Here is a 288358-nt window from a genome sequence, read left to right on the forward strand (position 1 = left end):
CCTTCCTTGGTTTCCTATATGACAAATTAGGAAGTACTAGTTGCTCAAAGAGCCCTGCCCTCTCATGCTCACCAAGGACAATTGTGGCCTTGTCTGGATTGTTACACAGAGGGCAATCATCCCTGAAATCGTTTCAGCAGATCCTGGGTCTATAGAAAGGAGACAAGACTCAGGGATTGAGGATGGGATATTTTGGTGGATTGGAGGCTTCCAGCTAGCTGTGCCTGAGTGACAACTTGAGAATTTTGGAACCCTGTGGCCTTAAAACTTACAAAGGTGTCAGTTTTCTCATAAAGTAACCTAAGTGTTCTTTCTTTATTTTGGGGAAGTCCAGAAGAACATGCTACAGACATGTTTAATCCACATGTATTAGATGTGCCAGCTGTAATTTTTAACAATGGTTCAAGACTCTGCAAAGCCGGCCTGTCTGGAGAGATTTGTCGCCACCATGTCAACAACTCCATCTTGGGACATCCTAAATGCAACGTGCCTTCAGCAAGACCCAACCAGAAGAGGTACTTCAGGGGGCAAGAACCCTTGTACAAGTAGGAGGACTTATATCTGCACTACCTCAATGAGTGTGGGCTGGTACCAGGATGCGATGACATGGAGAAACTCTGGAAACATCTCTTTGAGTGAGAGCTCAGAAAAAATCCCAGTCAACAGCCTATACTCATGACTGAGCCCTCTTAGACCCCTAGAGAAATTTGAGAAAAGCTTGCAGAAATGATGTTTGAGAACTGCAATGTCCCTGCTTTCTACTTGTCTAACCATGCAGTGGCAGCACTCTGCCTATGCCTGTGTTACAGGCCTGATGGTGGATAGTGGAGATGGGGTCACTTGCACTGTCCACATCTATGAGAGTTACTCGCTGCCTCGTGCAGTCACCATGCTCTTTGTGGCAGGGAGGGACATCATAGAGCACCTCACCTGGCTCCTCTTTGCTAGTGGGTATACTTTTCCTTGCATACTCTGCAAGGCTTTGGTAAATAACATCAAAGGGAAGCTGTGCAACATCACCTTAGAGCCACATAAAAAGCTATGCAAGAGGTCGGAGACATCCTGAGAGAATACAAACTGCCAGATGGGAACATCATCCACATTGGGGACCAACTGTACCCAGTGCCCGAAGTTCTTTTTGCCCCGACCAGCTGGGAATCCACAGCCCGGGACTCTCAAAAATGGCCTCCAGCCGCATCATGAACTGTGACACTGACATCCAGAGAATGCTTTTGCAGAGATTGTACTGTCTGGGGGCACCACTCTCTTTTCTGGGCCAGAGGAAAGGCTTATGAAAGAACCGCTAGCTTCCAAAGGTACTCACATCTAAATTACGGCTTCTCCTGCTCAATGCTTCTTTTTCTGGATTGGTGTATCCATCATGACCTCTCTGAGCACTTTCAAACAAATGTGGGTTACCTCTGCAGATTTTAGTGATTATGGGACATCTGTGGTTCGGAGAAGATGCTTTTAAAGATCCTTGAGTTCAGGGAACAACTTGATGGGTGAGATCACAGAAGCACCAGTGGGAGGTGCCACTGTCCTTCAGGCTTTTTCAGGATGTTGAATAAAAGTGTTTTCACATTTTGTGTTTCCGTATATTTTTCTTTGCACATTGTTGTAAATATTGTACAAGTATCTACTTGAGTCCCTGCTAAATTCTTTTGGCTATATACCTGTAAGTGTATTTTATGGGTCATTTACTAATTCTTTTTTTAACTTTTTGAGGACTGCCAGAGTGCTTTTCCAGTACCCTCACTGCTTTACACTCCCATCATCAATGTAAGAGTCTGTTTTATCCTCCTTGCTGACAACACTGCTAGTTTTTTGCTTTTTGAATAATAGCCATTGGAAAGTGGTATCTCATTGTGATTTTTATTTGCATTACCATAATGGTTAGTGATGTCTAGCATTTTTATGTGCTTATTTACTATTTCTATATCTTCTTTGGAGAAATATTTAGTCAGTCCTTAGCCTATTTTTTAATTGGCTTGTGTGTAGTGTGGCCATCTAGTTTAGGAGTTCTTTATATAGTCCAGATATTACACTGCTATAATATATACGAGTTTTGTTCTCCTATTTATTGGTTTGGCTTTCTACTCTCTTGATATTATCATTTGATGCACAAAAATTTATTTTGATAAAGTCCAATTTATTTTTTTTCATATTCATTTGGTATCATACTTAAGAAACCATTACCAATTTCAAGGTCATGAAGATTTACTCCTAAGTTTTCTTCTGAGAATCTCATGGTGTCAGTTCTTACACTTAGGGTTTTTATTCATTTTGAGTTAATTGTTTTTTTATGCAGCATGAGATAATTTTCCAGCTTCATTCTTTTGTATATGACTATCCTGTTTTTCCAACACTGTTGAAGATACTGTTTTTTCCCATTGTATGGTCTTGACACCCTTGTTGAAAATCAATTGAACTTATATGTATAGGTTTATTTCTGAACTCTCAATTCTATTCCATCAATATATAAGCTTATCTTTATGCTACGACCACACTGATTTTATTACAGTTGCTTTAGAGTAAATTTTGTAATTAGGAAGTGTCAGTTCTCCAATTTTGTTCTGCATTTTCAAAATTAATTTGGTTATTTGGGGTTCCTTGAAATCCTTAAAATCCAATAGATTTGGATTTTAGCACAGGTTTCTCCATTTTTGTAACAAACACCATTAAAATTTTAATAAGGAATGTATTGAACTTGTATATCACGTTTTTAGTATTGTCATCTTAACAATGCCAACTATTCCAATATATGCATAAAGGATATATTTTGACATATATGGGTATCTTTGACATTTTTCAGCAATGTTTTCCAGTTTTCAGTGTACAAGTTTTGTTCCTTTTAAGTTCATTCCTAATTATGATTTTATTCTGTTGTAAGTTGAATTAATTCATTTTCTTTTCAGGCTGGTCTTTAGTAATGTATAGAAATACAACTGATATTTGCTTGTTGATTTCATAGCCTACAACCTGACTAAATTTGTTTACTAGCTCTAATGTTTCTGTGTATATGTTTATTCCTTAGAATTTTCTACATGTAAGTACATATCGTCTGTAAACAGAGATAATTTTGCTTCTCCCTTTCCAGCTTAGATGCATTTTTAAATCTTGTTCTTGCCAAGTTGATCTGGGTACAACTTTCAGTACTATACTTGAATAGGAACTGTGAAAGCAGCCATCCTTTTATTCTTCCTGATCTTAGGGTCAAATCTTGTAGTCTCTCTCTATTGAGTATGATGTTAACTGTACGTTTTTCATATGTGGTCTTTGTCATGTTGAGGATATTTCTTTATATGTCTAGTTAATAGATTGTTTACATTATAAAAAGGTTGTGGACTTTGCCAAAAGCTTTCTGTGCATCATTTGAGATTATGTTGTTTATGTTTTTTTAATGTGTCAACTTTTTCTTCATTCTGTTGGTGTGGTGTATTACTTTGATTGATCTACATATGCTAAACTGCTTTTGAATTCCTGGGATGAATCCCATTTTGTTGTAATGAATAGTCCTTTTAATGTGCTGCTGATTTAGGTTTGTTAATATTTTGTTGAGAGTTTTTACATATATATTCATAAACAATATTAATCTGTAATTTTCTTTTTTGTAGTGTCTTTGTTTAGCTTTGGTGTTATGAAAAATTTGGCCACATAGAATGAATTATTTTATATTTTGAAAGCTTTTGAGAAGAATTGGTATAATTCCTCTTTAAATGTTTGGTAAAATTCATGAGTGAAGCTACCTAGTCCTGTTCTTTTCTTTATTGGGAGGTTTTTGAATAGTGATACATTCTCTTTAGTGGTTTTCAGTACAGTAAGATGGTTATCCAATTTGTTCCTGTACAGTTATTTATAGCATTCTCTTATGATCCTTTTCATTTCTGTAGATAGTGGCATCCCTCTTTCATTTTGTTGTTAACAATTGGAGTCTTCCTAAAATCTTATCAATTTTGTAGATATTTTCAATGAACACAGTTTTAGTTTCTTTGATTTATTCTATTGTCTACTTCATATTTTTATTTGTCTCTGCTCTAATATTTATTATTCCCTTCCTGCTGATATATTTAGGTTTATTTTAACCTGTTTTTAGTTCCTTAAGGTTTACGCTTAAGTTATTGATTAGTAATCTTGCTTCTTTGTAATTTAGATGTGTATAGTTATATATTTCCCTCTGAAAAGTGCTATGTCTGCATCCCATAAGTTTTGTTGTGTTTTTATTTTCATTCTTCTCAATATATTTTAAAAATCTCTTAATTTCTTCTTTGACTCTTCATTGTTCAATATTGTTGCTTAATTTCCAAATATCTATGGGTTTTCAAGTTTTCCTTTGGTTATTTATTTCCATTTTTATTTTTCTGATTAGAAAATATCACTTATAATATTTCAGTCTTTTTATATGTATTAAGACTTGTTTTGTGGCCCAGCATATATGCTATCCTGGAGAATTTTCCAGATGTACTAAAGAAGAATTTATAACTTGCTGTTGTTGTGTGTAGTGTTCTGTATATATCCATTAGTTCTCATTCATTTATGTGTTGTTCCAGTCTTACCGCTCATTCATTTTGTTTGGTTTTTCTGTCCATTATTGAAAGTGCAGTATTGAAGTCTCTACTTAATATTGTAGAACTGTTTCTAGCTTCAGTTCTGCTCATTTTTTTTTCTTTTAAACTATTTTTTATTTGTAACCAAATGATTTCATACAATGCTTCTAAACAGTGACATTAAAAAATTTCATTACATATAAATAAGACTATAAATTTGATCAAAATTACTAGAATAAATTGTCTACTTCTACAGTGTTCTCATATCAAACAGAGTTGATGAACAGTATATAAATTCTCAAAGTCCAGTATTTAAAAACTCAAGTATTTGACTAACTTTAATAAAGTTTGTTAATGAAAATAAATGTATCTCCAGCCCATATATTAAGAGAATTATTATTCTCAATAACTTTTCTAGAAAAATAAGTTTGGTATTTTATTCTCCTATTTTTACAATTCTGAGTATGAAATTTTAACCTTTAAAATATAGTCAGGCATTTCTATCTTTCTCTCAACATGACACCAATAGAAACACAAGTTGCTAGAGAGGAACTAATGTGATAATCCAGTGATTTTAGTCACAGTGAATTACAGGAGGAGGTACCCATGTCGCTGCAATTTTAATATGCAATTTATTTTTCCTTCCCTAATGTGGATAACTAACGGAGCAAGAGTAGGGTAGTGAGTCTGATGACCATTTTCTTGGTACATTCATTTTTTTCTGGACAAAAGAACACCATATTGGAAAAGGAAAGAATATCAATTCAAAAATCTGATATGCAGAACTAGGGGTTGCATTCACCAAAATTGGGTTTTACTTGCTTACATTTTTTTCATGTGAAGAAGAGGATGCTTAATGATAATCAGAGGTAGCCATGTCGAAAGGCCCTAGAACTTTTCTTTCAGATCTGATGCTTGTTCTCAACTACATTTTCAAAGCTGGCAACAATTAGTGCATTGTTATTTTTCTCCATACTGACAGCACACCTCTCATAGGTCCACCTAGAAAGTTAGCACCTTAGACAATCACAGATTGCTATATAAGATAAAGCTGTTCTGATGGGCCTTCAGGATACCTGGATCAACTTTTTGACACTTATTGACAGGCATACATATGTAGATCTGTACTTCTGAGAGATTTCAGGACAAAAAAATTATTTATATTTTTCTTGAAATATTAGAGTCAGTTTCTCAGCAAACCTCTCAATTGTCTGTTTTCGTGATCATGGTATCTCCCCTGCCAGGTAAGTATCAACTGTCTGTTTTCAACTTACCGTGTTTTCAAACAAGCCATGTGAAAAAAATACAACAGTATTGGTAGGAAAGATGAGGAATGAAAACATGGTAAGTCCATGTTAGAACTACAGATTCTGTGGCCCTAACTATCTCCAAGCTATAAACCAAAGGCACAGCCTCAGTGAACCCAGACACAATGGCTAGAAGACCAATTCTATCAATTTTTCCCCATATACTTTTGAGCTATATTGGTTGTGAGTATATATTTATAATAATTGTTATATATTCTTAATGAATTGAGCCTTTTATCAATGTGATATGTTCTTAATCTCTTGGTAAGTATTTGTACACTGTTGAAATAAATCTTTTCTGACTTAAAATCTCTTTTGTCTGATATTAGCATAGTCACTCTCTTTAGGTTACTACTTATGTAAAACGTCTTTTTCACCTCTTTAGTTTTAATTTTTTGTGTCTTTGTAGGTAAAGAGAGTGTCTTTTAGGCAGTGTATATGTGTAATGTTTTTATCTATTCTGTCCATATTATTTTTAATTGAAGAGTTTAATTCATATTTATTTAAAACAATTACTGATTAGGAAAACACTTATGTCATTTAGCTACTTGTTGTCTGCATGTCTTATTTATACCTTATTTTTCAATTTTTCCATTATCTTTTTTATATTTGTTTTATTTTTTATAGTGTACAATTTTCATTCCCTTCTTTTTTCCATTTCTTTATATTTTCAGTTATTTTCTTAGTGGTTTCCTTGGCAACTGCAATTAACATCTTAATCTTATACAATAAACTTAACGAGCTTGAATAATAATGCTGTTTCAATAGTACACAAACACTTTATTTCTATACATGTTTGTCCTCCATTGTTATTGTCACAGATGACATTTTTATACATTGTGTATACATTAACATTGATTAATAATGATTGTTTTACGCACTTAACTTTTAATTGTATAGGAAGAAAGAGGAGTTAAAAGTCAAATGTGCAATAATTCTGGCTTTTATGTATACCTATGTAGTTACTGTGAAAGAAAAATATCTTGGGGCTCCAAAACCACTAAGCTAAAGGAAAAGTCATGCTGGGAACTGCTTAGGGCAAACCTGCCTCACATTCTATTCAAAGTCACCCCTCTGCTCTTGAGATAAATGCATATCGGATTGCCTGCTTTGGAGAAATTAATCAGAAATTCAAAAGAATACAGCCATTTGTTTCTCATCAACCTATGACCTGGAAGCCTTCTCCCCACTTCAAGCTGTCCCGCCTTTCCAAACCAAACCAATGTTCATCTTACATATGTTGGTTGATGTTTCATGTCTCCCTAAAATCTACAAAACCAAAATGTGCTCTGACTGCCTCGGACACATGTTGTCAGGACCTCCTGAGGCTACATCACAGGCACACATCCTCAGCCTTGGCAAAATAGGCAAAATAAACTTTTTAAATTAACTGAGGCCTGTCTCAGATTTACAGGGTTTACATTTTTGTAACCATGGAGGGATTCTGAGTGGAGGCACCCCTGTCCTTTGACACATCTCCTGTCAGTGCTTGGTACCAGCGTGAGCTATCTTTATGGCTCACATCAATAGGACAATTTGTTGAGGACTGGAAGCGCCCCCTCCAGTGAATCCCTGATCTCCCAAAATTTGTTTAAGATCTCAAGTTTATTTTGCTGTACAACTCCTTTTTTTGGAATTTTACTTGTTTCCAATGCAAAGAAGGCAAGTTTTTCCTGCTTCCGTGATGATGGAAGGCAGGTAACTCCTGTATGGAGTTTGAGCTCACTTCCAACAGCAAAGATGAGATTTTTCCCTCCTTCTAGGATTGTGGAGAGCAGTCTTCAGCCTGAGACACACCCCTAGGTAAGTAACTTGTTTGTGGTTTGTCTTGGCTAAAGTTAAAATTAACAACCAGCTGTTCTTAATTTCTCCTTACCATTAGACCACTCAGCAATAAAAGTCAAGGGATCATTTGTTTTGCTTAACTGCTTAACTGTTTTTTTTGTTGTTGTTTGTTTCTGTTTTTGTTGTTGTTTCAGCCTTTTCCCCTTTCGGTTTGACCAACTCTATCCGACTTGATCAAATCTGAAGGAAAGTCCCAAATTTTGGGGAATGAGGCCTCTGAAGTGGCTAAATTCTCACCAAAAAGAAAAAAGAAAAAAAGGTAGTATGGTGGGGGAAGAAAAACAGCCAGCAAAAGGAAAAAAAACTTAAAGATTGTTTATTTTGACTACTTAAGGAGCTTTATATACATAACAAGGCCAACGTTTTGCTAGCCAGGCCAAACTGAAAGAGCAATGGCTGTCACCCCACACTGAAGTTAGTTCTATAGCTCACGTTCTTCCTTCTTCTTTCTTTTTTTTCTTTTTTTACCATGACAGCCTAGGTTTGATTCCTAAATCAAGCCCTTTCTTGTTTGATATTTGGTACTTCTGAAATAGCAGCCATTTGTCCTAGCTGAAATATGGAAATGAAATTTAAAAACCTTTTTTTAAAGAAGTATAATAGTTAAAAGTCAGTTTAATTAAAAACTAACATCCAAGATGTGTGTGTGTATGTGTGCATGTGTGTGTGTTTGTATTTAAAAGGCCTTCATGTTTTTGTTTTTTATTTATCTCCTAAAACCTTGTCTTTTTTTTGAGCAAAGTTTTTTTTCTTCTCAGTTGACTGAATTTTGTTTTCTTCATTTACTTCTGCTGTCTGTCCTTTCTTTTGCACCCTCTGCTGCATGAGGGACCTAAAATAGTTTATAATAGCCTGAGCTTCCTTAAAGAAAATGGAGAAGGCACCAAGACTCCCTTTGGCGAGAAACATCTGTTTTTCCTTATGGAACCCCAATAATGTAAACAGAGAAGTTTATCTCAGTTCTTAAACTGCTTGATTTTGTATTGCGTTACCTGATATTTTAACTAAAATAGTTACTGCAACAGAGCATACTTGGGTTTTTAAGGAAGAGTGTAGTTTAGACACGTAGAAATGTCTTTGTTAAAAAAGTTAAGTGCACTATAAAATCATCATGTTGTCTAGCCTCATAATAATTCTCCCTTTTTGGAGACCCAGGATTCAGTGTGGGCTCTGCTCAGAGCTCAGTGATCCAGCTAAAAGATAGGTAGTCTCTGTTTTAATTTAATTTAATGTAACTTAATTTAGGAGAGCTAAGTAATTAAACATGAGGCCAAAGTATGTAAGAAAGTGGCAGTCTTTTATTGCAAATATGCACACTCGGGTGAAGTTCTCTGGTCCTTGGGTGTGGGGGGCCAGGGAAGTTGCGCCGGCACTCTCGGGTGATGTTCTCCGGTCCGCAAATGCGGGGGCCGAAGAAGTCACCCCGGCTCCGGCCAGCGGCGGACTTTTATGCCTGGGAGCTGGAAGGGGAGGAGTTCGGGGCGTGTGTGTAGGAGTGGCTACTTGAATTTCGGTGTCCTCGGCTTGACATCATTCTGCACATGCTCAGTTGATTTGGTTCTTTTCCCCGGTGTGGGAAAATCTGTGAAGAAGAACCCAGAAACAACAGGGACTGCTCCATCTTGTTCACCTTCCTCCATCTTGTCCCTTTTCCTTCACCCAAACAGTCCAACCTCTTATTGATTATAAGAATTTAGGGCACCGTGGTCTGTCTGGCTGCTTCCTGCTGTTAAGGGGCGTAGTTAGGGTCTGAGGTTGGCAGTTGGGTGTAGGGATGCAGGAGCATTTGGTTGAAGGTGACTCGGGTGATCTCTTGGACCTTGGCTCAGAGAAATTTTATTAGAATGGGAGCAAGACATAACATAAAGCAGAGGATTAGTATGGGAATTAGGAATGGAAGCATCTGCTGTACTACAGGCAGTAGCCATACCGGTGGTCCGGGGGTTAAGGGGGCGTTAAATTGTTGAAGCTAGGGAAACCCCGATAATTAAGGGAAGAAAAACAGCCTGCTTTTGGATGTTATTGCTGGAGCTGAGCTGGGAAGCTAGTTCAGACAATTCTCCTTCGCTATATAGGGTTAAGCTAGGCACTAAAGATACTGGAACGCAAAGGGACTGGGTGATGGAGGTATGGTTAAGAGTTTTAGATAGAGTTTGGTTACACCAAAAGTAGCCTCCAACAGGGGCCGTCTGGGTCCTGCTGGGAGCTTATGTGTAATTACACCATGAAGAGTTTGGCGTAGAGTAGCAAAAAGGAATCTCTGTCTCACTCTGTCTCTCTTCATCTCTGTCTCTGTTCATCTCTGTATCTCTTCATCTATCTCTCTCTGTCTCTCTTCATCTCTGTCTCTCGTCATCTCTGTCTCTCTCTATCTCTGTCTCTCTCCATCTCTGTCTCACTCTGTCTCTCTTCATCTCTGTCTCTCCCCATCTCTGTCTTTGTCTCTCTCCACCTCTCTCTCTCTCTCTCCATCTCTCTTTCCCCATCTCTGTCTTTCTCCATCTTTATCTCTTCATCTCTGTCTCTGTCTGTCTCTGTCTTTGTCTCTCTCCACCTCTGTCTCTCTCTCTGTCTCTCTCCATCTCTGTCTCTCCCCATCTCTTTCTCCATCTCTATCTCTTCATCTCCGTCTCTGTCCGTCTCTGCCTCTCTCTGTCTCTGTCTGTATCTCTTTGTCTCCATCTCCATCTCCGTCTCCGTCTCTCCACCTCCCGCTCACCAAGGCTGCTCCCCTCACCAACTCCCCTACCTCCTGGCTTCTCCCTATGTCTGACTCAACAGGGACTGAGTGCAGCAGAGGCCCTTGGGGAGGTCTGGGCTTTCTACTGCCTTCTGGTTACAGCCTCTCCTTCCCTGTATCTGTCCTTCATCCTGGCCTAATGAGTCCACATTTTATTTAGGGAGAGGGCAGAGTGACAACCCTGGGGGGGGGGGGGGGGACAATCTGCAGTGCCCTGCATGACTGAGTGTATCTGGTTGTCTGTAGATCAGGTTTAGAATCTCCATACAAAGTTAGGATTAGTAGGAGTAACTAGGGGAATTAGAGTGAACCATAATAATGATGACAAAGTGTAGAGGGTAAGTTCAACATTGCCAAAATCACAAAGGGCACCCTGCCAAGCTAGGTCTTCTATGAGAGTAAAAAGTTGGGAAACCTACTGGTTGGGGGATGGGTCGGGAAGGAGGGTGTCTATGGGGTTTATGAGGGAAAAGTCAGTTAAGTTAAGATGAAGAATGGTGAGGAAGCGGGAAAATTTGAGGAGGGTGTTGATCCTTGAGTAGAACCTGGTCACCTGGAGAAAGGGAAGGGGAATAGATGTTTTGAGTTAGGTTAAGATGTCTCGTCCCAAGAGGGGGGTGGGACAAGAGGGCATGATGAGGAAAGAGTGGGCAAAATATGCATAGTCCAGGCAACAGTTTAACATTGGGGTCTGGCGAGGGTTAGACGGTTTACCGTTTACCCTAACTACTGAGATAGTGGATGGCTGGCTAGGCCCTCCATAGGTTGACAAAACAGAATAGGTAGCCTCCGTATTGATGAGAAAAGAAATTGGCTTACCTGCTATCTGTAGAGTTACCTTAGGCTCGGTGAGGGTGACTGGGGTCTCTGAGTGTGGGCACCGTCAGTCGTCGTCCAGGTGTAGGAGCTGGAAGGAGCCTTTCGGCCTTTGAGGAGAGGCACCACGTTGAGGCACAATGCCTGCCCTGCTGGCGGGGCAATCAGACTTCCAATGTCCTTCCTGTTGGCAGGTTGGGCATGGCGTGGTAGGCAGGCGAGGATTTGGACACTGTGTTGCCTAATGCCCAGTTGTGCCACACTTAAGGCATGGATGAGACGGAGTGGCCGGCTTGGCCTGGGGACACTGGTTTGCCCAGTGTCCTGGGTCTCCGCATTTATAGCAGGAGCCCTTGGGAGACTTGCCCTGTGTCTTCCCTGCCGGCAGAGTGGGCAACGCTGGTTGGAGGGCAGCCACTAGAGCTTGCGCCTGAAGCACAGCCCTTCTTTTCTCCTTATCTAGCTCTGCGGCCTCAGCTGCTTCTTCTCTGGAGTTAAAAACTTTGAAGGCCAATTTTCCTGTATGGGAGTCTGAGGCCCATCTTCAACCTTTTTTAGCTTTTTCGAATATCTGAGGCTGACTGGGAGATAAAATAGGAGGCTAGGACAGCTGCTCCAGCTGGGGAGGTGGGGTCTAGCCGAGTAAATTGGGCTAGTGCCTCTGTAAGGCGATTTAGGAAGGAAGCCGGGTTCTCATCTGGGTGCTGGATGATTTCCTTTAGTTTATCAAAATTGACCACTTTGTTAGAGGCTGCCTGCATACCGGCCAAGAGACATTGAACCATAATGTCTCTCCTATGGCGGCCGGGCTGCTGTGGTTGGTAGTCCCAATCTGGCTCTATGGACGGGACAGCCATCTCTCCTAACGGGACAGTGGTGTCAGTTAAATGCCATTGATCTGCATGTTGCCTGGCGGCTGCGAGAATGCACTCTCTTTCCTCTGGGTTAAGAGTGGAAGTAAGAATGACATGTAAGTCATGCCAGGTAAGGTTATATGCTCTGCTATGTATTGAAACTCTTTGGAATATTAGGTGGGGTTGGCTGAGAAGTCACCAAGTCGTTCTTCAATTTTGGAAAGGTCAGCCAGGGAAAAGGGGACGTGGACTCCAACCACGCCTTCGGCTCCGGCAACTTCTCAGTGGGGGAGGCCAACAAACTAGCAGGGGAGGTTGGAACAGACTGACCAGTAGGGTAGGTTAAGACAGGCTGACTGGTAGAGGGGGTTGGGGCAGGCTGACTGGTAGAGGGCTGACTAATGGGGGCCGCTACCGTGGTCTTGGAGCGAGTGTGGGCAGAAATGGGAGAGGTATGAGGAGTGGCTGAGGGAGGAGTGTCGGGCGGGGCGGTGGGAGCTCCATAGGGAGGGGTGAGAGGAGTGGCTGAAGGAGGAGCGTCGGGAGGGGTGGTAGGAAGTCCATAGGGAGGGGGGTTGGAAAGTCAGGAGGGAGGTCGCCTGCCGTCAGCCCCATCTGAAATGGAGGTGGAGTCCTCCTTAGTTGCTGAGGTGGGGGCCAAGGGCCGGGTTTAGGGGTTTAGGCTAACAAGACCTGGGCCATTTAACACCAGGCGCACAGGTCTGGACGAGAGCGCAAGTCCTAAAAGCCTTGGACATAGATAATTTCTGACCACTTTCCGAGCCTCTGGCAGAAATTAGAGAGATCTAATTAAAATGTTATAGTCAAGTGTGCCGTCTGGTGGCCATTGAGATTGGTTGTCTAATTTATACTGCAGCCATGCCACAGTGGAGAGGTTTTGATTGTGAGGTTCCCATTGTTTAACCACCAGAAATGGAAACCGACCTCACGCAGTGGCAAAGCGTCCTTTGCCGCTGCTAGAGACTGGGGGCTCCTGGAGCCACTAACGGAGAATTGAGGAACTTCAAGACGGACGTCTCCGGGTTGAAGACCTCACTGCACCACAGGGTGGCTACGTCCTTGGGCGTACGTACGACTCCAGGCCAAGGACACAGAAACGGACGGAGATGGTTAACAAAGGGAAGTACTCACCGAAGAAGAAATTCTCAGAGTGGCACCAGTGGAAAGCTGGAACATTTGTTCAGTGTTCGTGGCTGGTTGGGTTGGGAGCCAGTTCGCTGCGGAGGAGGTTCGTTAGACCCCTAGGGAATGTTGAGGAAGGGTCTCCTCCTGGGTCGGGTTTTGGCACCAACTGTTTTAATTTAATTTAATGTAACTTAATTTAGGAGAGCTAAGTAATTAAACATGAGGCCAAAGTACATAAGAAAGTGGCAGTCTTTTATTGCAAATATGCACACACTCTCGGGTGAAGTTCTCTGGTCCTCGGGTGTGGGGGGCCAGGGAAGTTGCGCCGGCACTCTCGGGTGATGTTCTCCGGTCCACAAATGCGGGGGCCGAAGAAGTCACCCCGACTCCGGCCGGTGGCGGACTTTTATGCCTGGGAGCTGGAAGGGGAGGAGTTCGGGGCGTGTGTGTAGGAGCGGCTTCTTGAATTTCGGTGTCCTCGGCTTGACGTCATTCTGAACATGCTCAGTTGATTTGGTTCTTTTCCCGGGCATGGGAAAATCTGTGAAGAAGAACCCAGAAACAACAGGGACTGCTCCATCTTGTTCACCTTCCTCCATCTTGTCCCTTTTCCTTCACCCAAACAGTCTCCATCTAAATAAAATTAGTCTCTTTATAAAATCCTATCATAGATTTCTATAAATTTTATGTTTGACTTGGTACCAATCTTTAATATCCCCCTGGTGCCACCAGACTTATTCTTTCTATACATTGAGATGTAGATTTTGCTATATGATTTTTTATCTAAGAGTTGTTTCCTTCAATATACAGATTTAGGGCCATTTACTTGATAACTGACAGAGTAATAAAACAGGTCATCAAGAGTTTGCTAGTCTAAGGAAAAACAAGGAGGTTTTAGGAATCTATAATATGTACTTCTATCTGTATGCCTAATACAGCTATGTATTTATGTTTTGTGTACACAATGTTTCATTACTGAAAATATATAAAAGAGATCTAACTAATTGGCTTAAGAAAATAAAAGTGCTTGAATCAAATACTTTATCAGGAAAAAAGACTAGTCAAATGCTTTTTCAAGTTTATGTTACTTAAGTAAAATCTTTTATAAATAAGCTAGCTTTAAAATTACTTGTAAAGTAATATTAAAAATGTCTTAAGAATTGCTAGCATACATTTTTGTTTGCATTTATTAATCAGGAAATTTCATACTTATCCCTGCCAGATAATAAAAGGTGTCAAAATTTGGCACAGGGGTTATAAAACTATAAACCCAGCCCCAAACAAAATATCTTTGTTTGTGTAATTTTTATAAATAAGGTATTGATATTGGTTTAATAATAATAGCTACATCTTGAATTTAGTAAGATTACCATAACTTCTAACATTGTAGCTTTAGGTGATTCAGTCCACAGGTGGTAAGGTTTGTTATCCTCTCTGTTTCAAAGCTAAACTATAAATTTCTCCCAAAGTTAGTTCAGCCTACACCCAGGACTGAACAAGGACAGCTTGGAGGTTAAAAGCAAGATGGAGTAAGTTTTGTCAAATGTTTTTCACTCTCTCAGTTATAATTTTGTACTAGAGGTTCAATAACTTCAAATGATGACTATTGCAGTTTTCACAAATAATCTAGGCAAACAATTAAAATGAAATAATGATAAATACTTGTAGACAAATGTCATAAGAAATTAAATACTATGTATTTTATTATTTGAGTATTTCCCAATAAAATATATTTGTAGAAAAACATTCTTTCTAAAAAAAGTGTGTCCTTTTCAAATATAATTCAAAGGTTTTTAAAGATCATGTAATAAACAAGGTAAGAGGAACGTGGAAATAAGAGAGATGTAAAGAAAATTATAAAAATAAAGAGGTTTTGTTTTGGTAAGAAATAATATGAAATTATTTAAGGAGAAATAATTTCATATGAGAAAGAATCTCGTATGGTAAATTTAGCCCTGGAGTAAAATGACTAGTTGTTTAAGAAAGTGGGATGTTCAGGACATGCCAGAAAGTCCAAGAATTTCATGAACAGTCTGTGTAAGTCACAACAAAAGGATTTATAAACAATTACACAAAAAGTCTTATATGATCAAGTTGTCATATTATTACTAAGTTTTGCTTTGCTTAAGAACAAAACTGAGATTAATATTTTTAAATTAAGGTTATTACATTAATGTATCTCTCTGTATGCACTTTTAAAGTACTTATGACTTTGAGTTCCAGGGCTTTGACTTCTGGGTCTAAAAGGGACACCAAGTCCTACTAAATTTTAAACACTGACAGCAATTAAAGCCCAATCTTCAGGCCTGGTAGAAGATGCCATTCAAAATAAACTGCATTCCTGAGACACAGGCCCCAAAATTAAAGCTACTCAACTCCTCAAGGCCCAGGGCCAAAAATTAAAGCTACTCAACCCCTCAAGACCTGCTTCATGGAAGCAGTGGTATGTGAAATTGTAAGGACCAATTTTGAGACATAAAATAAGTTCAGTTTCTCTATAAATTAATTATAAATAATGTCAAAAGCACACTGATTCAAGACCAGCATATGGGCCTGGTATGTTTTGGCTGTGTCCCCACCCAAATCTCATCTTGAATTGTGGCTCCCATAATTCCCTCATGTTGTGGGAGGGACCCAGTAGAAGATAATTGAACCATGAAGGAGGTTCCCCCATAGTGTTCTTGTGAATAAGTTTCACAAGATCTGATGGTTTTATAAAGAGAAACCCCTTTTGCTTGGCTTTCATTCTTCTCTTGTCTGCTGCCATGTGAGGTGTGAGCTTTACCTTCCAGCTTGATTGTGAGGCCTCCGCAGCCCTGCAGACTTGTGAGTCCATTAAACCTCTTTCTTTTGTAGATTGCCCAGTCTCAGGTATGTCTTTATCAGTAGCATAAAAACAGACTAATACAGGGCCCCTGTGTTAGATTAACAAGGCTTTCCTGAAGCATTAAGTGACTCCATAATAAAGGTTATAAAGTGTACAAAAGGATTATAAAAGTTATATCTTATGGTCAACATTAAAATTGTATAGATTGTTTATAAAATTTTAAAAAACAAATTTGGTTGGCTTTCTGTTGTGTTTATTAGGGCTTATTATTTTGAGAATTAACTCTTCTCTCAAAGAATGAAGGTTTTTTGCCTTTTATTGAAATCCTTGAGTTACGACTTTTTTCAAATGAATGACTTATTTTACAATGACCTGTGGTATCAGGTGTTTTAAACCTTTGTGTATTACTTCGTTTTCATGCTGCTGATAAAGACATAGTAATTTATGAAGAAAAAGAGGTTTAATGAACTCACAGTTCCATATGGCTGGGGAAGCTTCACCATCGTTGCAGAAGGTGAAAGTCATGTCTTACATGGCAGTAGGCAAGAGAGAATGAGAACCAAGTGAAAGGGAAAACCTCTTATAAAATCATAATGTCTCATGAGACTGATTTACTACCATCAGAACAGTATAGGGAAAACTGCCCCCATGATTCAATTATCGCCCACTGGGTCCCTTCCATAACACCTGGGAATTATGGAAGCTACAGCTCAAGATGAGATTTGGGTGAGGACACAGCCAAACCATATGACTTTGCTATTTGACAAACTTTCCAAATTCAAATTGTAAATTATGTCTTTTTCTGACCTAATTATTCCTTTAAGATATTAAGTTCCCTAAAGTCCAAAAATGACATAATTTGGCTTATTTGGTATAAAAATTATACAGGAAGAATTGTCAAATATGAAATGATGTTTAGTTTTCTTTGGGCTGTATTTGTATAAATATGTTATTGGTATGTGTTCCAAAATCATAAGAAACTCCTGTAATTCTGATGTGACTTAGTGTACATTATCAGTAATAATTATTATTGTTATGTTAAATTATTGTATGCCACAGAGATAACACATTTCCTTGTCAATTGTGTCTTTCACTATGGCTGTCCTAAAACCTTTTATCATCCACAGACAATTGTCTTGCTTTGGTCCTCCTTAGAAGGTGGTTTTGTAATCAACTACGAAACTCTAACAGGTGCTCTTATAGACAAGATTCTGGTAGCTTTAGAGATTGTGACATCAGAATAGAACTTTCTGGATAGAAATAGAATAAAAACTTTCAGGACTCATGGATAGATGAAATGTTCATGAATATCCAGCAGAACAGGAACTAACTACATGGACTGAAATAATAGAAAACTGAAATAATCTTTTTGACTTTTTGCTTAAAAACTTGCTGATGCTTTGTTTTTTGTTTTTTTGTTTTTTTTTTTCCCAGAGTCAAGGAAACTTGTCTTTTGAGCTATTAACAGCTTTTGATTTCTCCAGTATTTGCAAACTATTTGTGAGTATTCTGAACTTATGGCAATACAGTTATTTTTATAAGTGCAATAAGAATCTGTTTTCACTTATAACAGGAAACAATCGGAGAAACTGGTTGCTTTACAAAGGCTTTGACTGGAATGGTGTCCTTTCCTTTAAGGAATCAAACTTAACTTATGGAGCCAACAAGAGCCCCTTGAGAAAACTGGCCTCATACTTGCCTACACAGTCCCTGAAAGAGTTCCTGACCTGTGATAAGTAAAGAATATCACTTTCTGACAGACCTAGGAGCCCCAACTTTTATCTTAGGACCTCAAGAGGAGAAGATCACCCAAATCATAGGTATTTGTACTTTAAAAAAAGTCTTATCTGAGATTCCTTCTATGAAAGAGTTCACCAAAGTCAATGTAAAAGGCTATGTAAAAAATAATTATTCTGGCTGCAGTGTGTACAAATAATTAGGCCAAGTATACTAAAGCAAACCAGTCCCACCACGATTTGTATTTAGCAAAAATGGAAAACTGGAGAGAGAAAAATTTTGTTTTAAAAACTATAGTACACTTGTTTTTAGATTCTAGTATTGCCTAATGCTTTTAAAATTTTTATTATTTTCTACAGTTTGGACTGAATTCTAATTTTTCTTGGCTACAAGACTTTAAAATATTGTTTTCTTTTTTTTTCCTTCTTCAGCCACCCATTTTTCCTAATTTAGGGCCACTGAAAACTAAGCTGTACTTTCATAAATCCCTGCAAACTGACACTAGACAGCTTAAATTTCAGAAGACAATAATTGCAACCTATTTACGTACATAAGCCACTTTCATACCTGGTTACTGATATATGGACTTCAGAGTAATCTGGCCTATATCAAATCTCCAGGATTGTTCTTTTGTTTTGTGTTAATTTTCTCCCTTCTTCCACCTATTTTCTTTTCACAGGACATGAACCTTTACAGCCTTCTAAATATAAGCTTTCCTAATAACTCAGGACCTACCTGTCTAGGAATAAACTATCCTAGCTGCAAGAGATTAGACAAAATCTGAGACCAGAGCCTCATTTTTTAAAATGCTTTCTCTAAAATATTTTTAAAAAGAAAAGGAAGGAGGCTGGGCGCAGTGACTGACACCTGTAATCCCAGCACTTTGGGAGGCTGAGGCAGGCGGATCATGAAGTCAGGAGATCAAGATCATCCTGGCTAACACGGTGAAACCCTGTCTCTACTAAAAATACAAAAAATTATGCAGGCATGGAGGCACATGAGTGTAGTCCCAGCTACTCTGGAGGCTGAGGCAGGAGAATCACTTGAACCTGGGAGGCGGAGATTGCAGTGAGCCGAGATCACGCCACTGCACTCCAACCTCAGTGACAGAATGAGACTCCATCTCGGAAAAAAAAAGAAAAAGAAAAAGAAAAAAGAGAAAGGAGGAAATGTGAAAGGAAAATGTCTTGGGGCCCCCAAATCACTAAGCTAAGAACAAAGTCAACTGATCTGCTTAGGGCAATCCTGCTTCCCATTCTATTCAAAGTCATCATCCTGCTCTTGTGATAAATATATATGTGATTGCCTCCTTTGGAAATGCTAATCAGAAACTCAAAAGAATGCAGTCATTTTTCTCTTATCTACCTATGACCTGAAAGCCCTCTCCCACTTCGAGTTTTTCCACTGTTCCAAACTGAACCATTGCTTATCTCACATATTTTGATTGATGTCTCACGTCTCCCTAAAATGTATAAAACCAAACTGTGCTCTGACCACGTTGGGCACATGTCATTAGGACCTCCTGAGGCTGTGTCATGGGTGTGTGTCCACAACCTTAGCAAAAGAAACTTTCTAAATTCACTTTCTAAATCTGACCTGTCTCAGATTTTGGGAGTTCACACTGCCTTTACCAATGTTATTTTTTAAAATATACCTTTGAATTACTGTCAAGATTTTTAGGGAAGATTTACTAATAGTCAACTCTCTCAGCCTTTTTAAAACCTGGGAATACCTTAATTTTTCTGTCATTCTTGAAGGATAGTTTCGCCACATATAGAATATTTGCTTAATTTTTTTTTTCTTTCAGCACTTTAAATATATTGTCTTACTGATATTTTTCTTTCTTGGTTTCTGATGAGAAATCATTTCTTAATCTTATCGAGGATCCTAAGTATAGACTTATCTTTCTCTTTCAGTGATTTGACTATACTGTGTGGATTTGAGTTTATCATACCTAGAGTTTGCTGAGATACTTAGATATTTAGATTTATGTCTTCCATTACATTTAGAACATTTTCAACCATTGTTTCTTCAAATATTTTCTCATCTTCTTTTCCTCTCTCTTCTCCTTCTGAGACTCCAAAAATGCATAATTAGTATGTATATAGAGTCCCACAGGGCCCTTGGGTTATGTTATTTTTCTTTATTCTTTTTTATTTCTATGTTTCTTACTAGATAATTCCAATTGCCTTATCTTTAAGTTTGCTGATTCTTATTTTGAGTATGCTCAAATCTATCATTGAATGTCTCTAGTGAATTTACTTAAGCTATTGTACTTTTCAGCTAAATAACACCTATTTGGTTCCTTTTCATAACTTCTAGTAATTTATTGACATTTGTTACTATTCATGTGTCTTTTTACTAATTTTTTGATTCTATGTCCATGGTTTAACTCTTTGATCATATATAAAACAGATGATTTGATATCTTTATCTAGTAATTCCAGTGTCTTGGTTTATAAAATATAATTTTATCTAGTATTTTTCCTGTTAGTGAGCCACGTATTTCTGTTTTTGTGTAGGCTTTGTAATCTTTTATTAATAACTAAGTACTTTGAGTATTCTGATGAGGTAATTTGGGAAATCAAATTCTCCTCTTCCCCAAGGATTAGTTTTGAGGCTTCAGTAATTCATTTTTATGGTAACCTTTTCAAACTATTTTAGAAAATGCTCTATGGCATGTTGTATGTGGTCAGACACACACACACACACACATACACACATACTGGGATAATTTAACCTACATGGTTAAATTCTGCTATGGTGTGAATGCATATCATATACAAAATCCATGTTAAAACTGAATCCATATTGTGGTGATATTATGAAGTGGGTCCTGTTGGGAAGTATTTAAGTCATGAAAAGTCTTCCCACATTAATGGATTAGTACCTTATAAAAGGATAGGAAGGATATAGCTTAGGCCCCTTTTGTTTCTTCCACACTTCTACCATTTGAGAAAACAGTGTTTGTCTCTTTTGTTCTTTTCACCCCCTCCATCATTCAAGATAGAACAATAATTCCCTCACCAGACACAAAATGCTATATATAAATACAGAGAGAGAGAGAACAAAGTTGAATATTAGACATAAATTCAACTATATCAATACAAGTATTAAATGTGAATGTATTTTTTGTTTCTTTGTTTTTTACTCTTAGGTTAAGGGATACATGTTCAAATTTGTTAACTTGGTAAATTGTATGTCATAGGGGTGTGGTGTACAGAATATTTCATCACTAAAGTGATAAGCATAGTCCCCGACAGGTAGTTTTAATATCCTCACCATACTCCCACCCACCACCCTCAAGTAAGCCCTGGTGTCTGTTGTTCCCTTTTTTGTGTCCATGTGTACTCAACATTTAGTTCCCACTTATAAGCGACAACATGCGATATTTGGTTTTGTTTTCACGCACTATTTCACTTAAGATAAAGGCCTCCAACTCCATTCATATTGCTGCAAAGGACATCTCATTCTTTTTTATGGCTGTGTAGTATTTTGTGGTGTTTATGTAATAAATTTCTCTATCCAGTTTACTGTTGATGGTCATTTAGGTTGATTCCATGTCTTTGCTTTTGTGAATAGTGCTGCTATCAACATAGGTGTGCATATGTCTTTATGGCAGAACAATTTACATTTTGGGAGCTGTATACCCAATAATGGGATTGCTGGGATGAATGGAAGTTCTGTTTTAAGCTCTTAGAGAAATTGTCAAGCTGCTTTCTACAATGACTGAACAAATTCACATTCCCACCAGCAGCGTATGCGTTTCATTTTCTCCACAACCTTACTAGCATCTAGTATTTTTTAATAACATTTTGACTTTTGTGAAATGGTATCTCATTGTGGATTTGATTTGCATTTCAAAAGTTATGAGTGACATTGAGCATTTTCTCACCTGGTTGTTAGCCACGTGTATGTCTTCCTTATAAAAGTGTCTGTTCACGTCATTTGCCCACTTTTTAATGGGGTTGTATGTCTTTTCCTTGTATGTTTGTTTAAGTTCCTTATAGATTCTGGATATTCGGCCTTTGTCTGATGTTATTTTTCCCTATTTTTCAGGTTGCCTGTTTACTCTGTTGATAGTTTCTTTTGCTGTGCAGAAACTCTTTGGTTTAATTGTATCCCATTTGTCAATTTTTGCTTTTGTTGCAATTGCATTTGGCATTTTTATCATGAAATTTTTGGTAGTTCCTATGTCAAAAATGGTATTTCCTAGGTTATCTTCCATGTTTTTTATAATTTTTGGTTTTATATTTAAGTCTTTAATTCACCTTGAGTTGGCTTTGTTCTCTGGCTCCTCAAGGTTAGGAACCTGCTGCACTGGAGGGACAGAAGTGTTCCTGGTATGTTGGTCACAACACTCCAATGGGTGATATTAACCAAAATGCTTTATCAGGGCAGTGGTTGTTGGATCTGTGGGTCATTCAGGTGAGTCAGCAGCCACAGCAGTGCAGTGGGGTGCATACTCATTAGGTAGGACTAGAGTGGGGCTGCAGCATTCCTGTGTGTGATTACATTGGTAGTAGTGGTGGCAGTGGGGGCAGGGTCCTGGTAAGGGTGTGGTCATCAGCCTCCATGGATGCCTTCATACTGGCAATGGCAGTGACATGTGTGTGGGTGTGGGGGAGGGGGAGAGGTTTGTCTGCCTCTTTACACATCTTTTTGCTGGTGATGGCTGTGCAGCCAGGTGCCCATGTATCAGCATCATGGGGGTTGATTGGGTGTGTTCACACAGACAGCAGTGTCATGAAATGTAAATATATTAAACTGATCAATGTAAAGAAAGATTGTCACAATGAAAAAAACAAAATGCAATTATATACTTTCTAGAGAAGACACAGGTTATATTTTAAGAAAGAAAGAAATGGGTTGAAAGAAAAGAAATAAAAATATATGTCATGCAAACAGCAACAATAAGAATGATGGTGAGTCTATAAAAATAAAAGTAAACAATAGACTGTAAAAAAAAAAAAGTGTTGCTAAAAATAAAAATGCACCCAAATCAGTATAATTTATATATGCCAAGATAGAACAATTAGAAAAAGAAATAAAATAATCCCATTTACAATAGCAACAAATAAAATTAAATAACTGAGAAATAAAAAAATGTACAGTAAGAAATATAAAACACTAATGAAAGAAATTGGAGAGGACACAAAAGATGCTCCATGTTCATGGATTAGAAGAATCAATATTGTCAAAATGTTCATACTACCAAAAGCCATCTACAAATTCAATGTAATCTCTATCAAAATACCAATGACATTCTTTAAATAATAGAAAAAAACAGTGCTAATATTATATGAAACCACCAAAGACCCAGAATAGCTTAAGCTATCATGAGCCAAAAAAAAAAAAAAAATTAAAAAAAGCTGAAACTGGAGGAATCACATTACCTGACTTCAAATTATATACAGAGCTGTAGTAACCAAAACTGTATGATTATAGCATAAAAACAGCCACATAGATCAATGAAACAGAATACAGAACCCAGAAACAAATCTATACGCCTACAGTAAACTCATTTTTTACAAAGGTGCCAACAACATACATTGGTGACAAGACAGTGCCTTCAATAAATGCTGCTGAAAAAACTGGTTATCCATATGCAGAAAAATAAAACTAGACCCCTATCTCTCACCATATACAAAACTCAAATCAAAATGCATTCAAGACTTAAAGCTGACACCTCACACTGTGAAACTATTGCAATAAAACATTTGTGAAATTCTCCAGGACATTTTTCTGGGCAAAAATTTTCTGAGTAATGCCCTGTAAGCATAGACAGCTAAAGCATAAATGGACAAATAGAATTACATCAATTAAAAAGCTTCTTCACAGCAAAGGAACCTACCAAAAAATGAAGATGCAACCCATAGAATGAAAGAAAATATTTGAAAAATACCCATCTGACAATAACCATGATATATAAGGATTTCAAACAACTCTATAGAAAAAAAAAAAAAAAAACTAATAATCTGTTTTTAAATGGGCAAATTATTTGAATAGGCATTTCTCAAAAGAAGATATACAAATGGCAAACAGGCATATGCAAAGGTGTTTACTGATCATCAGGCAAAGGAAAATCAAAACTTCAATGAGGTATCATCTCACCCAAGTTAAAATGGCTTTTATCCAAAAGACAGGCCACAACTAATGCTGGAGAGGATGTGGAGAAAAGGCAATCCTCAGACCTTGTTAGTGGGGATGTAAATTAGTACAATGACTATGTAGAACACTCGGAAGCTTTTCAAATAACTAAAAATAGAGCTACCATATGATTTGGCACTCCCACTCTTGGATATGTACTCAAAAGAAAGGAAATCAATATATCAATGACAGATCTTCTCTCCAATGTTTGTTGCAGGACTCTTCACAACAGACAAGATTTAGAAGCAACCTATGTGTTCATCAGCAGATGAATGGCTAAAGAAAATGTGGTATTTATTATACACAATGGAGTACTATTTAACCATAAAAATAAATGGGATCTTTTTATTTACAACAACATGGATGAAACTGGAGATCATTATGTTAAGTGAAATAAGCCAGGAACAGACAGACAAGCATTACATATTCTCACTTATTGTGAGATTTATAAATCAAGACAATTACACTTATGGAGATAGAGAGTAGAAGGGTTGTTATCATAGGCTGGTAAATGTAGTGGGTGCGTGGGGTGGGAGGTGGGGATTGTTAGTGGCTATGAAAACATAACTTGAAAGAATGAATAAGACCTAGCATTTGATAGCACAACAGAGTAACTATAGTCAATAATAATTTAATTGTGAACTTTAAAATAAATAAAAGAGTATGATTGAATTTTTTTTTGTAATGGAAAAGATAAATGCTTGAGTGGATGGATGCCGTTTCCCTTGATGTGCTTATTAAGCATTGGATTCCTATACCAGACTATCACACATATAACATAAATATATATACCTACTGTATACCCACAAAAATAAAAATAAAAAATAAATAAAAATAAAGAATAGCATTGTATAATGATGAAAGGGTCAATCCATCAAGAAATTATAACAATTAAAATGTATATGAACATGTCATCAGAGGCTTGTCAGCACAGACTGACATAATTGAGAAAAAACATGGACAATTCCATGGTAATAACCAGGCACTTCGATGCCCCCACTTACTCTAATGAATAAAACAACTCAGCAGAAGAGTAACAAAAAATAAAATATTTTGAAACACTGTATGAAAACTAGACAACGTATCTATGGAGCACTCCACTAGCCAACAACAGAGTACACATTATTTTTCAGGGTACAAGAAACTTTCTCTATTATAGGCCATGAAACAAACTCAACAAAATTAAAAGGATTATTATCTCAAAATGTATACCCTATAAACACATTGAAATTCAATTGTAATTTGATAACAGAAAGAAACTTGGGTAGTTCATAATCTTTGGGGACTATTGAAGTCACTTTTAAATTACAAATGCATCAAAGAAGAAATCACAAGAGAATACCTTGAGACACACTAAAATAAAAATACAATATACCAACATATAAAATGCAGATAAAGCAATGCTTATAGTATAATTTGTAACTGAACACCTCTATTTATAAAAAAGAAAAACTTCAAATCAACAACCTAATACCTACTATAAGACACTGGGAAAACAAGAGCAAACCAACACCAAAATTAGTAGAATGAAAAATAAAAATTAGAGCAGAAATAAATAAAATAGAAATAAAAAACAATAGAGAAAGCCAGTACTAACAAAAGTTGGCTTTTAAAAATGATCAGCACAACTTTAGCTGAACTGACTTAAAGTAAAAATGTGTAAATTACTGAAATTGGAAAGGAAAGAGAGAGTATGAATACCAATTTACAAATATGAAAATAATTATTAGGGAATACTATGAAGAAGAAAGACACAAACTATTGAATTTAATTTCAGAAAAAAAAAGCTGGATGTGTGGAGAAAGAATCTGCGTGCAGTGTTACTGTAAGGGAAGTGAGTATGGGATTTTGCATTGGAATTCATTATGCTGGTCTTGCTATAGTCTAACAGAGAACTGGGCAGAATTTCTCAGTCCTTAACTTTAGGCTGGTGCCCACAAAGGAAGCATTTAATACCCAGCCTGGTCCAGAGGAAAATTTACCACCCCTGTGGGAGGAAACCAAAACCTGACTCACTTCACCAATAGGTGAATAAAGTGGTCTGGTTTCAGCGAGGCCATAGTGACCCTGGTCCTTGGATGAGCCCCAGTGCTGTGCTGGTCTGGGAGGCTGTATGCTCAGGGCACACCCCATTGTGACAAAAACTGTTGCCGCCCACATCACCCCTCCCTCAATTACAGACATTGTAGTGTGGAGAGAGACTTCTTTTACTTGGGAAAAGGAGAGAGAACAGTACAGGGACATTGCCTTGCAATATAGTACCAGCCCTGCTGCAGTAAAACATAGCACTGAGCACCAGTGTCCCAGATTTCAGGCAGTCACTTCAGAATGGCATTTCTAGATCCCAATCTAAGATGAGGAAGGAATCCCCTGCCACAGTGAGATGGACTCATGTCATGGTCCACCTTACCACAGGCTGATGAATGTGGCCTCAGGCCTTGAGGAAATATCAGCAGTAGTCAGTCAGTAACAGCCATGGGCCTTAGGTGAGGTCTGGTACTTCATTGATATGGAAGGGTGTGGGATTCAAGTGCAACCCAGTACAGTGCCAGCTCTAGTGGCCATGGGTGTGCCTGTGTCTCTGTTAGCTTCCTCAAGTTCATAAGGGCTGGGTATCTGTGAGTCTACAAGGGTCACGGCATTTCTGTCTTACTGCATCCTCTAGTGCTAAAGTGGCTACAGTGTTCACAGGTGCAGGAAATTCAATAGTAAATCCTCTTTGAATTATTGGAAGACTCTCTGAACAAAAAGGTACTAAAAAGGCCATATTGTAATAACTGGAATAAAGACCCAACTTGTTAATACACAGATATTGATGAACATCTACAAGCATCAAGAACATTCAGGGAAATATGACCTCATCAGAAAATCTAAATAAAGCACACAGTAGCTGACATTAGAGTGACAAAGACGTATGACCTCTTAGACACATAATTTAAAATAGCTGTCTTGCAGAAGCTCAGTGAACTTCAAGAAAACCCAGAGAAACAATTCAGAAATGTATTAGAAAAGAATAACAGAGATTGAAATAATTTTTTAAAAATCACACAGAAATTCTAGAGCTGAAAAATACAATTGAGAAATTGAAGTATGCATCGGACATTTTAACCACAAAATTAATCAAACAGAAGAAAGTATTAATAAGCTCTAAAACAGGCAATTTGAAAATACACAGTCAGAAAGTTAAAAAATGAAAAAAGTGAGAAAATGAAAAATGTTCATAAGATCTAGAAAATAGAGTAAAACACGAAATCTACAAGACATTGGTCTTAAAGAGGGCATAGAGAAAAATATAGGGGTAGAAAGTTTATTTAAAATAAACAGTAATTGAGAAATTTCCAGTAAAAATATCCAGATACAAGAATGTCAAAAAACACAAAGCAAATTTAACTCAATTAAAATGACTTCAAGGCATATAATAATCGAGCTTTCAAACGTCAAAGAAAAAGAAAGAATACCAAAAGGAGCAAGAGAGAAGAAGCCAATAACATATAAAGAAGGTGTGCTACATTTGGCAGCAGATTTTTCTGTGAAAACCTTACAGACAAGGAGGGAGTAGGTTGATATATTCACAGTGCTGAAAGGGGAAAAAAACTCTCAACCAAAAATATTGTACTCAGCACAGTTATCCTTCAAACATGAAGGAGAATTAGACTTTCCCAGACAAACAAAAGCTGAGGAAATTTATAACCACCAGACCCATTTTATAAGAAATGCTAAAGAAAGCTTTCAGTCTGAAATAAAAGGATGTTAATCTGCAACAAGAAGAAGTCATCTGAAGGTGTAAAACTCACTGGTTAAAGCAAATGCACAGACAATTCTGAACAGGCTAATACTGTATTTTTGGTGTGTAATCCATTCATATCTTTAGTGTGAAGACTAAAAAATCTGTCAAAAATAATAATAATTATGCAATTCTGTTAAGAAATAGGTTACATAAAAATAAAATTTGAAACAACAAAATGTCATAAAGGGAGAGATGGATTTAATTTGTAGAATATTTTAGTTTTTTCTTTGCTTGTTAGTTTCTTTTCTTTGTGATCAAAGTTAAGTTGTCATTAGTTTAAGATAACTTGTTGTAACTGTAGAATATTTTTTGTAAGCCTCATAGTAACCACAAAGCAAAAACCTATAGTGTTTATACTAAAAATAAAAAGAAGGAATTAATTAAACCACTGGAGAAAATTACTTTAAGTAAAATTAAGTAAACAAAAATGGCAGAAAGGAAGAAGCAATGAAAGCAGTTACAAAAACTATAAAACAATAAATGGCAATAGTTTTTAATTATAAATAATAATATTAAATATAGATGGACTAAATTATCAAATTAAAAGACATAGAATGGCTGAAAGAAGTTTAGAAAAACAGGACCCAACTATTTGATTGCTACAAAAAAAACCTCATTTCACTTATAAAGAAATACAAAGGGCCGGGCGCGGTGGCTCAAGCCTGTAATCCCAGCACTTTGGGAGGCCGAGACGGGTGGATCACGAGGTCAGGAGATCGAGACCATCCTGGCTAACATGGTGAAACCCCGTCTCTACTAAAAAATACAAAAACCTAGCCGGGCGAGGTGGCAGCGTCTGTAGTCCCAGCTACTTGGGAGGCTGAGGCAGGAGAATGGCATGAACCCGGGAGTCGGAGCTTGCAGTGAGCTGAGATCCGGCCACTGCACTCCAGTCTGGGCGACAGAGCGAGACTCCGTCTCAAAAAAAAAAGAAAGAAATGCAAAGGTTGATTCCATGTGTTTGCTATTGTGAATTGTGCTGCAATTAGCATATGAGTACATGCCTTTTTGGTACAATGATTTATTTTCCCGTGGGGATATACCCAGTAATGGCATTGCTGGGTTGAATGGTAATTCTGTTTTAAGTTTTTGAGAAATCTCCAAACTGCTGTCCACAGTGTCTGAACTTGTTTACATTTCTGCCAACCGTGTATAAGTGTTCTATTTTCTCCACAGTCTTACCAGCATCTGTTATTGTTTTTAGTTTTACGAAATCATGTGCTTTACAGCAACATAAATGCAGCTGGAGCCCATTATCTTACAGAAAATCAAATACTACATGTTCTCACTTGTAAGTGGGAGCTAAACATCAGATACATATGGACACAAAGATGAGGGCAATAGACACTTGGGATTACCAGAGGGGGCAGAAAGGGAAAGGAGCAAAGGCTGAAAAACTAACTGTTGAGTACAATGCTCACTACCTCAGTGATGGGATCATTCGTATCCAAAACTTCAGCATCATGCAATATAACGAGGTAACAAATCTGCACATGTATGCCTTGAATTTAAAATAAAAGTTGAAATTATTAAAAAGACACACATAGCTTGAAAATAAAAGGATGTGGAAAAAATATTACATGCAAATGGAAATTTAAAAAGAGCAGTAGTAGTTATACTTTTATCAGATAAAATATATTTTAGTAAAAACTGTGTATAAAGAGATGGAAAAGTTATATAAAGAAGATAATTCAGGAAAGGAAAATAACAATTTTATTATTCCCTTTTATTCAACATAGTACTGGAAGTTCTAGCCAGAGGAATTAGGCAAGATAAATAAATAAAGGACATTCCAATTTGAATGGAAGGTATATAATTGTCCTTTTTCACAGATGACACAATGTTATATTTAGGAAAACCTAAAAACTCCACACACAAAAAAATATTGGGACTGATAAATGAATTCAGTAAAGTTGTAGGATACAAAGTCAACATACAAATATCAGTAGGATTTATATATGCCAACAGCAAACAATCTGAAAAATAAATGAAGACAGTAATATTTTTTACAATAGCTGCTATATATACATATTTTATATGTAAGATCTTTCACTGGTTTAGTTAAAGAAATACAGTGGCTGAGCTAATTTACATTTCTGCCAACAATGTATAAGTATTATCTTATACACTGAACAAATTGAAGGGGACACAAAAAAGTGGGAAAATATTCTGTGATCACAGACGAAAGAACTAATGACGTTAAAATGCCCATACTATGCAAAGTGATTTACATATTAAATTCCCTCCCTATCAATATACCAATCATATGCTACACAGAAATATAATAAATACTAAATGTTTTATGAAACCATCAAAGACCCTGAATAGACAAAGCAATCCCCAGCAAAGAAAACAAAAACAAAAAACAAACAACAACAACAACAAAAAACTGGAGGCATCATACTACCTGAATTCAAAATATACTACAAAGTTACAGGAACCAAAACATCACATTACTGACATAAAAACAGACACATAGACAAATAGAACAGAATTAAAAAAAAAAAAAAAAAAAACAGAAATTCACACACTTAAGCAAATGCATAATTGACAAAACCACCAAGAACTAACAATGGGGAAAGAACAATCTCTTCAGTAAATGGTGCTGAGTAGAATGGCTATTATCAAAAGCACAGAAAATAATAGATTCTGTTTTTCAAACAGCAAGTATGAAAAACAGCATAGAGGAATGGATCAAGAAAATATGGTATATACACACAATGAAATATTATTCAACCATAACGAATAAATCCTGTAATTTTTCAGTAGCATAGAATTGGAGGTAGTGAGGAGTTTGGTGTTTACTAGAGACAGAGAAGGGTATGGGGCAAAAGGAAGATGAGCAGCAGTTGGTTAATGGGTTTAAAATATATTTAAACAGAATTAATAAGTTCTAGTGTTTTATAGGAGGATGAGGTGAGAATAGTTAATAAAAATGTATAATACATTTCAAAATAGTTGAAAGAGAAGGATTTTGAATATTTGGAATATTCCTTACACAAAGAAATTATAAATATTTGAGGTGATAGGCATTTCAATTGTCTTGATCATTACATGTTGATATGGTTTGGATGGGTCCCCATCCAAATCTCAACTTGAATTGTATCTCACAGAATTTCCACATGTTGTGGGAGGGACCCAGGGGGAGGTAACTGAATCATGGGGGCTGGTCTTTCCCATACTATTCTCGTGATAGTGAATAAGTCTCACGAGATCTGATGGGTTCATCAGGGGTTTCTGCTTTTGTTTGTTTCTCATTTTCTCTGTCTGTCGCCATGTAAGAAGTGCCTTTTGCCTCACGCCATGATTCTGAGGCCTCCCCAGCCATATGCAAATGTAAGTTGAATTTCTTCCCACTCTCAGGTATGTCTTTATCAGCAGCATGAAAACAGACTAATACAGAAAATTGGTACCAGTAGAGTGGGGTGTTGCTGAAAAGATACTAGAAAACGTGGAAGGGACTTTGAAACTGGGTAACAGGCAGAGGTTGGAACAGTCTGGAGGGCTCACAAGAAGAGAGGAAAATGTGGGAAAGTTTGGAAGTTCCTAGAGACTTGTTGAATGGCTTTGACCAAAATACTGATAGTGATATGAACAATAAGGTCCAGGATGAGGTGGTCTCACATGGAGATAAGGAACTTGTTGGGAACTGGAGCAAAGGTGACTCTTGTTATGTTTTAGCAAAGAGACTGCTGGCATTTTGTCTCTGCCCTAGAGATTTGTGAAACTTTGAACTTGAGAGAGATGATTTAGGGTATCTGGCAGAATAAATTTCTAAGCAGCAAAGCATTCAAGAGGTAACTTGGGAGCTGTTAAAGCATTCAGTTTTATAAGGGAAGCAGAGCATAAAAGTTCAGAAAATTTGCAGCCTAACAATGCAATATAAAAGAAAATTTCATTTCCTGAGGAGAAATCCAAACCAGCTGTAGAAACTTGCATAAGTAATGAGGAGCTGAATTTTAATCCCCAAGACAATGGGAAAAATGTCTCCAAGGCATGTCAGAAGTCTTCATGTCAGCCCCTCCCATCACAGGCCGGGAGGCCTAGATGGAAAAAGTGGTTTTGTTGGCCTGGTCCAGGGTCCTTCTGCTGTATGCAGCCTGGTGACTTGGTGCCTTGTGTCTCAGCTGCTCCAGCTGTGACTGAAAGGGATCAACATACAGCTCGGGCTGTGACTTAACAGGGTGAAAGCCCCAAGCCTTGGCAGCTTGTGCGTGGTGCTGAGCCTGCCAGTGCACAGAAGTAAAAAATTGATGTTTGGGAACCCCCACCTAGATTTCAGAAGATGTATGGAAATGCCTGGATGCCCAGGCAAAAGTCTGTTGCAGGGGCAGGGCCCTCATGGAGAACCTCTGCTAGGGCAGTGCAAAAGGGAAATATGTGGTGGGAGCTCCCACACACACAGTCCCTACTGGGGCACTGCCTAGTGGAGAAGAGGATCACCGTCCTCCAGATTCCAGAATGTTAGATCCGCTGACAGTTTGCACTTGTACCTGGAAAAGCCACAGGTACTCGATGTCAGCCTGTGAAAGCAGCGGAGAGGAAGGCTGTACCCTGCAAAGCCACAGGGGTGGAGCTGTTCAAGACCATGGGAACGCACCTCTTATATCAGAATGACCTATAAAGAAACTACCATCAGAGTGAACAGGCATCCTACAGAATGGGAAAAAATTTTTGCAATCTACTTATCTGACAAAGGGCTAATATCTAGAACCTACAAAGAACTCAAACAAATTTACAAGAAAAAAACAAACAACTTGATCAAAAAGTGGGCAAAGGATATGAACAGACATTTCTCAAAAGAAGATATTCATACAGCCAACAGACACATGAAAAAATGCTCATCATCACTGGCCATCAGAGAAATGCAAATCAAAACCACAGTGAGATACCATCTCACACCAGTTAGAATGTCAATCATTAAAAAGTCAGGAAACAACAGGTGCTGGAGAGCATGTGGAGAAATAGGAACACTTTTACACTGTTGGTGGGATTGTAAACTAGTTCAACCATTGTGGAAAACAGTATGGCAATTCCTCAAGGATCTAGAACTAGACATACCATATGACCCAGCCATCCCATTACTGGGTATATACCCAAAGGATTATAAATCATGCTGCTATAAAGACACATGCACACGTATGTTTATTGCAGCACTATTCACAATAGCAAAGACTTGGAATCAACCCAGATGTCTATCAGAGACAGACTGGATTAAGAAAATGTGGCACATATGCACCAAGGAATACTATGCAGCCATAAAAAAGGATGAGTTTGTGTCCTTTGTAGGGACATGGATGCAGCTGGAAACCATCATTCTCAGCAAACTATCGCAAGAACAGAAAACCAAACACTGCATGTTCTCACTCATAGGTGTGAATTGAACAATGAGATCACTTGGACACGGGAAGGGGAACATCACACACCAGGGCCTATTGTAGGGAGGAGGTAGGGGGGAGGGATGGCATTGGGAGTTATACCTGATGTAAATGACGAGTTGATGAGTGCTGACAAGTTGATGGGTGCAGCACAGCAACATGGCACAAGTATACATATGTAACAAACCTGCACGTTATGCACATGTACCCTAGAACTTAAAGTATAATTTAAAAAAATAAATTAAAAAAAAGAAAACTACAATGTATTATTGGTAAAAAAGTAAGTTCAAGTTAATTAAGGAATATCTGATGGTCTTAAGTTGGAGGTATAAATAATGTGATATTGTAAATTCTTCTCTAATTAACCTGTAAATAGATTCAACAGACTTGAAATTTTAATTCTATAAAGTGTTTCCTGTGTGTGTATGCACAAATGTGTATGTGTGTGTGGTAATTTACCAACTGATTCCAAATTTTTATGAACATTTAAAGAGCCAAGAATAGCCAGAATAATCAAAGAAAGGGAGTCTGCATAATTGCTATCAATAGGATAGTTGCTATCAAACCCAAAATCTAAGTGGGTTTTATATATACATTTATTTTTCACTCTATAATATGGAAGGAAATGCAGGAGTTGTGGCACCTTCCATCTTGTGGCTTTGTCATGCCCTGCAGTCCCAGAATTCCCCTATTGGTGCCTCTTTCTCTGACTGGGAGTTGTGGAAAGATAGAACTAAAATCACACAGGATTTTTTAAATGGGCTATTCCTTTGTGTTACATACATATTTCAGCTTACCTTGTATTAGCCAGAAACATGTCTCGTGACCTCATCTAAAATTATAAATGAGGCTGTGAAAGTTATTTAGTTTTAACTCCCTGGAAAAGAAGAGAAACACAAATACTAGAGATCACCAGTATTGAAGCTGCTAGTAATTGATGCTACAATAAATATTAGAAATATTTTTTTTTCTGGGGAAAATGCTGTATTAATTATATCTTCATGTCTCTTCAGGTTTCATATCTCAAGACTATTTCCTAAGAATTTAAAAGCCTGACACTTCAAAATGGAATAGACTTGATTTGCTGATTTATCAGTTATTACATAAAACTTCTAAGAACATTCTTACAGCCTGAAGACTAATTATGAAATTCAATTTCAGTGTGAGCTTGTTTTTTTGTCTATCTACTGTTCAGGGGATCAAGAGAAAGAAATCTTAGGCAAAAGTGGTCAAAGCACTAATAATGCAAACTTTGTGAAAAATGAAGCAAAAGTCCCAAGAAGAGAAATATTAATGCAAGTGAGCCAAAATTTATTCTAGCTCTTCAGCAATTAAAATATTTTGCATATGAAAAAAAAAAAAAAGACCATGGGAACCCACCTCTTACGTCAGAATGACCTACATGAGAGACCTGGAGTCAAAGGAGATCATTTCAGAGCTTTAAAATTTGACTATCTCACTAGATTTCAGACTTGCATGGGCCCTGTAATCCCTTTGTTTTGGCCAATTTCTCCCATTTGGAATAGTTGGATTTACCCAATCCATGTACCTCCGTTGTATGTAGGAAGTAACTAGCTTACCGTTGATTTTACAGGCTCATAGGTGTAGTGTCTTGCCTTGTCTTAGATGAGTCTTTGGACTGTGGACTTTTGGGATTAATGCTGAAATGAGTTAAGACTTTGGGGGAATGTTGGGAAGGTATGATTGGTTTTGAAATGTGAGGACATGAGATTTGGAGGGGCCAGGCATAGAATGATATGGTTTGGCTGTTTCCCCACCCAAATCTCAACTTGAATTGCATCTCCCAGAATTCCCACGTGTTGTGGGATGGGCCCAGGGGGAGGTAATTGAACCATGGGATCCAGTCTTTCCTGTACTATTCTCATGATAGTGAATAAGTCTCACAAGTTCTGATAGGTTTTTCAGGGGTTTCCGCTTTTGCTTCTTTCTCATTTTCTCTTCCCGCTGCCGTTTTTGCTGTGCAGAAGTGTAAGAAGTGCCTTTTGCTGTGCAGGAGCTCTTTAGTTTAATTAGATCCCATTTGTCAATTTCCACTTTTGTTGGGATTGCTTTTGGTGTTTGAGTCGTTAAGTCTTTGTCCATGCATATGTTCTGAATGGTATTGCTGAGGTTGTCTTCCAGGGTATTTATGGTTTTAGGTTTTACATTTAACTCTTTAATCCATCTTGAGTTAATTTTTGTATAAGGTATAAGGAAGGGGTCCAGTTTCTGTTTTCTGCATATGACTAGCCAGTTTTCCTAGCATCATTTATTAAATAGGGGATTTTTTCCCCATTGCTTGTTTTTGTTAGGTTTGTCAGTGAAAGAAAGTATTTTCAGAGTGTACAGGCAACCTACAGAATGGGAGAACATTTTTGCAATCTATCCATCTGACAAAAGTCTAATATCCAGAATCTACAAGGAATTTAAACAAATTTACAAGAAAAAAACAAAAAATAAACCATTAAAAAGTGGGCAAAGGATACGAACAGACACTTCTCAGAAAAAGACATTTATGTGGCCAAGAAACATATGAAAAAAAGCTCATCATCACTGGTTATGAGAGAAATGCAAATCAAAACCACAATGAGATACCATCTCCGGCCAGTTAGAATGGCAATTATTAAAAAGTCAGGAAACAACAGATGCTGGTGAGGCTGTGGAGAAATAGGAACGCTTTTACACTGTTGGTGGGAGTACAAATTAGTTCAACCATTGTGGAAGACAGTGTGGTGATTCCTCAAGGACCTAGAACCAGAAATACCATTTGACCCAGCAATCCCATTATAATCTGAAAGGATTATAAATCATTCTACTATAAAGACGCATGTACACGTATGTTTATTGCAGCACTATTCACAATAGCAAAGACTTGGAACCAATCCAAATGCCCATCAATGATAGACTGGATAAGGAAACTGTGGCACATATATACCATGGAATACTATGCAGTCATAAAAAAGAATGAGTTCATGTCCTTGAAGGACATGGATGTAACTTTAAGTCATCATTCTCAGAAAACCAACACAGGAACAGAAAACCAAACACTGCATGTTCTCACTCATAAGTGGGAGTTGAACAATGAGAACAAATGGACACAGGGAGAGGAACATCACACACTGGTGCCTGTCAGGGTGTTGGGGGCAAGGGGAGGGAGAGCATTAGGACAAATACCAAATGCATGTGTGGCTTAAAGCCTAGATGATGGGTTGATAGGTACAGCAAACCACCATGGCACATGTATACCTATATAACAAACTTGCACATTCTACACATATATCCCTAACTTAAAGTAAAATTTTAAAAAAGTGCCTTTTGCCTCCTACCATGATTCTGAGGCCTCCCCAGCCATGTGGAACTTTAAGTCCAATTGAACCTCTTTTTCTTCCCAGTCTCAGGTATGTCTTTATTAGCAGCATGAAAATGGACTAATACAACATCTATCAAAAAACACATGTGCTTCATAAATATATCCAACTTCTTTTATCAATAAAAAATAATAAAGCCAAAAAGACCTATGTTTAGTAGAGATTGAATCAAAATTTTCCAACAATGTAAACCCTTCACCAAGGGGATTCATTGAGTTCTACAAGACATTTAAGGCATTAATACCAATTCTTTACAAACTCTATCAAACTATAGCAGAGAAGAAAATACTTCCCAACGAATTCTGAGACCAGTGTTTGATAAATATCAAAATCAGATGAATATATTACAAGAAAAGAATATTACTGGCCAGTATCACTTATGAATATAAATGAAAACAATCTCGGAAAAATACTAGCAACCTGATTTCACCAATGTTTAAAAGAATTACCCAATATGATCAAATGGAACTTTAGTTAAAAATTCAAGATTGTTTCAACCTCCAAAAATTAATTAATGTAATATACCATATCAATAGAATAAAATAAAAATTATATGATTATGTAATTTCTGTAATAGTTGCAGAAAAATAATTTGAAAAACCCAACACTTCATGTTAAAAATACTCAATAGACACTATATATTGTCATCTGCACTAGAGTTTTTAGGCTTTTGGCAATCAAGGACAGAATACATAACTGAGAATGCTGCTAAACAAATTCAGACCCCAGCTTATCTTTGCCTGTGCTTCCTCACTTAGTCTAAGAAAGCCCAGGCTGAGGTCTCAGGAGGAGATCTCCATCCTTTTTCCAGAGAATAACAGGATGGCCATGTCCTGGGAATTATTGACCTTCAAAGACATGTTTGTGGACTTTGTCCTGGAGCAAAGGCAGTAAATAGACTCTCCTCATAAGAATCTTTATAGGAATGTCATGCTTGGCAACTACAGCCACCTGGTGTCCAAGGGGTATCTGGTTGCCAAACCAGATGCTATCTTCAGATTGGGACTGGGCAAAAAGTCCCGGATGATAGATGGAGGAAATGCAATGAAGATCTGTCCCAAAATCTAGCAAGTTGATGAGCAGATAGATTACTAAAAAGAAAGCCCAGATAAAACTCTGTGGTAAGCTGCACTCATAGGAAAGAAACACTGAAGGATTAAAATGGTCAAGAATGCGGAAGATGTAGAAAAATCATTTATCTGAGAACAGACTGTTTTTGATAAGACAAAGACTCTTTAAATATTATTCATGGGGAAGATGTTCAAAACACAATTTAAACATTCATAGTCAAAATAGAGGCTATGTAAGAAAGAAAGATGAGAGATGTAAGGTGTATTGGAATTTACTTCTAATTTTGATGCCTGTGCTAGTTTTGCTGTTGCATCTCATCCTGCAAAAGTTATGGCCAGAGTGCATGATAAGTGCCTAGTTATGATAAAAAAAAAAAGACATTACATTTATAGATAGAAGACATGAATGGAAACATATTCCAATTAACAGCAATCAGATTCGGTATTATCCACAGTTTCAGGCATCCACTGGGGATTTTGGAACATATCCCCATGGATAAGTGGGGACTACTGTACACTGTTACATTATGCATCAAAAATTTGCTGAGAGTAAACATGTAAACCTAATAGATATCAAAACACTGCAGATATCATTTAGCCTTTATTAGGTATAATAAAAATCAAAGTTATAATATTCAAAGAATGCCGTAAATGTTACAAATCATTTTTTAAAATACAAAGTAAACATAAAAAACACTCAATAGACTATGAATAGAAAGATCCTTGCTTGATTTGATAAAGTAGATGCATAAAAAACCAACAGCTAACATTATAAGTAATGAGGAAAGATTGATTTTTTTTTTTTTTTACTAAGCTCACAAAAAAGGTGTTTACTCCCACTATATCTATTCAACATTACACTGAGTTTCTATCCAAGGTAAGTAGATAGGAAACATTTATGAAAACATACAGATATAAAAATAAGACATAAAACTATATTTTCACATGGCATAATATGGTGTATTAGTCTATTTTCATACTACTATGAAGACATATCTGAGACTGGATAATTTATACAGGAAAAAAAAGGTTTAATGGCCTAACAGTTTCGCATGGCTGGGGAGAACTCACAATCATGGCGGGAAGTGAAGAAGAAAGGAGCAAAGCCAAGTCTTACATGGCAGCAGGCAAGAGAGCCTGTGCAGGTGAACTGCCCTTTATAAAACCATCAGATCTCGTGAGACTTATTCACTATCATGAAAACAACACAGAAAAATCTGCCCCATGATTCAATTATCTCCCACAGGGTCCCTCCCACAATATGTGGGGATTATGGGAGCTACAATTCAAGATGAGATTTGGGTGGGGATGCAGCCAAACCATATCATCTGATATGTAAAAAGTCCTAAGTTGTCTATTGAAATACTATTAGAAGTGATAAAAGAAGTCATAAATGTTGCAACACATAAATATGCAGAATCAAACGTATATCTATATGGAAGCAGTAAGAAAACTGAAAATGACCTTTAAAAACTAATTAAATTCATAGTACCATTAATAAAAATACTTAAGAATACATTTAACAGAATTGCAAAACTTGTACTCTGAAATGACAAGTGTTAAGAAATTAATGAAAACCTACCTAAGTGAATATATATCTCATGCTAGTGAATTATAATAGTAATTTTTCTTATGATAGCAAATGGATATAATATTTACTGCAATTTTCAGAGATAGACAAGCTGATTCTAAATTTATATAGAAATTGTTGGGACATAGCCAATACAATGTTGAAAAAGATGTACAAAATAGAAGGGCCCACACTTTTCAATTTTTAAAATTACTGATTTTAGAAATTGCTACAAAGCAGCAAAAGTGTGGTACTGACATAAGAACATACATCTAAATTAACAAAATACAACTGAAAGTTTAGAAATACACCCTTACATTATGGTCAATTGAGTTTTGACAAAGATGCCAAGACCATTCAATGTGGGGAAGAATAGAGTTTTCGACAGATAATTCTGGGACAACTTGATATCCACTCGCAAATACAGGAACCTAGCTACCTCACACTGTGATATGGTTTGGCTGTGTATTCACTGAATCTCATCTTGAACTGTAGCTACCATAATTCCCACGTGTTGTGGGAGGAATGGTGGGAGATGATTGAATCATAGGGGTGGTTTCCCCCATACTGTTCTTGTGGTAGTAAATAAATCTCGTGAGATCTGATGATTTTGTAGTGGGAAATCCCTTTCTCTTGGCTCTCATTCTCCCTTGTCTGCTGCCATGAGAGACGTGCCTTTTGCCTTCTGCCATGATTGTGAGGTCTCCCCAGTCACATAGAACTGTGAGTCCGTGAAACTTACATTTTTTTGTAAATTACCCATTCTCAAGTAAGTCTTCATCAGTTGTATGAAAATGAACTAATACAGTTAATTGGTACCAGTAGAAAAAGGTGCTACTGTAAAGTTACCTGAAAATGTGGAAGCAACTTTGGAATTGTGTAACACGAAGAGTTTGGAACAGTTTGGAAGACTCAGAAGAAGACAGGAAAATGTGGGAAAGGTTGGAACTTCCTAGAGACTTGTTAAATGGTTTTGATCAAAGTGCTGATAATAATATGGACAATGAAATCCAGGCTGAGGTGATCTCAGATGGAGATGAGGAACTTGTTAGGAACTGGAGTAAAGGTGACTCTTGCTATGTTTTAGCAAAGACACTGATAGCATTTTGCCCCTGCCCTAGAGACTTGTGGAACTTTGAACTTGAGGCAGATGATTTAGGGTATCTGGTGAAAGAAATTTCAAAGCAGCAAAACATTGATGATGTGACTTGGGTGCTGTTAAAAGCATTCAGTTTTAAAAGGAAAACATAATGAATGTTTGGAAAATCTGCATCTTCACAATGCAATAGAAAATAAAATCCCATTTTCTGAGAATAAATTCAAGCCAGCTGCAGAAATTTGCAAAAGTAATGAAAAGTAATGGCTCTCATTCTCACTTGTCTGCTGCCATGTGAGACACGCCTTTTGCCTTCTGCCATGATTGTGAGGCCTCCCCAGCCATGTGGAACTGTGAGTTTATGAAATGTATATTTTTAAAATAAATTACCCAGTCTCGGGTATGTTTTTATCAGCGGTGTGAAAATGGACTAATACACCTCATATACAAAAATTAACTCAAAATAAACAAAAGACCCAAATGTAGAGTATAAAACTATAAAACTTTTAGAAGAAGGAATAGGTGCAGATACTTCTGAACCTGGATTAGGCAATTGTGTTATATATATGACTTCAAAAACACAAGGAACGAAATAATAATACATAAATTATACATTATTAATTTCTTTTAAAAATTTGTACTTCAGAAAACACCATTAAGAAAGTAAAAAGAGAGCCCATCAAATGGGGAAAAATATTGAATGAAATCACATATAGGTGGCTTATGGAGGACGGAGCAGAAGTGATAGTTTTAAGATGGCTGACTAGAGACATTAGACACTTGCCCTCTCTACAAGGAAGGATTCAAATTGAAAATAGATCATCAGACTTTGACTAGAACATCTGGGAGAGAACACTAGATTTCAACAGAGATGTCACAGGAAACACCCGAGGCACAGAAGGAGAAGGAAGTGAGCATCCATTTTGGCTGAGATTGGCTGGGAGCCCCAAGGGGCTCCATATTGCAGGGTAAATGAAGGACTCTCAGTTATCCAAATCCCCATCACAAACTGCTGCAATTTGAAGCACAGGAGAGCTGCTGAACCCACACAAACTCTGAGACTAGGTTCAGTGATGATCTGGAGGCTCTGTGAGGCCATTACACTAGACAGGTAACTAACACTGGGTCACACAATCCCCTGAGAATTACGTGGCTGTAGAACAGCACCATTGTGAGAACATAACTGTCACCAAACTTCATGAGACCCTGAGATCCACAGCCCTTATATTTCCTAATTTTAGGAGGCCCCACTGACATTCCGCAGCATTCACCTGGAGAACTAAAGTGGCACGACACAATCTGGACCCAAATGTGCTGCAAAGTCCTCAGTACTTTAGCCCATATAGAGTACCACTTCTTCAAAAAATGGACAGTGCAGCACACCAAGAAGGTAGGCCCCTGGGACAGAGGAAACAAGAGGATGATTTCCAGACCCTGAGATCTTTCTGGCTGGGGCTGTGAGAAGAGACCCTGCCTCCAGCAGTGCACCTGGCATCTCTATCCACAACAAAACTTAACCACAGCCACCACTAATAATAACCACACTCCGGCCGGGCGCGGTAGCTCAAGCCTGTAATCCCAGCACTTTGGGAGGCCGAGACGGGCGGATCACGAGGTCAGGAGATCGAGACCCTCCTGGCCAACACGGTGAAACCCCGTCTCTACTAAAAAAATACAAAAAACTAGCCAGGCGAGGTGGCAGGCTCCTGTCGTCCCAGCTACTCGGGAGGCTGAGGCAGGAGAATGGCGTGAACCCGGGATGCGGAACTTGCACTAAGCTGAGATCCGGCCACCGCACTCCAGCCTGGGCAACAGAGCGAGACTCCGTCTCAAAAAAAACAAAAAAACAAAAAAAACACTCCAAGCCATTGAGGAAATCAAAGATACCATTGATGCCATTTACAACTGAAGAAATTTTATAGAGACTACACACTACCACATGCATCTGGAATCAAATCCAAAAAGCTGTACCTAACCAATACCATTGATACAGCTTCAGGAAAATATCCTCCCCTATGACAGTAAATTTAAAAAAATTAGAGAAAGTGACTATTACACCAGGTATGAAGATATGAATGTAAGAACACAGGAAACATGAAAATACAAGGACATGTGGCACCTCCAAAGGAACACAATAATTCTCCAGCAACACACCGAAATCAAGTAGAAATTCAGAAAATAACAGAAAACGCCTTAAAATTTAAAACTAAAGAATCTTAGCAAGATAGAATTCCAAAAAGCAGTACAAATGAATCACAAAAAAATTAAAATATTAATGACAAATTTACAAAAGAGATATGTGTCACACAAAAAACAAATTCTGGAACAGAAGAATTAATTGAACAAGAGAGAAAATACATTTTAATGCTTCAAGAATACACTGGGTCAAGAAGGAAAATGAATCTAAGTACTTGAAGACCTGTCTTTGGAAATAACCCAGTCAAAGTAAAGACAAGACAGAATGATGATCTGTCTAATATTGTCAGGGACATAGGAACTGGCTGAGATGTCATGATGAAGATGCCAAAAGCAATTATAACAAAAACAGAAATTGGCAAATGGGACCAAATTAAACTAAAGAGCTTCTGCACAGTAAAATAAACTATCAACAGAGTAAACAGACAATGTACAGAGTGGGAAAATATCTGCAAACTATGCATCTGACAAAGGTCTAATATCCATAATCTATAAGTAACTTAAACAAATCCACAACCAAAACACAAACAACCAGATAAAAAGTGGGCAAAGAACGTAAACAGACACTTTTCAAAAGAAGACATACATACACTTTGAAAAGACATACATACACTTTCAAAAGAAGCCAACAAGCATGTGAAAAAATTCTCAACATCATTAGTCTTTGGAGAAATGCAAATCAAAACTACAATGAGATACCATCTCACACAGTAAGAATGAGTATTACTAAAAAAGTCAAAAAATAACAGATGCCGGCAATGCCATGGAGAAAAGGGAATGCTTATACACTGCTAGCGGAAATGCAAATTAGTTCAGCCATTGTGGAAAGAAGTTTGGTAATTTCTCAAAGAACTCAAAGCAGAATTACCATTCGACCCAACAATCCCATTATTGGGTATTTACCTAAAGGGATATAAATCATTTTACTATAAAGACACATGCACGTGTATGTTCATTGCAGCAGTATTCACAAAAGCAAAGGCATGGAAACATCCTAAATGCCCATCAGTGGTAAACTGGCTAAAGAAAATGTGGTACATGTACACCATGGAATACTATTAAGCCATAAAAAAGGAGCAAGATTACATTTTTTTTTTTTTTTTTTTTTTTTTGACAGCAACATGGATGGAGCTGGAGGCCATTATTTTAAGCAAACTAATGCAGGAACAGAAAACCAAATACTGCATATTCTCATTTATAGGCGAGAACAAAACATTTAGCACATATGGTCACAAATAAGGGAACAACAGACACCAGGGCTTACTTGGTGGTAGAAAGAGTGAGGAAAGTGAGGATCAAAAAAAAAAAAAAAAACCAAAAAGCTACTTATCAAGTACTATGCTTATCACCTCGGAGACAAAATAATCTGTACACCAAACCTCTGTGACATACAATTTACCTACACTGCCAACCTGCACCTGTACCCCTGAAATAAAATAAAAGTTAAAAAATTAATTATAAAATATACTAAAATGATTTTATCTATTAACTTTGTATACTGTGACCTGGAAAATTTTTTTTTTAATTTTTATGAGATATAATTCACACATAATAAATTCATAATCCTAAGTTACAGAATACACTGACTTTTTATATATATGAAATTTTACAACAATCATTACTAATAGCAGAACATTTTGTTAACTCCAAAATAATTTCCATATCAATTAAAAATCACTCTCATTTCCCTCTACCCTAGCCCCTGTGAACTGCTAATATACTTTCTGTGTCTATAAATTGGCCTATTCAGGATATTTCATATAAAAGGAATTATAACCTATGTGTCTTGACACTTTAAATAGGTATCATGTTTTCAAGTTTCATCCATGTTGTAGCATGTATCAGTACTTCATTCCTTTTTTTTTTTTTGAGATAGAGTTTCACTCTGTCGCCCGGGCTGGAGTGCAGTGGCGTGATCTCTGCTCCCTGCAAGCTCCACCTCCCGAGTTCACGTCATTCTCCTGCCTCAGCCTCCCGAGTAGCTGGGACTACAGGCGTCCACCACCATGCCTGGCTAATTTTTTGTATTTTTAGTAGAGACGGGATTTCACCATGGTCTGGATCTCCTGACCTCGTGATCCACCCACGTCGGCCTCCCAAAGTACTAGGATTACAGACGTGAGCCACTGTGCCTGGCCCAGTACTTCATTCTTATATATGGCTATGAACTGTTGCTCACTTTATGGAGATGCCAAATTTTGTTCATCCATTTATCAGTTGATAGATATTTCGGTTATTTACACCTTTTGGTTGTAAATAATGCTGTTATAAACATTCATGTTCAGGTTTTTGTCTGAACATATTTCATTTTCCTTGGTTACATGTCTAGGAATAGAATTTCTCAGTCATATGGCAAATCTAGATTAATTGTTTCTTAAAGTTATTAATTAGATTTCCTTCTCACTGGCAATGTCTAAGAGTTCAGATTTCTCTAGATTCTTGCCAGTATTTCTTACTGTGTATCTTTTTTGATTACAGCCATCTTAGTGGGTGCTATGTGATATCTCATTGTGGCCAAAGTTTATATAGGTTGTTTTTTGGCAGGGTTGGTATTTTAGGCTTCTATGTAAACAGTCGTGACTCTTGTAAGTAACATTACATATTCTACATTTCCAAACTTTATGCCCTTCATTTATTTTTCTTGCCTTTTAGAACTAACTGACTGACAGTGCAAGACCCAATATTTATGATGAGAACAGATATCCTTATAGTCTCAAGATAAAACTTACTTGGCAATGACTTTTTGTATTTATTGCTAGACTTTTCTCTTTAAAATTTGTTAAAAACGTGTTCTTTTCTATCATACGGGATATTGAATTAACATTTTTTCTTATATGTTTTAGTTTTGTTATTAAAATAACTCTGGTCTTATAAGATGTGTTGATAATTGTCTTCACTATTCTTTTCTGGAAATTTTTGGTTTGGGTAAAATAAGTACTTTCATTCTTTAATTATTTGGTTGAATTTACCAATAGCTACCTATGCCAAGCATTTAATTTGATGAAATATATTTTAATTATGAATGTGGTTTTGAATAGTTTTAGAAAAGGAGTACTGTGACTTTATTGATTCTTGTGTGAGCTTTGATATTCTTTCTGTTTCAAAAAGTGTCTCTACTCCATCTGTTTTATTAAAAGTATTTTTCATGCTTTATCTTTTTGGAACATTTTGAGAAGAAATGATATTATTTTTAAGTATTTCGTAGGATTTAGAATTGAAACCATCCGGCCCTGAGCTTTTATTTGATATATTTTTAATTATTCATTCAATCTCCTCACTCATTATGAGTCTGTTTAGATTTTCTATTTTCATGATTTGGTGTCAGTAGGTTTTATGTTTTCAGAAATGTATTCATTTATTTTATGTTATCCAATTTTTTGACATATAACTTTTACAATAGTCTCTTATGTCCATTGGTATTTCTGTGGTATCAGTTGTAATATTCCCTATTTCATTGCTGATTTTCTTTTCCTATTCTTCTTTTTTATTCTAGCTAAATATTTGCCAATTTTGTGATTCTTTTGAAAAAATAAACTCTTAATTTTGAGGATATTTTCCATTATTTTTCTAGTCTCTCATTTATTTCTGCCCTGACATATATTATTTCTTTCATTTTACCAACTTTGTGCTTAGTATTTTTTTTTTATTTTAATTCCTTGAGATGTAATGTTAATTTGCTTATTTGAGAGCTTTCTTCTTTTTTAAGACATTTATGGCTATGAACTTCCCTCTTCTAACTGATTTTGCTAAGTTCCATAAGTTTTGATATGTTGTGTTTACATTTTTTTGTCTCAAGATATTTTAAAACTTTGTTTTTCATTTGTTATTTGATCCAATGGTTGTTCAGGAGTGTGTGTTTTAATTTCCATATACTTGGAAGTTTTCTAATCCAATTGTTATTGGATCCAATCCAATTGTTTTCCAATCCAATTGTTATTGTGGTTAGAAAAGATATTGATAAAATTTCAATCTTCTTAATTCTTAAGGCTTGTTTTGTAGCCTAATGCACCTACCCTGAATAATGTTCTCTGTGTGTTTGATAAGATTCTGTATTCTGTTGCTATTAGTTGGAGTGTTCTCTTAGGTCCATTTGATCTAACATAAAGTAACAAGTCCAATATTTTGTTTTTATTTCTCTATCTGGCTGTTCTATTTATTGATAAAAGTGTGTTATTTAAGTGCGCTACTATTATTGTATTGCTGTCTCTCTATTTCTACCAACATTCTCTGTACATATAGATATATATGTGTGTGTGTGTGTGTATGTGTGTGTGTGTGTGTGTATATATATAAAGTTTATTTCTTTTTTTGGTTTTTGACTTGAAGTCCATTATGTCCAATACAAATATAGGTATTCCAGCTCTCTTTTGGTTTCCAGATGCATAAAATATCTCCCTTCATTATCAGTCTATGTATGTCTTTAAAAATGATGTGAGTCTTTTGTAGGGAGCATATACTTGAGTATTTTTTAAACCATTTAGCTATTCTTAAAGGTGTCCAATAAATCCTGTAGGCTTTATTTATTTCTTTTCATTCTATTTTCTTTTATTTCCTGTGATAGAACATTTTCAAATGACCTTTGGGTTCACAGAATCTTTATTCTGCTTGATCAATTTTGCTAATACTCTCTATCATATTATATTTTTATTTAATTAATTGTATTCTTCAGCTCTAGAATTTCTGCTCTGTTATGGTTTCTCTCTGTTAAACTTTATTTTTGTTCACATATTGTTTTTGTATTTGACTGAATTTTTTATCTGTATTTTCTTGTAGCTTACTGAGCTTCTTAAAACAATTGTTTTGAATTCCTTGTTAGAAAATCCACAGATCTCCATTTTTTTGAGATCAATTACTGGAAAATTACTGTGTTCCTTTGGTAGTGTCATGTGTCCTTAGTTTTTTATAATTTTGTTGCCTTGCATGGATGTCTGTGCAATTTATTGAGAAATCACCTCTTCCAAACTTCTCACACTGCTTTAATTGGGGAATGACCTTCACGTACTTGTAGGTGTGAGTGATGGCTGGGTGAGTGGAGGGTGGGGGAGTACAGCAGTTCCAGCTCTGGGGAGGGTGCATCAGTGTTGTCTCCATGTAGGTTTGTCATCTGAGGTCAGTGTCAATGAAGATTTGTCAATGAAGATTTGGGGTCTTCAGCACATAAGATGGTAGTTGTCTGTGGTGGCAGTAAGGACCGGTGGAATCTTCTGTGGCAAAAGCTACTGACATACTCTTGATCTCTTTTTCTCCTACAAGGAAGCTGGAGCCTAGGGTATCCCTCTAAAAGCCAGGTACACCACATGGGTGGACTTGTGATAGTAATGTCACTAGGGTCTATGCATGAAGCTCACAGAGCAGCCATAGACCTGGGATCAGGAACACTGGCATGCATGGAGAGACCACAACTACTGGAATTAATGCAGCAGTGGCACCAGTGCACAGGGTACAGGCAACCCCACTGCTGCTTTGGTAATAATGTACAAAGTATGGGTGCTTGTGGTACCGCTGGGGATCTGGAACCCAGAGCATGGGTTTTCACAGACTATATTGACTCTGGTTCCTGAGCATGGGAGCTCTTGCTCCAGGGTGGCCCTAGTGTCCTAGGCATAAGTAATCATGGGAAGATTGTGGTTCTGGGGTCTGGGGTGCACATGGGGTTTGGGAGATGGTTGCTCCAATTCCAGGGCAGCACAATAGCATTGCCTTCTTGGGAGGGATGGACACGGCAGCACTCTCTCTTAAAGGGGTTCCACAACTTTAATGGCTATTGGACTGCCAGTGTCCTCTACAGATCAGACCACTGGATACTACGGTGGCCCCTACCAGGTGGCTGGTATTAATAGTCCTTACCCTTTTACTTTGTTTATTATTATTATTATTATTATTTAAGGTAACTTTGAGTTATTTAATCTTGCTTAAATGTATTTTGGTTAGTAGACACACTGTTATAGGTCAAAAGGTCAAAATGTATCCCTTTTCAAATTAATTTATTGATGCCCTATATTCCCATACCTCAGAATAAGACTATATTTGGTGATAGGGCTTTAAAGGGGATGATTTAGGTAAAAAAGATCATGTGGATGGACCCTAATCCAATATGACTGGTATCCTTATAAGAATAAGATATTAGAATATCAACAACACACAAACTGAGGGAAAACCATATGAGATCATGGCAAAAAAGAGGGCATTTGTAAGCTATGGGCAGGTGCCTCAGTAAAAATCCAACTTGGTGACACCATAGTCTCAGCTTTATAATCTCCAGAATTGTGGGAAAATTAATTTCTGCTGTTTAAGCTATCTAGTGTGTACTATTTTGTTAAGGTAGCCTTACAATCTAATTTATACACTTTGATTTTAAGATTTTACATTTATTGTGGCTTTTTATGACCCCAAATATTGTCTATCACGGTGACTTTTTCTGTATAAGCTAGAAAATGACATGTATTTGGATGTATTAAAAATAAATTTTATAAATTCTAACTAATGCAATTACCTAAATTATTTTCCTTCTGTTATTCTGTTAATTATTTGAGAAGAGTATCGAAATCTCCAACTATTATTTCAAATTTGTGTGTTTATCCTTTATTAGTTTTTGCTTCATGCATTTTGAAACTCTGTGATTAAATTATGAACCCATTTAGAATATTATGTCCTTATGAAATAGCACTTTTTATCTCTATTTTTTCTAATATTAACATAGCCACTCCAGCTTCCTTTTGATTAGTGTTTGTATAACATACTATTTTCATTTACTTTTAACATACTAGTGTTCTTATATTTAAAGTTTGTTTTACGTAAACCACATGCATTTGAATTTTGCTTTCATATACGTTATGATAATCTATTTTAGTTAGAAAGTTTGGCTCTGTTCTTTACAATATGTTAGCTGCTAGCTACATGTACCTATTGAGTACTTGAAATATGACTAGTCTCAATTTAGATGTGTCGTAAGTATAAAATAAACATGGGATTTTGGAGACTTAGTCTGGAAACAAATGATATGCAATATCTTATTAATATACTCTTTTACTGATTATATGTTGAAATTATAGTATTTTAAATATACTAGGTTAAATAAAATATATTTCTAAAGTTAATTTAATCTTCTATGTTTACATGAATAATATGAATACCAGAAAATTTAAAATGCTGTATATGATTCACATTATAGTTCTTTGAGACAATGCCTGTTTTACCATTGGGATTTAATGCACTTATTGATATTTTGTGGTTTAAATCAGTTATGTTACTATTTATTTTCTCTTTCATATGTTATTTGTTCATGTATGTTTACCTCATTTCTTGCTTTACTTGGAAATAATGGAAAGTTAATTTTATTTTTTCCCACCAAATGTATTACTAACTATATTTGTTTTGCTTTTTATTGATTGCTATAGAAATTTCAATATACATATTTAGTTTATTATAGCCAACCTTTAATTAACATTATATTGCTTAATTGCCTTACAATTGAAAATTTCTATTTCACCTTCTCGTCCTTTGGGTTACCAGGTTATATATTTTAATTTTATAATCTGTATAATTTTACTTTAGTCAACTATCTTGTAAAGAGATCTTTAAAATGAAAATGTTTTATACTTACCTCCCACAAATCTTTATATTTATATGGTTTTGTATATAGTTTCTAGTACTGTTTATATTTTTATGAATGCCCAGATTTCCACATGTATAATGTTACATTTTTCTGAACATTTTATTAACATTTATCTGTGTGTGTGAAGGTCTGGTAATTACTAACACTTTATCTTTTATCTTAAAAATATTTATCTTTAATTTCTGAATGCTGTTTTTGTTGGGTATATATTTCTAGGTTGACAGTAATTTACTTTAAAAATGTCATACGTTCTCTCATGGATTTAATTATTTTTAACATGAAGCCTACTATTGTTATCTTTTTTTTTTTTGTATATATGGTAATCTTTATGTATTGTGTTCTTTCTCTGTCTATATTTACAATTTTCTCCTCAGTGTTTTCAGCAATTTGATTATGATTTGCCTCAGGTGATTTCTTCATGTGTTTTTGATGTAATTTTAAGAGCTCTAGTTTCAATCAACATTTGAATATATTTTAGATTTGACCAACTCTACCCAACTAGGTCTAATCTGAATGAGAATTTGTGTTCAACTTACCTTACGTAAAGTGTGGATTTACTGAGCATGAGAATAATACATACTTGACTATTTTCCTACCTGCATCTTTTATCTTGCAACATATGGATTTAGTAATGTAACCATACTCTCCCTCTTTTCCTTCTGGCACACTTTTCCTTTAAATATTGGAGCCCTCAAAATAACCTTTGAAGAAAGGCACAGACCACAGACTGTTCCTGTGATTTATGTTTTCCTTTCTTCTGGTTATGTACTTAGTTCTACCAAAATAAACTTCAAAACTGATTGAGACCTGTCTTAGATCCTTTTCGGTTTACAAAATGGCCACTAATGGAGGGTACTCTAAGTGGAGGTGGCTTTTGACAAATCTCCTATGGGTTCATGGCAACAGCCTGGACTATCTTTATTGCTCAACCTCAAATTGTCTTTATTGCTCAAAGACAAGTTTCCAAATTCTGGGAGCTTCCCCCTCCACAGAATCCACGATCTCACTAAACTCGGTTGAGAGCTAAGGTTTATTTTGCTGTACGGCTCCTCGTTTTGGAGTTTTACTCACTTCCAACAAGGAAAGCTAGTTTTCCCACCTCCATCATGATGGAGGACAGGCAACTCCTTTCTGGAATTTCAGCTCACTTACAACAGGGAAGGCAAGTTTTACTTTTCTCCTGCTTCTGAGATGGTAGAGAGCAGTCTTCAGCCAGGGCACCATTCGTAGGTAATTAGCTAAACTGGCATTCTGTCTTGAAAATTCTCCTTAAAGACTACAAGTTAAGATTTCACAACCAGCCACGAATTAATTTCTGCTTACCTTCAGAGTGTTTTGTTGTTGTTTTCATCTTTCTTGCATTGGATTTGACCAACTCCACCCAACAAGGTCAAATCCAAATGAGAATTCCAAATTATGCGGAACCAGGGTTTTGAATTGGCTAAAATTCCCTGCAGCTGCAAAAATAACACATAACAAACAGTGATCAAAAACATTTTTTTGACTTCTTGAGGGATTTCATTTACGTAAGAAGGTTGCCTTTTACTAACCAAGCTGCCTCTAGTTTGTCTGGTTTTCTTCTGAGAAGAACAGTAATGGCCATTTCATGCTATATTTCAGTAGCTAAGATTCTGCTCTTTTCACTGTGGCAGCCTGGATTTGGCTGTTAAATAAAGTTCTTTCTGGTTTGATATTTATGTTAATTTAGTATATCAGCTGTTAGTTCTAGCTAAAATAGAGTAGTGAGAGATTTGAAAGAATTTTTTAGGAGCTTTATAGTTAAAGTAAACTTAATTAAAAGCTGGTATCCACACTACACACACACACACACACACACACAGGCTTTATCTTTATGTTTCTTCTCTTTTTATCCTGCTTTTGGGAATTTTTTTTTCCAGTGGACTGAAGCCTTTTTCAAGAAAACACCATGTGCTTTGTTTCTTTTTTAACTTCTTTTCTTGAAAAACTATTCTTTCATTTACTTTTCTTCCACTTTATTCCTCCTTCCCCTTTGCCATCTTCTGTACCAAGTGAAAAGACCTAGAGAATGCTTCTAATCACTCAGACTCCTTAAGTAACTCAGAAAAAAGATGCCACTCACCCCTCTTTTAGGATCTTCTGCTTTCTTTGTGAAGTCACTAGAGCCAAAGGCAAATTCCTCTCAGTTCTAACTCTGTGCTCTTTTGCATTGTGTTACCTGATCTTTTTAGCTTCTGAGGGTATCAAAAATCACTTTACATTATGACAAAATTTTTTATCTTCGTATTTGTAATAGCTTGGTAATTGATAAATTTTTGGAAATGGTTAAATGGCAGTTGTTTACAGTAAATAGTTATTGCTACAGGGGCTACTCTTTGTATGTTTAAGATAAGAAAGAGTGGAGTTCAGACATGTAAAGAAATATTTTTATAGCAAAGTACACTGTAAAGGCATGACATGGCATAGTCCCATGATATCTCTCTCTTTTTGGAGACCCAGCAGTCAGTGTGGACTCCTCTGAGAGCTCAGTGGTCCAGTTAAAACATAAAGACTAAATTTAGAACTACCTATTTAAATAAAATTGGTCCCATTAGAAAATCTTTTGGTAGATTTTTATAATTTTATGTTTGACTTGGCATACATTTTTAATCTTCTTCTAACACAACCAGACTTTCTCTCTATATATTTTGATATGTAAATTTTTGCTATCTGAGTTTCACCTTAGAGCTGTTTCATTAGTATGCAGATTTAGGGTTATCTAGCTGACAATTGCCTTGGATAGTGTAATAAGTTATCAAAAAATTGGAAGTCTAAAATAAGGAAAAAAACAGTCTTATAAATGTATAAGATCTGCTCCTGTCTACGTGTCTGTGTATGTATTTATGTGTTCTGTATATAATGTTTCACTGCTCAATATAGATATATATATGTATGTTCTAATTAGTTGGCTTAACTAGTAAAAAAAATTTTATCAAAAAGTAGAAACTTTAATCCTAAATACTTTTTCAAGTTCATGTGACTTAAGTAAATTTTTAGTTAATAAGCTGAATTAAGAATTTTTGGTAAAATAAAATTAGAAATGTCTTCAGAATGGTCAGCATACATCATTGTTTAGATATATTGGTCAAACAGTTTTTTATTTTATCTCTACTAAATATGATAAGTTGTAAAAATTTGGCATGAGGGTTATAAAGCTATAAATGCCTCCCAAAACAGAATTATATTTGTGTATTTTTTTGATAAATAAGATATTTTAATATTGTTGGTTTAATAAAAACAGCTAAATCCTGAGCTATTAGTAAAAGACCCATTTATGCAACCTTAAGTTTCTTACTTAGGTAAACACCAGAAATTCACAAGCTCTAATATGATTAACAGAGGAACAACTCCAAACAATGGCTATTGCAATTTTCATTTAAAAAACTAGGTCAATTATTACTAAATAATAAATCAATTAAGTAAATGTAAATGAATAAATGAATAAATGCTTGAAAATAAGCTTTTCAAATAATTTAGAATCTAAGGCTATATTAAATTAAATAATAGACATTTATTAAATATCTGGGTCATTTCTAATTAAAAAATATATATATTAGAGAAAAAAATTTCTAAAACGTATGTTCTTATTAAAGAAAAGTAATTTTATATGAGAACAAATCTTGTACAGTAAATTTCTGTCCTAAAATGAAATAAGTAGCTATTTAAGAAAGATTATATTTAAGATAAAACACAAAGTCCAAGTTTATTGTCAATTACTTGTTTAAGTACTAATAATGTTTGAATAAAGAGGAATTAAAAACATCTTTGTGATTAAGTTGGCTATAATTAAAAGAATATCATTTATAATAATTTTTCTAGAGACTGAGTTTTGATATTAAAAATACAGTAATACACTAAAAATTGGTTAAACAAAATTTTTACAAGGTATTAATTTACTCAAAAAATTATAAAATATTTTAATTTTAATCCAAACATTCAACTTTTATTGGTTCTTACTCTTTTCAGGTTTTTTCTCCTTTTTGAGAAGACCTGAGATAATAACTTTCTCCTTCAACTTTTTCATCAGCTCCCATAATTTTTTCCTTAGGTTCTAACTGCTGTTGTAGCCTGATGTTAAAAATGTTTTATTCTAAAAGTATAAAGAAAACGTTTTCTTCCAATATAACATTCTGTACTCATCTTTTCTTAATATGTCTAAATTGTTCTATGAAACCAAAAATATTCACTTATTACCCAAGATGCACTCCTCCAATGTCTAATTAATTCAAGTACCATTTTCATTAGTTTTGACTTGCAGCTAATCTAAAAGGACTCCCCATAGGGAAAAGTCATCACATTGCCATAGGTGTTTTTTTTTTTTTCCTTTTGGTAAATAGCCTAATTATCAGAATAATTTTTTATGTCATCATTATTAAGTTTTTGATTCACTTAGCAAAACTGAGATTAAATTTTTTTAAAAAATAAGATTATTACATCCATGTACCATTGTGTATTTCTTTCAACGTCCTTGTGCTGTCAAGTTACAGGGCTTTGACACCTGGGTCTAAAAAAGACATCAACTCTTGCTAAATCTTAAATATTGACAGCAGTTAAAGCCTCATCTTCAAACCCCAGAGAAAATGACAATCAAAATAAACTGCATTCATGAGACACATGAACATACAACTATTCAACATGTTTAGGCCCGTGTACTATTACAAAAGAGTTGGGTGCATGAGATTGTAAGGGCCAAGTTTGAGAGATAAAATTATTTCAGAGTTTTTCTATAAATTAAACACTAACATAAAATGCACACTAATGCAAACCAGTGTCTGGACCCCTGTGCCAGGTTAACAAGGTTTTCTTCGAACATTAAACCACCATTTCATAAACAATTGTAAAAGATTATAAAAAGGTTTATGAAAATTATATCTTATGGTCAAGATGATTAAAATTTAATTGATTTATTTGCAAGATTTGAGAGACAGATTTAATTAGCCTCACACTGTCTTTATTATGACATTGTTTGGGAAGGTAAGTCTCCTCTTTCGAAGAGTAAAGGTTTTTGCTCTTGTTTGGAAATCATAGAGTTATCACCTTAGCTAAATGAATGATTTATTTTACAATGACCTGTGACTCTATTTTTTGACATGAAGTGTTTTAAACCTTTGACATTTGATAAACTTTACAAAATCAAATTCTAAATTCAATGTTTCTTCATTATTTTATTTTGTAGTATAATAATATTCTATTGTTTTGTATAATAAGATAATACAGAAATCATTGTCAAATATAAAACAATGTTCAACCCTTTTTGAATTGTATTTATATGTGTGTTATTAATTTTTGTTGCAAGCTTGTATGAGATTCCTGTGATTCTGATATTTCTTAATGTATACTATGAAGTATTATAGTAATTATGATTATTATGTTAAATTGTTGTATGCCTCAGAAATAACCAAATTTTCTCACGAATTTTGTCTTTAACTATGGCTGTTCTAAGACTTTTGTCATCCACAATTGTTTTACTTTGATACTTTTATAGGGAAGTTAATAATAAGCTATAGTACTCCGAGGAGCACTCATAAATATAGGTTCCTGATAAATTTAGAGTTTGTGTCATTGGAATAGAGAAAAACCTTCCAGGACTCTCATGGATAACTAATGTATTCATCAGGATTGCTAATCCAATACTGAGCACAATAGTAGTAAACTGCATGAATTGAATAAATAGAAGAGTGAAAAAAAAAAATTTATGACTTTTTGTTTAAAACATTTGCTGATACTTTTTGTTTTGTTTTTCAGAGCCAAGATAATTTTTTCTTCTTTTAAGCTACTTACAGCTTTTAACAATTGAGTAAAATATGCTCTTATGACCAAAATGTAAAACATAATTTGTCAGCTTCAAAATTTGGGAGTTTTTTGTGAGAATTCTTAATTTATGACAATATAGTTACTTACGTAAGTTAAATAAAACTCTGATTTCTCGTATAACAGGACATGTTGGGAGACACAAGTTATTTTACCAAAGCTTGGAGTGGAATGGCATATTTTCAGATGGCCTTGAGAAAATGAGGCTGACTTACAGAGACAATAAAAGCCCCTTGGAAAAACGCCTCATTCCTTGTCCTTTACAGGGTCCTGACCTGTGGAAAGTAAAGAATGTTACTTTCTGACAGGCCCAGAAACTTGAAATGTTCTTGGACCTCAAAAAGAGAGAAATTCACCCAATTCATAAAGGTATTTGCAGGCACAGATAAATCCTTGACTGATCTTAAGGCTTTAAAAAAGGTTTAATCTTAGATCCCTTATTAAAAAGATTCCAGCAAACTCATTTTTTTTTTTAAAAAAAGAGCTTACATGGCATATTATTATTATTGCTGCATTTCATGCAAATAACCATGACAAATATGAGACTAAACCTTATTTTAAAAATAAATTGATCCTTCTACGAGTTTGCCTTTTACAAATTGGGGAATTTAATAGAGAAAAGTATGTTTCTAAAAAACTACAGTATACCAGTTATTAGACCCTAGTTTTATCCAATATTTTTCAATGTTTATTATTTTTCTGCAATTTGAACTGAATTCTAAAATTTTTCCAGCTACAAGTCTCCAGAGTAATGTTTTCTACTTTTTCGTTTTTCTTTCCATTTTTCTTGCTGATTTAAACTCACTAAACATCAAAGTTGTGCTTGTCTTGAAGCCCTGTAAATAGAAGCTAGACAAGTTAAAACTCAGAAGAAAATAAGAGCAACTTATTTATATACATAAACCACATATGGCTGGTGTCAGTTTTCCAGGCTTGTTTTCCCTTTCTGGTTACTTCTCCTTCATTGCTGTTTTCTGTCTTTCTTTCCATCCTAATTTGTCTTCATGAGATGTGAGACTCCATAACCTGCTAAAAATAAGCTTTCCTTAAAACATGGAATCTATCCGTCTAGGAATAAAGCATCCTAGCCTAGAAACTCACTTTATTCTCAGTGCTTTCTCCAAAAGATTTAATAAAGAGAGGAGGGAAAAATGTGAAAGGAAAATACAGTCTTAGGACCCCCATATACTATGCCCAAAGGAAAAATTGAGTTGAAAGCTGAGTCATGCAAGAAACTGCCTTTCCTTTTGTTCCTAAGCAAATAGCTACAGATAAAAGGCCAGGTAGCTTCACAGGTAGCTACTCTATATTCACCTTATCTTATGTAAGGTGCAGGTTTACTGAGCTTGAGACTAATACATACTTGACTATTCCATTCTCTGCTCCTTTTCTCTTGCACCATGTGGATTGAGTAATGTGACTGTACCCTCCCTTTTCTTCCTCAATTCTCCTTTTTCCTTTTAAATACTGAAGACCTCAAAATCATCTGTGAAGAAAGGCACAGAACACAGACTGTTTCTGTGATTACTGTGTTCCTTTTTCTTGGGCATTTCCTAAATTCTGGGGAAATAAACTTCATAATGTATAGGGATCTGTCTCAGATACTTTTTGCTTTACACATTCTACAGTAGCTGAACTAATTTAAATTCCTACAAACTGCCTAAGCATTCTTTTCTCCACAGCCTTGTCACCATCTACTGTTTTTTGACTTTTTAATAATAGCCATTCTGATTGGTGTGAGAGGATATCTCATTGTGATTTTCATTTGTATTTCTCTGATGATCATGATGTTGAATTTTTTCTTCATACATGTGTTGGTTGCTTGTATGTCTTCATTTAAGAAGTGCCTGTTTATGTTATTGCTTACTTTGAAATGGGATTATTTGTTTTCTTCTTCTTAATTTTTTTATATTCCTTATAAATCCTGGATATTAGACCTTTGTCAGATGCATGATTTGTGAACATTTTCTCCCATTCTGTATGTCGTCTGTCTACTCTATTGATAGTTTATTTTACCTTGCAGAAGATCTTTAGTTAGGTCCCACGTTCAGTTTTCTGTTTTGTTACATTTGCTTTTGAGGACTTAGTCATAAATTATTTCCCAAGCCCAACGTCCAGAATAATGTTTTTTAGATTTTGTTCTAGGATTTTGTAGTTTGAGGTCTTATATTAACATCTTTAATCCAACTTCAGTTAATTTTTGTATATGATGAAAGGGAGGGTAGTTTTTTTCTATATGGCTAGCCAGTTTTTCCAGCATCATTTATTGAATAGAGAGCCTTTTCTCCACTGTTTATTTTTGCCAACTTTTTCATAGGTCAGTTACTTGTAGGTGAGTGGCTTTATTTCTGTATTGCCTATTCTGTTTCTTTGGTCTATGTGTTTTTATATCAGTACAATGGTATTTTGGTTACTGTAGCCTGTGAAAGGAAAATAAATCTCATGACCCCCAAATCACTAAGCCAAAGGGAAAAGCTGAGCTGGGAACGGAGTCAGGCAAACCTGTCTCTCATTTTATTTCTAAATAAGATAGCTACAAGTATAAAAATGTACATACCTCCCTCACAATTTGCCCATAAGGAAATTTCTTCATGAACCTCAATATCTTTGCCCTAAAACAGTTCTGTTGTTTTATACCCTGGCAATGTAAATTGATAGCTTATCATCATTGGTGCTGAACAAAGGACAGAACTCAAAGTCACCTGAGAAAAATGTGTATGTGTTGCTTTCTTTCCCTTATTGTTTATGTAAAAATGCAGATTCACTGAGCCAAGCTAAGGCATAAGTAACTATTCCTTTACCCCCCTCTCACATGTAAATTATGTATTCAGCTAAAAGCTGATCAAAGACCGAAAACATTACAACCTTTTACCTCTTGTCTACTTATAACCTGAAAGCCCCTGCTTTGAGCTGTCTCACCTTTCTGGACCTAACCAATGTAGATCTTACACATATTGATTGATCCCTTATGTCTCCCTAAAGTGTATAAGAACAAGCTATACCCCGGCCAACTTGGACACAGGTCATCAGGACCTTCCAAGGCTGTGTCACAGACACATCTATAACTTTGGTAAAACAAGCTCTCTAAATTGATTGAGACCTGTCTCAGATATTTTTAGTTCACCATCCATATAGTATAGTCTGAAATACTGTAATGGATGCCTCTGGATTTAATCTTTCTGCTTAAAATTGCTTTGGCTAGTTGGACTTTTTTTTTTGGTTCCACATTCATTTTAGAATAGTTTTTTTCTAACTCTGTAAAAAATGACGTTGGTAGTTTGATTGGAATAGTATTAAACCTGTAGATTGCTTTAGGGAGTATGGCCATATTAAGAGTATTGATTCTTCAAATCCATGTGCATGAAATATTTTTTCACTTGTTTGTGTCACTTATGATTTCTTTCAACAGTGTTTTATAGTAATCCTTGTAGAGATCTTTTACCTTCTCGGCTTGATGTATTCGTAGTTATTTTATTTGTGTGTGTCTGTTGTAAAGGGGATTGCATTCTTGATTTGGCTCTCAGCTTGAACTTTATTGGTGTATAGAAATGCCACTGACTTTTGTGTATAGAAATGTTATATTAATTTTGCATCCTGAACCCAAACTAAACTCGTGTGTCAATTCCAAGAGCCTTTGGGTGGAGTCTTTAAGGTTTTCTAGGTATATAATCATATCACCAGTAAAAAGAGATAGATTGACTTCTTCTTTTGTTATACAGATGCCATTTATTTCTTTCTCTTGACTCTGGCTAGGACTCTAACTGTAGGTAAGATTTCCAGTACGATGTTGAATAGTGGTGATGGGTATGAGCAATCTTGTCTTGTTCCATGTCTTAAAATGAATGTTTTCAATTTTTTCCCATTCAGTATTATGTTGGCTGTCGGTTTGTCGTAGATGAATCTTATTATTTTGAAGTATGATCCTTTGATACCTAGTTGTTGAGGGGTATTATCAAGAAGGGACAATGTTACCAATTTTGGCAACTAGCTCATTCTATTAGTCACCTCATTTGACATACCCCCTACATTTTGAATTGCATTTTTAGTACTGTTTTTATGTTTTGGCACTATAAGATAATTTTTTATATTTTCTTCCCCAGTCCTAAAATCAGACATTTTTCAAATGTGCTCTGAGTCCTTTATTTATTATTTTTTTATTCAAATAATTATCTGATTTTAATTTTAAAATAAAAAATTTTATACATTGTAATTATTTTTAATGAGTTCAGAGAAACATAAATTATCATTCAAAGCTTCATAAATCAAAATTAAAACATGTATTTATTTTTTTCCGAATCACACATTGCCACCTTTTACCATCAATTTATTCTTTTCTTTTTTCTAATTAAATTTTTTATTTTTTTATTTCAATAGGTTTTGGGGGAACAGGTGGCATTTGGTTACATGAATAAGTTCTTTAGTAGTGATTTCTGAGGTTTTGGTGCACTCATTAACTGAGCAGTGTGACTGTACACAATGTGTGGTCTTTTATCCCTCACCACCCCCAGCCTTTCCCCCACGTCCATAAGTCCAATGTATCATTCTTATACTATTGCGTCCTCATAGTTTAGCTCCCACATATGAGTTCTTTCTTTTAACTGGAGGATGATATTAGAAACCAAGATCTAAGATCTACGTTTCCACTTTGCTACTGAGATGTCATTACTTCTAGGCCCTCTCAGCTGATAGATCAAGAAAATATATGTTTATATGCTAAGTGTGCACATGTATGTTTTTCTATATAACATCATTTGTATCTACATCAAGCTAAATAGTAGTTTATACTGATGTCTTAAACTCCAATTAATACCACATAGATCATACTAGCCTCTTGCCTTTACTTATTGGTAACCTCTCACTTCAACAGTGAGAAACCTGGTGCCTGCTATCTAGTATCCATTCATTTAATTGTTCAACATTGGCATATATATAAAGTGGTATCAGAATTGTTTACCTGTACTTCTGAAGGAAACAACCTTATTGACTAGATTACAGAGCTTATGTACAGTGTCTTTTGCATTTAGTCTTACAAACTCATTTCCAAAGTTGTCTAGGTCAGCAATATTTACCTCCACCCTCTAAGATGACAGTGTTTTATACATTTATAACACAGTGAGGTTGTTTAGTAACATTCTGTAACCAATTTGGAAATTCCCCCAATCTCCTAGGATACTGTTTTTCTCCAAAAATTTACATCCGTTTGAAAGTCATTAATTGTGCTATAAAGTCTTATATGTTTTCACAAATACATAATGTCATGTATTCACCACTACAGTAGCACACTGTAGGATGTTTCTCCACCCTAAAAATTTATGTGTGCTTCACTGAGTCAACCCTCCCATTTTCCCCTGATGCCCTGGAAATCACTGATCTTTTTACATTTTCTATGGTTTCCTGTTCCAGAATGTCCTATAAATAAAACTATACAGTACGCAACCCATACACATTGACTTCTTTAACCAAAATAGGCACTTGATTCATCCACGTGTTTCAATGTAACAATATTGATTTTCATCATGGAATAATATTATACATACATAGATATACCACTGTTGTTTATTTCTTCATTCATTGAATGGCATTTTGGTTTCTTCCAAAAAGCTACAAGCTGAATAAAGTAGCGGTAAACATTCCTGCTCAGCTTGCAGCTTTTTTGTGGACATAACATTTCAAATCACTTAGTAAAATACAGGTATACTTTGAAAATCTTGTGGGTTCAGTTCAAGACCATCACAATAGAGGGAGTCACATCAATACTTTGATTTCTTAGTGTATATAAAAGTTATGATTACACTACAGTCTATTAAGTGTGTAATAGCATTGTAAGCATAACTTAATTTAAAATATTTTATTAGTAAAATCGTAGTAAAATTAGTAAAATTGCTAATAATCATCGGAACCTTCAGGAAGTCATAATCTTTTTCCTGGTGGAGGGCTTGGCCTCAATACTGATCAGGGTAGTGGTGGCTTTGGAATGGCTGAAGCAATTTATTAAAATAAGACAACAGTCAAGTTTTCTGCATCAATTGACTCTTTCTTTTATTAAAGATTTCTCTGTAGCGTGTAATGTGGTTTGAAAGCATTTTACCCACAGCAGAACTTCTTTTAAAACTGTAGTCAATTCTCTCAAATCCTGCCATTGCTTTGTCAATTAAATTTATGTAGTATTCTAAATTATTTGTTATCATTTCAACAATTTTAACCAGGAGAAACCACTTTCTTTTTTTTTTTTTTTTTTTTTTTTAAATAATGGGGTATTTAACAATCCCTGGCTTTTTTTTTAATTAAATATTATTTTTTTTGTTAATCTTTTTTTTTTTTTTTTTTTAGTTTTTAGTTAATTTTATTTTACTTTAAGTTCTGGGATACAAGTGAAGAACGTGCAGGCTTGTTACATAGGTATAGGTGTGTCAGGTGGTTTGCTGCACTTATCAACCCATCATCTAGGTTTTAAGCCCCACATGCATTAGCTATTTGTCACAGTGCTCTCCCTCCCCTTGCCCCCCATTCCCTGACAGGTCCCAGTGTATGATGTTCCCATCCCTGTGTCCATGTGTTCTAATTGTTCATCTCCCACTTATGAGTGAGAACATGTGGTGTTTGGTTTTCTGTTCCTGTGTTAGTTTGCTGAGGATGATGGCTTCCAGCTTCATCCATGTCCCTGCAAAGAACATGGTCTCATTCTTTTTTTATGGCTGCATAGTATTCCATGGTGTATATGTAACACATTTTCTTTATCTAGCCTATCATTGATGGGCATTTGGGTTGGTTCCATGTATTTGCTATTGTAAATAGTGCTGCAATAAACTTATGTGTAAGTAACTGCAGATGTGGTAAAAATAACAAGACAAGGCCGGGCGCGGTGGCTCACGCCTGTTATCCCAGCACTTTGGGAGGCCGAGGCAGGCAGATCACCTGAGGTTGGGAGTTCAAGGCCAGCCAGACCAACATGAAGAAACCCCGTCTCTACTAAATTACAAAATTAGCCAGCGTGGTGGCGCATACCTGTAATCCCAGCTACTCGGGAGGCTGAGGCAGGAGAATCACTTGAACCTGGGAGGCGGAGGTTGCAGTGAGCGGAGATTGCCCCCATTGCACCTGCCTGTGCAAATGCAGAGCGAAACCTGTCTCAGGAAAAAGGAAGGAAGGAAGGAGGAGGAAGGAAGGGAGGGAGTGGAGGAGGGAGGGAGGGAGGGAGGAAGGAAGGAAGGGAAGGAAGGAAGGAAGGGAAAGAGGGAAGGAAGGAAGGAAGGAAGGAAGGAAGGAAATAAAAGACACCTGGAAATTTTTAAAGGAAATTTCAAATACATGACTGACTTGATACAATCTCATGTTAAACCTTTAACAGCTTTAACTGTTTTTAAAAGCTTTTTACTTTAAAAGCTTTAAAGGGTTGTTTCTTCAGAAAGAACTTTCTTTGCTTATTCATAAGAAACAACTCTTTACCCATTATAGTTTTAACATGAGAGTGCAGCAAGTCAGTCATGTATTCCCTCTTCACTTCTAATTTCAGGTGTCATGCTATTTTTACCACATCTGCAGTTACTCTCTTCTCTGAAGTGTTTAACTCCTAATAAAAGTCATCCATGAGGGTTGCAATCAATTTCTTCCAAACTCCTGTTAATGTTGATACTTTAACCTCCTCCAATGAATAATAAATGTTCTCAGTGGCACCTAGAATGTTGAATCCACTCCTGAAGATTTTCAATTTCCTTTGCCCAGATCCATTAGAAGAATCAATATCTATGAGAATTATATCCTTATGGAATATATATCTTAAACTATAAGACTTGTAAGTCAAAGTGACTCTTTGATCCATTGGCTGCAGAATGGATGTTGTGTTAGTGGATATGAAAATAACATTAGTTCCCTTGTACATCTCCATCAGAACTCTTGGGTGACTAGGTGCCTTGTCAAGGAGCAGCGATATTTTGAAAGAAATCTTATTTTCTTGGCAGTAGGTCTGAACAGTGAGCTTAAAATAGTAAATTGTGCTGTAAACAGAGTGCTGTCATCCAGGCTTTGTTGTTTCATTTATAGAGCACGGGCAGAATAGATTTAAAATAATTCTTAAGGCCCCTAGTACTTTTGGAATGATAAATGAGCATTGGATTTAACTGAAAGTCATCAGCTACGTTAGCTTCTAACAAGAGAGTTAACCTGCTCTTTGTAGCTTTGAGGCGAGGCATTGACCTCTTCTCTAGCTATGAAAGTGCTAGATGGCATCTTCTTCCAATATCAGGGTGTTTTATCTACATTGAAAATCCATTTTTTTAGTGTAGCCACCTTCAACAGTTATTTTAGCTAAATCTTATGAATAATTTGCTGTAGCTTCTATATCAGCCCTTGCTGCTTCACCTTGCCCTTTTAATGTTATGGAGATAGCTTCTTTCCTTAAATTTTGTGAACCCACCTTTGCTAACTTCAAACTTGTTTTCTGCAGCTGTCTCACCTCTTTCAGCCTTCACAAAATTGTAGAGAGTTAGAACCTCATTCTGAATTAGGTTTTGGTTTAAGGAGTGTTGTGGCCAGTGGGTCTCCTATCCAGACAACTAAAATTTTCTCCATATCAGCAAATAAGACAATTTTATTTTCTTACAATTTGTATACTCACTGGAGCAGCAATTTTAATTTCCTTCAAGGACTTTTCTTTGCATTCCCAACTTGGTTAACTGTTTGGTACAAGGGACTTAGTTTTCAGCCTGTCTTAGCTTTTGCTATGTCTTCCTCAGTAAGCTTAATGATTTCTAGCTTTTGATTTAAAGTGAGAGAAGTGTGATTCTTTCTTTAACTTGAACACACAGATGCTATTATAGGCTTATTAATTAGCATAATTTCAATATTAACCCATCTTAGGGAATATGGAGGCCTGAGGAGAGGGAAAGGAATGGAGCAGTGACCAGTTGGTAGAGCGGTAAGCACATACATATTTATAAATTATGTTCACCATCTTATGTGGGTGGTATTCAAAGTCTGGCACTGGAAGCCTTATATTGGGTCCTCCTCCTCTCCTAGTGTTCTAGGGAAAAGCCATCTTTGTGTAGTCCCTGGTTCTTCTGATGGAAAGCACAAATTTAAAATACCACCATAATAAAAATTAAATTCGAATATTTTTACTCACAAATCCTGGGCAGTGAAGGCATAATGAGTCAGAAGGGCAGTCTTCTGTTACCAAGTCAAGAGGCAGAAATGAAGAGTCATGGTAACTGGCAGTATATATTTAAGGAAATAGACTATGTGTCAGTTTAAGTTCATGGACAAATAACTGGACAGTCCATTTAAAGTAAGCAGTCAGAGGCACAGTGGCAAGCCTAATCTGTCAGGTGAAAGAGATGCATTTACAGTGTTTTCTCTGGCCACCATCATGTGAGTGTGGTATGGAATTGGATACTGTGTCAAAGGTGACTGAGCCCTGTTTCTCATATGAGAAAGTTAAACTTGTAATGAGAGTGGAAGCTGAGGCAAACAAAATAATGAGTTCACTACAGCCTGATATAATGAGTAAGTATTCCTTCTGCTTCTGTATTCTAGAAGATACTGTGGAGAATTGTAATTTCTTCCTCATATGTTTGGTAGAATTCTGCAGTAAACCCATCTAGGCCTGTTTCTTTCTTTTTAAAAAGATTTTACATTTTTTATTAAATTTATTTAAAAGATAATGCCTGTTCATATTGTCTATTTTTCTCTTGTTTAAATTTTGCCAAATCATGTCTTTCAAGAATTTGATCCATTGAATCCAGGGTATGAAATGTGTTGGCCTAGAGTTGTTCAATATATGTTATGATTAACCTTTTAATGTCCATTAAACCTGTAGTAATGATCCCTCTTCTATGACCGATACTCGTAATTTGTGCCCTCTCTTTTTTTCTTAGTGTTAAATTGAGTTTAGACTAAAGCTGCCTCCTTACATATTTTAAGTTCAGCCTAAAGGTTTTTCTGTACCTTGTGAACTACAAGTGGAAGTGTAAACAGAGTGTAGCCCACAACTGTGCCAATTACTGAATTTTGGCCAAATGTAGCCAACTGTTCAGACAGCATTCAAATAGGGCAAATGCTGAGCTGTAACCAATCCAGTTGTTTCTGTATCTCACTTCAGTTTTCTGTACATTATTTTCCTTTTTCTGTCCATAAATTGTCTCCCACCACGTGGCTGTGCTGGAGTCTCTGAGCCTACTCTGGGTCAAAAGGCTACCCAATTCACAAATCGTTCATTACTCAAACTCCTTCAAATGTAACTTGGCTAAAGTTTTTCTTTTATCATTAGCCTTGCAAGAGGCTTATCAATTTTATTAAGGCTAGATGGCTTATGATTACTAAATTAATCCCATTACTTATTATAGATCTGTCTCTATTTTATATTTATTCTTGAGACATTTTTGGCAATTTGGGTATTTGTAGGAATTTTTCTGCTAAATCTAGATTATCTAATTGTTGGTCATACAATTGGTCATAATATTCCCTTACTATTCTTTTTATTCCTGTTAGGCCATAATTAATGTCCTTAGTTCATTTCTGATTTTAATGATTTGAGTGTTATATACATTTTCTTATAGTCCCTCTTGCTGTTTTGTCAAGTTTGTTGAGCTTCTTATTCAACTTTGTCTTTGTTCATTTTCTCTAATATTTTTCTTTGTCTGTTTCATTTACCTCACTCCAATCTTTATCTTTATTTCTCTCCATCTAACTTTAGATGTACTTTTATCCTCTTTATCTACTTTTTAAAAGTGTACTGTCAGTTTACTGATTTCAGATATTTCTTATTAATATGTCATTTACAGCTATAAATATATCTGTGCACTTCTTTCACTGAATTTCATATGTTTTCATATGTTGTATTTTTATTTTCAGTTGTCTAAAGAACTTTCTTAATTTCCTTGTGATATTTTTATTTGACCCATTGGCTGTTTACTAGTGTGTTGTTAATTTGCACTTATTTGTGAATTTTTAAGTTTTCAATCTGTTATTTTTTGTTTCATTTTATTGTGTTTGAGAAAGATACTTTTTACAATTTGAAACTTTAAAAATGTACTTCGATGTCTTAACATGTGGTTTATCCCGAATAATTTCCCATGCAAACTTCAGAAGAATGTGTACTCTACTATTCTGGGATATAGTATCCTATAATGAGTTAAGTCTATGTGGTTTATAGCGTTATGTATATCTTCCACTGCCTCTATTGGTCTTCTATTTGATAAGTTTATTTATTATTGAAAATATCATGTTAAAGTCTCCATCTATTATTGTAGAACTTTCTATTTTTCTCTTGACTTAAGGCAATTTTTTCTTCATGTACTTGGGGGCTCTATTTTTAAGTGTAGATATGTTTATAATTTTTATATCTTTTTAATAAACTTACAGTTTTTTCAATCTATAATATCCTTATTTGTCTCTTGTAAAATTATTTACTTAAATTTCTTTTTGCATTCTTTCACTTTAACTTATTTGTATCTTTGGACACAAAAGAAGTTTTTGTTTATCTGGGAATGTCTTAATTTCTCCCTTTTTTTTTTTTTTTAGAATAATCTTGCCAAATATAGAACTTGTTGTCAATATTTTTTAATTTTTTTTAGATTTTTTTTATTCTAAATTTCTAGAATTATAGTATTTTCCCATTACATTCTGACTTTCATGGTATCTTCTGAGAAATTGATTGTTAGTGTCATTGAGGATCCCTTAGGCATAACGAGGTGCTTTTCTCTGGCTGTTTGCATAGTCAGTAACTTGATTATGATGTATATTGTTGTGGATTTCCATATATTTATCTTATTTGGAGTTTATTGAACTTATTAGATGTTTAGATTTATGTATTTTATAAAATAAGAGAAGTTTTTCGCCACTGTTTTTTGAAGTAGCCTTTGTGACCTACCTTGTATCTCCTATCTTCTGTTAATGTTTTTTATGCTTTTCTCCCCTCCTCAGATACTTTCAATTAACTCTTCTTTAAGTTGGTTAATTCTTCTTTTTTGTTCTCTCAAATGTACTTTTGAAATCTTTTAGTAAATTTTTATTTTCACCTATTGTACTTTTCAGTTTCAGAATTCCTGTCAGTTCCTTTCTATAACTTTTGTCTTTATTGATATTCTCTATTTATTGAGACATTGTTCTGCTATTTTATTTGCATTCTCATCTGTGACTTTCTTAGATCTCAATATATTTAAGACAGTTAATTTAAAGGTTTTTTTTTTCCTAAGTCCAATGTGTGTGATTTGTTATGAACAATTTCTATTAATTTATTTTTCGAGTGGGCCATACATTCTCTCATTTTTTCCTCATTCTCTCATGTTTCACAAATTTTTGTTAAAAACTGAAAATTTTAAATAATATAATGTAATACCCAGGGATAGCAGATATTTCATCCTCCTCAAGATTTTGTTGTTGTTGTTGCTTGCTGGGTCCGTACTAACTTTTTTGTTTAGTGACTTTTCTAAACTGTTTTTGAAAACTGTATTTTTTTTGGTCATATATGGTCTCTGAAGTTCCTCTGGCTTGTGGTTACTTAGTGGTCAGGTAAAGATTTCTTTAAACATTTGAAGTAAATTTTATTTAAAATAGTAAATTTAATCACTCTCCCAATCTTTGCCTTTTGAATGTCTATTGAAGCACTCCTTCAATACATAGACAGGCCTTTTATAATTATGCCTTAGCTTTCACTTCCCATTTATGATGATTAGCCTCAAAATCAGCTGTAAGTGAAAGTTTTGTTTCTTCTCAGCACTTTTCTGACCATGCCTGTGGCTATGGTATGTTATGGCTTTCTAAATATCCTGTTATATTCAGGAGTTTTTCAAAGCCCTTTGTCCCCCAGAATAACACTCTCTCCAGCTTTTCCACCCAAGGCGTGTTCATTGCTTGCCTTAACTCTAATACCTTGCACCAGGCAGCAGTGGCTTGTTCATTTGCCTTTCCCTGTTTTTTGTTTGTTTGATTTTTCTGAATACACTCTGCTTAGCTGCTTTTCTGCCATCAGAGAGTTCCGAATTAGCCAAAACAATAGCAAGAACCTTGTAGAAGTTCTTCAAGGAAACCCTAGAGGGATCATATCAGACAAGCACCATTACTTGTGAATGAGGTCTACTCTGTTCTCTCTAGAGTCAGGTACCTTTATTGAGAATACTAATTGCCATCTTCAAGATTATTTCCACACTAGGGATAGGGTTATGCAAAGCTGGCCTAAGATTCCACAAAGCTTTACTGTTTTCTTCACATCACTCCTTACTTAATTCAGTGTCTGCTTGGTTGCTGTAATTTTTTTTACTATTTTTCAGTATTCCAACAAAGTTGATTCTGACAATTTTTGCTCAATTTTTTAGTGTTTCTGTGGAGAAAAAGTTTCTTGGAATTTCCTACTTTACAAATTTTTCTTACATTGCTGTTTGATATTTTTATTTATGATTATTTCCTTTTGATTATTTCTTAGAGATTTCCCCTCTCTCCTTTCATCATTTGTACATTCTTGCATGTTTTTGCCATTCCATTACAGCCCTAACATATTAACCATTGTTATTTTAAATTCCTTTTCTGGTAATTATCAAGTCTTTGTTACATCTAAGTTGATCATGATGCCTGATTTGTCTCTTCAGACTGCATTTTTTTGCCTTTTGGTATGTCTTGTAATGTTTTTGTTGAAAGCTATACATGTTTGTCACATAGAGTCCGACTCTGTAAAATATCTAAAGTATTCATTCTGAGCCAAATATGAGTGACCAATGGCCCATCACACAGCCCTCAGCAGATCCTGAGAACATGTGCCCACGGTGGTCAGGGCACAGTTTGGTTTTATTCATTTTAGGGAGACATGAGACATCAATCAGTATGTGTAAGATGTACATTCTTTCTGTCTGGCAGGGTGGGACAACTCTGGAAGTAGGGGCTTCCGGGTCACAGGTAGATGATAAGAAACAACAGGTTGCATTATTTTGGGTCTTTGATCAGCCTTTCACTGAATACATAATTTACATGTGAAATGGAGTAGAGGAATAGTCACTTATGCCTTAGTCTGACTCCAGCGAAAATGCATTTTTACATAAACAATAGGGCAGCGGAAACAATCAGATATGCATTTGTCTCAGGTGAGCAGAAGGATGACTTTGAGTTCTGGCAGTCCTTTCTTTGGCACCTGTGAAGATAATCTATCAATTTACATCGCCAGGGTGAAATTCAACAGAACTGTTTGAGGATAAAGATCTTGAGGTCCACAAGGAATTTCCTTGTGGGTAAATTGTGAAGGAGATGTGTAGCCTTTTTTTTTTCTCTTTGTAACTATCTTATTTAGGAATAAAATGGGAGACAGGTTTGCCTGACACCCTTTGGCTTAGTGATTTGGGGGTCCGGAGATTTATTTTCCTTTCACACGTTGTATTAATTATAGGGATTAAAGTAAGTAAGTTCATAGTGTAAACATTTATATTACATGGCTAGGAGTTGGGCTATGTTTAATGCTTGTTCTATCTGTAGGAGGCAAAAGCTTTAAAATCCTCTTGTGTCTCTGTTTTTGCCTCTTCTCTTGACTTTCAGCTTTCCTGAGTACTCCTTAGAGATTATTGCATTTTGCAATTCATTTTTCCCTTATCCTTTTTTATTATACTGGAGCCTGTTGATGTGGTGGTGAGCTGTGGAGGATGTAAAGTTCTCTGTTATCTTATGTTAAATCTCAGTATTTTAATAAACTTTTCTCTGAACTGTGACCCTCACAGTTGTTTCTTCAGGGGTATGGCCCTTCCTTCTTTGGTGAAACAGAAGCCTAGGAGAAAAGGAATGGGGATAAGGCTCTGGTAAAGTCTTCTTCTTTCTAGAGTTGATCTTTCTTATAAAAGTCTTTTGACATGTTTTACAAGGATTATTCTTTCCATCCTCCTGTCAGATACAAGAGGAAAATCTTTCTCAAATCCTCACTGTGAGAATCTGTTGATATTCCTTGAGGTAGAAACCCACGAAGGTTTATTTATTTATTTATTTTAATTTTCACACTAGTTTACAATCAGCCCCAACAATTTTTCAAAATTAGCATTTGAATGTTCCAACTAATTTATGCCTCTAGTGGCTTTTGCTGCAGGTAAGCAGGTCACAGCTGTAACTCTGGATTTTCCTGTTTCTCTAAATTTTCTAGTGGTGGTCTGCCCTGCAGCCTCAGTTCTTTGACAAGGCAAATAAAACTCACTTATTTTTAGTTTGTTCCACTTTTTCTTGCTGTAGGGATAGGAGTGATGATTAGCAAACTTTTTACATAATAGAGGTAGAATCACAAGTTGCATGTGTTTTTGCTTTTGATTTTGTTTTCTTATGTTCCATTTTTCCTATCTGCTCTTTTGAAGCTATAATTTCATATTTGTTAGACCACTTGATAATTTCTAGAAATCAATGTGGTTATGTTAATTATTTAATTTCAAAGATATAAGTTCAGAGATACATATTGGCAGTGGCTGACAACAAATGCCTCATATATTTTGTCTACTTTTGTAGTTGTTAACTGTGTTTGGGGTGGTCAAATCTAGAACCTATTATTCTCCCATGAGCAGAACATATTTCTGGTTGTTGTTGCAATGGTGTTCCCTTTCTAGCTTTTCTCACAGTATATGTTTAACCTATCTCTCTTTTCTCTATTGTACATAGAACCCAAGTGTAGGAGTGCCTGAGATCTTATTTTGTATCTGTACTCTTTTTTTTTTTTTTAATTTATTTATTATTATTATACTTTAAGTTGTAGGGTACATGTGCATAACGTGCAGGTTTGTTACATATGTATACTTGTGCCATGTTGGTCTGCTGCACCCATCAACTCGTCATTTACATCAGGTATAACTCCCAATGCAATCCCTCCCCCCTCCCCCCTCCCCATGATAGGCCCCGGTGTGTGATGTTCCCCTTCCTGAATCCAAGTGATCTCATTGTTCAGTTCCCACCTATGAGTGAGAACATGCGGTGTTTGGTTTTCTGTTCTTGTGATAGTTTGCTAAGAATGATGGTTTCCAGCTGCATCCATGTCCCTACAAAGGACACAAACTCATCCTTTTTTATGGCTGCATAGTATTCCATGGTGTATATGTGCCACATTTTCTTAATCCAGTCTGTCACTGATGGACATTTGGGTTGATTCCAAGTCTTTGCTATTGTGAATAGTGCTGCAATAAACATACGTGTGCATGTGTCTTTATAGCAGCATAATTTATAATCCTTTGGGTATATCCCCAGTAATGGGATGGCTGGGTCATATGGTACATCTAGTTCTAGATCCTTGAGGAATCGCCATACTGTTTTCCATAATGGTTGAACTAGTTTACAATCCCACCAACAGTGTAAAAGTGTTCCTATTTCTCCACATCCTCTCCAGCACCTGTTGTTTCCTGACTTTTTAATGATTGCCATTCTAACTGGTGTGAGATGGTATCTCATTGTGGTTTTGATTTGCATTTCTCTGATGGCCAGTGATGATGAGCATTTTTTCATGTGTCTGTTGGCTGTATGAATGTCTTCTTTTGAGAAATGTCTGTTCATATCCTTTGCCCACTTTTTGATGGGGTTGTTTGTTTTTTTCTTGTAAATTTGTTTGAGTTCTTTGTAGGTTCTGGATATTAGCCCTTTGTCAGATGAGTAGATTGCAAAAATTTTCTCCCATTCTGTAGGTTGCCTGTTCACTCTGATGGTAGTTTCTTTTGCTGTGCAGAAGCTCTTTAGTTTAATGAGATCCCATTTGTCAATTTTGGCTTTTGCTGCCGTTGCTTTTGGTGTTTTAGACATGAAGTCTTTGCCCATGCCTATGTCCTGAATGGTACTACCTAGGTTTTCCTCTAGGATTTTTATGGTATTAGGTCTAACATTTAAGTCTCTAATCCATCTTGAATTAATTTTCGTATAAGGAGTAAGGAAAGGATCCAGTTTCAGCTTTCTACTTATGGCTAGCCAATTTTCCCAGCACCATTTATTAAATAGGGAATCCTTTCCCCATTTCTTGTTTCTCTCAGGTTTGTCAAAGATCAGATGGCTGTAGATGTGTGGTATTATTTCTGAGGACTCTGTTCTGTTCCATTGGTCTATATCTCTGTTTTGGTACCAGTACCATGCTGTTTTGGTTACTGTAGCCTTGTAGTATAGTTTGAAGTCAGGTAGCGTGATGCCTCCAGCTTTGTTCTTTTGACTTAGGATTGTCTTGGAGATGCGGGCTCTTTTTTGGTTCCATATGAACTTTAAAGCAGTTTTTTCCAATTCTGTGAAGAAACTCATTTGTAGCTTGATGGGGATGGCATTGAATCTATAAATTACCTTGGGCAGTATGGCCATTTTCACGATATTGATTCTTCCTATCCATGAGCATGGTATGTTCTTCCATTTGTTTGTGTCCTCTTTTATTTCACTGAACAGTGGTTTGTAGTTCTCCTTGAAGAGGTCCTTTACATCCCTTGTAAGTTGGATTCCTAGGTATTTGATTCTCTTTGAAGCAATTGTGAATGGAAGTTCATTCATGATTTGGCTCTGTGTTTGTCTGTTATTGGTGTATAAGAATGCTTGTGATTTTTGCACATTAATTTTGTATCCTGAGACTTTGCTGAAGTTGCTTATCAGCTTAAGGAGATTTTCGGCTGAGACAATGGGGTTTTCTAAATATACAATCATGTCATCTGCAAACAGGGACAATTTGACTTCTTCTTTTCCTAACTGAATACCCCTGATTTCTTTCTCTTGCCTAATTGCCCTAGCCAGAACTTCCAACACTATGTTGAATAGGAGTGGTGAGAGAGGGCATCCCTGTCTTGTGCCAGTTTTCAAAGGGAATTTTTCCAGTTTTTGCCCATTCAGTATGATATTGGCTGTGGGTTTGTCATAAATAGCTCTTATTATTTTGAGGTACGTTCCATCAATACCGAATTTATTGAGAGTTTTTAGCATGAAGGGCTGTTGAATTTTGTCAAAAGCCTTTTCTGCATCTATTGAGATAATCATGTGGTTCTTGTCTTTGGTTCTGTTTATATGCTGGATTATGTTTATTGATTTGCGAATGTTGAACCAGCCTTGCATCCCAGGGATGAAGCCCACTTGATCATGGTGGATAAGCTTTTTGATGTGTTGCTGAATCCGGTTTGCCAGTATTTTATTGAGGATTTTTGCATCGATGTTCCTCAGGGATATTGGTCTAAAATTCTCTTTTTTTGTTGTGTCTCTGCCAGGCTTTGGTATCAGGATGATGTTGGCCTCATAAAATGAGTTAGGGAGGATTCCCTCTTTTTCTATTGATTGGAATAGTTTCAGAAGGAATGGTACCAACTCCTCCTTATACCTCTGGTAGAATTCAGCTGTGAATCCATCTGGTCCTGGACTTTTTTTTGGTTGGTAGGCTATTAATTATTGCCTCAATTTCAGAGCCTGCTATTGGTCTATTCAGGGATTCAACTTCTTCCTGGTTTAGTCTTGGAAGAGTGTAAGTGTCCAGGAAATTATCCATTTCTTCTAGATTTTCTAGTTTATTTGCGTAGAGGTGTTTATAGTATTCTCTGATGGTAGTTTGTATTTCTGTGGGGTCGGTGGTGATATCCCCTTTATCATTTTTAATTGCGTCGATTTGATTCTTCTCTCTTTTCTTCTTTATTAGTCTTGCTAGTGGTCTGTCAATTTTGTTGATCTTTTCAAAAAACCAACTCCTGGATTCATTGATTTTTTGGAGGGTTTTTTGTGTCTCTATCTCCTTCAGTTCTGCTCTGATCTTAGTTATTTCTTGCCTTCTGCTAGCTTTGGAATGTGTTTGCTCTTGCTTCTCTAGTTCTTTTAATTGTGATGTTAGAGTGTCAATTTTTGATCTTTCCTGCTTTCTCTTGTGGGCATTTAGTGCTATAAATTTCCCTCTACACACTGCTTTAAATGTGTCCCAGAGATTCTGGTATGTTGTATCTTTGTTCTCATTGGTTTCAAAGAACATCTTTATTTCTGCCTTCATTTCGTTATGTACCCAGTAGTCATTCAGGAGCAGGTTGTTCAGTTTCCATGTAGTTGAGCGGTTTTGATTGAGTTTCTTAGTCCTGAGTTCTAGTTTGATTGCACTGTGGTCTGAGAGACAGTTTGTTATAATTTCTGTTCTTGTACATTTGCTGAGGAGTGCTTTACTTCCAATTATATGGTCAATTTTGGAGTAAGTACGATGTGGTGCTGAGAAGAATGTATATTCTGTTGATTTGGGGTGGAGAGTTCTATAGATGTCTATTAGGTCTGCTTGCTGCAGAGATGAGTTCAATTCCTGGATATCCTTGTTAACTTTCTGTCTTGTTGATCTGTCTAATGTTGACAGTGGAGTGTTGAAGTCTCCCATTATTATTGTATGGGAGTCTAAGTCTCTTTGTAAGTCTCTAAGGACTTGCTTTATGAATCTGGGTGCTCCTGTATTGGGTGCATATATATTTAGGATAGTTAGCTCTTCCTGTTGAATTGATCCCTTGACCATTATGTAATGGCCTTCTTTGTCTCTTTTGATCTTTGATGGTTTAAAGTCTGTTTTATCAGAGACTAGGATTGCAACCCCTGCTTTTTTTTGTTCTCCATTTGCTTGGTAAATCTTCCTCCATCCCTTTATTTTGAGCCTATGTATGTCTCTGCGTGTGAGATGGGTCTCCTGAATACAGCAGACTGATGGGTCTTGACTCTTTATCCAGTTTGCCAGTCTGTGTCTTTTCATTGGAGCATTTAGTCCATTTACATTTAAGGTTAATATTGTTATGTGTGAACTTGATCCTGCCATTATGATATTAACTGGTTATTTTGCTCGTTAGTTGATGCAGTTTCTTCCTAGCCTCGATGGTCTTTACATTTTGGCATGTTTTTGCAATGGCTGGTACCGGTTGTTCCTTTCCATGTTGAGTGCTTCCTTCAGGGTCTCTTGTAAGGCAGGCCTAGTGGTGACAAAATCTCTAAGCATTTGCTTATCTGTAAAGGATTTTATTTCTCCTTCACTTATGAAACTTAGTTTGGCTGGATATGAAATTCTAGGTTTAAAATTCTTTTCTTTAAGAATGTTGAATATTGGCCCCCACTCTCTTCTGGCTTGGAGAGTTTCTGCCGAGAGATCTGCTGTGAGTCTGATGGGCTTCCCTTTGTGGGTAACCCGACCTTTCTCTCTGGCTGCCCTTAAGATTTTTTCCTTCATTTCAACTTTGGTGAATCTGGCAATTATGTGTCTTGGAGTTGCTCTTCTCGAGGAGTATCTTTGTGGCATTCTCTGTATTTCCTGGATTTGAATGTTGGCCTGCCCTACTAGGTTGGGGAAGTTCTCCTGGATGATATCCTGAAGAGTGTTTTCCAACTTGGTTCCATCTTCTCCCTCACTTTCAGGCACCCCAATCAGACGTAGATTTGGTCTTTTTACATAATCCCATACTTCTTGCAGGCTTTGTTCATTTCTTTTTCTTCTTTTTTCTTTTGGTTTCTCTTCTCGCTTCATTTCATTCATTTGATCCTCAATCGCTGATACTCTTTCTTCCAGTTGATCGAGTCGGTTACTGAAGCTTGTGCATTTGTCACGTATTTCTCGTGTCATGGTTTTCATCTCTTTCATTTCGTTTATGACCTTCTCTGCATTAATTACTCTAGCCGTCAATTCTTCCACTTTTTTTTCAAGATTTTTAGTTTCTTTGCGCTGGGTACGTAATTCCTCCTTTAGCTCTGAGAAATTTGATGGACTGAAGCCTTCTTCTCTCATCTCGTCAAAGTCATTCTCCGTCCAGCTTTGATCCGTTGCTGGCGATGAGCTGCGCTCCTTTGCCGGGGGAGATGTGCTCTTATTTTTTGAATTTCCAGCTTTTCTGCCCTGCTTTTTCCCCATCTTTGTGGTTTTATCTGCCTCTGGTCTTTGATGATGGTGATGTACTGATGGGGTTTTGGTGTAGGTGTCCTTCCTGTTTGATAGTTTTCCTTCTAACAGTCAGGACCCTCAGCTGTAGGTCTGCTGGAGATTGCTTGAGGTCCACTCCAGACCCTGTTTGCCTGGGTATCAGCAGCAGAGGCTGCAGAAGATAGAATATTTCTGAACAGCGAGTGTACCTGTCTGATTCTTGCTTTGGAAGCTTCCTCTCAGGGGTGTACTCCACCCTGTGAGGTGTGGGGTGTCAGACTGCCCCTAGTGTGGGATGTCTCCCAGTTAGGCTACTCAGGGGTCAGGGACCCACTTGAGCAGGCAGTCTGTCCGTTCTCAGATCTCAGCCTCCGTGTTGGGAGATCCACTGCTCTCTTCAAAGCTGTCAGACAGAGTCGTTTGCGTCTGCAGAGTTTTCTGCTGCTTTGTTGTTGTTGTTGTTGTTGTTGTGTAGCTGTGCCCTGTCCCCAGAGGTGGAGTCTACAGAGACAGGCAGGTTTCCTTGAGCTGCTGTGAGCTCCACCCAGTTGGAGCTTCCCAGCAGCTTTGTTTACCTACTTAAGCCTCAGCAATGGCGGGCGCCCCTCCCCCAGCCTCGCTGCTGCCTTGCCGGTAGATCACAGACTGCTGTGCTAGCAATGAGGGAGGCTCCGTGGGCGTGGGACCCTCCCGGCCAGGTGTGGGATATGATCTCCTGGTGTGCCTGTTTGCTTAAAGCGCAATATTGGGGTGGGAGTTACCCGATTTTCCAGGTGTTGTGTGTCTCAGTTCCCCTGGCTAGGAAAAGGGATTCCCTTACCCCTTGCGCTTCCCAGGTGAGGCGATGCCTCGCCCTGCTTCAGCTCTCGCTGGTCGGGCTGCAGCAGCTGACCAGCACCGATCGTCCGGCACTCCCCAGTGAGATGAACCCAGTACCTCAGTTGAAAATGCAGAAATCACTGGTCTTCTGTGTCGCTGGCGCTCGGAGTTGGAGACTGGAGCTGTTCCTATTCGGCCATCTTGCTCCGCCCCCCTGTATCTGTACTCTTTACTTAGGTGACCTTATCCATTAATCTAGATTTGAATTGAAATCTATATGTTACAGATTGTGGAATTTTCCCTCAAGTCATGATATTCTCTGAGTTCCAAAGTTGAAATATACTTATATATAATTATATAGCTTGGCTATCTCTCTATTTGCTCAAACATTTATCAACAAGTACTAGGAATTTTGGCTAGTATTATATATATCCTTATCTCCACTAACCCCTCCTCCATATCTCTGGACTGGACTGTACTAGATTTCTATCACATTTCTCTGCTATCTTTATGCAACTTCATAATGCATTTACTCATAAAATAAAAATCAATCTTTAAAAACATACATTGGGTAATATATTTCCACCTTTCTAAGCTCTTTCAAAGACTTCTTCTTTTTTTTTTTTTTTTCCTTTTCAACATTAATTTTAGGTTTGGGGCTAGTTGTGCAGGTTTGTTACACTGGTAAATTGTGTGACACAGGGGTTTGGTGTGCAGATTATTTCATCAGAAAGGCAATGAGCATAGAACCCAATATCTATGTATTAGTCCATTCTCCCACTGCTATGAAAAAATACCAGAGACTTGGTAGTTTTTAAAGGAAAGAGGTTTAATTGACTCCCAGTTCCGTATGCCTGAGGAGACCTTGGGAAAATTATAATCATGGTAGAAGGCAAAGGAGAAGCAGGCACCTTCTTCACAGGGTGGCAGGACAGAGTGTGTGCAAACAGGGGAAATGCCAGACACTTACAAAACCATTAGATCTCGTGAGAATTCACTCATTATCATGAGAACAGCATGGAAGAAACCACCCCCATCATCCAACTACCTCTACCTGTTCCCACCCTTGACATGTGGAGATGATGAGGATTACGATTTGAGGTGATATTTGGGTATTGACATAGAGCCAAAGCATATCATTCTGCCCTGAGTCCCTCCCAAATCTAATGTCTGTATTTTCACATTTCAAAACCAATCATGCCTTCCCAACAGTCCCCTAAAGTCTTAATTCATTTCAGCATTAACTCAAAAGTCCATAGACCAAAGTCTTATCTGAGACAAGGCAACCCCTTCTGCCTATGAGCCTGTAAAATCAAAAGCAAGTTAGTTACTTCCTAGATACGATGGGAGTATAGGCATTGGGTAAATGCCCCCATTCCAACAGGAAGAAATTGGCCAGAAGCAAGGAGTTACAGGTTCCATGAAAGTCCAAAATCCAACAGAGCAGTCATTAAGTCTTAAACCTCTACAATTATCTCCTTTGACTCCATGTCTCACATCTGGGGCCTGCTAATGCAAAGGGTGGCCTCTCACAGCCTTGGGAAGCTCCTCCCCTCTGGCTTTGCAGGGTACAGCCCACTGCCCTGCCTGCTTCCATGGCTGGCATTGAGGGCCTGTGGCTTTTCCAGGCACACAGGGCAAGCTGTTGGTGTATCTACCATACTGGGGTCTGGAGAACAATGGCCCTCTTCTCACAGCTCCACTAGGAAGTGTCCCAGTGGGGACTCTGTGTTGGTACTCCAACCCCACATTTCCCTTCTACACTGCTCTATCAGAGGTTCTTCATGAGGGCTCCACTCCTGCATCAAAATTTCACCTGGACATCCAGGCATTTCCATACATCCTCTGAAATCTAGGCAGAGGCTCAATTCTTGACTTCTTTGCACCTGCATGTTCAACACCACATGGGAACCTCCAACGTTTGGGACTTTTATCCTCTGCAGAAATGGCCTGAGCTGTGCCATGGCCCCTTTTAGCCATGGTGGGAGCTGGAGTGAGTAGGTTGCAGGGCACCAAGACCTGAGGCTGCACACAGCAGCAGAGCCCTGGACTCGTTCCATGAAACCATTTTTTCCTCCTAGGCCTCTGGCTCTGTGATGGGAGGGGCTGCCACAAAGTTCTCTGGCATGCACTAGAGACGTTCCCAGAAAATGAGTTTTTCTTTTCTATCACATCATTAAGCTGCAAATTTGCCAAACTTTTATGTTCTGTCACCTGTCAAATACTTTGCTGCTTAAAAATTTCTTCCACTAGATACTCTAAATTATCTCTCTCAAGTTCAAAGTTCCACAGATCTCTAGCACAGGAGCAAAATGCCACCAGTCTCTTGGCCAAAACATAGCAAGGGTCACCTTTGCTCCAGTTCCCGAGTAGATCCTCATCTCCATCTGAGACCACCTCAGCCTGGACTTCATCATCCATATCACTATCATCATTTTGCTTAAAATCATTCAACAAGTCTCTAGGAAGTTCCAAACTTTCCTACATCTTCCTGTCTTCTTCTGAGCTCTCCAAACTGTTCCAAACTCTGCCTGTTACCCAGTTCCAAAGTCACTTCCACATTTTTTGGTATCTTTACAGCAGCACTCCACTACCCGGTACCAATTTACTGTATTAGTTCATTCTCACACTCCTTTGAAGAAATACCTGAGACTGGGTAATTTATACAGGAAAGAGGTTTAATTGACTCACAGTTCTGCATGGCTGGGGAGGCCTCAAAATCTTCAGAGCATAGCAGAAGGCAAACGAGAAGCCATTACTGTCTTCATAGGGTGGCAGGATGGAATGAGTGCAAGCAAGGGAAATGCCAAATGCTTGTAAAACTATCAGATCTCAGGAGAACTCACTCTCATGAGAACGGCATGGGGGAATCCACCCCGATGATCCAATTACCTCCACTAGGTTCCACCTTTGACATGTGGGGACTATGGGGATTTCAATTTGAGGTGATATTTGGGTGGAGATACAGACCCAAACCATATCAAGGTAGTTTTTTGATTCTCACCCTGCTCCTACCCTCCACCTTCAAGTATGACCCTGTGTCTATTGTCTCCTTTGTATCCATGTGTACATAATGTTTAGCTCCCACTTGTAAGTGACAACATGTGGTATTTAGTTTTGTTTCTGCATTAATTTACTTGGGATAGTGGCCTCCGGCTCCATCCATGTTGCTGCAAAGTATTTAAGATTTTGTTCTTTTTTATGGCTGCATAGTATTTCATGGTGTACAAGTACCACATTTTCTTTATCTAGTTCACCTTCAATGAGACTTTAGGTTGATTCCATGTCTACTCTTCAAAAGTTTCTTATCACATTTAGGATAAAATATGTATTGTATATTATGTGCCCCAAGATGATGTAAGAGTTGTCCTATTTTATCTTTCCAATCACACCCAACTCCACTACCACCCTTCTTTTACTTTATTTACTTAATTTCCTAGAGCTGCCAAATCAAAAATTGAGTGGAAATGGGAAGGCCACTTACAGTATTTCCTACCATTATTCTGAGAAAGACTTTCCTATAAATCTGTCTCCCATTATATTATAAGCTGGTCATTTTACCACAACATATAGACACAACTGTCACATAGTTGGAACATAGTACATGTTTTTGAATGAATAAATGCAAAAAAGATAAAGACAATATTCTAATTTCAATAGATAATAAAGGGCAGATAAATTTCAATCTGTATGTGCTATATAACTATGCTATTACTTCTCTTATTTTACAATGACCAGAAAGTAGAAATCAATAAAACATGACAAAGTAGCATAATAAAAGACAAAATTATTGGAAAGGAAAAACAAATATTAGAATTTCACACATATTATCATCTTAAAATCAAGGAGATTAAACAAAATGTTAAAATAATAACATTTTAGTATTGTGTGCTTATTAGGTAAATATACAAAAAATAAGTTACTTTTAAGGAACAAATATAACCTAATTGTGTGCAATATATTTTAAGATATGTAGAATATAGCAGCAAAAAAAAAAAAAAAAAACAGATAAAATCCCTGTCATCTTGTATATTACATTATAGAGGAATAAAAGAAAAATACAAATGTAAGTAATGAAAAGATCAATCTTCCTGAATTTTCTGAGACTGAGGAGATTTCCCGGACATAGGACTTTCAATGCTAAAATTCAGAAAGTCTCAGGCAAATTAAGATGAGTTGGTTACCTTTTGTGGTAACAAACGCCATAGAGAAAAAGTAACAGGGATAAGTTATGGGGCTTGATCTATTATAAAGAGTGATACAAAATAAAGTATCATCATCTGATAAAGTGTATATAAATCAATATTTGAAAAAAGTAGAATGTGAGATACATATATGTATATAGATATATATAGTTTGTGTGTGTGTGTGTGTAACTACATATGTGTGTGTATTTGTATATCAACAAGCACAAACTGGAAAATACAATGGAGAAAATATCCTTTTAACATTACAACACAAAAAGGTAAGCACCAGGCATGAAGTATACAATTTAAAGTATATAGAGTTTCAGCTGTTTTGAGTATATTCACGCAACTGTGCAACTGTCACCACTAATTTCAGACTATTTCATCAACCTCAAAATAAATCTCTTAGTGGTTAGTGGTCACTCCTTATTCCCCTGATCCTCATGTCTATATATTGCCTAATTTTGACATGTAATTTTAACCAAGTCATATAACATGGGACCTTAGGTTTCTCACTACTTCCAGTAAGCATATTTTCAAGGCATATACATATTACAGCATGGTAAGTATTTCATTCATTTTTTTGGCTGAATATCCCATTGCTTGGATGTAGCACATTTTACTTATCCATTCCTCAGCTGTTATACGTTCGTTTGCTTTTACTCTTTGGCTATAATGAATAATGTTGCTGTGAACACTGATGCACAAGTTTTATGTGGGCATATGTCTTCATTTATCTTGGGTACATACTTAGGAACTGATGTGCTGAATTATATTATAACTCCATGTTTAATATTGTGAGGAACTTCCAGACTGTTTTACAAAATGGGTATACTCTTTTATATTCCAAGTAGCAATGAATTACGGTTCTGATTTCTCCAACTCCTGGCCAGCAGTTGCTATTTTCTATCTTCTTTTATTATAATCATCCTAGTGTGTATAAAATAGTAGTACATCACTACTATTTTTAATTTGCATTTCCCTGATGATTAGTGATGCTGACTGTCTTTTCATGTGATTTTTGAACATTTATGTATTTTCTTTCTACAAATGTCCACTTAAATCATTTGTCATATTTAAATTACCATTGCTGAATCTAAGGTAACAAAAATGTATACTTAGAGTTGCTTCTAAATGTGTTATTGTTTTAGTTTTTCATTTAGATCTTTGATACATTTTGAGTTAATTTTTATATTTAGTTGAAGGTAGCGTTTTGAACTTCATTATTGTGCATGTGGTTATACAGTTATCCAACATCAGTTGTTAAAATACAATCTTTTCCTGAGTTTACACTCTTGTCTTAAATGACCAAAAATTTATGAGTTTATTTTTAGATATTCAGTGTTATTACGTTGATATATATATATATATTTATTTTTATGCCAGTACCACACTGTCCTGAATATTGTAGCTTTGTAAATCTTTACATCAGGAAGTTTAAGGCCTCAAAATGTGTTATTTTGCAAGATTGTTTTGACTATTCTCAGTCCCTTGCATTCCAGTATGAATCAGCTTTTCAACTGCTGCAACAAGAAAGCTAAGATTTTGGTAAGAGTTACGCTGTATCTCTAAACAGATTTGGAAAGTATTGCCATCTGGCAATAATAACCCTATTTGAGGAAGATAGGATACATTTAAATTTATTTGGTTTTATTTAATTTCTTTCAAAAATGTTTTGTGATTTTCATTGTACAAGTCTTACAAATACCTCGTTAAATTTATTCTTAGGTATTTTGTTCTTCTGTTTTTAGCTATTACTTTAGGTTCTGAGGGTACACGTTCAGGTTTGTTACATGGGTAAATCGCGTGTCACTGAGGTTTGGTGTGTGAACGATCACTTTGTCAGTTAGTGAGTATAGTATCTGATAGTTTTTCAACCCTCACCTTCCTACCCTCTCTGTTCAAATAGTCCCACTGTTTGTTGTTCGCATCTTTGTGTCTGTGTGTACTCTGTGTTTAGCTCACACTTATAAATGAGAATATGCGGTATTTGGTTTTCTGTTCCTGCGTTAATTTGCTTAGTATAACAGCCTCCTGTTGGATTCATATTGCTGCAAAGGATATTATTTCATTCTTCTTTATTGGTGTGTAGTATTCTATGGTTTATATGTATCACATTTTCTTTATTCAGTCCACTGTTTTGGTGCTATTGTAATTGGGATATTTTAAATTACAGTTTTATATTGTTCATTGCTATTATAGAGAAATAACAATAGATTATTGTAAATTGATTTTTTTGTCTTGCAAACTTACTATGTGTGTATGTACATGTGTATGTGTTGGGGCGTTATTCTTCGAGACTTTCTATATTCAAGGTCATGTTTTTAGATACTTCTCTCTTCTTAATCTGAGTGTCTTGTAATTCATTTCCTTACTTACCTGTTTTGGTAGAATCTCCAGTATAATGTTGAATAGAAATCACAAGAAAATCTGTCTTCATAATTTATTAATATTACAAAAAAACGCTGCAGTCTTTCACTATTATGTATTATATTAGCTGTGGATATTTCATAGTTGCCTTTTATGGTAGTAAAGATATTTATTTCTGTAACTAGTTTGTTGAGTGTTTCTATCAGGAGAGGGTGTTGGATTTCATCAACAGATTTTTTTGTTTGCCTATTAAGACTATCATGCTACTTTGTTCTTCATTCTATTAATATTGTATATACATTGATTGATGTTATCATGTTAAACCAAACTTTCATAACTTGGATAAATCCCAATTTTACGGGAATCTTAATGAAATTTTTCAATTGAGAAGTTTCACGTCTATATTCGTAAGAGATGTTAGTTTCAGTTTTATTTTCTTATAAAGTCTTTGTTTTTTCAACCAGGGAAACACGGGCTTAATTGAGTGAATTGGGACCTGACGCTTACAGTGAATGATTTGTGAAGGATTGGTATTGTGTAAGTGTTTGACAGAATTCAACAATGAAGACATTTGGTCCTGGGCTTTTCTTTGTGAAAGCTCTATTTTTCTTATTTTAAATAATTCAATTTATTTACTTGTATAAGTCTATTCAGATTTTCTGTTGCTTCTTGAGTAAATTTTGATAGTGTATATTTGTATACTAGTTTATCTACTTGTTCTAGATGATTTAATTTGTTGGCATCAAATTGTTCATGGTATTTTCTTATAATTCTCATTATTTGTACAAAATCAGTAACAATATACACTCTTTATTATTCTTTATTTTAGAAATTTTAGTTTTTGGTTTTTTTTTTTCCAAGATGGCAGATTGGAGGCATTGTTTTCATGCTTCTCCCACTTGGAAAGACAAAATCGTGTGCAGAGATTCATGCGGGGATTTTTTCAACACTGGAACTTAACAGGAAAACTAAAAGAAACCATGGATCCTTTGAAAGAAATAGCAGTCTGCAGTGTACACCATGAACCAGGTAGAAAACTGGCTTCAGAGTGTGAGAAGAGGATAACATGCCTTCAAGATATATACCCTCACTATAGAACCTGACAATCCAGATCACAGGGGAAAGCCTCAACCATACCGAGTGCTGGAGCTGATTTACTGATCAGTGGGGGAGTATATGAGAAGGACTGGCATCGAGACGTGCTTTTGGTGTGCATTCCCCGTCTCCAGAAGGGACGGAGGTAAGTCATTCCTGATACTACTTCACAGGGGATCTTGATAAAGGCTGTCTGCTAATTCAGACAGCAGTCATAGGTTAAGAAAAGTTTCCAGATGTGATTCAGGATATAGTCTAGAACCAAGGGGAGATTGGCAAGTGGGCTGTAGCCATGGACACAGGAGCTAGGTGCTCTTGCTTCATGGGCAGACAAGGACGGGCATGGTCTGTAAGCTGTGGTTTCTGTCTCCCTGAGGAAGGTTTATGACCTGGGGAAGTTTTCAATTCTGAGCACAGACTGCCTGAAACCTAGCTAGCTGTTGCTAGTGAAACACTGTGCTGTTAAGACCTGCCTTACCAAGTGTGTGGGAGCTGGGCGGGGCTTACTGCCACCTGCTACTACCTGCTTCCCTGTGGATTCTTCCATGCAGCAGAGGCAGCTGTGTTCCTTCCTGCAACATTATTAATCCAGTGGCCAGAGAACTGCCCTCCAATCCCTATTATTTAGGCTGCTGTTTGCACCAGCATATGAAGGGCCAGAGCACAGGACTTGCCTGATTCAGTCCTTACTTAGCTTTGCCCCTCCACCAACCCTGGTAGCTTAACAAAAATGACAGAAACTTTGAAACCCAATGGTCTCATCCATTGTCTGAGACACCAGAGTACCTCCTGAGGGTAACATAAGGCAAACACAAATCGCACTGCTACCACCATAACTGGTGATCTTTTGCAAGTGCAAACTCCCGACTGAAAGCCAACTGACACAGTCCATTACAGCATCTGTAGGCAGAATAACACTGCACCCAGGAAGAAGAAAAGTTGTGTGTTTGTTCTCAGCTACCATGTACCACCCACAGTTTGCCTGCACCACCATGGCTAACCAGGAAGTCCTGAGTCTGTCCACATGACCAGTACATTATTACTATACCTGGCATATGAAAAAGCCAACACATTAAGGCTATATATAACCAAAGAATTTTACAGTCCGTGTCACTCAGTTGCCATCCCCTTCAGAGCTGGTGTTCATACTCACTGCTGGGAGACTTGAGAACAGGTCACATCACCACATCCTTTGCACACATTCCCCAGCATCAGCCTGGAGTGTGGCAGCTGTACTGGGTGGCTAGACCCAGAAGAATAGCAACATTCACAGTAATCTGACCCTCAGTGTGTTCCACTCCTGGGGGAAGGGAGAGTGTACCACATCAAGGGAGAACCTCTTGGGACAGAAGAATCCAGACAGCAGGTCTTGATTCCCAGGACTTTCCACTTGTGGGAAGTTTCTTTCAACAGAGACAAAGGTGCAGTACTGGGCTCAGTGCAGAAAGTCTGTGTTTCCAACACAGAAGTGAGACAGCCCTGGTACTAGTAAAGGATCTTGGAGAAGGGGACTTCTTCTCCCCATCACCCACCATTAAGAGTACAACTGGGGCTTCTCCCATGGGAGATCAGCACGGGTGCACCTGTAGACAGCCTTTCTGGAATACTTCAGGGTAACTGAATCCCCACAAAAGGAGTGCCCTCCAGGTTCAGGCTTGAATGAGGGGTAGAATCACAATTTCTCTATGCATAGAATATCAGCATTCCTACAGATGAAGTACCTCTTTGAGCTGAATAATGGGAACACAGGGTCAGGAATGTGACTGGGAGGCAGATGGTTTTTCTCCTGGCCTGGCAGGTGAGCTGAGGTGGTTCCCTACCTTTCTTTCTGAAAAGACTTCAGCACATTGCACTGAATGCTCCCTCAACTGCCTTGGTCAAGGCTGAGAATTCTGCACACTATTGCGTTCTGCATTTATTGAACTGCTTTAGCCATAGCTGATTTTTACTCATGAATACCTCCCCTACTCACCTAAAGCCAGATCTGTTCAACCCCATAAATAAAATACTGGAGAAAAATAAATAAATAAATAAAAAGTACACAACACTGGGAATAACACAAGCTTCAAGACACATCTGCCATTCCAGGCCCATAGGAGAATGTGAACCTGCTCACACACTGAGCACATTGCTACTACAATCAGCATTGAGTAAGCCGTCATACAAAGACTCGCTGTAGGCAAGGAACTCACACAGAGTCTTCATCCCTAAAAGCATCCAGAGTTAAATTAGGTTATACGAAACTATAATCATCAAAGTTACATCCTCAAGGTAAAAAAAAAAAAAATTAAAGTTGAGTTACAAATACATTCACAAATAATTAGAAGAAATAGTCTACCCAAATGAGAAGGAACCAGAAAAGTGATACTGGCAATATGAAAAAAACAGGGGTTTCATAATACGCCAAAAAATCACATTAGCTCTTTAGCAATGGATCCAAACCAAGAAAAAGTCTTTGAAGTAGGACATTTAAAAAAATCAAAAGATTGATTATTAAATTACTTAAGAAGATACAAAAGAAAGTGAAAACCAACATAAAGACATTTTTAGACTGGGCATGGTGGCTCATGCCTATAATCCAAGCAGTTTGGGAGGCCTAGGTGGGTGAATAAGCTGAGGTCAGGAGTTCAAGACCAGCCTGGACAACATGGCGAAACCCCATCTCTACTAAAAATATGAAAATTAACTAGGCATGGTGTCATGTACCTGTAATCCCAGCTACTTGGGAGGTTGAGGCAGGAGAATTGCTTGAACCCAGGAGGAGGAGGCTGCAGTGAGCTGAGATCACACTACTGTACTTCAGCCTGGGCGACAGAGCAAGACTCCGTCAAAAAAAAAAAAAAAAAAAAAAGCAAGCAAGAAAGAAAGAAAGAGAAAATATTAAATGTTAGTATATAAATGACAAATTTTCCAAAGAGATAGATATTTTAAAGAAAAATAAATCAGAACTTCTGAAAATAAAAGACACATTTAGGGAATTACAAAATGCAGATGAAAGTTTTAATAATGTAAGAATAGAAAGAATTTCAGAGCTTAAAGATAAGGCTTTCAAACTAATCTGATCAGACAAAAATTTTAAAAAGTGAATTAAAAGAAATGAACAAATCTCCAGGAAATATGAGAATATATAAAGTGGAGAAACGTAAGAATCATTGAGGGAAAATGTCAACAGAGACACAATGAACATAAACTACACTCTAGAACAAATGGACCTAACAGACCATTACAGAATGATCTACCCAAGATCTGTAGAATGTACATTCTTTTCATCAGCACATGGAACATTCTACAAGATAGAGCACAAATGACAAAACAAGTTTCAATATATTTTTAAAAATCAAAATCATATGAGTATCTTCTCAGACCATAGTAGAATAAAACTACAAATCAACTCCATAAAGGAACCCTCAAAACTATACAAATACATGAAAATTAAAGTCTGCTCCTGAATGATTTTTGAGTTAGGATTGAAATCAAGATGGAATTTTTAAAGCTTAAGTTAATGACATTGCTAACACAAGTTATTGAAACCTTTCAGATACAGCAAAAGTAGCACTTAGAGGAAAGTTTATAGCACTAAATGTCTAAATCAAAAAGTCAGAAAGATCTCAAATTTACAAACTAACATCACACATCAAGGAACTAGAGAAACAAGAGTAAACCAAACACAGTAGTAGCAGGACAAAATAGATAACAAGATCAGAGCAGTACTAAATAAAATTGAAACCAAAAAGTAATACAACAGAACAACAGAACAAAAAGTTGGTTTTTTGGAAAGATAAAATTGATAGACTATTGCTGTATTAACCAAAAAATGAAAATGGAGAAGATTCAAATAAGCTCAATTAAAAATGAAAATGGAGACATTACCACCAACACCACAGAAATACAAAAGTTCATTCAGGACTACTGTGAACACCTCTTTGCACACAAACTAGAAGAGTTACAGGAAATGGATAAATTCCTGGAAACATACAACCCTCCCAGCATGAATCAGGAAGAAATCGAAATCCTGAACAGGCAGTGAGATTGAATCAGTAATTTAAAAGAAATTGCCAACAGCAACAAAAAAGTTCAAGTCCAGTTGGATTCACAGCCAAATTCTACCAGACCTTCAAAAAAGAATTAGTACTAATCGTGCTGAAAGTATTTCAAAAGACTGAAAATGAGGGATTCCTCCCTAACCCATGTTATGAATCCAGTATCATACTGATACCAAATCCAAGAAATGACCTAACAACAAAAAACTGCAGACCAATATTCCTGATAAATATAGATGAAAAAGTCCCCCCAAAATACTAGCAAAGCAACTCCAACAGCACATCAAAAATATAATTCACTATGATCAATAGCAGATATACACCATGGAATACTACTCCACTATGAAAGGAGAATGAAATAATGTCTTTTGGAACAACTTGGATGGAACTGGAGGCCATTATTCTAAGTGAAGTAACTCGGGAGTGAAAATCCAAATACTGTATGTTTTTAGTTATAAGTGTGAGCTAAGTTATTAGGATGCAAAACCACACAGAGTGGTATAATATAATGGACATTGGAGATTCATAATGGTGAAGTGTGGAGGAGGTTGATGGATAAAAAACTATAAATGTACACTACTCAGGTGACAGGTACACTAAAATCTCAGACTTCACTACTATACAATTTATCTATGTAAACAAAAACCACTCGTACCACCAAAAGCTATTGAAATTACAAAAATTAAAAGACAAGAAAAAATAATTTTGAGTCCTCTTTTATTTTTTCTTGGTAAGTCTAAGTAAATGTTTGTTATTTTTTGTTTGTTGTTGTTTGTTTTTGAGACAGTCTCACTCTGTCGCTTAGGCTGGAGTGCATCATGGCTTACTGCAGCCTTCACCTCCTGGGCTCAAGCAATACTCCTACCTTAGTTTCCCAAGTATCTAGGACCACAGGCACATGCCACCATGCCTGGATTTATTTTTTGTTGTTGTAGAGATAGGATCTTCCTATGTTGCCCAGGCTGGTCTCAAACTTCTGTGCTTAAACCATCCTCCTGCCTTGGCCTCCCAAAGTGCTGGGATTACAGGCAAAACTCTCCATGCCTGACCATTGTTGATCTTTCCAATAATCAACCTTCATTCTATTGATTATCTCTATTGACTTTCTACTCTGTTTTACAATTTCTACTTGAACTTCTATGATTTCCTTCTTTCTTTTGGTTCAGTTTGTTCTTTTCTTAGTTTGTATTTTTCTTCTAGTAATAAACTAGCTGTGTATCTAATCTCTGCTGTAAAAAAAATAGCAGAGATTAAGTTAATAATTTGGGACTGTTCTTTATTAAAGTAGTCATGTACAGTCATACATTTTTCTCTCATCTCTGTTTTAACTGTGTGCAATTACATTTGGCATGTTGTGTCTTCATTATCATTTATTTAGAAGTAATTTAAGGGATGGATCACCTGAGGTCAGGAGTTTGAGACCAGCCTGGTCAACATGATGAAACCGTGTCTCAACTAAAAATACAAAAAATTAGCTGGGCGTGGTGGTGCGTGCCTGGAATCCTAACTACTCAGGAGTCTGAGGCAGGAGAATTGCTTGAACATGGGAGTCTGAGGTTGCAGTGAGCCAAGATGGAACCACTGAACTCCATCCAGCCTGGGCAACAAGAGCAAAACTGCACCTCAAAAAAAAAAAAAAATTTAAAAAGTTTTTTGTTTCTTCTTTGATCCATTGATTATTTAGGAGTGTGTTGTATAATTTCTACATATTTGTAAATTTTCCAAATTTTCTTGTGCTATTTCAAATTCATTCCATTGTTTGAAGAACATATTTTGTATGAATTTAATCATTTTAATATTATTAGCATTTTTGTAGCTTAATATATATTCTCTTCTGGTCAATATTCTATGCATGGTTGTCAGCTGGAATGTTCTATAGATCTCTATTATGTCTATTGGTTTTATATCTTTCAAGGCTTTTTTTCAACTTGTTGATCATCTGTCCAGTTGCTCTATTATTAAATATATGTATGTATGCACAGACACGTTATATTTTTCTGACATATTGACCCTTTTATTATTTTAAAATATCCTTTTGTTCTTTGGTAAACTTTTATTTTTTAAAGTCTATGTAGTCGGATATTGTTATAGCCAGTGGATTTCTCTTTTGGTTAAAGTTTTCTGGTGTATATATTTTTACTTATTTATTTTCAACTTGTTTGTGTCTTTGAATTTAAAGTATATTTTTAGACAGTCAGTGTGTAGTTAGGATATTTTTTATCCATTTTGCTAGTCTTTGTTTTCACTGGAGTGTTTGATCTTCTTGTTTAAATATGATTCCTTTTATGGTAGGATTTAGTCTAGCCAATTTGCTATTTGTTTTCTATATGTCTTACGTCTTTTCTGTTTCACTACTCTCCCATTACTGCACCATTTTTTGTTAAATACATATTTTCTACTGTAACATGTAAATTTCCTTACCCTCCATTACTGTATTTTTGAGTTAGTTTTCTATTGGTTGCACTGAGAATTAAAATTGACATATTTTATAGCAATTTAATTTAGATTAATACAAACTTAATTACAGTAGTATCCAAAACTTTGTTTATATATCCTTACATTTCTTTCTTCTTTGTGCTAATGTTGTCAAACCTACAGAGGTATAGCTCTATAAATTGTATGGTTATCAATACATATTTATAAGTATTACTTCATGCATTTGTATTTTGAATTAAATAACAGAAATAATGTATTAAATACAAAATGCATTTATGTTCAATTTTATACATACACCTGTGTAGTTAACACAACTGGTGCTTTCTAACTTAAAGTAGGTTTGAGTTGCTGTCTAGTGTCATTTTATTTTGACTTAGATAGCTTCTATTAGTATGACTTATTAGGGCAGGTCTTCAATCATCAAATTCTCTCAGTCTTCGTTAGTCTTAGAATGTCTTGATTTAAACTTCAGTTTTTGGAGGATAGATTGGTTTCATATAGAATTCTTTTTCAATCTGTTTCAAAATTTTTAATTATAGTGAAGTATACATAACATAAAATTGACTATCTTAATTTTTTTCAGTGTACAGTTTAGTATTGTTAAGAAAATTCACATTGTTATGATTATCGTGTTTTTTGTTTTGGCACTTTAATTATCAATGGCCTTCTGTTCTTCATGGCTCCTAATGGAAACTCATCTGTTTATTTTGGATCTCATACCTTGTTCATGATAAGTCACTATTCTCTTACTGCTTCCAAGTTTCTTCCTTTGTCTTTGGTTTTCAATGATATGGTTATGATGTCTTATTCTAGTAAGTTTAATGTTTGGACTTCCTGAGACATAATTTAAATTGACTTCTATTATTTTTCTGTGTATGGGCCATAATTTCTTGTATATTTGCATGCCTCATAACTTTTTTTGGATCCTTGTCATATTTAATATTACATGTGGCAAACCTGGAAATCAGATTCTCTTTCTCTCTTATATTTGTTGTCACTCTGTTGTTTGGTTATTGTTGGTATAGTAAGTTTAGTAGTTTTCCCTAAAAAAAAATTGTAAAGCCTGTCATGTGTGGCCATATAATCATTGAATATTTTTCTTGGGTGTGTGGAATGGATAAGGCTCCAAGTACCTGCTGAGGAACTTTGTACGTGGGCTGGACACAGTTTCAAACTTCATCCTGACAAGTTACAAGTCTCTCTTAGTCTCCATTTTCTTCTTGTACAGAGCCTCAAGATTAGCTCAAAAGTGGGAGGTGAGTACCTTATCAAATATCTCCTGAGCATATTTACAGCCCAGGGCATATGCAGAGCACCACACACAGTGTGTTGCCTTTTAGTTCCTCAGGAATATGCTGGGGATTTTGAAAGCCTGCTCTAGATATCTGATTTTCCAATATTTCTTTTAGGTTTTTCATTAGCCTACTGCTTGTCACAGCTGATTTTTATTTTTTTTAATTTTTAATTTTCATGGGTACAGAGTAGGTTTATACATTTATAGGGAAAATGAGACGTTTTGATACAGACATGCAATGTGTAATAATCACATCATGGAGAATTGGGTATCCATCGTCTCAGGCATTTATCCTTTGTGTTATAAGCAATCCAATTATACTCCTTTCATTATTTATAAATGTACAGGTAAGTTATTAATGACTGAAATCACCCTGTTGTGCTATCAAATGGTAGGTACTATTCTTTCTTTATATTTTTCATACCCATTAAGCATCCCCACCTGCCCCCACTCCCACCCTCTCTACAGCCTCTGGTAAGCATTTTTCTATTCTCTATGTCCATTAGTTCAATTGCTTTTGATGTTTAGGTCCCATAGATAAGTGAGAATATGTGATGTTTGTCTTTCTGTGCCTGGCTTATTTCACTTGACATAATGATTTCCAGATTCATCCATGTTATTGCAAATGACAGGAATTTATTCTTTGTTACGGCTGAATAGTACTTCATTGTGTGTATGTACCACATTTTCTCATTCATCTGTTAATAGACAGCTAGGTTACTTCCAAATATTGAGTATTGTAAACAGTGATGCAACAGACCTGGGAGTGCGGATAATCTCTTTTATACAACATTTTTCTTTTTTAGGAGAGTATACCCAGCAGTGGAATTGCTGAAGCAAATGGTAGCTATATTTTTAGGCATTGTAGAAACCTCCAGAATGTTCTACATGGTGTTTTTACTAATTTACATATCCACCAACAGTGTATGAGGGTTTTCTTTCTTTCCTCCACATCCTTGCTAGCATTTGTTATCACCTGTATTTTGGATATAAGCCATTTTAGCTACAGTGAGATATGTCACTGTAGCTTTGATTTGCATTTCTCTGATGATCAATAATGTTGAGCATCTTTTTATATGCCTGTTTGCCATTTGTATGTCTTCTTCTGAGAAATGTCTACTCAAATATTTGGCCCATTTTTAAATCAGATTATTAGATATTTTTCCTAGAGAGCTGTTTGAGCTCCTACTATCTTCTGGTTATTAACATTTTGTCACACGAGCAGTTTTCAAATATTTTCTCCCATTCGGTGGGTTGTCTCCTCACTTTCTGGACTGCTTCCTTTGCTGTGCAGAAGCTTTTTAACTTGATATGATACTAGTTGCCCATTTTATCTTTTGCTTAGCTGTGCTTGTGGTATATTGCTTAAGAAATTTTTGCCCTGAACAATGTCCTGGAGATTTTCCCCAATGTCTGCTTGTAGTAGTTTCACAGTTTGAAGTCTAAGACTTGACTATTTAAACATTTTTATTTTATTTTTGTATGTGGTGAGATATAGGGGTCTAATTTTGTTCTTCTGCATATGGACATCCAGTTTTCCCAGTACCATCTATTGAAGAGACTATTTTTTCCTCAGTGTATGTTCTTGGTACCTTTGTCAAAAATGAGTTCACTGTAGGTATGTGAATAACATTCTGGGTTATCTATTCTGTTCCATCGGTCTGGGTGTCCGTTTTTATGCCAGTACAATGCTGTTTTGGTTACTAAAACTCTGTAGCATAATTTAAAGTTAGGTAATGTGATTCTTCCGGTTTTGTTCTTTTTGCTTGGGAGTTTTTACTATTCTGGGTCTTTAGTGGTTCCGTATACTTTTTGGGATTATTTTTCTATTTCTAAAAAGAATGTCATTGGAATTTTGATAGCAATTGCATTGAGTTTGTAGGTTTCTTTGGGTAGTATGGTCATTTAAAAATATTGATTAACCCCATACAAGAACATGGAATAACTTTCCATATTTTCATGTCATCTTAAATTTATTGGATCAATGTTTTATAGTTTTTGTTGCAGAGATGTTTCATTTCCTTGGTTAAGTTAATTCCTAGGTATTTTATTATTTGACTTCTTCCATTCAAATTTGAATGCCTTTTATTTTGTTCTCTTGTCTGATTACTCTAGCTAGGGCTTCTGGTATTGTGTTGAATAACATTGGTGAAAGTGGGCATCTTTGTCATGTTACAGATCTTAGAGAAAAGGCTTTCAGTTTTCCCCCATTCAGTATGCGAGTCTGCCATATATGGCTTCTACTATGTTGAGATATGTTTCTTCTATCCCTAGTTTTTTGAGGGTTTTGACCATAAAAGGATGTTGAATTTTATCAAATGCTTTATGGGCATCAATTAAAATGATGATATGGTTCATATCCTACATCTTGTTGATATGATGTATCATACTGATTGATTTGCATATGTTGAACCATCCTTGCATATGTTGAACCATCCTTGTACCTCAGGCATAAATCCCACTTGTTCACAATGAACGATCTTTCTAATGTATTGTTGAATTCAGTATGCTAGTATTTGCTTGAGGATTTTTGCATCAGCATGGATTAGAAATATTGGTATGCAGTTGCTTTTTTTGGTGTGTGTTTGTCTGATTTTGGTTTCATGGTAATACTGGCCTCATATAATGAGTTTGGAAATGCTCCCTCGTCCTTTATTTGTATAATTGTTTGAGTAGGATAGGTATTAGTTCTTCTTTAAATGTTTGGGAGAATTCAGCAGTGAAGCCATTGGATTTCAGGCATTTATTTACAGGCAGACTTCTTATTATGACTTTGATCTCTTGTTATTGGTCTGTTTAGGTTTTAGATTTTCTTTTTCTTTTTTTTTTTTTCATCTTTTATTTTAAGTTCTGGGGTACACATGCAGGATGTGCAGGTTTGTTACATAAGTAAATGTGTGCCATAGTGGTTTGCTGCACCTATCAACCCATCGCCTAGGTATGAAGCCCAGAATGCATTAGCTATTCTTCCTGATGCTCTTCTTCTCCCCACCACCCCTAACAGGCCACAGTGTGTGTTGTTCCCCACCATGTATCCATGTGTTCTCATCAGTTAGCTCCCACTTATAAATGAGAACATGTGGTGTTTACTTTTCTGTTCCTGCATTAGTTTGCTAAGGATAACAGCTTCCAGCTCCATTCATGTCCCTACAAAAGACATGATCTCATTCTCTTTAATGGCTGCATAGGATTCCATGGTGTATATGTACCACATTTTCTTTATTCAGTCTGTCATTAATGGACATTTGAGTTGATTCCATGTCATTGCTACTGTGAATAGTACTGTAATGAGCATATGCTTGCATATATCTTTATAATAGAATGACTTGCAGTCCTTTGGGTATACACCCTGCAATGGGATGTCTGGGTTAAATGGTATTTCTGCTTCTAAATATGTAAGGAATTGCCACACTATCTTCAACAATGGTTGAACTAATTTATACTCCCACCAGCAGTGGAAAAGTGTTCCTTTTTCTCTGCAACCTCACCAGCATTTGTTGTTTCTTGACCTTTTTAATGATTGCCATTCTCACTGGTGTGAGACGGTATCTCACTGTAGTTTTGATTTGCATTTCTGTAATAATCAGTGATGTTGAGGGTTTTTTATATGTTTGTTGGCTGCATGAATTTCTTCCCTTGAGAAGTGTCTGTTCATGTTCTTTGCCCACTTTTTAATGGGGTTATATGTTTTTTATTGTAAATTTGTTTAAGTTCCTTGTAGACTCTGGATATTAGACTTTGTCAGTTGGTTAGATTGCAAAAATTTTCTTCCATTTTGTAGGCTGTCTGTTCACTCTGATGATAGTTTATTTTGCTGTGCAGAAGCTCTTTAGTTTAATTAGATCCCATTCGTCAAATTTTGCTTTTGTTGCAATTGCTTTTGGAGTTTTCATCATGAAATTTTTGCCCATTCCTATGTCCTGAAGGGTATTGCCTAGATTTTCTTCTAGGGTTTTTATAGTTGTAGGTTTTACATTTAAATCTTTAATCCATCTTGAGTAAATTTTTATATAAGGTGTAAGGAAGGGGTCCAGTTGCAATTTTCTGCATATGACTAGCCAGTTCTCCCAGCACCACTTATTAATAATAAATGGGGAATCCTTTCACCATTGCTTGTTTTCATCAGATTCATTAAAGATCAAATGATTGTAGATATGCAGTCTTACTTCCAGGTTCTCTATTCTGTTTTATTGATCTCTGTGTCTGATTTTGTACCAATACCATTCTGTTTTGGTTACTGTAGCCTTGTATTATAGTTGGAATTCAGGTAGCAAGATGCCTCCAGCATTGTTTGTTTGCTTAGAATTGTCTTGGCTATCCCCACTCTTTTTTGGTTCCACATACATTTTTAAATAGTTGTTTTTTTTTTTTTCTAATTCTGTGAAGAATGTCAATTGAAGTTTAATAGGAATATCATTGAATCTATAAATTACTTTGGACAGTATGGCCATTTTCATGACATTTATTCTTCCTAGCCATGAGCATGGAATGTTTCTTCATTTGTTTGTGTCCTCTCTGATTTCCTTGAGTGGTCGTTTGAAGTTGTCCTTGAAGTGGTCCTCACTTCGTTAGCTGTATTCCTAGGCATTTTATTTTCTTTGTAGCAATTGTGAATGGGAGTTTATTCATAACTTGTCTCTCTGTTTGCCTGTTCTTGATGTACAGGAATGCTAGCATTTTTTTTGCATATTGATTTTGTATCCTGAGACTTTGCTGAAGATGCTTATCTGATTAAGAAGCTTTTGGACTGAGATGATGGGGTTTTCTGAATATAGGATAATGCCATATGCAAACAAAAATAACAAAATAACTTCCAATACTATGTTGAGTAGGAGTAGAGAGAGAGGACATTCTTGTCTTCTGCCAGTTTTCAAGGGGAATGCTTCTAGTTTTTGTCCATTCAATATAATATTAGCTGTGGGTTTGCCGTATATAGCTCTTCATTATTTTGTGGTATGTTCCTTCAATACCTAGTTCATTGAGAATTTTTAACATGAGGGGATATTGAATTTTATCAAAACCTTTTCTGCATCTATTGAGATCATTTTTTTTTGGTCTAATTCTGTTTATGTGATGAATTACATTTATTGATTTGCATATGTTGAACCAACCTTTCCTCCAGGAGATGAAGCCAACTTGATCATAGTAGATAAACTTTCTGATGTGCTGCTGGATTCAGTTTACCAGTATTTGAGGACTTTTGCATCAATGTTCATCAGGGATATTGGCCTGAGGTTTACATTTTGTTGTGTCTCTGCCAGGTTTTGGTATCAGGATGATGCTAGTCTCATAAAATGAGTTAAGGAGGAGGTCCTCCTTTTCAATTTTTTTTTTTTTTTGGAATAGTTTCAGAAGAAACGGTACCAGCTCTTCTTTGTACCTCTGGTAGAATTCAGCCGTAAGTCTGTCTGGTCCTGGGATTTTTTTGGTTGGTAGGCTATTTATTACTGCCTCAAATTCAGAATTCTTTCTTGGTCAATTCAGAGTTTCATTTTTCCTGGTTCAGGCTTTGGAGGGTGTATGTGTCTAAGAACTTATCCATTTCTTCTAGATTTTCTGGTTTATGTGCATAGAAGTGTTTATAGTGTTATTTGGTGGTTATTTTTGTTTCTGTGGTATCAGTGATGATATCCCTCTTATCATTTCTGATTGTGTCGATCTATTTGATTCTTCTCTCTTTTCTTCTTTATTAGTCTATCTAGTGATCTCTCTATTTTATTTATTTTTTCAAAAAACAATTCCTGGATTTGTTAATTTTCTGAAGGGTTTTTCATATCGCTATCTCCTTTGGTTCCACTCTGATCTTGGTTATTTCATGTCTTCTGCTAGCTTTGGGGTTTGTTTGTTCTTGGATCTCTAGTTCCTTTAGTTGTGATGTTAGGTTTTTAATTTGAGGTCTTTCTAGCTTTTTGATGTGGGCATTTAGTGCAATAAATTTCCTTCTTAACACTCCTTTAGTTGCATCTTAGAGATTCTGGTACATTGTCTCTTTGCTCTCATTCTCTCATTTTCGAAGAACTTCTTAATTTCTGCCTTAATTTCAGTATGTACTAAGGAGTCATTCAGGAGGAAGTTGTTTAATTTTCTTATAGTTTTGTGATTTTGAGTGAGTTTCTTATTGTTGAGTTTTAATTTGATTGTGCTGTGGTCTGGGAGAGTGTTTGTTATGATTTCAGTTCTTCTGATTATGTGACCAATTTAAGAGTAAGTCCCTTATGGTGATGAGAAGAATGTATATTCTGTTGTTTTGGGATGGAGACTTAAGGAGATATCTGTGAAGTTTGCTTGATCCAGAGCTGAGTTCAAGTCCTGAATATTTTTGTTAAATTTCTGTCTCAATTATCTAATATTGTCAGTGGGGTGTTAAAGTCTCCTGCTATTATTGTGTGCAAGTCTAAGTATCTTTGTAGGTCTCTAAGCAAGCACTTGCTTTATGAATCTGGGTTCTCCTGTATTGGGTGCATATATAATAAGGATAGTTAGCTCTTCTTGTTAAATTGAACCTTTTACCATTATATATTAACTTGTCTTTTTTTTTCATCTTTGTTGGTTTAAAGTCTGTTTTGTCAGAAACTACGATTGTGATCTCTGCTTTTTTGTTTTCCATTTGCTTGGTAAATTTTCCTCCATCTCTTTATTTTAAGCCTATGTGTGTCTTTGCACATAAGATGAGTCTCTTGAAGATAGCATGCTGATGGGTTTTGACTCTTTATCCAGCTGGCCATTCTGTGTCTTCTAATTAAGGCATTTAGTCCATTTGGATTTAAGGTTAGTTTTGTTATGTGTGAATTTGATTCTGTCATCATAATGCTAGCTGGTTATTCTGCAGACTTGTTTATGTTATCGTTTCATAGTGTCACTGATATGCGCACTTCGGTGTGTTTTTGTAGTGGCTGGTAACAGTTTTTCCTTTCCATATTCAATGCTTCCTTTAGAAGCTCCTGCAAGGCAGGCCTGGTGGTGACAAATTCCCTCAGCATTTGCTTGTCTGAAAAGGATCTTATTTCTCCTTCACCTATGAAGCTTAGTTTGGCCAGATATGAAATTCTGGGTTCGAAATTCTTTTCTTCAACAATATTGAATATTGACCCCCAATCTCTTCTGGCATATAGGGTTTCCACTGAACTGTCCACTGTTAGTCTGATGGGCATCCCTTTGTAGGTGACATGGTCTTTCTCTGTGGCTGCCCTTAAATTTTTTCTTTCATTTTGACCTTAGAGAATATGATGATTGTCTTGGGGTTGATCTTTTCATGGAGTATCTTACTGGCATTCTGTAGATTTCCTGAGTTTGAATGTTGGCCTGTCTTGCTAGGTTGGGGATGTTTTGCTGGATGATACCCTAAAGTATGTTTTTCAACTTGATTCCATTCTTTCCATCTGTTTTAGGTACCCTAATCAGTCATAGGTTCAGTCTTTTACATAATCCCATGTTTCTCAGAGGTTTTCCTTACTCCTTTTTGTTCTTTTTTCTTTATTCTTGTCTGCCTGTCTTATTTCTGAAAGCTAGTCTTCAAGCTCTGAGATTCTTTCCATGCTCTTGCTTCTGTGGGGTGGGGGAAGGGTGCACCAGTGGTGCAAGACTGTTTTTTCTACCTCGTTAGTGTCTCTTTCAGCAATAGGAAGTTACAATCAGGTACTATGAGTGCTCCTCTGGTTTTTGATTCTTATGAAGGTTTTTGGTTTATTTTCTGTGTGTAGATAGTTGTTAAATTGGTGTTTTTGCAGTGGGGGATGATCAGTGGAGCTTTCTATTCCATCCTGTCTATCACAGCTGTTATCCATCATCTCAGGAACCGGGGATTTTCAACAATGGCCTGTGATTTTTTTTCAATAATGCATTATGGAAAAATCAGTTCACTCTGGGAAAGCTATGACTTAGATAGATTAAAGACAATATTGTGCAGTGAGTCTCCCAGGAAACCATAGACAATCGTAATAATGATATTTCTTTCTTTCTTTTTTTTTTTTGGAAATAAGTCTTTTAACCCAAATCTGCCCTCTCCAAGTGCTACCAGTCTCCTAACTTTTACTGTGATTGTCATCTGTTGGTACAAGTGTGGATCTAGAGGTGAGGAGAGGGAGTAGGAACAGAGCAAGTTAAAGATAACACAGAGCATGCTGTTTATATTGAGATTCAGCAATTTTATTAAATAATGTCTCATTCAATTTATACAAATTATTCAATTGGAGAATTCCCATGAAACAATAATTTGATGGGAATATTTGAAAGTCTAATATTAGTCAGAAATTATGCCCTTTCTCTACTTGGGGAGATGTTGGCTTGATTAAATCAAATCAAATAAATAATCATTCTGACATCAATTTTTTGGAAACATTCCTAGAAACTAACTTCATTTAAAGTTAAAAACTTGCAAGAGCATTTTAAACATCCTGCTTAATGGCATAATATCTGAGTATCATAGCTGTAAGATTATTTTATATTTAGACAAGAAACTGAGATAAATTACTATCATAAGTCAATAATGTACACTGAAAGACTTACGAAATTACCTGGAGACACTGTAGACACTACAGAGTTCCTTGAGTTCATAATGCATATATTAAAAGGTTACTAGCTTTCAATTTCTTGTGAGAACAAAGTAAAAAACCTTTATTTGAAATGGAGGTTAATATCAATTTGAAAGAATATGGATAATATTTAATAAATAATGTGTTTAATTAGCTATAGGACATTGAAAATGCCATATATAATGTATTTATATTTCCATTTATGACTGAGCTTGAGGAAAGGAAATTCTCCAAAAGCCTGTAAAAATAAAACTTTGATCCAGAGTGGTAGAGAGTTAGATGTGATGTTTTTGCAATGAATCTTGCTATGTATTGGTGGCCAATCTTTGATAATATACACAGAAACAAGAGGAAAATATAAGATACAAATATGGTGAAAGATGGACATTTGAATCCAACACATAAAAATCAGACCTCCAAAGAAAGAGACATATACAGTCAGTAAGATATAAAGCTTTCCTGAGAATTCTTAAACATATCTCACACTTTCTTAATGTGGTTTGAGAACAGTATTTGATGTACCTATATGATTTGTAAAACACTGAGTAAAAATTTTTAAATTAAAATGGTTCAGTTTTGCAATATCAAGAGCAAAAGGAAATTTTCTCTAATAGAATTCACTTTAAACACATAATTAAATTAATTTCTACAGATGATGGGTGGCTTATCTGTTTGGTCTGCTTTAACAAAATACATTAGACTGGGTAATTCATAAATAATAGACATTTATTTCTCATTTTTCTGGAGTCTGGAAATTTCAAGAAGCCAGCAGATTCAGTGATGAAGGCTTGTTCTCTGCATCATAGATGGCACCTTGTTGCTGTGTCCTCACATGGCACAAGGGGAAAGGGGCAAAGAGGACTAAGAGACTCCCTCAAGGCCTTTTATAGGGGTATTAATCCCATTCATGAGGGATTCACCCTCATGACCTAATCACTTCCAAAACTCCACCTCTTCATACTACAGACTTGCATTGAGGATCCAATTTTAACATGAATTTTGGAGAGACATAGACTTTCAAACCATAACAAGCAAGAACATTATTTCATAATGAAAATATTAGTGAAACATTAATAACCTAGTCTTGGTTAGGTGTAGTGACTCATGCCTATAATCCCAGCACTTTGGAAGGCTGAGGTGGGAGGATCGCTTGAGCCTAGGAGTTTGAGAACAGCTTGGGTAGCATTGGGAAATCCTGTCTCTACAAAAGCAAAAAAATAAAAATAAAAATAAAAGATTAGCCAGGCATGATGGCATGTGCCTCGGTTGCAGCTCTTTGGGAACCTGAAATGAGAGGATTGCTTGAGTCTAGGAGGTCAAGGCTGTAGTGAGCCATGAGTGTGCCGCTGGACTCCAGCTTGGGCAACAGAGCAAGACCTTGTCTCAAAAGAAATCTAATGTGTATAAGCTGTAGTCAGCTAGACACAGAACACAAGACAAATCCCAGTATTAGACCTGAAAACACTGAAGTTTTGTTTGTTTGTTTGTTTTTGTTTGTTTGTTTTCGAGACATAGTTTCACCCTTGTTGCCCAGGCTGGAGTACAGTGGTGCCATCTCAGCTCACTGCAACCTCTGCCTTCTGGGTTCAAGCGAATTCTCCTGTCTCAGCCCCCTGAGTAGCTGAGATTACAAGCATGTACCAGCACACGCAGCTATTTTTAGTAGAGACAGGCTTTCACCATGTTGGCTAGGCTGGTCTCGAACTGCTGACGTCAAGTGATCTGCCTGCCTAGGCCTCCCAAAGTGCTGGGATTACAGGTGTGAGCCACCGCACCCGACCAAAATTTTTTAAATTATACTTTACAGTATACAAAATAAAATTATATTGTAATTAAGAAAATTAAGTTACCATTTAAATGTATTACAAAGGAACGTCTGACCATTAAACATAATTAAACATATTTAGAAAAAGATAAGACCAACTTCTAGAAATTAGAAATGAGATTATTGATATTATAAATAAAGTAATATTCTATATCCAGTAGATGTGTCAAATGTAAACTGACACCGCTATACAGAACATTAGTGAACCTAAAGACAAAAATTATCCAGGAAGCAGCAAAAAATGAGGCTGCAACATCTAGAAATTAAGTTAAAATAAGGACTGAAATAGAGGTTAAAATGTGGCTTACATGAATACTATAGAGGCAAGAGATAATGGGAAAGAATAACACTGAGGGAAATGAAGAGCTTTCTAGAACTGACGAATGGGACAAATCCACAAATGCAAATAGCTAATGAACACAAAGCTGGAAAACCTATTTGAAAAGTATAGTTTCACAAATTATTGTAGACCACTCAGCTACAAAAAAAAAAAAATAATAGAGAAAAACATATTACCGAATAAAGAAATGAGGAACATATTTACAGATAGTGGTGTGATGGAGCCAGTTCATGTCACTTTGCAGATCTGATTTGTACGAATGGATTTATAAAATGACAGAGTAAAAGTTCTTTAAGAAAAACTGCAAATTTTTTTGAAAAAGAAAAACAACTGTTTAATGTCAACGGAAATGGTCCTAAAGACATGCTGCAAATGAAACATTTATTCATGAAAATCTACTGAAATTTGGAAATAGCAATGAGAGTTTATGGTATCTGAACTGAGACCTAATCCCTTCCTCCCCTTTCCAACTCAGTGAGAGAGAAACTTCAGACTACTTCAGCCAAGAATACAGAACCCTCTTTTTTCAGAGCTTTCAGATAGGTTACTATCTTCCTAGAAGGGGAGTAGAATTTCTTATACTGCCCCCAGCTACCTCTTTCTATGACTGTTAGTGAATGTGGCTGACTAGGAAATGTGGGCTTTCTTCTTTTCTGCTCAGCCCACACAGTGGCACAGAGGTTCAAACATAGCACAGTACCGCTGAAAATACTTGGGTGATGATAACCCATGTCCTGGCTCATATGGTAGCAGTGGTACACCAGACACAGCAAGCTAAGAATGCTTGAAGCCACTCTCCCCACATGTTGAATGCTCAGCTCCTACAGCAGAAGGGTCATTCAAAGAAAGCCATGCCATTTTTTAAAACCCAACTTCAGAGCCTGTGCTACTAGCTATACCAGAAGGGAGAAGCAGTCTGGAAAATGGGTAGCTCCTAATTCCTTGAAAAAGGAACTTACTTCATTTAAAACACAATGCGAAAAAGTTCAAGCCACAGGGCACTTTCATAAAAATAAAAAATAAAACAAAACAAAGAAAAAACCACTTGATATTTTGGTGGAGTAATTGGGAAAACATTGGTAAATTTATGAAGATATAGGATAAACCTTAGGTTGGGTAGTTTACTGGAGAAAGCTGAAAAGAAACAGCTATGACCAGATTCCCTGGGATCACAGCACATCACAAAAACTGACTTCAGGAACTATCACTTTAAAGACAATATTCAAAATCAGTAGAGCGATCAGTTTACAACTAGTGGGGCTGTACAGAAAGAAAAAGAGACTAAGCCCATTATCTCTCACCATATACAAAAATTAACTCAAGATGGATTACAGACCTAAACCTGTAAAAATTCCAGAGGAAACAGAAAACACCCTTCTGAACATCACCTTTGGCAAACAGTTTATGACAAATACCCCCAAAGCAAATTCAACAAAAACAACAGTAGATAAATGAGATTTAATCAAACTAAACATACACAAGAAAAGAAATAATCAACAAGACAAACAGACAACTGATAGAATGGGAGAAAATATTTGTAAACTATGCATCCAACAAAGGGTTAATATCCAGAATCTGTAAGAAACTTAAACAAATAAAAAAAATAATAACCCCATTAAAATGTGGGCAAAGAACATGAATAGATGCTTCTCAAAAGAAGACATATAAGCTTCCAACAAACATGTGAAAAATGCTGAACATCACCAATCATCAGAGAAATGCAAATTAAAAGCCCACAGAGATACCATCTTACACCAGTAAGAATACCTACTGTTAAAAAAAGTCAAAAAACAACATATATTGTCATGGATGTGGAGAAAAGGGAATGTTCATACACCACTAGTGGGAATGTAAGCTACTTCGACCACTATGAAAAACAGTATGTAGATATCTCAAAGAACTAAACATAGAACTACCATTTGATCCAACAATCCTGCAACTGGGTAGCTAAGCAAAGGAAAAGATTTCATTATATAAAAAAGACATCTGCACTTGTATGTTTGTCATTGCACTATTTACCATAGCAAAGTCATGGAACCAACCTAAGAGTCTACCAACAGTTGGTTGGATAAAGAAAATGTGGTATATATACACAATGGAGTAATATGCAGCCATACAGTAGAATTAAGTCCTGTCTCTTGCAGTAACATGGATGGAGCTGAAGGCCATTATCCTAAGTAAACTAACATAGAAGCAGAATATCAAATACATATGTTCTCACTTATAAGTAGAAGCTAAACAAATGATACACATGGACATAAAGATGGGCAAAATATATTCTGGGGACTCCAAAGGGATGACAGTGGGAGAAGAGTGAAATATAAAATCCAACCTATTGAATACAATGTACAATATTTAGTTAATGGGTACTCTAGAATCCCAACTCCCACCATTATACATGTAATACCTATGTAACAAATAAGTACATGTACCCCTCTGAATCGAAGATAAAATTAGGCAGGTGGATCACCTGAGGTCGGGAGTTCAAGACGAGCCTGACCAACAAGGGAAACCCCATCTCTACTAAAAATACACAGTTAGCCGGGCGTAGGGGCACATGCCTGTAATCCCAGCTACTCAGGAGGCTGAGGCAGGAGAATCACTTGAACCCAGTGGGCGGAGGTTGCGGTTAGCCAAGATAGCACCATTGCACTCCAGCCTGGGTAGCAAGAGTGAAACTCCATCTCAAAAAACAAAACAAAACAAAACAAACAACGACAAAACAAAACGAAACAAAAAAACAAAAAACTCCAGTTATAAAAGAAAAATAAAATACTTGGAAATAAAAATTTGACAAAACTAGTATGAAAGTTTTACACTGAAAATGACAATATTCCATGAAAAAACTAAAATAATATGCAAGTGAATGGCAAAATAAAATCACATGTTCATAGATTGGAAGAGTTGGTGTTATTAAGAAGGTAATATTCCCTAAACTGATCTAATGATTCAAGGCAATCTCTATCAAAATTCCATATGACATTTGCGTAGGAATTGGAAAGTTGATCCTAAAATGCATATTGAATCACAAGGGACCCAAAATGGCCAAACCAATCTTGAAAAGGCAGAACAAAGAAGTACTCAAACTTCTTAACTACAAAATTTATTACAGAGTAACAGAAATCAATGCAGTGTGCTACCAGCATGATGATAGACATATAGATCAATGGAATAGAGCAGTAAGTCCAGAAATAAATCCAGCTGTCTCTCTATTGTCAACTGTTGTTTGAAAAAGATACTAGTCATTCTATAGGGCAAACATTATCCTTTTCAACAAATGATGCTGGAACAGCTAGATAGAACCACATTCAAAAGAATGAAGTTGGAAACTTAATGCACACCATAAATAAAAATAAACTCAAAATTAACAAAAACTAAATGTAATAGTTAAAAGTTTAAAATTCTTACAAGAAAACAAAAAGATCAATTTAAGAATCTTAAATTTTATAATGAATGCTTACATATGACACAAAATATGAACAACAAATAACAGAAACTGGACTACTTTAAAATTTAAAAGTTTTGTAATTTCAACAACACTAACAAAAAAGTAAAAGGACAATACAAGAATAGAAGAACATGTATGTACATAATGTATCTGATAAACACTAGAGTCTTGAATGTGTAAAGAACAGTTACAATGGAATAATCAAAAAACAACCTAATAAAAAAGGAGCAAAGGGTCTGCATAGACATTTCTCCCAAGAAAGTATTAGAATGGCCAATAAGCACCTAATAAAGATTCTCAACATTGATACTTAAAGCTGAAAACCACAATAAGATAACATTTCACACACACTAGAATGCCTAGAATCATAAAGTCAGATAATGGAATTTAGAAGCATGTGGTGAAGTAAGAGCATTCCTACAGTGACTGTGGGAATGTTAAATGTCACAGCCACTTTGGAACAAAAAACTTACAGAAATTAAAATCAAATGATTTAACATAGAGTTGCCATATAACTCAGCAATTCTATTCTTAAACATATATCTAAAAAATGAAAACATAATTCCAAGGAAAAGCATGTAGAATAGTGTTTCTTGCAGCTCTGTAGGTATGATTTGCTTTCCTTGGCTTTATATCTGACCAAGTAGGGAGTACTATTGGCTCAGAGGCCCCACCCCACCCCACCCCTCTGATGCTCACCAAGGACAATTGTTGCCTTGACTGGATTGTGACATAGAGGGCAATCACCCCTCATGTTGCCTCAGCAGGCCCTGAGCCTACAGAATGGAGACAAGATTCAGAGGTTGAAGATGGGGTGTCCTGGTGGACTGAAGGCAGTATACTAACTCTACATGGGTGACAACCTGATAACTTCAGAACCCTGAAGTTTAAAAAATTCTAAAGGTGCCTGCCATCTCAGAGAGTGACATAAGTGTTCTTTCTTTATTTGGGGGAAGTCCAGGAGAGCATATTACAGCATGTTTAATCCACACGTATTAGATGTTCCTGCTGTAATTTTTGACAATGGTTCAGGACTCTGCAAAGCAGGCGTGTCTGGAGAGATTGGACCCCGCCATGTCATCAACTCCGTCTTGGGACATCGTAAATTCAACATGCCTTCGGCAAGACTTAATCAGTACTTCGTGGGGCAAGAAGCCCTATACAAGTATGAGGCCCTACATTTGCACTACCCCATTGAGCGTGGACTGGTAACAGGATGGGATGACATGGAGAAACTCTGGAAACATCTCTTTGAGTGGGAGCTTGGAGTAAAACCCAGCCAACAGCCTGTACTCATGACCGAGCCCTCTTTGAACCCTAGGGAAATTCGAGAAAAGCTAGCAGAAATGATGTTTGAGAACTTCAGTGTGCCTGGTTTTTACCTGTCTAATCATGCAGTGGCAGCACTCTATGCCTCTGCCTGTGTCACAGGCCTGGTGGTGGACAGTGGAGACGGGGTCACTTGCGCTGTCCCCATCTTTGAGGGTTACTCCCTGCCTCACGCAGTCACGAAACTCTATATGGCAGGGAGGGACATCACAGAGCACCTCACCCAGCTCCTCTTTGCTAACGGGTTTAACTTCCCTTGCATACTCAACAAGGCCGTGGCAAATAACATCAAAGAGAAGCTGTGCTACGTCGCCTTGGAGCCAGAGAAAGAGCTACGCAAGAGTCGGGGAGAGGTCCTGGGAGCATACAGACTGCCAGATGGACATGTCATCCACTTTGGGGATGAGCTGTACCAAGTGCCCGAGGTTCTTTTTGCACCTGACCAGCTGGGCATCCACAGCCCAGGACTCTCAAAAATGGTCTCCAGCAGCATCATGAAGTGTGACACTGACATCCAGAATAAACTTTATGCAGAGATTGTACTCTCCGGGGGCACCACTCTCTTCCCTGGACTGGAGGAAAGGCTCATGAAGGAAGTGGAACAGCTGGCTTCCAAAGGTACTCCCATCAAGATCACAGCTTCTCCTGATAGATGCTTCTCTGCATGGATTGGTGCATCCATCATGACCTCTATGAGCAGTTTCAAGCAGATGTGGGTCACCTCTGCAGATTTCAAGGAGTATGGGACATCTGTGGTTCAAAGAAGGTGCTTTTAAAGATCCTTGAGCAGAGGAGACATCTTTAAGCGCCAGATTACAGGAGTACCAGTGGGAGATGGCATTTTCTTCTGGGCTTCAGCATGATGTTCAATAAAAGTTTTACCATTTCAAGTTTCAGTTTATTCTTAGTAGCACCATGATATATTGAGTCAGGTCATGAATCTTTAGGTTACTCTATTACTCTCTTATTTCCCATGGGCCTGTTAAGTTTTTTTCTCCTAAGAAAATCTTAGGTTATATGTTGAGGTTATGCTCATAGAGAGGATTTGTAGCAAATGGTGCCTGGGACTCATACCTAGGAACTTGATTTGGTAGAATCTCAAGAATCTTTAAATTATTATCTTAGGTGGTTCTAACAGACCCAGTTTCCAGGAGAATAAATCACGAAGAAAAGTGTGGGAAAAGGAAGGAAATGAAGCAGAACCAGAAATCCTTCACTAGTCTTACGGTTCAAGTCCTTTTACCTGGTTTATCATTTAGTTAGGGCAATAGGGTTCTTGCTCTGCTGTTATGAGATCAAAAAGGCTAATTAGAATGGAAAAAAATTTGGCATAGAAATCACCATTTTCTAAGGCTTTCTAAGCTCAAGGTCCTTGTTCCCAGTTGGAGCATTAAGAATCAGTATTTCTAAATTTTTGGTTTTTTAATCATTTTTAATTTCAAGGCTCTATATAACATCATTTTTTATGGATAAAACACTAGAAACAATAGTTATCAATAAAATAATCTTTGAATAAATTATGCATACAGAAATATTTCTTCTCATTAAGTTAATACATATATTAATAAATGTGATTTTATATGATTATAAGCATTTGGAGAAAAGTACAGAAGTAAAGACACCACATAGTTTATGCAACTTGAAGAAGAATGGAATGAGAGGTAATGCAGTTGGAAGGAAAGGGTGTAACAAATAAAAAAAAAGAAATTGTTATATTATAAATTTCAGCCTGAATGAAATAAAACCATTCATCTAAAAAAATATATTTTTCACATATGTACTCATCATTGCTAGCCTAAATACAACCATGAAAATTGACAAGCCCTATAGACACTATAAGTCAATTCTTTTCATTTTTGTATTTATTTGAGAGAGTTGGCTTAACAGCAAACTTCTGTTTACAGGTAACTAATCAAAACCACAAAGAAATAAGACAGTGGAATAACACCTTCAAAGTGAGCTAGAAAAACTCTACTGTCAATATAGTATTATATACGCAGGAAAACCATTACAAGAAATATGGTAATAAAATAAGAGACATTTTTGAATAATAACTAAAAGTACTTACTGTCAGCAGACTATTAGCACAGAAAATTTTATAAGATTTACTTAAGGCATATAGAAATAACCCCAGAATAAGACATGTTAGAAAAAATAATAAAATTTTAAAATGCTGAAAATGGGGGTAAATTAAAAAATATTGATGGTATTTATTTATTTATCTGAGACAGAGTTTCGCTCTTGTTGCCCAGGCTGGGGTGCAATGGCGCGATCGTGGCTCACTGCAACCTCTACCTTCTGGCTTCAAGTGATTCTCCTGCCTCAGCCTCCCGAGTCACTGGGATTACAGGCACTCACCACCACACCCAGCTAATTTTTGTTATTTTTAGTAGAGACGGGGTTTTGCCAGGTTGGCCAGGCTGGTATCGAACTCCTGATCTCAGGTGATCCACCCACCTTGGCCTCCCAAAGTGCTGTGCTGGGATTACAGGCATGAGTCACCATGTCTGGCTGGCATAAATTTATAGCAGTGAAATAGACAATAAATCTTCCACTCTACAAACATAGCCATGAATCATGAATACTGGTTTGAATTTAAATATTTAAATACATTTGCATTATTCAGAAAGAAAAGTATTAATTAAACTTAGAATCTTTATGTTGAAACTGAAGAAATTCTGACTATAAAAACTTAAATATTAACAAAAATACTTAAATTACCCTTACATTACTTAATAATTTAAATAACTTAAATATAACTAAGTAACTTAAATTACCTTTACATTAATTTAAATTCTGATTGTAAAAACCTTAAACATTAAGTTAATTTTCAAATAATGTAAAGATCAAACAACACTTTTAAATAGAATTAGACAAAAAAGAAATTGTAATGGATTTACATATAAAAAGTGAATAATAACAAAATACTAGATATCAAGATAATGGAATGCAGGTAAAATTGAAATTAGTAAGAAATGTATAGACTTAAATGGTTTATTAGTAAATAAAGAAATGCTGCATATAAATATGCTAAGTAGCCAACTGTGGAATTTAATAAAGCAAACAGAATTAACCCAGATAAATTACTAGGAAGTAAAAAGCAGAACATGATAAATTAATGAGCTATCACAGAAAGATAAGGAGGCTAAACAAAGAATAATTTGTTGTTTATAAAGATAAATGGACATACTAATGAAATCATTGAAGACAAGAAATGAAAAGTATAATAATTATGAAAGAATAAATGCAATTGTCATTACTCAGAAGTTATAGAACATTCTTCAAAACACCTAAAGTCGGAAGCACCAAGATGGCTGACTGGAAGCAGCTAGAGTGTGTTGTTCTCACAAAGAGATGACAAAGTGATGAGTAAACACACTAGCTCTTTAAGTTGAGCACCCAGGAGGCCACATTAGAATTAATTAAGGAAACAATGGCAACCCACAGAGAACAGAGAGAAGAGAGGCATCACTGCCTCCCCCTGGGATTGGCATGGAGCCAGGGGAGGTTTCCTACCATGAGGACAAGGTGAGTAAGCAAGAGTCCTTGGGGATCTACACTTCTGCCGTGGACCTTAGCAATCTGGGACAGGAGAGATCCCTCCTGACCCCCTATACCTCCAAACTAACTAGCAAGATCTGCCTCAAGCACACATGAAGCTTCATGATCCTTGGATCCCTGAAAACCCCAGCCTTAGCTTCTATAGCCCTGCCATCAAGGGAGGCCAGCCCCTCTCACATGTCCTAAGGATAGAGTCTGCATCCACAGTGCTGAGGAGCAGACAAACTCCAGACTGGCCTGGGCTCCCAGTGCAGCCTCTCCACCTCTGCCTGAGTGCTCCAGTTGGTGGAAGCCCTGCAGTTATCTGGGATGGAGCTCCCAGATGTAATTAGCATACCTTCTGTGATTGGCGCTGTCAAGGTCTCACCCTACCCTTTTTGCCCTCAGGCTGAGGAGGGAGCAAAGAACTACAGAACTGTTGTGTGCCTCCAACATGCCATAGCTCTTATACAGAAATTTGGCCTTACTGTTTTCCTCATGAGTTCCTGCTCCTGCCGCTCCTCACCAAACATGACCTTCTGACTTGAACCCACAGTACAGCTGCCCCACCCTCAGCCAATCGTTTTGATCAGCAGTGGCTCTTTACTTCACTGGGGTGGAGTGCCCAGGGGCCACTGAAGGCCCTTCTCTCTGTTTTCTGTGGGTTGCCATTGTTTCCTTAATTAATTCTAATGTGGCCTCTTACAGAGAGGAGGCTAGACTGTCTTCTGCAGGAGACTCTACTTCACCTGCCCTTCACAAGGCAGGGCCCCCTGGCTTAGGGCTACATCACAGCCACCCGACTCCTGGATGATCACTTTGATCAGCCATGGCTCTTTGTTTCTCTGGAGTGGAGCTCCCAGAGACAACTGATAGTTTCTCTGCCATTGCCACCACCATGATTCCTGCCTCTTCTGCCCACCAAGTTGTGTATGGAACAAAAAGCCTGAGCTCACTCCAGGGCTGCAGTGCACAGCTCAGGAGTGCTGAACTGAGGTCTGTGGCCACCACTTGAGTGGAAGAGGAGTCCACATTCTCTGAGAGCTAAGAAGGGTGAGCTGCGCAAGTTCATGGGCTGCTGTCAAAAGAGGATATGACGACCTCCACAGGACCAGTCCAGAAGGGGTGTGACCTATCTCTCTGACGTGGCCTCTGCCCAAGGGAACCCCACAGACTGGAACACCTAACAACAACAAAAAGGAAGCAATGCAGTGCTAGTGATTAGAGGGGGCTCCTCGAAGACCCAGGAATGGACCTGGTGAAGGGGTCACCTTTCTTCTCACTGCACCACAGAGAACTAGAAATTAAAGAAAATACAAAAAAGCCATATGCTAAGAGCCCATTTACCAGCCATTACTCTTAACCACTATCTACTGTATCACAACCCAAATTACAAAGCAAAAAAAAAAAAAAAAAAGAAAAAATTGCTAATATAGCCCCCTGTGAAACCAAGAGCAATAATTTAGCCACAAATCAAGACACTCCACAGAGGCTTGGCCCTCTGAAAACATCCATAAATGAAGCCAACTGTCTATACTCAACTTACACCACAGTTAAATGAACATCAACCCTCCCAGTTGAGGAAAAACTAACACAACAACTCAGGTAATTCAAAAATCCAAGATGTCTCCTTACTTTTGAACAAGTTCACTAGCTTCCCTGCAATGGTTCTTAACCAGACAAAAATGGCAACATGTAATTTAGAATCTGGATTGCAAGGATGTTCATAGAGATTCGGGAGAAAGGTGAAATCCAGTGCAAGGAATCTAGTAAAATTATACAAGAATTGAAAAATGAAATAGCCATTTTAACAAAGAAGCAAACTGGAGCTTGCAGTGAGCTGAGATCCGGCCACGACAATCCAAGCTGGGGGAAAAAGGGGACCCCCCGCCCAAAAAAAAAAAAAAAAAAAAAAGCAAACTGAACTTCTAGAGCTGAAAAATTTACTGTAAGCATATTTTATGCTTTGTGCTAGCTATTGTAAATTGGGATAACTTGTTTAATTCTTTTTCAGTTTGTTCAATGTTGATATATAAAATGTATACTGACTTCTGTGTGTTGATTTTGTATTCTGCAACCTTGCTGAACTTGTCAATTAGTTGTAAGTGTTTCTTGGAGGTAGTTTTTTCCAAATATAAGATCATATCATTTACAAACATGGATAATTTGACTTCTTCCTTTCCAATTTGGATGCATTTCTTTCTCCTGTCTGATTGTTCTAGCTGGAACATCCAGTACTATATTGAACAATAGTAGCGAAAGTGGGCATCCTTGTAGTGTTTCAGATCTGAAAGAAAAGGTTTCAGTTTTTCCACATTCAGTATGATACAAGCTGTGAGTCTGTTGTATATGGCTTTTATTATGTTAAGGTATGTTCTTTCTATACCTGTTTTTTTTTTTTAAGGTTTTTATCATGTTGGGATGTTGAACTTTATCAAGTGCTTTTTCAGCATCAGTTGAAATGATCATATGAATTCTGTCCTTCATTCTGTTGATATGAGGTATCACACTGATTGATTTGTATATGTTGAATCATCCTTGCATCCCTGGGATAATTCTTACTTGTTCACAATGAATTATATTTTTAATGTGTTCTTGAATTCAGTTTGCTGGTGTTTTGTTGAGGATTTTTGCATCAGTACTCATGAGTGATATTGGCATGTTTTTTTATTTTGATATGTCTTAGTATGGTTCGGTATGAGGATAATACTGTCCTGGTAGAATGAGTTTAAGAGTAATTTCTCTTCCTCTATTTTTTATAATAGTTTGAGTAGGATTGGTATTAGTTCTTTAAAGGTTTAATAGAATTGAGCAATGAGGCCATTGGGTTCTTGACTTTTATTTGCTAAGAGACATTTTATTACATTTTTTGTCTCATCATTTATTATTGGGCTGTTCAGGATATGAATTTTTTCGTGATTCAATCTTTGTAGGTTGCATGAGTCTAGGAATTTGTCCTTTTCTCCTATACTTTCCAATTTATTGGCATATAGTTGCTCAAGGTAGCCACTAATGATCCTTTAAATTTTATAGTATCTGTCATGTCTTTTTCATCTCTGATATTATTTATTTGGGTCTTCTCCCTTTTTTACCTAGTAAGTTTGGCTAATGGTTTGTTAATTTTGTTTTTCTTTTCAAAAAAACATTTTTTTGCTTTTCACTTTTTAGTGATCTTTTATATTGTTTCCTTGGTTTCAACTGCATTTATTTCTGAGAGCAGAAACCATAAAATGCATTCAAACCATAAAATGCATTCTTTCTCACTCCTCTCTCCCCTTTCCACAGGAAGAAGTGCCTAATCCCATGACCACCATCACCAGAGGCCTATGGGGAGTACAGCCAGGCTATTACTAATGTTGACTTTAGGCCCAAGGCCCTTCAGTGATCTTGTGATGAATGCTGCTAGTCCTAGGACTCACCCTTCAGAGAAGTGTGCTCCCCTCTGGCCCAGTGAAGGTCCACGAAAGCTGTTCTAGAGCCAAAACCTGGGATCAGGACTCCCAAGAGTCTACTTGATTCCCTAACATCCTGTGTCCAAGCTTGTATTTAAGGTGCAAGACAATATACCCTTATTTTTCTTCTGGTTTTCTCAAGCAGAAGGAGTCTGTTACTGTTGCCACCACAGCTTGGAATGTGCTAGGTTGCACCTGAAGCCAGAACATCTCAGTATCTCACCCAAGACCTATGGCATATTAAATGGGGATTGCTGCTGATTACTCAGGGCCCATGGGATATTTAGTCAGCATGTGATGGGTCTTGCCAGGACTGGGTCCTTCCTTTCATGGTAGCACATTCCTTTCTGGCCCACGGTGTGTATAGATATGTAATTTTTGAGGTGGGGCCTGGAATGGGTGCCTTGCCACTCTGACCAGTGTCCTATCCTACTGTGGTTGAGTTGGTAACCAAGATGCAAGACAAAGTCATTTTTGCTCTTCCCTCTCTTCTCCTCAAGCAGAAGGAAAGAGTCTCTTTTGGAGCGGTGAGCTGCTCTGCCTGGGGATGGCGTAACGATGCTGCTAGCACTGCCTTAGCTGCCCTAGCTGCTGTCTCAGTATGTCACATGTTCCCCAAGTCCACTGGTTCTCAGCCCAGCTCAGCACTGGGATTTACCTAGGAGTTCTAGTTTTTGTGGCCTAGATTGCCTTTCAAGTTTATGTAAGACCTCAGTGCACTTTAGTCGGCAGTGTTGAGGCCTGCTGGAACTCAATTCTTGCCACTGGAATGTGTGATTCCCCCTTATCTCAGGCTTATCTATGTGCCCCTTCCATTGGTGGGCATCAACTGAATTCATCCAATTTTGCTTTCTGCTGTGACAGGGCAGCATTGAGTAAATGCAAATCCTCAGCCAGGCGTGGTGGCTCACGCCTGTAATCCCAGCACTTTGGGAGGCTGAGGCGAGCGAATCACGAGGTCAGGAGATCAAGACCATCCTGGCTAACATGGTGAAACCCCGTCTCTACTAAAAAATACAAAAAATTAGCTGAGTGTGGCTGCAGGCGCCTGTAGTCCCAGCTACTCAGGAGGCTGAGACGGGAGACTGGCATGAACCCGGGAGGCAGAGCTTGCAGTGAGCAGAGATCATGCCACTGCACTCCAGACTGGGCAACAGAGTGAGACTCCATCTCAAAAAAAAAAAAAAAAAAAAAGCATAGCCTCACAATCGTTGCATTTTCCCTTTCCCAAATGCACAGCTTCTCTCTCTGTGCCATGCAGCTGTTGCTGGGGTATGAAGTTGTGTTGGCAACTCCAGATCGTCTTTCCTAACCTGTTCAGTGCCTGTTTCTGTGGTATAAAGTTAAAACCAGGTACTGTGAATTCTCACCTGATTTTTGCTTCTTATAAAATTGCTTTCTTTGTGTGTAGGTAGTTGTGACTACTGGTATTCCTGCAGGAGGTATGATTGGTGGAACCTTCTATTGGGCCATATTGCTCCATTCTCTAGATCCATCACTTAATAAAAATGACCATACATTATCAAGTTGCATTTATCTGGCGAATGAAAGGCTGATTTAATGTTAGAAACTCTAGTTATGCAATTCAAAACATTAACAAATTGAAGGATTAATATAATCATCTTGATAGATGATAAAATGTGTATTTGGTAAAATTAAACATTCTTCATAAATTGAAATGGATGCAGCCTTTTAACAAACAAGAATAGACAGTGTATTGTTCAGATTTGATTTGTAGATAATAGAATTTAACTAGTTCAAAGAAGAAAAGATGTACTTCAACAATAGATGAGTACCAAATTATTATGGATTTATTCATTATTTCACTTTTAGGTGAATTCTAATTCAGGTCTGACAGTTCTCCAGGACAGTACCTCTTCATGTAGTACCTCAGAGACAGAAACTGCTTCCATCCCATTGCATTAACATCTGCAGTTTACGGACACCAGTATCACAAAAAAAGGAAAAGCAAGTGGAGATCATTTAAAGGTCAAGAGATCATTCTAATGGCCAGATCATGGAGAGTTTTACATTGATTATGCCCATACTTCATGGCCTGAATCTAGTTACATATCCTTAACCTAACTGCAAAGACTGATTGAAAATATAGTTTTCTGTGCGCACAGTAAACAGAAAAGATTTGTAAGTGATAGATACATAGCATTGCCTCTGCCACAAAAGGGGAAACTTCTATTCCTTTAATATCTGGAGTGAGAAAAGATTGGCCCGCCATGAGAAGTACATTTCAACATTATAGGGATGGTCTTAGTGAGTGCAATAAAGTAAGACAAATATAAATAAATGGCTTAAGGATTAAATAATTAAATCTTTTTATCATTAATATTAAAAAACTCCAAAAAACTTAAGTAAATTTATAATTAGACATATTGCTAGACATAGATCAAAATTTGTAACCTAAAGAATATTTTTATTCATGAGCAACAAGGAGAAACTACACCTTTTAGAATTTTTTCCATATTCTTTTTAACAAACAATGCAGGTAAATTGCATGTGAATGGATGTCTCTCACTCTGAATAAACATTTATTTGAAGTTTAGCAATACCTTCAGATTTATTCTTGCAAATTGGTTCTTTGTGCTAAATTAAATCACATAAAATTAAATGGAAGGATTATATTTAAATATAGCGTGTGTGACATAATTTCTCCTTATTTCTATCAAGATACTTGTGAATCACCTACCTGTATATTTGAAAATAGCTATTATGATTGATGGTTCAGTTATGATAGAAATAACTATGCGTAGGTGGTGAAATTTGGAGTGTTTTACATTTGTCGTCTTATCATCCTCTATCCCTGAAATGTTTTATTTTAATCTTTAAATTAGCAGATAAACTTATGTATATGTATCACGTAAACATGATGTTTTGAAATGTGTATACACACACACACACACACACACACACACACACTGTGGAATGGCTAACTCAAACTAATTAACATATGCATTACCTCACATAGTTGTCATTTTTGTGGTGAAAACACTTAAAATCTACTTTCTTGGAAATATTGCTGAAATTTTTAATGAGCATATATTTATATTATAAAAGCTATAACTGAAATACCATTAAAACTTAAAATGACAGTTCATTAGAAAAAGCAGATAAATTTCTTTGAAAAGAAATTCACCAATGAAAAAATGAAAATGTCAATAGATATGAAAATTATTTAACTTTATTAATTAAAGAGATATAAATTAAAGTAATAATGTAATATACTTCTCCTATAAGATTTATAAAGATGAAAAAACTTTGATATTTTAATGGCAAGTTGGAAGAAAATGAATACATTGATTATTATAAATTATTTTATGAGAAACTATGCATCAAATTGTTACAAATTTGCACAGACACAGTTTCAACTCTATAAATGTCCCTAAGAAAATAATGTTACAGAATCACAAATGTGCATAAAGATTTTCTTTCCTATGTTTTATTATATAAAATAATTAGAAATGAAAGAATAAATATCCATGAATATAAAATTAGCTAATACATTAGAGCCATCAAGATTACTCTTGAATGCTAAAAATGCACTGATGTAGAAAATATCTTAACTGTATTATTAGAAAAGAGACCAGGCAGTGCATTATCTGTACTTGAAAGTAAAACAAAACAAAAGATCTGTTCACATAGATGAATACCGGAACAAATATGCATGCCGATGTTCAGAGTGGCTAGCACTGTCTTATGAAATGAATAGCGATTTTTGCCATTTTATAGTTCCCTTAATTATCTGATTTTTAAAATTTAGAAACAGCATATATTAGCTTTAGTATCAGACATATATTATTTCTATTTTGAAATAATAGAACAGTTCATCTTTAATTCTCACATTTACCTAATGGTAGTATGCCTCATTAATTAATAAATTTTGCCAGTTGAAAAAGGTATTTCTCACTTCTACAAACAGAAATGGCAATAACAAAGTATAAAGTGTCACAAACCTGTCATTTTTGTGGCTGCTTTTACAGGTCTTAATGGCCAAATTGTATATAGTAATTGCCCTTTAGAGTCAGATAGCAATTGTAGGTTTCTTTTCCTGAAATTCATGATGGTTGTTTTGTGCTCAAGTTCATTCAAATTTATAGCCACCAATATGTAAGGTGTATAACCATATCAAATGTAATAATTTAATAAACTATAACTTAACATGACTTTTTTTTAAAAAATGAAAATATTGCATTTCATAATTTCTTATTAAAAATATGAAGAATCTGTATCTTGGATTGTTTTATACTGTTATACTTTATCATTTTTGAAGCCTGGTATGTGATTTAAAAAGAAATGTTGTATTTTTCTCTCAGTTACCAACCTAATTTTAGATAGAAAACAACTATATTATACTTACCATGTGCTATTGCTGTTATACATATTTTACAAACAAACTATTCAAACTCATAAATTACAATCATTCTAGGTAGGTACTATTATCCCCATTTTGCTGAGGCAGCGAGCCTAAGTTACTTGTCCAGTGTTACACAGTTAGTAAGTGGTGGAGACAGAATTCAAAAACTTACTTTAAAAGTTCCACTCTTAACCACTTTGCTCCTCTGCTTACTATTTATCCTGTGAGAATTGAGGAGGAAGGAGGATGAGGGTACTTCACTCCTTCCTTTTTACTTATTTGAATACTAAATGCAAAGCTGAGCTACTCATACTCATTTCATTCTACAGTATAATAATTGGCTATACCATGTAACACATTACTCCCAAACTTAGAAGCTTAAAATAGTAAGTATGGATCATCTTATATAGCTTGAGGTTCATAAATCTGTGCCTTAGCTGGATGGTTCTGGCTCATTGTCACTCATGGAGTTCTATTCAAGTTTTGAATGGGAGGGATTGCAGTTGCTGAAGGCTTGACTTGGTGTGGAGAGTCCATTTCCAACCTCACTCATGTGGCCGTTAGTAGAAGGCATCAGTTTTTTTGTGTAGTTTGGTGTTTATCATAATATATATATAATATATATAATGAAGATTTGTGGTACCTCTTTTTGTCATATTTTATTTTCCTACATTCAAGTGTTTCCGTTAAAATTCTCTATTCTTTTTATTAGTCTCTATTACTCTGCCAGTTTCATATAGTTTTTAATTCTGTGGCGTTATGATACCTTACTAGAAAGTTAAGACACCATTATTTGGTCTTCTTTTCCAAAGATGTCTAGATATTTATGGACCTTAATTTTTACATTTCATTTTATCTTGAAATTGTCAGGCTTCTAAATCTTCTGGCTAGAAATTCAATTGAGATCAAATAAAATGTATAGATAAATGCAATTTATTTATTATGGAGAAAAATATTATTGACATGCTAAGTTATTCCATTCATGAAAAATTACATTTTTATGTATTCAAAATTTTTAAAATTTGTAATAGCATGTTAATATTAGTACACTAAAATACTGTGTATTCATAGTTATGGTTTCCTCTAGAAACATTATAGATGCATAACTTGTTTTATTGCACTTCACTTTATTGAACTTCACAGATATTGCAATTTTTTTTTTTTTTTTTACAATTGATGATTTGTGGCAACCCTGCATTGAGCAAGTCTATTGGTGTCAAATTTACAACAGTACATGCTCATTTTGCATCTCTATGTCACATAATATTTCAAATTTTCCATTATTATTATATCTGTTATGGAGATCTGGGATCAATGATCTTTGATATTTCTGTTCCAATTGTTTTGAGGTGCCACAAACCATGCCCATAAAAGAGAGCAAACTTAATTTATCAGTGTTGTATGTTTTATGACTACTCCAAGGACCAATCATTCCCCTGCCTCTCTTCCGCTTCTTGGGCCTTCCTGTCCCCTGAGACCCAACAACATTGAAATTAAGCCAATTAATAAAACTTAAAATGCCTCTAAGTGTTCAAGTGAAAGGAAGAGTTACATGTTTCTCACTTTAAATCAAGAGCTAGAAATAAGATTAAGTTTAGTGAGGAAGGTATATCAAAAGTGCAGTAGGATGAAATCTAGGCCTCTTGTGGCAGTTAGAAAAATTGTGACTGCAAAGAAAAAGTTTTTAAAAAATTAAAAGTACTACTCCAGTGAACACACAAATGATAAACAAGTGAAAAAGCCTCAAAAAAAAAAAACAAACAAAAAAAAAAAAAAAAAAAAAAAAAAAAAAAGAAAAAGCCTCATTGCCAATATGCGGAAAGTTCTAGTGGTCTGGATAGAAGATCTAATGAGCTACAACATTCTTTTAAGCCAAAGCCTAATCAAGAGAAAGACTCTAACTCTTTTCAGTTCTATAAAGGCCGAGAGAAGTGAGTAAGCCACAGTAGAAAAGTTTGAAGCTAGGGTACTTTGGTTCATAGGGTTTAACGAAATAAACCATCTCCATTACATAAAAGTGCTAGATGAGGCAGCAAGTGCTGATGTATAAACTACATCAAGTTATCCAAAAGAACTAGCTAAGGTAATTATTGAAGGCAGCTACAATAAAAAATAGATTTTCAATGCAAACAAAAGAACGTAATATTGGAAGATTCCATCTAGCACTTTCACAGTTAGACAGATGTCAGTGCCTGGCCTCAAAACTTCAAAGATAGGCTGACTTTCTTATTAGGGGCTGATGCAGTTGGTGACTTTCAGTTAAAGTCAATGCTCATTTATCATTCTGAAAATCCTAGGACTCTTAAAAAATTGTTCTAAATCTACTCTTTCTGTGCTGTGTAAATGAAACAACAAAGCCTAATTGACAGCACATCTGTTAACAGCATGGCGTACTTAATATTTTAAGGCCACTATTGAGACCTACTGTGCAAAAAGGGTTCTTTTAAAGTATTGACAATGAACTTAGTCACACAGAGCTCTAATAGAGATGTACAAGGAGATTAATGTTGCTTTCGTGCCTGCTAACACAACATCTGTTCTTCAGCCCATAGATCAAGGAGTAGATTTGACTTTCAAGTTTTATTATTGGAGAAATATATTTGATAAGGCTATAGCTGCCATAGACAGTAATTCTTCTGATGAATCTGGGCAAAATAAGTAGCAAACAAATATTCTGGAAAGGATTCACCACTCCAGATGCCATTAAAAATATTCATACTTCATGAGAAAAGGTCAAAATATAAACCTTAGCAGGAGTTTGAAATAAATTGATTCCAATTCTTATGGATGACTTTAAAGGTTGAAGACGTTAGTGGGGGAAGTAACTGCAGATGTGGTAGAAATAGCAATTGAACTAGAAGTGAAACCTGAAGATGTGACTAAATTGCTAGATCTCATAATTAAACTTTAATGGATAGGAATTTACTTCTTATGAATGAACAAAGAAAATGGTTTCTTGAAATGGAATCTTCCTGGTGATGATCCTGTGAACATTGTTGAAATGACAACAGATTCAGAATATTACATATACTTAGTAGTGTCAGGGTTTGAGAGGATTCACTACAATTTTGAAAGAAGTTCTATTATGGGTAAAATGCTGTAAAACTGCAACACATGCTACAGAGAAATATTTTTGAGAAAGAGTCAAATGATGTGACAAAATTTATTTTAGTCTTATTTTAAGAAATTTCCACCAGCACTCCAACCTTCATTAGCTACCACCCTAATCAGCCAACAGCCATCGATATCAAGGCAACACCCTCCACCAGAAAATGATACTAATTTTCAGATGATTGTTAACATTTTTTAGCAATAATTTAAAGTATATTTTAGTGAAGGTGTGAACATTTTTTAAGAAATAATACTGTTGCCCACTTAATATACTATAGTATAGTGTAATCACAAATTTTATATGCACTGGGAAATCAGTACAATCATATGACTCACTTAAGTTTAACATTTGCTTTATTTCAGAGATCTGGAACAAAACCTACAATATCTCCAAGGTACACACATATATATATTTATTTTTTCCGTGCTTCTCTGATACTTTGGTTCAGTAATATATAAGATATATTAATTCATTTTTATGATGAAAGTCATGCTTAATTGTGGTAATTATGAGTAGATCAAGATACACATTTTAATTCAATGTTGCATTCAGTTATGTATTATTTAATGTATGTTTTTCACATCTGTGTTCGTCGGCATCAGGGGCCTTTGGATTTTTTCTTTGGTCTTTGTTATTTTTTAACTTTTAAGTGTCTGTCTTCTGGTTTTGCTTATTTCTCATCTGCTTTTTAAAAATGTCATTGTATATTTGTATTATCAGTTAAATGAGGTTTATGGAATGAGTTGGGAGTCTTTATACTGATTTCTATCTTTTGGAACAGCTTGTAAGCCTTCATTTAAATTGTATGGACTTGGATTTCTGTTATTTTTGCATTTATTCTGAATACATTTTTTGATAGACAAGTTATTCATTGTCATATAATTTTGTAATAGTAATAGGACAATTCACATTTTATATTTATGAAGGTTTCTGTTTTTATACAAGTATTTTAATCTTATTTTCAAAATGACTATTTTTGTGTATTATATATAGTTTAACTTTTGTGATTTCTCTAAATTTTTAAAATTTTCTTTACATTCATTGGTATCTTATTTTTTTATTCTTGATCAGTTTTATCAGAGGTTTTACTTCTAAATGATTAAAAGAACCAGATTTATGAATCTTCTCTGTTGTTTAATGTTTCTATATTGTTCTTTATGTTTTATTTCATTTTCAATTGGTATAATAATTGTACATATATATGTGGTGCAGTGTGATGTTTTGATACATCTATACATTGTATAATAATCAAATCAGAGTAATTAATATACCCATCACCTCAACATTTATTATTTCTCTATGGTAAAAACATTTAATTTCCTCTCTTCTATTTTTTTCAAAATATGAAATTACATGGTATTTGCCCTTATGTGCCTGCTTTATTTCACTTAATATAATGCCCTATACACTATCCATGTTGTCATAAATGACAGGAGTTTATTATTTTTTATGGACCAATAGTTTTCCATTGTCTATATATGCCACTTTTTGTTTATCCATTAATCCATTAATGGAAATTTAGGTTAATTCCATATGTTGACATTTGTGGATAGTGCTGCAATAATCATGGAAGTAAGCTATCTCTTTGCTAGGCTGACTTCATTACCTTTGGATATATACACAGTAGTAGGATTTCTGGGTCCTATGGTAGCTTTATTTTGGATTTCTTGAGGAATATCCATACTGTTGTTTATAAAGACTGTACTAATTTTCATTGACACCAACAGTGTATGATAGATCTCCTTGCTCCACATCATTGCCTGTGGTTTTATTTTGTTAATTTTGGTAATAGCCATTTGATATGGTTTGGCTGTGTCCCCACCCAAATCTCATCCTGAATTCCTACCTGTTGTGGGAGGAACCTGGTGGGAGATAATTGAATTGGGGGGAGTGGGGTGGCAGGGCTTTCCCATGACATTCTCCCAATAGTGAATAAGTCTCATGAGTTCTGATGATTTTAAAAACGAATTTCCCTGCACAAGCTCTCTTTTTGCCTGCTGCCATCCACGTAAGATGTGACTGGCTCCTCCTTGTCTCCTGCCATGATTGTGAGGCCTCCCCAGCCACGTACAACTGTAAGTCCATTAAACCCTTTTCTTTTGTAAATTGCCCAGTCTCAGGTACGTCTTCATCAGCAGCATGAAAATGGACTAATATGGTAAATTGGTACTAGTAGAATGGGGCACTACTAAAAAGATACCCAAAAATGTGGAAGCAACTTTGGAACTGGGTAACAGGCAGAGGTTGGAACAGTTTGGAGGGCTCAAAGAAGACAGAAAAATATGGGAAAGTTTGGAACTTCCTAGTGACTTTTCAAATGGCTTTCTCACAAATGCCGTTAGCAATATGGACAATAAAGTCCGGGCTGAGGTGTTCTCAGATGGAGATGAGGAACTTGTTGGGAACTGGAATAAAGTTGGCTCTTGTTATCTTTTAGTAAAGAGACTGGCTGCATTTTGCCCCTGCCCTAGAGATTTGCAGAACTTTGAACTTGAGAGAGATTATTTAGGGTGTTTGGCAGAAAAAATGTATAAGCAGCAAAGCATTCAAGAGGAGATTTCGGTGCTGTCAAAGGCATTCAGATTCATAAGGGAAGCATAAAAGATTGGAAAATTCATAGCTTGACAATGTGATAGAAAAGAAAATCCCATTTTCAGAGGAGAAATTCAAGCCAGCTGCAGAAGTTTGCGTAAGTAACAAGGAGCTGAATGTTAATCATCAAGAAAATGGGGAAAATATCTCCAGGGCATGTAAGTGGTCTTCATAGCAGCCCCTCCCATCATAGGTCCAGAGGTTTAGGAGGAAAAAATGGTTTCCTGAGCTGGGCGCAGGGTCCCTCTGTGTGTGCAGGCTAGGGATGTTGTTCCCTGCATCCCAGCTGCTCCAGCCATGACTAAAAGGGGCCAAGGTACAGCTCAGGCTGTTGCTTCAGAGGGTGGAAGTCCCAAGCCTTGGCAGCTTCCATGAGATGTTGAGTCTGTGGGTGCACGAAAGTCAAAAATTAAGGTTTGGGAACCTCTGCCTAGATTTCAGAGGATGTATGGAAATGCCTGGATGCCAGAGCAGTTTGCTGCAGGGTCAGGGCCCTCATGGAAAACCTCTGCTAGGATAGTGCAGAACAGAAATGTGGGGTTGGAGCCCCCACACAGAATTCCCACTGGGGTGCTGCCTAGTAGAGCTGTGAGAAGAGGGCCAGCACACTCCAGACCCCAGAATGATAGCTTCACCGACAGCTTGCACCATACACCTGTATAAGCTGCAGACACTCAATGCTAGCCCATGAAAGCAGCCAAGAGTGAGGCTGTACTCTACAAAGCCACAGGGGCACAGCTGCCCAAGACCATGGGAACTAATCTTTTACATCAGCATGACCTTGATATGAGACGTGGAGTCAAAGGAGATCATTTTGGAGCTTTAAGATTTGACTGCCCTACTGGATTTTAGTTTTGCGTGGGGCCTGTAGCCCCTTTGTTCCGGCCAATTTCTCTAATTTGGAATGGCTGTATTTACCCAATGCCTGTACTCTCACTGTATCTAGGAAGTAACTAACCTGCTTTTGATTTGCCAGGCTCATAGGTGGAAGGACTTGCCTTGTCTTAGATGAGACTTTGGATTGTGGACTTAGAGTTAATACTGAAATGAGTTAAGACTTTGGGAGACTATTGGAAAGGCATGATTGGTTTGAAATGTGAGGACATGAGATTTGGGAGGGGCTGGGGCAGAATGATATGGTTTGGCTGTGTCCCCACCCAAATCTCATCTTGAATTCCCACGTGTTGTGGGAGGGACCTGGTGGGAGGTAATTGAATCATGGGGATGGGTCTTTCTTGTGCTGTTCTCAGGATATTTAATGAGTCTCATAAGGTCTGATGGTTTTAAAAATGAAAATTTTCCTGCACAAGATCTCTTCTTGCCTGCTGCCATACACATAAGATGTGACTGACTCCTCCTTGCCTTCCTCCATGATTGTAAGGCCTCCCCAGCCATGTGGAACTGTAAGTTCAATAAACCCTTTCTTTTTTTATTTTTTATTTTTTGTAAGTTTCCCAGTCTTGGATATGTCTTTATCAGCAGTGTGAAAATGTACTAATAGACTATTCTAACTGAGGTGAGATGATACAGCATTTTGGTTTTGATTTGTATTTCCCTGATTATTAATGATATTTAGCTTTATATGTTATAGAACTGTTTGCCATTTATATGTATTTTTTGAGACATGATTATTTAGGTCTTTTGCCCATTTTTAAAATCGAAATATTTGCTTATTTGCTCTTGATTCGCCTGATTACTTTATATATTTTTTATATTAACCCCTTGTCAGATACATAGTTTGCAAGTATTTTCCCCATTCTATAGGTTTTTTATTTGTTCTGCTTGTTGTTTCCTTTGCTGTGAAGAATCTTTTTAATTTGATGAAATCTCATTTGTTTATTTTTCCTTTTGTTGACTGTGCTTTTCAGGTCTTATTTTTAAAATCCCTGCCCAGACCAATGTCAGGAAGCACTTTCTTTATATTTAGTTCTGATAATTGTACACTCTTAGGTGTTACATGTAAGTCTTTAACCCATTTTCTGTTGCTTTGTGCATACAGTAATAGATTCTAGATTTTTTCTTTTGCATGTGAATATCCAGTTTTCCCAGCACCATTTATTGAATAAACTGTCCCTTCCCTAGTGTGTATTCTTGGTACCTTTGTTGAAAATCAGCTGATTGTAGAAGTGTGAATTTGTTTTGTGGGTTTGCTATTCTCTTCCATTGATCAATGCCTTTTTTTATGCCCACACCATGCTGTTTTGGTTATTATAGACATGTAGTATATTTTGAAGTCACATAGTATGATACCTCTAGCTTTGTTCCTTTTGCTCAGTATTGCTTTAGCTATTTATGGTATTTTGTTGTTCTATAAAAAATTTAAGATTTTTTCCATTTCTCTGGAGAATGTCATTGGTATTTTGACAGAGATTACATGGAATCTGTAGATTGCTTTGGGTAGTACAGATGTTAATTCTTCTAATCCATAAATGTGAAATACCTCCATTTATTTGTGTCTTCTTCAATTTCTTTCACCAATGTTTTATAGTTTTAATTTAGAGACATTTTTCTCCTTGGTTAAATTTATTCCTTGATATTTTATTTCTTTTGTAACTGTTATAAATGGGATTGCCTTTCTGACTTTATTTCAGATAGTTTGCTATGAGTGTATAGAAATGTTACTGATTTCAGATATTAATTTTAAATTCTGCAACTTTACTAAATTTATTAATTCTAATAGTTTTTGAAGGAATCATTAGAATTTTTGTACATAACAACATGTCATATGCAAATAAGGATAATTTAATTTCCTCTCTTTAAACTTGGATACCCCTTATTCCTTTCCTCTTGCCTTATTGCTCTGGCTAAGACTTCCAGAACTATGTTCAATAACAGTGGTGAAAGTAGGAACCCTTGTCTTATTATAGATACTAAAGAAAAAGCTTTCAGTTTTACCCTGTTCAGTATGACATTAGTTGTTGGTTTGTCACATATTGCTTTTATTGTTTTGAGGTATGTTTATTCTATAATTACTTTGTTGAGTGTTTGTATTATGATGTGTATGATCAACAATTATTTCATCCCTGAGATGAATTCACATAATTATGATGAATGATATTTTTAATGCACTGTTGGATTCAGTTTGCTATTATTTTGTTGAATACTTTGTTTTTCTGTTTATCAATAATATTTGCCAGTAGTTTTCTTTTTTTGTTGTGTCTTTGTCTGGTTTTGATATCAGGGTAATGCTGGCCTCAAATAATAAGTTAGAAATAATTTCCTCCTATTCACTATTATTATTATTATTATTATTATTTTGGCATAGCTTGAGAAGAAATGGTGTTAAGCTTTAAAATGTGTTGTAGAATTCAGCAGTGAACCTATCAGGACCTGGGCTTTTCTTTGATGAGAGACTTCTTATTATTGATTCAATGTTGTTACTTGTGACTGGTCTGTTTGGGTTTCTATTTCATTATGATTCACTCTTTGTGGGTTTTATGTGTTCAGTAACCTATTCATTTATTATAGGTTTTAAAATTTATTGGCATGTCTATCAGTGATCATAATATTCTCTTCTAATCTTTTTGTATCTAGTATCAGTTGTAATATTTTCTTTCTCATCTTTGATTTTATTTGAGTCATTTTTTTCTCTGTTAGTAAAGTAAAAGTTTGTCAATGTGGGTTATGTTGGTTTTCTTTTAAAAAAATCTTCATTTCATTGATCTTTTTTGATGATGCTATTGTTTTTTATTTTGATTTTATTTATTTCTGCTCTGATCTTTATTTTATCATTCCATCTACTAATTTTTGGTTTTCTATGTTCTTTTTCTCAAGTTTATTGAGGTGCAGTGTTGTATTTCTCATTTGAGATCTTTCTACTTTATAGATGTGGGCATTTATTGCTGTAAATTGCCCTCCTAGAATTGCTTTTGCACAATACCCTCTTTGCCGAGAGGACCCCAGAAAAACCTTAAAATTGAGTTCCTGGCTATGTTGGGACAGGAATTTAGATATATATTATACCCACTTCCTTTTGCAGTTTAGACACAATGACTGCTCAGCATTGTTAAAATAAAGATCATAAGACTGACAGAATAGAACAGATCTTTCATGGCAGTAGGATACCAAATTATAAACAGGACCTAAGGCCATACCAGGCAAGTGTGTAGTCAGGTAACCCCTTGAGGCCACTCTGACTCATTTTACTGTTTTGCTTTTACAACTTGACTCTGGAATAATATCATAGGATGACTAATAGATTTCCTTATCTTTACTCAAACATTTCTTTCTGCTGCCTTCAAGTTTTTAGACAAAGCTTTGTTCCTTTAATCAATTGCAAATTAAGAAATCTGTGAACCTACCTATGTATAACCTCCATGTATGGATTTATGACTTTGCCTGTAACTTCTGCTTCCCTAAAATATATAAAACAGAATTGCAGTCTGACCACTTCAAGACCACTACTCTAGGCATTTTGGGTTTATTTTCTCTCTGGACCATGGTCACTCATATTGGCTCAGAATAAACTTCTTTGAAATACTTTACAGAGTTTGGTTTTCTTTTCATTTTTGTCTCTCTAAATACTTAATTTATCTCAGCAATGCTTTGTGTTTTTCAGTCTACAAACCATACAAATATTTTTAATATATTACTTAGTATTCCATAGACTTTTATAGTAATATAAATAATATTTTTAAATTTTAAATTTCAATTTCTTATTTTTCACCAATAGTATATAAAAGTAAATCGATTTTGTATATTGATCCTCTATCCTATGATCTTGGAAATCTCAGTTGTTAGTTCTAGTGTTTTTGTTTTGTAAATTTTAGTTTTCAGGAATTTCTGCATATACAATTGTGTCATCTGAAAATAAAGGCAATATAATTCTTTCTTCTTATAATCTTATGCATTTTTCTTCTTGCCTTTTGCACTGGCCAGAATCTCCAAAACAATGCTGAATAGAAATGGTGACAGGAGACGTCTTTGTCTTGCTTCTTATCTTAGGTATAACTTGTTCAATGTTTTGACATTAAATCTCATCCTAGTTGTAGTTTTTCACAGATGCCCTTTGTCAGTTCCAATAGATTTTATTATATTTCGAGACTGCTGAGAGTTTTTATTGAGTAAATATTATTATTTGTAATGTTTTTCTGCATCATTTAAATAATATCATAATTTTAGTTTTTAGTTTATAAGCTGCTTTGCTTTGGTTGAATCTTTTTTTTTTTTTATACTTTAAGTTCTAGGGTACATGTGAACAATGTGCAGGTTTGTTACATATGTATACTTGTTCCATGTTGGTGTGCTGCACCCATCAACTCGTCAGCACCCATCAACTCGTCATTTACATCAGGTATAACTCCCAATGCCATCCCCCCCCCCCCCCCCCTCCCCCCTCCCTATAATAGGCCCCGGTGTTGTGATGTTCCCCTTCCAGAGTCCAGGTGATCTCATTGTTTAATTCCCAACTATGAGTGAGAACATGTGGTGTTTGGTTTTCTGTTTTTGCAATAGTTTGCTGAGAATGATGGTTTCCAGCTGCATCCACGTCCCTTCAAAGGACATGAACTCATCCTTTTTTATGGCTGCATAGTATTCCATGGTATATATGTGCCACATTTTCTTAATCCAGTCTGTCACTGATGGACATTTGGGTTGTTTCCAAGTCTTTGCTATTGTGAATAGTGCCACAATAAACATACGTGTGCATGTGTCTTTATAGCAGCATGATTTATAATCCTTTGGGTATATACCCAGTAATGGGATGGCTGGGTCATATGGTATTTCTAGTTCTAGATCCTTGAGGAATCGCCATACTGTTTTCCACAATGGTTGAACCAGTTTACAATCCCACCAAAAGTGTAAAAGTGTTCCTATTTCTCTACATCCTCTCCAGCACCTGTTGTTTCCTGACTTTTTAATGATTGCCATTCTAACTGGTGTGAGATGGTATCTCATTGTGGTTTTGATTTGCATTTCTCTGATGGCCAGTGATGATGAGCATTTTTTCATGTGTCTGTTGGCTGTATGCATGTCTTCTTTTAAGAAATGTCTATTCATATCCTTTGCCCAGTTTTTGATGGGGTTGTTTGTTTTTTTCTTGTAAATTTGTTTGAGTTCTTTGTAGGTTCTGGATATTAGCCCTTTGTCTGATGAGTAGATTGCAAAAATTTTCTCCCATTCTGTAGGTTGCCTGTTCACTCTGATGGTAATTTCTTTTGCTGTGCAGAAGCTCTTTAGTTTAATTAGATCCCATTTGTCAATTATGGCTTTTGTTGCCATTGCTTTTAGTGTTTTAGACATGAAGTCCTTGCCCATGCCTATGTCCTGAATGGTATTACCTAGGTTTTCTTCTAGGGTTTTGATGGTTTTAGGTCTAACATTTAAGTCTCTAATCCATCTTGAATTAATTTTCGTATAAAGAGTAAGGAAAGGATCCAGTTTCAGCTTTGTATTTATGGCTAGCCAGTTTTCCCAGCACCATTTATTAAACAGGGAATCCTTTCCCATTTCTTGTTTTTCTCAGGTTTGTCAAAGATGGTTGAATCTTTAAACCTAAAACCAACTTGCATTCTAGGAATAAATCCAACTTGGTTATAATGTCTTATCCTTCATATATAGCTGAATTCAAATTCCAAGTGTACTCTTAAGAAATTGCATCCATGTTCATGACTCGTTGCAGTTTTTTTTCCTGTCTTTTTTCCCTTTTGATATAATGGTAATAGTTCTACGGAATGAGTTGGGAATTGTCACCTCTCCTATATTCTGGTTGACTTTACATAAAATGTGTATTATTTATCTTTCAAATGTTTAGCACACATATTTTACAAGTCAAGTCATCTAGGCCTCCTTTTTTCCTTTCTGAGAAGTTTTTTTTTTTTTTTTTACTGTAAATTCATATGTTTAAATATATGTATGGCTATTTATTTTATCTATTTCTTCTTAGTGGGCATTGGCATTTCTGATCTTTTGAGGAATTTTTATTTTATCTATGTTGGTACATTTATTAATGTGAAATAACAACCTTTTAAAAAATCTTTAATATGCATGCTGATACTTTTTCTTTCTTGATATGGGTAATATATACCTTTCCCTTTTTTTCCTCAGACTGTTTTTCCAAGACTACTCTGGATAGTTTGCTGATTTTCTTGATCTTCTCAAATCATATGCTGTTGTTTTCATTGATTTTGCCTAGTGCGTTATGTTTCCCATGTCATTGATTTCTGCTATTATTGGTATTATTTATTTCCATTTGTTAACTTTAGAATTCAGTTGTTTTTTTTGCTAGTTGTCTTAAGGTGGAAGCCTACATCATTTGAGACATTTTATTTCAATATTTGTGTTTGACGTTGTAAATTTTTCTCTACGGACTTTTGGGCAGCATCCTACACATTTTTAGATGTTGGGATTTTATTTTTATTCAGTTGAGAATATCCCTAGCTTCCCTTGTGATTTCCTTTTCCACCCAAAGATTATTAGGGGTGTGTTTAATTTCCAAACACATGGATTTCTTCATAACACACTGTTGTTAATTTCTAATTTATTTTCGTATGGACAGAGACTTTATGTCACATAATTTCAATTCCTGCAAATTTATTGAGGCATGTTTTATGACTCCAAAGATAGCTTATGTTGGATAATGTTGCATTTGTCTGTGAAAAAATTTGTATTCTGCCTTTTTTGGGATAAGACCTTTATATGAAATCACATATAGGTTAACTTATTTGGTAACAGTTTTTAAGTCAACTATATATTTAATGATTTTATGTCTAATATTACTATCAATTAGGTTAGAGAGGGATGCTGCAATCTCTATTCCTCTATATTTGTCCATTTTTTCAGTTCTATTAATGTTTGCTTTATAAATATTGAAACTTTGTTATTAGTGCATAGATGTAACATTTTTACACATTCTCAATTAACCCATTTATCATTATGAAATGACTTTCTCTATCTCTTGTTAAATAGCCAGCTCTGACATCTATGTCACCTGATTTGAATATACTTACTCCAATTTCTTTTAATAGTGCTACCATATCATGGTATTTTTATGTTTTACCTGTCTGTGTCTTCCTATTTAAAATATATTTATTATAATTAGCAAAAAATTGAATACCAATTGTATAGCCCATCTGACAGTCTCTACATTTTAGTTGTATATATTTTAATGTAATTGTCAACATCACTAGTTAAAATTGACCATATATTTGTGGCACTATTCTTTAAGATTAAATTATTATGTCATTTTTATCTATTACTAACTTTGCATATAACAGCTTTTTTTTGTAAATGATTTTTCTGGAGTTTAAAAATACACTTTTGACTTATTTCAGTCTAGTTTGAAATGCTATTACATCACTTCATGGGTACTGTAAAAGCATTAACATATATATTTCTATTTCTCCCTCCCACCTATGCAGTATTTTTGCTTTGTGGTACTTTGAAGTATACAATACAATAAACTCCAAAATACAATATTTTTGCTTTAAACAGTGTATACCTTCTCAAGAGATTAAAAAGTTAAGAACAAACTTTTTATATTCCTTTACATATTTCCAATTTCCAATGCCCTTCATTTATTTTTGTTCATCCAAATTTCCATTTGGTATTATTTTTCCTCTGCCTGAAAATTCTTGTACAATCGGTGTCCTGCCAATAAATTCTCTCAACCTTGATATGCCTGAAAAATAATTAAGTCTCTATTTTTGACATATATTTTCAAGGTATAAAATTCTGTGTTGATAATTTTATTTCAGTACTTTAGACACATCACCGTGTTGTCCACTGGATTACATCTTATTCTTACAGGAAGTCAGCTGCCATTATTGTATTTACTATTCTATACATAATGCAGCTTTTCTACTCTGATTGCTTTTGAGATTTTATTTTTATTACTATTCCTCAGCAATTTGATTATTATTTGCTTTGATATGCTTTTCTTTATGTTCTTCATGCTTGCAATTTGTTGAGTTCTTGGCTCTGTAGGTTTTTGTTTTTATCAAATCTGGAAATGTTTTTCTTCTTTCCACAAACATTTTTATCTTTAATGTTTTTTTTTTTTTTTTTTCTGAAACTCCTATTACAAACGTAATGCTCTGTGAAATTGGCTCATATCTCACAGATGCAGTATGTCTTTATTTCTAGTCTTTTTTTTTTTCTGTTTCATTCTGGATAGCTTTCTTCAAGTTCACAAATATTTAATTCTACAAGATCTGATCTCTGTAAATCCCATCCAGGTAACTGCGTTCCTTTTCAGATGCTGCCTTTTTGTTAATCCCTACAAATTAATTGTCTGTTTTATACAAATTTAGCGCTGACTTTTTTTAAGAGATAAAATCTAGCTATGTTGCTCAAGCTGGCCTCAATCTCTAGGGTTCAAGCAATTCTTCCACCTCAGTTTCCAAGCTTACAGTACTGAATGTTATTGCACCCTTGTTAATACAGTTGCCCTTCTCAGGCCAGGATGCAATTAAGTGTTTTGTAATCATTTTTATGCTTTTGTGGCTTCTTTTTATGATTTTATAGGGAAGTCTCAGGAAAGCACTTACTTTAGGTTTCCTTTGACCACATTGGTGATGTAATACCCTTCTGAGGACTAAACCCAGGAAACCACTCCACTTTAATGGAACACAATCAATCTGTCCCACATAAAGTTCTGCCAATTTTTTGCCTGGGCATTTTCAGTAGTTCTTTCTCTGACCTAGGGTAATTTACCCACATGATTAGTACTTAGCTGAAGACCTGAAAGGAACCTTCTACAGATCTCCTAAGCTTCATCTGTGGATAGCTTTCTACTCTTCAGTACTCCAAACCAAAATTTTAGCTACTTTGACCTCCCCAGACTCACAAATGTCTTTTCACTTCAGTGAGAGTGCTGAACCCGTCTGTGTTTTCCCTATTTGCACTGTGGCTTTGAAACTTTCTTCAAGTAATAAGCTGTAGCATTTACCTTGTTTCTTTTCCTTCATCCAGGAATCGCTATCTTGAGTTGCCTATTCTTCAAGATTTGAAAATAATTGTGTCTTATAGTTTACCCTGTGTTTTAGCTGTTTAAGGCAAGACAGAAAGATCCGTTTCCTGTTATTCTCAAAAATTAAGATTTGATATCCCATTTTATTACCTCAATTGCTTTTTTTACTTTCAACTCTTTATTTTTACTGGTGGTTCTATGGTTTAAAATATACACCCTTAACCCTGACTTAAAATTTGTCATTAATTAATATTATTCAGTTTTACATTTGATATGGGTTGGCTGTATCCACACCTAAACCTCATCTTGAATTGTAGGGAACTGGTAGTAGGTAATTGAATCAGAGGGGTGAGTTTTTCCTGTGCTGTTCTCACAGTGAACAAGTCTCATGAGATGTGATAATTGTACACAGGGGAGTTCCCCTGCACATGCTCTCTTCCCTGCTGCCATGTCAGGCGTGAGTTTGCTCTTCCTTCACCTTCTGCTATGATTGTGAGGCCTCCCTTGCCATGTAGAACTGTGAGTCAATTAAACCTCTTTCCTTTACAAATTATCCAGTCTCAGGTATGTCTTTATTAGCAATGTGAGAACAAAATAACACAGCAAATCGGTAAAAGGTAGTAGGGGGCTTGCTGTAAAGATACAGAAAATGCGAAAGTGACTTTGGAACTGGGTAACAGACAGAGGTTGGAACAGTTAGGCGGGCTCAGAAGAAGATAGAAAATGTGGAAAAGTTTGGAACTTCCTAGACAGTTGTTGAATGGCTTTGACCAAAATGCTGATAGTGTTGTGAACAATGAAGTCCAGGGTGAGGTGGTCTCAGAGAGAAATGAGAAACTTGTTGGGAACTGGAGCAAAGGTGACTGTTGTTATACTTTAGCAAAGAGACTGGTGGCGTTTTGCTCCTGCCCTAGAGATTTGTGGAACTTTGAACTTGAGAGAGATGATATCAGGCATTTGGCAGAAGAAACTTTTAAGGAGCAAATCATTCAAGAGGTGATTTGAGTGCTTTTAAAAGCACTCAGTTTTATGTATTCACAAAGATACAGTTTGGAATTGGAACTTATATTTAAAAGGGAAGCAGAGCATAACAGTTTGGAAAAGTTGCAGCCTGACAACGTGATAGAAAAGGAAAACCCATTTCTCAAGGAGAAATTCAAGCTGACTGCAGAAATTTGCATAAATAACGAGGAGCAAAATGTTAATCTCCAAGACAATGACAAAAATGTCTCCAGTGCATGTCAGAGACCTGTGTGCCAGTTCCTTCTATCAGAGGACTGGAGGCCTAGGAGGAAAAATGGTTTAATGGGCCAGGCCCAGCGTCCCCCTGCTCTATGCAGCCTCGGAACTTGGTACCCTGCATCCCAGCTGCTCCAGCCATGGCTAAAAGGCCAAGGTACAGCTCAGGCCATTGCTTCAGAGGGTACAAGCCCCAAACCTTGGCAGTTTTCACGTGGTGTTGAGCCTGTGGGTGGACAGAAGTCAAGAACTGAGGTTTAGGAACCTCCACCTAGATTTCAAAGGATGTATGTAAATACCTGTATGTCCAGGCAGAAGTTTGCTGCAGGTGCAAGACCCTCATAGAGAAGTTCTGCTAGGGCAATGTGTATGGGATATGTGCGGTTGGAGCCCTCATACAGAGTCTCCACGGGGGCCCTGCTTAGTGAACCTATAAGAAGAGGGCTACCATACTCCAGAACACAGAATAGTGAATCCACCAACAGTTTGCACTATGCATCTGGAAAAGCCGCAAACATTCAACACCAGCTGGTGAAAGCAACCAGGAAGGGAGCTGTACCTGAAAAGCCACAGGGGCAGAGCTATCCCAAATCATGGGAACCCATATTTTGCATCAGCATGACCTGAATGTGACACATGGAGTCAAATTAGTTCCTTTTGAGCTAGCTTTAATATTTGACTTCCCCACTGGATTTAGGACTTGAATGGGGACTATAGCCCCTTTGTTTTAGCCAATTTCTACCATTTGGAATGCCTGTATTTACCCAAGGTCTGTACCTCCATTCTAGGAAGTAACTAACTTGCTTCTAATTTTACAGCCTTACAGGTAGAAGGGACTTGCCTTGTTTCAGATGAGACTTTAGAGTATGGACTTTATGCTATAGACTTTATGAGTTTATGCAAATGAGTTAAGACTCTGGGGAACTGTTGGGAAGGCATGATTGGCTTTGAAATGTGAAGACATGAGATTTGGGAGGGGCCAGGGCAGAATAATATGGTTGGACTATGTCCCCACCCAAATCTTACCTTGAATCATAGCTCCCATAATCCCCACATGTCATGGGAGGAACCTGGCGGGGGGCTATTGGATCATGGAGATGGGTCTTTCCCATGCTGTTCTTGTGATAGTGAATAAGTCTCACAAGATCTGATGGATTTATAAAGGGGAGTTCCCCTGCACATGCTGTCTTGCCTGCTGCCATGTAAGATGTGACTTTCCTCTTTCTTCACCCTCTGCCATGATTGTGAGGCTGCCTCAGCCATGTGGAACTGTAAGCCAACTAAATTTCTTTTCTTTATAAATTACTCAGTCTCAGGTATGTCTTTATCAGCAGCATGGAACAGACTAATATAGCATTCAATGTAAGAACCTTAGATAACTATAGTATTTCTTCCTCTTATAAAAAATGCACCATAGTTATATTTATATCCAAATATGCAAGTTATAATCTTCAGAATATTCTTTTTTTTACATTCACAACACTTTAAATGTCATTTAGATATTATTTTATATTTACTCACATAAATAGTGCTTCTAGTTCTCTTTATTAATTGTTCTAGATACAATTTAATATGTGGATCATTTTCTTACAAACTGAAGACTGCCTTTCATAATTATCTTTTAGTTGTGGCAATTTAGGGATTAATTCTCTCAGGTTTTATTTGTATGTTTTTTATTTTTTTAATTTTCAAGAGTACTTTTCCTGGATATTGAATTCTTAGTTGATACTCCCTCAACTCTGCCCTACTTGAACATTTATAAAATTTTTGTTATACTTTCTTCTTCTTGTTATTGTGTCTCACAAGAATTTAACAATATTTTTTATTATTAATTCCCTGCATCCAGTGTCATTTGTCTTTCATTAAGATTTTCTTTCATCTTTAGTTTTCTGCAGTTTGACAATGCTATACCTAGGTATTGTCTTCACCAAATTTATTATTCTTTGAATTGCTGAGCTTTATACATTCGCATGTTGTGTCCCTCCAATTGTAGGAAAAACATAGCTATCATGTCTTCAAACATTTGATCTTTTTTATTGCTGCTCCCCTTTCCTGCTGATAATCTATTTATGCCTATATGGTATTAAAATATTTGATATTACTCATACTGGTATCACCTGTACATTTCATTTCTCTTCTTTATTCCCCTGTGATTTAGTTTCAATGTTGTCTATACTATCCAGTTATTAAGTTAAATAACTGCTTCTTCTATGGTATTCTGTATGCTGTTAAGTCTATATAATAAATGTTTTATTCCAAATAGTTTATGTTTATTTCTGTAATTCCCAATTTGTCCTTTTAAAAAGGTTAAATTTCTCTCTGCAAATCTCCCAGTTTTCTTGTTATCTTGTTAATTATATCCTGTAGTTGTAATACATTTACAATAGTATTTGAATCTGTTTTAATTTTCTTCAGCAATCTCTTAGATTTGATCATATCTTCTTTCCTGACATGTTTTAATGCTTATTATTGTGAAGTGGATGTTGAACAAAGAAGTTGTATATATAATTTGGTGTTCTAAATGATGTTATAATTATACACCATTAAACAGGATGACTTTAATAACATTTCAAGACATAGGAAGGATTGTGCTTTTTAAATTTTTTTATTCTTTAATTATCCCTTAACTTCCATTTGTTCCCCTTTGCCCTGAGTCCTTTATAATCTCTCTCTATAGTTACAGCCATTCAGAGGTGTTATGCAGTTAGCAGATTTTCCTAGTGGACCAAATTCCAGGGTGACATCTCAGGTTTCTTTTTCCTAGATCCTGATGAGAAAAAACAAACATTTTTGTCTTGTTAGTTTTTACATATCTTCAAATAAATGGGTATGTTAATATATAAAGGTATGTGTGTGTAGATATATGTGAATATATAAATACAAATGTACACTTTATCCAAATCTTCTATTTCTGCTGTGTAAGTATTGTTTAAATTGCTCAACCTACAAAATAAAAGGTAAAGCCAGGATACATTAAATACATAATTTTAATGCCCAGAAACTGATGAGCACTCACAAGCATTAAGATCATCCAGGAAAACATGAACTCACCAAATGAAATTAAAAAAGAACCAGTCAACAATTCAGAAGAGGCAGAGATATGTTACCTTTCAGACAGAAAATTCAAAATAGTTGTATTGAGCAAGCTCAATAAAATTCAAGATAACACAGAGAAAACATTCATAGTCCTATTTGAAAAAGTTAAGAAATCTAAAAACATACAATGGATACATAAGAAATAACAGGCAAATAATTAAAACATACCACCAGAGAAAATTACCTCCAGTAAAAGCAAGACAGAAAAGAAAGAAAGAAGAGAAGACCACAAAACAACTTGAAAACAACAAAATGGCAGGAATAAGTCCTTACTTATCAGTTATAACATTGCATGTAAGTGGATTAAACTCTCCAATCAAAAGTCCTAGACTGGCTGAATGGATTTAAAAAACCCAAAATTCATTCATCTGTTGCATACAAAAAACATACTTCACCTAAAAGACAAACACTGATGATAAAGGGATAGAAAAAGATATTTTATTTGAATGAAAACTGAAGAGTGGCAAGAGTAGCTATATTTATATCAGGCAAAGCCAATTTTAAGACAAAAACTATAAGAAGCATCACAGGTGCTCACTATATATAATGGGCTCAATTCAGCAAGAGGATATAACAATTTTAAATATATATTCAGCCAAAACTGGAGCACCCAGATATATAAAGCAAATATTATTAGAGCTAAAATAGACCTGATAGCTGAAGACTTCAACACCCCACTTTCAGCATAGGAGAGATCATTCAGAAAGAAAAATCAACAAAGAAACATCAGATTTAAACTTTAGGATAGAATAAACAGACCTAATATACAGAATGTTTCATCCAATGGCTGCAGAATACAAATATGTTTCTTCACCACGTGGATCATTCTCGATGCTAGGTTATTTGCTAGGCCAAAAAAAAGTCTTAATAAAATAAAAAAGTGAAATAATATTTTTAAAAAGACACTTAGAATAACGCAGCAAAATAGAGAACCCAGAAAAAAATCCATATATCTACAGTGAACTATTTTTCAATAATATTCCAAGAACATACAGTGGGGAAAAGATAGTCTCTTCAATAACTGGTGCTGGGAAAACTGGATATCCATATGCAGAAGAATGAAATTAGACTACTGTCTCTCATTATATAGAAAAATAAAATGAAAATGGATTAAAGACTTATTTATAAGACCTCAAATAATAAAACCAGTAAAAGGAAACATTGGAGGAACTCTGGGATATTGGACTGGCCAATGATTTCTTAAATAATACGTCACATGCACAGGCAACCAAAGAAAAAATGGACAAATGGGATGACATCAAGCTAAAAAGCTTCTGCACAGCAAAGGATATAATTGACTAAGTGAAGAGACAATGCACAGAATGGGAGAAAATATTTTCAAACTATCCACCACGTAAAGGATTAATAACCAGAATATGTAAGAAGCTCAAACAACTCTACAGGAAAAAATAATAATTCAGTTAAAATGGACAAAATATCTGAATATACATTTATCAAAAGGAAACATATAAATGGAAAACAGATATATGAAAAGGTACCCAACATCACTGATAATTAAGTAAATCAAAATCAAAACTACAATGAGATATTATGTCATCCCAATTAAAATGGCTTTTATCCAAAAGACAGTCAGTAACAAATGCTAGAGAGGATTTTAAGAAAAGGGAACTCTTATACACTCTTGATAGAAATGTAAATCAACACAACCACTATGGACGACAGTTTAGAGCTTCCTCAAAAAACTATAAATAGAGCTGTCATACCATCCAACAGCTCTACTGTTAGTTATATCCCCAAAATAAAGGAAATCAGTATATTGAAGAGATATCCTCACTCCCATGTTTATTGCAGCACTATTCACAATAGCCAAGATTTCAAAGCAAACTCAGTGTTCATCAACAGATGAATGAAGAGAGAAAATTCAGTATATATTCACAATAAAGTACTATTTAGTCATAGAATGAATGAGATTCTGTCATTCACAGCAACATGTGTGGAACTAGAGATTATTATGTTAAGTGAAATAAGCCAGACACAGAAAGACAAACATCACATGTTCCCAGTTACTTATGGGAGCTAAAATTAAAACGAACTCATGGAGATACAAAGTAGAATGATAAGTCACCAGAGTCTGGTAATGATGTTGGGGGTGGGGTGGTTGTATAGATGATTAATCAATACAAAAATATATTTGTTTCCCAAACCTAACAGCATAATTAAATTTACAGGATACATATAACTTGGTTTCTTATAAGAATTCATTATCTGGCTATACAGTTACATAATTTTTTAAATAAGTAGAAATCTCTTCTGAATTAGCATAGTTAGGTCAGTGGTAAAAAAAAAAATTAAAAAAAAATTAAAGCCAGAATTCTTTTTTCGTTTCTTCCCTGGAAGCAGAATCTAATGCATTTTCTTTATTCTCGAGATTCCGTACTCTGTGGCAGTCAAACTGCATATTTTCCTAAATGAGGAGTCATTTCATTCCTTAAAACATCTGTTTATGAATATATTTGTGAAATTAATGACTCTTTACAAAGTTTAATGCATAAGTATGGGGTTTAAAATAAAGAACTTTGAAGTAAATATATTTGATTATTCTGGTAATTTTTGGGAAAGGACTATAAATGTGAGAGGATTATATAGTTTCTATAAATTTATTTTCTTATAATCAAATCAATTTGTAAAACATATAAACCACATGATTCTTCTGAAATGTTATTGGTGTTAAATGCAGGTTTGAGGGAGAATAGATTTCCTTATGATGAAAATTACTGATGTCTTTGAAAAGAATGACTATGACTTTTAATATTATTTTTAATTAACAGCATTTAATTTTTATTTTTAAAAACTATGGCTATTTTATTTTTAATATTACTTATTGTATATATTTAAGATATGAAACATGAAGTTTTGATATGTATATACATAGTGAAATACTATAGTAAAGGAAATTAATATATCCATCATCTCACATAGTTACCTTTCTTGTGGCAAGAGCACCTAATATCTGCTCTCTTAGAAAATTTCCAATATGCAATACATAATTATTCACTGAAGTTATTATGCTGACTTCCATCAGCAATGAATCAGAGTTTCCATTGCCAGCATTTAAGCATTGTCAGTGTTTTGGATTTCAGCTATCCTAACAGGTATATAGTGGCAAGTCATCATTGGTTTAATTTGCTATTTCCTAATGATATAAGATGTTGAGCATCTTCTCATCTTCTATCTGTATATCTTCTTTAGCGATGTCTCTTTAGATCTTTAGCCCATTCTTAAAATGGGGTTCTTATTAAGAGTTTTAAGAGTTTGTATATTTTGGATATTAATATTTTATCAGATGCATGTTTTGCCATGACTTTCTCTCAGACTGTGGCTGGTCTTTACATTCTCTTGCCATTGGCCCAGTGTCTTTTGTAGAGCATACATTTTTAATTTTAATGAAGTCCAAATTATCAATTTTTTATTTTATAGATCATGCTTTGGGTATTATATCTAAAAAATTATCACCAAACCTGGGGTCACCTAAATTTTCTACTGTTTAATATTTAAGAAGTTTTAGAGCTTTGAATTTAACAGTTAAATAATCAATTTTGATATATTTATGAAAGTGTAGTTCAGTGTGTAGATACTGTTTTGATTTTAGATTTGAAGGTCTAGCTATTCTGTTCTGGCATCATTTGTTTAAAAGACTAGCCAATTTCCTTTTAAATTCTGTTGCTCCTTTGTTAAAGATTAGTTGACAATTTTGTGTAGGTCTATTTTCTGGGCTCTATTTTTTCCCACTTTTATTTGTCTATTATTCTGCCAATACCACACTGTCTTGATTAATGTAGCTTTATAGTAACTCTTTCTTTAAAATTTTATTTATTTGTATGAATGTAAGGGGTACAGGTATAATTTTGTTACATGGATATAGTTCATGGTGCTGAAGTCAGGGCTTTTAGTGGATCTATCATTGGAATAACACTCATTGTACTGTTCAAGTAATCGCTCATTGACCACTCGCTTGCCACCCTTCAAAACTTCCAAGTCTCCATTGTCTTTCACACTCTACATAAATGTGTACACATTATTTAGCTCCTGCTTATAAATGAGAAAATTATGATATTTGATTTTCTGTGTCTGAGTTGTTTTGCTTAAGGTAACGGCCTCCAGTTCTGTGTGGCTACAAAAGATATGATTCAACATGAAGTATGGAAGAAAATATTAGCCAAGTATGCATTTAACAGCGAATTAATATCCAGAATTTACATGGAACTCAAACAACTCAACAAAAAATTCCCAAATAATTCCATTAAAAAGTAGGCAAAAGACATGACTACACATTTTTCAAAAGAAGACATGCAAATGAGCAACAAGCATGTGAAAAAATGCTCATCATCAGCAATCATCAGAGACATGCAAATGTAGTAAGTCTCGGAGTCAAGTATTGTCCATTCTTTGACTTTGTTCCTCTCCTTTAATATTGTGTTTGCTATCTGAGTCTTTGCTTTCCACACAAACTTTATAATAAGTTTTCAATATACCCAAATTAACTTCAGAAATTTTCAGTGGATTACAATGAATCAACTTGGCAAGAGTTGACATTGTGACAATATTAATCTTCCTATTTATGTACATGTAATATCTCTTCATTTATTTAGATCGCCTTTGTTTTATCAGAGTTTCATGGTTTTCCACTGAGAGTTCTTGTGGATATGTTTTTTTTTTAGATTCATACCTACATAGTTCACTTTCTTAGAGCAAAATTAAATGATATTTTGTTTTTCATTTGAAATTTCAATCATTTATGATATGTGAGAAAATAATCAACATTTGTCTATGGCCTCCAGTTCTGTTTATGTTGCTGCAAAAGACACAATTTTTTTGTATCTTTGTAAGACTTTGTATCTTACAATCTTGCTATAATTACTTATAGCTCCACATGGTTTTTTTGTTGTTGTTGATTCTTTAAGATTTTCTACATAAAAAGTTTGTCATCAACAAATAGTTTTACTTTTTCCTCCTCAATATACATATACTTTTGATCAGTATATACTTTATTCTAGTTTTGTTTATTTTATTAGCTAAGAATTCCTGTAGGATGTTGAATAGGAGTGGTGAGAAGGAACATATTTGTCTTGTTTCTGATCTTCGTGAGAAGGCGTCTAGATGTTCTTTATCAAATTAAGGTAGTTTCCTTCTATTTCTAATCTACTGAGATATTTTATCATAAATGTGTGCTGAACTTTGTCAACTGGTGTTTCTGCATCTATTTATATCTTATCATTTTTTTCTTTAGTCTTTTTGACTGGTGGGTTACATTGACTTATTTTCAAATTTTGAACCCACCTTGTATAACTGGAATCAATCCCACTTGGTCATGATGTATCAGTTTCCTGTTTTCAATTTCACGGGGTTATACTCTAATTTTATAATTAATTTTTTGGCCAATTTTAGTTTTAATTTTCTCTTCCATTGTAGTTTCCTAAAGTGTAATCTCAATTATTGATTTAAGATCTTTCTTATTTTCTAACATATGCATTCAATGCTATAAATTTTCAACTACACACTGATTTTGTAACGCTGAAGGTTCTTGCCTTAGCCATGCCAAAGAAATGGTGTGGCGGCTGCCTGCGGCGAGTGATGGAGAAACGAGCCAAGAGAAAAAAAGCTGTAGGCTTTATTGAGCAGAGTGATAGTACAAAGCTTCCACAGCGTAGAAGGGGTCCCGAGTGGGTAGTCACTGTTGGTTTTGGGCGATTGCCTTTTAAACTCTTTAACGTGGGAAATACGTACGGCGGGAAGATGTTTCCAGAGCGAGAAACAAAGGCAGTAAATTATTTTGTGACATCTTAGATTTTGAGGAAAACCGGAATTGTAACTTAGGTTTTCTCTACTTTATGATCTTGCAGCGGCATGACAAAGGAGACAGGATCTTACAGGACTGTACAAAGTGTGTTTACAAGGAATTGGAATTGGGAGCATGGATAAGGTCCACTGGTCATAGAAAAAATGGGCTTTTAACATTCCTTTTAGTTTTAGGGGAGGGGGAAGGGAGAGAGGGAGAGAGGACACTGGGAAGCTTACAGAAAAATTTTCGCGGTTTATAGCTTTCTTGGGGAAGAAAACACATGCACAAATCCTGGTGTGAGGAATATTTTAAGCATATATCTTCAATATTATTCATCGAGGACTGAAGTAAATCATGATGCAGGAAATGAGTGAGTTTCACAGCTTTCTGAGCCCCTACTCGACCCGGGAAGCCAAGCTGGCACTTCCTCTCAATTTCACTACATCTCATACATTTGTATAAGTTGTATTTTGCATTTTCATTTAGTTAAGTATATATTAAATTTCTCTTGAGACTTCTTTGACTCGTGTTATAGAATATTGTTTAGTCTTCAAATATTTTGGAAAATTTCCACCTTTCTCTTGTTTTCTAGCTTAATTGCATTGTGGTCTGAGACTATAGTTTATATGATTTCTATTCTTAAAAATTTGTTGTGCTGTGTTTTATAGACCACGGTGACCAGTCTGTATTGGTGAATGTCCCATGTGAGCATGAAAAGAATGTGTATTCTGAAGTTGCTGTATTCAATACAGTTAATTGATGGTGTCATTCAGTTCAAGTAAGCCCTAGCTGATTTTTTCTGAATCTGTCAATTAATGTTTAAGGGATGTGAAGTCCCAAGCTATAATATGAATTAATCTACTTCTTTTTGCAATTTTATCAGTTTTGTTCTCATTTATTTGACACTGTTATTAGGCACATACACATGAAAGGTCTTTTTTCATGATGAATTGACTCCTTCATTATTATGTAATAATAATCTCTATCTTGATAAATTTTCTCTCTCAAGTCTTTGTCTGTGATTGGTATAGCTGCTCCAGCTGTGTGTGTATGTGTGTGTGTGTGCGCGTGTGTGTTAGTAGGTTATATCTTTCTCCATCACTTTTAATCTATCTATACCTTTATATTTAAAGTGTCTTTCCTTTAGATGTATAGTTGGGCCTTGTTTATCATCTACTTTGATGTTTTCTGTCTTTTAATTGATACATTTAGGTCATTGACATATATACAGTGTTGATTTATATATTTGGATTGATACTTGCCACGTTTGTCATTTTTTGTTTACTTTGTTTCTCTTTTTCATCTTAGTATTTTTCCTGCCTTTGCTGATTTTAATTGAGCCTTCTATAACATATGATTCTCTATTTTTACTGTTTTCTTAACATATCAATTACACTACTTTTTAAACCCTTTTTTAGTGGATGTTCTAAGGTTTGCAACATACATTTATAGCTACTCATAGTCCACTTTCGAATAATACTACACTTGTTCACAGGTAGGGCAAGTAATTTACAGTAGAGTATTATGAATTATTTCTTTCCTTTATGCTATTGCTCTTCTTGGTTTTATTTATCCACAAAATATACTCGCTAAATTCTTTGTTGGTATCATTATGTTTAACAACCTGTTATCTGTTGGATCAATTAGGACAAAGTATTTTATTTTTTCTTTATTTCTTCTCTAACTCCATTTATTTATGTAGATCCATATTTATAATGTATATCATTTTCATTATTTCTAAAAAAGTCTTTTAACATTTTCCATCAGAAAAGCCTTTTGTAGACTAATTGTCTCACTTTTTATATCGATAAAATCTTTATTCTTCACTTTGAAAGATAATTTTTCTGTCTACAGAATTCTAAGTTGGTGTTTTTATTGTTTCAACATTTTAAATATTAAAATACACTCTTCTTGCTTATATGGTTACTGAAGATAAATGTAATTCTTTTTTAAATTTTAGATTCAGGGTACATATGTAGGTTTGTTACATGAGTATATTGTGTAATGCCGAGGTTTAGGCTTCTAGTGAACCCATCATCCAAATGGTGAACATAGTACCAAAAACATAGTATTTCCACCCTCACTCCCTGCCACCTTCCCCTTTTTTGGAGTCCCGAGTGTCTATTATTTCTATCTTTATATCAACATGTGCCCATTGTTTAGCTCTGACTTGTAAGAAAGAAGATGAAATATTTGATTTTATGTTTCTGAGTTATTTCATTTAGAATAGTGTTCTTCAGCTCCATCCATGTTGCTGCTAAAGATATGATTTTGTTATTTTTTATGACTGCATATTATTTCATGGTGTATATATATACCACATTTTCTTTATCCAGTCAACCATTTATAGATACTTAGGTTGATTCTGTGGCTTTATTATTGTGAATGGTGTTGCAGTGAACATACAAATGCAAGCTTCCTTTTTATATGATGATTTCTTTTCCTTTGGGTAGATACCCAATAGTGGGATAGCTGGGTCAAATAGTAGCTCTGTTTGTTGCTTTTGAGAAATCTCCATACTGTTTGCCATAGGGGTTAAGCTACTTTACAGTTTCACCCACAATATAAAAGCATTGTCTTTTCATCACATCCTCATTAACATCTGTTATTTTTTGATTTTTTAATAGCCATTTTGATTAGTGCGAGATAGTATCCCATTGGGTTTTAATTTGCATTTGTCTGATATTTAGTAATATTGAGCATTTTAAAATGTTTATTGTCCACTTATATTTCTTTTGAGTAGTATCTGTTAATGTCCTTTGCCCACTTTTTAATGGGGTTACTTTGTCTTTCTTTTTTCTTGCTGATTTACGCACCTGTGGATTCTGTATATAAGTTCTTTGTCAGACGCATAGTTCACAAGTATTTTCTCTAATCTGTAGGTGGTTTGTGTACTCTGTTGATTGTTTACTCTGTTGATTGTTTTCTTTGCTGTTCAGTAACTCTTTTATTTAAATAAGTACATTTTGAAAATGTTTGTTCTGAGACATTTACATTTGAAGTCATTGTCATAATTATTTTGTGTAGACCAATGTCCAGAAGAGTTTTTCATAGCTTTTTTTTTCTAGAATTTTTATAGTTTTAGCTTTTACATTCGAGACTTTATACGTCCTGACTAATTTTTATACATGATGAGTGATAGGGGTCCACTTTCATTAATACCTCTATACAAAAGTAGCTTTTTTCTCCACATATTATTCCAAGATATTTTTTGTCTTTGATTTTCTGCACATTGAATAGAACTCCTAAAGAAAAAAAATCACAAAATTGTGGACTTCTCTTAAGACTGTGTCTTTTTGGAGTTTTAAACTTCCAAGTTTGTCTACCCTGAGCATCCAGTAATTTGGCAGTTCAGTCTACAAATGTGTTCCCTGGTACTGACTCTAGCAATTCTGCTTTTGGGATTCTGATTTGGTATGTGATAATTTCCCGTTTACTTCCATCTGTCTTTTCAAAATTTGGAGGAGTAGTTTGTCCTGTGATTTCAATTTTCTTATGAGTTTAGGTAGAGTTATTGATTTTTAGTTTGTTCGTCTTTTATTTATGAGTATGGAAATAACGATTTGCAAACTCTTTACATGCCAAACCAGAAATCAAAAATCTCATTGTGACTTTTGACTAAAATGTTAATACTATCTCCAACCAGAGAGAAGGGAACTCTGTGATGCATGGATAGTGTGAAAAGAAAGTTTTGGCAGATAAGGACTTAAATTTCCTTTTTAACATGTCATAATTCACTGAATACAAGACTCTTCAATACTGGAATTTTTCAAAGGTAAGCTTTTAAATACATTATGTTTATGATAGAATTTGTTTGATTTTGTAATGTCATGAATACAAGATGTAATATGAATTGAAAGGTAGTAAACTGAAGAAAGGAACATCTGGAATTTAAAAAAATAGAATACTGCCAAAGCTCAATTGATAATTTTAAGATTTTCAATTCATCAAAACTTAGCCAGTAGGTATAGAGGAATATCTTTGATAGGCACTATTAATGAATATTTAATTGAAAAAAACTGATACGTTAAAATATTAAGTCATGGCTTCTTTAGTAAAATAGAATATTTTATAAACGCAGTCTTAGGAAATGATTTTTTTAAATTAGATTAAGCAAAGTTAGTGTGAAGGTTGACTCTTGAGAACTAAGGCTAGAACTGTTGTATGTTGTCAACAACTGATATACTTGCTCTGATATTGCAGCACTTTCAGTCTTATTATACCTAGAAAATTAAGCCTAAGGGGGAAATATACAAAAATGTATTAAGAAATTGGGCATTATTACATTTTCATTAAATTTTATACTTCAATATTTTCAATTTTCATATACTTCTCATTCGTTAGTTAAATCATGTCTTCATCCATATTTCAATCAGTTAAGTGTATGTTAGTATGACGAAAATTGATGTTATATTACCCCACTATTTTTTCTGCCTTCACATCACTGTTTTGCATGTGAAATATCTCAATTTTACATAAGATAAAAGAGAATATAATGGATATATTATATCTTCCTTAACATTGTCAGATATTAACATTGTTAATTAACAAATTATTATAGGCACAGCGTATAGTTCCCATACTGAAAATTCTCTTCTCTTACTGTCTTTAGGATGTTATAGGGTTTTCTTTTTCTTACTACTTTACACAAATTTTTTATTATATTATAGTTCCTAATTGATTGATAATCATGCTATTTTTTGTTCATCTTTTCTATTTTAATTTTTAAGAGTGCATAATAGGTGTATATATTTATGAGATACACGACATGTTTTGATACAGGCATGGAAAGCATAATAATCATATCATAGAGAACGGGGTATCCATTCCCTCAAGCATTTATTTTTTGTATTATAAACAATCCAATTATACTCTTTTAGTTATTTTGAATGCACATTATTATTGACTATAATCACCCTGCTGTACTACCAAATGGTAGGTCTTATTCATTCTGTCTATTTTCTATACCCATTAAGCATTCACACCTTCCCCAACTCCTCTCACATTACTCTTCCCAGCCTGTGATAACCATCCTTCTTCTCTTTATGTCTGTGAGTTCAACTGTTTTGATTTTTAGATCCCACAAATAAATGAGAACATGCAATGTTTGTCTTCCTGTACCTGGCTTTTTAAAATGTAACCTAAAGATTGCCAGTTCCACCCATGTTGTTGGAAATGACTGGATCAAATTCTTTTTTATGGCTGAATAGTACCCCATTGTGTACATGTACCTCATTTTCTTTATCCATTTATCTATTGATGGACACAGGTTGCTTCCAAATCTTAGCTATTGTAAACAGTGCTGTAACCAGCATAGTAGTGCCGATGTCTCTTCAATATACTGATTTTCTTTCTTTTTGATATACACCTAGAAGTGGGATTTCTGGATCATATAATAGCTCAATTTTTACTTTTCGAAGGAACCTACAAACTATTCTCCATAGTGACTGTACTAATTTACATTTTCACCAACTGTGTACCAGGGTTCCCTTTTCTCCACATCCTCACCAGCATTTGTTATTGCCCGTCTTTGGATACAAGCCATTTTAACCATAGTTAGACAATATCATGTTGTAGTTTTACTTGCATTTGTCTGATGATACATAATGCCAAGCACCGTTTCATATGCCTGTTTTCCATTTGTATGTCTTCTTTTGGAAAATGTCTATTCAAATCGTTTGTACATTTTTTTTGATGAGATTATTGGACTTTTTTCTATGAAGCTGTTTGAGCTCCTTATATATTCTGGTTATGAATCTCTTGTGAAATGAGTAGTTTGCAAGTATTTTCTCTCTTTCTGTGGATTGTTCCCTCACTTTGTTGATTATTTCCTTTGCTGTGCAGAAGGTTTTAAACTTGATGTGATCCCATTTGTCCATTTTTGCTTTTATTGCCTGTGCTTGTGGGTTATTACTCAAGAAATCTTTGCACAGACTGATGTCCTGGAGAGTTTCCCCAATTACTTTTTGTATAGTTTCATAGTTTGAGGTCTTAGATTTATATCTTTAATCAATTTTTATTTAATTTTTAAATTAATCTATTTTAATTTTTGTATGTGGGGAGAGATAAGGGTGTAGTTTCATTCTTCTGCATATGGATGTCCAGTATTCTCAACATCATTTTTGTTGGAAAGATTGTCTTTTCCCGAATGTATATTCTTGACACCTATGTCAAATATGAGTTCACTGTAGATGTGTGGATTTGTTTCTGGGTTCTATATTCTGTTCCATTTTTCTATGTGTCTGTTTTTATGACAGTACCATGCTGTTTTGGTTACTATATATCATTAGTATCATTTACTTAGGATGGCTTTGACTATTCTAGGACTTTTGTGGTTCCATATAAATTTTAGAATTTTTTTTTTAATTTCTGTGAAGAATGTCATTGATATTTTTAGAGGGACTGCATTGAATCCATAGAATACTTTGGAGAGTATGGGCATTTAAACAATACTGATTCTTCCAATCCATGAATAAGAAATATCTTTCCATTTTTTTGTCTTCTTCAATTTTTTTATCAGTGTTTTATAGTTTTCATTATAAAGATCTTAGACTTTTTTGGTTAATTCCTGGGTATTTAATTTTATTTGTGGCTGTTGTAAAAAGAATCACTTTTTAATTTTTTTGAGACTTTTCACTGTGAGTATATAGAAATGCTATCAATTTTATACTTATTTCATATACTGAAAATTTACTAAATTTATCAGTTCTAGTAATTTTTCAATGGAACTTTCAGGTTTTTCCAAATATAAGATGACATTATCTGCAAACAAGTGTACTTTGACTTCTTCCATTCCAATTTGGATGCCCTTTATTCTGTTCTCCTGTTTGATTGGTCTTGCTGGGACCTCCAGTACTATGTTCAATAATAGTGGTGAATGTTGGCATCCTTGTAGTGTTCCAGGTCTTAGGAGAATATTTTTCCTTTTTCCCCATTCCATATGATACTAACTGTAGATTTCGCATATACAACTTTATTATGATGAGGTGTGTTCCTTCTATACTCATTTTTTTTAGGGCTTTTATTATACTGGGATGTTGAATTTTTTCAAACGTTTTTCAGTATCAATTAATATCATCATAGTTTATGTCCTTCATTCTGTTGATATGATGTATCACGTTAATTGATTTGCCTACGTTGAACCATCCTTGCATCGCAGGGATAAATCCCACTTGGTCATGATGAATGATCTTTCTAATGTATTGTTGAATTTGATGTGCTAGTATTTTCTTGAAGTTTTTTGCATCAATATTGATCAGATATATTAATGTGCAGTTTTTATTTTTTGATATCTCTTTGTCTGATGTTGGTATGAGGGTCATATTTGCCTTGTAGAATGAGTTTGGAAGTATTCCCTCCTCCTCTATTTTCATAATAGCTTGAGTTGGATTGGTATTAGTTCTTATATAAATGTTTTGTAGAATTAGCAGTAACTCTATCAGGTTCTGAACTTTCCTTTAATCAAAGAATTTTCATTACAGCTTTTTTTCTTTTTACTTTGTATTGGTCTGTTCAGGATTTGGATATCTTCTTTGTTCAATCTTAGTGGGTTTTATGTTTCTAGGAATTTGCCCATTTCTCCTGGATTTACCAATTTATTAGAATACAGTTGCTGATAGTAGCCACTAATGATTGTTTGAAATTCTGCAGTATCAATTGTAATACTTCCTTGTTTGTTTATTATTTCATTTATGTGGATCTTGAAATGCTGTGTAGTTATTTTTTATTGGTTCATTGTTTAGTCTTTCTACTTAGGATAAGAGTAGTTTACACATTACAGTTACAGTGTCCTCTTCAATTGAAAATAAACAGAGATTTAAAAAAGAATAAAAAACAATAAAGCATGTCTCCAGGATCTAGAAAATAGACTCAAAAGGCTATAGGTGGAAGGGACTTGCCCTCTCTCAGATGAGACTTTGGACTGTGGACTTTTCTGTGTACTTAGTCTTACCAGTAAGTTTTGTACGAAGTCCCTCAGCTTTTGTTTGTCTGTGAAATTTGTTTCTTCTTTAGGTGTGAAGGATGTTTTTACCAGATATACTATTAGTGTAATAGTTTTCCCCCCACCCTTTCAGCACTTTAACTACGTCATGCCACTCTTTCCTTGCCTGTAAGGTTTCCAATGAAAAGTCTGCTGCTGCCAGATATATTGGAGCTACAGTGTATGTTATTTTTCTTTTCTCTTGCTGCTTTTAGCAATACTTTCTTTACCCTTGACCTTAGAGAGTTTGATAATTAAATGCCTTGAGGTAGCCTTCTTGGCTTCGGGGGTTAAATCTTCGTTTTATAACCTTATTGTACTTAGATACTGATTTCTTTCTGTAAGTTTGGAAATTTCTCTTTTATTATCTCCATTGTATGTTATTTGTTTCTTTCCTCTTACTGCTTTTAGAATTATTTCTTCATCCTCTATCTTTGGGAGTTTGATTATTAAATGTCTTAAATAGTCTTCTTTTAGTTAAATATGCCAGATGTTTTTTAACATTCTTATTTTGAATATTAATATCTTTGTCTAGGTTTGGAAGTTCTCTGTTATTATCCTTTTTAATAACCTCCTTACCACTATCTCTTACTCTATCTCCTTTTTAAGGCCAATACCTCTTAGATTTGCCCTTTTCAGGCTATTTTCTAGATCCTTTACATACACTTTATTGTTTTTATTCTTTTTTATCTCCTGTTTATTTTCAATAGCCTGTCTTCAAGTTTATTCTTTCTTCTGCTTGATGAATTCTACTATTAAAAGGCTCTGATGCATTCATTATGCCAATTGTGTTTTTCAGCTCCAGAATTTCTGCTTGATTTTTAAAAATTATTTCAATCTCTTCATTTAAATTTATCTGATAGAATTCTGAATTCCTACTCTCTTTATCTTGAATTTCTCCGAGGTTCCTCAAAACAGCTATTTTGAATTCTCTATTGAAAGGTCACATATTTCTCTTCATCCAGGATTGGTTCCTGGTGCCTTACTTAGTTCACTTAGTGAGGTCATGTTTTCTTGGCTGATGTTGATGCTATTAGATATTCTCCAGTGTCTTGGCATTGACATGTTAGGTATTTAATGTAGTCTTCACTGTCTGCATTGGTTTGTACCCACCCTTTTTGTAAATACTTTCCACATACTCAAAAGGACTTGGGTGTTGTGATCTAAGGTGTATCTGCTTTAGGAGAAACCCAAATTCCAGTAATGCTGTGGTTCTTGCCGACTTATAGAGGTCTTGGACAGGATGTGGGAGAATTATCTGGGTTAGCAGGCAGAGAATTTTGTATATTCTTTTCCTTTTCTCCCAAACAGAATCCCTCTCTCTGTTCTGAGGCATGCATGTAAAGATGGAAGTTAAGTGACAAGTACCTCTGTGACCACCATCACTATAAATGTGCTGGGTCAGATCTGAAGACAGCACAGCACTGGGACTCCCCCAAGGCCTGCTATAACCACTCCCTTACTACTGCCTATGTTTGCTCAAGGCCCTGTTACCCTACAATCAGCAGATGTCAAAACCAGACAAATCTGTGCCCTTCCCTTCAAGGTGTCAAGTTTCCCCAGGTTGGGCATGGGTCCAGAGGTGCCATTCCGGAGTCAGGGATAAGAATCAAAAACCTTAGAAGTCTACCTTGTGTTCTATTGTACTGTGGCTGAGTTGGCACTCAAATCAGAAGACACAGTTTTACTCACTCTTCTCTTTCCTTTTCAAAGACAGAGGAGCTTCATCCCATAGCCATTGCTACCACAGGTCATGGGGGTTGGTGCCAGACTACCATCAATGTTCCCTTAAGGCACAAGGGCTCTTATGTCAGCTTGTGGTGAATTCTACTTGATCCAAGACTCACCCTTCAGAACTCTGGGCACCCCTCTGGCCCAGGGCATGTCCAGAAATACTGTCTAAGGGTCAAGTCCTGGAAGCAGGGATTCCAAGAGCCTGCTTGGTGCTCCTCATCCCTGTGGATGAGCTGGTACCTAAGGTGTGAAACTCTGTCTTCTCAACCCACAGAAGGCTCTCTACAACATGTTGCCACTGCTAGAGGAAAGAGGAGGCATGGCATCTGTGGTTTAAGACTGTCCTTTCTATCACTTCAGTACATCTTTTAGTGATATGAAATTAAAACCAGGTAGTATTAGAGCTCACCTGATTTTTGATTTTCATGAAGGGGTGTTTGTGTGTGTGTGTGTGTGTGTGTGTGTAGTTGTTAAATTGGTATCCTTGCAGGTGGGATAATTGGTAGAACCTTGTATTCTGCTGTCTTTCTCTCCCTTCTCTCTTGATAATCATATGTTTGGAAAATCTAGTTTTGGATTCCTTTAACCTGGCAGACATATCACTTTGCATAGAACGGTGGGACTTCAAATTTTGAGAGCCCCTCTTTGAGAAATTGGAAGAACACCCAGTGTGATGTCATCTTGAATGCTGTACATCAGGCAACAAAAAACAGTAATACCACAAATTAAGAAACCAAATGAGTTTTGCCTTATGAAGGCTTTTGTGTTTCCAAACCATAGTAATGGGAGAAGAATCCAATGACAATTATGGAAACTATGAGTTGAAGAAATTAAATTGAGCATCTGGAGAGACCAAGGCAATGAGAGTTGTAGTATAGAGTAGCAGAGATGAGAGAGCTGCCTGGAGAAATTTGAAGATCTGCAGACATGTCCCCTAGAGCATTCAGACAAGTAATGATAAGTACATGAGAATGATATGCAAGAGTGGTGAGAGAAAACACAAAAGGATGACAGGTAAACATACGTTATATTCACACAGGGCTAGGAATAATTCCAGTTCTTATCAGTTAGACAGAAAACTTATGATGACGTGTCTCATTAGTAGAAAATAATTAATCCTATATTGAATAAATCTCTGGTCATCCTGATAAATCTTATGAGCAAGACCTGATAGGATCAATCTGTTTCCAAGTAACTTTACTGCAGCCTGGAAAAAAGTTTGTTTATAAAAAGGCCAAAGTATGCAGCTTCCAACAATAATGATGAAACACAAAAATGACAGCATTTTTCTCCTTAGAAGCAATGTGAGAAGAGAGTGGGACAATGTGTTTTAAGTACTAAATGTAAAGTAAACTTCCAAACAAGAATTTTTACTCACTAAAAATACCTTTCAAAAATGAAGGTGAATTAAAGGCCTTTTATGACATGCAAAAGCTGAAATAATTACTAGCACATTAACACAACAAGACATGTTAGAGGAAGTACTTTAGGCATAATAAAAATGATTTTAGATGAAAATGTGTATCTAAACAAGAAAATGAAGTCCACTGGAAATGATAACAACATGAGTAAATATATTTGTGTTTTGTTATTATTTCTAACTCTTTAAAAGGTAGTTGATAAAAATACAAAAATAAGAATAGTATTTTTGGGAATATAAAAATAATGCAATATAGTATCTGCTTTATAGCATAAATAAGAAGAAAATATTTCACAACTTGAGCACAATAATTGGTAGGGGAAGAATGAAATTATACTATTGTAAAGTTTTTGTAGTATAGATATAATGGCATATCACATAAAGGTAGATTTTGTTAAGTTAATGATACATATCACTAAAATGATCATTAACAAAACAAGTTATTACTAAGTCAATAAAGATAATAAAATGGAACCACGAAAATGCTTAATTAAAACAAAAGGTGGCAAAAAAAAAGAAACAATAGAAACAAGGAGATAAAACATACATAGGTTATAACTAACCAATACAGTGTCAGAGTAGAGAGAGAGAAAAAAACCATTTTTGTTTCTTTTTATCTTTACCTCTTAGAAACATTTAACAGAACATATGCTGGACCATAAAACTCAATACGTTTGAAATAACTGAAATCAGGGAAAGTATGTTCTTTGAACACAATGGAATTATATTCTAATCAACCACAAACAGAAATTTGGAAAATTTACCAGTATTTGGAAATTGAACAACACACTTTTAAATAACCCATGGATCAAAGGAAAAAACCCCAAGTAACTTTGAAAATATTTAAACCGAAAGAAAATGCAGAATGTTAAAATTTATGGGATGCACCTAAAGTAGTACTTAGAAGGATGTTTATTCTATACACATATGAAAAAACAAGAAATAAATATCTCCAACCAATAACCTGCACTACCACCTGAAGAAACTAAAAATAGAAGAGCAAACAAAACCCAAAACAAGCTGACTAAACAGTATATGTGAGCATTGTCACAGGATCCTTTGGGTGTTACTTCAGCAAACAAAAACCTCTGTGGCTGGTGGTGCCTCTGCTTGAGTTTCGCTCTGGCCTGCTGGACTCATTCCACCCACTAGGCCCAGCAGGCTGCCCTCAGCTTGTGCTACCAGCCTGGATCCCATTCCTGGATCCCATTCCTGGATCCCTTGCATGCCAAAGGAGAGCCAGGTGCAGAGTGGTGAGGGGTGTGTGAGTGAGTGCGTGGTATGGCTACTACACACAGCCAGGCACACTGGCTGCTGTGGTGAGGTGAGCAGCTCCAGTCACGGGCACAGGCACCAGCTTCATGCAAGGCAGTGGCTGGGCCAGTCATATCACAAACAGCTTCTGCTCTGTGGGCAGTGACATCTGGATGAGGGGAACAATGTGGAACCTGAAAACTCGGAGATACCAGCAACCACAGAGCCCCAAAGGGGGCAGAAGGCATGCTAAAGCTTTCTCGTTCCTGCTGTTACACCTGCAGCTTGACAAATGGAGGAAGGAGGACTGTGTTTTCAGCTCATTCAGTTCCGCCACCTCACTCTGGCCCACAGCTGCCAGACTGACCTGGCCCCACTGCCACTTCCTGTCTGTGGGCAGCTGCCCAATGCTGGCGGAGGGAGAGAGGGCTATAGTGTTACCACCCTGGCTCAGGGAATCTTGGGGTCTGGCCCCCAGAAGGGTCACTGCTCTTCACTCTCACAGTCCATCAAATGGGAATGTGTCAATGGTGAGTCATCCAGGAATGCTTTACAGCCCTTTTCACTCCTGCCCGCAGCTCGACAAGCCAGCCAGGAAAGTGTTACAGCCCTTTTCATGCCCATAATTCAGCAGCTCCCAAGTTCCTGTCCTGCATGCAGAACCAATGAAGTTACATGGACAACTAGAGAGTGAGCAAGGTGGAGAAGAGCTTTACTGAGTGACAGAATGTCACTCAGCAGCGAGGAGACCCCAAGTGGGCTGCTCCTATCTGCAGGCAGGTAGTCGTGACGCGTGTCTGACTCTAGCTCAGTCTGGGTTTTTTTATGGGCTCAGAATGGAGGAAGTGAATGCTGATCGGTGCATGGGTAGACATGGAAAAAGCACCAACTAATTGGCCAAAAGGCATCAAGGAAGGTCTCACTCCAGGCCATGGACTCCACCTGGAACTGGCAGCATAATTCCCAGGCTTCAGGCCATCCCTGGCTTGAAGGTTGGGCCTCACCAGGGACCCACTCCTTCCTGCTTAGGAACCTGTCTGCCTCCCATCAGGTTCCTAATCAGAATGAAAATAAAAAAAAATTGAAAACAGAAAAATAATATAAAAAAACCAAAAACTTTGTTTCCTGAAGAAATTTTAAGAAGTGATAAACCTAGATTAATTAAGAAAGAAAAAAGGGACATGAAACAATAAGAGAGAAAGAGAAGACATCACATTGACCTTACAGAAATTAATGAGATAATAAGGTAATATTGATAAACAGCTGTATGCCAAGTATTTGGAAAACTTGCTATAGTACTGTAGATATTATTACCTACCATTTTACCATTTTATGCATCAACAGTTTGTTCATTTTTCTTACTGATTACTACAAATATGCCACAATTTATGTATTTTCCTTTTATGGAATGTTTGGATTAGTTCTAATTTGAAGTTATTATGAACAAAGATGCTAGAGACTTTTTATTTATTTTTATCTTTATATTTATTTATTTGTTTTTTGCGACAAAGTCTCACCCTGTCACCAAGGCTGGAGTACAATGTTGCGATGTCGGCTCACTGCAACCTCCACTTCCCAGGTTCAAGCAATTCTCCTGCCTCAGCCTCCTGAGTAGCTGAGATTACAGGCATGAAACACTATGCCCAGACAATATTTTGTATTTTTAGTAGAGATGAGTTTTCACCATGTTGGCCAGGCGGGTCTTGAACTCCTGACCTCAGGTGATCCACCTGCCTCAGCCTCCCAAAGTGTTAGGATTACAGGTGTGAGCCACTGTGCCTGATCTAGGGACTTCTTTTAGAAGTAGTTTGTGGACATATATTTATAACTATGAAACCAATTAAGTAATCAGTACATACAGTTTTCATTTTTCAAATCAAATACATATGCCATTTTATACTTTCTCACTTTTCATTTCACTTGTAAAACTTGCAGCACAATGATGATGATAAAATGATGAGTGGATATCCGCACCTTGTTCTCAACATTCTATGTAATATATTCATCATTTGAGCATTATGTTTGGTGTTACATGTATGTTTTCCAAAACTTCCCTTGCCAGATTGTGGCAAGCTTCCCAGATTGTGAGTTTTCTCTTTTTTTCCTTTCTTTCCTTCCTTCTCTTTTTTCTTTCTTTCTTCTTTCTCTTTCTTCTTTTCCTTTCCTTTCTTTTCTTTCTTTCTCTTTTTTCTTTCCTTTTTTTCTTTTCTTTCTTTCCTTCTTTTTTCTCTTTCTTTTTTCTTTTCCTTTCCTTTCTTTTCTTTCTTTCCTTCTTTTCTTTTTTTGTAAAAATTTTTAGGAATAAGAGTCAATTATTACCAACATATTTTTCAGCATGTAATAGATTTCTCCTTTTTTTCTGGTAATCTACTGAATTATATTTACTGATTTTCAAATATTATACCAATCTTGCATTATTGTGTTACAAGTTAATTGATCATGCTATTTATATATATATATAAATATATATATTACTATATATATATAGTAATATGGGATTTGCTACATTATAATGTATTTGAATATGTTTTATGTGTTTTTATGAGTGTTATTGATTGAGAAACAATTTGTTAGATATCTCTCTCAGATTTTCATGTTGGAGTGATACTAGTCTCATTGAATGAGTCAGGATTTTCTTTTTGGGGGGAAGCTTAAGTGGAAATTTCTTTTCTTTTAGTTCTGGATGCTAGAAGTCCAAGATGAAGGTGTTAGAGGGATTGGTTTCACTCTAATTCTCACTCCTTGACTTGTAGATGGCTGCCTTCTCATTGTATCCTCATGTGGTCTTTCCTCTGTGCATCCACAACACTGGAGTCTCTTTAAGTTTCCAAGTTTCCTAATCTTATAAGGACACCATTCATTTTGGATTAGGACTCATCCTCATTTTCACTTATTCACCTCTTTAAAGGCTCTGTCTCCAAAGACAGTCATATTCAGAGCAACTGAGAGTTAGACATTCAATTTATAATTTTGGGGGGATACAACTGAGCCCACAATACCAATTATACACAAATTCTTCCAGAAAATTTAGGTGGAGAGAATGCTTCCCAATTCATTCTATTAAGACCACCATTATTCTTATTTATTTATTATTTATTTATTATACTTTAAGTTCTAGGGTACATGTGCATAACGTGCAGGTTTGTTACATATGTATACTTCTGCGATGTTGGCGTGCGGCACCCATCAACTCGTCAGCACCCATCAACTCATCATTTACATCAGGTATCACTACCAGTGCAATCTCTCCCCCTCCCCCCTCCCCATGATAGGCCCCGTTGTATGATGTTCTCCTTCCCGAGTCCAAGTGATCTCATTGTTCAACTCACACCTATGAGTGAGAACATGCAGTGTTTGGTTTTCTGTTCTTGTGATAGTTTGCTGAGAATGATGGTTTCCAGCTGCATCCATGTCCCTACAAAGGACACCAACTCATCCTTTTTTATGGCTGCATAGTATTCCATGGTGTATATGTGCCACATTTTCTTAATCCAGTCTGTCACTGATGGACATTTGGGTTGATTCCAAGTCTTTGCTATTGTGAATAGTGCCACAATAAACATACCTGTGCATGTATCTTTATAGCAGCATGATTTATAATCCTTTGGGTATATACCCAGTAATGGGATGCATAATATATGGTACTTTCTCAGAAGTTCTAGATCTGTGAGGAACCGCCATACTGTTTTCCATAATGGTTGAACTAGTTTATAATCCCACCAACAGTGTAAAAGTGTTCCTATTTGTCCACATCCTTCCAGCACTTGTTGTTTCCTGACTTTTGTAATGATTGCTATTCTAACTGGTGTGAGAGAGCAATCACTGTGGTTTTGATTTGCATTTGGATGGCCAGTGATGATGAGCATTTTTTCATGGGTCTGTTGGCTGTAAGAATGTCTTCTTTGAGAAATGTGTGTTCATATCCTTCGGCTCCAGTTTTATTTTGGGGTTGTTTGTTTTTTTCTTGTAAATTTGTTTATTCTTTGTTCTGAATATTAGCCCTTTGTCACATGAGAGATTGCAAAATTTTCTCCCATTCTGTAGAAGGCCTGTTCACTCTGATGGTAGTTTCTTTTTTGCTGTGCAGAAGCTCTTTAGTTTAATTAGATCCCATCTGTCAATTTTGGCTTTTGTTGCTATTGCTTTTGCATGTTTTAGACATGAAGTCCTTTGCCCATGCCTATGTCCTTGGAATGGTATTACTCCTCGGTTTTCTTCTGGCTTTATGGCATTAGGTCTAACACTAAGTCTCTAATCCATCTTGAATTAATTTTCATATAAGGAGTAAGGAAAGGATCTAGCGTTTCTAGTTTCTTTTCTACTTCTATGGCTAGGCCAATTTTCCCAGCACTGCTATTAAATAGGGAATCCTTTTCCCCATTTCTTGTTTTTTCTCAGGTTTTACCAAAGATCAGATGGCTGTAGATGCGGTATTATTTCTGAGGACTCTGTTCTGTTCCCATTGGTCTATATCTCTTGTTTCTTTGGTACTCAGTACCATGTTGTTTTGGTTACTGTAGCCTTTGTAGTATAGTTTGAAGTCAGGTTATTCAGCTTTGTTCTTTTGACTTAGGATTGTCTTGGCTGCATGGCCTCTTTTTGGTTCCATATGAACTTTAAAGCAGTTTTTCCAATTCTGTGAAGAAACTCATTTGTAGCTTCTTGATGGGACATGGCATTTAATCTATAAATTACCTTAAGTAGTATGGCCATTTCAATGACATATTGATTCTTCCTATCCATGAGCATGGTATGTTCTTCCATTTGTTTGTGTCCTCCTCTTTATTTCACTGAGTGTGGTTTGTAGTTCTCCTTGAAGAGGTCCTTGACATCCCTTTGTAAGTTGGATTTGTGTATTTCATTCTCTTTGAAGCTAAATTGTGAATGGAAGTTCATTCACGATTTGCCTCTGTTTGTCTGTTACTGGTGTAAGAATGCTTGTGATTTTTGCACATTAATTTTGTATCCCGAGACTTTAAAGGAAGTTTCTTATCAGCTTACTGAGATTTTGTGGGCTGGAGACAATGGGGTTTCTAAATATACAATCATGTCATCTGCAAAAGGACAATTTGACTCTCTTTTCCTAACTGAATACCCTTGATTTCTTTCTCTGCCTGGATTAGCAGAGCTTTCAGAACTTCCAACACTATGTTGAATAGGAGTGGTGAGAGAGGGCATCCCTGTCTCGTGCCAGTTTTCAAAGGTAATTTTTCCAGTTTTTGCCCATTCATTATGATATTGGCCATGGGTTTGTCATAAATAGCTCTTATTTTGTGATTGTATTTGAGGTGGGAACTTCAAAATGTAATTAAATCATGAGAGTAGAGCCTTTATAAATGGAATTTGTGCCCTTGAAAAAAGAGGAAGACAACTTTTCTCTCAGCCATTGAAAATTCAATAAAAAGATGGGTGTCTACAAACCAACAGAGGTGCCCTTACTAGACATTAGATATGTTATTGCCTCGATCTCAGACTTCTTAGCCTCAAGACCTTTAAGAAATAAATGTCTATTGTTTAAACCATCCAGTCTATGGTATTCTGTTATAGCAGCCCAAAGTGACTAGGACAATTCTATTAATGTGGCATAGTGTATTTTATATTGATTAAATTTTGTACATTGAAATATATTTTATTCTTTTTCTGTTGTTATTTCTCCCTTCTGTTCTATCAATGTTTGTTTCACATGTTTGAGTGCTCTGATGTTTGGTTCATATATGTTTATAATTGGTATATCTTCCTTGTAAATTAAACCACTTACCATTATATCTCTTTTCTCTTGTAACAGATTTTGACATAAAGTCTAACTTGTGTAATGTAAATATGATTACCCTTGATCTCTTTTTTGGTTACTAATGCATACAATATATTTTTCTAGTCTTCCACTTTTAACCTATATGTGTCCTTAAATCTTAAAGTGAGTCTCTTGTAGATAGCATATAGATACATCTTGTTTCTCTAATCCATTCAGTTCATCTATGTCTTTTGACTTGAGAGTTGAATCCATTTATATTTAATAACTAACAGGGAAGAACTTACTATTACAATTTGGTTAATTGTGTTCTCTAGATTTTGTAACTCGTCTGTCCGTTTTATTCTCCCACTGTCTTCCTTTGGCTTTTGTTTGTGTTTTGGTTTGATTTGGGTTTTATGTGCCATGTTTTGATTATTTTCTCCTTTTCTTCTGTATATATTTTACAGGCATTTTCTTTGTAGTTGCCATGGTGCTTACATAAAATATCTTAAAATTATAATAATTATTTTAAAGTGATAACAATTTACCTTCAATTGCATACAAAAATTATAGTTTTAGACATCTCTATTCTCTCACTTTATGTTATTGATGTTATAAATTACATCTGTTCATATCATGTATCCATTTATATAGATTTGTAGTCATTTTTGTGCTTTTGTAGTTTAAATTCTACATCAGCATTAAAACAGTGACTTACACACTGATATTACAATACCAGAGGATACTATTTTTGACTCTACATTTACCTTTACCAGAGAGCTTTTGTTATATCAAACCCCTGGTATTTTTGTAAGTCCTGTTGTTCGCAGCACAGAAAGCCAGTGATTGAGACAATTATAATTGCCAAGGAAGAAGGCTTTAATCAGGTGCTGCAGCTGAGGAGATAGGAGATCAGTCTCAAATTCATCTACCTGACCAACAAAAACTAGGAATTTATATAACAAGAAAAAAATTTAACAATGTATAATAAGACAGGAACTAGAAAGAGGCAAGGAAGCAATCATGATGAATAAGGGGCCTGGTGTCTCATTGTCTGGATGTGATGACCTGATGAATTTCCATTCTTTAATGCCTTTTGAGAAACCTGGGGGTTCTTTCCAGAGGAAAGACCTCAGATAAGGCAAATATAAGTTTCAAGCTTTAAGACCAGAAGTGTCAATTTCTATGTTTATCAAACAGAACTATCTTTGGAATGATTGTGTCAGTTTCATTTTGTATTTTATTATGCTTTCAAGTTGCTGTCTCTTTCATTTCAACTTGAAGAACTCCTTTTAGTACTTCTTATAAGGTAGATATATTGGTGATGAAATTCCTCAGGTTCTGTTTATTTAGGAAATTCTTAATTTCTCTATCATTATTGAAGGACAATTTTGTCAGTTTCCTTGGTTGGCAGGGTTTTTTTTTTTTCCTCATTTTCAACTCTCTGAATATATTATCCCATTCTCTTCTGGCCTGCAATATTTCTGCTAAGAAACTTGTTGATGATCTTATGTGAGCTTCATTTTACATGAGAAGTCCTCTTTATCTTGCTGCATTCAATATTTTCTGTCTATGACTTCTGACAGTTAGATTATGTGTTTCATTGGGAGTGTCTATAGATCTATCTTAATCAATGCTCGTTAAGCTTCTTGAATTCCTACGTCCATTTCCTTCCTCATATGTGAAAAGTTTGGGGCCATTATTCCTTTAAATTCTAGAAATAAGAAATAAGTTTTAAATTGCATGCTGTTCTGAGTAGCATTATGAAATATCATACTGCCCCTCTCTGTCCCACTTGATATGCAAATAATGTTTTTATTCAGCGATACAGGCCACATATGCCACCCGCCTGTTAGACACTTAGTAGCTGTATGAGTTACCAGATTGACTGTCGAGATTTTGCATTGGTTGTGTTTGAGTAACCCTTTTTTTAATATTTTACTTAGTAATGGCTCTAAAGTGCAAAAGCAATAATGGTGGCAATTTGGATATGCCAAATAAAGCCATAAAGTGCTTTCCTTAATTGAAAAGGTGAAAGTTGTAATCTTAATAAAAAATATATATTATATAACATGTGCATATACACACACACATATATATATATTCAGAGGTTGCTGAGATCTATAGTAAAACAAATCTTCTGTGAAATTGTTAGGAAGTAAAAAAGTTGTGCTACTTTTGCTGTTGCACCTCACACTGTAAAACTTACAGTCACAGTGTACGATAAGCACTTAGTTAAAATGGAAAAGGCATTATTTGTGGGTGGAAAATATGAACAGAAATGTGTTCCAAATGACAGCAATCAGATTTGATACTATTTGTACAGTTTCAAGCATCCACTAGGGATCCTAGAATGTATACTCTGCTAATGAGTGGGCAATACTATAAAGCATTGCTGTATTAAATGTCATACTGCAAGAAAAGAATGTAGCAAAATGTAGTGTGAGCACTAAGTAAATTACCTGTAATGTTAATTCTTAATATTACAATAGTTTGAAAAGGCTTTCCTCTCTCTAAATGTCTAGATATTTAACAATAATTTTCTTTCCACTTATTTCTACAAATGCTTAGATTTTCACAAATCTCTCTAGGTATTGCTTGCTATCCCAGCAAATATCATTTTTAGGCCCTGTGTTCCAGTCTTGTATTAGTCATCTTTTCACATCTTGAGATTAGAAGCTTTCAGATTCTATTCCTAAATTTCTCACAGTGATAACAGACAAAACAACCTGTAAAATTTAAGCTGTACTGATGGATCAAAGAAAATAGAACAGAGTAACATGACAGATAACTTAAAAATTAGATGCCCATCTGATATTTTGAGTACTAGAAATGTTTAATTTACATTTACATTGGCTTAGTATTTTGTCTTTATAATTTTATTGTTTAACTTGAAAAATATTAAAATACATTTATCAATAAATGCCAATTACTGAGCTTTTCTGATATAGAAAAATCAGCTAATTTTCTGTTTTGCAAATAATATTTTAGCTCCATTTCTGTCTTCTTTTTTCTTCTCTCTTTAATATTTATCCCATCCCTATGTGTTTTATACTCTATTTGTTTCTCTTATTTCCCTTTATTTTTTCTTTTATACAACACAGCTGTTGTGTTAACTAATTTCTCTTAGTTTTTCATTCTACTCTTTATGTTTTTAAGCTCTCTGGTGTTATATTGTCTTAAATTATTCTTATCTACTTCAAATCTGTAATTTTAGGAGCTAGAAGACCTGTCAGGTTTTCCAGGGAAAGAGATAATGAGCAAGAATTCTGATTATATGGAAAGGCTGCCAGAATTAAGAGTGCTTCCAATGAAACAAAATGAGAAACAAATATTATTATTCATATAATTACAATGTAGGCACTCAAGAATGACAAGATTTTTCTCTGTGTGGACAAATTTAAGTACAAATTACAAATTGAAGCAATTATTTAGATAATTCTTACAAGCATAACAACAATCTTGCTTATGCATTTTCTAATCTCTGACTCAAACAAAAAGGTACAATGTAATGAATAAATATAAACTGAGGATTTTTAATTATTGACATTTTCAGGAGGCCAAATTACCTGTTGCTTTTTCCTTATCAACAAGTTGATGAAGAAAATTATGTGCATGAAAGTAAAATACTTATGTAATGGTTCACACTTTTAAAATTAGCTTCTATCAAATGCTTAACTGTCAGGTACCATACGAAATATTTAAATGGCTTAAATATTTTAATTCTTACAATAACTCTTAAAAAACTATAATTACATCATTGGGCAGATGAGTATCCAAAGGAATTGAAGGTTAGGTAAAGTTTTGAAGTCATAGTTAGTAGATGGGGAAAAAATGATTCAAAAACCTAATTTATTTGGCACCAATACCCATGCTATTTTTTTTTTTAATTATTTGCAGATATGTACTCAAGACAGCCTTGTGAATGATAATGAGCAGAATGTTATTATCCCAGTGATATTCTTCCAAACTATCACATGGTTTTTGTCATGGTTCAATTCTCAGCTCGATCATTATCTAACTGTATGAACATTGGAAAATCATGGAATCTGACTATCCAGATGCTCATCTCTAAAATAGGAATAATTAGAGTACCTACCATATAGAATTGCTATAAAAGTTCAATAATTTAGCATATATAAAACATGTTCATTAATACCTGGCACACGGTGATGTGCTGTATATGAGTTTCTTTGCTTTTCAAGATGAGCAATATGTGTTGATCTCTGGTCAAGTTTATTGGTGGTTTTCTGAACTGTGTTGAGTCTACTAATGAATTTGTGGAGGGCAACCTTTCTGTCATTTACATTTTTCTTCATTTACAGCTATTCCAATACTTTGTTTTACTGTAGTTTAATCTCCACTGATATTGGCTATTAGATCTTGCATATTGTCTATCTTTTCCATTAAAACTTTCATCACATTAGTCTTAATTATATTATATTTTCTGTCCCATAGTGCCAACATTCTGTGTGATATCAGAATCTGCTTCTCATGATTGCTTTGTCTTTGGGGAGTGTGCTTTTTTGATGTGTTATGATTCATAATATTTTGTTTTTGTTGAAAGTTTTACATCTTGTTTAGAACGGTGAAGACTGAGGTAAATAGTTTTATGCCTCAGTGTGAGCATTTCTTTTCTTCTGCTGGGCTTATAATAAATGGGGATGTAGTGTGGCTGTATTTGAGGACTATTTCTTCTATCATTATCTCTGTGTGCCCTCTCTCACCACTCCTATTCAACATAGTGTTGGAAGTTCTGGCTAGGGCAATCAGGCAAGAGAAAGAAATCAAAGAGGGTATTCAGTTAGAAAAGAAGAAGTCAAATTGTCCCTGTTTGCAGATGACATGATTGTATATTTAGAAAACCCCATTGTCTCAGCCCAAAATCTCCGTAAGCTGATAAAAAGCCAGCAAAGTCTCGGGATACAAAATTAATGTGCAAAAATCACAAGCATTCTTACACACCAGTAACAGACAAACAGAGAGCCAAATCGTGAATGAACTTCCATTCCTGGTGCTTCAAAGAGAATGATAGAAATACCTAGGAATCAACTTACAAAGGGATGTCAGGACCTCTTCAAGGGAAATTACAAACCACTGCTCAGTGAAATAAAGGGACACAAACAAATGGAAGAACACCATGCTCATGGATAGGAAGAATCCAATGTCGTGAAAATGGCCATACTGCCCAAGGTAATTTATAGATTAAATACCATCCCCATCAACTACAAATGGTTCTTCACAGAATTGGAAAAAACTGCTTTAAAAGTTCATATGGAACAAAAAAGAGCCATACATGCAAGACAATCCTAAGTCAAAGAACAAAGCTGGAGGCATCCACTACCTGACTTCAAACTATACTACAAGGCTACAGTAACCAAAACAGCATGGTACTGGTACAAGAAACAGAGATATAGACCAATGGAACAGAACAGAGTCCTCAGAAATAATACCACACATCTACAGCCATCTGATCTTTGACAAACCTGAGAAAAACAAGAAATGGGAGAGAAAAGGATTCCCTAGTATTTAATAAGCGGTGCTGGGAAAAGTGTACAGCCATAAGAGTAGAAAGCTGATTCAGATCCTTTTCCTTACTCCTTATATGAAAATTAATTCAAGATGGATTAGAGACTTAAATGTTAGACCTAATACCATAAAACCCTAGAAAGAAAACCGAGGTAATACCATTCAGGACATAGGCATGGGCAAGGACTTCATGTCTAAAACACAAAAAGCAATGGCAACAAAGCCAAAATTGACAGATGGGATCTGAATTAGAACTAAGAGCTTCTGCACAGCAAAAAGAAACTACCATCAGAGTGAACAGGCAACCTACAGAGTGGGAGAAAATTTTTGCAATCTACTCATGTGACAAAGGGCTAATATCCAGAACCACCACAAGAACTCAAACAAATTTACAAGAAAAACAAACAACCCCATCAAAAAGTGGGCAGGATATGAACACACATTTCTCAAAGACATTCATACAGCCAACAGACCATGAAAAAATGCTCATCATCACTGGCCATCAAGAGAAATGCAAATCAAAGAGCCACGAGTGAGATACCATCTCACACCAGTTAGAATGGCAATCATTACAAAGTCAGGAAACAACAGAAGTGCTGGAGGATGTGGACAAATAGGAACACTTTTACACTGTTGGTGGGATTGTAAACTAGTTCAACCATTATGGAAAACAATTATGGCGGTTCCTCAGGATCTAGAACTAGAAGTACATATGACTGTATCCCATTACTGGTATATACCCAAAGTTATAAATCATGCTGCTATAAAGATACATGCACAGGTATGTTTATTGTGGCACTATTCTAATAACAAGACTTGAATCAACCCAAATGTCCATCGGTGACAGACTGGATTAAGAAAATGTGGCACATATACACCATGGAATACTATGCAGCCATAAAAAGGATGAGTTGGTGTCTTTGTAGGACATGGATGGCTGGAAACCATCATTCTCAGCAAACTATCACAAGAACAGAAAACCAAACACTGCATGTTCTCACTCATAGGTGTGGAGTTGAACAATGAGATCACTTGGACTCGGGAAGGGAGAACATCATACAGCAGGGCCTATCGTAGCAGGGGAGGGGAGGGAGAGATTGCACCAGTGAGTGATACCTGATGTAAATGATGAGTTGATGGGTGCCGAAACGAAGTTGATGGAGTGCGCACGCCAACCATGAAGTATACATATGTAACAAACCTGCGTTATGCACATGTACCCTATAGGAGCAAAGTATAATAATAATAATTAAAATACATTAAAAACACCAGGTTAGATTTTTTAAAACTATGAAAATGTTAAAGAGTACAAAATTTCTCCTTCTTGAGAACAGTGTGGATTTCATCCATCACTGTAGATAAGTTTCTGATTGTCTTATTCAGTTAGTTTTCAAATTGTAAATTCATGTCTTCCGAAATGTTTAAGTTTTCTTGTAACCGACGAAGGTCCTTTTTAACTTCTCTGAGTTCAGCAGAGAGGCTTTTGTTGGAATTCTCCAAATTTAATATGGTTTTTTCATCTTCATCTGCTTAAAAAAATCCAAAAATTAACATTTTACTCTCTAAAATTTCCAATTTAATTTTGATGTTAAAATATTTAAGCTGTGAAAATAAAAGGCTGATAGAATTCCGTACAAAAAAAATAATAAAATAAAATAAAATTGTTAAGATGGTAATTTTACATAATTTTTACCAAAATTAAAATTATTTTAATAGTGTTAAGTATTGATTATGTCTTCTACAGTTAATGTAGTTTGCATATGTAAATTTAATCATAAAAATTACTCTTCAAATTATTTACTGACTTTAGCATTCCCATTTAGTAGATGACAGAAGTGAAATAGAGAAAATATTTGTAATTTGCTAAATATTTCACTGAAAATGAGGAAGTTGTTTTTCATACACTGGCAATCTGATTGCAAAGAATGTGCTTTTAGCAATTAAATAATGCTTTCCGAATGATTTTACAAATGACAAAGTAGATATGCAATATGATTTTGCACCATTTGTAGATAAGTTTTCTTAGAAAAGCTCTCTATTATTGGGTGGAATTTTCTCATATGTTTTTGGTTATACTCTTGTGATATCTTTTGGATTTTATTAGTACAACTGAAAATCTCATTCTCTTGTTTCTGTCCAATTGTTTTTCAGTGTTATTTTCCCAAATATTACACATTTTATTATTTACTAAAACTCTATTTTAAAACATTAAAATGAACCACAAAATGACTTTTATGGTTACTTATTTTGAAAAATACTGCACAAGCTTTCTTCTTCTTATATATCTATATTGTATACTAGCATTTAATGAACTCTAAAAAATCTGGTCATGTGCCCCATAACAACATTTCAGCAAATGATAAACCACATATACTATGGTGGTTCCATAAGTTTATAATAATATATTTTTATTGTGCCTTTTCTATATTTAGATATACAATACTTAGCAATGTGTTACAATTGCCTTCAGTATTCAGTATGGTCACATGCTGTATAGATTTGTAGCCTAGGAGCAATAGGGAGTATCATATAGCCTCGGTATTTAGTAGACTATACCATCTAGGTTTGTGTAAGTACACTCTATGATGTTTACACAATGATGAAATCACCTAAGAACATACTTCTCAGAATGCAGCCCATCATTAAACAACACAGGACTATATTACAATAAAAACATCTCCATAGTTTTATGACTCCTTCATTTCCAAATGAAAGAAAGCCAGCTGAAAACTCACTGTGAAATAGTAAATATGTATTTGGTCTTTTTTTTCTGATTTCTGACAGATAATTCTACAATTCCTTGGAATTTCATGAATGATAGGAGCATCGCGTTATCTAACGTGATGACTTTTGGTTAGCTCTAAGATAGCTTCAAGATGGAGATTTGTTGCCAGAAAGACTATAATTTTATTAGAATCCCGGCACTTTCAGCCCTATCTATCTCTCAACCTCTGAAAAGGGGAGAGGAACTGGAGATTGAGTTAATAATCAATCATCTCTACAAAGTGAATTCTCCATGAGATAGAGAAATAAAAAAACACCTAACCTATAAGAACCCAGAAGTTTTGGGTTGGTGAACACACTGGAGTGCTGGGAGGGTGGCATGGAAACTATACATTTCTGCCGCCATAACTTGCCCTATGCAATTTTTCTATTTGGAGCGTTATACTTAATAATCAGTAAACATAAGGAAAGCATATATTTTTTGGTTCTGTGAGTCATTCAAGGAAATTATCAAACCCAAGGAGAAGGTCCTGGTAATCTCTAATTTATAGTCAGTCAATTAGATGTACAGGTGGCTCAAGACTTTCAAGTGATATGGAAAGTGGTGGCAGTCTTGTGGGAAATGTGGGGTCTATCACTAACTCCAAAAGTTTAATTGAATTTTTGGACACTCAGTTGGTGCCTAGTGAATCAGATAACTGGTTACTTGTGGTAGAAAACACTACACTCACGTAATTGAAAATCCTAGAAGCACAGTTTATTTAGGCAAAGCTTGACTTGGGTTACTGTGGTGTCAAAAAGGATTCAGTTTCTCACCATCTCTCTATCCTGTTATATGCAGTCAATTGTTTCGCCATCTTCAACCTACCTTTTCCCCAAACATGACTTCATACGTAGCTCTGAACTCTTCCCTTAGGTATACAAAAGGCTGCAGCAAATCTATAATTCATATTTTCATACCACCTTATCCAGGAAGGATGACAGTAGGACTTTCTAGTACCTGTAGAAAGAAAGGAAGCTTGTCTTTTCAGGAATCCCCAGAAAAGTTATTATTGTTTATTTTTTCTTTTAGTGAATCTTACTGTGTTAAGTGTCTTCTCTGAAGCAAGCATTGTGGCCAAAAGAGTGCAATAGACTAATCAGCTTAATGGGAAGAAAGGCCTTTCCTTAAAGCAAAATCTGGGTTCTGTTACCATGAAGGTGAGAATGCATGCTGATCAGCAGAAAGAAGGAATAACTCACTAAATTTAATATTCTAAAATTTACTTGAATATTAACCATTTTCAAAATATTAGTTTAATATTAAGTAAAAAAATTAAGAGATACTTCATGTAATCATTTCAAGGGCAGAAGGTCACTTAAATTTCAATTAGTGCAGAATATTACACATGATAACGCTTTACAGAATAGTATAGTTGTACCCTACCTATTTTATATTACACAAAATACACCAGAGCCTTTCCTGCTTTCTCCGTTATCCATTCAGTCTTAATGTATTATCTAATTGTATTTCTTGTACAAATCAACTATATTAATATTCTTTAACAGTTTTGTTCTATGTGGACGTTAAAGGCTTTGTTTTATTTTGTGCTTTATTTCGTCCTTTTGTGGTGGTGGAGCATAATGATTTTTTATTTTCTTTAATTTATAAATGATGAAATACAAAATGTCCATGATAAAAACAAAAGTGCAGAGAAAGCTAATAATCTTGCTTACTTACTTAAAATTAAAACTGAGAAAACAAATTTATATTCTGACATATTTATATTTGGATATAAAGCCTTCCATAAAATTCTAACATTTTATAAAGCATGTACAAACATAGCCACATATATAGGGCAATTGCTGATGTGTTGTGTACAGACTACATTGCTCTAGAACAGAGCTCAGCACAGTTTTTCTATAAAAGTCCAGATAGAAAGTATTTTAAGCTTTTTAGGCCATACAGTTTCTGTTACTATAACTGAACTCTGTTATTATAGTCTGAAGGCAGACACAAGCAATAGGCAAAGAATAGGTAAGTGTGAAAGCAGCTATAAGTAACAGGTAAAGAATGATTGTGGTTGTACTCTGATACAATTTTATATACAAAAGCATTTGGAGAATTGAATTTGGCCCACAAGCTGTGATTGCCATCTCCTGATTTAGAAACATTACTAACATTTAATTATGTACTTTGAAAATCCCTGCAGGTCAACAGTTAATAAAATATTTTATATAATTATATATCAGGGTATGACCTGGTAGCTTTGTACTGTGTCAATTTAGCTAAAATGGAGCTATGTTTCCTAGAATTTCCTTCCCTTGTATTTTATTGTTTGCCACAGGAGAGTTTTGCATTAGATTTAGAAAGGAGAAGTTAAGTACCAACCATTTTGACACTGTAAAAGTATTCCTACGTATTCTATTTTTAGTGTAGCTGTTTTAAATTTATTGCCTTTTTATTTCATTATTGCTGTATATTTAATTGGTGCATAGAGACACTACTGATTTTTGTATATTAATTTTCTATCCTGAAATTTTACTAAATTTATCAGTTCTAAGAGATTTTTGGTGGAGTCTTATATTTTTTTCTTATCTGCAAAAAAGGACATTGAGTTCCTCATTTTTAATTTACATGATATATATATATATGGCAAGATACATATATACACACACACATATATCTTGAGCAATCAGACAAGATATATATATAGCTATCCTGATCAGGCAAGTTATATATATAATATATGTATCTTGCCTGATTATATATATATATATGTATCTTGCCTGATTGCTCTGGCTAGGACTTCCAGTACTATGTTAAATAGGAGAAAGCCATTCAACTTTTCCCCATTAAGTATGTTGGCTGTGTGATTGTCATATATAACCTACATTATTTTATGTTCCTTCTATGCCTAGTTTGTTGAGAGCTTTTATCATGAAGGATGTTAAATTTTATCAAATGCTTTTTCTGTGTCTGTTGAGATGATTATATGGTGTTTGTCTTCCATTCAGATGGTGTGATTTATTATGTTTACTGATTTGCTTGTATTGGAAAATCCTTGCATCCTTGATGTAAATCCCACTTGGTCATGGTATATCATCTTTTTTATATGATGTTGGATTCTATTTGTTTGTATTTTGCTGAAGTTACTTTTATCCATGTTCGTCAGGGATATGACCTGTAATTTTTTTTGTTTTGGCTTGTCCTTATCTGGTTTTGGTATCAGGGTAATGCCAGCTTTATACAATGAATTAAGAGAATTCCCTCCTCTTTAATTTTTTGCAGATATTTTTAAGAGAATTGATATTAGTTCTTCTTTATACATTTTGTAGAATTTGTCAGTGAATCTATCCAGTCTTGAGCTTTTCTTTTTTGGGAGACTTTTATTATTGATACAATTTCACTACTTATTAGTCTGTGCAGGTTTTCTATTTTTTTGTGATTTAATCTTCAGATGTTGCATATTTCCACACATTTATCCATTTCTTCTAGGTTTTCCAGTTTGTTTGCATAAAGTTGTTCTTAATAGTCTCTGACAATATTTTGGATATCTGTGGCGTAAGTTGTAATGTCATCTTTTTATTTTTAATTTGGTTTATCTGAGTATTCTCTTTGCTTTTCTTTGTTAGTCTAGGTAGAGGTTGATCAATTTTGTTCATTTTTTCAAAGAACCAACTATTCATTTCATTGACCTTTTGCACCAATTTTTAGTCTTTATTTTGTTCTCCCTTTATCTTTATTATTTCTTTTTTCCTGCTAATTTCCTGGGGTTTTTTTTCTTGCTTTCTAATATCTTGTGGTACATTATTAGATTGCTTGTTTGAAATTTTTAAAACTTTTTTGGTGTAGGCATTTAGTGCAATCAACTTTCCTCTGTGCACTGCTTTTGTTGTATCCCACAGGTTTTGGTATGTGTGCTTCCGTTTTCATTTGTTTTAATAATTGCTTAATAATAATTGTTTAAATTCTATCTTAATTTCTTTATTGTACCAATGATCATTCTGGAGCATTTTATTATTATTATTATACTTTAAGTTCTAGGGTATATGTGCACAACATGCAGTTTTGTTACATATGTATGCATGAGCCATGTTGGTGTGCTGCACCCATTAACTCATCATTTACATTAGGTATATCTCCTAATGCTATCCCTCCCCTTTCCCCCGACCCCATGACCGGCCCCAGTGTGTGATGTTCCCCTTCCTGTGTCCAGGCATTCTCATTGTTCAATTCCCACCTATGAGTGAGAACATGCGGTGTTTGGTTTTCTGTCTTTGAGGTAGTTTGCTGAGAATGATGGTTTCCAGTTTCATCTATGTCCCTACAAAGGACATGAACTCATCCTTTTTTATGGCTGAATAGTATTCCATGGTGTATATGTGCCACATTTTCTTAATCCAGTCTATCATTATTTGCTTTGCATGTATTTCTATAGTGTCCAAATTTTCTCCTGTTAATGATTTTCAATTTTATTATATTAAGGTTGAGAAGATACATTATATAATCTCAATTTTTAAGAATGTTTTGAAGATTCTCTGGTGGCCTAAAATATGTTATATTCTAAATAATGAAACTTTATTTAGAAATAGAATAGAACACAACATGAAGTCTTTGCCCATGCCTATGTCCTGAATGGTACTGCCTAGATTTTCTTCTAGGGTTTTTATAGTTTTGGGTTTTACATTTAAGTCTTCAATCTATCTTGAGTTAATTTTGTATAAGGTGTAAGGAAGGGGTCCAGTTTCAATTTTCTGCATGTGGCTAACCAGTTGTTCAAGCACATTTTATTAAATAGGAAATTCTTTCCTCATTGCTTGTTTTTGTCAGGTTTGTCAAAGATCAGACGGTTGCAGACGTGTGGTCTGCAAAGATTTCATGAAAAAATCGCCAAAAGCAATTGCGACAAAAGCAAAAGCTGACAAATGGGATCTAATTAAATTAAAAGACTTCTGAACAGCAAAATAAACTGTCATCATAGTGAACAGACAACCTACGGGGTGGGTGTCAGATCTATACATCTGACAAAGGTCTAATATCCAGAATCTACAAGGAACTTAATCAAATTACCAGAAAAAATAAAAAAAAAAAATATTAAAAGTAGGCAAAGGACTTGAACAGACAGTTCTTAAAATAAAACATTTATGTAGTCAACAAACATATGAAAAAAAACTCAATATCACTGCTTATCGGAGAAATGCAAATCAAAACCACAATGAAATACCCTGTCACTCCCGTCAGAATGGCAATTATTAAAAAGTTAAGAAACAATAGATGCTGGTAAGGTTGCAGAGAAATAGGAACACTTTTACACTGTTGTTGGGAATGTAAATAGTTCAACCATTGTAGAAGACAGTGTGGTGATTCCTCAAAGACCTAGAGCCAGAAATACCATTTGACTCAGTAAAACCATTACTGGGTATATACCCAAAGGAATATAAATCACTATATTATAAAGATACATACATGCATATGTTCATTGCAGCACTGTTCACAATAGCAAAGATGTGGAATCAATCCAAATGCCCACCAATGATAGACTGGATAAAGAAATTGTGGCACATATACATGGAATACTATGCAGCCATAAAAAGGAATGAGATAATGTCCTTTGTATTGACATGGATGGAGCTGGAAGATTATCCTCAGCAAACTAACACAGAAACAGAAAACCAAACATCGCATGTTCTCACTTATAAGTGAGAGCTGAACAATGAGAACACATGGATACAGGGAGGGGAACAACTCACACAGGGTCCTGTTTGGGGCAAGCAGGGGGAGGGAGAGCATTGGTAAAAATAGCTAACACATGCTGGGCTTAATACCTATGTGATGGGTTGATAGGTGCAGCAAACATATTTAACTATGTAGCAAACCTGCACATCCTGCATATATACCCCAAAACTCAAATTTAAAAAACAAAAAAACAGAATCAAATATTTGCCTAGACCAATGTTCAGAGGAGTTTTCCCTACAGAATGTTTTATGTTCTGATAAGAATGGGTATTCTGCAATTACTGAATAGCGCATTCTGTAAAAGTCTGTCGGGACCATGTGGTCCAAAGTCCAGTTTACATTCAAAGTTTATTTATTGATTTTCTGTCTAAATGATACATATAATGCTTATAGTGGAGGGTTGATTTTCCCCACTCTTATTGCATTGCAGTTTATCTTTCTGTTTAGTACTAGTAATATTTGATTTATAAATCTTGGTGTCCCAGTGTTAGAATTGTTTTATCCTCTTGCGAAATTTATCCCTTTATCATTATACAGTAACATTATTCGTCTCTTTTTATTTTACTGTTTTTGACTTAAAATCTATTTTATCTGACATAAGAATAGCAACTTAAGTTCCCATTTGGTTTCAGTTTGCGTGGAAGATCATTCTCCACACCTTCACTGTCAGTCTATGTGTGTCTTTATAGCTAAAGTGAATATCTTGTAGGTAGCATATAATTGAATTTTGTGTCTTTTTATTTGGATAAATTTTTGGCATCTAAGTGTAATTTTGTAACACATGTAGATTTCAAAGTGTAAAGTCAGGACTTTTAGAGTATCTGTCTCCATTAATACACGTTTTATTTTTAAGTAATTACCCACGATTCACTCATTTCAACTACTCACCCTTTCAATCTCTGTTATCTATCATTCTACACTCTACATCCATGTGGACACATTATTTAGCTGTCACTTGTGAGAACATTCAGTGTTTGTCTTTCTGTGCCTGACTTGGTCCGCTCAACATAATTGCCTCCAGTGACATCTATATTGCTCCAAACGTAAGGATTTCATTCTTTTTGTGGTTGCATAGTATTCCATGATGCACACATATATATATATGTGTGTGTGTGTGTGTACATATATATATGCGTGCACACACACACATTGTCTTTATCCAATTATCCATTAATGGACACATTGGTTGATTCCATCCATATATTTGCCATTGTGATTGGTGCTGGGATAAACATATGGGTGCAGATATCTTTTTAATATAATGACTTTGTTTCCTTAAATTAGATAACTAGTAGTGAACTAATGGACATGAACAAATTTCTATTTTTAGCTCTTTGACAAATCTTCAAACAGTTTTTCATGGAGATTGTACTAATTTACATTCGCACAACGTTTATAAGTGTTCCCTTTTCTCCCAATTCTCACCAACATCTGTTACTTTTGGTCTTTTTCATAGTAGCCATTCTGACTGGCATAAGATGATAGCTCATTGTAGTTTTAATTTGCAATTCTATGATGATTAGAGATGTTGAGCTTTTTTTGTCATTTCCCTGTTGGAAATTTGTTTTTCTTTGAAAAATTCCCTTTTATGTTCTTTGCCAACTTTTAATGATTTGTTTTTATTTATTGTTGTTGTCATTGAGTACCTTGTAAATTCTAGATAATAGTCCCCTGTAGGAGTCATAGTTTGTAAATATTTTCTTCTCTTCAATAGGTTCTCTCCTTACTCTGTTGAATTATTCTTTTGCTGTGCCAAAAATTTTTAGTATAGTCCAATTTGTCAATTTTTGTTATAGTTATCTGTTCTTTTGAAGTCTGGGCCACAAAATATTTGCCTAGACCAATGCCAGCAAAATTTTCCCTAAGTTTTCTCCTAATATTTTTATGGTTATGTCTTACATTTAAGTACTTAATCCATTTTGAGTTGGTGTTTAGTTTTAACTTAAATTTTTGGTTCAGGGGTACATGTGCAGATTTGTTATATGGGGAAATTGCATGTCACGGGGTTTTAATATGCAGATTATTCTGCCACTCAGATAATAAGCATAGTGTTCAATAGGCAGTGTCTCAATTGATACCCTCCTCCATTATTATTTTGAATTCTATTTTTCCATGCCTAGTTTGTTAAGAACTTTTAACATGACACCACATTGAATCTTCTCAAAAGCTTTTTCTGCATCTGTTGAGATAATCATTTAGTTTTTGTTTTTAGTCCCATTTATATGATGTCACATTTATTGATGTGTGCATGTTGAACCATTTTTATATCCCAGGGGGGAAAGTCTACTTGATTGTGGTAGATTACCTTTTAAATGTGCTGCTGAATTCAATTTGCTAGTATTTTGCTGAGAATTTCTGCATCTGTGTTCATTAACGTTATTTGCCCAAAGTTTTCTTTGCTGCTGTTGTTGTGTCTCTGCCAGGTTTTGGTATCAGGACAATGCTGTCCTCATAGAACGAATTCGGGAGAAGTCCCTCCACCTCAATTATTTGGAATAGTTTCAGTACAAATGTTATCAGCTCTTCCTTATACATCTAGTAAAATTCCACATTGTCGGGATCTGAAATTTTCATGATTGGTCAGCTTTGTATTAATGATTAAGGTTTGAAACTTGTTATTAGCCTGATCAAAGATTCTATTTCTTCCTGGATCAGTCTTGAGAGGTTGTATGTTTCCTGAAATTTGTCTATTTCTTTTAAGTTTTCTTGTTCATGTGCATAGAAATACTTGTAGTAGTCTTGAGCATTAAAAAAAGAAATTCTGTGGGGTCATTGGTAATGTCCCCTTTTCCATTCCTGATTGTTTTCATTTGGAACTTCTCTCTTTTTTGTTAGTTGCGTTACTGGTCTAAGTATCTTATTTTTTCTTTCAAATAATAAACTCCTGCATTCGTTGATCTTTTGTATGGTTTATCACATCTCAGTTTTCTCCAGTTCAGCTCTGACTTTGATTATTTTGTGTCATCTGCTAGCTTTGGAGTTGGTTTGTTCTTGGTTTTCTAGTTCCTGTAGTTGTGATGTTAAGTTGTTAATTTGAGATCTTTCTAACTTTTTGATTTGGGCATTTAGTGCTTTGAACTTCTCTCTTAATACTGCTTTAGCTCTGCCCCAGAGATTCTCATATGTTGTATCTTTGTACTCATTAGTTTCCAAGAATTTCTTGATTTGTCTTGATTTCATTCTTTACTCAAAAGTTATGCAGGAGCATGTCACTTACTTTCCATGTAATAGTTTGGTTTTGAGAAATTTTCTTAGAATTGATTTGTGTGTGTGTGTGTGCATGCATGTGCACATGTGCTGTGATTCAAGAATATGGTTGGTATGATTTTAGATTTTTTAATTTTCAGAAGTTTATTGTATGTCCAATTGTGTGTTTGATTTTAGAATATGTGCCATATGCAGATAACAAAAATGTGTATTTTGTTGTTGTTGGGTGAAAAGTTCTGTAGACATATGTTAGATTCCTTTGCTCCAGTGTTGAGTTTAAGTCCTGAATGTTGTTGTTAGTTTTCTGACTCAATAATCTGTCTAATACCGTAAGTGGGGTGTTGTAGTCTCTCACTATTATCATGTGGTTATCTAAGCCCTTTCATAGGTCTCTAAGAACTTATTTTATGAATCTGGGTGCTCCTGTTTTAGATGCATACATACTTAGGATAGTTAGATCTTTTTGTTGAATTGAGACCTTTACCATTATGTAATGCACTTCTTTAACTTTTTTGATCTTTGTTGGTTTAAAGCCTAGTTTGTCTGAAATTAGCATGGCAACTTCTGCTTCTTTTTGTTTTGTTTGCTTAATAGACTCTTCTCCATTCCTTTACTTTGAGGCTATGGCTGTCATTGTGTGAGTGATTGATCTCTTGAAAACAGCATACCTTTGGTTTTCACTTCTTTATCCAATGTGTCACTATGTGCCTTTCAACTGGGGTATGTAGCTTATTTACATTTAAAGTTAGTATTGATATTTGCAGATTTGATCCTGCCATCATGCTGTTCACTGGTTATTGTGGAAACTTGTTTGTGTGGTTGCTTTATAGTGTCACTGATCTGTGTACTTAAGTTTGTATTTTGTTGTGGCTGGTAACAGTCTTTGATTGCCAGCACAAATGCCTATGTGTGGGAATTCACAGCAGTTGTGGTGGCAGCCTGGTGTTGGAGGAGGTATCAGTGGTGTCAGTGTGGGGATGGGGTGCTGGTGGTTGCAGGGCTGGTGCTATCTGCTCATTCACATCAACAACACTGACATGAATGGTGAAGGACAGCTAACAGTCTTTCCTTTCCATATGAATATGGAAAGGACTGCTTTAAGGATCTATTGTAATGTAGGTCCGATGGTATCAAATTTCTTTAGCATTTACTTCTCTAAAAAGGATCTTATTTCTCCATTGTTTATGAAGCTTAGTTTTTCTGGATATGAAATTTTTGGTTGAAAATTATTTTATTTAAAAATGCTGGATACATTCTCCCAATCTCTTCTGGCTTCTGGGTTTTCTGCTAAAAAGTACACTTTTAGCCTGATGGTGCTCCCTTTGTACATGACCTACCTCTTCTATTTAGCTGTCTTTAACATATTTTCTTTCATTTTGACATTGTAGAATCTAATGACTATGTGTCTTGGAGATTATCTTTTTGTGTGATTATTTTGAAGGTCTTCTGTGTGTTTTCTGAATCTGAATGTTGTTCTCTCTTCCAAAGTTGGGAAAATTTTTCTGGATGATATAATGAAATGTTTTCCAAGCTGCTTGCTTTCTCTCCTTCTTCTTTAAGGATGCTAATGGTTGTAGATTTGCTCTTTATATAATCCTATATGTTTTTTAAGTTTTGTTCATTATACCTTATTGGTTTTTTTCTCTTTTTTGTCTGAATTACTCTGGGGTCAGCTGAGGATATTCTTTCCTTAACTTGCTCAATTCTGCCGTTAAAACTTGTGATTGCATTCTGAAGTTCTTGAAGTGAGTTTTTCAGCTCTATCAGATCAGTTTGAGTCTTTATTTAAATGACAATTTCATCTTTCATCTCCTGTATTATTTTAATTTTTTTAAAACACTTACATTGGCTTTTGATTGGGTTTTCCCCTGAATCTCAATATTCTTTGTTTCTACCCATATTCTGAATTCTATGTCTGCCATTTCAGCCTGGTTATGAACCATTCCTGGAAAACTTAGTGTGGTAATTTGGAGATAAGAAGATACTCTTGATTTGTGAATTTCCAGTGTTCTGTGCTTGTTCTTTCTCATCATTTTAAGTTGATGTTCCTTCAGTCTTTGAAGTTACTGTCCTTATTTTATCTTCTTTGATGTACTTGGGGGTTTGATTGTAGTTTAGAGGTAACTGTCTTTATTTCTGGAAGATTTTAGTGGGTCAAAGCTCAGCTCAGGACTCCTGGGTTGCATGCTGTAACTCTAGGGTCTTATATCAGACCCCCAGCTATGTTCTGTGGCCCCTTGATGTTAGTAACCTGCTGTGCTGGAGGGGCCAGGGCATTCTTAGGCTGCTGGTCAGAATATGCCATGTGATGCCAGCCAAAGTGCTTCGTCAGACAGTGGCAGCAGTATTCATGCCCATTTACAGGTACCAGCAGCAGTGGCAGCATGTTAGGGGTGGATGCTTGTTAGTCTAGGTCAGGCACTGGCAGATACCAAGGTGCCAGCCTCTGTATGGGCATTCATAGTAGTTGTAGGTGGCCCAATGTTTGAGGAGGTGCCAGTGCTGTCACTATGGGGGTGTGGTGCTGGCAGGTGCAGTGCTGGTACCTTTTGTTTTCACTTTTACACCAGCAAAACTGATGGCACAGGGAAAGGTGTGGGACCACTGGCCTCTATGCATGCATTCATGCCAGCAATTATAGCAAGGCATGGCGGGATAAGGTGCCATCACTTCAGCAACAGTGGCAGAGTGGGGTGCATGCACATATGTATGCAGCTGGTGAAGGGAAAACGAGGTCTGCCCACATGCCTGCGCACTAGAAAGGTGGTGTGAGGAGTGACTATGGGTGAGTGTGTACTGTCAAATTGGCACAGGGGAGGCTCCAGTGAGGGCAGGACACAGGTGGGCTGATATATGCTGAAGTGGGCCACTCTGCTGGAGCTCTCCAGTGTTCAAGCATGGTCTGCCAGTGCAGGTGCTATAATGCAAGTTCCTAGAGGCACAGCAACTGGACATCTAAGGTTGTACTGCAAGCAGGCATGGTCAGGCTGGGACCTTGGGAGAGGCCAGAAAACATGGGCATGCTCAGGTTGGACTAGTCCCATCTCATGTACAAGATCACCCTTCTCTGCTCAGGACTGGCAGTTACCCTAAGGCTAACGCCCTCTAGGTAAGCATGGTGAGCCTTGGGTGATAGGCATCCCTGGCTGTGCTTCACTGCAGACGCTCCTGGACCAACCCTTTTGGGTTCTGCACTGACTGGAATTCTGGTCCTACCACCTCTCAAAGCAGCTATCCCTGCCAGTTCAAGTGTCCATGGAGGTCACGGGATCTCCTGCTACCAGGATTCCAAAGGTCCATGGTGAATAGAGGTCACTCCTTGTCAGCTCAACTCACCCTTTCCCCAGGAGTCATTGGGGACAAGAAATAAGTTCATGGTAGTCCCACGCAGTGTTCCCAGCTTCTTCACCCTTTAGTCCAGTACCTGTGTCCTCCATCTTTACACTCTCAATGCCTTTATTTTGAAGATCTGCTCAAAGTATGCCAGCCTTCCTGATGTCCCAGTCCCTTGGTGACAGATGTTCCTCCTGGATGTGTCTAGTTGGTCATCTTGCTTTTGAAGAAAAATACAAAAAACAAAACCTTGAGTTTATTTTGATATATTGTGAGAGATGGGTTTCCATTTTCATTCTTCTGTACATGGCAATCTAATTTTCCCCAAACTGTTTATTGAAAGGGTGTCCTATTGATTCTCAGCCTTTTGAGTAAGATCAAGTGAAAAGGGTGTCCTTTCCTGAGTCTATCATCTTGTTGACTTTGTCAAAGATCAGTTGGGTGTAGATATGTAGCTTTATATCTGGACTATTTATTCTTTTCCATTAATCCAAGTGTATATTTTTATACCAATACCATGCTGTTTTTTTACCATTGCCTGGTAGTATAATCTGAGGTCATGTAATGTTATGTGTCCTGCTTTGTTCTTTTTATTTAAGATTGCTTTGACTGTTTGGGATTTTTTTGTTTGGTTGGTTGGTTCAATATGAACTTTAGGATTGTTTTTTTAATTCTGTGAAAAGATATACTGGTGTTTTAATAGAGATTGCATTGAATCTGTAGATTGCTTTGGGCATTATGATCATCGTAACAATTTTAATTCTTCCAATTCATGAGCATGGGATGTCTCTCCATTTGTTTGTGTCATCTACAATTTTTCTCATCAGTGTTTTGTGGTGTTCTTTGCAGAGATTTTTCAATTCCTTAGCTAAATATATTTCTATGTATTTTTCTGTAGCAAGCAATTGTAAATCATATCACCTTCTTAATTTGGTTCTTAGCTAGGCTATGAACTTTGTATAGAAATGTTACTTATTTTTGTATGTTGTTTTCAAGTCCTGAAACTTTACCGAATTTATCAAATCTCAGTTTTGTTTTGTTTTGTGGAATCTCTCTTTTCCAGTGGCTTTGCATGTTTCTTGGTCCTTTCCTTTCTTCTTTTTTTGCTAATTGTTTGTCAATGTAGTTTGGTGATTTTTGTACTGGTACCATTTGAGTCATTTCTCTTCCTCCTCTGTGTATCTGCTTACCCAGTATTTAGAAATTTGTGTGTTTTCATTATAGTAAATGTCCTTTTGCTTTCAGGTTTAGAACTCCCTTACATATTTCTTGTTGGTACAGTTTAGTGGTGATAAATTCCTTAAATATTGTCTGTCTGAAAAGGATTTTATTTCTCTTTTATTTATGTAGGATAATTTTGTGGGGTATTATATTCTTAGCTAAATCTGAGTCTCCTCTATCTGGATGTATACATCTGTTGCTAGACTTGGGAAGTTTTGTTCTATTATTTTATTAAATAGGATTTTTAACCCTTTTGTTCTGTCTTCTTCTGAGACAATAATATTTCAAATATTTGGCCACTTTTTGGTGTCCCACATATCACAAAAACTTTTTTTTATGATTTTTGTCTAGGTGATTTTCAATGTCTGTCTTCAAGTTCTGAGATTATTTCTTTTTCTTGATCTAGTTTATTGTTCAAGTTCTCAAATGAGTTATGTATTTCATTCAAATACTTTATTTCTAGAATTTCTATTTGACTCTTCAGTATATCTATAATATCTATCTCTTCAGTAAATTTCTCATTTATATTATGATTTTTTTCTAATTTTCTTGCATTGTTTTCTGGCATTCTTTTGTATCTCATTAAGCTTCTTGTTGCTAGTGAATTATGTGTTTCTTTGGAGGTGTCGCATTTCCTTGCTTTCTCATGCTCTCTATATCCTTACATTGACATCTGTGCACTGATATAACAGTTGTTTCTTTGAATGTTTTGAATTTGCTTTTGTATGGGAGAACATTTTCCTCAAGTTGTATCTGTGGTGTTTGTTGGGTAGGACATACTGACTTTGATTCTAGGTGCATGCCGTAGTGTAGTCTCTGCATAATTTCTTCAACTGTAAACATCAGTGGTGGCTGTGATTTTCTCAGTGATTTTAGGGTACAGTTATTAGTGGAGATTGTGAAAAATTTTCCTGGTGACTGGGATGCCAGATGGACCAGTCTGTGGGCTCTAATGGTTACAGGAGTGACCTGAGCATGCGTACTCTTGGGCCCTAAAGTGGTGTACACTGGCACTGGTGTTAGAAGGTCTAGGTTTGTCAATTCTTAGCCTTCCAGGTGGTCTGCTGGTAGTGGTAGTGTTGAGTCACACAGGTTGTTGGGTTCTTGGGCCCCAGGGATGACAGCATAACATATGCATAACATATGTGATGACAGTAGCAATGACATGAAAACTCTGAGTCTCACATGATGTGTGCTGGTGTTAATAATGTGAGACTGGATGGGCCAGTCTCTGGGCCTGAAGGTGGCACATTCATGTAGGTGCCAGCTGTGGTGATAACAGCAGTGTGAGTATGCCTAACCTCAGCCTCCTAGGAGGAGTGCTCAGGTGTCAATGGTTGTATTCTGGGCTGCTCAATACCAAGGTCCCTAGACTGTGTGCTTTGGCAAGGGAAGGGGTACAAAACCAGTCCAGGCAGTTAGTCCTCAGGTCTCATGATGGAGTGTGCAAGCACCAATTGTAGTAGTCAGAAACAGTGATTCCCAGCCACGAGTGGAATGCTTGAGTGAAGGACTACAGCAGCCTCATTGTGGCCCTTCAACTGGGGATGGTGAGGACACTTTCAGTGATGAAAACCTAGGCAAACATGGGCCCTGCTTGATCCTCAGCTCTGGTGGCCCCCAGGCCTCAGCCCTGCTGTGTGTAACTTGCTCCTCACCCTTCAGCCCTGGCAATGGCAGTTTATGCTTTTTTCATGCCTCAGACCCTGAACCACTGGGCCCCATGATGATGTGCAAATTACTGGGGGCTATGCTCTAAAATGGCATGTTGCTCTAGATGCTTAGGTCTCAGAGTGTGTGGGATTCAGTGTGCACTTTCCCTTGGAACATTCCCCTTTTACAATGTCCCAGAATCTTTCTATGTTAGTTTCAAGGCCAATTAGTGTTGAGAGCCTCTCCGATGGCTAGGATCACAGCAGTCCATGGTGGGAATGGTGGGCTTCTGGGGGTCTCTCACGTCTTCTCTTCCTTTGGGAGGTACTCCCAGCTCCAAGTAAAGCCTGGCTAAGCAAGCTACCTCACTTTCTGCTGCTTCTTCGGTTTAGGTGTTTCCTGTCACTTCTCTATTGAATTCCAGTGTTCTCCCTGGGATGATCTTCTTACTATTTTTGTTCTTTTTTTGGGAGAAGGCAAGTATTAGATGCCTCTAGTTGCCCATCTTGAAGCCTTTTTATACCTCACTTTTGTGTGGGATAACTCAAGGTTGAATACTTTTCCTCATGTTATCTTTTTTAATGCCTCTCCAACCAAGAAAGCTGTATATATCACATAGTGCAACTACAGAGAGTATTTTAAAACCTCCCACATCCAAAATTACTGAATCCCTAGACAGAGGGCAAGTGTTTGGTACAGGTTCCTGGATCTGTTGCTGACTTTCATAATTGAGTAAAGGCCTTCATTGTGCCAACCCACTGAGATGTAGGGGTTGTTGAAGTAGCCATGTCTACCTTACTGATTCTCTAATTCCAGTAGTGGTACAAACCCAGAAACACTTATTATTGTAAAGGTCTAATATTAATTAACATTATCTCTGAGTCACAAATATACTCTTTTGCTTCTCACCACAGATGAGTAATCTATTTAGTACAATATTGACATTACAAACTTTTTCCATTGAAAACATCTTCTGAATTTAGTGAAGCTTTTCAAAGCTTTCATTTTTCAATTACTCTTTACCTTTTCTAAAAGGCAATATTTTAAGTAAAGTAGGCTAAATTAGCCCTTCTTACTTTTCTCTTCCATCCTCACCAGGGCAGTAAAATACATAGTTGAAATTTATTCTCACGCATGTGTAAGGCTTAAAAAGATTAGTGGATAAGAGTCTAAATCAGAGGCTTTTGAACATTAATCCACCAAGAGTTGAAGTTAGAAAATGTATCATCTTGTGAGTTATTGGGCATAATATTTAGCCAGCAAGGCTTGGAAAATTTTTTATAACACTTGGAAAGACATGTGTGCTGAGGTGGATTAAGAACTCATTTTCCTCCACCATCTGGTACATATACTTGTTCTATGGAAAACAGTCTATACTTTTGTGCTACTCACCGCAGTTCTTTGTGAACATTTTTCGTTTCATACGTACTTGTAAACATCTTTACTTGTTTTATGATTATAGCAGTGGTGATATCTATCTTCCTCCATTAAGAAAATGTGAGGCCGGGTGCAGTGGCTCACGCCTGTAATCCCAGGACTTTGGGAGGCCGAGGCAGGAGGATCATGAGGTCAAGAGATCGAGACCATCTTGGTCAACATGGTGAAACCCTGTCTTTACTAAAAATACAAAAAAAAAAAAAAAAAATTAGCTGGGCGTGGTAGCGTGCGCCTGTAGTCCCAGTGACTCAGAAGGCTGAGGCAGGAGAATGGCTTGAACCCAGGAAGCGGACATTGCAGTGAGCTGAGATAGCGCCACTACACTCCAAACTGGCAACAGAGCAAGACTCTGTCTCAAAAAACAAACAAGAAAATGTGGTTTGGGAAGACATTAAGGTGTACTATTTGATAGGCAAAACATACACTTTTATCACATTACATTAAAGAAGTGTATATAGCCCAAGAACCTGGTATGAAGGATGTCTGCTTGTTTAAATGTGGAAGACCCTGCACTGTGAGCTTCAGAATGGCTATATCAAAATGGAAAAAAAGAGACATAGATTGGGGAATGAGAAAATATTAGAGAGCCAAGTAGAATGGCACAGAGGAAAGTTTTGATGCTATTGAAAATGAATTTGCTGCTATGCATCAGATAAATCTTGATGCCATATTGGTAGACACTTACACATTAGTTTTTATTACTTGATAATTAAAAGCCTAGATTAAATAGCATCGTTGGTAGCATTGTTTTGAAACTGTCAATTTTCCCATTTTTGCTTTTTTATAAATCCAGATTATTTCTGGCATAATATTCCTTCATTTAATATGAACCTGAATATTGACAGGGAAAATTATGATTGCTCTAAATAAACTCACTTTAAATATATAATCAAAAGTTATCAATGACTATAAGATTTTTCCAGACAATTCCATCATATTTTCCTACTATATTCACTTTTCCACTGTGTAAGATGTCCAGTTAATAGCTTATGTCTCCTACAATTTTTACTTCTACCTTAGCTAATAACCTCCATACACACATCATAAATAAACTATGCAATTAGAGAAATAGTTTATTTTGTTGCCTTAAATCTCATAAACTTACCAGTGTCTATACTCATGTATACTCACTACTATCTTTTTATGATGGAAGAGGTGCTTTTTGTTCTAAATAAAGTCAGCACTTCTGGTTTGGCCCTATCTTTGGACATACTCAGAGCATTCATCCTTGTATATGCAACTGTCTAATATATGTCTCCACAGTGGATATGTGGTAGGTATCTCAAACTTAATAACTATCTAAGTGAACTCTAGGACGCTGGTCTTGTTTTTTTCTGTTACTCATATTAACTTATTTTTGTTTTGAGGACTTCACTATTCCTATTTCTTCTTCTTGGAGCACCATTTTTGAAGATCTTTTTTTATACATTTCTAATTTTCATCTCAGCTCCAAGTTCGACTCATCCAGAGAAGTCTTCCTGAAAACCAAATGTATAATGACGCTCTTTACAAACCATGCTTGTGTAATCTTCCCATACTCTGTTTTGTTGACATTATAAGACTTATCGGTACAGACAAATCTCCAGTGATATTGTGGATTCAGTTCCAGACCACCACATTAAAGTAAATATCACAATAAAGTGAGTCAAAGTTTTTGGTTTCTCAGTGCATATAAAACTATGTTAACACTATACTGTACATTGTTATGTATATGATAGCATTATATCTAAGAAACAATGTCTAACTATACAAAAATCTATAGATTTTCTATATGACAACAGTGTACAATCTGAAAAAAAACAATAAAAATTTAATCTTATTTACAACAGCCACACATAAAATTAAATACATAGAAATTAACTTAAAGAAGTGAAAGAGCTCTAGAAGTAAAGCTATAAAACACTGATGAAAGAAATTAAAGACACAAAAAAGTAAAAAAAAAAAAAATTATGTTCATGCATTTGAAACAATCAATATTGTCAAAATGTCCGTATCACCTAAAGCAATATACAATTTCAGTTCAATTCCTATTGAAATACCAATAAAATTATTCATATAAATGGAAAAAACAATCCCAAAATTTACATGGAACCACAAAAGACTCAAAACAGCTAAAGCTACCCTAAGCAAAAAGAACAAAACTTGAAGAATCACATTACCTGACTTGAAATTATACCACAGAGCTATAGTAAACAAAGCAGCATGATACTGGCATAAAAACAGACACATAGACAAATGTAGCAGCATAAAGAACCCTGAAACAAATCCACACACCTACAGTGAACACACTGGTACTGTCATAAAAACAGGCTTATAGACCAATAGAATAGAATAGAGAACTCAAAAACAAAACAAAACAAAAAAATCCACATCCTTACAGTGAACTCATTTGAGACAAAGGTGCTAAGAGTGTATACTGGGGAACACACAGTCTTTTCACAGTAACTAGTGCTAGGAAAACTATATTCATATGCAGAAAAATAAAACTAGATCCCTACCTCTCACCATATATGAAAATCAAATAAAAATGCATTAAATACATAAATCTAATGTCTCAAACTATGGAATTACTACAAAAAAACTGAAAACCCCTCCATGACATTGTTCTGCACAAAGACTTCCTGAGTAACAAACTACAAGCACAGACAGCCAAAGCAACATGGACAAATGGGATCATGTCAAGTTAAGAAGCTTCTGCACAGCAAGGGAAACAATCAACAAAGTGAAAAGACAACTCACAGAATGGGAGAAAATGTTTGCAAACTACCCATCTGGCAATGGATTAATAACCAGAATACATAAGGAGCTCAAACAACTACATAGCAAAAGATCTTATAATCCAATCAAAAATGGGCAAAGACTAGGAATAGACATTTCTCAGAAGAACATATAAAAATGCCAAACAGGCATATAAAACAGTGCTCAGCATTATTGATCATCAGAGAAATGCAAATCAAAACTATAATGACATATCATCTCACCCCAGTTAAAATGGCTTATATCCAATTAACAGGCAACAACAAATGCTGACAAAGATGTGAAGAAAAGGGAACTCTCATACACTGTTGGTGGGAATGTAAATTAGTACAACCACTATGGGCCAGGCACCGTGGCTCACGCCTGTAATCCCAGCACTTTGGGAGGACCAGGCAGGTGAATCACGAGGTCAGGAGACGGAGGCCATACTGGTTAACTCGGTGAAAGCTTGTTTCTACTAAAAATACAAAAAATTAGCAGGGCGTGGTGGCAGGCGCCTGTAGTCCCAGCTCCTTGAGAGGCTAAGGCAGGAGAATGGCGTGAACCTGGGAGGCGGAGCTTGCAGTGAGTCGAGATAGCGCCACTGCACTCCAGCCTGGGAGGCAGAGCAAGACTCCGTCTCAAAAAAAATAATAATAATAAAGTACAACCACTATGGAGAATAGTTTGGTAGCTCTAAAAATAGGGCTACCATAAGATCCAGAAATTTCCAAACTGAGTATATACCCGAAGGAAAGGAAATAAATATATTGAAGAGATATCTGCACTCCCATGTTTTATACAGCTCTATTCACAATAGCCGAGATTTGGAAGCAACCTAAATGTCCATTAACAGATGTACGGTTAAAGAATGTGGTACACATACACAATGGAGTACTCTTCAATCATAAGAAGAATGAGATTCAGTTATTTACAACAAAATGGATGGAATTGGAGGTCATTAAGTTGAGTGAAATAAGCGACGGACGCAAAGCAAACCACGTAAGTTCTCACATATTTGTGGAATCTAAAAATAAAAACAATTGAACCCATGTATACAGAGACTAGAGGAATGGTTACCAGAAGTTGGGAAGTGTAGTGGAGTTTCAAGGAGAGTTGGGAATGTCTGAGGAGTGTAAAAATACTTAGAATGAATGACTAAGGCCTAGTAATTGATGGTACAATAGAGTGACTATAGTCAATAATAATTTAATTGCACGTTTAAAAATAACTAAAAGAGTATAATTGGATTGTAACACAAAAGATAAATACTTGAAAGAATGGACACTCATAATATGATTATTATGTATTGCATGCCAGTATCAAAACATCTTATGTACCTCATAAATATATACACCAACTATGTTCCCATAACAATTAAAAATTAGGAAAATATTGTACAATAGAACTGAACAGACATTTTGTGAAAGACAAATGGCCAGCAATGATATGAAAAAAAAAGCTTAAAGTCATTAACCATCAGAAAATGCAAATAAAACCACAATGAGGTATGATCTTAGAGCAGTCAAAAGGGATAATATTAAAAAGACAAAAATAGCAGATGTTGGCAATGATGTGGATTAAAGGGAACACTTATACACTCTTGGTCCGAATATAAGTTAGTACAACTTCTTTGGAAAACATTATGGAGATTTCTAAAATTTGATCCCCCAATCCCACTACTGGGTATATATGTCCAAAGGAAAATACATTATTATGTCAAAAAAAAAAAAAAAAAACAAAACTCCAACTGTAGATTTATTGCTGCACTATCCACAATACCAAAGATATGGAATGAACCTAAGTGTCCATCAATTGATGATTGGACAAAGAAAATGTGATATAAACATATGATTAAACATATGTATGTGTGTATTTATGTACATATGTATATATATTTACATATATGTATATATATGCGTGTATATATTTATATCACATTGTAGCAACATGTAAGGAATTAACGACATTATCTTTAGTGAAATACCTCAGAAAAAGAAAGTCAAATACCACATGTTCACACTTTTAAGTGAGAGGTAAATAATGTGTACCCATGGACATAGTGCAATAGATGTTGGAATCTCAGAAGGGTGGGAGGGTGCTTTGGGATGAGAAATTACTTAAAGGATACAATATACACTGTTCAGGTGATGGTTACACTAAAAGCCCCGATTGACCACCACACTATATATGTGTGTGTGTGTGTGTGTGTGTGTGTGTGCATGCATGCGTGTGTATAATGAAAAAGAACTTGTATCCCCTAAATATATAAAAATAAAAGTAGTTCTATTAATGATATAGTCATGCAAAAAAGAATATAAGCAACATTTCTTTTTTGTCAGGAAAATAAAACTTCCTGTGAAACCAGTATATACAAGAATAATAAGAAAATCTTAGTCCACTCTTTCGGACACATTTATTAATGGCTGAAAACTATAAAGAAAACTTATTCACCTCTTAATTTCTTCCATTTTTTTCTATCAAGGGAGATCAACTTCAGTATAGTCAAGATGAAACAGACATTGAGGCAAAAATTGGAATAGGTAAATGAGGTAATGCAAGAGATTCTATGTGAGAAATTACACATTCCAAGTGAATTAAAGTCTCATTGATTATACATACCATACCTGAAAATATTAATATCTCAGAATATAAAGAGAAGCATTGCTGACAATCTTTGAAGATTCAATGGAGAAGGGGAGTGGTTCTGTGAAAAATTACATACAAAAATTTGAATGTTCAACAAATGAGATCGTTTCTAAAATTACGACTTACTAACAATATAGCAAGGCTCTCTTTTACTTCTAACCAAAAGGCACTAATACAGATAGGGAATTCATTCACATTAGCATAGACTGGCAGAAATAAATTCCAGCTTTTTACAGGTGAACTATTCAGACAAGTTAAGTGCCTTGCCCTGCGTTATACAGCTTATAAATGGCAGACGGAATTGAAGCACCTGTCTAATTCCAAATCATACTCAATTACTGTTACGTACACTTTGTGATAAATATCCAGTAAAATGTCTAAACTGGATTATTAAACATCTAGTTACCTATGAGAATAGGTGTCATTAGGACCACTAAGTATAATGTGAGCTATTATGGTAGCAGATGAAGAAATATTTAAATGTATCCAAGGAGTAATTATTAATTTATTGATTTAATTCTTGATAAAGAAAGTGATTCATGAGAAAAATGGCTGTTTTATTTGATTCTATATCTTATTAATGATCAAAACACGGTTATACAGCATGCTAGTCAAATTTTCAGATAAAACAAATCTAGACCAATTACATTGAAATAATCTCAATGTTTGAAGCAGGGACTCTTCAATACCATCAAGTTGAATTTATATTGCTAGTGAATTTTTATTCAGTCAGTCTGTGCTTGTGTTTTCTAATGCCGGGAAACACATTGTATCCTGTCTGAATTATTCTGTTTTAATTGTGGTTGTTATAATCTTTCAGTGAAGAAAGTATTCTTAGTTTCCTATAATTATTTAACTAATCCTTATTACAAATAGTAAAAGCAAAAAGAACCTGTATATATATCAGGAAAGATTTGAAAAGTTTTTTGATGGTTGAAAGTACCAGCTAAATCAAAGAATAATTTTGACATTGTTTATAATAAACTGTTTGAACTTAATTTCACTAATGTTGTGAATAATTAAAATGTGGTACAGAAAGTAATGAGAAGTATACAGAAAAATTGAATTATCATTATAAGCAAACCATACTGGATTGTCTGGTAGAAAATATTCACAACTTTCTTAGTTCTACCAAAGAAATAACTACCATTAGTTTTCTATTTAGTTAAAGACAATTAATGTTAGATTTAATTAATTCAAAATTAAACTTAAAGGTAAAAATTAATTCCAGTTATAAGTTAGATTTAGCTGTCTTAAGGAATATTTTACATATCACAAAATTCGCTGGTTTTAGGTGTACAATCCTATGTGTAACCATTGTAACCAACAAAATGTGTAATATTTCCATCATACTTATAGGTTCCCTTTTGACTAGTTCCTCTAGTAGAACTTCTAGAACAGCAACTGGTAGATGTGAAAAAAGGCACAGGTTTTATATATGTGTGTGTATACATATATATACACACACACACACATATGTACACACATGTGTATATATAAAATTATAATATAAATAAATAACAATAAAAAGTAGAACAAAATATAGGGATGAAAAGCATGAATGTTTACATTATGGTATGTAGTGATGATTGAGAGCAAGTAAGACACAGATGTCTTTCTATATCTTAATATCAGAAATCAGAATAATGACATTTTAAATGGGATACCAAAATCAGGAGAATGTGAACAAGTCCTTAAAGTCTAGGAGTGGGATAGCAAATTTTGTGCAGAATTTATTTTAAATATTGCATTATCTGAGGTATTTACCTTCAGTTATAGCATTGATTCTATGGAAGATATGTATTCCAAGTTAGAAATAGCTGACACGCAATCACAATTTCAGAACCTAAAATTTTATTTCCACTGCATGACACGTACTTGTTAAATCTGTATATTCAGCTATGATTTCACTATTTTTTCTTACCTACTCATTCTTATACCCATAATATTGTGATAGTTTTAATTTTAAAATAAAATGAAAATATAAAAAAGTTCTTCATGGAATGCCATATATACTTCCTTACTTTAGCAACTTGTGATATTTTATCACAAACACATAAATTCCCTAATTTATATTTTTTCTATCAATTAATGTTTAAAGGTCAGGATGAAGAATTAGAATAGAAAATGTTAAACTCTTCTCAAACTCTGAAAGTGAAAGGAAGAAATTTATCTCCCAACTTTCAATGTTATTTAAGTATTTGAATAAGTATCAAGAGAAAGATAGATGTACGGTAAATTAGTTTAAATTTGATGGGGGAGACATTGCTTATTTCAAGGTATTTGAATAGATTACTCCATTTTAGTATTCTATCCTGAAAAAAGGCTTCTTTTCAGCACATAAGAATTGTTCCTCTGCTCTGATCAATTTAATTTACCTTCAATTGAATTCAATTATGATTTTATCTAGCTTGTCTCTTTAAGTTTTAGAAATATGCCTTTAAAATCATCTGGTTTATTTTATCTCCAATTCATATTTGAGATTTCAGAATACATAAAGTACTTTAAATAAAACTCATTTTAAAATGTGGAGTTCACAAAATATATTAAAACTCTGATTAACAAGAATGCCTAAGAAGTAGGTAAACATTGTTTAAATGTTGTGCTTAAGTGACAATTAAGCAAAAAAACACTTTGTTTCACCTTGTGTTGTTTAATGGTTGTCTAAAATTCCTCTGTCTACTTTGTTTGTATCACATATAAGCTCACATAAGATGAGCTTAATGAAATGCCTCTTTGAAAACCCTACAGACCTGCAGGGTCGTCCATCACTATAGCAGTTCATACTGCATGTAAGGTTTATGTGTTGTAGGTGTAGAACACTAAATGGCTTATGTACTAAATCTGGATTATTTCTAAAGTAGCCTATGGATTTTTCTTTTTATTTTTAAATTGTTTTTTAGCCACTCTATTAACTGAAGCCTACGGATTATATTTTTTCTGGAATTAACATATTTTTCCATTAGCTTTATCCAAATTGGTTGAAGTCTCACAAACACCAATTATTTGAGAGTTCTTGTGAATTGAATTCTAGTTGACATTTTATAGTTAAACATACCCAAGATGTTTTTAATGTAACCGAAACCACAGCATCACAGTCCTAACCCATTAATTGTTCTTCTGTGTTTCATAGTATAATAATGCACTACTCCTGGAAGAACACATGCAAATGTGACCTTCAACATTCTTCCCTTTCCTGTAAGTGCATGCCACTTTTCTCATGAAAAGGTGGCCTATTTCCCTTCCATGTGGATTTGAGATGGTTTTGTGACTTATTACTATAAATATAATATGACAGAATGTATTAATGCTGTGTTCTATATGGTCCTAGGCCTTAAGGGGCAATGCAATTTTAACTTCGTTATTTTGGAGACCAGAAGTCTGGATATCCTACTGGAGAAAATATATGTAGAAAACCAAGACTATTCAGCCTCCAGCTTTTCCAGTCATCCCATCTAAGGTGCCAATACTTTGAGTAAAGTCAATGATCTTGGATGTTTCAGCCCCAGCGAAACTTGTTGATTCATGTAACTTCAGGAGTGACAGCAGAACACACGTTGTTGAAGAAGTACACAAAAAAGGGAAGACAACTCACAAAATCACTAGAAATCATATTCATAGCATTTTAACATTATCATGTGTTAGGTGCTTTGATATTCTTCAATAGATGCCAGACACAGAAATTAATATCTGTAAGTATAATGTTGCCCTTAATGAAAAGCTAAAATGTGTTCTGCTTTTGAGACAAAATGTTAGCTGGAGGCTGGAAAAGTTATGAGGAGACTGTTAGTAAACATCAGAAGAACAGTGAACAAAACATGATTGATAAATGGAAAAAAAATGTAAACCCTATTATATATTGGCAAAAGTTGGCTAGCACTGTCACCTGAAGTACTATGGAAGAGAGATGAAGTACTATGGAAGAGAGTTAAGGTAGCTAATTTGGGAATCTGGCTAGAGAAGATCTCTAGGCAGAATGTTTGGAAATATAAAATAACATACTTTGGAAGACCATGATAAGGAATTGCAAATGAAAGATAAGTAGGAAAAGTATTTTCTAGGAAAAGTATTTTCTAGGAAAAGTATTTTCAAGGAAAATTGGGACCCAGGACAGTCTCTTCAGTTGACAAAATATTTTAAAAGTAAAACACACTAAAGGGCAAAGTAAAGCCAGTGAATCATACCCTAAGGATCAAGATAAAAGTTGCAACTCTAACGCCTTTGTAAATACCTCAAAAATCTTCAAATTCATTCCTAGAAGATCCCCTCCACTAGATAAAATGACTATTAAGATTTTTTTTAATGTTGGCTTACAGCAGCCTGACACTCCCACAGAAGAGAGAGGTACATCTAAGAAACAAGTATGAATGTGGTATGAAAAGATTTCAAATAAGTTTCACTAAAAACCACAAAGTATTTTAATTATATTTACAAAAGCAGCCTGAGCTAACAGTCATATAGATTATTCATAATGAAAAGAAGCCTCGGGCTATCATTTTTCTATTGGCAGTCAGTGGGATAAGGGAATTATTCAATAGCAAACATAAGACATATTTTATGAAAAATATGAAAGACTTAGAAGGTGGAGCCAAATGCCACTAAGAACAACAGATTATGGAACTATTCTCAAAAGTATAATTAAAAGCTAATCGAGGAACATCTCTCTCCCAAGCAGTGGCAAGCCATTATGTGTTTCTAGCACAGTTTTTAATGAACCAGTGTTCCAAGGTGCCTTTTTTACTTTTTCAGTGGTAGTAACTATGACAGTTATTTAAGCCCCATGTAACAACGGTATGTGGTTTCTAAAAACAGAGAACTTATTTTAGTTCATGAGTTTTTAGAACAATAGTATGCTTGAGGTATTTCTACTTTTCAACATAATGCTAATAATGAGAACCTTGACTTTGAGTTTATGCCACGATTGGATAAGACTGTGAGAATTAGTGTAACTTGCCTTTAAGAAATATGTACATTGTGGTAGCCAGAGAGTGTATTATGAATGACTGTGTCTTTGTCTGTTTTGTGTTGCTACAAAGGAATACCTGAGACTGAGTTATTCATAGAGAAGAGAGGTTTATTTAGCTCCCACTTCTTCAATCTGTACCAGAAACATGGCACCAGCATTTGCTCAGTTTCCAAAGAGGGATTTTGTGCTGTATCAAAATAAAGCAGAGGGCCAAGCATGGTGGTTCTCGCCTGTGATCCCAGCACTTTGTGAGGCCAAGGCAGGCGGATCACGAGGTCAGGAGATTGAGACCACTCTGGCTAACACAGTGAAACCCCATCTTTACCAAAAATACAAAAAATTAGCAGAGTGTGGTGGTGGGTGCCTGTGGTCCCAGCTACACTGGAGGCTGAGGCAGGACAATGGCGTGAACCCGGGATGTGGAGCCCACAGTGAACTGACGTCGCGCCACTGAACTCTAGCCTGGGAAACAGAGCGAGACTCTGTTTCAAAATACAAAAATAAATAAATAAATAAATAAAAATAACAAAAACACAAAATAAAGCAGAGAATGTCAAAGAGAAAATAGGTGCATGTGAAATGGGACCAAACACGAGGGGTATCCTGGCTTTATAACAACCTACTCTGCTGAGAACTAATACATTTCCCTGGGAACCCATCAACTCTTACAAAAACAAGAACTCATTATTGTGAGAAAGGTACCAAGTCCTTAGTGATGTATTTACCCCCTTGAACCAAACATCTCCCACTAGGACCTACCTTTCAACATTATAACACTGGGGACCAAATTTCAATATGAATTTTGGTGGGGACAAATCAGACCATATTCAAACCATGGCATTCCATCCCTGGCTCCCTAAAACTTACATTTTCTCACATGCAGTGTGTAACCATTTCATGCAAATTGTCCCAAAAGTCTTCATATCAACTCAAAACTCCAAAGTAAAAAGTCTCATCTGAGACTCAAGGTAAGTTATTTCCAGCTATAATCCTGTAAAACATAACAAAACAAGTTATTTAGTTGCAAGATTCAATGGTTATACAGGTATTCAACAATCATTTCAATTCTAAAAGAAAAAAAAAAAACCCACCAAAATAAAAGAATGACAGGCCTTACGCAAGTTTTATTTCTTTTTTCCTTTTTTTTTTTTTGAGACGGAATCTCGCTCTGTCGCCCAGGCTGGAGTGCAGTGGCCGGATCTCAGCTCACTGCAAGCTCCACCTCCCGGGTTTACATCATTCTCCTGCCTCAGCCTCCCGAGTAGCTGGGAGTACAGGCGCCCGCCACCTCGCCCGGCTAGTTTTTTGTATTTTTTAGTAGAGACGGGGTTTCACCATGTTAGCCAGGATGGTCTCGATCTCCTGACCTTGTGATCCGCCCGTTTCGGCCTCCCAAAGTGCTGGGATTACAGGCTTGAGCCACTGCACCCGGCCTTATGCAAGTTTTAAATTCAGCAATGTAGATATTAAATCTTAAAGCTCCCAAATAATCTCCTTTTACTGCATATTCTGCATCTGAGTCACAGCGGTGCAAGGAGTGGAGTCCCCAGGATTTTCCAGGCTGAGGGTGCACACTACCAGTGACTCTAAAACTCTGGGGACTGTAGAGCAGTGGCCTCATCCCTGTAGCACCACTAGGCATTGCTCAAGTGGGTATAATCTGTGGCAGCCTCAACACTTTGGCAGGGTTCCATCAGGGCTCCCAGGCTTTCTGACACATTCTCTGAAATCTTGGTGGAAACCACCAACCCTTCGTGGCTCTTACATTCTGGAAGCCTATGGAATCAACACCACGTGGAAGCCACCAAGGCTAACAATTCTGCTCTTCAGAGTGGCTACCTTAACAACACCTGGGTCTACTTGGGCTTCATCTGCAGCTGGAAGGGGGAACAATGTTTTTGGTTGGCCCAGGGCAGTTGTTTCACAGGCCTATCCACCAAAATCATTCTGTCTCTCTGAGTCTTGGGGTCTGTGATGGGAGCAGAGACCTTAATAATCTTTGACATGCCTTTGGGCCCTTTTTCATTACCTTCACTGTTGGCCTCTGGCTCCCTTTTATCCATGCCAATCTCTTTAGCAAGTGACCTCTCTCTGCACTCTTATTGTCTCTCCTGAAAATAACATTTCTTCTCTAAAAAAATTGTCAGATCATAAATTTTCCAAGTTTTTATGCTCTGCTTTTCTGCTTTTTTTAAATTATGTGGGTTCATAGTATGTGTACATATTTATGGGTTACATGAGATAGTTTGAAACAAATGTGCAATGTGTAATCATCGCATTAGGGTAAATAAGGTATTCATCACCTCAAGCATTTATTGTTTGTGTTACAAATAACTCAGTTATACTCTTTTACTTATTTTTAAATACATAATTAAAATATTTTGTCTAACAGTCACCCTCTTTGGGTAGCAAATACTACGTCTTATTCACTCTTCTATTTATTTGTACTCATTAAGAGTCCCCACTTCCCTGCCATGCCCCATAACCCTTCCCAATCTCTGCAAATTATTATTTTATTCTTTGTCTCCATGAGTTCAATTGTTTTATTTTTTAGTTCACACAAATAAGTGAGAACATGTGATGCTGTCTTTCTGTGCCTGGTTTATTTCACTTACCATGATAACCTCCAGTTTCATCCATGTAGTTGCATATGACAAGATCTCATTCATTTCTATGGGTAAGTAGTACATCATTGTGTATGTACAACATTTTCTTTATCCATCTGTTGATGCACATTTAGAGTGCTTAAAAAATTGGCTATTGTGACTAGTGCTGCAATAAACACGGGAGTGCAGATATTTCTTCACTATACTAATTTTTTTTCTTGGATATATACCTAGCAGTGAGATTGCTGGATCATACAGTAACTCTATTTTGAGTTTTTTGAAGAACTTCTAAACTGTTCTCCATAGTAGTTGCACTAAATTACATTCCCACCAACAGTGTACAAATCTTCCCTTTCTCCACATCCTTGCCAGAATTTATTATTACCTGACTTCTGGATAAAAGCAATTTTAACTGGGATGAGATGATATCTCATTGTAAGCATGATTTGTATTTAACTGATGAACAGTGATGTTGAGCACCTTTTCACATACTTCTTTGTCATTTGTACGTGTTCTTTTGAGGAATGTCTTTTCAAATATTTTGCCCATTTTCAAATTGGATTATTAGATTGTTTCCTACAATGTTTTTGAGATCCTTATATATTCTAGTTATCAATCCTTTGTCAGATTGGTACTTTGCAAATATTTTTTCCCGTTCTGTGGGTTATCTCATCACTTTATAGATTGTATTGCTGTGCAGAAGCTTTTAAACTTGATGGTATCCCATTTCTCCATTTTTTTCTTTAGATGCCTGTGCTTGTGGAGTATTACTCAAAAAAGTCATTGAAAAGTCCAATTGCCTGTACAGTGTATTTAAGGTTTTCTTGTAGCAGTTTCATAGTCTGACATCTCAGATTTAATTGTTAAATCAATATCGATTTGTTTTTTGTATATGGCAGGAAATAGGAGTCTAGTTTTATTCTTTTGCTTACAGATATCCAGTTTCCCCAGCACAATTATTGAGGAGACAGTCTTTTCCCCAGTGTATGTTCTTGGTAGTTTTGTCACAAATGAGTTCACTGTAGGTGTGTGAATTTGTTTCTGGCTTCTCTATTTTGTTGTATTGGTCTATGTGTCTGTTTTTATGTCAGTACCATGCTGTTTTGGTTACTATAGCTCTGTGGTATACTTTGAAGTTAGATAATGTGATATCTCTAGTTTCGCTCTTTTTGCTCAAAATGGCTTTCACTATTCTGGATATTTTGTGGTTCCATATACATTTTAGGATTTTTTTTTCTATTTTAGTGAAAAATGTCATTGGCATTTTGTTAGGAATTGAATTGAAATTATAGGTTACTTTCAGTAGTATGAACATTTTAACAATATTGATTCTTCCAATCCATGAACATAGAATGTTTTTCCTTTTTTAGGTGTTCTCTCCATTTTTTCATTAGTGTTTCATAGTTTTTATTATAGAATTTTTTACTTCTTTCATTAATTCCTGGGTATTTTATTTGTAGCTACTGTAAACGAGATTATGTTTATTTCTTTTTCAGTTTGTGCCTTGTTACATATAGAAATGCACTGACTTTTTATGTTGATTTTGTATCCTGCAACTTTACTGAAATTATCAGTTTTAATACTTTTTTTTTTTTTTGGTGAAGTCATTAGGGTTCTCCAAATACAAGATCATATCGTCTGCAAAGAAGGTTTAATTTGACTTATTTCTTTCCAAATTTGGATGCCCTTTATTACTTTATCTCGTCAGATTGCTGTGCTAGGAATTAGAGTACTAAATTGAATAACAGTGGTGAAAGTGAGCATCCTTGTTGTGTTCCAGATCATAGCGGAAAGGCTTACAGTTTTTCCACATTCAGTATGACACTAGCTATGGATTTTTTGTATATGGTTTCTACTATGTTGAGATATGTTCCTTTTGTACCCAGTTTCTTAATGTTTTTCATGAAGAGATGCTGAATATTATCAAATAATTTTTCAACATTAATGGAAATCATAAGAATTTATACATCTTGATTTTTCAATTTATTGGCATATAATTGCTCATAGTAGACAGTATCGGTTGTCGTGCCTCCTCCTTTGTCACTGATTATGTTGACTTAGGTGTTCTCTTTTCTTGTTAGTGTGATTAAAGGTTAATTTTATCTTTTCAGTAAATAAACTTTGTTTCATTGATCTTTAGTACTGTGTTTTCATTTCAAATTTATTTATGCTCTAATTCTTATTATTTGTTTCTATTAATTTGGGTTTTGATTTGCTCTTGCCTTTCTGGTTCTTTAATAGGCATCATTTCAAATTTATTTATGCTGTAGTTCTTATTATTTGTTTCTTTCTATTAATTTGGGTTTTGATTTGCTCGTGCCTTTCCAATTCTTTAATAGGCATCATTAGGTTGTTTATTTAAAATTTTTCTCCTGTTTTCTTGTAGGTTTATACTTCTCTGTTAGTAATACTTTCACTATATCCCAAGGATTTGGTGTGTTGTGATTTCATTATCATTGGTTTCAACAATTTTTTTTAATCTTATTTTTTTCTTCAACCCACTGGCCATTCAGGAGCATATTTTTTAACTTCCATGTGTTTGTATTGTTTCTGAAATTACTTTTGTTATTTTCAGTTTTATTCCATCATGTTCAGAGAAGATGCTTCGTATTATTTCAATATTTTTAATGTTTCAAGACACGCTTTGTGACCAAACATAGTCTATCCATGAGAATGATCCATGTCCTGAAGAAAAAAATGTGTATTCCGTAGCCATTGGATGAAATATCCTGCAAATATCTATTAGGTCTATTTGGTTAATAGTGCAGATTCAGTCTGATATATATTATTTTCTGTCTGGAAGATATGCCCAATTCTGAAACTACTGAAAATGGCGTATTCAAGCCTTCAGCTTTTATTTTTTGGAGTCTCTGTCTTTTGTAAGCATAATAATATTTGCTTTATATATCTGGGTGATACACTGTTGGATGCATATGTATTTACGATTGTTACATCAACTTGTTGAATTGACCCCTTTATCACTATACAGTGACCTTCTGTGTGTCTTCTTCTTACAGTTTTTATCCTGAAATCTATTTTTTTCTGATATAGCTACTTCTACTCTTTTTTTGGTTTTAATTGACATGAAATAACTTTTCCCATTCCTTACTTTCCATCTATGTGTGTCTTCACAGGTGAAGTGCTTTTCTTGTTGGCAACAAATCATTGGATCTTGTTTGATTATGTATTCAGTGATTCTGTGTCTTTTGATTGTCCATTTGTATTCCATGTATTCCATGTTATTATTGATAAGTATGAAATTACTCTTTGCCATTTTGTTACTTGTTTTCTGGTGGTTTTGTAGTCTTCTCTTTATTGTTTGCTTTCTTCTTGTCTTTCTTTTAATGAAGGTGATTTTCTCTGTTGGTAGAATTTAATTCCTTGTTTCTTTTCTGTGTATTCATTGTATAATATTTGGTTTGAAATTACCATAAGGCTTGCAAATACAATTTTATAACCCATTGTTTCAAACTGGTAACAACTTAACACTGTTTTCATAAACAAACAAGTAAAAAGAAAACTAATAAAAACCCTACTAATAAAAACTAAACCTTAACTTTGTACCCTGACTTTTTAGCTTTTTGCTGTTTTTCGGTATTTCTAATTGTACTGTCTTTGTCTTAAAAGTGTTTGTGTTTATTATTTTTATTTATTCTTTCTTAAGTTTACACACCATAGTTAGTGTGTTAATATTCTTTTTTTATGTGCTTACTATTACCAGTGAGTTTTATATCTTCAGATCATTTCTTCTTCATTATTAAATTCCTTTACTTTGATTCCCTTTAGTATTTTTAATAGGACAGGTCTTGTGTTGATGATATCCCTTAGGTTTTGTCTCGGAAGATATTTTTTCTCCTTCACGCTTGAAGGATATTTTCTCCAATTATACTATTCTAGGGTAAATGTTTTTTTCCTTCAGCACTTTAACTTTCTTGCCCCTCTCTCCTGACCTGTAAGGTTTTTACTGACAAGTGTACTGTCAGACCTATTGGAGCTTTATTGTATGTTATTTATTTTCTCTTGCTGTTTTTAGGATCTGTTGTTTAACCTTGATGTTTGGGAGTCTGATTATTAAACACCTTGGGTTAGTCTTCTTTGAGTTAAATTTGCTTGGTATTCTGTAACCTTCTTGTACTTTAATGTTGATGTTATTCTCTTGGTGTGAGAAATTTCCTGTTATTATTATTTTGAATAAACTGTCTCCCCCATGTCTTTCTCTACCTCCTCCTTTAATGCCAATACTTTTAGATGTTCCTGTTTGAGGCTATTTTCTGGATTTTGTATGCATGCTTCATTCTTTTTTATTCTTCCCTCTTTCGTGTACACTATTTTCAGATAGTCTGTCTTCAAACTCACTATAATTATTTCTTATGCTTGATCAATTCTGCTATTATAAGACTCTGATACACTCTTTACTATGTCAGTTGCATTTTTAATTCTGTAATTTTTATTCATTATTATTTATTTATTTATTTATTTTTGAGATGGAATCTCACTCTGTCACCCAGGCTGGAGTGCAGTGGCACGATCTCTGCTCACTGCAAGCTCCGCCTCCCGGTTTCATGCCATTCTTCTGCTTCAGCCCCCTGAGTAGCTGGGACCACAGGCACCCACCACCACGCCCGGTTAATTTTTTGTATTTTTAGTAGAGATGGGGTTTCACCGTGTTAGCCAAGATGGTCTCGATCTCCTGACCTTGTGATCTGCCCACCTCAGCCTCCCAAAGTGCTGGGATTACGGGTGTGAGCCACTGTACCCAGCCCATTATTTTTAATTATTTTGGTCACTTTGTTAAATTTATCTGTTAGAATTCTTAATTCCTTCTTTGGGCTATCTTGAGTTTCCTTAAAACAGCTATTTGGAAAGGTCACATATCACTCTTTTTCCATGATTGGTCCATGTTGCCCTATTTAGTTTGCTTGGTGAGGTCATGTTTTCATGAATCCTCTTAATGTTGGTGGATGTCCACCCATGTCTGGGCATGGAAGAGTTTGGTATTTATTGAAATCTTCACATTCTGGGATTGTTTGTGCCCATCCATTTTGAAAAACCTTTCCGGATATATATATATACATACACACACACACACACACACACACACACACACACACACACACACACTCTGAGGATTTTGATCTAAGCCATATCTACAATAGAGGGCACTCCAAGCCCAAGAACACTGTGGTTCTTGCAGACTTGTAGAGCTACCACCTTGGTTGTCTTAGATAAGTTCTGGAAGAGTTCTCTAGACTACGAGGCAGAGACATTTGTTTTCTTCCCTTTCCTTATCCCAAATAAATGAAATCTCTCTGTCCATTCTGAACTAACAGGAGCTACAGTTATTGTGACACAACCACCCCAGTGGCCACCAGCACTGGAATTGTGCTGGGTCATACCTGAAACCAGCACAGCACTGGGCCTTACCCAAAGCCCAGTGTAACCACTACCCGACTATTGCTTATGTTCACTCAAGGATCTAGGGCTCTACAATTAGCAGGTGGTGAAGCCAGCCAGGTTTGTGTCCTTCCTTTCAAGACACCAAGTTTCCCCAGGCCTTGTCCAGGTCTAGAGGTACCATCCATGACCCAAGGACTAGAGTCAAAAACCTTAGAAAGCTACCTGGTGTTCTATTGAAGTGTGGCTGAGCTGGCGCTCAAACCAAGGGATGCAGTTTTTTCCCACTGTTCCTTCCCCTTTCTACAGGCAGTAGATTCTCATCCCATTGCCACCAACACAACAGGCCCAGAGGGAATACTGCCAGGATACCACTGATGTTCACTTAAGGCCCAAGAACTCTTCAATCAGCTTGTAGTGAATGCTGCCAGACCTGGGACTTGCCCTTCAGGGAAGTGGGCTCCCCTCTTGCCCACAGAAAGTGCAGAAATGCCATCCAATAGCCAAATCCTGGAACTGGGGACTCCAACAGTACACTTGATGCTCTACTTCCCTGTGGCATACCTGGTACCTAAAGTGCAAAACAAAGTCCCCTTTACTTTTCCCTTTGCTTTACTCAAGCAGAACGAGTTTCATTATAGTCACCACAGTTGGGAATATGCTGGGTCTCACCTGAAGGCAGCACATCTCAAAATCTCACCCAAGACCTGTGGCCTACTACCTGGGTACGACTGCTGGTTATTCAGGACCCAAGGTCACTTTAGTCATCAGGTGATGTATTCTGACAGAACTTCATCCTTCCCTTCAGGGCAGCAGGGTCCTCTCTGGTCCATGATGTGTCCGTGACATGTCATCCAGAAGTGAGGGCTTGGAATAAGGGCTTCACAGCTCTAATTGGAGCCCTATCTTACTGTGGCTGAGCTGGTATCCAAGATGCAAGACAAAGCCCTCTTTACTCTTACTTCTCCTCTCAAGTGGAATGAACGGGTCTTTTTTAGAACTGCAAGCTGTGCTGTCTGGGACTGGGGGAGGAGCGGCACAAGCACTCCCTAGTTGCCCAGGCTGGTGTCTCAGTAGGTCATGTGTTCCCCAAGTCCGCTGGTTCTGAGCCCAGTTCAGCACTAGGATTCACCTAGGAATTTAACGAATTGTGGCCTAGACTGCCTTTCAAGTTTATTTAGAGCCCCAGTGAACTTTAGCCTGCAGTAGCAAGGTTTGCCAAAACTCAAGATCTGCCACTGGGATGGGAGATTCTCCTCTGGTTAGGGCTCATGGAAATGCTCCCTTCATGAGTGGGTGTTAGCTGAGTTCAGTGTGGTTTTGCTCTCTGCTGTGACAGGGCAGCACTGATTTCTATGCGAAGTCTCACAATTGCTGTACTCTCCTTCTCCTTAGCTGTACATTCTCTCTATGCACTGACCAACTCCTGTCAGGGAATGGGCAAAGCATGGCATCAGCAATTCAAGACGGTCTTTCCTACCCTGTTAATATGATTTGGATCTGTGTCCTCGCCAAATATGAAGTCAAATTGTAATCCCCAGTGTTAGAGGTGGGGCATGGTGGGAGTCAATTGGATTGTGGTGGCAGTTTCTCGTGAATGGTTTAGCGCCATCTACCCTTGGTAATATATATTGAGTGCTCATGAGATCTGGTTGTTTACAAGTGTGTAGCACCTCCTCCCTCTTTCTCTTGCTCCTGCTCCTACCATGTGAGACTTGCCTGCTGGAGCTTTGCCTTCTGCCATGATTAAAATCTCCCCGAGGCACCCCCAGAAGCAGAATTCACTATGCTTTCTGTATAGCCTGTGTAACCATGAATCTATAAAGCCTCTTTATAAATTACCCAGTCTCAGGTATTTCTTTATAGCAGTGTGAGAATGGACTAATACACCTATTCAGTGCCTCATTCAGCAATAGGAAGTTAAAACCAGGGACTGTGAGTTCTTACCTTATTTTTGGTTCTTAAGAAGATACTTTTCTGTGTTGATAGTTGTTAAAATTGATTTTACTGAAGGAGGTAATGATCAGTAAATTAGTGGAGCCTTCTATTCAGCCATCTTACTCTGCCTCTCTCTCCTTTTCTTTTAATGGTAAATTCCACCTTTAGACCATTTCGTTGCTGCCATAATTCAGCATAAGCTGTTAAATGTAACCACACCATTTTTTGAGCACTTTATTGCTTTGAAATTTTTTCCACCTGGATCACCACTATTAAGTTCAGCCTTCCACAAAGACTATTGACACAATACAGCCAAGTTCTTTGCTATGATATTACGTGGGTGACCCTCATTCTAGTTTCCAATAAATACATTTCCATCCGAGACCTGGGCAACATAACCATTACTGTCTATATTTCAATCAGCATTTTTGTCACAACCACTTAAACAATCTCTATGAAGCTCCAAATTTCCCCTTGTCTATCTTTTTCTGAGCTATTTAAACTCTTCCAATCCCTGCTCATTACCCAGTTCCAAAGGCACTTCCACATTTTCAGGTATGTTTACAGCAATTCTCTGTTCCCAGTGTGAATTTCCTGTTTAAGTTTGTCTTGTGTCGCTAGAAAGAAATACCTGAATTGGGTAATTTATTTAAAAAATGGTTTTTTGTTGTTGTTGTTGTTGTTTGTTTGTTTGTTTTCGGCTCACTGTGCTCAATGGCTGGAAAGTGCAAGATTGAACATTTGCAACTTGAGAGGGTCTCAGGCTGCTTCCACTCATGGCACAAAGTGAAGCAGAGCCAGTGTGTACAGAGACCACACGGCAAGAATGGATGCAATGGTGTGAACTTGCCAGGCTTTTTTTTTTTTTTTTTTTTTTTTTAAACAACCAGCTATCCTGGGGAATAACAGAGTAAGAACTCATTCACCCTCAATATGGGGTATTAATCTATTTACAAAAAAATCCACCGCCATGACCAAACACCTCCCATTAGGCCCCCCACCTCCAACAATAGGGATAAAATTTTAACATGTTCAGCAGCAACGAACATATGAACCATAGTAGATTTTTTCCAAAACTGTTACTAGCAATTTTTCTTATGTTTGTACATTCTTGTCCTTTCTCAAGAGGTGAGTTTTCTACTTTTTCAAAAAACCTTGGCTGTTGTTATGGCTTTCTTTGGTTAATAAAATGTTATAACAATTATATGAGAGTTCCAAACCCTCACCTTATGAAAGGTTTTGTAACTTCTTTCTGTTCCTTGATATAGGAGCACCACTTTAAAAAGCTCAAGTCAGACTACTAAATTATGAAAGACTACTTGGAGAAACAGGGGGCCAGTCTGTTGATGACTTCCAACTAGTCTTGTTCAGACTCAAAATGGGTGCATAAAACTAACTTACACATCCCAAGTTCTATTCAGCTGAAAGGTAATGAAGCTTCAGCTGAAAACAGGTGGCAGACAAATGCCCAGATGATCCTAAGAAACCTAGAAAATCGTGAGAAAAAATTATTTATATTTTAAACACTAAGTTTTGAGATATTTTGTTATGCAGCAATAAAGAAAGGAAACATTCTCTATTCAAGAATAGTTGAGTAAGATTGAGAGATGTGTTTCTAATGATAATTACAATCAATTTATTTATGTGGAAGGTTATTTTTCAAAATTTATTTTCCCTTTTTATGTAGGAATATTATGCCGTGATGAAAGTATTACATTTCACACATTAAAGCATTCTAACATTTCTTGATAACTGGTGGAATGGATTCTTTGAACCATTAAAAACAAAGCCTTAAATTGTTTTGATAAATATTAGTGTGTTCACTTGAAATGATAATTAGTTCATTCATATTTAATTCCAAATGACTTCAATATTATTCTATAATCATATTACTATTTTAAAAACATTTTTGGATGACTCACAAAGCCTAATAAACTACTGGAATTAAGTTTTTTTTTTTTTTTTTTTGAGACGGAGTCTCGCTCTGTCGCCCAGGCTGGAGTGCAGTGGCCGGATCTCAGCTCACTGCAAGCTCCGCCTCCCGGGTTCACGCCATTCTCCTGCCTCAGCCTCCCGAGTAGCCGGGACTACAGGCGCCCGCCATCTCGCCCGGCTATTTTTTGTATTTCTTAGTAGAGACGGGGTTTCACTGTGTTCGCCAGGATGGTCTCGATCTCCTGACCTCGTGATCCGCCCATCTCGGCCTCCCAAAGTGCTGGGATTACAGGCTTGAGCCACCGCGCCCGGCCTGGAATTAAGTTTTAGCCAGATTTTTATCATGATGAAAACATTGTTTTACTTTACTTTTCAACTTTACTAGTTTGAACCAGAAAATAGATGTAAAATAAGGATATAATGTATAAAATATCAATAGGTTATTAAATATTGTAAATATGAAATGACAAATTTCACAAATTTCTCTACACTTATAAATGCTAAACTTCTGTTATCATAAAGCTGAATTATTACATTTCATTTCTTCAAACAGGTTTCAGTACTATGTGCATGGATGAGATTATGTTAGGTAAAGTAGATGATCTGCAATGGTGAATTAATTCCTGGATATAAAATAGATCTTCCAACATCAGGCTAAAATATTACCTTAGAGGGGTTTTAGAAGATTTGTGATTTTAAATATTTTCTTGAATGATGATGATGATGACGACAATGGTGGTGGTGGTGGTGGTGGTGGTGGTGGTGGTGATGGTGATTTAATTGGAAGAACAATAATGCAGAAATAAAAGTGGCAAAAATATTTTGATATGGTTGGTTTGGGTAGATTAAGTGAATTTCTATCATGGAAAGAAGTTTACAAATAAATGGACACAGAGTGAAAATGGCACTGGTATGAGGTAAGCAAGAGCTTAATGAAATCGGGAGGGAATAATGCAAAAAATAAAGTATCATATTGAACAATTAATCTTCCTGTAATATTAAAGGAAATGTACTGATAATACTAGATCTTGAAGAATGACTATCAACAAAGCAGACAGAGGGATAGAGACAACAGAGTCAGAGAAGATATTAAAGAAATACTGAGAAATTCAGCGGGGCTAGAGCCAACTGTGTCTAGGAAAAAAATAGAATGCAAATCTGGAATTTAAAAGAATGATGAAATGTATTTTGGAATTAAATGTAAAATAACTTGGAATTGAACTTGAAATAAATATGGAATTGTATGCCATGTTAAGAATTTTGACATGCTAATAACTTTTAATTTATCCTTTATAAAACAAGACAGGCTTTTAAAACAAATCTAATAAAAGTTTTTAGAGAAAATCTAGCTGACAAATATTTGTTCAACATCATTTTTCTTGTCCAGTGTTCCTCATAACACTATTTAACATAGGAGATTATTAAATAGAACTAGATTTTAATTCATATATGAATGACTAGATAAAAATTTAACCTACCGTTGTGAATTTATCTTCCTTACTGCACTCAGACTCTAAGATTTTACCTTCAGGATCTATTTTATTCTCACTTGACATTGCATGGAAGTTTTTCTCACCTTGAGCTCTGACTCCCCATGCCTGGTACCTTCCTTAAATGTATAAGTTCCTCACTCAGCTCAGGCTCTAACACCCCATCTAACACACTCTTCCCACGTGGACATTTTCCTTACCCTTCTTGGATTCTAAACTACTATGCCAGGATATACTTCCTACATAATACTACCTATAATCCACTAAGGATCTGATCCTTAGTTTTTAATCAGCATGGACTCCCTTCTCACCTTGCTTTGGTTCTGATACCCCGCATTAGTTCCCCCTGTGCATGGATGTGCTCCTGGCTCCATTCAGGTTCTGGATGTCTATGATGGGCTCATCTCCACCCTCACCATCACATGGATGTCCTTCTTGTCTTAATCATCCTCTGATACTCTACTCTGAGACATCATGACTTTCCACTGCACTCCACCCACTGCAACCACGACCTTGCTCTGTCCTATAAAATGCCTTCATAGCCTAATTGTTTGGCAGTGGAATGACAGGGGAAAAAGTATAACCCTAAGTGCAATTTTAATTTGCACTTCTCTTATAGCTACTTTAAATTATTTCATATGCTATTTCTCTATTCAGATTTCCTCTGATATGAGTTTCTTGTTCTTATATTTGACTATTTTTTTCTACTGGGTAGTTTTTTTTCTATTTGTATTGACTTTTAAGCTTATTCTACTTACCAAAAATAATAATCCAAAATCATAGAAAAAAGTAAGTAAAACCAAGAGTTGGATTTCTGAGAAAATGAACAAAATTAACAAAATCGTAGGGGGATTACCGGAAGAGAGAGAGAATACTGAAATAACTAAAATCAGATATGTAAAAGGAATCACACAATTTTACAGAAATAAAAATTTACAAGAGAATACTATGAATGCTTGTATATCAACAAATTTTATAACCTAGATTAAATTAATAAGTTCCCAGAAACACAACAAACCACTGAAACTAAATCATGAAGAAATAGAGTCTGAACAGACTTATAACTAGTAAGGAGATTTACTAATCAAATGCCTCTCAAGAAAGGAAAACTCAGAGCCAATGGCTTCAATGGTAAATTTCTCATACATTTAAAAAACAATTAACACCAATATACCTCAAACTTTTACAAAAAAGGAAAGAAAAGAAAGAAATACATTCAATCTCATTCTAGGAGGTCAGCATTACCCTGATAACAAAGCCAGACACAGACCCTACATAAAAAATACAGACCACTGTTCATGATGAATACTGATGCAAGCACATACATGATATAGATAGTCCCTGACTTACAATGGTTCAATTTATGATTTTTTCACTTTATGATAGTGTGAAACTCATAGACATTCAGTAAAAACTATACTTCAAGTACCCATATAATCATTCTGTTTTTCACTTTCAGGATACTATACAATAAATTATGTGAGATATTCAACACCTTATTATAAAATAGGATTTGTGTTAGATGATTTTGCTCAACTAAAAGCTAATGTAAGTGATCTGAACATGCCTACAGGGGGCTAAGTTAAACTATTTTGTTTGGTAGGTTGAATGTATTTGACTTACAATATTTTCAACTTATGATGAGTTTATCAGAAAGTAACTTCATCATTAGTTGAGGGGCATGTGTACTATAAATAGAATTCAACAATTCATTAAAAATATTGTACATTATAACCGGTGGGAGTTACCCTGATATGCAAGGTTGTTCAACATGTAAAAATTAATAAATGTATTACACTACTTTAACAAAATGATGAAAAAGGTCATGATCATCTTACTTGTTGCAGAAAATATTGATAAAATTCAACAGCCTCTCATAATAAAAACAACTTAAAAAACTAGAAATAAGGAGAAACTATTTGAACATCATATGGCTATATATGAAAAATCTCAGCTAACTTTTTTTTTTTTTTTTGAGGCAGAGTTTCGCTCTTGTTGCCCAGGCTGGAGTGCAATGGCGAGATCTCAGCTCACTGCAACCTCCGCCTCCTGGGTTCAAGCGATTCTGCCACCAGACTCGGCTAATTTTTTGTATCTTTAGTAGAGAGGGGGTTTCGCCATATTGGCCAGGCTGGTCTCCAATTCCTGACCTCAGATGACCTGCCCGCCTCGGCCACCCACAGTGCTGGGTTTACAAGCGTGAGCCACCGCTCTGGGCCTACTCAGCTAGTCTTTTAGCCAATAGCGAAAGACTTTTCTGTTAAAAACAAAACCAAAATAAAAATGCCCACCTTTGTCACTTCAAGACAGTATTGGAAGACTTAGCCAGAACAATTACAAAAGAGAAGAAATAAACAACATCCAAATTAGAAAGAAAGAATTAAAAATATTTGTTTGCAAATGATATTATCCTGTATGTAAGAAACCTGAAAAACTTCACACACACACACACACGCACACACAAAATTAAATTCAGTGACATTGTAAGATACAAGATCAATGAGCAAAAATAAATTGCATTACTATAAACAATGGGCAATCGAAAATAAAATTAAGAAAAAATGATTTAGAATTGCATAGACATAATAAAATACTTAAGAATAAATTATCCATGTGGATGAAACACTTGTACACTGAAGACTACAAAACCTGTCTAAAAAAAATGAACACACAAAAAGTGGAAAGACGTTCCTTGTTCATAGGTTGAAAGACTTAACATTATTAAAATGAAAATACTGACAAAACTATCTACGAGTGTAATGGAATTCATATCAAAATTGCAATGGCATTATTTGAAGATATAGATAAATTTATCCTAAAATCCATATGAAATGTCAAGGGTCCCTGAATAGCCAAAACACTCATGATAAATAACAAAGTTGAAGGTGTCACACTTTCTGATTTCAAAACTTATTACAAGGCCACAGTAATCAAGAGTGTGGTGCTGGCACAGAGACATATATAGACTAATGAAAAATAATATAAATCACAAAAGTAAATCATTGCGTATGTGTTCAAACAATTTTTACAAAGATGCCAAATCCATTCAATCGGGAAAGGATAGTCTTCAACCAATGGAGTTGGGAAAACTGGATTTCCACATACAAAATAATAAAGTTGGATCCTTACTTGAAACAATATATAAAAATAAACTCAAATGGATCAAATACCTAAACATAAGAACTAATATAATAAAAGTCTGACAACAAAATACAAGAAAAAACTTCATGATGTTGGATTTGGCAATGATTTCTTGAATAAGACATGAAATGCACAAGCAACAAAAATGCAAATAGGTAAATTTGACTAGATGAAAATTAAAAGCTTTAGTTCATGAAAAGATACAATTGAGTGACAAAGAAACATATAAGATGAGAGAATATATTTGTAAATCATTTATCTGCAAAGAGGTTAAAATCTAGAATTAATAAAGAACTCTTACAACTCAACAAGAAAATATAATACAATATTTTTAAAGGTAAAGTATCTGAAAAGACATTTCTTCAAAAAAGACATATGAATGGCTAGCATTATATGAAAAGATGTTCAACATCAATAATAATTTAAAATTGCAAATCAAAACATCAATGAGATATACACACATACCCATCAAAATGTATATATCAAAATAAGCAAAAAAGTAAATAGCAAGTATTGGTGATGGTGTGGCAAAATTGGAAATCTTGTGCACTGTTGGTTGGAATGTAAAATGGTGCAGGACTGTGAAGAACAATATGGTGGTTTCTTAAGTAATTAAAATTGAAATTACCATATAATTTAGCAATTCCATTTCTTGGTATGTGTTCAAAATAGTTGAATACAGAGTCTCAAAGAGATATGGACAGATTCATATGCATAGCAGCATTACTTGTAATAGACAAATGATGGGAATTATCAAGTGTCCACTGACGAATGGATAAGCAAATGGCGTATATCTATATAATGGAATTTTATTCAGCATTTAAAGAGAAGGAAATTTTGACTCACTCTGCAGCATAAATGAACCTTGAGTGCATTATTCTAAATGAAATAAGCCAGTCACAAAAAGACATCTACTGTATGATTACACTTATATAAAGTATCAAGAGTAGTCTAATTCATAGAAACAGAAGGTAGAATGGTGGTTGATAGTAGCTGGGGGAAGAAGAATTGGATATTTGCTCTTAAATGGGTACAGAGATTCAGTTTTGCAATATGATTTTTTTGAGATTGTTCACACAACAATGTGAACATACTGTAATTGAAAATACTGAACTGAACACTAAAGATGGTTAAGATGGTAAATTTTATGTCACATGTGTTCTGTCTCAATTTCAAAAGTAGTTATATAAATGTACTACCTCCAACAAAATATTGTTTACCTCCAAAAAAAGTTATATCATGTATGAAATGTTTCTACAATTTTAAAACACTAAAAAAAGTCTATTATGATCATAAAATATATCTGTAAAAGAAAAATATTCTCTTACATGTATTCTAAATATTTTCTCCCCTTTTGTGACCCATGCCTTTAAATTTTAAGAGTATATCTGGATTAATTGAAAATGTGATTTGTAATATCACCAAATATATAATTTTCCCTTTAATAATTATGCCCTAAAATAATAATTTGAGCAATTTTCCATATACATATTGGCCATTTGTATGTCCACTTTGAGGAAATGTCTGTTCCAGTACTTTGCCCATTTTCTAATTAGCTTATTATGATGATTATTTGCTATTGAGTTGTATAAGCTATTTACATATTTTGGAAATTAACCTTTTATCAGATACATAGTTTTCAAATATTTTTTCCCATTCCATAGGTTGACTTTTTATTCGGTTGTTTTATTTGCTTGCAGAAGCCTATTAGTTTGTAATTGCCCCATTTAATTATTTTTTGCCTCTATTGCCTGTGTTTTTGGTGTCATATTCAAGAAATCATTGTCAAGACAGATGTCAAGAAGTTTATCCTATGTTTTCTTCTAGGCCTTTAATTCACTTTGGGTTGATTTTTGTGTATAATGTCAGGTAGGGGTCTAATCTTACTATTTTATTTTCATGTGGAAATCCATTTTATCTGGCATTATTTATTGAATAAATTACCCTTGTCTATTTTGTATTTTAGAGACTCTTGTCAAAGATCAGTCAACTACATACATGTAAATTTATTTCTGGACTTTCTATTATGCTGCATTGATCTATATCTTTGTCTTTATGCCAATTATTTACTGTTTTAGTTGCTGTAGCTCTGTAATATATCTTGGAATCAGGAAATGTGATGCCTTCAGTTTTATTCTTTCTCAAGAGTGATTTTGGTGGTGGTCTTTTGTGATTTCATATGAGTTTTAGAATTGTTTTTCTATTTTTGTACAACATACCATTGAGATTTTCATGGGAACTGCATCGATTCTGTAGAGCTTTCTGGGTAGGATGGACATTTTAGCAACATTAAGTCTTCCAATCCATTAACACAGGATTTTTATTTGACTTTGCTTTTTCCACACAGTTTGGCATCCTTGTCTTGTTTATGATCTTAGAGAAAAAGGTTTCAATTTTTATCACTGAGTATAATGTTAGCTGTGGAGTTAACATATATTGCCTATGTTGAGATATATTCCTGCTATACATAGTTTGTTGATTATCATTATCATAAAACAGTTAAATTTTGTCAGATGTCTTTTCTGTATTATTTCTGTCTTATCTACTTTAATTTCTTTCATCAAGGTTTTACAGTTTTAAGGATAAATATTGTTCACCTCCTTGGTTATTTTTAAGTAATATTTTTGGGAGAGTTGTTATAAATGGCTATGTTCTTTTAAAAACTTTCTTCTCAAATAGTTTGTTATTAGTTTATGGAAACACAACTGATTTTTGTGTGTTGATTTTATCTTATAATTTTGCTGAATTAGTTTATGAGTTCTAATAGTATTTTTGTGGAATGTTTAGAGTTTTCTATATATGTCATCTGCATACAGAGATATTTTTACTTCTTCCCCTCTGGTTTGGATTAATTTTATTTTGTTTTTCTTTGTCCAAATCCTCTAAGACTTCCAGTAGGATGTTGAATGGAAGTGGTAAGAATGCTGTGATAATATAATGGATACATTTGTTTTTCATCCAAGATTCCTAGATCTCAGCTCCTGTTAGCCTTGTCATTTCCCTAGTGACTAGAACAATAAGGGTATCTTTTGTTCAAGTATTTGACCTTTTGTTCTTGATTCCTGAAGTATCTCCTGAAAGATAAAGGTGAAAGACAGTCTTTTGTAATTTGTAACAAGCCCTTTCCACCACACCTGAGCTTAGAAGGCAATTTTTTGGAAAGCCCCTAGAAAGCATAGGATGAGGGGACTAGCCAGGAGAACCAGCTGTGTGGGCGGAGGGATACCTTTTCAGTCCAACCCCTCAAGCATAGGGAAGGGGAGAAGGGCTGAAGGTTACACAGATCACCAATGGCTGATGATGTAATCAATCATGCCTAGATAATGAAGCTTTCATAAAAATCCAAGAAGACTGAATTGGAGAGCTGAACACTTCAAAGTTCCTTGAGTGTGGCATACCCAAGGAGGGCATGTAAGCTCCATGCCCCTTTCCTATTTCCTCTCACTATACATCTCTTAATCTGTATTCTTTATAATATTTTTTATAATAAACTGCTTAATGTGTTTCTCTGAGTTTTGTGAGTCACTCTAGCAAATTAATAAAATCCAAAGAGAGGTTTGTGGACATTCCAACTTGAAGCTGGTTGGTCAGTGTCGTTTCTTTATTACTATTATTTATAAGGCAAAGACTAAGTATCAATAAAGGCCAAAAGGAGCGAAGACAGTGGCAGCCTTTTTATTTGTAAATATGCACACACTCTCCGCGAGGTTCTCCCGTCCTCAGGTATGGGGCCAGTGAAGTCGCGCAGGCGCTCTCCGGTCAGATTCTCCCGTCCACAAATGCGGGGGCCGAAGAAGTCACGCTGGCTCCTGCGCTAGGCGGACTTTTATGCGTTGGTACTGGAAGGGGGAGGGCAGTGGGCGGGATAAGGGCGTGATGGGGGCACCTCCGTAGGCGTGGCCGGGTAAGTTTCCATCTCTTCGGATTGACATCACCTGGCGCATGCTCGGTTGTCCTGCACTTTCCCGGGCGCGGGAAAGTTGGTGATGAAGAACCAGGAAGCAATCGGGACTGTGCGGTCTTGTTCACCTTCCTCCATTTTGTCCCTTCTCCCTCACCCAAACAGTCAGAAGTTCCAGAAGCCTGGACCTGTGATTAGTGTTTAAAGGGGCAGCAGTCTTGTAGGACTGAGCCCTCAAACCGTGGAATCTGATGCCATTTCCAGGTAGATAGCGTCAGAATTAAATTGGTGGACATCTACCTGGTGTCCCCTGCAGAACTGATTTCTTACTTGGTGTGTGGGAAAATAAATCCCAAACACGTGGTCACAGAACTCTTCTGTGTAGATTATTGTTGAGTGAGAAAATAGAAGAAAATACTTAGACTTTGCTTTTTCCACGCAGTTGGGCGTCCGTGTCTTGTTTCTGATTTTAGACAAAAAGGTTTCATTTATCATTGAGTATAATGTTAGCTGTGGAGTTAACATATATTGCCTTTTTATGTTGAGATATATTCCTGCTATACAGTTTGTTGATCATCATTATCATAAAACAGTTAAATTTTGTCAAATGTCTTTTCTGTATCCATTGTGAAAATTATATGACTTTATTCTTTATTCTGTTAATGTGTCATGTCATATTGAGGTTTGTTAGCTTCTCTGTTTTGTTTTTTGTTTTTATTTTATGTTTTTGTTCTAGATTGTACCTTCTGATTGAACATCTTTTGTGATTACTCAAAAACTCATAATATTCTATCTGAGATAATTTTACCATTTTTCTAGAAAATACCATTGTATCATACAAGTTGTCAAATATTTAACGTAAAATTTTCCAAGATAATTTGATATATTGTTTTTTTACTCCATCTGTTGTTATACCTCATTTTTAATATTATTTTTTATTCCTTATTTAATTCTTTGTTATTTCAGCTTGATTTTTTCATCTCCATAGCATTTTTTGTTTTCGATTTCATTCATTTCTGCTATGTATTATTTCCTTTCTTCTACACCTTCTTGGCTTGTTCTTTTAACCTATTCCTTCAAATATCTTACTATGAAAATATTCAAATATATATTTTAAGAATCTTTGTATTATTCCAATCAAGTAGTCCAGGATAATTTCTCCATGTCAAGATTCTTCACATACATCTGCTAAATCCCTTTTACTCCTGCAAAGTTAAATATTTATAGGTTCTGGGAATTAGGACATGAATATCATTCAGAAGCACTCTTCAGCCTATGGCATTGTGACTTACTTGAACATTCTTTCATATTTTATGCAGTAAGAAAAACCCTGAATCATATTTAAAAATCCTTTTCTGAAACCAAGAGGGAGCCGGGAGACCAAAGAATGACTAAGACAAGTCCATCTTGGTGAGTAGATGAGTTTATTAGGACTTACATATGAGGCATTCCTGGATGGCAGCAGGACAGCTCTAGACATGCATGCCTTTTCTCATCCATAAGCTGCTTAGAAACTACTTTTCTGGCTCTGTGCCTACTGTGTGTGTATGTGGTGGGACCTGTTTTCTTGGTAGATTCTCAGATTCTCTCTGAGAAGTTTGGATCCTCAGGGAAACTTGATTCTCAGCTGGACACAATGGCCTTAACTTATCACCTGGCCTTCAGGGTTCGGGCAGTGAGCATACACCCTTAAGTAACCTGGTGGGAGACCCATCACACTACAATCTACCCCATCCCTAGCTTACCTTCTCTCCACAAATTTTTCACATGAGAATTCCAGAGCAGGGTACAAGGGGAAGAACTATATGGGTCCATAATGTATAGCCATAGCTTCTGTTTGTAGGGCACATCCACAGTATACATAACAGCATAAAAATCACAAGCTAACTATAATTATGATGCCTATTAGCAAAACATAACTCCAATGAGTAGGTAAAGTATATAGCCAATTTGAGAATTAGTCAAAGAAAATGAACTGGGCTATATTATGGATCCAAGTTAACAAATGATTCAAAGCGTCTGTGACGTTATTATCTTTATCAGGGATATAGGTGCAGTAGGTAGCACTTGTAAGACCACATGATTTTGAGTCTCCACGGAGTTTATGATTGGGCTTCTAGAGAGAGGCAATCCCCAGTAAACCTGGGTTGCATTATTGGTGCTGTTGAAGTAGTTACCCCAGCTATGTGAAGAGGAAGGCAGACTATTTGGAGGCATATTATCGTTTGATAGGGAGAGGTATCCATACACCCAACAAATGGATTGGTTGCTGACTGCTGCTGAAGTCACATCCCAGTCCAGAAAGACATTACCAGCTGCCATGCTTAGCAGAAACAACAGCCTATGTGTATACACACAGGTGTTTAGTGGGAACCCTCATCAGTGTATCCACTCCTTGTAACATTACTGCTGCTGTATTTTCTTCTATTGACCCTATTGAGGAGGACACTATGGGCTTCAGGCCTGGCTTGTAACACCACACATGGCTTCCCTCCCTAGGAGAGGAGGTAATAGTCAATTGGTGAGTTTCCAGCCTTGCCCACGTATCTGCATTATGACTGCTCCACCAGGTATGGTGCTGCTGCATGTTGATATTGTAAGGCTCTCAGACCTCCATCGAGGAGGACAGCTGGAATCACCTCCCCTTTGGCAGTCTTCCTGGCACTCTCTGGTGCCATAAAATTGATCCAATATGAGGGCACTTTCCAGCTCAATTTCAGGTCCATGTAGCCATTGCCACTTGGCAGATCCTGGTGCTTTCAGCAGCACAGTCTGATCAGCTGCTTCAGGAGCATGACTCAGAGTCTCAGAGATAACCCTGAAAGTTTGCGGGGCCTGTTTTACAGGCCTTGCCAACCACTCAGAGAGTGATGCCATGTGTAGTAGTGGGAGACTCATTTAAAATTTGTATAGCTTCAGAGAAAGTCTCAGTCCAAGACCTTAAAGAACTCTCCTGAGACGTTGCATATAATTGGATTTTAACAGTCCCTGCTTTTTCTATAAAGCCTGCCCCTGTTGGATTATAGGGTAAGTGGAACCCCTAGTACATGTTTTGTTCTGATGCCCAGGGTTGGATATCACAGCCCATGGGCCAATATGATCGACTCGCTAGTCTCAAAAAGGTTGTATGCTTGATGTCTGTTAACTGGTGCAGAGGGAACTTTTCTAGGTTGCAGTCATGAATAGATCTCACAGTTCTGAACAGCTGCCAAAACATCTGCAGCAGGATGGGATTACCTGCTGCCTTTGCTATGGTCCACTCCATGGTGCTCCCAAGGTGGCTGTTCCCACTATGTACTCACATGGCAGTTTCCTCCAATGGGCTCTGGCAAATTGCTCAAACATGAATAAGTGTGCCTGCCTCCTGACTGCTTGGAGGTGACTTGGGGCTGTATATACCTACATGTTAAACCATAAGATAGGCATCTTCTCTTGTAACCTGATGTGGATGTCCTGGCACATGAACATTCACAAAAGGGGTCTGCCCAAAACTCTATCTATGGTCCATTGATTGATCTACATGGTAAAACCTCTGTGTGTAGTCCAAATATCTGTGCAAGCGAGTAGCAACCAGAGCTTGGGGTGATGAGAATCCAAACTGCCTGTAGCTTGGTTCATTGACTGTTTTATCCTAATTCCCATTCTATCAGTACAGTACCACGATCCATTTTCACGGCAACCACTGAACATGGGTGTCGAGTGCTTTTGCTAGACCAATTAGTGTACCAGGCAAAACCCCATCTCTGACAAGAAGCAAACAAACAACAACAACAACAACAGGCCAACATAGCGGCACATGCCAGTGGTCCCAGCTCCTCGAGAGCATGAGGAGGATGTCTTAAGCCCGGGAGGCAGAGGTTGCCGTGAGCTGACACCACGCCACTGCACTCCAGCCTGGGTGACAGAACAAGACCCTCTTCTCAAAAGAATGTGTCTCTTTTATGCATTTAAACCTGATTCCTTTTTGTTGAACCAAAGCGTATGATTAGAAAATGATCATCAACTGGTGCCTATTTCCATTGTTCTATAAAAGAGATTTTGGTTTTACAGATCACATGTGCCCCTCGACTTAAAGAAAAACACACTATTATTTCTGACATCAGCAGCCAAGGGAATTTTCTCTGTCTGGCTCTTTTAGTACTTCAGCTTAAACTTTACCATTTTTAGCAGCACTTTAGACCTTTTGTGTTTGTGTCGTTTCCTTGTTCTCTTTATTTTTTAGTGATTTCTGAGAGAAATAGAAAATTCTTACCTTATATTGCCATGTTCAGATGGATGTCATATTATGTGTTTTCCATGTATTTTGCAAAACTAGTATTTTTGAGTATTAAAAAAATTCTTGGAATATATGTAAGTATTGGGGAAATGTGTATATACATACATTTTAAGTTATCAATTTGTCCATAGTATGTTTCTTCAATTATTAAAGCCTTTTTGTCCCCCTCAGTAAGGCCTTTTAGTGATTTCGTAAACTGCTGAATATTCCTTTGATGAATCCATCCCTGCTGAGAGCTGTCATTTTGTCATTTCAGAACTGACTATGGCCTCATAGTACTGAATTTTAAAAAAAGTCAATTAAGCAATGTTACATTGTTTTTCCTTTCTGTGCAACTGTGATTTTTGACATGTCTCATCAAAACATTGCAAATTTCACATGATAAGGCAAAAGAAAATGTGGACTACTTTTCACTTACTAGAATTAGAAAGTTTACCTAACCTTTCCAAGGACCAAACCAATATTTAAAAAAAGGGGAACTGGTGCTTTTACACAAAGCAATGAGAGTCTTGTGAAAAACAATAATATAAACTAATAAAGGCAGTTTTTTGATTCTGTCATATTTCCCAGAACTAGTGCTTTTTTTTTTTTTTAAGTTTGTAAAATACTTTATGAAACAACTTGAATTAGTTTTAAAGGTCACCATTTGCATTTGCTTTTTTAAGCCTCATTCCTCTTATGTGAGATCAGCAGATGTTTCCACCAAGCTTTGCTGTTCTGTAACAAACACGGACGAGCACTGACAACTGGAAGGGCTTACGTATTCCCAAATACTGTATTGTCTATTCCATTGATCTGAGGCTTTTTCTGGTTGAACTGGTACTTGAATGCTGAGCATACAGAGGGAAAGCCATTTTTCCATTTGAAAAATCTGAACATTACGCAGTAGAGATAACACCACATATCTGCAGATGCGTTTCTAGTCAAGCTTTAATAGCTCTGGACAAAAAAACAGTAAACCTCAATAATTTTTTAAAGGGACCAAAAAGTTATTAAATCCAGAGAATGCAGCTCCTTTAAACCTTGAGTAGCATTTTGCTTGGCATTCAATACGCCCAAGCTTCATTAGTGTAAACTTCCATACTTGAGAATTTAATAGAATTTGACAGGATTTCATCTAAAATCTGAGCTAATTATGCTAAATTTAAACTTCTTATAGTCCGATTAAAACTAAGAGTCTATCCTGGAGTATATATTATTAAACTGATTTTCTTTATATACTAAAAATAAATTTTATAAAAATGAATTATTCAAATTCTTGCCAATAACTGTTGATATTGGTGAAGATTTTATTAAATGCCATTTTGCTACCTTTGTTACATGTGTGTACATGACTGTATGCTTTATATAACTGGCAATTTTATTTACATTGATACAGTTCAGGAGACAAGGACCATGTGAAAATTTTTATGTAATGTATAGTTCAGGGAAATGTTTCATTCTTTGAAACAGTTTAGCTAAGGAGGCAAAGAGAAAAAAACCATATTTATGCAATATTCTATTCATTGTATTGATTTCTTTTGAAACTTGATCATATTTATTTTCCCATATTAACTGCAACAACTATTAGTTTCATAGAAGCTCATCTGTATGTCTTTATGAAACTTAGAATTGCAGTTTAAAAAATATTTTGACTCTGCCATTGATTCCCTAGGCGACCTTAAATAGGTAATTTACCTCTCTTCATTCCTGATATCTCAATAGGGATAAGGTTAATGATAATTGCCATCTGTTTACCTCGCAGTTGTATTGAAGATGTGATCACTGTAAAATGCTTTTGGAAGCTAAGTGAGAAATAAATGCCAATCATAATTAATAATTTACATGTGAACTACTGATAAATAAAACAGGTTAACCCAACTTAAGCCACTCAAGTGATGATTACAGGCATACCTCATTTTCTTGTGTTTGCTTTATTGTGCTTCACAGACATTGTATTTTTTACAAGTTAAAGGTTTTTAGTAACTCTACATCAAGCAAATCTATCAGGGATACCATTTTTTCCAACATGTATTCACTTCATGTCTCTTCATCCCCATATAAGATATAATATAATAAGATAATTTGAAATGTTGTGAGAATTACCAAAATGTGATTTAATATAAGATATAACATATCTTATATGGGGATCTCTGATCTGTGATCTTTGATATTATTGTATTTATTTGGGGGCACCATAAACCGTGCTGACATAAGACAGCAAACTTAATAAATGTTGTGTGTATTCTGACTGCTCCACCAACCTACTGTTCTTCCATATCTCTCTATCTGCTGGAGCCTCCCTATTTCCAGAGAAAGAAAAACAATATTAAAATTAGGTCAATTAGTAACTCTAAAATGACCCCAAGTGTTCAAGTGAAAGGAAGAGTCATCTGTTTTTCACTTTAAATCAGAAGCTAGGAATGATTAAGCTTAGTGAGGAAAGCATGTTGAAAGCCATGATAGGCGGAAAACTAGGCCTCCTGAACGAAACAAACAATTCTTTGTGAATGAAAAGAATAGGGTCTTGAAGAAAATTCAAAGTGCTATTTCAGAAAATGAGAATAAGGAGAAAGCAAAGCAGGCTATTGCTGATAATGAGAAACTTTTAATGATCTGGATAGAAGATGAAACCAGCCACAACATGCCCTTAAACCAAAGCCTAATCCAGAGTAAGGTCCTAACTGTCTTCAATTCTATGGAGGTGAAAAAGCTCACAAAGAAAAGTTTAAAGCTATCAGAGGTGAGTTCATGAGGTTTAAGAAAAGATACTGTCTCCATAACATAAAAGTGTAAGGTGAAACAGCAAGTACTCATATAAAACTGCAGCAAGAAATCCAGATGATTTAGCTAAGGTAATTAATGAAGGTGGGTGCACTAAACAACAGGATTTCAGTATATGTGAAACAACTTGATATTAGAAGAGAATTCCATCTAGGACTTTTATAGTTAGAGATACATCAATGCCTAGCTTCAAAGGACAGACTGACATTCTTGTTAGAGGCTAATTCAGTTGGTGAGTTTAAGTTGAAGCTAATGCTCATTTACCATTCTGAAAATCCTAAAGACCTAATAATTATCCTAAATCTTTGGGGCCTGTGCTCCATAAATAGAACAACAAAGTCTGAATAACAGCACATCTGTTTATAGCATGGCTTACTGAATATTTTAAGCTTAGTGTTAGGACATACTGCTCAGAAAAAAACCAAGATTTCTTTTGAAATATTGCAGCACTTAGTCACCCAAGAGCTCTGATGGAGATGTATGAGATTGGCATCGTTTTTATGCCTGTTAATACAACATCTCTTCCTTAGTCATGTATCAAAGAGTCATCTCAAATTTTATGTTTTATTATTTAGGTAATACATTTTCTAAGAGTATAGCAGCCATAGGTAGTGATTCCCTGATGGATCTGGGCAAAGTACATGGAAAAATCTCTGGAAAGAATTTATCTTTTTGGATGGCATTAAGAATATTTGTGCTTCATGGGAGGAGGCGTTCAAACTATCAACATTAATGGGAGGCCGGGTATGGTGGCTCATGCCTGTAATCCCAGAACTTTGGGAGGCCAAGGCAGGTGTTTCACTTCAGGTCAGGAGTTTGAGACCAGCCTGATCAACATGGTGAAACCCCATCTATACTAAAAAATACAAAAATTAGCCAGGCATGGTGGTGGGCACCTGTAACCCAGCTACTTGGGAGGCTGAGGCAGGAGAATCACTTGAACCCAACCCAGGAGGTGGAGGTTGCAGTGAGCTGAGATCGTGCCACTGCACTCCAGCCTGGGCGACAGGGCAAGATTCTGTCTCCAAAAAAGAAAAAAAGAAAACACACACACACACACAAACAAAACAAAAGTCACATTAACAGGACTTTAGAAGAAGGTGATTCTAACCTTCATAGCTGACTTTGAGAGGTTCAAGATTTCAGTGGAGGAAGCCAGAGATATAGATGAAACAGAAAGACAAACAGAATTAGAAGTGAATCCTGAAGATGTGATGGAGGTGCTGCAATCTCATGATAAAATTTTAGTGAATGAGGAGTTGCTTCTTAAGTGTGAACAAAGAAAGTGGTTCCTTGAGATGGAATCTGCTCCCAATGAAAATGCTGTGAACATTGTTGAAATAAGAGCAATGGATTCATATACATAAATGTAGTTGGTAAAACAGTCTTGGAGTATGAGGGAATTGACTCCAATTTTGAAAGAAGCTCTACTGTGGGTAAAATGCTCTCAAATCGCATCATATGCTACAGAATCTTTCTTGAAAGAAACAGTCAATCAGTGTGGCAAACCTCATCATTGCCTTATTTGAAGAATCAGCCACGTCCACCTCCACCTTCAGCAACCACCACCCTGATTAGTCAGCAGCCATCAACATTGAGAAAAGGCCCTCCACTCAGCAACAATGTCATGTCTGGCTGAAGGTTCAGATAATTGTTAGCATTTTTAGCAATAAAGTATTTTAATTAAGGTATATGCGTTGTTTTTTAAGACATAACACTATTGCCCAAGTAATAGACTACAGTATTGGGTAAATATAACTTTTTATGTACTGGGGAACCAGAAAATTTATGTGATTCACTTTATTGCAATATTTGCCTTATTGTAGTGGTCTGGAATCAAATTCAGAGTATCTTCGAGGTATGCCTATATAGCCATTGAACATAACAAAAATTGGTTTGAAACACAGCTTAAGACCTTTTGGATAATCCTATGCAGTGGCAGATAAGGCAGATAACTGTTCTTACTATTTTAAAGAATGCCACTCTAAGCTTTTCAAATAAAAGTAATAATCTGAATTATATGACACTAAAAGAGCTGCCTGCACTATTCAGCCAAAAATTATTTACAGATTTTTTTACATTTTCAAAGAAGTAAAATAATCTGTGTTGTTTTATCTGGTTGTTTGCTAATATGAAGATTTTGCCACTACTCAGAGAGTTATATGTGACTTTTAAATGATAGTTGGTTTTTTAAAAATAAATGTTTTTCTTATTTTTGATGATTTTATGAGAATAACCTTACTCTGAGTTTTCTATCAATGACCTGAACCCTCTGAATTTCAGAAATAAACATAAATATTACCTTAAAAATTACTATTAGAACAGTATGTAATTCTTTAAGTAGCTATCATATGATAATAAATTACTCATTTACTTATCTGAAATGTGTCTTCTTTAAAACTTGGGGTAGAGTCTTGAGTGGTGGGAGTTAGTTTTTACTTAAAGCAACTAAATGATTAATAATTTGTCTCCTTATAAATGAGTACCTTTGAATTTAGGTTCATTTAGGATTTAAATTAATGCATCCTATTTATGCTCCAATTTTTTCTAAGTTTATTAGTCAAAGTTCACGAACCCTAACACCAGACTTGCTACAATCTCAATAGCATAAGAGTTCCAAGCTTTTGTTAAATACATTTCCTCAACAGTTACAGGTAACTCCCTAGAAATTAGACCCTAAGGAGTATCAACTAATGTGCCATTTAATTTTTTTGGGGGGGATTGTTTTTTATTTTATTTACTTTTATTATACCTTAAGTTCTAGGGTACATGTGCACAACATGCAGGTTTGTTACATATGTATACATGTGCCATGTTGGTGTGCTGCACCCGTTAACTCATCATTTACGTTAGGTATATCTCCTAATGCTATCCCTCCCCACTCGCCCCACCCCACAATAGGCCCCAGTGTGTGACGTTCCCCACCCTGGGTCCAAGTGTTCTCATTGATCAATTCTCACCTATGAGTGAGAACATGCAGTGTTTGGTTTTCTGTCCTTGAGATAGTTTGGTCAAAATGATGGTTTCTAGCTTCATCCATGTCCCTACAAAGGGCATGAACTCATCCTTTTTTATGGCTGCATAGTATTCCATGGTGTATATGTGCCATTTTCTTAATCCAGTCTATCATTGATGGACATTTGGGTTGGTTCCAAGTCTTTGCTATTATGAATAGTGCTGCAATAAACATACGTGTTCATGCATCTTTATAGTAGCATGATTTATAATCCTTTGGGTATATGCCCAGTATGTACCAATTAATTTATTGAACAGTTTCCTAGCATGTTTATTTGCTTTTGAAAAACACATGGTCGGGCATGGTGGCTCATGCCTGTAACCCAACACTTTGGGAGGCCTAGGCGGGCGGATCACCTGAGGTCAGAAGTTTGAGACCAGCCTGGCTGTGAAACCTCTTTTCTACTAAAAAATACCAAAAATTAGCCAGGCATGGTGGAGCGTGCCTGTAATCCCAGCTACTCAGGAGCCTGAGGCAGGAGGATCGCTTGAACTCAGGAGGCAGAGGTTGCAGTGAGCTGAGACTGCACCATTGTCCTCCAGCTTGGGCATCAAGAGTGAAACTCCCCCCCCCCCCAAAAAAAAAAAAAAAAAAAGGAACGAAAGAAAAGAAAAGACACATAATTATTTCTAGGGAGATATATACTAGCAGAAAGATCTTGGTCAAGCTGTTCTTACTTCTGAGACTTACTCTATTGTCAGGCTTTCTCTATTTGTGAAGATTTATTATTAATGTTAGTTAGCAACATTTCTCTTCCCCTTGTTCGCTTATAATTTTCAGGTATCATTAGACAGTATTATTTACAATTATGTGAATTTTAATGGACACATTGTGCATAGTGGTTACAACTCATTCCAATAGCACCTGTTTCTTCATTAAGATTATCTAGTATTTAAAGTTATGCATTTACAATAGTTTTACAATACAAATGCTGCTTTACTTAGGATGCGGTTACATCTTGATAAACTCACCATAAAGTAAAAAATATTATAAGTTGAGCCATTATAAATTGGGGATCATCAATATGTGCCAAACATCTTTTAAAAGGCTTTGTATTATATTGTTTTCTTTAAGATTAACATTTCATTGATTTTTCATTCTTTTAACTGCTATGAGTGTGCAATAAATGGAAAAAAGAGCAAGATAGACCATGAGATGCTTCAAGAAAGGTAAGTCTGATTTGTAACCAAAAGAAGAGAACAAAATTCTTTCTTGTGGGGAAAAAGAGCATAGCAAGGGATATGGAGATAAAATCCAATGTGGTATATGAAAATTATGAACTCCTTCTCTCTACATCTATTCTAGAAAGGTCATATATTATCTTACACATAATATAAATGCATATTTTATAAGATTTTTTGTTGCTACTTATTCATGTTTTCTGTCAATGCCATTTCATCTTTCAGAACTTACTATTATTAGTTTCATATCTAGTAAATTGGTCATAGACCATTCATTTAAATCTATTCAAGAGTCAGGTATTCACATTGCAACTTTGGACATGCATGACTTAGATAGTTTCTGCATTAGCAAAATACATTATTTCCCAAAGAGTTAATAAACTTATACTCTGAAAAAGCAGACAATTAAGTGATTTTATTCTGCTTTTCCTGCCAGTGTTTAACTCATTAATAAGTATTTGTGATTTCATCATTAAAAGTGCCTGGAAATTAGGTCATCAGTAAAGCTAGTGGAATAGAATGATTAACTGTAATATGTAAAAATCAGATAGAAGAAAACCTTAAAGCAATCACTTGATTCTTGCCTCTCCAATTTACTTTTGGAGAAAACAATTGTGTCCTTTGGAGTGAATTATATCTCATTACAGTTAATTGCACCCTTTAGATTAAAAACAAACAGACAAAAAACTATTTTTAGAAAATTAGGTATTGACTTAAATTCCAAGTTGATGTTCCTCTTTGCAGATGCAAAGTTAGAATTAGTGATGTCGAAATGAGAGCACTTATCTTTAGCTATTAATGGCAAAAACTCATTTTATTTTTTTTGTCATTATATTTGCTTAGTTTCACCTTCTCTGTGGTAGAACTTCAGAGTATCCCTATATCTTTCTTAGCAGCCACTAACAGATGAGGGTGAGAGTTAGAGATATTTGTTTTTGTATATTTATTTTCAAATGTTCTTCCAGGATCCCTTCAGCATAGATTCATAGACCTCTTCCTATGCCAAACAATCATCAAAAGAAGACTCAAAGATCAGCTGTATTCTCTACTTGGCTCTTCATAACAAAAACAACTAATTTAGTAGTGTTAGAAAAATTGTTTCTGTTTGCTCTCTTAGATTCCCTAAGCATCACCCATGTTGGTGTTAAAAGTCTAGAAATTCGAAGCCATGGAACTTTAACCACTAAAACATTCTGCAGTACTTAGTCCAATGTGAACAAAAGAAAATAATATATTATAAATTTTAACAATGGTCCTCTTCTTTTGTCTTCAAAAGAAACTTTATTTGCTATGGTAATTACCAAAAGCCACTGTTAGATTCAAGAGGGTGAGAAATAACAGTAGTTAATATTTGCCAAATTTGTCTCCATAATTAATTGAAATGGGATGGAGGAGAAATGAGGGGTAAGGAGGAAGGAAGAAAAGAGGGAAAAGAGAGAAAGAGAGAAAGAGAGAGCATGAATAAAGGCAGGTGCCTTAAGGGGATATGCCTTGACTGTAGGATTTGGGAAGGGATGGAACGGATACTTAGAGATATTAATAATGATCATCATATGTTGTACACTATAAATTACTTTGATGTCCCCACCCCCCATGAAAGAGTCTAGACTCAAGATCTGCAATGTTTATAAATGTTTCATGAAAGTTGAACATAGGTCTATTTTGGAGCTGGTATCTTTCTGAGAACTTCCTTAGGGTGAGAATAAAAATTTATGTTTCATTTGGGTTAGGTGTTTATGAAAACAACCAATTTGTACACACTCAGCTACCTTATATCAATGGAGGAGATCTGGAAGAATAAGAGCCCAAGAATACATACTAACGTGGCAGTTGAGATAAGATGGTAGATAGGAGACAGGGCTAATGTGAAGCTCCCACTTGGAAAAACTGAAAGAATTAACAGATCCTTTGAAAGAAGTGGCATGCCACTGCAAATTCTGCAAAATGGGCAAAAAACTGAGTTCCTTAAGTGTGAGAGAGGGATAACCTGCCTCTGAAAACATATGCTCACTGGGGAATCTGAAAATCCAGATCATAGGAGAAGGATTTAACCTTACCTAGAGCTGAAACAGATTTAGGGAGCCACACAAAATATAAAGGTAGAAGCAGCAGGAGGAAGTGCCTTGTAGGTACTCACAGTCTTCAGCTCAAGTCCAAGGAAGCCATCCATAGCTATACCTCACTGAGGCTCTTGTGGAAGGCAACCAGTGGAATTGAGGAGGTGTCAGAGGACAAAGGAAGCTTCCAACTAATATTGGTAGTGGTTTAAACTGAGCATGAATTTTCTTGAGCAGAATTCGGGGGACAGACAGGAGCTGCTACAAATATGAGCTCAAGAGCGTGGGAGCCACCACAGAAAGAGTGGGCATATGGGGAGTGGTGAGGTCCAAAAGTCATATGCTTGCCTTCTCAGCAGGGAAGCTCACAGCCTGGGGCAAGGTCTGAGTGGAGCTCTGTGGGAGTGAGACCAGCCTCACGGAGTACTTGGGAGCTGGGTGAGGACACTCACTACCAGCTATCACTCACTTCCCTGGTGAACTATATGCACAGCAGAGGTGGCTACGATCCCTTCTGGAACATGACCCTGTTGGCCTGAGAGCCACCTTCCCATCCTCATTCTCCCACAGTGGCCACAGCAAGTCCTACCCAAGGAGTTTGAGTCCAAACCCACCTAAACCTGCCCCCACCTGATGGTATTTCCCTAACCACCCAGGTAGCTGAACACAAAAGATAGAAAGTCTTGGGAGCATTAAAGCCCCACCCATCACCTGAGAAACTGAAATACCCTGGTCAACTTAGGACAAGCTTATATCGCCCTACTACTACCACAGCTGGTCTTCTCTAGAAAAAGACACCTCCTGGCCAACCAATGCAGGCCATTACAGCAACTCATGACTGAATAACCCTGATCCCAGGAAAGAAAAGACAATACCTATTTGCACTGCCTGCAACATCCTGGCTAACCAGAGGTCCTGAGTGTGTCCACATGACAGCTTCACTGCTAGCATAACTAGTGTTTGAGAAAGCCAGCACACTAAACATATCTATGACCAGGGACTTTCACAGAGTCTGCTTCACTTCCCTGCCACCTCCACAAGAAGTGCTGCTATCCGTAGCTGACAGACCTGAAGACAGATCACATCACAGGATTCTTTGCAGACATTCCCTGGCACCAGCCTGGAGTCCTGTAGCTCCAGTTGTTAGACCAAGAAGATCAATAACAGTCACTACAATTCAGCTCTCAGGAAACCCCACCCCTAGAGGAATGTGGAGAGCACCACATCAAGGGATTACCCTGTGGGACAAGAGAATCTGGATGGCAGGACTTGAGTTTCAGACCTTTCCACTGAAATAGTGTACCCAAATGAGAAGGAACCAGAAAAGTAATTCTGGTAATATGAAAAAACAGGGTTCTATGACACCCCTAGGAATCACACCAGTTTCCCCAAAAATGGATCCAAACCAAGAAGAAATCTCTGAATCGCCGGATAAAAAATTCAGAAACCTTACAAGCCAGAAGGGACTGGGGTCCCATCTTTAGCCTCCTGAAAGGAAATAATTGTCAGCCAAGACTTTCGTATCCAGCAAAAACTGAACTTCATAATGGAAGGGGTGATAAAGTATTTTTCAAACAGAATAATGAGAGGATTTGCCACTACTAAGCCAGCCCTACAAGAAATGGTAAAAGGATTTATAAATCTTGAAACAAAACCTCAAAGTACACCAAACTAGAATCTCCTTAAAGTATAAGTCTCACAGAGCCTATAAAACAATAACATAATAATAAACAAAAGGTATTAAGGCAACAATTAGCATAATAAATAGAACAGTACCTCATATCTCAACACATGTTGAATGTAAATGGCCTAAATACAGCAGTTAAAAGATACAGAATAGCAAAATGGATAAAAGTCCACCAACCAAGTATCTGCTATCTCCAAGAGACTCACCTAATACATAAGGATGCACATAAACTTAACATAAAGGGGTGAAAAAAAAAAGACATTCCATACAAATGGAAACCAAAAGTGAGCAGGAGCAGCTGCACTTATATCAGACAATGCAGACTTTAAAGAAACAATGGTTAAAAAAAAAAAAAAAAAAAAAAAAAAAAAAAAAGACAAACAGGGACATTATATAATGATAAAAAGATTAAGCCAACAGAAAAATATCACAATCCTAAATATATATGCATCTAAAAACGGAGCTCCCAAATTTATAAAACAATTACTACTAGACCTAAGAAATTAGATAGACAGCAACAGAATAATAGTGGGAAACTTCAATACTCCACTGACAACACTGCACAGGTCATCAAGACAGAATGTCAATGAAGAAACAATGGACTTAAACTATACCCTAGAACAAATGGACTTAACAGATATTTAAAGAACATTCTACCTAACAACTGCAGAATATGCATTCTTTCCATTAGCACATGGAGCATTCTCCAAGACAGACCATATGAAAGATCACAAAATAACTCTCAACAAATTTAAGAAAACTAAAATTATATCAAGTACCTTCTCAGACCACAGTGGAATAAAATTGGAAATTAATCTCAAAAGGAATTCTCGAAACTATACAAAAATACATGGAAATTAAATAGTTTGCTCTTCAGTGACCTTTGGGTGAACAATGAAATCAAGATGGAAATTAAACACGCCTTTGAGCTGAACTATAACAGTGACACAACTTATCTAAACCTTTGGGATACAGCAAAAGTTGTACTAAGAGAAAAGTTCATAGTATTAAATGCTTGTATCAAAAAGTATGAAAGAGCACAAATAGACAATCTAAAGTCACACCTCCAAGAACTATAGAAACAGGAACAAACCAAACCCAAACCCAGCAGAAGAAACAAACTAACAAGAATCAGAGTAGAACTAAATGAAATTGAAACAAAAAAATACAAAAGATAAAATAAATAAAAAGCTGGTTATTTGAAAAGAGCAACAATATTGATAGACTATTAGCAAGATTAACCAAGAAAAGAAGAGAGAAGATTCAAAAAGCTCAATTAGAAATTAAACGTGAGATATTAGAGCCAATACCACAGAAACAAAAAAGAACATTCAAGGCTACTATGAACACCTATATGCTCAAAAACTAGAAATTATAGAGGAGATGGATATATTCCTGGAAATATAAAAACCTCTTAAATTAAATCAGAAAGAAATAGAAACTCCAAACAGACCAATAACAAGTAGCAAGATTGAAAGAGTAATAAGTAGTTGCCAATAAATAAAGTCCAGGATCAGATGGATTCACAGCTGAATTCTATCAGACATTCAAAGAAGAATTGGTACAAATTCTATTAAAATTATTACAAAAGATAGTGAAAGACAGAATCCTCCCTAAATCATTGTATGAAACCAGTATTACCCTAATAACTAAACCAGGAAAGGACACAACAAAAAAAGAAAATGACAGACCAATAACTCTGATGAACATAGACGCAAAACTTCTCAGCAAGATACTGGCTAACCAAATCCAATAGCACATCAAAATGAAAATACGCCATGATCAAGTCAGTTTCATACCTGGGATGCAGGAATGATTTAACATATGCAAGTCAATAAAGGTGATACATTACACAAACAATTACAAACAAAAGTCATATGATCACCTCAGAATGCAGAAAAAGCAACTGACAAAATTCAGCATCACTTTATGAATAAAACGCTCAGCAACATTGGCAAAGAAGGGACATAACTCAAGGTAATAAAAGCCATCTATGACAAACGCATGACCAATATTACACTAACTGGGGAAAGGTTGAAAGCGTTACCCTGAGAACTGGAACAAGACAAGGATGCCTACTTTCACAGCTTCTATTCAACATAGTACTGGAAGTCCTAGCCAGAGAAATCAGAGAAGAGAAGGAAATAAAGGACATCCAAATTGATAAAGAGGAAGCCAAACTGTCACTGTTTGTTGATTATATGACTGGATTCCTAGAAAACCCCAAAGACTCATCTAAAAAAACTACTCGATATGATAAATGAATTCAGTAAAGTTTCAGGATACAAAATCAATGTACACAAATGAGTAGCACTGCTATACACTCACAATGACCAAGCTGGGACTCAAATCAAGAAGTTGATCCCTTTTACAACAGCTGCAAAAAAATAAAATAAAATAAAATAAATAAAATAAAATAAAATAAAATACTTAGGAATACACCTAACCAAGGAGGTGAAAGATCTCTACAAGGAATACTACAAAACACTGCTGAAATAAATCATCAATGACAAAAACAAGTGGAAACATATCCCATACTCATGGATGGGTAGAATCAATATTGTGAAAATGACCATACTGCCCACAGCAGTCTACAGATTCAATGCAATTCCTATCAAAGTACAATCATCATTCTTCACAGAACTAGAATAAACAATAATGGAACCAAAAAACAGCCTGCATAGCCAAAGCAATACTAAGCAAAAAGAACAAATCTGGAAGTATCACATTACCCAACTTCTATACTATAATGCAATAGCTATCCAAACTGCATGGTACTGGTTAAAAATAGGCATGTAGACTAATGGAACAGAATAGAGACTCTGGAAGTAAAGCCCAATACTTACAGCCTACTGATCCTTGACAAAGCAAACAAAAACATAAATTGGGAAAAGGACACCCTATTTAACAAATGGTACTGGGATAATTGGCAGGCCACATATAGAAGAATTCAACTGGATTCTCATCTCTCACCTTAAAAAAAATCAACTCAGGATGGATCAAAGACTTAAATATAAGAACTGAAACCATAAAAATTCTAGAAGATAGCGTTGGAAAAACTCTTCTAGACATTGCCTTAGGCAAAAAGTTCAAGGTCAAGAAACCAAAAGCAAATGCAACAAAAACAAAAATAAATAGACTGGACCTCATTAAACTAAAAAGTTTCTGCACAGTAAAAGAAATAATCAGCAGATTATACAGACAACCCACAGGATGGGATAAAATATTTGCAAACTATGCATCTAACAAAGGACAAATAGCCAGAATATACAAGGAACTCACACAAATAAGCAAGAAAAAAACCAATAATCTCATTTAAAAAGTGGGCAAATGACATGAATAGACATTTATCAAGAGAAGATATATACTTGGCCAAAAGACATATGAAAAAAAATGCTCAAAATCACTAATTATCAGGGAAACGCAAATGAAAACCACAGAGATACCACCTTACTTTAGCAAGAATGACCACAATTTAAAAATCAAAAAATAATAGATGCTGGAATGGATGTGGTGAAAAGGGAACATTTTTACACTGCTGGTGGGAATATAAACTAGTACAACCATTATGAAAAACAGTATAAACATCCCTTAAAGAACTAAAGGTAGAACTACCATTCGATCCAGGAATCCCACTACTGGGTATGTACCCAAAGGAAAAGAAGTCATTATATGAAAAAGACACTTACACACACACGTTTATAGCAGCACAGTCGCAATTGGAAAGATAAGGAACAAACCTAAGTGTCCATCAACCAATGAGTAGATAAAGAGAATACAGTATATATACACCACGGACTACTACTCAGCCATAAAAGGAATGAAATAATGGCATTCACAGCAACCTGGGTGGAGTTGGAGACCATTATTCTAAGTAAAGTAACTCAGGAATGGAAAACCAAATGTTGTATGTTCTCACTTGTAAGTGGGAGCTAAGCTATGAGGATGCATAGGCATAAGAATGATATAAGGGACTTTGGGAACTCAGGGGATAAAGGTGGGAGGGTGGCAAGGGATGAAAGACCTCACACTGGGTACTGCATACACTGCTTGGGTGAGAGGTGCACCAAATCTCAGCAATTTCCACTATAATAATTCATTATTATTCATGTAACCAAACACCACCTGTTTCCCAAAATCTATTGAAACAAAATGTGGCAGTTGAAACCTTTATATATACTTCTAAGGTATGTTTTCATGTTTGAGTTCTGTAGTTGATTTTTGAACATTTACTTTATTTTTATGGCCTTTCAGCTTTCTAATTAGCCAAATGCCTTTTTCTTTGGATTTAATTATGCTTCAACAAAACAGACCTCTCTTTTATCAGGTGCACATTTGAAACATCCATATAGCACATCAATAATTCATATTTAATCAAATTTAAGAAAGTTTGATTCAGACACAAAAGTGATATCTTTATTACATACTATTTTTCATACTTTAATATAACCACTGTTTCATTATTATGTTTTATTCCCTTTCTTGGCTTCTTCTCTAACTGTATTCTAGCCTAATTTGGGAACAAATCAACTTACCAGGACTCACAGGATATGTCCTCCATTAATGTCAGGTTCTGTCCTTATTTCAGGAGGAACCAACCCTAAAACTCTTATAAATTTAACTAATTCAGAAGTTTCTAGACCAAACTTGATCTGAGGCAGGGAGATATTAAAAGAAACATATAACTCAGTCTAATACTTGGGGTTTCAAGTCTCTGCTGTGTCATTTCAAATTGTATTGCCCACAAGATACTGTAGATTCAATTTTGGAGAGAATAATTACTTCTACACCTATAAAGTACTGAATCCTTTAATCACCAACATGTACTTTTTCTGTTTTGTTTTGTTTTTTGTGACAGTCTCACTCTGTTGCCCAGGCTGGAATGCGGTGTTACAATCATGGCTCACAGCTTACTCAACCTTGAACTCCTGGTCTCAAATTATCTTTCCACCTCAGCTTCCCAAAGTGCTGGGATTATGGGCATGAGCCACCACAGCTGGCTACTTTTTTTTTTCTTTTCTTTTTCTCTTTCTTTTCTCTTTTCTTTTCATGTTTTTGAGACGGGGTCATTCTCTGTCACCCAGGCTAGAGTGCAGTGCCGTGATCAGGGCCCACTGCAGCCTGGAACTCCGGGACTCAAGTGATCCTCCTGCCTCTCAGCCTCCTGTGTAGCAGGGACAACAGTCATGTGCAACCACACCTGGTTAATTTTTGTAGGTTTTGTAGAGATGGTTTTCACCAGTTGCCTAGGCTGATCTCAATCCCCTGGGCTCAAGCCATCAGCCTGCCTTGGCCTCCCAAAGTGTTGAGATTACAGGCATGAGCCACCATGTCCAGCCTACTTTTTCTCAAATACTAACATTTTCATTTCAAATTCTGATGACCTGAAAAGACTGAATTTATACACACCAAGTTGTGCTGTGACATCTACACTACACACTTTGTTGTTTAGAAGTAATGCATTCTTTACTTCAACAAGTATGTATTGAGTGTCAGTTGTATAACAGGTTCTGATAATGTGTTGTGCAAGACACACACAGTTCTTGTTTTTAAACAAGCTTAGAATTTAACAAGAAAATCAAGACTATAGGAGAGTGAACTTTGGTAATAAAACCTCCAAGGCACTCAGAAATTATATAATTCTGTTCATTAATTATTCAGGGAATAAATATTTACTCATCTGCCTCTCATACAAAGTACTGTTTATTGAATAAGGCAGACATCAACCCTGTCCTCATGGAGGACGTTTTCTTTCTTACCTCTTTGTACTAGTAAATGTTTGACCAAACAGCACTTATTATTAACTTATGTTTTGAATTGGATGTTGCCAAAAATAGTAATAAAGAAATTTCATGAAGAGTTAATCAAATACCTTCATCAGAGCTATGTTTATAGGATATTGGATTTATACTTAGTCACACTGTTATTCTAAAAGGACTCTTTAAATATTATCATGGCAGTTTATTCTTTGGGTGCCAGAAAAGGGAATAGTCTAAATGAAAAGATAAGGAATATATGCTTTTCATATGCACATAAGAGCAGATATGCAATAAAATGCAAGGAAAAATATAAAAACTGTGTGTTTCTATTTCATTTATTTTCTACACTGCAGGTTAGTTTTCTCTACTTCTTCATCAACCAGAAAGGATGTGTCTGTCCCACAGTTTCCATATTTTGATTCCAGAGACATGGTGATTCTAACTGATCATTGCTCTGACACTATGACAATGTAATTGGCCCAAATGGGATTATGTCTTTACTCCTAATCCTATCTGTAACGGTTGAGGGACTATGGTGCACACAGTTCCTTGGAGCCGAACTCTGTGAAGAAGTGAGATTCCAGAAAAGCTGGATTGTGTGCCAAACAAATAAATATCAACACATTTTTCTAACACGACAGAACAGTAGTAGTACTAGTAGCAGCAGTAGCTGCAGCAGTAAGGACAACTAAGGTTGTAAAAACTCGATTGTGGACCTACTGCTGTTTTACTGATAACATAATAACGAATACATTTTTATTATGGCAAAATATACACAACATAATTTACCGCTTTAATTAAGTTTATAAGTTAGTGGTATATTATTTTGCAACCATTATTCTGAAATGTTTCTATCGTTCCCACACTAAAACTCTATACCCACTAAGCAATAGCTCCTCATACCTCTTTCCATTCAGTTACTGGAAACCACCATTTTACTTTCTGTCCCTATGAATTTGACTAATCTAGATATCTCATATAAGGCATTATACAATATTTGTCCTTTCGTGTCTGTTTTATTTGGTGTAATGTCTTCAAGGCTCATCAACACTGTAGCATGTATCAGAATTTAATTACTTGTTAAGACGGAATAATATTCCAGTGTATTTATAACATTTTGTTTATCCATTAATCTATCTATAGACACATGCATTGTTTTCCACTTTTTGGCTATTATAAATAATGGTGTTATGAGCATGGGTGTACAAATATCGATTTGAGCCCTTACTTCAAATTATTTCCGGTGTGTACCTAGAAGCCGGAATAGCTGAATCACATGAAAATAGTGTCTGAATACTGATTCCTTATCAAATATATGAATACTAAATGTATTCTTCCACTTTGTAGGTAGCCTTTTCCCTCCATTAATCGTATCCTTTAATACACAAAAGTGCTTGTTATTAAGTCCAATTAATCTATGTTTTATTTTATTGTCTGTGCTTTAGAAGTCACATTCAAGAAATCATTGCCAAATTCAATGTCATGAGGCTTTGCCTCTGTTTTGTGTTGTTTTTTTTCTATTATTATTATACTTTAAGTTCTAGGGTACATGTGCACAACATGCAGGCTTGTTACATATGTATACATGTGCCGTGTTGGTTTGCTGCACCCATTAACTCATCATTTACATTAGGTATTTCTCCTAATTCTATCCCTCCCCCACCCCCCACCCCACAACAGGCCCCGGTGTGTGATGTTCCCCTTCCTGTGTCCAAGTGTTCTCATTGTTCAATTCCCACCTATGAGTGAGAACATGCATTGTTTGGTTTTCTGTCCTTGAGATAGTTTGCTCAGAATGATGGTTTCCAGCTTCCCATGTCACTACAAAGGACATGAACTCATCCTTTTTTATGGCTGCATAGTATTCCATGGTGTACATGTGCCACATTTTCTTAATCCAGTCAATCATTTATGGACATTTGGGTTGGTTCCAAGTCTTTGCTATTATGAATAGTGCTGCAATAAACATACGTGTTCATGCATCTTTATAGTAGCATGATTTATAATCCTTTGGGTATATACCCAGTAATGGAATCGCTGGGTCATATGGTATTTCTAGTTCTAGATCGTTGAGGAATTGCCACACTCTCTTCCACAATGGTTGAACTAGTTTATACTCCCACCAACAGTGTTAAAGTGTTCCTATTTCTCCACATCCTCTGCAGCACCTGTTGTTTCCTGACTTTTTAATGATCACCATTCTAACTGGTGTGAGATGGTATCTCATTGTGGTTTTGATTTACATTTCTCTGATGACCAGTGTGATGTTGAGCATTTTTTCATGTGTCTGTTGGCTTCATGAATGTCTTGTATTGAAAAGTATCTGTTCATATCCTTTGCCCACTTTTTGATGGGGTTGATTTTTTCTTATGGATTTAAGTTCTTTGTAGATTCTGGATATTAGCTCTGTCAGATGGGTAGATTGCAAAAATTTTCACCCATTCTGTAGGTTGCCTGTTCATTCTAATGGTAGTTTCTTTTACCGTGTGGAAGCTCTTTAGGTTAATTATATCCCATTTGTCAATTTTGGCTTTTGTTGCCATTGATTTTGGTGTTTTAGTCATGAAGTCCTCGCCCATGACTATGTCCTAAATGGTATTGCCTAGGTTTTCTAGGGTTTTTATGGTTTTAGGTCTAACATTTAAGTCTTTAATCCATCTTGAATTAATTTTTGTATAAGGTGTAAGTAAGGGATCCAGTTTCACCTTTCTACATACAGCTAGCCAGTTTTCCCAGCACCATTTATTAAGTAGGAAATTCTTTCCTCATTGCTTGTTTTTGTCAGATTTGTCAAAGATCAGATGGTTGTAGATGTGTGGTGTTATTTCTGAGGCCTCTGTTCTGTTCCATTGATCTGTATCTCTGTTTTGGTACCAATACCATGCTGTTTTGGTTACTGCAGCCTTCTAGTCTAGTTTGAAGTCAGGTAGCGTGATGCCTCCAGCTTTGTTCTTTTGGCTTAGGCTTAGGATTGTCTTGGCAATCTTTTTTGGTTCCATATTAACTTGAAAGTAGTTTTCTCCAATTCTGTGAAGAAAGTCATTGGTAGCTTGATGGGGATGGCATTTAATCTATAAATTACCTTGGGCAGTATGGCCATTTTCACGATATTGATTCTTCCTATCCATGTGCATGGATTGTTCTTCCATTTGTTTGTGTCTTCTTTTATTTCGTTGAGCAGTGGTTTGCAGTTCTCCTTGAAGAGGTCCTTCACATCCCTTGTAAATTGGATTCCTAGGTATTTTATTCTCTTTGAAGTGATTGTGAATGGGAGTTCACTAATGATTTGGCTCTCTGTCTGTTATTGGTGTATAAGAATGCTTGCGATTTTTTGCACATTGTTTTTGTATCCTGAGACTTTGCTGAAGTTGCTTATCAGCTTAAGGAGATTTTGGGCTGAGACAATGGGGTTTTCTAAATATACAACCACATCATCTGCAAACAGGGGCAATTTGACTTCCTGTTTTCCTAATTGAATACCCTTTATTTCTTTCTCTTGCCTGATTACCCTGGCCCGAACTTCCAACATCATGTTGAATAGGAGTGGTGAGAAAGGGAATCCCTGCCTTGTGCCAGTTTTCAAATGTTTTGTAAGCCAAAAATTATCTGGGACATGTCACAGTCAATTTAGAAGTTTATTTTGCCAACATTAAGAATTCACACCCAGGAGACAGGTCTATGCCTTTCTCCAAAGATAATTTTGAGGGCTTCCATATTAAATGAGAAAAGAAGTCTGGAGGGGAAGGGAGGAGGATATCTTCACATTACTGAATCCACACTTTGCAAGAGAAAATAAGCAGGTAGAGTAATGGTCAATTAGATAGTTCATCTTGAATTCACTATAAGATAAAGTGAACATTGACTAGCTACCTGCGGAGATATTTAACTTTTAATCTTATAGCTATATGCTGAGGAACACAAGGAAAGGTAGATTCTTGCATAACACAGTTTTCGGCTTAATTTTTTCCTCCTTTGGGTAGGGTGAATTGGGGTCCCGAGGTTTTATTTTTCTTTCACAGTTTCCATGAGGGAACAAAAGCCAATAACTTCCTATTTCATCATCTTGCTGTATTACTCCCCCAAACAAACACAATTAACTTAAAGAGCATCTAATTGTTTTTAAGTACATTCACATTTTTCATGTTTAATCATCTCAAATATCCAGTGAGGTAAGCATGATAAGAAATGATTTTCACTTCCCAAGTGAGAAACAAAGAGGCTTAGTGAACTGATTTAATGTCTATTCAAATTGTGCTCTTTATATACAGGATCATGTCATCTGTGAATAGAGATAATTTTACCTCTTTCTTATTTTGAAGTTTTTTATTTATTTTTGTTGTCTGATAGGTATGGCAATAATTTTTATTAAAATAGTAAATAGCAGAAGGGAAAGTGGCCATCCTTGTCTTGTTTCTGATCTTAGGGGAATTTTTTTTTTTCTTTCACCACTATATTTCCCCATCGAGGATGATGTTACTTGAATGTTTCTTTTTTAAATAAATTCACTTAATCATGTTGAAATTTTTGCCTCTGTTCCTAGATCTATGAGAGATTCTATTATAAAAGGATGTGGAATCTTTTCAAATACTCCTTTTGAATAAATTTATATGATCATTTTTGTCTCATTCTATTACTGTACTGTATTACATTGGTTGATTTTCTTATGTTGGAACATTCTTGAATTTCTGGGTCAAAATCTACCAAATCATCCACAAGAAAGATACCAGAACTAATAACCAAATTTAGAAAAGTTGTAGGGTCCAAAATCAACATTTGAGTTACATTTCTATGCATTAGTAACAAGCAATCTGAAAAAGAATGTGAAAAACCACTTAAATTTATAACATCTAAAATATTAAAGATCTAACCGATGATATAAAAGACATGCTGAAAACTAAAACACATGGTTGAACAAAATTAAGGATCTACATAAATTGAAAATATGGGATGCTCCTGGAGAAGACCACCTTATATTGTTAAGATGTCAATATTACCCAAAGCAATCTACAGATTCAATAAAATCCCTATCAAAATTTCAACTTCTGTTTCTCCAGAAATGGAGAGGAAGATCTGAAAATTTATGTAGAATTACAAAGAACCTTGACCAGCAAAGGAATCATGAAAAATAATAGTTGGATGGCTAATGTTTCTTGACTATAAAACTAGTTACAAAGCAACCATAATTAAAACAATGTGGTGAAAGTATCAAAATATGTGAGGGAAAAATGGATAGAACTGCATGGAGAAACATATAAATTCATTATTATAGCTGGAGACTTCAACAACCCTCAATCAGCAATAGACAGATACAACAGGCAGAAAATCAGTAAGGCATTGTTAAACTCAATAGCACCATCAATCAGCTAAATGTAATGGACATCTACAAAGTACTTCATCCTACAAGAGTAGAGTACACATTATTCTGAAGTTATAAAAAACTCATTAAAATATATCACATCGTGTGTCATAAAACACACTTTAACAAATTTTTAAAAATAAAAAATTAGACAGTGTATGCTCTCAGAACACAATGAAATTAAATAAGAAATACATACAAAGAAAGATAGATGGAGTATCTTAAAGTACGTGAAGATTAAACAACACGTTTGTAAATAACACATGGGTCAAAAAAGTCTCATGAAAAAATTTTAATACTGAACTAAATGAAAATAATAAGACAACTTATTAAAATGTCAGACAAAAAATGAAAGTATTTCTTCAAGGAAAATTACAGCATTGAGTCCATATATTAGAAAAGAGGAAAGATTTAAAATCAGTAATCTCAGTTTCCACTTTAGGAAGTTATAAAAAGAAGAGGAAGTTAAAACCTCAGTAAGCGGAAGAATTGAAATAGAAATTAGAGTACAGATTAATAAAACTGAAAACAGGTATTCAGTAAAGAAAATCAATATAACCAAAAGCTCATTGCTTTTACAGATTAATAAAAGTGATTTGCCTCCACCCATGTTAAATAACAAAAAAAGACAAAAATTAATATCAGAAATAAAAGAGGGACCATCACTACAAATTCTATTGACATTCAAAGTATTATAAAGGAATATTATGCATAGCTGTATGTCTACAAATTTAATAATCTAGAAGAAATGAAATGGTTTAATTACTTGAAAGATGCAACATGTCAAAACTCATACAAAGAGAAATAGACAATATGAATAGGTCTGTATCTATTAAACATATTGAATTAATAATAACTTTCCACAACAGAAATCGCCAAGCCCAGGCGGGTTCACTGATGCATTTTACCAAACATTTAAGGAACAAAGTATACCAATTTTCTATACAATCTCTTCCATAAAAATAGAAACTCATTGTATAAGGTTAGTATTATCCTGATACCAAACCAGGCAAAAAGACATGATAGGAAAACTATAATAACTTTCTTTAACACAGATGCCAAAATCCTCAACAAAACACTAGCAAATAAAATCTAACAATATATAAAACAACTATCCACCATGACCAAATGGGATTTATTCCAGGTTGAAAGGCTGGTTCAACATTAAAAAAATCAAGTAATGTAATTCTTCACATCAAAAGTCTAAAGAAGAAAAATGGCATGATCACATAGAGTCAAAAAAGGGATTTGTCAAAATCCAACACCCATTCATCATCATCAACCTTCAGCAAACTACAAATAGAGGAACTTCCTCACTTTGAAGAAGAGCAACTACAAAAGCCATACACCTAATGTCATACTCAGTAGTGAAGAAATAGAATTTTTTCCACCATGATCAGGAACAAGAATAGTGTATACCCTCTCATGCTTACATTAGAGTTCACTCTTGGTGCTGCACATTCTATGGGTTTTGACAAATGTAAAAGATACGTTTCCATAATTATAGTATCATACAGAATAGTTTTACTGCCTTAAATATTACCTATACTGTACTTAAATTCATTTCCCCACTAGAACCCCTGGAAACCCCTGAATTTTACTGCCTCCACAATTTTGCCTTTTCCAGAGTGCCATATAGTTGAAATCACAGAGTATGCACCCTTTCCAGATTTGCTTGTTTTACTTAGTAATAGTTATTTAAGCTTCTTTCATGTGTATTTGTGGCTCATTTCATTTCTGAATAATATTCCATTGTCTGGTTTTACCTCTGTATGTTTATTTACCCATTGAATAGCATCTTGGTTGCTTCCAAGTTTTTACGATTACAAGGGCTGTAAACATCCATGTGCAGGTTTTCGTTTCGACATAAGCTTACAGACCATATGGGTAAATACCAAGGAGTGTGATGACCATAGTTAATAATAATGTATTGTTTAATTCAAAATTGCAAAACAGATTTTTGATGTTCTTACCACACAAACACAAATGAAATTTGTGAAGTGACAAATATGTCAATTAGCTTGATTAAATCCTTTTATAATATATGTGTATCAGAACATCACATTGTCCTCTAGATGTATACACAATTATTTTTTGTCAATTAAATATTTATTCAAAAATCTGGGAAGGTTGGGGGGATAAAAAGAGGTTGGCTAATGGACACAAACATACAGTTAAACAGAAAGAGTAAATTCTATTGTTTGATATTACAGTAGGGTGTCTACACCCTGGAGTGCAGTGGCCGGATCTCAGCTCACTGCAAGCTACGCCTCCCGGGTTTACACCATTCTCCTACCTCAGCCGCTGGAGTAGCTGGGACTACAGACGCCCGTCACCTCCGTGATCCGCCCGTCTTGGCCTCCCAAACTGCTGGGATTACAGGCTTGAGCCACCGCGCCCGGCCTGCTTGAAGTTTTAAAGTGTTCTTTCTTACATATATCCCTTTAGGGGGGGAAAAAAAGTGGAGGATATAAAAGCAAGGTATTTAAGGAAATCTGACAAATTCATTGCTGAGCAGTAAACTATATTGACTCAGGCGTGATACCAAGAAAGACAAGCTTAAAAATGAAACAAGAAGAAAACAGCTGGGATACAGAAACTACTTAGTTCACTAAGGCTGCTAATAAGATAAATGCTAATAAGATGACAATAATGAGAACAAATCAGCAACAACCACAAATCATGTGGGTGTGAAAGAAGCTGATAGCGGACTTACAACAATATTTCATCTAATTACTAAAATGTCAAGTTTTCAGCCAAAAATTAAGAAAGATGGGGAAAAAAAACAGGGTAGTATGCTACATATAAAGAAGAAAAGATAAGTAAAAGCAAAAGTCCCTTAGGGGTCCAGCTTGTGGACTGAGTCGACAAAAGACTATGTAGGCTATTAAAAATATTTTTAAAAGGGTGTTGGGGTGATCAGACTCAACACCAGGTCATGGGGGTGATGAATCCCGGCGGAGTCAAAGGACTGAGATAAAGACAGTTTGAGAGATAAGTGGGACCAGGGAGCCATCACAATCATGGAGGCTGTGAAGGCCCCGAGCTCTGGGATCCCACGCTATTTATTGGTAATCCAACAAAGAAACAGGTGGTGAGAATGTGGAGGTCAAAAGGGCAGGTGCATGATCTACAGCTGTGACGGTTTAGCATTTATAAGGAACATATTCTGCTACTTGAGATAATGGGAATGCAATCGATCTAGGAGTTTAGGAGGGCTAGAAGCAAGGAGCCAACAAGTCTAGACACATTCCAGAGGACATTATGCAAGCCCTGTCTCAGTTTCTCTCCCAACACTCAGCTTTTTCCCAACAAAAGAGTAAAGAAAATTGTGCCTAAAAAGTATGAGACCAAAGTGTTAGCAAACAGAGAATATCAATAAACAGGTGGTGACTATAGATGAAATAATCAAATAGAAATTATTTGAAAGGGGTTGAAATAAGAAACTCACTAGAAGGGCTCAGAAACAGGTATTAGCTAGCAAATAGAGAACAAACAAATGGAAATTAAGGTTATGTAGTCTGAAAAGCAAAGTGAAAAAATGAAGAGAAATAGGCAGACCCTGAGAGATCTGTGTGAAATCATAAAGCATACGAATGTTTAAGAGGAATCCCAGAAGAGAAAAATGAAAAGGGAAGAAAAAAATAGTTAAATATTGTATAAAAACTCCCCAAATTTTATGAGACATTTTATTACACATGCAAGAAGCTTAAAGATCTCCAGGTAGAAGAAACTCAAAGACTTCCCCATCTGGACATACCATAGCCAAAGTAACGTAAGTAATAGATAAATAAACAGAAAGTCTTGAAAGCAGAAATAGAAAAACTATGACATAAAAGGAATACTTAATAAGATTAGCATGTGCTTTATTTTGAGGAAGAGGCAAGATAGTTAATTAGATGCAGGTAGTATGTGACCCTTCCGTAGAGAGGAACCAACACAGCAAGCAAATATTCACACTTCTAATAGGTCATGTAAGAGAGAACACTGAAATTCAATAGAGAAGTGATAGAAGGCACCAAAAATGAAAAAGGAGAAAGATGACAGGCAGGCTGTTGTGGGACTCAGATGTGAGAAACCCGCATATCTCACAACTGCCTGTCTATGAAGCTTGCACTGAGAATGGTCCCACCCTCCCTGTTGAGTGGCCTACAGCCAGTGCTAGTCTGAAAGCATAGCCCCAAAGGACTGTGTCCTGACCTGGGACCAATGCCACAGATGCTACTAGGCCAAGGAGGAAAAGGGGAGGCTGAGCACTTTCACATGCCTTGAAGACAAATATGCCCACTGCTTCTGCTGCTACCAGCAGCTTCAAGCAGCTGCAAAAACAAGGCATGGGCAAACTGAGAGCTCCACAGCTGCCTGCCTGTGCTGCTCCCACTGATAGTGACCTCATACTCCCTGGAAGCAGGCTCACAGTGTAGTCACCACTGGCCCCACCTGAGCATTCTGCCAGTGACCTGGGGACATCTTCACCTCTGCCTATCATAGCCAGCACATGAACACACTACCAGATGAGCTGAGCATAAGTCTACCAGCCCAGTCGTATTCCCTCAGTATTTGTGGACTCCGAGCGGGAGCCTGGGGATCACACAGCCCAGCCCACCACCACTGACATCTGAACATTCCTTCAAAGGTCTGAGGTCAGGCCTACCAAAACTGCCAATACCACAACAGCTGGTGCCCACCCACATAAGTCACCTGTGAGCCAGAGGAAAAGCTCACCCAGCCTTTCACAGCCACTGCCAACACCGGCATGAATTGCTTTGGGTCCAGTGGGTTGCTTCACCACTGCTACAGCCGTTGCCCACATCACACCCACTCCCAGGCGCCAGAAAATCCACATACTCACATGCTTGATGCACTTGCCAATATCAGCAACCAAGCTCCGTAGAGAATCACAGTAAAGGCATGGAAAAAGGTTTTGCACACAAATGAAAACCAAAAATGAGGAGGAGTAGCAAGACTTAGACAAAACAAACTGAAATTAAAAACAATAAAGACAAAGAAAGTGAGTGTATAATGATTAAAAGAGAAATTCAGTATGTTACAGGTAGTTAGAGGGGCATGAGCTGAGCAGGAGAAGGCTCTTCTCCCTCACCCACTAGGAATGTCAGGTGATGGTTCAACAATTATCACACAGCCAGAGCCAGGGCTCCAGGAAGAGCCAATCTCCTGATGATCCACAGCTGCTAACATCAAAGTGTTAATTGAATAGATGCCAGAGGGGAGCAACCTGGGCGTGCACATTAAGAAACAAAATGGTGAAGTAGGACCTTCTGGGAAACTCTTGAAACTGTGCCTCAGGCCATTGGTCCCTCATGTTTGACTCAGAATAGATCTCTTCAAATATTTTACAGATTTTGACTCTTTTCATCCACACCTAATTAATGCTTAATTATAACTATATTTCTGCCCAGAAACTGGCACGTAGTTCTTGTTAACCTTGTAAGGATAGTTTTATTAACTCCAAATGGATCTTGGATCCAAATTTAAGGACGAAGTATAAAAGTATAAAACTCATAGGAGAAAATTTAAGATCAAATTAGGTAGTTAGGCATGAGCGGGGGCAGGAGAGGGCTCTCCCCCAGCCCACTAGAATGTGGGGTGATGTTTCAGCAATTATCACATTGCCTCTCTAAAAATGACATTTTAGCAAGCCAGGGAGAGGCCATTTCCTGATGGTCCACACCTGTTAACACCAAACTGCTAACTGAATGCAGGCCCCAGGGTGAAGCGAATTCCTGGGCGTGCATATTAAGAGACAAAACGGCAAAGAATGCTCTTCCAGGTTCGTGACAATGGATAAACGAAGAAAGCCTCTGATGGTCTTACATATAACTCCATAAACAAACTGTGTGTGCTCACTTCCCAAAGGTAAGGAGTGCTCTGCGCATGCAAGCAGCTCACCCTAAGGGAAGAATCATGGGAAAGAGGTGAGCTTGTAAAAGTCCTAGGATCATGGTTAAACACGGCAGTTGACCTCTTTCTAAACCTCATGTGCTTGCTTGACTCTTCCAAGTACACCTTCTTTTCTTTCCTTTTACTAAGGGTTTTTTTTAAATAAACTTTCAAACTCCTGCTCTGTAATTTGCCTCAGTCTTCCCCCCCAAACCTTTTTTTTTTTTTTTTCCTTATGCCTCTCACATTCTTTCCTCTGAGGAGGCAAGGACTGAAGCTGCTGTGGATGCACACGGATTTGCCACAGGTAACTCCGGGTAACTCGGATCTCTTTCACTTCTAACAAAATATTCATGAACATGGATTTTCTTCTGAGTTTCTGTATTTAGCTTTTACATTTTGCCCTGTGGTCCATTTGGTATTATTTATTTTGTATGATAATAAGGACTGTGTTGCTTCTGTGTCAATTTGAGAGAGTATTGACATCTTAACGTTAAGTTTTTTAATCCCTCAGCATTAGATGTCGCTCCTTTTATTCATTTTTTGTGAATTTCATTAAACACTATTTTGTTTTCATACTACAGGTTTTGTGTTTCTTACTTGGCTAAGTCAAGTATTTCTAAGTATTTCATTGCTTTGATTCTGTTTTAAATGGAATTGTTTTTATTTATTTTATTTCTGAATTGTTCTTTGCAACCACACAGAAATACAGTTGACTTTTCTAAATTGATCTGGTGTCCTGCAACTTTGCTCAACTTATTTATTATGATAATTTTTATTAGGGTTTTTCATAAGATACAGTCATTTGGAAATAGAGATAGTTTTACTTCTTTCTAATCTGAATAATAAGCACAAAATCTTTGTCTTTAAGTGTTACCTAATTAATTGTATTTCTACAATCTGCAAATATACATGTAGTAAAATATTTTCAGGGAAACAATCTTAGTTCTGACTGGTTGACTCAACATAGGATTAGGTGAAGAAACTGGTTCCTGGCTACATATAGTAAAAAATAAAAATGCTAGGTCTGAAAGGAACAAAAATAAATATGGCTGAAGAAAATTATTTCATCCTGGGCATTTGACCCACTGCAACACTGGATAAAATGAGATGAGAAGTTGGGACTATCTCTCTGGTTCTGCTGGGAGTTGGTATCTAAATTATCAAAATGATATAGGGTTGTGGTTATGTTCTGTCTTCTCTGGAAGTTGGACTTGAATAGATACAATTAACTTCACAAACCCTCCGTTAACTCTGACTTTCATCTTTGACTACTGTCTCCATCACTTTGATAGAGACACAGTATCTTTCTTACTGTAGCTGAAACACACAACAGACAAATCACACTTCAGGGCCTTTGGACTTGCTGTATAAGGAACGTGCTTCTCCCACATATTATCATGTCTCACTCTCTCAATCTTCGTTTTTTACATAAATATTTATTTCTATATACATAGGACCTGTCCTGATAATTTTTAAAAGCTTACATAAAATTAAGCTTGCCTTCCTCTTTACCATGCTGAAAATACTTCTTGTCATACAAAAATTAGACAGATGTGATGGAGCGTGTCTGTAATCCCAGCTACTCAGGAGGCTGAGACGGGACAATTACTTGAACCTGGGAGACAGAGGATGTAGTGAGCCAAGATCACTGCACTCCAGCCTGGACAACAGAACGAGACTCTAAAAAAAGAAAGAAAAAATACTTTGTCTTTTTCTTAACAATATTTATCATGATCTAATACGCCTATGTATTTTAGTGATTTGACTGTTTTTGAACTAACAACTCTCCCTCTGGAAACAGATGAATTAGAATGTAAGCTCCATATGAGCAGGGAGTATTGTCTCTTTTGTTTATTGGTTTATTGCCAGTGCTTAGAATAGTGCCTGGCAGACAGTAATTCATCAAAAATATTTGTCGAATACATGAATACATTTTTCAATCTTAGCTGTAATAGGTTTGATATGTTGCAGCATTGTAATGGGACTTCAGAGAATCCCTCTTGGGTTTTATTCCAGATATACTTGACAAGGGCTGGCTTGAGGGATCTGAATGTTTTCCTTTCTGTTTATATCACCAACACCTTTTGAGGAGTTACCGATATCTCCATTCTACAGGGTTTATAGTGCCCCAGGCAGTGGAAACAGCTGTTATCAACACAGGATAGTTCATTTGAAAAGCAGGGGATTAAGCAGAGTTTGAAAGAAAAAAAGGAACATAACTCCTAGTTAGATCACATTGTTATGGGCTTTTAACAGATAGTAACAAAAAAAGATAACAGGGCGCTGACTCCTTTTCTATGTGGCATCCTGAGGAGGGCCATTAAAATCACTTGGTTAGTTGAAGCTTATTCTTTCTTGGTCTCAGATTATTTTTATCCATGTGATCCTCCCACTGCTTTTCAAGTTTTTGGTGTTTATTATCTAATCTTCAGGGAGTAGAATATATTCTGTAAATATGCATATTGTCCTTTTTCTCTCACTTAGACCAGTGGATTTTGAAATTAATAGTTAAAATTTTGTGTATTTTGTTTTTTTGCTTATGTAGTGGTTTGTTCAATTCTCATTGTAGAACTTTGTTGGGGGCTGAGAGGCTTATAGAATATAAAATCTAATAATGAGGTGTGAAAGTTGTACAGCAATTACTATGTTATTTTTTCTGAAACATGGCACTTAACTTTTTAAAAATTTTGAAATAATTATACATTGATAGGAAGCTACAAAATATGTGCAGGGAGGTCTTATGGTATATAGGACATGTTTCCTTCAGTGGTACCATTTTGCATGACTATAATACAATACTAAAAGTAGGAACTTGACACAACCAGGAAAATCTGTAAAGCTTATTTATATTTCATTAGATTTACATGCACTTCTTTGCCTGTGTGTGATTCAATGTAATTTTTTCATGTGTGTAGATTTCTGTAACTACCACATGATCAAGATACAGAACTGTCCCATCATCAACCATAAGGCTTCCTGTGATTTATTTAATCAATTTGTAAAAACATGTGAGCCAAACAAAATGTATCTGTGGGCTGTATTTGCACTGACAGCTACCAGTTTGCAGTCTTTCTTTTATAATGTGCTTTAGTGAAATATTGTTTTCAAATTTTACTTAACAGTCCCTCCTCCCAAACTACCAGCTCTTCATAGGATTTAGGCAAATACAACACTTAGTGAAAAAGAAATACAACTAACAAACACTGTTCTATTCTCAGAAACACAGAAACACACACTATTTCTGAAAACTAAGGTTTTGTAACTGATTTAAGCTTGGTGCCCTAACTCTTCCTTTATGATGCCTTCCAGATGTGCCAATGCCTCACGCAAATGGAACTAAAGGCCATTCCACTATTTCACTAGACAAGTGAGAACATTTCTGAATGTAAGTGATCAGTTTATTCTTAACCCGTGACACATTTATCACAAATCCAATTGTGTAACTTTTTTTTTTTAATGTTTAAATTTTATCTAGAAGTTTTATTACAAAGTACTAACAGTGGGAGCAAAGGTAAATATTTTGGGATCTTGAGCTAACATTTTACCTGTTACTTTTAGCTTTATTTCTGTATCCCTTCAATATGTATACTGCATGTACCTTTTTTTTTTTTTTTTTGGAGACAGAATCTTGCTGTGTTGCTCAGGGTGAAGTTCAGTGGCAGGATTTCAGCTCAATGCAGCCCCAGTCTCCCAGGCTCAAGTGATTCTCCTGCCTCAGCCTCCTGAGTAGCTGGGATCACAGGCATGCACCACCATGCCTGGCTTTTTTTTTTTTTTTTTTAAGATTTTTGTAGAGGCTTTGGCCGGGGATGGAGGGGGGTCTTGCTATTTTGCCCAGGCTGGTCTCAAAGACCTGAGCTCATGTAATTCTCTTTCCTTGGCTTCCTAAAGCACTGGGATTACAGACATGAGCTACCAATACCAGTCAACTACATATATCTTTGATCAGTATGTACACAGTATATACATCCAAGAAATTGATAAAAAGGTAGAATGCTGCATCACAACAGTCATTGAATATGTTGTTCTGTGAATTCTGAATCTATGTGTCTGCACTGCCATTTAGTCCACATCTCTCCATTTTAGCCATACAATAAGATAACCAACTATCCAGGTGTTCCCCAGACTCAGGAGTTTCCTATAATGAAGGACTTCCAGTTCTAAAACTGGGACAGCCCTGAAAAACCAAGACACCTGGTCACCCTATAAGTGTATGTTGAAAGACTTTCTTATTTGTTTGTGTCATTCAAAACTCCAGAACTTTATTAGTCCTCTGATATTAAAAACTGCATTTGGATAACTACAAATATCTGTAATTTTCTTTCTAAAATTTACTTTGAGGTTAAGTACACCAAAGACCATTCTCTATTTAGAAAGGAAATAATACTTAATTTCTTTCTTAGGGGACTTTCTGAAGGATACTTTGTAATTAATTACATCTAGCAAATCTCAGAGAGTGACTAATTGAAAAGCAAGTGATTCAATCAGCAGTTCCCTAGTTGACACTTTGTAAGAATAGATAAAGCACACAAAAGTCACCATTAAGAGTAAGGTGGGGAGGAGTGTGCAAAATTAGTTCATGAACAAATATGGAAGATACAAAGCTTCCTTTGAAGTTTCATTCTGATGTTAACTAATCCTCACCCATTTAGCATACTTGCCATGCGTATTATGGTGAAACAAATATATATAAAATATACCTCAGGGAAATTGGGTTTTCTTCCTGCTGAAATGCACTGAAAGAACTGTGTTCATTTGTAGCTCAATTGTTCTAAAGCATCGTACAGTTTTAAATTATAATAAATCCTACATGCAGTGATTCTCCTTCATTCTCCCTTTTTATTCTGCACCTCTACCCATATCCAAGCCATTCCAAAGAACCCTGAGACCACAGGAGAGATGCCAGAATAAAACACTTAAAAGAAAAGGGAAATATGTTACTTAAAGCAACAATGACTTGTGTATCCCTTCACAACTTTCTTCTTGAATTCAGTCTACCTCTTTGTAACTGCACAGGTCTCTGTCCAACTTATCTGGCTAATTATGTTTGAGGCATTTCCTACTTTTTATTTTCTAGTATGTCAGCTTTTCTAATATCACATGACCAAACTTTGTTCCAATCGCTCATTCTTTCATTCTAATAAATAAACAACAAAAATACGCTTTTCAAATTTGTGCTTTAAATTTGTCCAGAATGAATAGAAATAGGCTGTTTTGAATACTCTTTCACCAAAATGTCTCTTAAAAGCTAAATCGGAAAAGCTTTCTTTTTCTATCTATGATCTTTGTTTTGGTCCTGCAAAGTGATGTTTGTTACTCAAAAATAGCTTAAAAAGTGCAGTGCTTTCCCAATACAGGAAAATGGCTAAGGGTCAGGTATTTATCAGAACAGTCTTCCTGGAAGCGGTTTTGCTTGATCAGAACTTCAGGCTGGGTGCAGTGGCTCATGCCTGTAATCCTAGCATTTTGGTAGCTCATGCCTGTAATCCTAGCACTTTGTGAGGCTTAAGTGGGTGGATTGCTTAAATCTAGGAGTTCCAGACCAGCTTGGGCAACATGGTGAAACCCTATGGACCTGATGGCTTCACTGCTGAATTCTACCAAAGAATAACTAATAACTAATAACAATCTAACTCAAACTATTCCAAAAAATAGAGGATGAGGAAATTTTTAAAACATACTATGAGGCCAGTATTACCCTGATAGCAAAATCGGACAAAGAGAAAGAAGAAGGAAAAAAAAAACAAAAAAAAAAAACAAACTACAGGCCAATTTCTCTGATAAATATTGATGCAAACATCTTGCACAAAATACTAGCTAACTGAATTCAACAATATATTAGAAAGCTTATTCACCATTACCAAGTAGGATTTATCCCTGGGATGCACGGATGGTTAAACATATGCAAATTAATCAATGTGATACATCATATCACCAGATTGAAGGATTAAAATCAGTATTATTTCAATTGATGCTGGAAAAGCATTTGATAAAGTTAAACATTACTTCATGATAAAAACCTGAAAAATAGGGTATAGAGGAAACATAACATAATAAAAGTCATGTAGGACAGACACACAGCTAGTCTCATAATGAATGGGGAAAAGCAGAAAGCACTTTCCCAAAGATCTAGAACAAAACCAGGATATCCAATGTCACCTACTATTATTCAACATAGTATTAGAGGCCCTAGCTGAAGCAATCAGAGAAAAAAATGACATAAAGCATGTGATGGTTAATACTGAGTTTCATCTTGATTGGACTGATGGATGCAAGGTATTGTTCCTGGGTGTGTCTGTGAGTGTGTTGCCAAAGGAGGTTCACATTTGAGTCAGTGGACTGGAAAAGTCAGACCCACTCTCAATCTGGGTGGGCACCATCTAATCAGCTGTCAGCCTAAAAGCAGGCATGAAAAGAGAAGACTGGGTAAGACTTCTGATCGCTATCTTTCTCCTGTGCTGGATGCTTCTAGCTCTTGAACATCAGACTCCATGTTCTTTGGTTTTTGGACTCTCAGACATACACCAGTGGTTTGCCAGGGGATCTTGGGCCTACACAAGTGGTTCGCCAATGGCTCTTGGGCTTTCAGCCACACACTGAAGTCTTCACTGTCGGCTTCCCTACTTTTGAGATTTTGAGACTCTAACTGGCCTCTTTGCTCCTCAGCTTGCAGATGGACTACTGTGGGACTTTACCTTGTGATCATGTGAGTCAATGCTGAATGTGGAAAACTATTTCCCTAATTTTCATGAAAAGGGAAGGGAGTTTTGGTGACACGTTTCCTGATTTTAGTGCAATTACAAGATGAATCATTTAGTTGTTGACTCTTTTACAGTTTGTAACAGTAACAATTTACTAATTTTGTAACACTAGTCAATAACTTTATTTTTTGACTGGGCTTCTAGACTTACACACCAGGGAAATAGTATATACTATATTTGCATTTTGTCAGTTTTATTGTGTCTTTCTGGAAAAGATGGAAAGATCTGAGCTAAATGATAATATTTGGTTGATCTTTAACTGATTGAAGAACCTCACTTCACATAGATGGTGCTGAGTTCAGGTCCTTATGTACCTAGAATATACTTGCCAATATCATGTCCCAAACATCTCTTTTATTAATAATGTACGGAAGCTCTTAAGTAGAATATTGATGGAATTCTATAATTTGTGTATGATATTAGAATTGGAAGACAAATTAGAATGTTAAAACTGTTCAAAAAGGAAAGTAGCCAAAATAAATTTAAAAGAGTTTAACTGAGCAAAGAATGATTCGCAAATCAGGCCATCTTTTTTTTTTTTTTTTTTGAGACGGAGTCTCGTTCTGTCGCCCAGGCTGGAGTGCAGTGGCCGGATCTCAGCTCACTGCAAGCTCCGCCTCCCGGGTTCACGCCATTCTCCTGCCTCAGCCTCCCCAAGTAGCTGGGACTACAGGCGCCCGCCACCTCGCCCGGCTAGTTTTCTGTATTTTTTAGTAGAGACGGGGTTTCACCGTGTCGGCCAGGATGGTCTGGATCTCCTGACCTCGTGATCCGCCCGTCTCGGCCTCCCAAAGTGCTGGGATTACAGGCTTGAGCCACCGCGCCCGGCCTTCAGGCCATCTTTTAAGCCAGAGTAGGCTCAGTGACTCCAGCACAGCCACTTCCTGGAAGATTTATAGACAGAAAAAGGAAAGCAATGTACGTAAAATGGAAGTGGGGTATGGAAACTTTCAGATTTGTTATAGTTCTGTGTGTGCCTTATATGAACATGGTTTGAACATTTGGCCACATATCATTGCCTAAAGCTCAGTGATTGGCACAAGAGTAGGCTAACGTATGTTTACACAATCCCTTTTAGGTTATAGTTCATGATGAACATAGAAACCTTTGGGCTGAACTTAAAATATGTAAGGAGACAACTTTAGGCTAAACTTGATTTAGCAGTTCCCCCTTTTTGGACATCCTCTCAATTTTGAGATTGATCAAAATTTTAATGATTGATGTTAATATCAGCATTGTAAATGTACTTATTTGGCCTTTAAACCCACTGAGAAAGAGCAGAAGAGTTGGTTTTGTAAGGTAGAAACAAGAACTTCAGGTTAATTTCTTTTTGAAAGAGTTAGAGTAGAAGATACCTCCTTATGTTGGAACGTCCTGTTTACAGGAGGAAAAACAAAACCTGGTCTCTCCTAGGATCTATGTGTTTCCTTAAAGTCTTAGTTTGATTATGCCACATTTAGTATGAGTGACTCCATTTTGGTTTGGTCTGGTCTGTTGGGACCTGGCACATGAGCTCAGTCCAAAACAATGGCCTTTCTTAATTTGTTTAAAAATTCCACTCTTTTGGTCACGTTCTCATTTAGGTGAGAACGTGACCAAAATTTAGGGCCTTAGTGCCGCTTTCAGTTATTATCACTTTGGGTTTCCAGTCTCAGCACATCATTCAGAGGTTATGGTGCCCTCATGGTCACACATTTATTTCAGCTCTTGTCATTCTAGTTGAAGAGAGACCATTTGACATTCTAAATATGGCTGCATGCACACATTTAAAATTTTTGAGAGAATACAGTGCACCAGGGAGAATACTATTATGAACATCATGAGGATAATACAAAGAGTTTGGAATATGCTCATTAGCCAGTGTTTCCATAAACCAAACCAACTAAAATGAAATAGATCAAAGAATGAGCTAAAGAGTTTGTTTCTTTTAAATAAGCAGTCTCTTCTTTAGTTCTCTACATCTGAATCTATGTAATACCTGATATGATATATTTCTTCATGGCCAACAAGTGCCAACAGCTACAAAACTACTTCTCTGTTTAGCCAGTAAGTAACCTAAAGCAATTCTATTATTGAGCTTAACTTTCACAAGATAATTTAAAGTCTGTTAGGTAACCATAGCCCTTACAGTAGAATTTGCTATAGAACCTATCATGAAGGATGAATTTCTAAATGTTGCCCCATTTTACTCTAAACCATGAAAAAAGGACCTAACAAATGGTGCCCTTCAGAAGAGTTTAGATCTCATGGCAATGTTCTATTTAACCCATGATGACTGGTTAAGAGGAGTGGACCAATGTTCTGTTTCTCACTGATTATGAGGCAACAAACGTATCATTAAAATTTCTCATATACATTGGGCCTTCATTTTCCATATATCAGGGCATAAAGTTATCTGTGTATAAGGCAGGCTGTGAAAATCTTCACAAATAAAAGTATACCCTATGAATGCATAGAACAGACCCCTTTTCACTTCTGTTGTTCATAATTGCATAAGCAAGGGGACAAATTCAAAAATAAGAGTATCATGATAGTAGAGAAGTCTTCATTCATGATCTTAGCAAAAAGCTGTTCACATCAAGGATGCATCTTCTTCTTGGGAGAAACTTTCCTAATTAGCTTTATCTTAAAGCTGCCAATGGGTATACAGTTCCAAGAGTGTAGGGATGCTTCTGAGTTGTGAGATTATAAACTCAAAGTTTAAGGTCCTGAAGTTTTGTTGCAGTGTGGATGTCAAGGGCAGCCTTTCTCTGACATTCTCAGAAGATCCAATTTTGGCGTTGTCTATTGTGGAGGGGTTGATTGTCCTTAATCAGTGAACCATGAAAAGCTTTTTTTACCTGGTAAAAATACACTGTGGCATAATGAGCTACTGTTATAACATCAGCCCTCTTGCATGGGAAAACATTTATACAACCAGAAAACATGCACTGAAAATGACAATCGAATGAAATCCCTCTATAAATATTTAAATGGCTCATCAGAAAGTATAATGTACCTGAGATTTTAATTGTCTTCCCAGGAATATAGGTTTGACAAACATTGTTTATATACTATTTTAGCAATTTAGAAGTCACCACATCAATATATAATATATTTAATTTAGATCATTTTATTTTTTCCATGATGAGTCATAGAATGGAGAAGTTTTAATAACAAAACTTTAAGGACTCGTGAAGGACAAAGCAACTGTCCTAGTTCTCCATGAGTTCATGCTTAAACATTGAACAAACTTAGATCCTCTTGAATATTAGTTGTTTCTCCAAATTAGGTGCCTAGCACTGATAACTGATGAATTATTACAGGTAATTTGAATTAGACCATGGAGTTCATTCAAATTTCATATCTACAAAATTTCCAGTTTTGACTGATATAGCATGAAAATCTGGCAAAGTATTTGTTGGTATTCAAGTAATTTTTATTCTTCTTGGGTTAGCAGTTTTATAAACCAGTCTTTTCATTAAAGTTCTTTGAATTCTTACCCAGCCCAAAATATGTGATTCCAAAGTTATTAGAAATCTGTATTAAAGGGTTCTTTTCAGGGTACTTTCCTTCTTCTCGTGAACCATCTTAAAGACACCATGTTCTGGAACTTTGTGTGCTTGTGAAATTTTCAGAAACTGCATAATAATTAATTGTGGAAATAACTTGAGTCATAAAGACATAATTGACAAGGAAATTTGGTTATTTCTGTGGTCTACAATAACTTAACAATAACCGTAATCATGATTCATAGCATATACACAGACATTAGAATTTTTTTAATCCCATATAATTTTGGAACATATATTAATATTGATTAAAATATAACCTGAATAAAGTTAAATATTATTTCTTATATGATAATATTTCCCATGTAATTTAACATATCAAATAATCCTATTTACCTCTCTTTGAGTGCCTTAGGGTTAGAGGGTGCCTCTGACTTTGGGCAGCATCCCAAAGTTAGAGGCCAAGAAAGACTTAATTTTAAAGCTGAAAGTTGTTTTTGAGAAGACTGTCAAATATGTCAAACGTTTAAAACACTTGACCAAAATAAGATCACAGGTCAACATAAAACAATAGTCATTCATTTAAACAAAGTGATAATTAAAAGATTTTTGAAAACAAAAACGTGTACTCTTAGATAAAGGAGACTCAGTTTTCCAAACAATTAAAAGACCTAAGACAGTATGAGACAGAGAGAATCTTTTTCTTCTCTTTTTTCTTTTTTGTGATTTACTCAAAAAGTGAAAAAAATTGTTTTACTGTGTCTTATTAATACTACACAAAATTTTCAAAGGAGAAAATCAAATTTTACTTTTGTATCAATATATTAATACTAAAACTAATTTTAATAAAGCCTTATAAATAAAAAAACTGTCATATTTTAACCAGATGATTTTCATAAGCTTTCATTTTACATTTTCCACAATTTTCTATATTTATTGTTTTATCTATGTTTTACTCCTTCAATTTGAAATATTTGAGTAAACTAGACAAAAATGTTAATACACATGTTTTTGCCTTTATAACTTTCCTCATCAAATGTGTATTTTGGTTTTCTTTATAGAGTCTGTATACAAAATTGTTTCTCTCATATCTAGCAGTTTTAATTCTTAGTAATCTGAATTTCTGGTGAAAACCCTAGGAAGCTGTTTTGAAATTTTCTATATCAGTATTTGTAGATAAAAAATATTTTATAATTTTTTCAAAAAGCTTTTCAAATTATTATTTTTTAACAGATCTAATAATACTTAGCTTTTCTATACCATGTAAAAATAACATGTCAAGTTATATAGACTTAAACTCATGTTTAATAAGTAATATTTTAGTATCTTAACTTACAGATGCCTCAGATATTTTATAATTAGCTATTACTTAATTTAACATAGCATGATTCGAAGAGTTTAAACTACTAAAAAGAATGTTGAAACTATGACACAGGTGGCTTTCCTAATATCGTCCTCCAGTAATCCTAGGTCTCAAGTAGCCACATGGCACCCAGAAGGGCTATGAAGGTCAAGGCCTGTCTGAGTCCATAAGGACAGTCGAAAGAGCTGAGAAGACTATACCTGGAGGATCCAACCTCTCCCAAAATAGTAGGCAAAACAGAGAAAGCAGAGGAATAAGGAGCCATATTAGGCTTGATTCTGACTTGTAACTTCTGGGCTAGGCAGTAAACACACGTCTCTTAACCTCATTATGGCTCCCTATCCAGACCGGTGAATCCAGAGACTCTAAACCAAAGATACTAGTTCACAGTCAAATCAAGCAAATATCTAGTTGTATTTAACTGATGATTTTGAAACCATTTCTATTCTACCAACAATTTAAAAAACTAGCTTTATTTATCAAATAATTACATACATGTAACACATATAGAGATACAAACACATAGAAGCAGATCTTATAGCACTCATAAAGGATTTTCATTTACTGGCTTTTATATGTATTTTTCTTCTCCCCATTCGTTCTATGAGTCATCCAATTATCAGTTTAATTGCCCTAAGCAATTGTTAAAAAAAGCAACAAATTTTCATTTCTAAAGGGACAACTCTTAAGTGGAACCCCTAAAATGTTATATTTCATATGCACAGAGCTAAGATTTTAAGCCTAAATATTGCATCATCATTTGTTCAAACCAAGGGAAAAAAACTACTCAAATAAAAGTTCGCTTAAGACACGATGGCCAGAAAAGTATCTTAAACATATGCATGACTTATATAGATTTAAAAGAATGGTAAGAGTTTCTAATATATGTAGGCAGACATCCTTAAGAATGGAAATTTCCTTTATAGATGTAAATTTCTTTTACAAAAGAGTTTCAAGATAGGCAATTAAATTCCAGAAAAGTATATTTTAGTTAGAGTTTTGTTTTTTGTTTTTAACTTACTGTTTTTTTTTATCTAAAATTACTGAGTTTAGGGTAATGGGTGTAAGTCCATTAAAGAATAGAGCCAACAAAGCATTGTATGCCTGGACTCAGCATGTGAATAGATCTGAAAAACAAGTCTCTTTTACCTGAGGGTCTACCTTTTATAAATACCTTATCTAGAGTAGTTTTCTTTCCAGTTTTCCCATGAAATACTAACTAAGCCAAAAGGTTAAGAGATATAATTTTTAAATCAACTAGTCACTTAAACTTTTTGTCTTTTATACCGTCTTTCTTTAAATAAAAAATATTGTAATCTTTTCAGAAGCTTCTCCATATCAATAGGCATTTCTTGATGAGGCTAATCTGGGAACACTCATTTTCAAATGCACTTCAGTGCAGCGTTGTTAATTTGGAACATTCCACTGTAACTTATCTTCAGTAAGATTTCATCGTTTTTTTAAGACTTTGCTGCTTCTGGGGCCTAATAGTTACGCATGTATAACTCAGAAAGAACTCATTTCTTCAGAAATTAAGGATCCCATTTTTTATCTCAAATATTGGCTTTGGCTCTCGGGTTCCCTTGATAAACTTAGCCAATGATATTTTTCCCTCCCTAAGCATGCAGGAAAAATGAAACAAAGGGGTAGAACACAAAAATCCCTGCAAATTTCCAAAAGCCAAATTTTATACCCCCTGCAATATTGCCATTTACTACCAGATTCTTTCTGACCCAGTCAAACATAAGAGGCCTCTAACTGGATCCAAGCCAATTAATTACTGAATCCAATCCAGTCCTGGATCCAGTTTAGTTTCTGTTGTGACTTCCAAACCCAACTTGGATCAGAAATTTACTCAAAGAAACTCAGCTTAAAACACAAATCCATAGAGTTTCAGAGTCCGAGAGAGAACTTACGATGATCCACAACTGCTCCAAGAGAGCAATGGACACGATGGACCAGGTGAGTACCTCACTTGGTAACTCTGTGCTCCTGGGGTTCATTAGAAGCTCTGCTTCAGATCCCAATTCTGATACTCTCTGCTTAAAAAAAAATAAAAAGAGAAAAAAGAAAAACTTTAGCCAAATTAAATTTTAAAGAGTTGAATTGGGCAAATAACAATTCGTGAATCAGGCAGTCTCCTGAACCAGAGGAGGCTCAGAGACTTCAGTGCAGCCATGTGGTGGAAGAATATTTATGGACCAAAAAAAAGTGATATACAGAAAATGGAAGTGAGTTATGTGAACAGCTGAAGTGGTTATGGCGCCCTGTATGTCTTATTTGAACACTGTTTAAACAGTTGGCCACATTAGATTGGCCAAATCTTGGTGATTGGCACAAGAGCAGTTACAGTCTGTTATGTAAACTTAAAATATGTAAAGACACAGCTTTAGGGTAAACTTGATTTCATAGAACCAAAACATAAATTAGATACATCAGAATGTTAGTTGAATCTATGCAAATAAAATTTATTAAAGATGTAAAGTTCCACAGTTGTAGCAATAATTTTATTGATGCACAATATGGTTAAAATGAGTAAATTTTATTAAAAATAAGACTTCATTGTTTGAGAGTACATTTAGCTCTCTTCACATATTAGAAGTATTCCATAAGTACCATCAGAGCTAAAAGGCCAGAGGCACAGATAATACCAAATAAAAAAGAAATATCTGTCAATTAGAGCTATTTAAGAATGCAATAGAATACTTTGGATGGCCATTTGTTTAATAACACTGAAAATTTAAGTAGGATTTAGAAAACCAACTGCTATTATTATTTGGAGTAAATTCAATCATTCAAAGTTTCAATTGGATCATCATTAAAGTTTCTCCTGACTTCAACTGACTTGACTGTATTTTTTAATGTTTATTTTTCATTGTAAATATACTCAAAGTACTTCAAATGCATACTCATAGTATGTAAACTATTTCTCAATTTGTTCTCATCATGAGCTTCTTACTATATCTCCGCAGTTGCACATGCAATAGTATAGTCAGGCAAAATTATTCCCTCGATGTTCTCTATAGAGAAAAATACTTTTTGAATGCTGGAATACTCTTTTCAGTGTTTATCAGGGCATTGCTCTGTGGTACAATGGTTAATTGCTGGGCTACTTTATTTTGCATTAGATGGGACACTGATGTTTAATAAGAAAATGGCTTACATTTTAACAATTAAAAGTGTTATTTATTGAGAGGGAACACATTTGCATGCTGACAATGAATGAGGGAAAAACACAATTTTGTTGAAAGGCTGAAATGGGAACAGAAACAGTAAGTGTAAATTAAATAATTAGAATCATTACTACAGGCCACTGAGGATTTATTTTCATTGGCAGTAGCTATTAGCCCTTGTTAATGATTCCTGAAAAAATAGTTTTATATTTTCAGAGACAGATGTTTTCATAATTTACTCTGGCACACTCTCAGGCCTCTAGAAATCACAACATTAATACTTATTAGTGAATAATCATGCCTATATTGATATCAACTGAATAGTGTATTTAACTGATGGCTAATGTCTTATCAGGATTAGCACATTATAAAGATATAAATATTTTTATACAGCAGTACATTGTACTTGTGTACATTTCTCCTATTTTTCAGAGTTGTAAAATCTTTGTTTTTTTTTTCAATTTTGTATAATGACTAGAAATAAAAATATACTTAAGATTGAGACTACTAAATTTGATTACAATTTATAGATTATGAATTATTGCAATGTGTCTGATCATTGGTGCATTTAAAAACTTGCATTGACCTAACTTTTACACACACTGGAAAACTTTGTACAAGAGCCATGAAGATTTACCTGGTTTATTTCAAATCTAGCTAAATATCTCCACTTCTTTCCTCTGGGGAATGACTATAATTTTAGCCTAGTTCCTTCACTCAATAAAATGTATATTGGGAAATCTACAAAATAAGTCTCCAACATAGATTAAATTTCTGTTCTCACTCATGATTTGGTTGTTGAAATTGGTTGGATTCTGACATCTGGTATCCAAGCCTAATTGTTAGAATACTGATATATGTCAACTTGGCATAAGACCCAACTGTCACTCTGAACTATGATACTTTCAAGTCTTACATTTCCACTCATTTGTAATAATTTTAATTTTCTGTTTCTAAATTGATACATAAGGTTATACATGTTTATAGGGTACATGTTGGTATTTGTTACATTTATGGAATGGTTAATAATCAAGTAAAGTCATTTGGTATATCCATCACTTGAGTACTTATAGTTTCTCTGTGTTGGGGACATTGGAAGTCTTTTCTAGCTATTTTGAAATATGCAATACATTGTTGCTAACTGTAGTCACCTTACTGTGCTATTGAACGTTACAGTTTACATCTTCTCCCTAACTCTGTGTTTATACCCATTAACCAACCTCTCTTCATGACCCCCTCCCACGTGCACACCATTCTCAGCTTCTGGTATCTATCAGTCTGTTCTCTGCCTCCATGAAACCAACTTTATTAGCTCCCACATATGATTGAGACTATATGATATTTGTTTCTCTGTGCCTGGCCTATTACACTTAACATAATGACCTCCGGTTCCACCCATGTTGCCGAAAATGACATGATTTTATTCCTTTTTACGGCTTAATAGTATTTCATTGTTTTATATTTTCTTTATACATTTGCCTATTGATGGGCACTCAAGTTGATTCCATATCTTGGTTATTGTAAATAGTGCTTCAATAAACATGAGGATGTAGATGTCTCTTTGATAGGCCAATTTCCTTTCCTTTGGATAAATGCCCTATAATGGGATTGCTGGACAATATGGTAGTTCTATTTTTACTTTTTTGAGGTAAGCTTCATACTTCATAGTGGCTTTGTTGGTTTGCCTTCCCATCATCAGTGTATAAGAGTTTCCTTTTTTTTCATCCTCATCAACATTTGTTGGTTTTGTTTTTACTTTTTAATAATAGCTATTCTGAGATAGCATGGTATCTCATTGTAGTTTTGATTTGCATTTCCCTGGTGATTAGTGATATTAAGCATTTTTTAATATAACTTGTCCATTTTTATTCTTTTTTGAGAAGTATCAATTTATGTTCTTCATTTTTTAATAGAAATTTGTAAAAATTGTTGTTTGAGTTCCTTGTATATTGTAGATATTAGTCTCTTATCAGATTGACATTTTGAAAATATTTTCTCCATAGCATGATAATAGCTCACTGCAGCCTTGAATTCCTGTGCTCAAGTTATCCTCCCAAGGAGCAGGGACTACAGGTGTACACCACCATCTTTGGCTAATTTTGTAAAACATTTTTTGTAGAGACGGGGTCTTGCTGTGTCAATCAGGCTGGGCTTGAACTCCTGGCTTCAAGAATTCTCTCATCTTGGCCTCTCAAAATGCTGGGGTTATAGGCATGAGCCATTATGCTCAGCCTGCATAAGCTCTTTAGTTTAATATAGTCCCATTTGTATATTTTTTTTTTTTTTTTTTGAGACGGAGTCTTGCTCTGCCGCCCAGGCTGGAGTACAGTGGCCGGATCTCAGCTCACTGCAAGCTCCGCCTCCCGGGTTCACGCCATTCTCCTGCCTCAGCCTCCCGAGTAGCTGGGACTACAGGCGCCTGCCACCTCGCCCGGCTAGTTTTTTGTATTTTTAGTAGAGACGGGGTTTCACCGTGTTAGCCAGGATGGTCTCGATCTCCTGACCTCGTGATCCGCCCATCTCGGCCTCCCAAAGTGCTGGGATTACAGGCTTGAGCCACCGCGCCCGGCCCCATTTGTATATTTTTGTTAAGTTGTCTGTGTCACTTAGGTCTTAGCCACAAAATACTTGCCTAGACCAATGTCCTGAAGTGTTTCCCCATATTTTTTTCTAGTAGTTATATGGTTTCTGGTGTTACATTTAAACCTTTGATTCATCTTGAGTTGATTTTTGTAGATGGTGAAAGATAGGGGTCTAGTTTTCTTCTGCATATGGATATTCAATTTTTCCAGCACTCTTTATGTACCCAATGTGTGTTCTTGGCCACTTTGTCAAAAATCAATTGGTTACAAATATGTAAATTTATTTTTCTGGATTCTCTGTTCTGTTTTATTGGTCTAAATATCTACTTTCATACCTATACCATGGTGTTTTGGTTCCCATAGCCTTGGAATATATTTTGAGGTCGGGTAGTGTGATGCCTTCAGCTTTATTCTTTTTGCTCAGGATTTGTTGGCTATTTGAGCTTCTTTTTTGGTTCCATGAAAATTTGGCGAATATCTTTTCTGTGTATGTGAAAAGTGACATTGGTATTTTCATAGGGACTGTATTGAATGTGTAGATTGTTTTAGGCATTGTGGTTATTTTAACAATATTAATTCTTAGACTTGAGCAAGGGATGTCCTTCCATTTGTTTGTGTCCCCTTTAATTGCTTTCATCAGTATTTTGCAGTTTTCTTTGTAGAGATATTCATCTCCTTGATAAAATGCATTTATAGGCATTTCATTTTATTTTATTGTAGCTAATGTAAATAGAATTGCTTTATTTATGTCTTTCTCAACTAGTTCAGTACTGGGGTATAGAAACATTACTGATTTTTCTATATTGATTTTGTATTGTGTAACATTACTGAATTTATTAGGTATAAGAGTTTTTTCAGTAAAGACTTTAGATTTTTCTATGTATAAGATCACATTATCAGGACACAGGGACTACTTGACCTTTCTCTTTTCCAATTTGCATGTCTTTTATTTGCTTCTCTTGCCTGATTGCTATAAGATTTCCAGTATTATGCTAAATAGGAATGATAAAAGTGGGCATCATTATCTTGTTTTCTTAGAGAAAAGGCTTTTAACTTTTCTTCATTTAGTAAGATGTTAGCAGTAAGTTTTTAATATGTGGCCTGTATTATGTTGAAGTGCATTTCTTCTATGTTTAGTTTGTTAAGAGCTTTTATCATCAACAGATGTTGATTTTTTTTTTCTGTATCTATTGAAATGATCACATATTTTTTGTCTATCATTCTGTTGTGATGTATTATGATTATTGATTTCAATATGTTATAATATCCTACCATCCATTAAATAAATCCCACATGATCATGGTTTATAACTTTTTGATATGCTGTTATATCCAATTTGCTAGTATTTTACTGAAGATGCTTGTATCTGTGTTAATCAAGAATATTGGCTTATTGTGTTCTTTTTATCTTTCATATTTGTCTGGTTTTGTTGTAAGGACAATGCTGACCTTGTACAATGAGTTAGAGGGAGTGCCCTTCTCGTCAATTTTTTTAATGGTTTGAGGAGAATTGATATTAGTTCTTATTTGAAAAATTGGTAGAAGTCACTGGTAAACCTATGTGGTTCTGGACTTTTACTTTGATAAACTTTTTCTTACTGTTTTGATCTCATTACTTCTTATTGGCTTGCTCAAATTTTCTATTTTTTTCTAATTCAAACTAAGTAAGTTGTAAATGTCTAAGAATGTATGCATTTGTTTGAGGTTTTATGGCATTTTAGTGTATAGTTGCTCATAAGAGACTCTGAAAATCTTTTTTCTGTAGCATCCAATCTAAGGTCTTCTTTTTTATTTTTCTTATCTTTTATTTTAGGTTCAGGGATACCTGTGCAGGTTTGGTATATAGGTAAATTGCATGTCACAGTGGTTTGGTGTCCAGAGTATTTTGTCACCTAGGTAATATACATAGTATCTGAGGAAGTTTTTGAATCTTGACCTTCCTCCCTTCCTCCACCTTCAAGTGTAGGCCCTTGTGTCTATTATTCTTTTTGTGTCCAGATGTACTCAAAATTTAGTTCTCACTATAGGTGCGAACATGTGGTATTTGGTTTTTTGTTCCTGTGTTAGTTTGCTTGGGATAAGGGACTCCAGCTTCATACATGTTGCTGAAAAGGACATAATCTCATTTTTTATGGCTGCATAGTATTCCTTGTGTATATATATCACAGTTTCTGTATATAGTCTACTCTTAATGGGCATTTGGGTGGATTTTATGTCATTGCTATTGTGAATAGTGTTTTGATGAACCTATGCATGTGTCTTTATGATAGAACAATTTATATTCTTTCGGGTATATACCTGATAGTGGGATTATTGGGTGGAATGGTTATTCTGTTTTAAGTTCTTTGAGGAATCAAAAACTGCTTTCCACAATGGCTGAATTTACATTCCCACCAACAGTGTATAAGTACTTCTTTTTTCCAACAACCTTGTCATCATTCTGTATTTTTTTTACTTCTTTAATAATAGCCATTCAGACTGCATGAGATGGTATGTCATTGTGGTTTTGATTTACATTTGTCTAATGATCAGTGATGTTGAGCAATTTTTCAAATGCTTTTTGGCCATACATAGCCTTCTTTGGAAAAGTGTCTGATTATGTGCTTTGCCCAATTTTAATGGAGTTGCTTGATTTTGCTTTTAAATTTAAGTTTCCTATAGATTCTGGATATTACACCTTTGTCAGATGCATATTTTTCAAATATTTTCTACCGTTCTGTAGGTTGTCTGCTTACTCTGTTAATAGTTTATTTTGCTGTGCAGAAGCTCTTTAGTTTAATTAGATACCATTTGTCAGTTTTTGGATTTGTTGTAATTGCTTTTGTTGTCTTCATTATGAAATCCTTCCCAGATCGTATGACCAGAATGATATTTCCAAGTTGTTTTCCAGAACGTTTAGAGTTTGAGATTTTACATCTAAGACTTTAATTCATCCTAAGTTTATTTTTGTATATGATGTAAGGAAGAAATCCAGTTTCAATTTTCTGCATATGGCTTGCCAGTTATTCCTGCACCGTGAATTGAATAGAGAGTTCTTTTCCCATTTTTAAAAATTGTGTCAAAAATCAGATGGTTGCAGGTATGTGGCATAATTTCTGGGCTCTCTGTTCTGTTCCATTGGTCTATATGTCTGTTTTTGTACCAGTTCCATGCTGTTTTGGTTACTGCAGCTTTGTAGTATAGTTGGAAATTGAGTAATGTAATGCCTCCAGCTTTTATTTTTTTTCTTCTTCTTAGGATTACCTTGGCAATTTGGGCTCTTTTTTGGTGCCATGTGAAATTTAAAATGTTTTTTTTTTTTTTTTTCTAATTCCGTAATGAACGTCATTGGTAGTTTGATAGTTACAGCATTGAATCTGTAAATTGCTTTGGGCAGTATAACCATGTTCACAAAATTTATTCTTCCTATCAATAAGCTGGGGATGTTTTTCCACTTGTTTGTGTTATATCTGATTTCTTTGAGTGGTGGTTTATCACTCTTATTGTAGAGGTTTTTCACCTCCTTGGTTAGCTGTATTCCTGAGTATTTTATTATTTTTGCTGTTATTTTGAATGGAATTGCATTCTTGATTTGGCTCTCAGCTTGGATGTTGTTGCTGTACAGAAATGCTGCTTATTTTTGTGCATGGATTTTGTATCTTGAAAATTTACTCTAGTTGTTTCTCAGATTAAAAAACTGTTGGACAGAGACAGTGGGGTTTTCTGTGTAAAGAATTACATTGTCTGCAAACAGGAACATATTTAACTCCTCTTGTCCTATTTGGATGGCTTTTATTTATTTATCTTTCCTAATTGCTCTTGCTAGTGCTGCCAGAACTATGTTGAATTGGAGTTGTGAGAGAGGGCATACTTATCTTTTTCCTGTTTTCTAGGGGAATGTTTTCAGCTTTTGCCCATTCAGTATGACATTGACTGTGGTTTTGTCATAGATGGCTCTTATTATTTGGAGGTATATTTTTTCAATGCCTAGTTTGTTAAGGTTTTTTTTTTTTTTTTTTTTAAACCATAAATGAATATGGAGTTTTATTTAAATCAATTTCTACATCTATTGGGACGATTGTATGGTTTTCATTTTCAGTTCTGTTTATGTGGTAAATCACATATACTGATCTTCATATTTCAACCTACCTTGGATACCAAAGGTAAAGCCTACTTAATAATGGGGGAATAGCTTTTTGATGTGCTGCTGGTTTCAGTTTGCTAGTATTTTTTGAGTATTTTGGGGTGTATATTCAACAAGGATATTGGCCTGAAGTTCTGTTTTTTGCTGTGCCTCTGCTAGGTTTTGGTGTCAATACATAGACCTGTGACACTATAAAGCAGCTACACAAACAAGTCTACATAATAGCCAGCACACAATATGATGACAGGTAGAAAGTTGCACATATCGATACTAACCTTCAAACTAAATGGGTTGACCACCCAAATTAAAAGACAGAGTGGCAAGTGTGATAAAAAAGCAAAACCAAATGATAAGCAGTCTTCAGCAGATCCATCTCACATGCAATGACTCAATACCCTCAAAGTAAAGGAATGGAGAAAAATCTACCAAGCAAATGAAAAACTTAAAAAGGCAGAGGCTGTTATTCTAATTTCAGACAAAACAGACTGTAAACCAACAAAGATAGAAAAGTATAAAGAAGGGCATTATATAGTGGTAAAAGGCTCAATTCAACAAAAGGACTTAATTATTCTAACATATGCAGCCAACAGAGAAGCACCCAGCTATACAAAGCAAATTCCTGGAGACTTATGAAGAGTGTTAGATAAACCACACCATAATAGTGGGAGATGGCCACATGCCAGTATTAGACACATAATGGAGGCAGAAAACTAACAATATTCAAGACATGAACCTGACACTTGAGCAAACGGACCTAAAAGACATCTAAATAACTCTCCATCCAAGAACAGCAGAATATATATTCTTCTCATATACACATGCCATATACTCTAAAATTGACCACATGATTGGCATACAACAAACTTCTGCAAATTCAAAAAATCCTGAAATCATACAAACCACATTCTCGAACAAGAGTGCAATTAAAATAAAAATCAGTCGTAAGAAAATCACCAAAAACCATACAATTGTATGGAAATTAAACAACATGCTCCCAAATGACTATTGAGTAAAGAATAAAATTAAGGCAGAAATCGAGAGATTCTTTGAAACTAATGGAAACAAAGATACAACATACCAGATTCTCCAGGACATAGCCAAAGCAGTGTGAAGAGGGAAGTTTACAGCACTAAACACCCACATCAAAAAGTTAGAAAGATTTGAAATTGGCAACCTAAAATCACACTTAGAGGAACTGGAAAAACAAGAGCAAACTAACCCCAAGGTTAGCAAAAGACAAGAAATGACTAAAATCAGGGCTGTACTGAAGGAAATGGAGATGTAAAAACTATACAAAAGATTAGTAAATCCAGCAGCTTGTTTTTTGAAAGAATTAGTAAGATGGATACATCCCTAGCTAGACATCAAAAGACAGAGAAGATCCAAGTAAACACAATCATAAATGAACGGAGACGTTACCACAGAAATATAAAAATAACTCAGAGACTATTATGAACACCTCTATTCACACAAACTAGAAAACTCAGAAGAAATAAACATATTCCTGGAAACACAGAATCTCCAAAATTGAATCAAGAAGAAATTTGAATCCTTGAACCAACCAAAATAAGTTCCAAATTTGAGTCAATAATTAAAAGTGTACCAATCAGTAAAGGCCCAAGACCAGATGGTTTTACAGCCAAAATCTATCAGATGTATAAGGAAGAGCTGGTACCATTCCTACTACAATTATTCCAAACAATTGAGCAGGGAGGGACTCCTTCCCTACTCATTCTATGAGGCCAGCATTATCCTGACTTTATTGGCATCTTCGTTCTTCTTTTTTTGGTTAGTCTAACAGTGAGTTTATTCATCTTGTTTGTCTTAAAAAACTTTTGTCTTGTGTACTTTTTGTATTGTTTAATCTCTATTTCCTTTTATTATTTTTTTCTTCTACTAATTTTGGACTTAGCTTATTTTTGCTTTAATAGCTCCTTGAGGTACATAATTAGGTTACTTACTTGAAATATTTCTACTTTTGTGAGGAATGTGCTTTTTGCTGTAAACTTTCCCTTTGTACTGTTTTTTCTATATACCATTGGTTTTGGTATGTTGTGTTAGATTTTCATTTGTTGGAAAAGTCAGCTGGTGGGTTTTCAGGTCCCTGGACAGCATGGGTGATGGAAATAGCAGCATGGTCCTAAGCAGTGTGCACTGGTATTAGTGGCTGCAATGGTATTGGCAGGCCAGTGTCCAGGCCCACGGATGGCACATGCAGGCAGATGCCAGCTTTGGTGGGAGAGCCTGGATGGGTGGGCCTGCATTAATTAGCTTACATGGCTGTAAAGGAATATTTGAGGATGACACCAAGTCATTCACGAGGAATCTGCCCCATGGCCAATACACCATCCACACCTTCCACCAGACTCCACCACTAATCACTGGGGATTGCATTTCCAAAATCTAAAGGCTACATCGCAAAAGTATTAGAACTGAAAAACAAATTCAGTAACTTTGCAAAATTATAAATCAACACACAGAGATTAGTAGCATTTTAATATGCCAACAGTGAACAAATTAAAAAAGAAATCAAGAAAGTAATTCCATTTACAACAGATCCAAAGAAAATGTAATATATAGGAATACACTTAACCAATGAATTGAAACATCTCTACAGTAAAAACTGTAAAACATTGAAGAAGTCACAGAAAAGGAAAGATATGTCATGTTCATGGATTGGCAGAATCAATATTGTTAACAATGCCCATGTTACCCAAAGCTGTAGCAGGACGAGACGCAGACAAAACTCCTCAGGCACTGGGTTAAAGAAGGAAGGAGCTTAATTTGGCCAGGATCTTCAGCAGACTTGCGTCTCAAAAGCTGAGCTCCCCGAGTGAGCAATTTCTGTCCCTTTAAAGGGCTTACAACTCTAAGGGGGTCCACGTGAGAGGGTTGTGATGGATTGAGCAAGCAGGGGGTACGTGACTGGGGCGGCATGCACCGGTAATCAGAATGGAACAGAACAGGACAGGGATTTTCACAATGCTTTTCTATGCAATGTCTGGAATCTATAGATAACACAAGCAGCTAGGTCATGGGTTGATTTTTAACTTCCAGGCCCAGGGCACGGCGCTGGGCTATCTGCCTGTGGATTTCATTTCTGTCTTTCAGTTTTTACTTATTCTTTCTTTGGAGGCAGAAATTGGGCATAAGACAATATGAGGGGTGGTCTCCTCCCTTAAAGCAATCTACAGATTCAGTGTAATCCCTACCAAAACACCAATGACATTCTTCACAGAAATTTTTTTAAAAAGTCCTAAAATTTATATGGAACCACAAAAGACCTAGAATAGGGAAAGCTATCCTGAGTCAAAAGAACAAAACCATAGGAATCATATTACCTGACTTCAAACTATACTACAGAGATACAGTAAGCAAAAGAGTATGGTACTGGCATAAAATGTCCATCAGTTCAATGGATCAGAATAGAGACCCAGAAAGAAATCTATCAAAATACCTCATATACCCATAAATATATACACTTACTATGTATCTACAACAATTAAAAAGTAACATCTAAGGAAATGAGGCATAGGAGAAAGGCACAGTAAAGATTAAAACAAGAATTTTGTTAAAAACAGTAACAATTTATAAGCTTTATAAAATAGGCCAAGAATGTGAAGTGTTGAGGATTTTAGATTATTCAGATCATTTATAATGAGCTTTTTGTCATGGAAACAATAATAATGCAGCTTTTGGATCTTCTGATTCATCTGTGTCCTCTTGGGCAATAACACCTGATTTCATGTAAAAGGCATAGACTGTATACATATGTTCATCAAAACACTATTCGTAATAATAATGACATAAAATCAACCCAAATGTGTGTGTGATTGATGGAATACCCCCCAGTGTTATGCTGTAAATCTACCACCGTGTTTGCATAAGGCTACACTTCCCATAGGCTGCTCTCAGCAAAAGCCAGAGATCCATGGCTATACTAAGGCAGGTCCATTCCCTATAATCTAACAGAGCAGCTTTCACTCTAGGACTCTGTATCAGTCTGACACAAATTTTATTAAAACTGTGCTGCAGTCTGAGATTCTTCCATGCTAATTCTCTTTATTTTATAGGCAGAAGACATGCAGTATAGGATAACAGCTATTTCCACCTCTTACAGCTCCCTGTCTCACCCGTTTTGATCCTTACAGTCCTCTCCTGCAATGAAATCTCTTGGCCTTATAATACAACTCTGATAAATTCTTAAGCTGAAAAGTATAATGATGAAAACAAGGTTTAAGAGGAGTCAAGTTGTCATGGTCTACAACACAGAATAAAAAAAATAAAGCACTGGAAGCATGCAAACCAATTGAGAAAATATGGATTGATTTAATAGTTATGTGATGATGGAATGGAATTGAGAGTTGGTGGCACATATGACAAGAGCATGATAGACAATGTATGAAGGTGAATCATGCAGTAGATTAATATTCTACCTAATAAAAATTAGCAATACATATATCCAAGAAATGATTTCCTTCAAAGTATATAATGACTCTTTCAAATGAATTTAATAAAAGACTGATAAGTGACTTGAACAAGTTTTTCCCTATAGATGATTCCAAATTACGAATAAACATGTTAATATGTATTCAATATCAATTAGTCACCAGGGGAATGCTAATTAAAATCAAAATGAGGGCTGGGTGTGGTGGCTCACACCTATAATCACAGCACTTTGGGAGGATGAGGTGGGTGGATCACTTCAGGCCAGGCATTGGAGACCAGCCTGGCCCACATGCTGAAACCCCCTCTCTATTAAAATTGCAAAAATTAGCTGGGCATGATGTCATGCCTCTAATCCCAGCTACTTGGGAGATTGAAGTACAAGAATTGCTTGAAGCCAGGAGGCAGAGGTGGCAGTGAACCGAGATCCCTGGGCGGCAGAGTGAAACTGTCTCAAAAAAAAAAAAATTATAATCAAAATGAGAAATGATTAAATATCTATTATAATGGCTAAAATTTTAAAAGCAGAAATTATCAAGTTTTGGTCAGATGTGATACAACCTAACCGCTCATATTTCTGGTGGAAGAATGAATTGGTAAATTCACTTTGGAAAATAGCTTGGCAATAGCTACAATATATTGCCAAATGTATACTCAATAGCCTAGGACTTCCATTTCATTTCTAGAGTGGTAATTCTCATTGATGTTTTCATCATTTGAATGTACTAAAACTTATGTATCCATTCTACTGTATGTATGTAAATGTATGTAAAATTTGAAACAATGGAGAACTAATTTGTAATGCTAAAAGTCAGAATAGTTGACATTCTTGGGTTAGAGTCATATTCTGAATGTGCCTCAGTGCTGCTAAAATATATATTTCTTTGCCTGATTGATGAATATATATATTATATTATATATATACACACACACATGCGGATATATATATGCACATATATACATATTTTTTGCAAAATAATATCTAATTGTATACTTATGCTTTGTACATGTTTCTATATATATTGTACTTCAGTTAAATATTAGAACAAATTTAAAAGTAAAACATTAAAATAGTCTTTCTAGATAAAAATTACTATACTCTGCTTGTTCTATTGACCTTACTCTATATATCTTTACTGCAAAAAGTGGGATTTGTTGAAGGTTTATAATTTTTATAGATTTATCTATTTAGGTAAAACTTGATTCTCCCATTAGACATCATGAATTTCAGGATTGGAACTATTTCTGGTTTATATTTTGACTCAAGAATCGCTCCTTAAACAACACATATGTTCCTAATACCTTAGATTGTTCCTTTTCTATCTCTATTTCTTGATTTACAGGTGTGTGTGCATGTGTGTGTGTGTGTGTGTCTGCACCCTAGGTTGAAAATATTCATTTCTAGCATTTTGAAAATTGCTTTTTATTATCTTAAAATATCATAATTATATTTACATAATTAAGACATATTTGTATATTGTATTGTTTTTGTAGTGAGTAAAATATATAGAGAATGGGACTGTTAATTAAGCATTGTTTTGAAAAGGCTAGCTGAAATAGTAGACAATTTTTTTTCTAATTAGAGTGCCTGCATTTATTCCAGTGCTAGTGGTAAATAATCTATGTTATCCTGGGCAATAACACTTGATTTCATGTAAAAAGCATAGACTGTGTAGAAATCAATGGGCAGTACTGGTCAGGGTGATAGCCATTGATAAAGTTAATAGACACTGCTTTACTTTTGTTGTTTCCGAAGAAAGGAATCTACTTGAGATAAGCTATAGACTACAGAAGCACACACACAAATGTGCGCAGGCCTGTGCACAAATATACATGGACACACACTTTTCCCTTTTTTTACAAACACTTTCAATAAAACTGGCATTTAAATAAAAGCTGCTTTGCTTTGGAAAACTAGGTGGTAACCCATTACAGTTTCCTCAGTGCACTGAGGTCTAACTGAAAAGAAATGAAAACACTGTCAATTTGAGTACAATTCTGTAAAACATTAAATATTTATTTGCAGAAGGCTTACTTTTATCTGTGCCATATGCAGAATACCATTGGAAGTTACTAAGTAAAGCATATTAATAGGAGAAAATTACATACTCTAGAATTTTCTCAAAAAGACAGCTCACATCCTATCATTTCTATCAAAAAATTTCTGAAACAAGTTATATTTATTTCATTAACCTGCAAAAATGCTGAGTTCAAATTGTATGGTTATTTTCTTAAACTGTTAATTTTGGAAGCCCAACTATAATATGGTAAAAGAGGAAGGAAATATCATATTTTTTCATATAATTATCATAAAGATTGTCAGTCCTTGTTTAGAAAGAAACACGGAAAAATCATGCAAATAACATAAAATGTGATAAAATGTTTTTGTATGTTACCAACACAAGTGCAATGGCATTTAGATCATTGTAATCCTATGTGACTTAAATACCCTCTTGTTTCTGAAAGATTGATGAGAACATGCTATATGAATAGAATTGACTGAGGCATTACCAATGATAGGTATTCATTGTTGGAATGATGAAATAAAGTACAGCTTTTTTTCATCATCACTTTGTTCTTTTCCTGCAAGAACAGTCTTACATAGTCACTAGTATATCTGAGAAAATCTGTGGCTATGATTCAAGTATATTCATCTAAAGAATGGGTTAATCTATGGAGAAAAATAAAGATAATATGTGGACAAGAGTGGTATAAAGGAATGAGTGAAAGAAAGAGAACTGAAGCTTCTGTTTAGTGTTTATTCAAACTTTATGAAAAGATGCTGTCATTCTTATTGCTTCATATTTAAGGATGGTTACAAAGTTGTTACTAACTTCCTATGCAAGAATAATCTGTTGGCACTGCGAAATCATTTTCTCCCTCCAGCTTTACTGACATATAATAAACAAATAACAAATGTATATATTTACAGTTTATAATGTGATGTTTTGATATATGTATACATTATCAAATAATTAACATAAGGCTCATTAACATATAATCACCTTACATGGTTTTTTTTTTTTTTTTTGTGGGGAGAACATTTAAGACATGCTCTTGTAGCAAATTTCAAGTATACAATACAGTATTATTATCAACATGCTGTACATTAGATTTACAGAACCTTTTCATCCTTCCTAACTGAAACTTTGTACCCTTTCACCAACATCTTCTCATTTCACTTACCCCCGCCCCCCCCAGCACCAGGACATAACCATTCTACTCTCTACTTCAGTCCGCATATCAGTGACATCATATGTATTTATTTGTCTTTCTGTACCTGGTTTAATTCACTTAGCATAATCTGGTTCATCAATGCTTTTGCAAATGACAAGATTTTATCCTTTTTATGGCTGAATAATATTTTATTGTGCATATATGTATACCTGTTATTCTTAGTTCATTTATCCATTGATGGGAATTTAGGGTGATTCCCTATGTTGGTTATTGTGAATACTGCTGCAATGAACATGGGAGTACAGCTATGTCTTTCACATGTTGATTTCATTTCTTTTGACTATATACTCCAAAATAAGATTGTTGGATCATATGGCAGCTCTATTTTTAATTTTTTGAGGAAATAACATATTGTGTTCTATAATGGCTATAAAAATTTACTTTCCCAATATAGGTATACAAGGGTCTCTTTTCTCTACATCCTTACCACACTTACCTTTTGTCTTTTTGATGATAGCCATTCTGAGAGGTATAAGGTGATATATAATATTTAGTATTTCCCTGATGGTTAGTGATGTTGAGCATTATTTTTGTATACATCTAGGCCATTTGTATGTTTTTTTTTAAAGAAATGTCTATTTAAAATGGGTAATGTTTTTCTTGCTGTTAAGTTCCTTTTATGTTTAAAATATTAACTCAAATCATCAGATGTATAATCTATAAATACTTCCTCTTATTCTGTATGCTGTATCACCACTTTATTAGTTGTTTCCTTTGGTGTGAAGAAAGATTTTAGTTTAGTGCAATCCCATACACTTAAACTTTCACTGCTTATGTTCTTAGTATCATACCTGATAAATCATAGCCCAGATCAATGTCAAGACACTTTCATCCTATATTTTCTTCCAGTAGTTTTACAGTTTGTTATTATATTTAAGTGTTTAATTCATTTTACTTGATTTTCGATATTATATGAGATAAAGGTTGCATTTCATTATTCTGTGTATGGATTTTTCACACCAGTTTTCCAACATCATTTATTAGAGACTTTTTTTTTTTTTCTGTCGTATGATCTTGGTATCTTTGTCAAAGATAAATGACTATAAATATGTAGATTTGATTTGGGACTCTATTCTGTTCCATTAGTCTATATATCTGTTTTTACATCAATATCATACTGTTCTGGATACTGTAGATTTGTAAAATATTTTAATATCAGGTACTTTGATGCCTCCACGTTTGTTCATTTTTCTCAAGATTGCGTTTGTGATTCCATATGAATTTTAGGACTATTGTTTCTATTTCCATGAACATTTGTATTGGAATTTTGATAGGGATTGCATTGAAACTGTTGATCACTTTGAGTCGTATGGACATTTAAGCAGCATTAATACTTCCCATCTATGAACACAGATGTGTTTCCACTTGTTTGTGTCTTGTTGAGTTTTTTATCATTTTAGAGTTTTCAGTGTGCAGGCCTTTCACCTTCCTGATTAAATTTATTCTTAAGTATTTTATTTTTTTTATGTGGAAGTAAATGGGATTGTTTTCTTGATTTCTTTCCCGGAGAATCTCTTAGTACTATATAGAAATGCTACCAACTTTGTATGTTGATCATATACTGCAAAATTTCCTACAGATTTTAAAAATAGAGTCATTAGTGTTTTCCACATATGAGATCATGTGATTAGCAAAGAGACAACTTTAGTACTTCCTTTCTGCTTTGGATGATTTTATTTCTTTTTTTTTTTTTTTTTTTGAGGCGGAGTCTCGCTCTGTCACCCAGGCTGGAGTGCAGTGGCGCAATCTCGGCTCACTGCAAGCTCTGCCTCCCGGGTTCCCGCCATTCTCCTGCCTCAGCCTCCTGAGTAGCTGGGACTACAGGCGCCGCCACCACGCCCGGCTAATTTTTTGTATTTTTAGTAGAGACGGGGTTTCACTGTGTTAGCCAGGATGGTCTCGATCTCCTGACCTCATGATCCGCCCGTCTCGGCCTCCCAAAGTGCTGGGATTACAGGCTTGAGCCACCGCGCCCGGCCGGATGATTTTATTTCTTATGTTTGCCTAATTTTGCGTCTTGAACTTCCAGTATTATATTGAATAGAAGTCTTGAGAGTGGACATTCCTGTAATGTTCTGATCTCAGAGGAAAACTTTCAGGTTTTCACCATGGAGTGTGTTATTACTTGAACACTTGTCAGTTATAGTCTTTACTTTGTTGAAGTACATTCCTTCTTTACATAATTTGTTGACAGTTGCTACCAAAAATTATTGATTTTTGTCAAATGTTTTTTCTGCCTCTTTTAAGATGATCATATGACTTTTATATTTAATTATGTTAATGTGGTATATAACATTTATTGATTTGCATATATAGAACCACCTTTTTGTCCCAGTGATAAATCCCACTTGATCATAGGGTATGATCCTTTTAACTTGCTGTTGAATTTGGTTTGCTAGTATTTGTTGAGGATTTCTGCACCTATGTTTATCAATGATATTGACCTGAAATTTCCTTTGACTATAGTGTGCTTGCCTGATTTTGGTATCAGGATATTCTGGCCTCATAAACGAGCTCTGAAGTATACTCTCCTCATTTTTTTTTTTTTAAGTTTAGGAAGTATTGGGATTAATTTTTCTTTAAGTGTTTGGTAGAATTCACCACTGAAGCTATCTTGTTCTATACTTTTTTTTGAGGGGGAGGTTTTTGATTACTGATTCAATCTCTTTAGTCATTATTTGTCTATTCAGATTTTGCATGTCTTCTTAATTTATTCTTGGTAGCTTGTGTATTTCTAGAAATTTATGTTTGTTGTTGATAACCCAATTTGTTGACATGCTGTTCTTCATAGTAATGTCTTATGATCATTTGTATTTCTACAATATCGGTTAAACTCTCTCCTCTTTCATTTACAATTTTATTTGGATCTTTTCTCTTTTTTTTTACATAGTCTAGTTAAGGTATGACAATTTTGTTTATTTTTTTGAAAACCAACTGTTATTTCTATTCATCTTTTCTCTTTCTTTTCTAATCTCTCTCTCTTTCTCTTCTCTTCTTCTTTCTTTCCTATTTATTTATTTATTTATTTATTTATTTATTTATTTATTTATTTTTGACAGTCTCGCTCTGACACCAGGCTGGAGTGCAGTGGCACGATCTCGGCTCACTGCAACCTCTGTTTCCTGGGTTCAGGCAATTCTCCTGTCTCAGCCTTCCGAGTAGCTGGGAATACAGGTGTGTGCCACCGCACCTAGGTAATTTTTGTATTTTCACTAAAGACGGGGTTTCACCATGTTGGCCAGGATAGTCTCGATCTGACCTTGTGATTCACCTGCCTCGGCCTCCTAAAGTGTTGGGATTACAGGCGTGAGCCACCATATCTGGCCCTTTTTTTAAAACGTAACTTTTTTTTTTTTTTTTTTTTGAGACAGAATCTCGCTGTGTCGCCCAGGCTGGAGTGCAGTGGCCGGATCTCAGCTCACTGCAAGCTCCGCCTTCCGGATTTACGCCCTTCTCCTGCCTCAGCCTCCCGAGTAGCTGGGACTACAGGCGCCCGCCACCACGCCCGGCTAATTTTTTGTATTTTTTTTAGTAGGGACGGGGTTTCACCGTGTTAGCCAGGATGGTCTCGATCTCCCGACCTCGTGATCCACCCGCCTCAGCCTCCCAAAGTGCTGGGATTACAGGTGTGAGCCACCGTGCCCAGCCAAAACGTAACTTTTATTTTAGGTTTCGGAGCGCATGTGAAGCTTTGTTACATAGGTAAATTCCTGTTATGGAGGTTTGTTGTACAGATTATTTCATTACCCAGGTATGAAGCCTAGTACCTCATAGTTATCTTTTCTGCTCCTCTCACTTCTCTCTTTGTGTTTATGAGTTCTCATCATTTAGCTCCCATTTATAAGAGAGAACATGCGGTATTTGATTTTCTGTTCCTGTGTTAGTTTGCTAAGTATAATAGCCCCCAACTCCATCCATATTCGTACAAAAGACACAATCTCATTCTTTTTTATGTTATTATATGATGTCTATGTACTACGTTTTCTTTTTTCAATCTGTCACTGATGGGCATTTAGGTTGATTCCATGTCTGCCATTCTGAGTAGTGCTGCAATGAACATTTGCATGCTTTTGGCTTTATGGTAGAATGATTTGTATTCCTCTGTATATGTATTCAGTAGTGGGATTGCTGGGTCAAATGGTAATTCTGCATTTAGCTCTTTGAGGAATCATCATATTCCTTTCCACAATGATTTAGCTAACTTACACTCCTACCACAGTGTATGAGTGTCCCCTTTTCTCTACAACCTCATCAGCATCTGTTACTTTCTAAATTTTTAATAATAGTCATTCTGACTGGAATGAAATGGTATGCCATTGTGGTTTTGATTTGCATTTCTCTAATGATCAGCGATGTTGAGCTTTTTTTCATATGCTTGTTGACTGCTTGTATGTCTTCTTTTGAGAAGTGTTTGTTCATGTCCTTTGCCCACTTTTTAATGGGGTTGCTCTTTTTCTCTAGTAAATTTGTTTAAGATCCTTATAGATGCTGGATATTAGACCTTTGTCAGATGCATAGTTTGCAAATATCTTCTCCTCTTCTGTAGATTATCTGTTTACTCTGTTGATAGATCCTTTTATAATTATATAATGACCTTATTTGGTTTTTTATACTGTTGTTGCTTTAAAATGTGTTTTATGTGATATAAGGAGAGCTACTCCTGCTTGTTTTTGCTTTTCATTTGCATGGAATATTTTTTCCACCTCTTTAACTTGAGTTTATACTAACTCTTATATGTTAGGTCTCGTATATATAATCATTATATAATTCTTAAATTTACTTTTATAGATTTGTGGGTACAAGTCTAGTTTTGTTACATAGATACATTGCATAGTGGCAAAGTCAGGGCTTTTATTTATACCTGTCACCCGAATAGTGTACATTGTATCCAATAGGTAATTTTTTCTTCCTTACCAACCCCCCACCCCAGCTTTCCCACATTTTGGAGTCTCCAAATCAAATCATTTCATTTTTTTGCTCAGTGGAAGTAATGAAATTGTTATATCTCCATTTTTATTATCCATCTTCTGGTGTTCTATTATTAATTATGGAGTTTTAACATTAAAAATAATCTTTTTTTTTCAATACTTCGAAATGTCTTTGATGTCATACTTTTGAACTAAACTAGAGCATATTCTTGACATTTATAAAACTCCAAAATCAGGAGCACACTCATATCAAAATGAACCATTTGAAGCATTTTAATTTCTCAAATTATCCTTAGTTTGATAAGGATAATTATCTAATTAGTAAATAAGTGAAAAACTGTGTTCTTGACTCACTGGGTTTTAAACTTATCACAGTTTTCTCTAGAGAACTGCATTTTTATATCTAGGAAGACTCTTCTTGCTTGTCATTCTTAATTGAGAGCCGCAGCCCAAGTCACATACCAGTACAAAGGCCGTCAGTAAAAATGTCACATTAAAATGACTTACAGTAAGTGGATTTGCAGTCTATCAGTGCATCTGTCAAGACATTACGCAACTTGACGCTCATATATCACATGTATAGACAGTTCGTCATGGCTGATTTTTTCCTGCTGCAATCTATACACCAACAATTATAGCAATTGCCTGCACAATGTAAACTCAGTTGGCTTAAAGCTATAATAAAAAGTGTGTGATAACAGTGAAAGTATGAGTGTACAGATTCATTGAGCAAAAAAGTGATTATAGAAAAAGGACAAAAATAATTATTTCATATATGATGAGTAAAGCATATCAAATTGGAATTCAAATAATTGCCAGTCTAGTTTGTTAGTATAGTCATTTAGTGTGTGTATATATATATACACACATATACATATATATTTTTATAACTCTATATAGTTGTCTCATATTTTATATTCGAATAGATTCTGCATGAAATATAGAAGTGGTTTAAAGCCAAGAGCTACTTATTAGAATATATGTTTCGGCTTTCTCAAAATATGCATTATAGCCTTATTCTACTGAAGAAAAAAATGGGAAAATAAAATACTAAAATACAAGATTAAACAAATAATTATATATCAAATGAAAGAATCTTTATGGAAGATGAATAAGAATGACATGTCGTTTTATTGCCATAAAAAGCATTGTGATATAACACTGAGATAATTAATGGGATACAAACTGCATGTATATTATGCCATGGTTGCGGTAAAAAAGAGAAATTAGAGAAAATACACAAAACAATACTGGTTATCCCAGATGTTTGAATTAAAACCAGTTTTTTCTATTTCATTTCATTCTGCTTTATATCTTTTTGATTGTAAGTATTTTCAAATTTGTCTTCCGTTAACACATATTGTTTGTGTATTAAAGACACTATCAAAGTTAGAAAAAAAAACTGACCTAAGATTACATATGTGTGTGTGTGTATATACACATGCACACGTACACACCCACACACACATATGCAACCATTTATTTTTCTCCTGACGCAATTATTTTAACTAATTTTTCTTTCCTAGTGTGTTGGCATGATATAAATACAACCTGTTGAAAAGTGAAAACTGAAAAATCCAATCATCTATGTGTTGTTCACATATTTTTTTCTGTGAACTAAATTAACAGAAAAGTTTGATGACTTGTAGAAAAATTAATATAATATGCTGAATACTAAGTGAAAAATATATCTATCAAACCATAATTATATTTTAGAACTGCAACAGACTTTAGAAATAGGATAATACAATCGTATCTTACTAGAGATGAGAAAAATGACTAATCAGTAGTAACTTTTATTACTGTTGCTATTACACAAATGTATTTCAAAAAACTACATGGAACAAAATGGAAACAACTAATTAGTTCAGTATGAGTAAGGATTCTACAGAGCAACAGAACCAATGAGATGCATATACAAATATATATATGTGTGTGTGTATACACTTTGAGTGGTGTTTTATAGTTCTCATTGTATATATATTTCTCCTCCCTGGTTAGCTATCTACATAGGTGTTTTATTCTTTTCACCACTATTGGGAATGGGGATTGTGTTCTTGATTTAGCTCTCAGCTTGGATGTTGTTGATGTATAGGAATGCTACTAATTTTTGTGCATTGATTTTGTATTCTGAACCTTTGCTGAAGTTGTTTATTAGATCAAGAAACCTTTAGACAGAAACTATGGGGTTTTCTAAGTATAGAATCATATCATCTGCAAATAAGGATAGTTTAACTTCTTTTCTATTTGGATGCCTTTTGTTTTTTTTCCTCTTGCCTGATTGCTGTGGCCAGGACTTTCAGTACTATGTTTAATAGGAGAGGTGAAAGAGGCCATTCTTGTCTTGTTCTGGACTTCGAGGGGAATGCTTCCAGGTTTTGCCCATTCAGTATGATGCTATCTGTGAGTTTGGCATATATGGCTATTGCTATTTTGAAGTATGTTTCTTCAATGCACAGTTTGTTGAGGGTTTTTAACATAAAGGGATATTGAATTTTATGGAAGGCATTTTCTGCACCTATTGAGATAATCTTGTAATTTTTGTTTGTAGTTCTTTTTATGTGATGAATCTCATTTATTGATTTGCGTAGTTAAACCAACCTTGTACTTCAGGAATAAAGCCTACTTGATTGTGGTAAATTAGCTTTTGGATGTGCTGCTGAATTTAGTTTTCTAGTATTTCGTTGAGGATTTTTGCATCTATGTTCATCAAAAATATTGGCCTGTAGTTTTATTTTTTGTGGTGTCTCTGCCAGGTTTTGGCATCAGGATGATGCTGGCCTCATAGACTGAGTTGGGGAGGAGTCCCTCCTCAATTTTTTTGAATACTTTCAGTAGGAATGGTACCAGCTTTTCATTATACATCTGGCAGAATTTGCCTGTGAATCCATCTGATGCCTGGGTTTTTCTGTTTGGTAGGCTTTTTATTACTAATTCAACTTTGGAATTTGTTATTTGTCTCTTCAGGGTTTCAGTTTCTTCCTAGTCCAATTTTGAGAGTTTTATGTTTCCAGAAATTTATTCATTTCTTCTAGTTTTTTTTAGCTTATGTG

General features: G+C 35.7%; 1 protein-coding gene and 1 pseudogene across 1 annotated transcript; both read left to right on the top strand.

Annotated features, from left to right (window-relative positions):
* Window positions 1-2948, top strand: part of LOC110742122 — a 4567-nt pseudogene extending 1619 nt beyond the window's left edge.
* Window positions 2949-107824: 104876 nt separating this feature from the next.
* LOC100998627 (actin-related protein T1) lies at window positions 107825-109287 on the top strand. Its single transcript, XM_003918251.4, has one exon. It carries the CDS (start codon window positions 108046-108048, stop codon window positions 109171-109173), a length of 1128 nt encoding a protein of 375 aa, XP_003918300.1. The 5' UTR covers window positions 107825-108045; the 3' UTR covers window positions 109174-109287.
* Window positions 109288-288358: the final 179071 nt, after the last annotated feature.

The sequence above is a fragment of the Papio anubis genome, chromosome X, assembly GCF_008728515.1.
Source record: "Papio anubis isolate 15944 chromosome X, Panubis1.0, whole genome shotgun sequence".
Taxonomy (NCBI): domain Eukaryota; kingdom Metazoa; phylum Chordata; class Mammalia; order Primates; family Cercopithecidae; genus Papio; species Papio anubis.

What these genes read in the sequence shown, in the direction of transcription:
- LOC100998627 (XM_003918251.4), top strand. Translation starts at nt 108,046, where the DNA reads ATGTTTAATCCACACGTATTAGATGTTCCTGCTGTAATTTTTGACAAT.